This window comes from Pyrgilauda ruficollis, unplaced genomic scaffold, assembly GCF_017590135.1.
Source record: "Pyrgilauda ruficollis isolate IOZ18807 unplaced genomic scaffold, ASM1759013v1 scaffold1, whole genome shotgun sequence".
Taxonomy (NCBI): Eukaryota; Metazoa; Chordata; class Aves; order Passeriformes; family Passeridae; genus Pyrgilauda; species Pyrgilauda ruficollis.
Genome location: NW_024508100.1, coordinates 5899257 through 6143799, shown reverse-complemented (window position 1 = coordinate 6143799; position 244543 = coordinate 5899257). Strand labels below are relative to the sequence as shown.

The following is a 244543-nucleotide window of genomic DNA, read 5'->3' as shown; positions in this document are numbered from 1 at the left end:
TTACTCCCCCACTTTTTCATTTGTACATATGCATTCTATAAGCTACTTCAGTTGCAAAATACAGCTTAGTGATTTATTGAATTTCTTCCCCATGAATCTTTAATGACACTACTTAAACACAAATTCTATTTTACAGAATTAAAAAGAACAGCACATAATTCACCTAGAACACAATATCATCAAAATAAATCAAGTGATTCCTAAGGAATTGCTTGCAGGGAAACTGAAGTCACATCATTAATAGGAAATCTGAGGTCCACAGTAAGTGTACGTCATACTTTGCACCCAATAAACTTCTTAAACTAATCATCTTTTAACACAAAGCAGCAGAAAGCAAATCTGTGTAAATGTCCCTATTTGAAATACGTCCTCCAGCTTGAAAAAGCACCTTTTAGCTTTAAGACCAAATATTCATGCAGTGTTCCAAACTGTCTTTATTCTCAATAATTAATTTTAAAGTTCTACTCTATCAAGGGTAACTTCATTACTGTAGAAATAATCTTCACAAGCTTTAGGCAGGACTTGGTGAAGCTTAGTCATAGGGATGCCCAATCTTCCTGTAATCTTCTTAGCACTGGTTATCACAAAAGAAAAAAATAATCAGAGCAAAGAAAAATAAAACAATCAAGTAGTCCCAGAAGTAAGGTATCCAAATAGACTTGTTTACAAAACTGGGACTTTAAACCATCAGATAATCTGTAGTGTGTTGAAACAGAGAAGTCATGACAATGACAGACCATATTTATTATCTTCAGGATGTGCTTAAAAGAGTTATTTAAGGTTTTTTATTTCCCCTTGGAAAATCAACATTGGATGAAATCTGAGAAACACAGGCATGAGAAAAAAAAATCTCAAACCATTTGTTGTGATTCATGTCTTAGAAGATACTCCAAGCAATTTGGATTTGGCTCAGTTAAGTAATGTAAAAAGGCAGGAAAACAGTACTTTAGGCATTTAGAAGTATGGGTCAGTTTCTAAAGATGCACTCAATTCCACTTCAGATCTGCCTTGGACTGAGTCCATAACCTGACAACTCACTAGTTTAAGAGGCCCCAAAAACTCAGCAACATCCTATTGAGAAAACAACTGTAAGAAAACCTATTGGATGCTCTAAGTGATGACTGGTATTCCCTGAAAGTCTGCTCAATACTTTTCAGCAAGACCTTTCAGGGTGCCTGTACAAGATTATGTTCTTTATTTTCAGTACCTTAACGCGAAATCACAGCTGTGGGGAAAAGCCTGTATGTTCTTGATATTTGGCATGAGACAGACTGTAAAATAATTTGTCTCTTTGGATTGGTTTTTTTCTTTTCTTTGGAAGGGGAGGTTGGGCAGACAAAATAAAGCCTAGACTCGGCAAAATGTTGACTTCATGTGAGACCCCACACTGCCCTGTGACACTGGTGTGTCAGGCAGGGACGTCAGGCTCCCTGGAGCAAGCATCGGCTGCCTCCTGATGTGCCCCACCTCCTGCCCTCATATTGTATTGCCAGGATGGTCTCAGGGAAGAGTGAAAAGCAGGCAAAAATACTGTGCAATCTGGGCTGTCAAGAGATGGCAGTGACATTGCAGCAATTGCCACTCTCTTCAGTAGAACATATTGATGGCAGGGTTTCAAAAGCAGGAGGCAAGCTACAGCTTTTTAGAACAGAAATCTTCTCTGTTACTTTGAAACCATAACTTTTCAGTAAAGAAAACATCACTTTCTGAAGTTGTCTCAGACACTCAAGGCACTTACAAATTAGGAATAAATGTATTTTACAAATAGAAAAAAAGCTCTTGATAAAGATAGGGTCTTTTTCCCTTTCTTATGATATACTGTGTTCCTGTTACAGCAGAATCTATTGTTATTAAGAACCTAATAGCAGCTTTTGGATTTTTTTTAAAAGAGTATAATGAGCTATTTCTTCTTGGGTCCCACATAATTTCCAGATCCACAGGGGGGAAAAGTAATTATATTTTAGATACACTTGAAAAGTTTGTTTCAGGAATCTTACAATGCTAAGTACATATATGTCCCAAACTTAAACAGCAGAAATGCCATTCACCCTTGTGCAAAAAGCAGATTTGAGAAAGTGTGCATTATAGAAACTTCAAGAGCAGGGATTATGCTGCTTTTCTACAATGCAGAGGCCTCGCCTTACTCTCCACACAGGTAGGTCATGTGTGTAACAAAACTATCTGCAAGTAAATTCACAGAGATATAAATACCTCAAATTAGGTTCTTGATTTTGAATCAGGGCAAAAGAAGGACTATATAAAAAAGGAGGATATACATTTTACAGAACCTTAATGTGCAGGTAAAAATAGTTACTTTCCACTTATATTCTTCTGTTTGAACTAAACATAGGCAAACAATCCTTCCTTGTGATTTCATTTTTGGAAGAAATTCTGTATAACTTGACCTTTGCGCTCTGGTGCAGGTACGAACGCCAGTGATTTCAGTGGGATTAGCATTTAGTTACTGACATTTTCAAAATACTACACTAATACCCTTTTATTAAATGCATTTATTAAATGCATTTCAGAATTGCTGAAAAGTAGCTCTGCCTTTGGGTATTACTAACTTGAAAAAAATCCTATTCTTGTAATTTTACTTCTTATAAATTTAGATTTTATATTAAAATTGAATACAATAGGAGAAGATTTTCTCTAGGTCTTGCTTCCTTGCCCCTGCTTTCTTTAAATTTAAGCAACATTGGGGCAATAATGGAATCTTATTGAAAGATAAATTTTAGCTTCTATTCTGTATTGTCTCCTGTGCCATTTAAAATGGAGTAAATTATTTCAGTAGTCTTTGATTATTATATTATTTTTATTGCACTATAAAAATAATCAGTTTTTATACTGAAAAAAAATGATTAAGACAAAGAAATGTGATTTGAAGAATTTGATCCTTATACAGCAACTCATACAGTCCTCCTGGCACTTCCATCAGTCAAAAACTAATTGTCAGATGAAAAATTACTAGTATAAAATTGGGAAAAAATGAGGAGCTCAAAGTGTTTATGCTCCACATCTATAACTTGAGAGAATTTTTTTTTTAAGTCTGACTAGCAAAATTGTCAAGTGACATGAAGAGTTTTAACCCTGTTCCTCAAATGAATTATTCCAGGTCAGAGCATTGAAAGGAAGTTCAGACAGACCATTAACAACCTCAGTTGTTTAATCTGCTATCAATTATGGTGCATTCTTAATTATCAGTTAATAGAAAAAATTTATAGCAGTATAAATAACAATGACTCATGTCAGAGTTCAGAATCATGTCCACTTGAATGGAAAAAAACCCCAGCAATTTGCAAGAGTGAGGTTAGGTCAAGCAAGGCATCAGCATAATGTAGAGCTGTAATAAAAAGTCAAAAACATTTAAACATTTTTAGTTTTCTTCCTCCCCATCTCTCCCCCCCCCAAAAAAAAAAAAAAAAAACCAAAAACAAAAACCCCAAAAAAAAGTCACATTGCTTGACATAACATGGCAAATAGGAAGCCTTTATTCTGTCAGACCTGAACACAAGGTACAATGGGCTGAGAGGAATTTGCAGAAGAACTATCACTGGCAAAGAAAGGTTTTAGTCTCGAAAGAAATAAAACATATTGCAATTTTTAGTGGAGAGACAAGGTAGAGGATGTAATGAAAGAATAGCAAATGGAACAAACAGGTCAACAGCAAATCACCCATGACACAAATGTAACCAGACTGAAAACCAGAAATCAACGCTATCCAGACTTGTAACAAAAGACAAATACCGAATAGCTGGGACACTAATGCCCAAATTGGGATACACTTACCTGTGTGGGACACAAAGCTTTTGCCTGGTTTTGGTTTCCTCCTGATCCCTCTGGAGCTGCTGCTTGTCCAGACTGGCAGGGAAGGACTGGCTGGTCCCAACAGCCTGGGTGCTGCAGACATCTGTCCAAGCATTACAGACATGGAACGTACCTACTTACCTGTGCGCACAGATGTCAAAAACCAAGGGGAAGGAAGAAAATGTTCTAAGTCATGAAAACTAGCAGCATTTAGAACTAACTTCTCTGAGCTGGAACTCACAGAGATGGAGTAACAACCTGCTGCAGTAACACAACAAACTGCAATTTGCTGAGGGTGCTTCATCACCTGGGAGTTAAACTGCTGAGATCCTGCTTTTCACGGCCATGTACTTTTACTGAATACCACCTTTTCTAACATGGCTTTTCACAGACTAGAAAAATTAGAAAAAGTGAGAAAGACTCAAAAAGCCTGAGCCAGCACCTCCTATGAGCCTTTAAGGATTTACCCATACCTCAGAGGCAGCTTGGGTATAATGAAGGGATGCAAGCCTCAGTATAAATTTACATGTACAAGAGAGTCACATCTGTCATTCTGATATTAATAACAGGCATCTTTTTAAATTTTTGAGATACTAAAGATATATGAAAAATGGTAGCCACAACTGTGACCTATCAAGTAATCACATTGGTCAAAGGTCAGTTGAGGTCTTAGGAAGCTTATAAAATGATCCTGTCCTTTTTCTGACACACAAATCAAAGGGGCAGGAGAATATGAATATAAGGACACTCTGAAGCTCATGCAGCAGAGTTGAGTGCCAGACAAAAGTGCCTGGGATCTCATGCAGCTCATCTGCAAATAACAGAACAGCATTTTCCTGCAGATATGTGAAAAGGTTAGTAAAATAATTGGTCTGTCTTGGTCACACTTGGGAAATGTCAAATAGATGGCTCCTGAAAATGTGGAATGTAAGACCAGGCATCTCCTTGGTCTGAACCATATCTTTTTGCCCATGTAAAATTAGCCTTGTCTCAGAGGGTTATTAGATTCCAGGTACTGTCTCACAACTATGTATTTTCTTGTTTCTGCAATTACAGGTTTCAGAGTTCTCCCCTGAGCCATGAGGAAAAGAAATAGCAGGAGGTCAGACAAAAATGTCCAGCCTTCTCAGACAGCCATAATGGCAACCTGGCGTGCCTGGTTTCCTAGCTGGAATTGTTGGTAAGATATTCCTTCAGCAACCACAAAACCCTATATATTCCTTTGTCTCAAAGACTGTGATGATGAAATGCTGTCTCTTTTATTGCTGAGTTTGAAACATTTAAAATACATGAGGTGAGAATTAGGTCATACATAGGGCTGACATGAGCAGCTGAGACAAACAGCTCAGATCCAAGAATGAAAATGAAATCTCTGACAGAATTCCCCTGCTTCCTCTATACATATCAAAATAAGTTTCTCCAAGAGCTATATTGATCCTTTTGAGCTGCATATCCATATCCATACTTACAAAAATGCTGAAAGGCAGCATGTCCTTGAAAACAAGACTATAGAACAGTAACTTAATAACTCTAAAGAGCATTATCTGAAAAACAGCCTATGATTTGTTGAGACTCAGTTTTTTTACTGCCAACACCAGACCACACTATCAGATGGAAATTCTGGCAAAGTCTTATCTCATTACTCTGAATGCCTTTTCCATTTTATAATCCTATATAAGATTAGCATATGGAACCCTATTAAAATAAACCTGAATATTTACTACCCACATGTCAGTCTATCTACATTAAATTAGATACTCAGTTCCTGAAAGAAAACAACATGCCTGAAATTCCAATTTGCAATTTTTAAACGGGAAAAACATGATAGATTTTAGAAAAGGGAATGTTGTATTCTCTGGTATACCATGGTTTATGGAGTTTAGGTGATGTACAGACAACTTAGCAGTGAAGTAAATCACAATGCTACTCCCTTTATGGTCCTTTTACACTGGTACATTTAGCTGGTGCCAAATCCACCACACAATATCATACTGTAAATGTGAATTTAGTTAGGCTAGAGAGCATAACTGAATAGGTCACTGCACCATATGACAGGAGATGCTTTAAATATAGGGTGATACACTGGCATGTATAATATGAAAAAACGAACAGCTTACCGAGCTGTGCCACCTTTGCACGAACAGACATCTACAGACCATTTCAAAATTTCATGGAAATGAAATAAGGACACACAAGAGTACTTGTTCATCTAAAGTCAGCAAAGGTTTTGTGTATGGAAGCCAAAATTCCTTTTTGGTTTTGGCTGGTAGAAGGAACGTAAGTTGATAAACTGACTGTCTTCTAAAACATTTTTGCGTGTTTGGCATTGAATGCGTGCCTGTTTAGTGAATAGTATAATGAGCACAAAAAATTACTGTGTTAGGGAATTTTGTGAGATCTGTGCAACTCAAAGTACTTTCCTGACTGCTTGAGAGTGATTTGGTAACATGGTCTAGGAACTGCCAGTGGTTTTAAGACTGGTATTCTACCAATTGGTAAGAACTGGCTTATTTCCCCCAACAGACTGTAGGCATAGAATTAATTTCATCCAAAATTAAGTAGCCTGCAATGTGTACTTCTGCAGAGGCATTGCCTTTCTTTATATTCAGTCTATTTCTTTATATTTCTTTATATCCAGACAGGAATATGATAGGGGCAATTCATCTTGCATTTTGAACATTAGGATGTGAATGAAGCTTTTTTTCTCTTCACTGACCATAAAAGGAAGCACAGAATGATAAAGGAATTTGTCTGCAAATATAGAAAGAGGAAGGGGTACAACTCCTAATAGAGTTGGGCATTGTGGCAAGAACAGATGTTCATGAGCTAAAAAGTCTAAATGGGGATATGTAAACCAAGAGTAGGACAAGGACCTTCAAGAGACACTTTTAAGGCTTGACAGTGTAAGAGATGAACTGCCTCAAAGCAGTGTAAATGGGTCAAACAGCCCACATGAGCTCACCATCCTCACTTGCCATCAGCCACACATCTGTTGGTGCATAAAACAGTAGAGCAGCACAGAGCTGCTGATTGCCTGTGGTGCTCAGTAATGCACTTTTCCCTTACAACACTGGTAGAATCCAACACCAGTAAAAAAGCTGCTGTGGTTAAGAAATTTCCAAATTATTTGTGAAAATCCATACTGAACCTGATCTGCACTGATACATGGATTTCTTTAATCAACCTGAGATTTTCTTAATCACTGAGAAGATGCCTGTAATCAATATGATGCCCCAGAAATGTGTGGATGAGAAGAGTGGTCATCGCCAACATCAAACTTCCTCATAATATTCTCCAACCAACTGTTCTTCTGGATTTAATTTTTCATAGTTGCAATGGACCCTGCTGGTCACATTTTGGATTGGCCCATTTCAGTGGGCTGCCAGTTTTCTCAAAATAATGCAACAAGCTACTCTGAGGTTGAAGAGCACCATGGATGTGGTCTGCATGTGATTGGGAGCTCTCATTTGAAACTGGCTAATGGTTTCCTACACAGGCTGGTGGTTCTGTACAACACCAGTGAAGCAGCTTCTGCTTGGTGAGATATGACAGCTGCTTGACTGTTTAAATCAAGGCCAACTTGACAGTAACTTGACATTCAGAGGTACACTCCACGCTCTCCTCAGTGAGCAAATTTAATGCAAATTAGATATTATTTACATTAATATAACGGGAAGACCCTATCCAGAGAAGAAATATGATCTAAAAAAATATATACACATTAGCAAAGTCATTCAGTTATGTCTTTGTTTTAATGAGTTTTTTTAAACATTTGTATCATCAGACAAAACATTTAGGTAATGAGAAAATATTTATTTCCAACAGCATGGACTTTGAAAGTTAGTTGGAAGAAGGCATATTCAATGCTATGATTTTTCCAATGCTGGGTCAGTTGAAATAGTGTGTTTGTAGTGCATATATTAACCAGTTACCTTAAGGAAATGCGAAAAGACATAGTGAAGTAGGAGGTGAGTACAAACATCCAAGGCAGTAAAAATGCAGAATACTGACACATGGCTGAAAAATGTACTTTTTGTAATGCTCATTTAGTATCACAAAAAACTAGCGACTCACTTTAAAACATTCTTTGTCAGCAACCATACCTCTGACCAAATGAAACTGTTAAATTTAATACAGTCTTTCAGCTGGAAGAGAAATTAAGGTCTAACACTTGTATCAAATGCTTAGATTTTGTTAGCTTTGCTTGTTATTTAAGATAGTTTCAAGGTACTGCACCAGTATCAATCACATAGTTTGGTTTTTTTTCAAATTTACTTGTACAGAAACATGCAAATAGTAATGCATGAAGGTTTTATGGATTTGATTCTAATTGTCTGTATTACTGATAGAGCACACCAAGCTTTTTTTGTTACATTTTATGCTGAACTGTTCCATTTCCACATCTACCAAATGCCATCACAGTTCTCATGGCTTACTGTGTAAAGCTGGAAAGTTGAGAAAGTAAGAATGCCTTCACTTAGGACATATATTAATGAAAATAATTCTTTTATAGATAGATATATCTATCTACATAGTAATTAAGATTATATGGTATTTTATCAGCATGAAATGTAAAAAATCCATTCTTCAAACACCCCAAGCTAGTAGGAAAACACAGTCAACTGGCACAATACACTCTTCAACCAGTTTTATATAAGGCTTCAGTTTTCCTGATGAATGGAACTAAATCTTAGTAGGTCTGTATACATTTTAGTAATTATAACCGTTTTATGTCACAATATATTCTTAATAAAATAAAAACTCTGGTGTTGTAATTAAAGATAGCTAGTTACCTTCTAGACAAATATGATCTTTTAAAGAATACACTGTGTTTAAATATAAGAAGTAGAATTAAGGTGCTTCCATATTTCTGCTTTCATTCTTAAAAAGTACCACAGATAAACAATTGTAATAATTGCTTGCGATATGCTTTTCTTTGGCTTTTACCATATTTTTAATAGCATCTGATCCCCCGCTGGAAAATTTCTATAACAATTACTTACTTGGTTTTGTAAAAATTGCATTATAAAACTGAATGGAACAAAATGTTGGATGCATTTCCTGTGTAGAGCTACACTTTTCTCTCTTCCTTTCAGAATTTCCATTTGCATCAAGCAACAAATGCAAGCAACAATAAATTTAAAGCTAAATTTTTTTGCACATTGTAAACTGGGTAGGACCAGGAGTTACTGACAAAACCAGCTGGAAATGCAAGATTAGCAAATTCTCTGTATCCCAACACATTACCATCTAATCTGTCTTGTTTCCCCAACACATACTAACACAATGAAGCTGGACAATGGTTCAACAGCAAGTGCAAGTGATAGTTCTGGCAAGACTATTTTTGTTTTGATTAAGCACATATTTTATCCGGGAGGGTTTAGAAAAGCAGGGCCTTTTTCTTCAGGTCATTCCGCTTCCAAAGTGCCAGACGATCAAATTCCTCAATACTCATTTTGAAGACTTCCTGGAACTCTTCAGGGGACAAATGCCTCTTGAAAATGAAAATACAAAAGATATCATTAAGCTTGTCTGTGCACAGGAATATTTCTGTCCTAAGTTTTAAAACACACCACAAAATAATGCATTAGGGTTTGCATTTAAATTCCAAAACTGTTTCTGGAAAAGACTGCATCGAAACAGAATGAGCTCAGAGTAGCTGGGAAATGAAATTATTGATGGCAGTAGTGACTTTAAAAAAAAGTAATCTTTTCAATATAGTTCCAACTGAACAGAAGCTATGGTTTTTGGGGAAAAGGATGTTTATCCAGGGTGCCTGATGACAGAGCACACTAAGACAAATTCAAGGTATTCCAGGACTTTAAAGAGATTGATAACAATGTAATTTCAGAATTGGATTTTTTTTTGCCTTGATCTTTAATGAAAGTGCTGGACACCACACTGGTCCACTAATAGCAACCTTGTAACAAAAGAGAGAGCATACTGCTAAATTCTAAAATCCAAAATGTGCTTTTCCATGGGGAGAGACTCTAGTCAAAAGTTCAGCTGGATAAGGTAGGGGGTTTTTAAATGTCAAGAAATACGCTTCTTTGATGTTTTCATGCTTTAATATTAAAAAAAAAATTAAAAACAGATAGAGAAAAAGGGAAGACATCCAACATAAAGAATTGGAAGGAGGTAGGATAACAATTCCCTAGCAATTATTAGCATCCACACTGAAAAGGTAGAAAAGGTAAATATGTGAATGAATTTGGAAGTAAAATTTCACTTTCCATTCATTAACAAAGACTTCATCTTTCTTATGTAATTTACTCAAGAAATTATAATAATTTAGTCAATAATTTTTTTTTTTGTAAGAAGTCATTATATATAACTCAATAATTTTTTTTTAAGAAGTCATTATATATAATTACTTTGAATAGTTATCATGGGTTCTTGTTTCTAAGAAAGGACTGACTTGGTTTTTTTAAACAAGACTTGTTTTTTTCCCCTTGAGATTCCACATATTCAGAACAACAGTGACTAAGATCTTGGAACTGAGCCTTCACTTTTCATTTGACAAACGACAGCAACCCACCATAAGCACTGCTCATAGCATGGAACAAACACACCATGCATATTTAGCAAAGGAGATCATTTTTCACATGAAAATGGGCAACATCTGACAATGTATTCTAGAAACAATCCCTCACTGACAGAATTTAATTCTATTTGGCTTAGAAAGAAAAAGTAACTTCTCTCTGCATTGGTTTTTAAATAATATTTTCCTGGTAATCCAGTGGACAAATGCAAGTAAGTTTAACTTTAGCAATTTCCCACAGCAAGGAACATGTCTGTAGGCTGTAGGATTGAAAGTTGGATACCTTGCTCTGGATGAGCAAAGTGTATAATATTTTATTTTATTTTACTTTCTAGGTTGTGGATAAGACTTGAGACATCTCCTCACTCAGGAGAAAGCAGTGGCAAACTGTAGCTCTTACTCAGAAAATGAGGAAGCCTATATACCCTTGCAGGTAAAGCTACCTTGCCAATCTTCCAAAATCATAGAAAATTACATAAAACTTTAAAAGGACTATGTTTTCACCATTTTTCTTTTCCTGAGGTAATTTACACCATGTATTATGAGAAACTGCTGTGGTCTCATTAGATCTGTTCCAGTACTGAAGGTCAGTGGAGCAAAACTCAAGGAGCCCTAAATCACCCCCTTCCTCAAGAGTGCCAAACATTTGCTACATCTTCCCCTCCTAATGAAGCTGCCACCCATCTCAGCACAAGCTGTGCAATTCCCCCTTCCCTCTCCAGTGTTGTACTTTGCCATTTATCCTTTTGCTTTGCCCTCAGGCTTAGTGAGCTTTCCATCCACATGCAGCTATCCAAGCCAGAATTAATTAGCTGTGCTCTGTGCTCCTCTGCCTGTGCCCAGATGACACCACCTTCATTCTTTGCATGCACTCATTTTCTATCTCTTACACCTAAGTTTTGTTTTATAATGGCACCATTTTTTTCCTCCTCACAGGTGGTCTCATTTGGTGCTGCCTGCTCCAAAAGCAGGTGACAGCTTCCAGCCCAGGGACAAAGTAACTGAGATGGGGAAAGCATAAGCTCACGTATTTCCACATCCATTCAATTAGAGAGTTTTTTTCCTTCTAATTTTCTTCCACATATGCCCTTATCTCAAGGACTAACAAACTGACTTCCACACTAGCAGTTTCTTACTCCATCAATTCTTTATTCACATGCAAAAACAATTCTGGTCGAAGGGAACATTTTCCCTTTGTTCTGAACTCTCTCTGAGAATGCCAGTCTGTCCCCAGTGTAAAATATTTCCTGCTGCTGTCCCTGCATCTTAGAAGCTTTCACCATACCCTTCTTAAGCACCATGGGCTCTAGATTTGGGACTGACCCTAGAAGCAGCAATTACTTAAGTTATGTCTTCCAGTTCGGAATAAAACCTTGGTCCCAGAAAGAGGTCATCAAACTGGCAAAGCTTCAGATAAAGGCAACAAAAGTAATCATGGGTTGCAGTTTGATTTATGAGGAAACATTAAAAGGCCTAAGTATGTCTAAACTCAGCCAAATGATGACTAAGGTAAAATATGGTAATATCTACAAGTATTTGAAGGGTCTAAACACCAGGGGAATGCACCAGTGTCAGAATTTTATGGTCACACTTTTCTATGTGTATGTGATGATAAATTTTGCTTCCACTGTTGTTGGGACTTTCCTAACAGCTTTCCTCAAAGCTTCAAAACCTAGAGCTTTTCCCAAACTTAAAGGCAGAAAAAATGCACTAGTAAGAAATCCTGGACTGATTAATCTTTCTTCTCAGCTATTGGAATATTAATTTGCCTTAACTGAAGCGTTACGTTCTCTCATTAGTCAAACAAAAGAAGGGAAATTGAAAACTATGAGCAGGGAATATGAAAGATATTTATCTTGAGGTATGAGAGAATATGGGTGAAGCTATGCTTTACAAGGCCAAGGACATAATTTCCTTTTTCTTTTTTCACTAATGGATCAGCTTAAAATATCCAGCTATGTTAACAATGCATCACTGGGCTATTAAAGGAAGGAATGGCCAAGCTTACTAGTAAAAGCAACATTCATTCCTCTTTTTTTTTAACTAGAGTTGGCCTTGTTTACATAGGAAGTCTGGGTGTTTTACAGTGTGCTAGAAAGTGATTCCTAATTCCCTTTGTGACAGTTTGGCCATATTCAGGCAGCTTAACTCAATCTCCTCTGCTGTGCAGCAACAGCAAGGCTGGGCACATTGCAGACACTGAGGAGAGAAGAGAGGACTTACCAAGGTCCTCTTCTGCCCACACTCTGAACTCACTATATGTCAGTGAGGTCATTTTGGAAGCTACATAATGATGTTAACATGATCCTACCTGAAAACCTTGCTAAAAGATAAGGTAAGCAATTTGAAGATTATTATTCACTATGATGACTGCTATACTGGACCTCACAGCACCAGAATATCAGTATTTGTTATATAGTTAAGTGTGATATTGCTATAATAGAAAGGGCTATGGCATCATGTTGTTTTGATAAAATTGTATTAATCTGAGGCTTTTATTAGGATATACAGAACTAAGCAAGGGCTGAGCTAAACCACTCCACTGCACTGCAGCCACTAGAACAGAAAATCCTTATCCTCTGTGAAACACAAATATGAAAATGAGCAGTACAGACATGACCTCATTTTTTACTCTCTCAGAACAAAAGTCGTTAATTGCACATTCAATTGCTTGCTCCACAGTGTTATCTCAGAAAGAAGTGGTGCTTTTCACTATAAATTAATGAGGCTTGTCTCTATTTCTGTGGTCTGCTAAAAAGCCAGTAATAATTCTAAACAGAGTTATAATCTGTATTTAATTCAATGAGATTTCTTTTCCCCAAGAATAATTTAGTTCTCAATGAAATTCAGAGATGCTCAAAACCAATACACAGTGTCATGGTTTCACTGCAGCTGGCAACCCACACAGCCATTCACCCGTTCCCACTAGTGGGATCAAGGAAAGAATTGCAAGGGTGAAAGCTGGAAAACTCATGTGTTGAGATAAAGACAGTTTAATAGGGAAAGAAAAAGTCACACACACAAGCAAAGCAAAACAAGGAATTAATTCACTGCTTCCCATGGGCAGGCAGGTGCTCAGCCATCTCCAAGAGAGCAGGGCCCATCATGCATAGCAGTTACTTAGCAAGACAAAAACTCCAAATGTTCCCCCTTCCTGGCCATGATGTCATATTGTTTGCAATATCCCATTTGTCAATTTGGGTCACCTGTCCTGGCTGTGTCTCCTCCCAGCCTCCCATTCACCCCAACTTTCCTGCCAGAGTAGAGCGTGAAAAGCAGAGAAGACCTTGGCTCTGTGTAAGCTCTGCTCAGCAATAACAAAAACATCTCAATATTTTCAACCCTCTGTTCAGCACAAATCCACAACACAGCCCCACACCTGCCACTGTGAAGAAAATGACCCCAGCCAAAACCAACACTTAGGAACATGGCACTTGTATGAGTAAGTCACAGGAAGATAAAATTGCAGTTCACCTGCAGCCATCCTGCAGTACATGGTGACCAGGGGGTGCTTCACAAGCATCCCTGTTCTGTGTCAGTAATTGGATGGGAGTCCTCATGTGAAAACCTGCTGATGTAGGAAGCTCAGAGGATATCCTACTTCCTCATGAGTCAATATTGAACCAATGAAAGAACTCAATGGATGGCAGCAGGTGATGAGCTGAAGACTAGAAAAATCAAGGTCCTAATTCCTAGAGGAATTTGAAACCTCAGGTTTGTTTCTCTTTTGCTCTTTGTTTTGCTGTATTCATGGGAAATGACACTACACTGCCTTTGCTTGAATTTGTGGTGATTCTTTCAGCCAGTCTCTCTGAGGCACTACTGTGCACTCTGCTTTATAGAGTGAAATTTTAAGTAGCTGTCTACTTCAATTCGTTTTTATTCAAAATCCTTGCAACATTTCCAACTTCTGATTCATGTAATCCAGAAATAAAAGCCACAGGATCTTCTCCAGAGATTTCAGTATGAGAAATACTCAAAATAAAAAGGGATTTATTGAGAAAGGTTTATTCATAGGTAAGTGAGCATTCATGTAAATAACCAAGCCTTAGCTCTTCAAGTTGGTGCACAAGCTTTTCCTATAGTAAGAGTCAGGACTGCAGAAGTATTTCAACACTTTGAAAATAATAGCTTCTTCCCCTCTCCAGTTTTTCTCTTCTTCACTGTCCTTCCACTCCCTTCTCTCATGCCTCTCAAGGTTAGCCCAAATAAAACTCTCAGATGGCCAATCAAAATTTGCCAGAATTTTTTTTCTATTGACTTTTGAATCCTCATTTTGCTTTCACAAGGTTTGCACTCTTCACCCCTCTTTCTGCAGCTCTGCTGGGGCTCAGCAGGCTTTTCAGAGGTTTCTTCTAAGCCTGCTGCATGGCTAATTACAAAGCTGTAATTAGCCATGTGCCACATTCCCAAGGGAGTATTGAATGTTATGCTCATCTACAGCCTAATTAAGTTTCATGCTCAATAAATATTTGAAACTATTAAGTAATTATGTGATTGGGGAGGGAAAGTTAAGAAATGGCATGAATTGCTGCCTAATGAACTTTCAAAGGTATCAGAAGATCACTAGGGCAGCTCTGCTGATCAGAGGATAAGGCAGCAGGCAGCTACCCCAGATAAGTGCAATTAATGGCAGCACAAATAGTTAGAGCCCTTGTGCAGCCAAGCCTTGCAGGAGCTGTAGATCCCCCTCCACACAGCAATGTGGGTGCCCAGAGGGGCTCCCAGGGAAAGCAGTGTAATAGGAGCAATGAGGAAAGGAGTCTGAGACCCTTCCCCATGCCCGTGTCACCCCAAGCACCTCTAGAAGGCTCCTGGATCTGGGGCTTTATCTCATTCACTATTTCAGGGTACCATGAAGTCTCCCAGAGAAGCTGCATTCCACCCAGCACTACCAGTGCAGGGTACTGCCAATCTAACCTCCTGGGAAGCATCACAAGGCACACAGAAAATCTTCTGTAGGAGCACTGTACAGCCAGTATTTTGCCCAGCTGAGTCATCCATAAAGGTACAAAAAGCTGGGACGATGTATTTCTCTCAGGTATATGAACATATTATCTAAATAGCATACACAGAATATCTCTGATGATAATCTATGCCACCATCCTGTCATTCAAATGAGCTTTTCCATTACTGACATGGACATAAGTCATTGCCTGCAGCTGATGGATGATAAAAAATTCTGTATAATTAAGAAAATAATTAACAAATAAAAAATAAACTTGGAATCCATAATAAATTATGAAATATAATTTAAAAATATAAAGAAGACAGGTTTAAAAAATTTCATTTGTTTTAGGCACAAAATACCTTATTCTTAAAGCAGATTTTCCAGCTTCTCTTAGTTTGTACTTTAGTGCACCTGTAATATAAGTGCTCCACATCTAATCTCTGTTCACTCCTACAGTGTTTCCACTCACACAGAAATTACTTTTCACATCATATCCCATCAATTCTAATGCGCGTTTTCGTTTTATAATGGCTCCTTTTGCAAAAGGCTTTGAAATCTGATATAAACATGCATCACTGATCACAACACAAGCACACGCCTAGAATGAGAAACACCACACATGTATTTTTCAAGTTTAACAGTGTGAAATAGTTCTACTGAAGTCAGTGACCCACGCTTTTTCACCCCAGGTTATGAGCTTTACTGTGAAGTCAGCCTGTAACCTCAAACCCAGCCCCAAACCGTAAAACACACAGCAGTCCAGTCTTGCTCTCCTTTTCCCCATCTGAGCTCCAGAGGAGGTGGGACACACAATGCTACGTGTATGAATGACATCCAGGAGCTTGGGCTCTTAAAAATTCAGCCCCACTTACTGGAAACGAGTCCTAAAATGGTTGAAGCCCAAATGGCTGGAACCCAGGGTGATTGTTGAATGAAAACTAGCGGAAAAAATGTTATCCCTAAAGCAAATCCAGACAAGCAGTTCCAGGAGGAAAAGAATGTTTGACTTAAAGTGAGTGTCTGTCCAAATAAGACCACACCCATGTTTAAATATCTCATTTCTGTTTACAGGAGAACAAGGTGGCAAATGAAAATTTGCTACTTGACATTCCAGAGTACTTTTTCTTTAGCAGTTGTCTTAGTTAAACAAAGAATGAACAGGCTCAAACAAAAAGTGGAATAATTTACTTTCTACTGCATTTGATAGGTATGAATGGATAATGCTTTTAAGCCTTGACGTTCAAAAGAAACAGCGAAAAAAACCTAAGATACATTAAGACAAGGAAATCAAATGAAAACACTAAAACATGGTTTCCAAATGATCCTAATTATATTGGCTTTCAAAACTACCAGCCTGTGACCACAAAAGAAATCTTATAGTCTGTGATAAAAGCAACTGCAGAAGGAAAAAAAAATATAAATCCATGCAGTTGGACATGAACTACCAATATGAATGTGCAATGTGCGCACTGAACCGCACTGTTGTGACTGAAGAACAGGCAAACAATATCCAATCTGAGATAAAAGTATCAAATGCATGCTTTTAGGAGCACAAGGCTCAAATGACAAAGGTATTCAAGTACTTAAAATAGGTTGCAAAGTGTTTGAAAGTGTCTGTAAGCTCAACTTCCTTTGAGAAGCATCAGGTAAGGAATGTGCCAATGTGTACCAACCAAAGGTGATGTCTTAGTCCTGAAAACTCAGGACTTAAGTTGTCCAAAATGGGGAAGTTTGGTTCAGAGCACCTATATTTTAACTGTTGCATTAAAATAAAAAAAAAAGATAAGTTCAGAGATAGACCAAATTGTCTATATTTTTTCAAATGCTATTGCAGCAAACTCACCAAATAATTCTGTTTTGTAATTATACTATATCTTCACAGAATATACCAATAAAGGCAAATTAGAGACTTAAAGAGGTCTTCAAAGCAGGGCCAACTTTAAAGACCATGAAGACTATAAAGAACAAAACAGACCATGTTCCTCAAGGCCTTTTCCAGCTGTGTTCTGCATGCCTTCAGGGGTAAAGATTCCACAGCCTCGTGGGCAACCTGTTCACTGCACTACTCTTCAAGTGAGGAACATTCCCCTTATATCCAATTGCAGCTTGTGACTGCTGTCTCTTGGCTTTCCAGTGCCACCCTCTGGGAAGGGTATGATCTGCCCTACAACTCCTTTACTACTACATTTTCTGCTTGCTTCCCATCAGCATCATCAGGTACCTTTCCTCAGAGTGTTCCCCCCATCCTGTCCTGATGAATAGTGTTACTTGGTCACAAGTGCAAGAATGTGGATTTATCTTGATTGAATTCCATTAAGTGTCTGTCAATCATTGCTGCAGCCTGGCCAGGTCCCTCTGAACAGAAGCATCAGCTGCAGTTCCCTCAAGTCCATGTCATCTGCAGACATGGTGAGGGTGCAATTCCTCTTCTCCACCCAGGTTGTATAATCCACCCGTGTTACAGCTTGGTTTTTCACATAACTTGCAGTGTTATGTGAATGAACTTGCTCTTCACCATTTCCTGTTAGAATAGTTCATGGGAATGCTGCTCTGTTCATCTAACGTTACAATAAACAGCACTGTGGTAGAGAGAAACTCCTAAAAAAAAATTCCTTGGCCAAATCCTTATCTACTGTAAATTCCTTGCATTTCTAATCAGCATATACAAAAGTGAGATCCAGGCTATTTATTCAAAAACCAAAGTGCCAGTAAGGTATTTAAAAATCAGCAGGCTGCTCATTATAACCAGTTCTTGGTGCTGCATGTATTAGTTCACTGTTAGCACAAACATCTCCTTGGAAGAGCACAAGGAACTGGGTACTTCTGTCTCACTGCTGAGTTAAGACAAGCAAACAAAAACATGCTGAGTGTTTCTATGCTTAGTTACACGTACTTTTGAGGAAAGAATGACTATTATTTGAATGCATTTATTACCAGTTGAGCCATCCTAATCTCTAGATACCTCTTGGGCTTAGAAAAATACGCATTTTTACAGGAAAATATTTTTTATAATCCTTAAAATAAATTTCTTGCACAACAGTGTAATCTAAAAAATACTGACAATGGGAGTGAAGTTAGGAAAACACTGCCACCCATTAAACCCCCACCCTCCTGTGGTCCTTGAACATTAGCCAAGGTTTCGTTGTAGCCTCCCTTAATTTGACCCCAGGAGCTAATATCATTGACTTGAGTTCACTTCTCATGACAACAACACTCAGAGCAAGAGATTTTGCTTGTAAGTGTGAATCATAGACAAACAACAGTGCCCCTTCCATGACATCTATGATGGATCATTCAAAGTTCACAACAAACTGTTTCACTAAGAGGAGGCTGCTTCAAGTCAAATTGTGGGATGGCTCTTAAATAAATCCACCTCATGCAAACTTAGTTGGCCTTATTGCTCCTAAATGGACCAGGAAATCAGAAACATCATGTGTGAGAGAGATATTCTGTTGATACCAGACACAGTAGGATTCTTTTCAGGTATGACAGCTGATATCAAGCACAGAAGCTCTAGGTCTCCTCTCACAGACACCACCTGTACTCTTGGCCACAGCCATCACACCCAGGAACTTGCTCTGCTTAGCAGCAGCAACAACAACGTGAGGCTTCAGCCCATACAAATAATCTGAATAAAACTGGTGTATTAGAACATGGATATTTTTCTCAGGAGATTTTCCTAGATGTATCACTCTAGAGCTTGGATAATACATGGACTTAGCACTGCTACCATTTCTGTAGGTGAAATCCAGCCCTTTCACAAGTGACATTGGATGTGCAGGATGAAAACAGAACATCAGCTGGAAACCAATTCAGATTGGTAACAGCACTTGCCTCTTAGAGATCCCAAGCATTGAATCATACCATCTAGCAAGAGCAAAATGGACCTCAAGAAAGGGTGAAATAACCTTAGTACATGCTTTCAGTATTCCCAGTGCTGTCCTCAAAAGCTGGAAGATACCAAGGTGTGTGAAGTAGGCCCTCCACTAACAGACAGTAGTCTGTATCCACATTTCTATGCCTGTTCTGCTTCGGTGCAAACCTAAAAACCCACAAAGTTCTGGGCTCCTTGAGTCCTGGGTCCTGCCCAAGCCTGAAATCTGCTGAGTGCACAAGTCAGTAATTAAATTACTATCTTCTACTTCTGCCACAAAAGGGAAATAATGATAAGCTGCTTTTCTATGCAAAGCTCCTTATTTCCAGGAATTCTGTAATACAAAAAAAAGGTTAGGAAAGAGGGGAAGAGGCTGACAGGGAAGGCAATGGTTTGTGCCTGTCACTCAACTCTGCATATGGTTTGAATGTGTAGATGAGCAACTGCCTCTGCTCTTACAGTAGAGTGCTATTAAAACTCTACTAATTTAATTGTTTTAAAAACTACCAATCCCTGTTAAATGTAACACGGCCTACAAAGGAGTCCTTCCTGCAGACACATGTGTTTAGCATAGTGCAGCAATCAGCAGGATTGGCCTGGTCCCCTCACTGCTTTTCTGGTGCAAGTTTGAAGCAGATCTTGTTTATTGTTCTTTTTTGCAAACCTCTGTGAGATCTTTGAAGTGGTTGGGCTCCTTGAGCCAACAGGCCCTGTGCTGCACCTGGTGTGAGGCAGACTGAACAGCTCCAAAGTTAAACAAACAGCAATCCCAGCTGAGGATGGTGTATGAGTTACAGATAATGGCAGCCAGGGCAGGCAGAATCCATCCAAAGCAAACTGTATGTTGTCTTAACAAAGCAATTTAGAGCTGCATTTGCTATTCAGACCAGTCTGCTGTGTTTAGAGACTCTATTCTTTAACATACACATACACATGTGTGTACATACATATATGAAAGAATCCTTTACAGGATATATCCAGAGGAGCATCCCTCCAACTCCCTGATCCTTTTTCCAGACTCATCATGCTTTTTAGTATTGCTATCATGCCTTGCTATAAACCACACTCAAACCAGCACATAACTGAGGCTCTCTTTTCCTTACAATCAGATCAACACTACTTGTTGGGAAATCAAGTGACAAGCACATTCAAGTATTCAAGAGCGTAACACCAATTTCAAAACATAGCACATGTATGCAAATTTGGTAAATTGATTGTTTTGAAAAGCTGATCTTTAATGAGGAACTTTCTGCTCCTTCAAAGTTTTTATTTTTTTCTTGCTTTAAAAGTAACTTTTCTTTCTTCTTTTCTTGTCATATTATCAAATTCAAAATACAGTAAATTTATTAAAATATAAATCTCCCAAAAAGTCCAATATTGTTATCACATATTTTTTATTGAGCTATCTCTTCTTCTTAATAGTAGTTCACAGAAAGATGGTTAGTTAAGGTGAGTCTTTACTCAGTCCTGTCATTGATCAGTCAAAAAAAATCAACCTTGAGATTTTGCTTGAACATGAGAATTTTGCTTGAACATCAACTTCAGGATTTGATCTTTGGAAACTCAGCTTTCTGTTATCATACATTATATCTACATTTCTCTATCTTAAGCAAGATGTGGATGGTAGAGCAAAGCTGCAGTAGAGTGACCACAGATCACACAGCCAAAGGAGAGGCTGAATAAGACAATGGACCAAACAGAGGTCCATGTGTTTTCAGGATGAATGGAGCCTTTTTGTAATAGCCTTTTTGTAATATTTAGGTTATTCCATGAGGATGTTTTTTATATGAATTCAAACAAAAACAAACTTCATGTTTTCCCACTCCCCACCTGAACTTCCAATAACTTGTAAAATCATCCAAAACTGATGGGTTTCATCAATATCTTTGTAAAACACCATTTGGTCAGACATTTGCCAGGTTTTTTTGGCAATTTTTTAGTTAAATTGCCTACATACTGACTTTTTTGAGAAAAAAAACACACAATGTTATTCTTCTCTTCTCTCTTCTTTGTTCCTATTACTGAGGCACAGGGATATCTAGGATAGTAAGCAAACAGGAGAAGTGCTTGCAAAACTGTCGAGCAAACATCATTCCTACCTCCAGCCTGGTCCTGTCCACATCCTTAGGCAATTTCACACGAACTCGGTTTGTTACAATAAGTGTTTCATAGGGATAAATCTGTTAAAAAGACAAGAGCACATGAACTCCAGCTACATCCAATTCTGATGCATGGAAATCGTGGTATGAGGAACTTACTAAAAAATGGTACATACTTGCATCCCGATTTGACAAATATTTCACTGGGACAAAAATTAACAAATGAAATAAAAGAAAGGAACCCATGTAACCTTGCTAGGAAGTGCTGAATCTGATTGTTCTTCCAGTGCTGGAAAAGCCCTTCTTACCTTGTATTCTGCAAAAGAATGAGAACAGGTTCACAGTTTAGAATTTATAGCCATCATTTGGTGTCACCACAATGAACATTTAGGTACATCACAAATGTGCTATGCTACTACATTTCTCTCTTCTGAGTAGCTGTTGATAACTGCATGCATAGTAAGAATTTGACCCCCATGCCCTGAATGTCTATAACACTGTCTATTACCAAAGCAATTGTCCTGGAAATCAAAGGCTTATTACAGAAAATCCATCTCCCGGTGCCATTGGGTTACACGGTGAGTATGTCTGGCAAAATTGGGTATCTCTTTTTACAGGAGGCTTATGTGCAGAGTTAAGTCAGTCTGTCATCCAAAACTCCTGCCCTTATTGTTCTTTACTGAAAATAGTTAAAATATATGGATTATTAAAGGCATGTCAGTTTGGAAACATAGACGAAAACCACTGAGATAATACGATATTACAAGATGCTGACACCCTGCATTTGGGCTGACTGCAGTGGGAATAACAATAGGAAAGAAAAGATGATCTGGGGATGTGGTAACAATGACTCCTGGATCTACACTAGCACAAGGGAATTCTAGTTAGGTCAGTCTATGCCTATATATGATATGACTACCACAATATTATCTATTCACAAAGGTGATTAAACACAACCAGGAGAGCCAGAATGTTTTCACAGACCTCTTTATGGTCAGAAATTAAATCAGAGATTGGGTCTACTTTTCAATACCTGTATTTTAATGTATTTAAACATACAGACAAAATTTTTATCAACACAGTCATGAAGTGTGGCATTAGAGTAAGATTTTTAAAATGAGTTTAAGTGTCTTAGAAATAAATTTTTTCATCTCCTTTGAAAATTCCAACCCAAGTTCCATATTAAGTGCACAGTCCACTTAAAACTGCAATAAAAGAAAATACTGCAAATAAATTCTGCATTTTGAACTCTGCATTTTTTAACCACACTGTAGCAAAACCAAGAAGCACAATGGACTTTTTCCAACTAGACTTGAAGGAATGATTATCTTAAATTTCCTCCTGTCTTTGATATGAGACTAACACCACAAGGCTGTTGCCTCATATCAAAGATCCTGCTGTTGACTCAGCCTGGTTGCACCACCCTATGATGCAAGACTTCTGTCAAGCCTTCAAGTTGGGGTAAGTAAAAAAAGATTGTCTGTGATAAACATGACACTGAGCTGTGTCTCTGGCTAGTCATTATTATGTTAACTACAGGAAGAGCTCACAATAGTAACCTTTATGGCAATGTTAATTAAAATCCTTAAAGGGTGAAAACACAAGGGGAGTAGAAATGATATTGCAAAAAAAAAATGTACCTTTCATGCCCCAGCTTGCATCCTGGTCCGTTTCATATTGGCCCATAGTTTCAGGCTGACAGAGAAAGAAAGAAGCAATGTAACAGCAAAATACACAAAAACCCCACTCTAAATATTGTTGAGAGAAAAAAAAAAACACATAGAACTGCAATACAGATCCTTGGGTGAGAGAAAGAGAAATAAGTCTCTTCAAATTTGGCCTAATTGCTCAAGTAAGCAAGGTGACTGAAACTGTCACTTTTCTGCGATGCTGAGGTGTTACTGCCATCATCACAAATCACTTCTGCTGCACTGCAACTTTTCTCCTTCTGCTTCACACTGGTGATGCCACTGCCCAGGGAGAACTCTATGTGCCATATATGTGCTTTGTTTGAACCACTGTCTTCTTCCTCTGCTGACAAATGCTATGATGAAAAACAGCACAGGAAATCAGAAAAGCACTATTATATGGGGGTTTTTTTCCAAGTCTCATTTTTGCCTTCTAGGGTATCAATGGTGTGCACAGCTATGCCCACGCTAACCTGCAAAGCTCCTTGTTGTTTGCTTTTAGGGTTTTATTTATGCAGCACTAGGATGGCTGATTAAAAATAACAAACTACAAAAGCTGGTATGAACCTACAATCCAAACAGAGGACATCCATTCTGAGAGGAATTTTGGCCTCAAGGATTTGACCATGAGCAGCCTTTCCAACTCTCACACAGGTTTGGGATTCTTTATATGGGACAGTTGCTGCCATCTGCTGCTTTCCCATCACATTGCAAGGCACCCTGAGTGCTTTGGCCTCGGGAAGCCTTGGCATGGCTTTGGTGCCTCACCAGTGCAGTGGCTGGGCACAAGTCAGTGCCTTGCTCACTTCAGGTTACTGGCAACACCCGTTCTGAACAGTCAGAAAAACCTTTTGACTCATAGGTGGGATTAGTTTTATATGGAACCTTTTAGATTTCTAAATATTATTTGACAAGATTTCAGCGTCATTCCTTTCTTCAGGGAAGAATTCGGGAAACCAGGTATTGAAGCAACACAGACATAAATAGTCCTGTAAGATTAACTCAAAGGGATGGACATTTCAACAGTTACTGAAAAATTAATTTAGCTAGTCCTTGATAATTTCTTTCTTGTAGTTCCTCCTAAATGACTCTCAGTTTTGACTCTTGTCACTAGAGAAGTTTAATCCTCCTCATGTGCATATTTCACATCTTTCTTTGGAGAAAGAAAGGAATTTGAACGAGGTCCTCTCCATGCAATTTGGACACAAATCAATTCTTCAAAAGGTAGGTGCACATGCATCTATGTATTGCTCAATACTATAAACCATAGTGGTTTTCACCTAATAGTATAAGCCATGAACTGAGAATCCATAATGCTGGATGCCAGAGGGGACACATTGTCAAAGCTTCCATTTTATTAAAGACTAATAAAAGTAGCAAAAAAGGATTAAAAAAAGAATTCCGAGTCTGTTCTGATCATAATTTTGTTAGACAATTTTCTTTCTATATTGCTGCTTGTCATTCTATCTTCATTGATCCCTCCCTGCCTTGAAAGTACTATGGCTATGTGTGAATACACACACCACACACAGGCACACATTCATACTAGAATAAACAGAATAGATGGTTCAAGGAATGCAATGGATGTGGGCTGTTCCACCTTTGCTCTAAGATCATTACTTGCCTAATTATAGGCCTGTCTCTATCATTAATTCAAGCTATCCTATGACTAATATGTGCAGCCTGTACGCTTCAGATCTTCGTTTGTTTTGAAAGGGAGGAGAATCAAGATTCCCAATGCTCACAATGCACACAATTAAAAGGAGAAGCCTCAGTCAGTCTTACTCTTGCAGACAGACAAACTGTAACCCACTTAGGGAATGAATCTGTCAGACAGGGCTGGCAGCCAAAACACCTTTGAAGTGTTATTACTGTGTAGATTTTCAACTAGTTACTGAGCTTTTTATGAGGCCTTATTCCCTGGAGATTGTATTTAAATGTGTACCTACTTGATGTAAGCCATTCTTTCCATAGCCAGGCAGAGAAGCAGACTTAGAATATGGAAATCCTGTAAAAGACATAATATACAGGTAAATCTTTCACAGCCTACTAAAACAGGGAATCCAAGAAAACATCCAGAAACAGCAATGCAAGATATCAACAGGGAATCCAAGAAAACATCCAGAAACAGCAATGCAAGATATCAATGCAAATATTCTATCAATGAGATGAGATATAACTGACCCATGCTCATCTTTTCTCCATATTTCATGCACATGAACATGTGTAACAGTATCTAGAAACAGCAGCATGCCAGGGGCACAATGTGGAGGGAGTTGTGGGGCTCACATTATGGAAGCCTCATGTACCTACAAGATGCAAAGCTTGTGATTTGAGATTGTGAAATCTCTGCCTTCCAGATTGGTGTTAAATCATAACTTGAAATTGGAATTAAAGGGATTTAGATCATCACTTCTGAATGTGCTATATGAGTTCTGGGTTATGGTTTTGTTTCTTAAAAAAGATGGGTTGATACCCTACCACTTAAAAAAATAACAACTTTTTTTTTTTTTCTTTTTCTTTTTGTAAAACATCTCTTGGAAAAAAGCAAAAATAAAGATACAGCAGTGGATAAAGTAAATCAGCCAGAGTATATACACCCAAGTGAAAGAAAGTTTTAAGATGGAGAAAACTGGCAAAGTGGTGTTACCATGAATAAATGATGTAATACAGTGATGAAACTCAGTGTGGTCATTATGAGACAAGTGAAATGCCTTAATTTTAGTATTAAGACTTTAATAAGAAAGTTTAAAAGTTAAACAATAGAAGAACAAACACATGTGTAATAAACATTCCTGATTCCAGTACAGGACATTATGTAAAACTGAAGGAAAGAGTTACAGAAGCCAGATAGCTCAAAGAACTGAATGTACAATACTTCTTTCTGTCAAAATTGTTAGCAGTCTCTGTCCAAAGAGGAATGCAGGAAGGGAATCCAGACCCTACTGGATTAATAAATACCCTAAGGAGATTATTAGGAATAAGCATGCAGAAAGAAAAAGCAAAAGATGGATCAGCAGAGAGCTCAAAATGTGCTGAGATAAACTGAAAACTGCCAGAAGTCAAGCTGAGTTAAACATTGAAAATGATATTAAAACAAATAGCAAAAAGTTTCTCCAGCTATCCAAATAAAAGGAGAACAAGGAAAGAAGAAATGGGATCACTGGGAGTTGCACTGTGTCAGTACTCAGCACTCAGCAAAGGTGAAAGACAACCCAGGTAGGGCTTGAGCACTGCAGGAGTATTTCATCCAGGGCACAGAAAGTGCAGTACTGAGCAAGGATGAAAAGCTAAAGGAGTAGGGGTAGGCCAGTGAATCACTGGCATGATGGGAAAAAAAAATGGATGGAAAAAAAAAATTCAAAGCACTTAGTATACTTAAACAGGGAGCAACAGGCTCACACTGAATTGCAAGCCAAATACCTCCTACCACTGATGGATGGAAAAAAAAATTTCAAAGCACTTAATGTACTTAAACAGGAAGCAACAGGCTCACACTGAATTGCAAGCCAAATACCTCCTACCATTGGAGAAGGGCAACTACAGTTTTTATATTTAAGAGAAGATAAAATAACAAAACAGAAACCTTTTAATTGCCTGTTATGTGAATGGTAGTGCCAGCAGAGAGCAAAGAGTAAAGTAATACCTGTGCAATAGAATGCCTGTATCTGCAACAAAGCTGTCATATAAATATTGGAAAGCTGTATTGGACATCAGCGTGCAGATCGATCTTTTGGCTACAGTGAAGATGGGCGACTGAGGTTTGTTCTGTCACTAAATAACACTCGGTCACCGAGGAGCACTGCCCCAAGGTAAAGAGGCGCTAGCAGCAGAGCCAGGCAGGTGCGGAGCTGCCCGGAGCTCTCCCGGAGCTGCCCCCGAGCTGTCCCGCAGTTCTCCCGGGGCTGTTCCGGAGCTGCCCCCGAGCTCTCCCGGAGCGGTCCCGGAGCTGCCCCCGAGCTCTCCCGGAGCTGCCCCCGAGCTCTCCCGGAGCGGTCCCGGAGCTGCCCCCGAGCTCTCCCGGAGCGGTCCCGGAGCGGTCCCCGAGCTCTCCCGGAGCGGTCCCGGAGCCGCCCCCGAGCTCTCCCGGAGCTGCCGGGCGGAGCTGCAGCCGCAGCCGCGGCGACACCGCGTGGCCGCCCGGAGAAGCGGAGCGCAGAACCGAGCCCGAACGGCCCGGAACACAGCACTGAGAGCCGCTGATCCAGCTACCTTCCTCTGGATTAGACGCTGTCTGAACATCAGCTACCCTCTGCAGGGGTCTGGTCCTGCTTTGTCCACTACGACATTCACCTCTCAGCACACCATGGACACATCAACAGCAAGGGTTACCTGCCTTCCTAGATGCCTGCTTTCCTAAATACACAACACTTAAAATCATGAATTATGGCAAATGATTAGCTATTACACATCTACATATACAGAAAAAAGATCCATTTTCACAGGTGGATGGAAGGAGACACAATCTCCACTCCTGCCTGTTGATTGCACAGGCCTCACACTGATGTGATGTGTTGTTAGTTGTATGCTCCTGGGCATTTAAGTAATGTAATATGGCAAAATTTCTTCTAGAGCAAAACAACCCTTTTCCAGTTTGTTCAGAGGCTGGACAGAAAAATGCAGGGTTTTTTGCTCAGCGTATCTGGAAACATCACTACCAATTCACAGCCTGCTGACTCCCTCCACTCTGCATGTAACCACTTGGCACCAAACCTACACCTAACAAGTTTATTTTCTCTGATAGTTACTGACTATGCTACAGGGATGAGGCTGAAAACCAGAGTTCTCAAGCAGAAGTGCAAGAGGTAGAGATGCTACTTTTCTGTGGCCAATGGGGGACATAGGACAGACTATAAATAATCAGAACTAAATAGGGAAACACTGAATAGAGAAGGAATTAGGATGTCCACAGGTAAGTGAATAAAAGCATAAGGAAAGGAAAAGTGTAAATTTCAGGAAGATAAAACTTCCTCAATTTCATTTCTTGTAGCTGCTAACTGGGTAATGTAGTCAACTTTCATGAGGGACAGAGAAATGCTGATAAAAAGCAATGGAAAATGAACAACAGAACCTATATTGGCACAAATGGGATATTGACCCTGACACAGAGGTGTGAATTACCTATTGCATTTCTAGTTTTAATAGTTCCACATTCCCAAGATTATCAAAAATATGAAAGAAGTGCTAGTATAGCAGAGTGACAGGTAGAGCAACATTCTCAGGGGAAAAAATGAACACCATATGTTGTTCCTGTATAACAGTTCTTGATGTGCTATGTACTTCTCCCTGCTTAAAATCTTCATTTAAGGACTGGTCTCTCAAAACATGTGTAGAAGAGTATCAGATCTACTCCATAAAGCTTCCAGACATACCCCATGTGTGTATGACAATGAAAGGTTTCAAAGGTGCTCATTCATGGGCTACAATTTCCAAATGTTAAGTGTGTGAGGTGGTCAGACTTGGTTTCCCCTGCACAGGGAATCCTGCAGTACACCTTGTGCACATGTCTGTGATTTCTAGTGAGGATTAAGTTATCAAATTCCTTTAAGCTAGACCAGTGAGACTGATGATCTAAAATAAATTTTCTTCTTTATCTTGTTACAGACTTGTGACAGACTTCGTAGCATCTGTTTTCCCTCTTCCTTGCACAGCTAAGCCATAATTTCCTTAATATAAGTTGATGGAGCCAACTATCACATTACCAAAATGCCCACAACACTGACATCCTAGCCCTGCTGCCAGACATGCCTTGCATTGGGTGCATTCTTTTGGAAAACTTCTTCCCCAGCTTATTTACCTTGGATGACCTGCTACTGCTGCATGGGGTAAAGTGGAGGAGGCAAGGACAGGAACATCCCTGTTATTTCTTAAAATTCATTAAACTTCTTTTTTGTCATGAATGTAACTTAAAAGCAAAATTCAGGCCCAATAGTAATGCTTCTGACTTGTTGAAATGTGTAATAAGAAATGTATAGAACATGCTTTTTGGTACTGATGGCTAGCATGGGCATATGGTCTCCAGGCCAGTATCCAGTTACAAAATTATTCCCCTTCCCACCTGGAATATTTCTGTGACCTTATAACTGCGAGTGATAACAAAAAAAAAATTGCCTAAGTTAACCTCTGGAGCAAGGAAATCTTTATGTGTATCATGATAGAGAAGGAATGGCTCCATCAATATTCAAAATACATAGTTTGTGTGAAGGACTAATTAGCACAAATGAAAAATCTGCTTGCTACTGCCATCCTGTCTACTGAAAATAGGTATCATATAATAAATGGGCACTTTCATGAGGAGTGGGTTTTTGTGGTAAGGCATCTCTGCTCTCCAAAGAGACAGCAGTTCATTCACACAGGCAGTGCTGCTCCCTTCACTAATAAGAAACTACAAACAGTTTCACCATCAGAGTCTGGAGGCACTGAACGCTCACAAGCCACGGCACAACAAACAGACAAACGGTGTGGTTCTGGCAGGGCCGAAGCAAAAGGCAGCCAGGAGCAGTGAGTTTGGGGCTGCAGCAGGACCCCGTGCCCAGCAGCACTCACGGCAGCACGGCGCGGCCGTGCCCTCCTGCGCCCTGTCGCTGCCCGCGGTGAGCGACAGCGAGCGCGTCTCCGAGTCCGGGGAGTTGGTTCTGGTGTCCAGATCCCCCTTCAGGATCAGCCAGCTGCTCTTCAGCTGCAGAGAGGAAAAGCCTGTTATGAGATACAGGATTTAACACCGGCAGGCAGTTCTCCTACCTCGGCTGTCTCACATGCCTTGTGAGCTGCGTGTCTGTTAATGCTCACCGCAGCTTGTACCATCCTTTATCAAATTATAAAAGCTGACTGTATGATGACTTAGACATCACAGCTACCAGAAACTTTTAATTTTCAGCTGGGCTGGTGATAGTTTCTCTGTTCATGAAGCCTCCCACTGTGCCCCACTTCAGAAGATGCCCTATGTAATTTTCTCATAATTAATCTGCTCTTGACGTTTTTCTTCTAGGCTGATATGCACCCTATGTCTGCAGGATTAGCTGAATCACCAATGTTCATGTTGAGACCCAGTGAAAATCCATAGTTTATTGCTCTTAATCTCAATATCCCTCCTTCTCTTTACTGTAGAATTGTCACCATGATATTTTTATGAAAAATCCCTTTGCCAGGATTTTTCTCCTGAAAAGCCTCAGAAAAGAAATGTCAATAATAAATGTAATTATCTGGTGCTTTGGAATGTGGCAGGTGCATCTTTGATTGGTTTAATGTGAATTGTTTTTACTTGATGATCAGTCCCAGTCTGGCTATGTCAGGACTCTTGTCTGTCACGGGTTTTTATTATTCATTCCTTTCTTAGCCTTCTGATGTATTCCCTTCTCTCTATAGTTTAATACAGCTTTAGTATAACATAACATAACATAACACTATATTCTATTCTATTCTATTCACCTTCTAAGATATATAGAGTCAGATTCATCTCTTCCCTTGTCCCAAAACCCGCAAACACATCGACACAGAATGTACATTCTAAACTCTTTGGGTGAGAGATTAAGCTTTTCTATGTCTTTTCAGAAGACCTAAAAGTAGTAATGATTATTTCAATTGTTTAAAATAATACCTTTACATATGAATGTGTTTTATAAACCAGTTCCTTCAAGAATTATCAATATTTTTTTTCATTCTTTCTGATCATTACCTTCTTACTGTCCTGATCCAAGCTTCCATCCTCCCCTTCTGATCGTCTTGCTGCTGTAAGATTAAATTAATTTAAAAAATTTGAACAGAATGCATCTTATTTTTTGTCTTCTGTTTTGACTGTAGTTGTGTTCTGAATATTTTTAAGAGGGGGAGAAAAATCAATTAAAAAATAGAGTTTGACAGAAAATTTGATGTACACAGCTATGGTTTCACATAATTAACTGAAATAATTTTGAAAGTATTACAGTAATACTCATTCTTTATGTATACAGTGAATTTAGAGAATGTGTTCCTGCTGGATTTTAAACTTGCATTTTGAACTTTTGGGGAATGATTGGTAGGAAAAATAATTGTACATCATATCTTAGAGACAAATTTCTATGGCCATCACTTACAGGGAAGCCAATTCCCCCTTCTGTGTTACCATGACCATGAAAGTACAAGTAGTCACACAGATATTTTGTAGTCAGCACACCTGGGTCTCCTGGGACCCCAAAGAGGGCAGACAATCACGGAAAAGAAAATTATGAATAAACTTGGCATTGCCTCTTTATAAAATATGCAAGAGAGACTGTGTCAGACTCTAAAATTCAAAATTCTTGACCAACCAATTTTTATGACTGTATTTTCCTCTTCTGCCCATATTGTCCTCTTAAAGAATGTTCCCAAAAAAAGTTGATGTTTTACCATTGGGTTATTTCCCTGTAACTTTCTTTTGTATCTTCATTAGATAGTTCCCAACCCCTGAATGTGTTTTTCCTTGTCTTTTATTTCCCAGGGTATTGTTCCAGACACCGAGTTACACTCGAGAGTCTTACAGAAAGTTTTGTGCCAAATTTCACACAATTTCAGGTAAATCCTTAAAATTTGAGCCCTACTTGTCTTTGTATCCCTCTGGGTAGTTTGGGGAGAGTTTTAATGGTGCAAAACTGGAATAATGGAAGGACATAGCATAACTTTAAGCCCATGAGAAATGAATGGGACAAGGGGGTTGTCTGCAATGCCTGAGAAAAATGGCCCTGTGCAATGCAATGTAGACAGAAAATGTAATTATTAGTAAGAGAAAGAGTACAATAACACAGAAGTTAAGGCTCAGATGAGATTCTTAGAGACAGAGATGGAGAGGAGATTAAATTGCACCATTAGAAGTGCTGAAAAACTCCCAGCAAGTTGGGAAAAACTCTGCCCTCTCCAGTTCCCCAGCCATCATGTCTGCAGAGGATCTGCCCTGTGTCTAAACAACACAGGCAAAAGGCCACCACCAAAAGCATTTCAGTGTTATCACGATGCAATTTCTGGTGCCATTGTACAGCTCACACCAGACCTTGACTAGTTTTGCTGAGGAGGTGGTGATTAAAAAATGACAAACTGCCATAAGGAAAATATCTGTAGGTTAGAGGTGAAAATCTGGAACTGTAGAGGGTTTGGCTGCTTCCCCCCACTTCAATTTAGTGTGGGGAAAAAAAAAAAGCTGGGTTAGGAAATATGAACAGTGTTATGAAAAAGGTTTTCACAGTTATCTCATAGCATCCTGACAAGGGTATTTTTCCAAGATGTCTCTGAGGAATAAAATAGGAAGGAATATTCAAATATGAATAAAGTCCCTACACTGCAAGAAGGACCTAAACCTGGTCCACAGATATTTTGGGAACACACTCTAAACTGCGAGTCAAGAAGTTATTCCAGGTTATGTCTACAGATTTTGCTCTCATTAAATCAGAAATCCATAGAGAGGGTCTGATGCATTTTTGGAAATGTTTACTTTTGTTTCGAGATATTGATGTTTTCAAAGGAAAAACACCCCATGCTTGATTCAAGATTTCAATTCAGAAATTACAAGAAATTTCCACAAGATCTTGAGAGCATCTGACTTCAAAGAGATGCAGAGAATTTACAACCAAAATCAGTGAGGACATGAAGACCAGCCCTTCCCAAGCTCCTGAGAAGGTTTGATATATCACACTGCTGGCAGATAAATCCAAGTGCCCTGAATTTCATCAGTACTGAGCATTAGCTTCACCACTACAAGGGGTACTCGGTTCTGCCATGAATCTCAATGTGGTTTCAAAACTTTTTTAGTAACTTTGAATGATGTTCAAACACTGCTAAAACACAAACGCACACACACAACCATGCAGGCTCCTACACTCTTCAACCCCAGCTCTGAGCCTGATCTCTTGCACATTCCATTCTTCCACCACCTTTTTCTCATTCTGAATTTGGTTGTTTATAATAGAAACACAGAAGCTGTGGCTACAGCAAATCTGTTGGGTGCTGATGTAACTAAAACCTTTTAAAGCCAAATGTTTTGGAAGAGCTTCTTGCACTTCTTGTTTTAAAGAACATTTTTGTGCTTGTTTGTTCAAACTTGGTCTTCTCAACAAAGGAATGTTCTCTGGCTCCTTTTCAGGATGAATTAGTTCAGCGTCCCATTAGCTTGAGGAGCTGAAGCATCAGCTGCTCATGTGTTCATGCTTTAGCTGGGAGTCCTTCCAGAACAAAAGATAAATATTTTTAAATTTTATTTTCATTTGTATTATTTTTATTGGAAGGAAAATTTATTGATTTTTGTTGTTGTTGTTGCTGGATTTTATGGTTTTGGGGTTTTTTTTAGTTAGAGTAAATTATGTTTTGTCCTCTGGTAGGAAAAAAGAAAAGTATTTCCAACACAATCTTTCATAATGTCTATAATCTACAAAAGAAAGTAAAAATCATATATTCTTGTTAACCTATTGAGATTGCTGACTTGCTAGTTTAATTATCTGCTCCCTTCAGTGATGAGCACAACTTCATACAGCAGTGCAAAACTGACATAATCCAGACTTCAACAGACAGCAAACTGATATAAAAATGCCCACCCTGCAAATATAAAGCTGTTGCTTAGAATCCTCTTTGAAACCAAAAGTATCTATAAAATAAATTACACAGCCAGAATACAGGATATCAGTCCTACTATCAGCTTCTGTAAATGAGAGAAACTGTGCTGACTTACATTAGATGATCATTACTTTACATTTGTTCATGATTTTTCCAAACACTACTATAATATTAAACTTTTTTAGCTGTCTTTTTTTTTGCTCAGCCTAAGAAGTTGTGTCTAATGATTTATATTGAGGAGCAGGAACAGAGAGGCAGGAGAGGGAAAACAGGGCATGGAACAGCAGTCAGGGCATAGCACAGCACTTTATGTGGCACTCATTATCAGATCTGAATCATCACAACATATAAAATACCAGTATCCCAGTTTTCCCATATCTCCCAGTTTTCGAGAACTTACTGTATCCTTGGACATCATGTTATACCAAATGCTATTTAATTTTCATGTCACTTCTTCTCCTTTTCTATTTGAGGTTATAGGGACATAATGAAATGCAAAGACTGCAGCAAATGAATTTGGGAGTCAATACACATTTTTTGCCAAGACACATAGACAAAACTGCGACAGAGAAAAGCAGACTGTACCATGCTGTTTGTAGATAGGAGGTTTCCTATAGATGTTATCTTTTGCGCCAGTGTCTGAGGAAGAGGAAAGAGAAAGGAAAGAGTGAAAGAGTAAGCAAACAGTTCAGACCACACTGCTCTTGTCTCCTCTCAGCAACAGTAACAATGCAAGAACTTCAGCCAAGACTGCACTTATTCAGTGGTTTGCCATTCACTGGTTATTGAAAGAGAATCATATGCTGAAAACCTTTATACCTGCCTGTGCAACATAATCCCCCTAAGTCCCTCAAAATGCTCTAAGACAACTTCAGTGGCATCCATTGGGTGATAAGTAGGTGGTTTCATCTGCACTAGCAGTATATACTTGATAATCAGCAAAAAAGAAACTGGCACACTTGCCACTATTGAAAATTCACATAGGAGTACAACAGACTATTACAACTGTCACACTTGGAAAAAGATTTTCTCCATTATTCATAAATAAAGTGGACATGTTCAGGTATGAATGTTTATACTGTAAATACAAACTATTGTTTTAGGAAATCCTATAATTTGTCTTTACTTTGAATTATATAGCTAACTTGGCCTTCCAGGAATTTTCTGGAAGCACTCAGAGCCACAGTCTAGGGTTCCCAATTCATACTGTACAGACATCAGATTTATTCAGTACTATGGACTTCAGCAGACAGAGTTCCTAATTGTGGTCTGTTTACAGAAACATTAACCACAGCAGCTAAATGTGAATAAACAAAGGATTACAGTGAGGAGGTAGATGTGTTTAGCAGTCAAAAAGCTAAATGGTGTGGATGTAAGTTTAATGTGCTTGTTCATTGAACTTGAAAACAGTAGAGTACATATACAAAGATTGCCACAATGAACCTCCTGCAGTTCTGAAGTCTTCCAGCTTCTTTTGAAGTTTATGTTACTATTACTTAAATTCATATAATAGACTGATAAGGGAAAAAAAAAAACCAACAAAAACCCCTTCAGTCATTCCTCCTTGACACAAACTCAATACATCTATGCAGTTATGGCACTATAAATCATAAAATCCTAGAATCATTAAGACATCTAAGATCATCTAGTTCAGCCACTAACCCAGTGCTGCTGTAACTTCATACTGTTGGTAACATTTTTCAATCTGTTCCTTCTGTAAAGCAATTTTTTTAACATATAGGTACATGAGCACACATCTTTCTTTTATTTTTGAGATGAAGTATAACAACAGATATTCACTTGGTAGACATTTTCTCTTTCTGCACTTTGAAATTCACAAATCAATTCTAAAAAAAAAAATTACATTCAGAAGAGAACAAACAGGTGCTAGAAATTGAAGATCAAAAGCTAAGCAGTTAATGCCTACCTGGAATATGGAAATGCCTAGGAGCCTGCTGATAGACAGAAGGTGAAGATTTGCTGTCAGAGTACATGGATAAGCTTGGAGTGCTCCGACCACTTTCACTGCCTCCAAGGGGAAGAGCAAAGAAAGCAGATAAAAGAAAAATGGAAAGCAAAGTAGAGTATTTCAAGCATAAAAGCTTGTTCAGAATGACTTGTTAATCCAACAGTTTTAAATATATGTTTTTGTAAAACCCATTCTTTTTCAGCATAGTATATTGGCTCAGACTCCTTACACCTCATCAAAAATTACTATCTGATAGATATCAGATTACAATGTCCTACTTTGAAGTGAAAACTTCTCTTTTAATGATGCTTTAAAAAAGAAAATCGAAGGATAAGAACATCCAGAATCTTGAAATGTGTTTTGCATAGCCTTAACTGAATAATCTATCGATCAAGTTTTTTAAAAGTTAAATGCTATGGCTCGTAGCCTGCCCCTGAAACTGGTAATACATAATTCATTTAAATTATCTCAAAGCAGGGCTAGACCAAAATATAAACATTATGGTTAAGTCAAAAAATCCTGCATATATCAGTGACAAAAAGAGATGTTGAAATTCGGCTTTCAATTGCAAACTTTTCCCACAGGTAACATGCCACAGCATTTTTATGCAAACAAGGTTGGATTATCAAGTCATGGATCTATAATGCCATAGTCACTTCACCAAATTTCAAGTTACACATAGGATTTTTCCATATTAATTTTTCCACTTGTTTTTTTCAAATGCTTATTAGGTGCCATTTATCTCCTCTTCGCTTATTTCCCTAAAGCAAACTCTATGGCATTATAGTGCTGCTTGGCAAACAAAAAAGTAAAGCTCTACTTTTTTGGGACTTGTAAAATCCTTTTAGTTTACAGCACTGTTAAGCAACTGGAAGCAAACATGACATTTATTCTTACATCAAATGACTGTTAATCTGCTGTTATTGTTTTAGTGTGGATGAAGCACAAACTTAATGGCTGGTAATGACGATGGTGTAGCAAGTTTCTCTGGGGTAAAGAAAGGGCAGCAGCTCAGGGCATTAGATCTGCAACTGAGTTCTGCCTTCATGAAGGAGATGTTTCATAACCACAGAGCTCCTGGGTTACCAGAGCTGTTACCATGCCTGTGGAGTGGTCTCTGCTGACACACAGTGGGCGCATGGCCATCCCACTGCCACCAAAGCCAGACTTGCCATGCACCACTGAGGCCAAGGGGACAGAGCCACCGAGCTCAGTGGGAGCAGAGACAGGACAGACGAGGTCAGAAGAGCGTGCTGCGCTACCTCATGACAATACACTAACTGATCCATCCTAGATTTTGTGTCTTTCATGTTCACACTAGACCAAAAATTAGAACTCAAAAGCTATTCAGCGGCAACCACTCAGTAACAGTGATTTCTTGTTGGAAAAGTGTAATCTGGGACATTGAGAGATTGACATCCCAGCCACAGGTGCTGAGAGCCTATGGTCCTTCCAAAATGTTAAGAAAAAATTATGGAATTACTAAGAATCTGGTGTATCACCACAAGCTTGCAGGCAAGTAGTCCTCAAACAAGAAACCAGAGAGTTATTCAGTTTCTTGATTCCCCCTTTGCTCTTGGATGGAAAAAAATGGGCAGAGCTTTGCACTCCACATTTATGAATTCCCTCTTTCTTTGCTGCTTGCTGGCCAGATTCCTGCCTATCCCTATTAAATAAAAGAAGCCTCAATGTCACTGGTAGATACTAAAATAAGGTTCATTATACCTCCAAAATTCTTAAAAATTTTGTAATGTCCTTCACTCAAATTAGATATTGTTATTGGAGTTTTCTAATTTAAACAGAAAATGAAAGTTCTCAAGCAATTTCCACTGCAGTATATTAATTCCTCATGTATAAAATTAGCATATTATTAAAATGTCTATTCATATATGATCTCCATGAATAATCACTTCATTGAGCAGTGACCTAAGGTGCTGGTATTGTACACACATAGAAAGTCATTTTTCAGACAGGGCAGAGTGTCAGCAAGGAATCAGGAGGAAGCATTAATTAAGAGGAATAAACTTGTAGGAACACAAGATATAAGTGCAAGTACCAGGGGATAGGGAATCTAAAACTTGCTCAGTTCAAGGATCATCTGTGTGGAGCAGTTTGCAAAGCCATCACCTCTAACTTGCTCAAAATGGAAGAATTAAGGATGAAATGATGGAAAAAGTTTTTCTTGGACTCCATTCATACAAACTGATGCACATTTGAACTTTCATTCTGCTACTGATTCAGATAAACATGTGAGTAGTTGTATTTCACTTTCCGCATACAAGAGTAAGTGTTTAATAATAAAGCAAACTGAAGACCCATGTAGACAGTTAATGAGTAGGAACTACAGACAGCCACTTAAGCTAGGCTGTAATTTAAATCTCTAAAATGAAACTTTGCCAATAAACTTTCTCTTTCAAGGTTTGCTTAGTATAGACTGAAGAAGAACTTCAAATAAATTCTCAGAGAAAAGACAACTACCAGTGAGAGCAATTTTTCAAACTTTTGGGTTTGCCTTCTGCCATAAGCAGCCACAAGCTGTGATCTTCTCTAGTGATCAGTGAAGAGCAAAAAAACCAGAGTCTTGAACTCTTCCCTGGATGTTGTTTAACTTGGAAAGAATCTGGGAAGGCTTACTTTGAACTTGAGTGCAAACCACAAAAACTTCCTTGTGTCCCCTGGTTGCTGACAGGGCAGGCTGTGCTTTTAACCCTGTGTGTGTAGAGCCAACTGACCAGGGCTCATTTTCATGAGACCATGCTCCATTTTCAAGGGACTGTCAGGAAAAGTATAATATTGCTTATATCTCCTACTTAATCAGCTTTTATCTTATCTGGGAGGATGGGAAATGTTATAATAAGTAACAGTACGAGCTGTCTAAGTTCAAGACTGAAGAACAAACAGATGCCACTGGTTGAATGAGGGAGCTGTCCAAGCCTACTCACAAAACTGGGCCCTTTAATATCTCTGCCCATGGTGCACTAAATTAGAAATTTTTTGAAGTTTGATGACTAATTCCTTTCAAGTTTTCAAAGCCAAAAATAAAAGAACTTTGGAAGCTGTGCTCCTGCACTAGAAAGGCAAGATAATTTCCACCATGTTTTAAGGAAATATTTTTTTCAGCAGGACTCAGCACACTCAAAGACTCCCTCACCTCAAGAGTAACTACCACACCAAGCATAGGTGCTTGGAATATCACACCTATCACTTGCAGTGGCATGAACTGTGAAGCTTTCTTGAAGTGAGGTTGTCACAGACCTTATTTTGAAGAAAAAAATCCTTAAAAGAGCACAAACAAAAATCATCTGCCTTCATGATAAATAACAGCTCATCCCATCACACTTCATGGGAGCTAGACTGCAGAACACTGATGGAAGAACAGGAAACTTAGTAATCATATTTGTCACTGGAAAAAATTATGAACCCTGTCATTCTCAGGAAGAAGATGAGGCAACCTCAGTGAGATCAAAAGGAAGATTTTGCTTGCCTTAATTTCCCTAGGGTAGTAATGTTTCTGTCTACTGGAAGCGTAAAGAAATCTCTTTTATGACATATGTGGAGTGCTGGTTTTAAAAATATTACTTCTGATATAGTAAAGCAGTGTATTATTTTTGGATCTTATAATTTAAAAAAAAAATATAAGCAGGATTTCAGTTTCTTAAAACTGAAGTGGCAACATTAATGTTGGTCTGGATACAAACCAACTATTGCTACAATCCCACACTTCCCACACTAACCACTTTGAAGAGAATAAAAGAGCACATCCACACCATCAAAAGGCCCCTTAAGATAAGGAAAAAAACCACATTCTGGAACTCTGAATTTCGAGACCTTGAAGAGGATGAAGCAAATCTTCTGACTCATTTTGGACAGAGACATTAATTCAATGTAAGCCAGTGAATAATCTATTCACCCTTGGCAGGGCTCAGGATTACCTATTTAGGAAAATTATAAAAAGGTTCACCTGCCTCACAGGAACACTGTGAGGCACTGTAAGGTACTGCCTGCAAAATATTTTAGCTCCTTGATAAAAAAGTGCCTCAGAATTGCAAAATATTATAATTTTGATCACATTACTAATAACTATTTGGGCACAAGGAGCTCCCACTTGACGATTCCTTCATCCAAACAGCAGCACTTAATAACTGCTGCTGCTCTGAAAAACAGCAGGTAGCACTGAGCAGAAATTCATTTGCACAGGAGTGCTGCCAAGCAGCTGCCAACAGGACTTTGAGAAAGAGCTTTCCATACACTGAAACCGTGTGCTGCAGCACACCAAAAAAGTTTCTCTTACTTAGCACATCAGTTTGGATAATACCATCCAAAATGAGAGGACAGATAGAAAACCAGTTCAAGCAGTGCCTCAGAGAATACCAGGGATTGTGCCAGCCTTTCAAGAAATGTCTGGGAAGTTGACTGCTTCTGGTCATGGAAAGGAGCTTTGCAGGTAGCCTCTAAAGCAACAACAAACAGTTTAACCTCATCAGCTCTTTCGTCCAAAATTTTCTCTCAAGGATCATATTTCAATGTTTCAAGCTTGATTCTGTTCCTGTTTATCCCAGGGAAATTCAGCTGATTTTGGGCAGCATCAGGGCCCAAAAAAGATGCATTAGTTATTATTCCAAAGGCAATGAGTAGCTGCTATTCACTTGAATATGCAAGTCTGTCTCCTGCAGAGGGTCACTCCCTTTTCTTTACTGGTAACAACCTCAAGAACAACAGTTTCACTTTATTAAATCAGAGAGGATATGAGAGTCAAGGAACAGGCACTGAAAGTGTTTGCCATTCATGTGGCCTCACAGTTCATATTGTTACTAGAGAAGACAGACACAGGGGAAGACAAATGTGGTAGGTGAATGCCTTCTCTCTCAGACATTTAACCAACTGACTGAAAAAAAGCCTTTGCCTCAAACGTTCTTGGCATTCCTCAGCACTGTCTCATCCACAACATGGAGGTTGCCAGAAGTTAATATCCACTGCAAAAAACTAATGGCAAGGAGAACAGATTCAGTTACTGTTTTATAAGATATAGCACAGATTAATTGATAGTCAGTGCAGCTGCATTGATGTAACCAGCTGTCATAATTTTTGCAATGCTACAAATAATATGAAGAATAGCTAAAGGTAGGTTGGAAGCTTAGATAACTGATCATCCTATGTTGTATCAAATGTGTAAGCTTATTATACTATTTAGCACCACCAAAAAGGGTAAAGGTATTTTAGAACAGACTTTAAATATTTCCCTTACTCAGTTTCATTATAAAAGCTAATTCCTTCCCTCTATCCCTTTGAAAGCCACTGAACACTCACTGAAAAAGCAAAAATAAAACACCCCATACCCACTCAGTTTGTAAAACTTACACAGTACATCAAGGAAGCATTTGCACAAAATTAAGACAAATTTTATCCAAGTGGAAGCCATGCTTGCACAGACATAAAAGTGAAACACAGCTGAATAAATCTACATTATCACAGCACGGTTTTGCATTCCTGGACCTTACCTTTGAAGAAAGGGATGTAATGATGTCTGAATGTAGATGTAAGGCTTGGGTGTTGGGGCAGGGAGATGCAGCTACTGGTACCAAGACTGTGAGTACCAGCTGGGGGCAACAGAGAGTAAGTGAAAATAAACTATTTAGTTCACTTACTGAAAGCCACAAATTACAATGCCATCCTTTTTTTTCAGGAACATTTTCCTCCTGATGCTTAGAAAACATACAGTTTACATTTAAGTCTTCCTCTTTCTCTGGTTATTGCTAAAAACATGCCAGTGGCCGTGCCATGGGGTCGGCCAAGGGACAGGGGCTTTCCACAGACAGAAAGGGCATCACCCAAAATGCTGTAAGGCATCAGAAAATATTCCAGAAAAGGCACCACAAAAGGCATGGCTGCACTCAGGGGAAAAACTGTATATTAAAAAGCTGCAAGAGGGAATGAGAAATGCTCATCATGGATCCAGTGAAATGAAATGGGAAGAGCCTTGTCTCTGCAGAGAACTGTGCCACGAGTGGGCCCAGTTCTCACTGTTGGTGGGATTTAGTTCACAATGCACCAGGGCACTCGAGTTAATGGCTAATTTAAATACTTGGAGAAACATCCTGAAGTTATTTGAGCTCTGAAAGTTAGATATGTGATTAAATACCTTGAAAAATACTCTCAAGTCATCTCTGCTTTGCTGCAATAATGTCCTGATAACACAGTTTGGAGGACAGTGGCAATTATTAAAAATGGTGATTATGAAGATTATCTTCTAAATTTTAAAGCATTCAATTTTTTTGGAATTCCTTTTGTCTTTCCTCCTTGCTTTAACATTGTGCTACTAAGATGAGGTGTGACAGCTACCAGACCTTCAGCAGAGATTAATTCACTGTAATAGATTTCTTTATACTCCACCTCATTTCCATTTTGTCAAAGACTTTGTGTAGTACAAATATTCAATTCCTGTAAAAACTGTTTCTGTTACCTCTAAAATCTTCATTTCCCCTGGAAAGATTAAGAACTTGCATATTTCCAAACTAGTTTAGAATTATAATGTATCCCCAATGAAATTAAAAGACAACAACAAAAAAAATAAACAACAACAAAATAAATGCTTTGTGTTCTTCACCTAAATGATGGAGTAGAGAAAAAATACAATTAATTTTGAGCAACTTCACCTATTATTTCCAAGGATAAAACCCTGTACAGAGCCCAAATATGAATGGGGTTTTGTGAAGCATTTCCATGCAAAGGTCAAAAGGAGATGATCCCTCCTGTCTGTGCGACAAGAGCACCAAAACAGCTGCTACCACAGCACAAAACTGCAAAAAACCCTCTGTAAACTTCTCAACTAAAGCAACTTGGCCTTCAGAATTCAGCCATCAGAATTAGTCATTCTTCCAGCTCTTGCACAGTGCAGAGGGGACAAGAACCACGACCCTGTGGTACAAGAACGTAACACAAGGTCACTCGATCACCCTCCTGGCTTTGTGTGCATTCACTGCTACTGTGCCACACTTTGGAAGAACTGTGGCTCGAGTGTGTGTTTTCAGGCAGGGTGAGACCAAGTTTAAGTCCCTTAAACCCTCCTATCTTGTGTCTACACAGAATCAATTTTTCATAAATGCCTGGTTTTGTTTTCTTGGATGCACGTTCCTGAAGCACTTGTTTCCTTTCTCCCCATGGAACTCGCTTTTCACCGTAAATAAATCCCTGCAATGGACTACTATTCCACCTTAAACCCCTGACTGCTGGAGTCAATTCTACTTACAACATAACACAATGTAATGGAAAAATCCAGAGAATAAGAAAGGCTGCTTTTTGATTACCTGGTCTGCTGTAATGCTGAGGAGAATGGGAGGTGGGGGTGTATCGACCATAGCCCAGGGAGCCAGCAGAGCTAGGACTTGATGTCCTGTACTGCTTGAAAGATCTGTCATCTTGGTCACCCTTAGAGGAAGAGAGGAAACACATGTTATTAGGGAAGAGAAGCAACTTCTCGAACAGGCAGAATATGCCATCTCGTGTGTTTCTGTGCTGTGTAGATGGGAGTCAATGCTGTCCTAAGAGTCCATGCAATCCTAATGAAATGAGGTGGCTTTCAGCACCTCCACCTGCAGAGTGACTGAAAGAGCTCTGCCAAGTACCAGAGAATGGTCATGTTGCCAGGAAAGTCAGCACAGGCATAAATTTAAAATTACAATTTAATTTGAAAACAACTGTAAAAGTGTTGCTTCAGGACAGTGTAATTTCCTGAACAAATGAAAGTGGGTGGAAGATGAGCTCAGGTCAGCATGACAGTATTGTGGTCACTTGTACCCATATGAATAGATGCATAATGGTTGCAGACAACACAAAAATCAGCATTTGCTGGTTTCACTACACCATAAAACTGATTGTGTATAAATTGCCCAGTGTGCCACACTGTAACATGGTCATTATCCTAAGAAACCCAGTACTAACACACCAGCATTAATACTGCACTGTTGTGCAGAGCCATTCAGACAATCCAATCCCCACTAAACCCTTGGCTTCAACCAGTCAAAACCATGCACACACCCTCCAAGCCTCTGATTTTCAACAGCTAGTTAAACTGCAACTGCAATTTGCAAGTAGGGTCTCCTTAACAGTAAAAGCACTACTGAGTGAAATAGATGGGGAAATTACTTTGTGTAAACTTGCTATAAAAGAAAATTCAAATTTCCCCTTTTTTAAGACACGTGAGAATTGGCTTGAGTTAAGTTCATATTAGAACAAATCAATGTAACCTGCAGATGCTCTTTTATGGAAAGTTATACTCAAAAAATGCTTCTCCTCTCCTGTTCCAGTAGAAAAACATGAAGATATCCTACACTGTATCAAGTGTCAGTCACTTATCATGAATATGGGGATCCCTTTAGGAATATGTGTGCTTCCCACTGGATCATTCATCATTTAAACAAACTGTACATCCTATTAGCCCTACCGTCATCTTCCAAATTCCTATCGGAACAACTTAATTATATCCATACATTCATCTTTAGATGAATTTGGCTCCTCTGGGACTATCCTTGACTCTACAGATGTACAATGTTCTCACATCATCAGGTTTGTCCTGTGGACAAGATATGCTCCATCCCATCAACGTCACCCCAGATGTACCAGCTACATTTTCAAAAGTGGAAAATCAGCTTAGTACAGTGGCCAGCAGCATTATTGCTTTAACGTTAAGTTCAGAAGTAGTTTTACAAAAAGCAAAGAACAACTGATGCCTTCCCAAGCGTGCAGTGTTCTGTAGGCACTCTGCCACCAACTCCTCTCAACACCCAGCTTGAGATGTTTCCTTCCCTCTGCACCTACATTGTGTAATACCCACTCTAACCTTTGTGGAGAGAATTACAAGCAGCACTGCAATGGCTCTACAAAGTCCTGTAATGACATTTAAATATCATATGAGTGTCAGCTAATGGTCTGTGATGTGTCCAATTGCACGGCACAGTGGAACTCTCCTCTAACAAAAAATCCCTGCAACAAAACTGGTGACAAGTTTGCAGATGATGATGCCCAAGCACCTGATCACAGATTCCTCAAAAAGAGACATCAAGCACAGAGAAGCGGGATAACATGGGAGTATACACAAATCATGGCAGTCCCAACCTCCACACCAGTATCTCTTCTGGAACTTAATATTGGCAGTTTGGTAACTGAATTTAAAGGATATTGTTATAATCTTACAAAACATCAAGTTTTCATATTGTTTCAGACCTTACCTTTGTGTACCTTGTGTCTCTGCAAGGAACAGTCAACCTAGTCCATGTCACTAAATAGTACATGAAGCATGCTTTTATTTAAATTATCAAATAAATTACATCTCTCCTGATTAACTTATCTGTTAACCAGTTCTTAAAGTCCTTAATTCTCCATGATTACCAAAATTTTGCCGTACATAAAATTGGGATAATGGAGAAATTAGCCAGAGCCCTGATATATAATTCAGTTACTATCTGGGAAAACACATTAAATGCTTTCACTGCTTCCAAAGTGATGTTTCTTGAAACAATGACTAACTTAATTAATGCACATCAAAATACACAGACCTAGAAGTTCAGGTATGTGCAAATGATTTAAAAGTAGGTGCTCACAAATAGTATAAATAATTTAACTATTTGTGGAATAAAAAAAATGAGAAGAATAAAAGAAGAGAAATCTATGCTGAGCACTAATTTGAATCAGCTCACACTGGCAGCTTTAAATGCGAACATAAATCATATTTCCCAATATAATTTATTCAGTAGAGCTTGAAGAAGTGACCACCATACAACCTTTATTTTGGAAAGCAGAAACATGGATGACAGTGGAGACAGATGCATACAGATGACAATCCAGAAGCAGAGCATGTATTGAACACAAGTAACACTCTGAAAATCATAAATTATAAACCCCATGCACTGTAGAGCCAAGGGGTGAACCCCACACTTCAGACACTGCTGGTTATTAATATGACCAGGTTTATGCATCACAAAATGGGTCAGAATAGGAGAACAAAGGCACTGGGGATTACCTCAGTAGGTGTTGGAGAGAGCAACTGAGGTGACTGCAAACAGCAACACACAACAAATTAGTGATACAAATTCATGCATGATGTTACTAATGAGAAGAATTACTCTTAAAATATCACTATCCATGTATAACACATGATACAGTTAGGAAAAACACCTGTCAATTAAGTTAGGGCAATTTTTTAATTATCTGTTTTGAATTAAGTACATAAGGACTAATATATAAATAATTTCATATTTGTCTTTGAGTGATTTCTCTATACAAAATCCTGGGGTCTGGTGAGGCCAGTTCTGTGCCACAGAGAAGGGCAATAGGGAACCCCCAGTTACAGCAACTGCCTGAAACTATACACAAGCCCTAATTAAATCTGCATTGAAGGACCTCCAAAATCAGCACTAGAACTGACCATTTTAAGGGAAAGAAAAACACCTGCACTATTTATTTTCAATTAAACATCATGTAATTTGACAATCTGCTGCTCATTTTCCTTTCCAAATCAAACACAATGTTTGGTTAGTTGAGCAAATAGACTGAAAGCATTGCAGCTGCAGGTAAGAAGCCAGGGTGCTGAAATTTGGAAGACAGGATTTTTTTTTTTCCCCTGGTAATATCAAGGAAAATAAATAGTTGGAGCACCAGGAAATATGCTGGATTGCAAACACAATCCATGTTTGGTCTGTGCACCTCTGCCAAGCCTGGATGTCACCAGGCACTTGAGGAGGGCCACAACCATCATCAGCACCAACAAATTCTGACATAGAAAGGAAGTGATGATGCTCCACAGGTTCAGGGTGAGGCAGCAGCTTTCGATTTTGCGAAATCAGAAACCTGAATACCATCTAAACCCTTCACCAAATACAATTTAATTATTTTTGAATACTTTACAATGGAGCTATCACAGTTCAGCACTGTGCAGAGAGGGCTTGGAAGAAAGCCTGCAAAACCTAACATACACACTGCACTTCCCCTGACAGTGGTACTGAGACCTCAGTGGTGTTGATTAAGTGTAAAAGGTGCAAGTAATAGTCTGACTAGGGCTATCATAAATATCATGGCCATTAAATGTAGCATTTATTTCTGCCCATTCACTGACAACTGGAGAGAACAAAGCAGACTTCCATGCTAGACTGTATGTATATTGCTCACATCTAGCATATTGTAAAGGTTTAATTTGTAAAAATTTAGCTAAAATTATAAAAGCGATCAGAAAGTCAAATGAAATGCAGGTATGTTCAGAGAAGAAAAGCTAACTTGCATGACAGGAGTTATATACAAGTATGTTTCACAAAGCCCAGAATTAGTTATTAGTATGTTAGTATTGTGTTAAATTAGATTTAATTAGCACAAACTGTATCATATTAGCTCTGCATATGAAAAGGCTGAAGTGCATGCATGACATGAGGATGAAGTTAAGTAAGGGACACTTGAAAGAAATTTGTGCACAGGAAAGTGATACCATTGTTTTGTTACCAAAATAACATGGTATACTTTGATTTAAAAAAAAAAACAATGAAAGACATTTGGCTTTGCTTCTCATTTTTGCATTATAATTAGCAATGGCTCTTGTTTCCTACCACATGCAGAACTACTCCCATGGAAAAACATTTTAATTACATGTTATCTCTTTAAAAAATGATCACAGAAAGCAGTGTTTTAATTTCTACAAACTAAAAAATGAAATTAACAGAAATTAACATCTTGGGTTTGGTTGTTGTTCACTTTCTTTTTTTTTTTGGAAGTCATTGGGAATGAATGGATGACATGACTCAATCAAAATTAACTAGAGCTACAGAAGTTACATTTTTTGAAAAAACATTATGCACATGTTAATAGTCTTTGGCAACATGTTCAATGATGCACATAAAACCTGAAACTCAGAGTAAAAAAAATACCCATGTTTCAGTACCTCCCCGTAACTATGCCTGTCATCTGAAGAGTAACTGATATATGGAGAATAGGAGATCATATCTGGGCGGTCAATGTTATAGATGGCTTTATTTTTAGGAAGAGCAGCCAAGTCCCTGTAGTCAAGAATTTCATCTCCAAGCTTTGCCTAAGAAAAGGAGGAAAGAAAGCAGTGAGATAAAGAAAGAGTATGAGCAGGATGCAATAGACAAGGAAAGATAAATGTAGGCAGAAAAGTCATAATCATAATAAACCACTTTTTGGGCTTGTGAACATTTAAATATCTTGTATTTGCTACACAATGCTAAATATTACTGCTATTTTCTCTTATATAGTGTTGCCTTCTACCTTGTCACTGGCATTTGGCTAACAGGAGTAGCATGGCATCATTCCAATTCCCTGGTTATATGCCCCACTTACTCCTGGATGCACAAACAGATATAGGGAACAGATATTGTAGTCTTTTTCAGGCAAAACACACTGAATTTTGAAGTGGTTTTGCTGTGCAGAATTCCCCTGCTGTAAGCAGTAGTGAATAATCAAATATGCATTTTCAGCATATACTCTCCAGATGCTGAAAAGCATTAATCAGCTCTTTGATCTTTCCCATCCAGTTGTGTCCCACAGCTTCACCTCCACTCCTGACTGTGTCTAAACAGCCCTTAATTATGGGTCACAAACCAGCAGATGATGGATTTGCACCGTGGAGGAAGATCACAGATGTCACTAAAGCAAAGTTCAAACCCTCTCATGAGACTCACACAACCAACAGAGAGAAAGGACCCTGTGCTGGTCCCTGTTCCCCTCCTACTACACATATTCCAAAAGAGTAACTCATTACCAAGCTGCAGCATTTGCACAGATTATCCTTAGGATAATTGCACCAAAACTGTATCCAGCACATACCATGGTGCAGATAGGATGACAAGCTGGCCACGTTGAGAGTGGAGAAATGGGCAGCATAATGGCCTCATTCCCACTTCAAGTTTTGCAGAAGGACAAGCTCTTTGTTGGCAACAAAACTATGAGTGAATCTTGCTGTGCTCTGAAAATCTCAGTGTGATCAGCTATAAAACTGTAATAATGTTTTCCACATGCAAAAATACAAAAGTATCCAGGATTTATGTATGCAGTAATTCTGTTTTTTCTTAGTATGAGCTAAGAAAAGTTCAATAGATTTTCCAGGGGAGTTTTCTATCAGGTTAATAATCCAGGAAAAATTTAGTCTGACAACTTCCAGTTACCCCTTTTTCTAAAACAATGCATGAATTTCTGCAAAAATGAACTGCATGAAAAGAAGGAAGATTACTCTTAAATAAGAAAGTAGAACCAAGGTGCCATAACCATCACATATTCCCACTCTCAAAACTAATAAAAAAAATGTGTTTTAACCAAATATGTGATTCTTCAGCAATCTACAGATCTCACTTTGCATCTCCTGTAAGAAGCTGAAGAGCAATTAAATAGCCCCTTAATGAAAGGAAGTCCCTCCCTGCTGAGAAAGCAGCAGAGAGCTCTGATGCAGAGACAGGTAATGCAAAGGTAAAGAATCTGTCTGTCCAATCTGTCCCAGAAATACTTTGGGCAGCATTATACCTACAAGGAAGGCAAAAGAGGCTGAGATTTCAGTTAAGGTATCCAGGTTTTTGGCCATTACTCTAGTGAATCCAAAGTAGTTCAGAATTGGGGGTATTTAAATGTGAATTACAGTCATTTTGGCTCTCCATCTAGATGTGCAACTTCCCATAAGATTTCAGATCTGTCAGAGGAGTAAAACTTGTTATGTAATTCCTTTCAGTTTAGGTATAACAATATGGGCAAATTTGGATGAAGAAACACCTTAGGGATACCACTGCTTTCTAAACACTCAATTCTTCAAACATTGAGTCTACACTGTATTTTTATTTTATTTGTTTCACCTACATTCAATTATGTGAATGGAGTTCAAATCAGCTCAGGAAAGCTCAAATTACAGCTGAGAGGCTTCAAGCCATTTCTTCAGTAATTTGGTATTTAGGGTTCTGGTAAAACCATGCTCTAAGTACAGAGTATCTGTTTCAGTTGGAATATGCAATTTTACAAACATGTAATTGTGAATCTCATCTGTATAAAAATATAGCGTGCTTTCTATTCCTTGTATGAGAGCACATATAACACAGCTATGCAAACTAATGTAAGCCTTCCAGTTGGATATATTAGGTTGGAGCACCTAATTCAGCTTTAATAAAATTAAGCAAAGTATAAAGCAGGACTTTTATTTAAACCTTATTTAATGGCATAATTTAGAAATCAACAAATTTTTAATTAGGAACTCTGAGGGGCTGCCAGCACTAGGGCAAATTTCAGTCTGGATATAATGAAGTCATCCCTACAGGTCATTAAAAGATGCCCATTACCTTCAAAAGGCACTGGCCTGTGCCCTCTCTCAGTGCAAGAAGACACCAAAGTCTGTTATCAGTAGATGAAGAAGAAGTGGTATGGCTTTAGTGAACCATCTGTATGAGGCACGTTCACATTTCTGTCAAAAAACCCTTTTTTCACCTTTCCCTGTGTGACCAGGCCACCATGGCCCAGAAGCACAGCTGCCCTGTGATGGGCAGTGCCCACAACGATGTTCAGCACTGCTCTGACTCCATGGCTTTGGAAGTGCAGGCTCCACAAACTCACAGTTCCTAAGACAGAATTGTTTTCTCTAAACTCTTTTGTCCATGAAATACTCCACAGAGCTCACCAGCTGGTAAGGTATGATTTTACTACATGTTTAATGATTGGATCTATGCTACTGCTGAAAGCTGCTGCCTTGTGTGCAACATCCCACCCTGTTCTGCCTTCTACACTAGCATCAGATATCATGTAGACAGCTTTTTTTTTCTTTTTTTTCCCCCTCTTTGGTTGTCTGGAGGTTTTTCCTGAGTTATTCTTTAGCTCAGTCTGGCCTCAAATTTGACTGCATATCTCTGTGTACACACCAGTATTAGCAGCAAAGAGGGGATGGGAAGGCACAGCCAGAGAGGGACAGGGCCACGTGTGGGTGGGACCTTCCTTTCAGTGGCAGCAAGAATTTAGGTTTGGCAAAAACAGCCACAAAAGCACACAGGACAGATCTTGAGCATGTCTGTATGTCATAACTCTCCTGTAACAGAAAACACATGTAAAAACAGAAAACAGATATCCAAGGGACCATTGTGATAATATAGAAGTCAGTAACGTGTTTTTAATTCTTTTTACTTTCCTGTTTGTTAAAGCCAAAATAGGATTTAATGAATCAAGATCAAGTTTTGACAATTAAGCAGTGAGAGATGGGACAGATAGAACAAGAACTTGCACTCCTGGGGAATCTTTTTTTCTGACTGACTCATAGTGCTAGACAACTTTATTCTTTCCCAGTCTCAGCTGTATATTACAGTAAAAAACATCAGGGTTGTGTGCTGATTTAATGATAGCCTTTAAAAACAAACAAACAAACAAAACCAGAAGAGAATGGAGGTTCATCCTTGACTTTTAACAGCCAGTGAAGCATATTTAAAGTTGTAACACAAACATCAATAAAAACAGCACCATCCTGCAGTTAGACAAATGTCTCTAAAAACATATAAATCTTAGGAGAATTCTCATGCTTAAAAACACAATGAGATGGTGCCTGCCTGAAAAAAAAAAGAGTTCATCTGGCCAAAGCAAGTGCTTACATGATAACAGGCTCCCAGCACAATGAACTGTCTTCACAATGCCATTTCTTGTCTGGTAATATACCACTGGTATTCAGCAGCACTCAGAATCACTGATAAGGGGCACTTGTTCCACTGCAAGTTCCACACTACTCAGATAAAGTGCATATTGTATTCAAAATAACTTTTATTTGAGAAAAAAAGACAAGTATGGATCCAAAGCACTCTTTTGCTTTCTCGATGCAGGAGATAAAAGCCCTTAATATTTTTATGATAACCTCTCTGGAAGTCAACTGCATCTCCAGCAAGTTTCTCACTATATGGCTCTAACTGATGAGGATGACATGCATATCTGAAGGATACTTGGCCAGGAGAAAGAAAAGCCCTGGAAATGCTGAAGCCCTGCAAGACATATCTGTATGGATCACACCACATTTGCATTTTTTATCTGTTGCTGGTAACTTTGAGAATTTGGTCATGAACACTATACTACAGAAATTTTGATCTTGTATTGAAAAAAAATTATAAGATTTTTTTTTTTGTTTTTTTTTTTGTGTTTGTTTTTTTTTTTTTTTTTTTTTGTTGTTGTTTTTTGTTTTGTTTTTTTTTTTTTATTTTGTCATTTTAAATTCTCCCAATGAGCTTTCCAGAGTGCTTCATAAACCATAAACACATCAAAGGTCCTCTGAACGAGGGACTGGCATTTGGCAGGGGCAGAGTCCTGCAATCACACACATGAGTGTTTCCATAAGCAATTAGATGCAGGCTCAGGAGCTCAATTTAAACAATTGTGTTCAAATCTAAGCTTGTAATCTACCTGTGGGCTGTACTGTTTACTTAAACTTTTCAGAAAGAACTGTGGTATTCTGCATGCTTTGGTGTAAGCCAGCTCTAGCTGTAGTGTAAGTGCTACAAATACACCACAAAATGTAGGAGGAAAATGCCAGAATTCTGTGACAGCAAATGCAGGAGTCAAATATTTTAAACTTGAGAAAATAATTCAATTTTAGAGGAATCACCAACTGCAGTGATTTAGAGACACTAAATTTCGATATAACATGCTAAATTGTAGGAGGAAGCATGAGGTTTTCCCCATCCCACAGAACAAATTTCACTGGGAAATACTCACATAGATCACACGGCTTGGGGAACCTGATGTACTTGAAGCAGGTACAGAAATAATACTCTCAGAGGAAGTCCTAGTTTCCTATGGCAGGAGAAGTGAAATAGATAGGAAATACAGGAGAGTCAATGATAATATAACAGTTATTTCAAAAAAAGCATACAAGACATTTAATTCAATCTCTACCACTCAAAAATGACATATTATAGAGAGCTCAAACATGGAGCTAAAAATAAAAGAACACTTGCAGACAATCAATTTAACCTTTTAAAAATGCAGGAATTGTTTTACACATGGCTTTCTTATCCCTTCTTCAGAACAAAATGGCCCAGAGCATTTCTGGGGTGCCAGGACAGCCACTGGGCACTATCAGAGACAGTTACAAGACAATACAGTGGCAACACTTTTACTCCAAGGTTATGCCACCAAACCATTCTGCATTGTGACTGAAACATGTCACACTGCCATGCCATTCACTCACAGCGAGCACAACATGGAAAAGGACCTGGGGAATGATTTAAGACAGACAGTCTAATTAAACACCCCTTCTTCATGATTAAAGCACTTTTCAGTTTTCCAGAACTTGTGTAAATGACATGGAAGTGTCACTGATACACTGATGTCATGTACAACCATATTTCTCTTTCACAAGGTTCCTACAGGATACTCAATGGAGAAGAGAAAAATAACTTTAGAAAATTATGTTATTCCAATGTTTTGAACCCTGTTAAAGTCAAATAACAGTTTTGCATAAAGCTCAGGATTCCCAGATAAAGCTTCAGAGCTTTTTTCTGTGTCCTGAGCATGGTCATGGGCATCTGGCCCAAGGCAGCCACTCTTGAGCAGAGGGGTTGGACAAGATGACCTCCAGAGGCTCCCTTCAAGCTCTGGGTCTTTCCAAGGGCAGACAAGGGGTGAGTCTTTTTTTCCTTGGAAGAGCCCAATCATGGCATTCCCTTGGCACCAAGGTCACTGGAGCTCCCAGCATGAGCCTTGCACATTTCCAGGAACCTCTTAGAGCTGCCCAAGTGGAAACCAGTAACAGGTGATGTTTTCCAAGGGTCTGTACAGGGAGCAGTAATGCTTAATATCTCCCTCCATGACCCAGGCAGTGGGACTGAGCACATCCTTGGCAAAGCTACAGATGACAGCCAGCCCTGTGGTGGGGACAACACGCTGGAGGGAAGGGATGCCAACCACAGGGATCCTGATAAGCTTGAGGAGTGGGGCCATGCAAACCTCATGAAACTCAAGGCCAATGCAAGGTCCTGGGTCAGGGCAATCGCCACAAACTGGGTGGTGAAGGGAGAAGAAGGACTTGGAGGATACTGGTGGCTAAAGAACTGGATATGAGACATCCCACATCTCACACATGTTCTTTATTCTCTTCATGATCCATTGCCCCTTTCAGCATCCCCATCCATGCCTGCTCCACAGAATCTCCCAGCTTTTTCAATAAAACCTCACACCTTTGCTGACTCTACTGCCTCTGTTAGTTCATTTTCTGTACTATACATTTTTCTTCTTCCACCTACCTCTTTTCCCTATATGCCTTTTTAGAAACCTTACTTTCCCTTGCTGCTTTGATTTCTCCTGTCTTTTCCAGCGTCCTCCCTTCTGCTTAAAATCTCACTCTCCCATCATCTTTCTTTATGCTGTCACTCTCTTTCACAACTTCTTTTTCCCCTCCACTCCATCTCCAAAGTTTGGAGCATGCTGCCACTTTCTCCTTTTGCCTTTGTCACCTACTTTAATTACATGCTGTTCATATATCTATATATAGGAAGATAACTTAAAAACAACAATCTGCAAGGTCGAACAGTAAATTTCTCAAGCAGTAGATCTCATTCCAGACTTTACAAGTTGTGTTGAAAAGTTCATTTTTACTCTCTTAAAAATGGCATCCTTCCTTCTGGTTTCATTTTTTCAATAATGAACATAAAGATCAGAAAATAGGAAAAACTCCAGGAAAAAGAAAAACTTCTAGGCTTGGGAAAATTATTTGATATTCAGAGCTTGTCATAAACAACACCAAGCAATCACTTCCCAAACACATGGGTACAAAAACTACAGCCAAAATCCTTTAGGGTAAAGCCCAAACATTTTTTTTTTTTTTCAAGCTGTAATTTATTTAAAGTTGGACTTTCTGACACACCAGATTTAACAATCTTTTTATGGATTCTGCCTGCTGTTCTGACTTGTCCCATGCGCCTTCCTCCAAGCCTTGAACCAAAGCAGAGCTTTTTTGAACAAGGATACCAAGGGTACCACTTGGAGCATCAGAGAGCATCAGAAGTGAAAAACCCACACTTGGCCTCTACATTAAATGAGACAGTTGTAATTCATTCCCACCACTTCAGAAGGATCATTAATTCTTCATGTCCTAGGGACAGCTTATTTATCTGCTAATCTTCTGCCAGAATTCCCCCCTTTTCCCCTTGCACACAGAGAGGTGCACAATCATCCAACTTAAGGAAGTACTTAAAGCCAGAGATTAAATTAAATTGTGGATAGCTTGCCAACATTTTAGAAACAAATAATAAAACAGAAACTGCAAGGAAATTTTGTTTTTGGTATAAACAAATAAAGTGAAAGTCCTCTGCTCTTTTAAGTTCAGAGCCACATGAAAAGAGGTCATGAACTGATAACATCATAATCAGACAGAAGTTACAAATTAACTTTTTTTCTGTTCATATTTTCAAATTTTTTACTTATTCAGCTTATATATATATAACTCTTAGGTCAACATTCTCCTTTATCTATAGCTTTAATCACTGATTAAAAGCAGAGTATTTATATTACATGATTACATTTCATTAGCCAACTTGATTCCCATCATTTAAAATTTAAAATTACAGTAGTGAAAATTTTCCAAACCCTTCCATCCATGCTTACTGCTGAAAAAAAAAAAAAATAGAGACTAACAAAGAACATGGCAATAAAACAACACTGGGTAAAAACCACAGGTTTTTTTACCTTGTTTTTTTCTTCAGCCTTTGCAGCCTGTCTACAAACTGGATGCCAAATGGATGTTCCTGCAAAGCAAATTTAAAGTTCTGCTTAACTCAGTTCCACAATAAGAACCTTCAAAAAGTTGAAAATAAGAACCTTATTAAACCCTCTTATAAGGTTTTATAAGACATAGGTTACTGACTAATTCCCCTGCTAGTGCACGATACTTTCAGAGGTCAAGATGACAACCTCTCAATCCCAGTGAGCCTCATCACAGACATTTGAAGACTTCAGAAAGCTACATGTACTCAACATGGCAGATCAACATCAAAATCTGAGTCCTAAGAAGCGTGATGTGGGATCTCTGGAGCTCCACCACTCCAACCTCTTGCTCAGGGAGGTCCCATTACAGCAGGCAGGGCTGTGTCCAGCTGGGCTTTGCCTCTGTTTCATGGTAACTTTTTTCTTTATATATAGTTAGAATTTCCTACACTCCTGTAATACATATTCTTGTAGTAGCCAGGCTTGGCTCATACACAGCAGCACGCCGTGGTGGGATGGATTTGTACATAGCATTGTGCCACCTAATCCTGGCTGAAAATCCAATCTGTCTATCATTTATTCACTGCTTTCATCTTGCACTTCCCACACGTTTGTCTCTTGTAAATCAACTACTAAGGAACTGCATAAACTCAGGGGAATGTCCATTGTGGAGGAAGCAGGAGATACCAAATGAACCAATTCTCTATTGCATATAAGTATTGAAATGAGGATCTTGGCAAGATGTAACTAAACAATGAGTGTGAGACAGAAACTTGAATAGGTTTGCACTAGTCACAAAGGAAATAATTGTTTCAAAAAGTTGAATGTGATGTTTAAAATAGCATTCAGTAGAAGCGGAATGTGCAAAATGATATAAAATAAAATAGTTATTTGCAAGTATTAACAGTAAGAAGAAACCTTTATGTTTATGCCAGCCTGAGCTCAGACACGCCACAGATTAAAGCTCCAGAGGTAAACAACGTGAGTGCACTACAACTTCTGCCTGACTAAACTGGAATCTGAGAACCTTTGCACAATAAATACTTCATGTTTATACTGGGTGGAGAGTATCAAGAAGAGTTATTGGAAATGCTTTGTTTTCACAGCAGTTTGATAGTTTTCTAACTAGTGGATTTTGGAAACAAGATAGAAACAGAGTCTATTTCCCAGAAGACAGATGGAGATCATTAGAATTTATTTCACAAAAACAACCCAGATGAACCCAGACTCTTGCAGTAAGAGTACCTATAAGAACAAGCCAGATAAATTATGTTTACTAAGTTACTGGGTTTTTTTGTTGTTGAACTACTAACATTTTTATAGCACCTTTAAATTTAATGCTAAGTTATCTTCCACTTACAAGTGGATTTGAGCTTGCCTCATTTGTCCCATAAATTGCTTCAAATAATCCCAATGGATTTAAAAAGTATTTAGATTACCTTTTTTTTTTTTTTTTAACTGTCTATAGCCAAGCAAGACCTGTCTGGGAAACATTTTCACACTGAAGAAAAGAAGTCCCTTCACCCAAATCTGCCTGTTGGATGACCACTGAAGATTTCTCCTAAGGAACATGCAACACCTACAGTAACTTTACAGTCGTTTATTAAGAGGATGAAGAACACATCATAAAACCCTGGGCTCCAACATTTTTTATTTAACAGGTTAGGCAGTCCAAAAAACTGATTATAGATCTTTCATGGCATTAACACCAGTTTCTAATGGAAACTGCTCTCCAGTGAAGACAAAGATGGTATGACAGTAAGCTGGGGTAAACATTCCATGCATAAGAAAATACAATAAGATGGATCCAAATTAAGAGAACCTGAGCATACCTTGCTATTATTTGAAAAAATAATCAGAATAAAAACCTAAAAAATATCTACCATTACAACAAATGGAACTTAAAAAGATGATTGACTTGCAAACAAGTTTCAGAAGGTTTGAAATCTAGAAACAAATTTGTACTTTGATGTACTTTTTTAAAGCACTGATCTCATATGGGGTTTTAGCACTGCTAAGATCCTTTTCAAATGGAAAAACTGCAGCATTTTCTGGCTCCTGAGGGAAAATTCATGAGCACAGACAAGTATCACTATGTCCTTTAATGATCTAGTTCTTGTTGCAAACCAAAGTGACAATAAAATTGTCATTTAAAATAAAGTATTCAGCCATAATTAGATCTTACCGAGACCACTGCTGTGTTCTAAATAAAGTCTAACTTTTCCAGCTTAAGGAAAAATTTCAAAGTACACTTCTAGAAAACCATAGACAATTGAGAAGCTGTAAACACAGATCTGGGCAGGCATGTGATTTTAGCATAATACACCAGCCTTGCAGCTCCCACATCCTACTGAGTTTTCTCTTTTCTGTTTTCCTTTGAAAAGATACTGCCAGTCAAAGACATACAAAAGCCTTTATTTTCTGTGGTGTTTTCCCCTGTATTTAACTGTGTAAGCAGACTTCTTTGATCAGTTTAGTAGAGCTAGAAGTTGCTACATATGAAGGATTTCAGCTCATATTTATGTCAAATGACTTTTTTCCCCATTGCATAGTTTATTGCACAAGTCCTTCTGTAACACTGAATTTCTCCTGTGCAAGCCTATGGTGTGGGCAAGAGAGCCAAGTGTGACTGTTTCATTTTTTGTTTGTTTGATTTACCTTGAAGATACATTTCTTCTCCTTCTGCAAACATCTGATTGCACCTGACACATCGTGCGCAGGTTGGATGATAATGCTTTTCTCCTGCCTGTTCAGAAAGAAGGTACAGATGATTAATATTGATCAATTTTGCAGTTTTCTCTCACTCTCTTGAATATGAATAATTTAATTAACTAATGACAATCAGTTCAACAATCTCCTACAACCACAATGCTGATTTGTCATTCTAGACAATTCACGCTTTAAAACGTAATTATGGTCTTGCCTACAAATCAAAAAAAGTTTAAGTGCAAAACTTAAGTCTCTGAATTCACAGGACAGAAACAAATTTATTCAATGAACACATTTTCCCTGTAAAGCAAGTGCAGGGTAGCTTAGGACTTACCTGCACGAGGAATTTAGGAGGTCATAAACTTGAGCACAGATTTGAAACTCGTATGTTTACCATGCACCACAAATCAAAAAAAAGTTTAAGTGCAAAACTTAAGTCTCTGAATTCACAGGACAGAAACAAATTTATTCAATGAACACATTTTCCCTGTAAAGCAAGTGCAGGGTAGCTTAGGACTTACCTGCACGAGGAATTTAGGAGGTCATAAACTTGAGCACAGATTTGAAACTCGTATGTTTACCATGCACCAACTGAATGCATAATCTTAATGCTCATCAAAAACCATTATGTGCAGGGAATGTTTGTAGCTGCTTTGAAAGTGTCTTGCAGGTAACTTGTACTAAAGAGTTCCTTGAGGAATGAGTGTAGCCTGCCTATAGGACAGTAAATCCAGAGCAGGCACTTTTGGGTACTGTGCACCCACACCCTCACACGAACAGGCCAAGAGTTTTGCCATCTGTTCAGAGATTAACCGACATAATTTAATACCACTGTTTCCATTGACCAGAATGAGAACAGGACTGAGCCCTCAATTTGCTCAATACTGCTCAGTAACTTACCAATTTTCATATATTTAAATTCTCGATTACCTGCAACGTTGGCTTGAGCCAGTGACAAGAGCACTCATGGAGTTGTGCTCTGCTGAGTGAACAACATGGGCCAGTCCCTCAAACTGCACTCCCACCCCACCTTTCAGATGGCACTCACAAAACAGAGTTCAAAGCCCCAAAGACAGCTCTTGCACATGCTCCCACTCCTCACTCTTCAAAATCCCTACGGAACTGAAAGCCAGATCTTGGCATCTCCTTTCTCCTCTTTGACCCCACACTCTTCCATGCTAGACAGAATTGCCCATGGTTTAAATGGCTTAAGGTCAATGGCATTTCCACTAGGAACAAAAGCCAGGAGACAAAGTAACTCTACAGCTTAGAGCTAAAATAAACTGGGTTTAATTTAAGATTAAGCTAAGCCTGACTTTAGAGGACATTCTCCTGAAGTTAAAAAATGCAAATATTGGTCCATGTAGAATGTCTCATAACCTGCTCACCAGAAAAACATTGAAAGTGCTACTAGGATTGTGGATGCCTTTAAGAAACTACTGTCAACTGTGTCCCACTGCCTTCAGCATGTAAATAGGCTCTCACAGCACTGCACATCCCCTTCCATCAATCTAGAAATTTAGCCCTGTTACTATGAAGGTGACTTTTCTAACTCTTTCTTATTCACTGAATTTCAAAGCTTTCAGAGGCATTTACATTAAAGAATGTAATCTGTGTGTGGGGGCTATTTTGCCATTCACAGTACCAATAATAGGAATGCAGAAAATCTAGGTTAAAGAATCTCTGGTTTTACTGCATCAGTGTTAACTTGATTCACTCCTGAAAACCTGCTGCAGCATTTCAGATTGGCAATAAAGAGCAACACATCACATCAGAATTGCCATTTTGAAAACAGCTCTGCTCCAGCTCACTCTTTTTATGTTAACATTTGTGCAGATTTCAGAGTGATTTTTGCAATTTTAGACATGGAAGATGGTCACTACTATCTGTGATAACACCTTTAAAGTACCAGACCACAAAGTATCAGTATTGAGCTTAAACTTCTGGTTTAAAATTGCTTGCCCTAGGGCAGGTGTTTAAGCACAGGAGGGTGTTTAATTATCACCAGACAAACTTATGTTTGGCATATCAAATTGAAAAGAAACACAATTTCCCTTGGAAGTGCACAGGCATTGCTAATGGAATGCATAACCTCAATAGCTCAACTGATAGCACAGATGATAAATCCCAGTTCTCTAAGGGAATTAAATTACTTCTTTGCTAAAATAAACTGCCAGGACAGATTCTTAGATAATCTGGGTGCATCACAGAACAAAGTCTATTTAACAGTACAATAAAATATATAATTTTAATTCACTTAGTGAATTCACTTGCATAGTCAGTAACATTAACTAGGTATAGAATGGCACAGAAAAACCTCTTTTATAGCATAGACACAACTGTCACTTGAAAAATTAGGGGAGGAAATTATAGTGATCCTTTTGTTGATCACACCAGGAGAACTCCAATGGATTTTGTATAAGACTCTCTGAATTAAAATGGCACAAACTCAAAAATTTTCACGTAAGTCTAAGTGCTGACTGTGACTTTTGTCACCCCTTTAATTTTTTTTTTATTTTGTCCTTCTTCTAATCAAAGCACAGAAGACAAGACATAGCAGACACTTCAACACTTGAAAGTATTTAAGAAAGACCACATTATATTTCTAAATAAGAGGTGCTAGCTGAACCTGAGGCTAGGCAGTTGATGCAGGAATTAACTAACAGTATTTATTGATATGTATATGCAGTTACCCTGATTAGATATCATAAATTACATTCAAACCTAGGGCCTGAGTTTGAATCATAGAGTCCCTGGGGTAAATGCCAAGGAGGCTTTCACCAGTTCCCCTTTCTCCTGTCCCTTAAATTTCAGGGGCTTGGTCTCATAGACAAACAACTGGTTCCAGCAGAACCCAGCTATTTTATAAGCTTAGGGCAGCAAATATTGTATGGTTTTGGTTTAGTTGTAATAAAGGCCTCATCATTTTTTCTCTTCATGCTTATATTGATGTGAGGTAGTCCAATGCAGCAAACAAATTCCTAACCATATGGTTACTTCTTTGCACAGTTTGAAAGCTTAGTTTGACAGATTGTTGTCTCAGTGTTTAATAAAACACCAACACACTCACAGCACAGAAGAAGCAACATATTCATCTCTGAGAGATCTCTTACGGTTCAAGTGATAGTTTCAAAAAAAACTCCTCAAGATCCTACATTTGCTTCAAGACTGCACCAGGTCATTGTGCTCAGGAATCCAGATGTGAAGATAGTATTATTGTGAAGATCAATTTGAAGACTAATTTTCAGCTGAGATTACCTCAAACATGAATAGCAAAGTGTGTCCTTAATAATAACACAGTACATTACCAATAATTTAATTTTTCTTCAACTGACCATGAACCAGCTTCCCACAATCACCAAGTTGCACTCTTAGTGTGCAATTTAAATGGAGTCAAAACAGCCCGCAACACTGTGAGATAAAGTATTATGAGTTACTTCTTTCCTTTTAGGTATAAGAGACCCCTTTGAATGTGAAGTCTCCTCTGCAGAGAAGGAGACTGAGCAACATGAGGAATGATGTTGATCTGGACTGATCAACATGAGGAATGTTTTAACAGGGCAGCCACAGACCTCCTGCAGTCCTTGCCCTCAGCACAGGGAGCATCTCAGTGTTGAAACCTGTCCCACAGCACACTGTCAGACAAACTCATCTTCCCTTAAAGCAGGACCAGAGAGCTCTGCAATAAATTAGATACAACCACCTTTTCTCATTTCTCATAACTTGAGGACTTGAACTAAGTAAAAAGGAGAATAAAGCGGATGTGACAAATGTGAATCACATGGTTCAAAGCACAGTTTGGAGACAGTAAGGGGTGTTACTTGAAAGTCTTCAGAACAGTATGGTCACCAGGCCTGGAAAACATGCAGCACTAGCAAAAGTAGACTAGTTCATACCAAAAGGAATAACCTTAACTAGTTAAGTTTGAGTTTTAAATTAGCTGTCATCATCCAGGAAAAGTATATTACATTACTGCAGACAGCTCAGCAAAAAACTCTGCTCATTTTCTGGCTATGGCTGCCATAAGTGATGAAGTGGTAGAATATATAAAAGATGATATGCACAATAACTGTAACTCTACCACAATGACATTGCTTGTCTGGTTTCTCATGCTGTTTCTAGAAGTTTGATTGATGTAATTTTTTTACTGCAGTTGATGAACGACAATTGCTTATGGATTGACACACAAGAAATTGAGCAGCCTAAAGCTCAGAGTGTGAGCTGAGTCTTGGAAGGAAGACTCAAGATTTCTGATGTCTGATTGATCACTGAAGACTAAGCACACCCTCATTGTATTACTCAATGAAGAAATTAGTAAAGGGAAAATAGAAAGTACAGAAAATAGTTTAATATACTAGATAAACTTACAAATATCTGATTATTTCCCTGAGAATTAAAAGCTATCAGTAAACTTTTTCCTGTGAAAATGAAAACTAGTAACACAAAAAAAAAAAAAAAATCTATCTTGTTATCAAAATGCATAAGGGTAATTGACATCTTTTATTGCAGGGAGTAAAGAGTTTGTGGAAGTCACAAAAGGTGAGATAGCTGCAATGATTCAATCATATCAAAGCATATTTTCCATTTTGAGTGTATAATACAATATAGTTGCTATAATAGTTTCTCATTACCACTAAGTGTTGTCTATTGAAGTCGATCCAAATCCTGCCAACCTCATACTCTAAAATCCCCACATCAAGTCCTAACTGTACCCTGCTCTGAACAGAAATTATGAAAAACAGCCTACAAAACACTGAGCTGATGGGTATGCCAAGGCATGATGCAGCTGCCTGACCCACAAACAAAGCCCACAGAAGACTGGCATAAAGCATTCTTAGTTAAAAGCTTTTCGCACGGAACAAATTTGTTGGAGAGTTGTGTCATCACCAGACAACCACCTGTCCAAGCAAAGGGAAAGAGAATAAAGCACAAAAACACTGACAGTCAATAAGCCCGGCCATCAGGCAGCTTCTCAACCTGAAATGAAGTATTAAAGATCTTGTAGAAGACGTATGACTTGACTTCTGTTGCTTTTTAAGTGGAGAGAAGTTACTGTTTTTGTGGGATTGGAAGGGGAAAAATACTTAGGCAATGTAGGGATGGGTGAAAGTGTAAAATTTAGATTAGACAATAAATCCTTCTCTTTTGTATATTTTGTCTCCATTTCCTGACTAATGTCCATTCACATGGACATTCCCATTTGTTCATTAAAGAACACTGATATTCCTTCAGGTAAACTTCATAGTACAGGCAACAGAAATAGAATTCAGTTATTCAGTTTAAATCCAGGAAGTGTGCAAGTGATCACAGAATTACAGAATAATTCATCTAATCCAACCTCCTGCTCCAAGCAAGGTTGATACTCAATTCAGATCAGTCTGCCCGGGAATTTTTTCAGTTGAATATTGAAAACCTTCATGGATGGACACTGCACAACCTCTGAGAATATTGCTCTAATGGACAGTAGTTATTCTTAGTTATTCATAGTGATTTTTTTTTTCCTTTTTACCCAGTCAGAACCTCCCTGCTTTAAGTTTATGACAGTTGTCTCCTGCCCTCCCACCATGTGCCTCAGTAAGGTGCTTGTCCCCACATATTCAAGGGCCTCCTCATAGGTATGGGAACACCACAGTTAGGTCCCATGAAAGCCATCACTTTCCTAGGCTGAACAAGTTCAGCTCCCTGAGCATCTCCTCAGGATACATGCTCCAACCTCTCAACTATCATGGTTGTCCTCCACCAAAATCACATTGCTAGCTCTTGCACTCTGTGGAAGACTTCCTTAAAATCTGCTGGCTCTGTTCTGCTCTCATTATCTATCACTTCAAACTTGCTTAATTATCTATCATTTTAAACTCAACATTGAGGAGCATATACTTTCATTGGGAATATTTTTTTTCAGAGTATATAAATAAAAAAGGTGGAAAATCACTGAACACCTTTAATGGATATTTAATTCATCCTGTTTACACTTCTTCATTCATTCCACAAATGATTGTTTTTATTAAGATATTAGGCCATTATGTGAATGAATTGTGCTTTTTCTTAGGTGCCAGGAATGTACAGGAAGCTGATAATGAACCACAGGTATAAAAAGGAACTCCACATATTTATCTTCATGAAATTTAATAACGTTTTTGAATGAGATACAGCATTTTGTCATTAAATCAGTCACTGTATTGATTTACAAAGGCAAATTCCCAATTTCTCTAAGTAAATGCAGTTCCCTAACTTTGGCTGAGATAAGGTTTTAATTCCTGCTACCAGAACTACATTAGATATCTAATAACTCTCTGACCTAACAGCAGAGAGAACTGGCTTAGAAAACAGAGCAAACAGAACTGGCTTAGAAAATGTTCCTATCAAGTTATTCCACCAATTAGGCAAACCCAATCAGGAGTTGTTCTTGCTTATTCCCACATTTTAATACAACCCTCCTGCTTCTGGCTAGCACTTCAACCCACATTGCACAGGGTGCATTTAATCCAAAAGGTTGTGTAAAATCTATGGCTCAGATGGTTGTCCTTTCTCTCAGGAGTACCATGAAGAAGGTGCACAGCACTGCACCAGCAAGTGTTATCAATGGATGCACACACTGATAACTCTGCCACTGCATCCACATTGCGGCATATTACAAGGACTATCCTGGCTTCCATAAACTGAATTCTAAGGGGTATATTCAAATTAGAGTGATGCTATTCAGAGGAGACCCTTTGTGCTTGGAATATAACACCCTGCTCAGTTAACAGTTTTAAGTGGAATCACATAAAATCTCCACTCACATTTCCAGCAGAGCCAGAGTTTTGCATATGCAACAGAAGGACTCGAAGAATTACTCAGTAATAGTTGTACACAGTAATGGTGAAGTTAGTAAACAGCTGTCATATCATCTACTGGGTTTGAAGGGACAGGCAACATTGTCAAGGCAGAGGTATTTGGCAAAATATCTATTATTTATGTCATACAACAGTGTTGAGGAGAAAAAAAGTGTGAGAGCCAGAAGTTAAAGACAGAATTCTGTGGAGAAAAACTCTCACTAATTCTCTTAGTCACAGTGGACCTGACTCACCACTGACTCACTTCAACAGCGTGCCAGGACAAATGAACCGTTTTCATCAGGATTTACACCACTGTAAATGCAGTGAAATGTTTTGTATCAATCATTCCCCTCATCTTCTCCATACTGGATTCATTTGTTATCCTACTGGATGCCAAGAAACAGTCACATGAAATGTTCACTACACACACCTGCAGCATTACCTACAGCTTTAGCAATCTCACATGTACAGTTATTTCATGTTGTCTTGGTTCTGGCTCATCCTGCTGTGCTTTGCAGAGCCTTGAGAATTCCCACCCACATTTGAATCATTTTAATTGCTTCCCACACACTTTTTATTCTTCCAGGTATAAGGTGCAAATCAAATGTACCAACAGGAACATCTATCTCAGAATGGTAACAACTTACTATAAAACTGGACTCGCAGAAGAAGTTTCTAATGGTTGTGGGAGAAAATAAAATAAAAGTAATTAAAAAACCATAAAGGGGATAATTGAGAAAAAATAAATAATAGAAGAAAAACTAGCACTATTACAACTGCAATATCATTCTGTGACATCTCCAAACAAGTTCTGGCTCAGGACCAAATTCAGCCCTGCCAAAATCAGATAAAATCTGGAAAAGGACAACAGTGCATTTTTTTCTAGAGAATTTGGTAAATCTTCTTGTAAATCAAAATGGTCTGTCATACCTAAAACCACTGATTTTGCACTCAGTTGTTTCTTCTATGGAGTGAGTGATCTGCCTCTTTTGTCTTTTTCTTCTCAGCTTTGCAATTTTTATTGCCACCCACTGAGACTGGAAGAGGCTTCTGTTTTCCATCTGCTCAACAAATCTTTATTTCTTTTCCTTTCCCACTCCTTAAAACCCACCTAGGGGCCAAGACAAGCCGCAGCTGGCTCTCACTTATGCCAGCTCTTGATAGGAGAGAGGGAGTGAAGAAGGAGAAAGATGACTTGCAGTCATATTCCCCTTAATTTTCAACTTTGCAGCTGTGTATTCAGCACACCCATTTCAGATGGGAAGAATGAAGCTCAACCAACACTGAACAGCCCTGGAGAAACAACCCAAGTTATCAGAGGAAGCCAGCACAACTCTTTTCCAGCTGAATGTGGTGAACTGGGCTGTAAATATCTAAGAACAGAAGCTGTGTCTTAGTCTGTGCCTGAGTGAGGACTGCTATTGTGGATCACTAGATTTACCTGGGAGTGGAAATGCTGCTGTCACATGCAGAACTAACATTAATAATCCTTCCTGAAAGTAGGCAGTTTCTACTTTCAGACCTAATCGATATATTTCCAGTTCAATGTACCATTCAGAAGTTCTTACTTTGGGGAGGGGAAAAAGAAATTTGAAAAAGCACAAAAAATGGTGAAGTTTAATAGGATGAAAAAATCTTAAAGCTACAAGAAATGAGTCACAGGCTGCTCTCCTGCTATTAGCTGACACTGAACTGTTTTCACATGGGCCAGAGCATCCTGGAGATACTTTATCAACAAAGGCAGCTGTCACTGAGTACCCTCATTGCTGCACCACTGCCATGGCTACAGGACAGAGCTGCAGGCAGGGCTTGTGCTGCTGACTGGGGCAAGGGAGCTCCGGGGCTCTGCAGAGCTGTGCAACAGCAGCGTTCCCCTGATGTGGGTCTGAGGACCACAGGAATGAAAGAATACACAAAATAATTGGATGAGGGACTGAAGACACCCGTGAGGTGCAAGGTTTCACAGTGTAAGAACACCCAAATGGCAAAGTGGGATGTTAATGCATCACCACAGCAACACATGGCTCAGGGAGGCAGTGGGGCTGCAGACTGTGCTGCTGGGGTCTGAGGCTCAGCAGGTATCAGGGTCACTGCTGGAATCCCTCCTTTGATCCTTTCAGTCAATTCAGATAATTTAAGATAGTTAACTGGTACTACATTTTTGTGAGGAAAGGCAATGGGCACCACAAGTCTGCCAGGCTCAAAAATCAAACTGTGCACTGAAACCAACACGTACAAACCCACACAAGCACAAAGGCACTACTGAGGACTTTCCCCACACGTGTGGGAGGAATTCTCAACAGAAAAGCAAATAAGCAGCTGAGAAAAGAATTAAAAACCCTCACAAAACCAGGAACAGTCATTCTTTCTTCTGTATCAATCAGCTTCCCTCAAATCCTAAACTTTTTTATGTTTTCCAGAAATAGTTTGCAGAACCACTTCCTTTGGTAAAAATATGAGTCTTAAGCTATCATCAAATGGCACTCAGTGATCTTCAATAAACCTAACAAATTATGTACAGGGTAAAAGTTATGCAAGAGTTTGGTTTAATGTATAGTTTTCTCCTGACACATTAACAATTTGTGAGTTTTTAGCAGTTCAGACAGTAAAGACAGATAGGCGTAGCTGTGTATTTCTGGAGAGAAGAGGTGGCTAAAAAGGGAAAGGCTGAAAGTGGGAGAAAGATGAGGCAAATTCATCTAGACCAATATAACTGGGCTACAGAAAAAGCTAAAAGATAAGGAAAAAAACCATTTGCATTGCTATTTATCTGCTTGCTGATAGTATTTTTAACGATGCCTGTTTTAAAGCAGAAAGTCTAGATCAACTGTCAACGCTTACGCAGCCAAATTCAGATAAATGCACTGATGATTAACCTGCCTTTGCAAGCCAGCAGCCCCAGATAAATGCAAGTGGCATCAAACCAGAGACCATTCCCAAGCTGCAGAATGCCTTGCATCTCAGCAAACATTATGCACTGAAAGGGCTAGTTAACGTTTCCTACCTTAGATGGTCTCCTTTTGCAAAAGCTAATGCTGATTTATTTAGATTTGTCTTTCCAACTGTTTTCTTTCTTCTCCGTTGAAGGGAGAGAAGCGCAGAGAGCAGTTCCTAACGGAGGTAGCACTGACACTTGGATCCTTCTGCTGCTCTGACAGCCCTCCCGAGGCTGCCCATGCACAGGGAACCCTTCGCTCCTACGACAGAGCTGCCTTTATTGCATGTTTCACTATAATGCCTATATAATAAGCTGCTCAAGCACCTTTCACACATCACTAGGTCCTGTTGTTAATGAAACAGCAGGGCAACAGACATTGCAGAATGAACCATTCTTCCACACTGCAGGCAGAAATTTGTACTCCCTGCTGTAGAGAATTAGTATCGTCTCTGCTATACTGAGACTCTTGCAAAGGGAAAGGCAATTGATTTACAAAGTAGGTATGGCTGCAAACAAAATCAGCTCAACCCTAGGGCAAGGCAAAAAACTAACTATGAAAAATAAGATTCATGTCTTAATTACTAAGTCACTGTGACTTTGTCATAAGTGACATTTAATTGACATATAAATTATTGACATTTCTAGTCTCATTCCTGCCTAGTGCCCACTGCATTTGTTCCCTTATTTCAAAATAACATATGGTTATGATTAATAGATTTTAAGAACATATATTGATTATGTTTTTCTAGACATTTACACATACATGTAAACAAGTAAAGTGCTAACTCTTTCTTCCCCCACATAAACCGAGTGCCACGCTGCTGTGTTAGGATGTCAGATACTAAACATAAAGACGGTTCCAACTGCTGTGATTTTCAACAGCACTTCTAAGCCACATTTACACCAGAGTCTTGTAGCTGTGAATCATGGCACAGTTGTAGATAAAATTGAGTGCTGAAAATACCCCTGAGGGGTTTTTGGGCACTGATGGGATGCAGTTGCCTATCCATGCAAATGTGAGCCCCTCACAGCCTTTATTGTGTCTGCCATTAAAATGTCCCCAGAAGGTTATCTTTGGATATGGAGGCTTCCTCTAACAATGGAGGAAACCACCAGCTGAAAAAGCAGATGAAGAGAACCCCTCCCCTCAAAGTAATGTCTCGATATCTCGCTATGGGCTGTCAGTGTTAGAGAACTCACAGAAGAAATTGGCACCAGTGTGGGATATCAGGAAAGCACTTTCTTTAGAAATGGTAGAAGGGTTACTGTCACTGCACAAGACAGTGCTGAGGCATTGTGTGGAGTACAGTGCTCATCCACGCTCAGAGAAGGTGGCTCCAGTCAGGAACCCACAGTGAGAAGGTCCAGCATCACCAGAAAAGCCTGGAGCTGACTTTACCAGCAGAGCAGAATTGGGTTCACTCAGTTTTGTAAAATAAAAGTAGAGAGGAACTAATACTACTCTCTATAAATTCTCCTTATAGTTCATCAATTGGAGAGGAAAACAAAAAAAAAGCTAAAAATCAATTTTATCCAAAGCATTTTTAACTCTTTCAATGTGGACCACTTTAAAATAGGGAGATGCTAGAATTGAGATGATGTTTCTAAGTATCAGATGTTAAGGAAACCCAGACATGCCTGCCAGGAGAGGACAAGGAGGAGTCACTGGCTGTCACACAGCTCTGTCATGAACCTCAACAGCTTTCCAAACCTTTTACACAACCTGTTATGTGGGAAGGACCGAGAGACAGGCTACACATCTCTGCCTCCCCCAGCACAATGCAGTTAAAAGACTGATTAAAAATGAGGAAACAAATAGAAAGCATTTTCTTGAATGAAAGGGTTTTAAAGGAGGCTCTGTATTATCATAAGATATACAGTAATATTTTTTAAAAAGACAATTACATTTTTTAAGGATATGCTCATTAGCACAAGTTAAAATTTCAACTAATAAATTACTGCTTGTAACAGAAAAAAAGAGAAAAATATTTTTAGTGCTAAGTGCAGAGGAATAGATTGCAACATGACAGAAGGGAAATGACTGGTCATAAAAATCCATGGCTTGTTATTTTAAATGTGTGTTACTGCATGATGCTAACTATTGCAGGATTGGCAGCAGAGATACAGCATAAGCACTGAAGTCAGCCCTTTCTCTCCCTAGAGGTTTTCAGTCACAGTGCATTTTAAGTCAAACTACAAAAGTAAATTCCAGCAACTTCCTGCTCCTCACTAAAGTTGGCAGGTTTATCAATATATATGGTCAGGGATAAAAGAACACAGCTTCTAGGAGAGGATTGATTTGCATTTAAGTGTTCCGTATGCATCGCAAACAAAGCAAATCTTGCCCATAAATGCACTGGTGGGTAGGGTTAAAAAAAACAAAAACCAGCAAAATAATTGCTTTTAAAAGTAATAAAATTTATCATCTCCATAAATGAACTGTTCAATCCTTTTTATAGCTTTTCCAGCACAAGTTCCCTGGGAGAGTGGGTGCAAGCCAAGGTGGACTGGAGGGGAAGAAAGAAACTAGAAAGGAATTATAAACAAAGCTATCCTGTGTCTAAGCCCATTTACTACATCGAATGAATCTGGCCCTCAGAAAATGGGCTGAGAGAAGAATTTAGGTAACTAAATCATCTTTGTATTTGGCTGACAACCTACAAAAACAGCCATATTTTATAACTTATCAGTAACTCACTTGCTGACACTCCCTTCCTTTCTGCTGAATAAACACTTAAAATGAACAAGTGTTGGAAAGGGAGACAATATTATAAAATCTGGTCACAGAATAACGTTGGAAACAGCTGTCCTCCTGACATTATCACAGAAATCAGAGATGGAAAAAATCCTATTAGGTCATATAGTCCCTCCCTTTGTCATTGCAGGACTGTTCCCTAACATAGATTTTCCAGTGCCTTGTCCAATCTTGTTACAAGACTTTCAAAGTGATCGTTTCCAGCAGCTCCCTTGGGAGAGCATTCCCCTGCCTAATAAGTATTGCTGTCAAGACTTCCCCCCAATTTAAGAGCAATTTGCCCTATTATTTCTGTGTTTCTCCAGATAATATTCAAGATGGTAAAAAGAAATACTGATGTTTTGAAAAATGTGTCAATATTCCAGACAACTCCACTCACTAATAATACATCCTGCAACAAAGAACAGGCATTGCTATCTTGTATTTTCTCTGTCCTCCTGACCAGGAGATACACAAACATATCAATTAGCCTGCTAGTGACAAACAGACATGGAGTTTGATACCAAAAGCAGAGAGAGAGAGAAAAGATCAGCCCAGTTCCAAGCCTTTAGAACAAGTCCATCTGCTGCACACAAACAACAAATGCCTTAACCACGTTAGCCACGGACACGCTCTCTGCGTCCTTTCAAATCTCTTCGCTCAGACCATGACTTTTTGTTTGGCTTCCTACTGAAATAAGTGTGTGCACTGCCTCCTCATCCAGCTGCTCCACACTGAAACTCAATGGCTGTTTTAAGTGATCCCTTACAGAGCTCCAAAGACTCATGGAAATGCAGGCTGATCACCATGGGAGAAGGCTCACAGTGTGAGTCACCGCTCGTGAACAGGCAGCGGGCATGTACAGAAAGCTCTTGAGATGGGTCATGGAAAAACAGAGGGGATGGGAGCAGATATCTTGGGAGATGTCATGAGGAATAGGACCCACTGTGACAGCAGAATGCTTGGACATGTGACATGCACCCATGTTCAAGCTTCATTAGCTTTGTCGCACACAAACCAACAAATTTCTTTCTACAGAAGAAAATTTCTTTTTCTATAGAAAAAAAATTACAGATCATAAAATTTCCAGGTTGTTCCAACAAGTGTCCAGACATTAAATGTCATTGTATTGCCATTTCCTGCTCCATTCTAACCTCAACCTCTGTTTCCTGTTTCACAGTGATAATATCTGTGCTTTTACAGATGCTGAAAGTCCTTTTTCCTCGTCTATTTTTTTAAAGGTTTTGGTATCTTCCATCTGTATTTCTTTCACAGTTAAATGCCACAGATCAATGAATGTAGCTCCCAGCCTGAACCAGTACCAAAGCAAGATGAGGATCAATGGTACAGAGCTGTCCTTAGAGCAGCTCCGGGGAATGGAGAGGAGAGGGACACACACACTGACCAAAACCATCATATGTAATCTGTCATGATAAAATTCCTACAACAGCTTGCAAAAATTAGCTTTTCTCAAGTTTGTTACTGGCCCATCTACCATAAAAACAAGGAACCGTCTTCCTATTCAGTACACTCTCACCAAGCAGTCAGAAGAATCACCTACAGTCACATGTGCTCCCAGGTCCCACAAATCACACCTAGTACTGTTACTATGCACATCTTTAAGGCTTTCTTTTTTCTTTTTATTACCCATAGAGACAGTAAGGACCCAGTTCTTAATCACATCACACCACATGCTATTGTTTAACCATACTGCAGGTAAAATATTACCACATAAAACGAGCATTCTTGTACATATTTCAAGGCAAGAACCAGGACAGAAGAACACAATATTGTGAAGCCAAGAGTCAGTACAGAAACTGGAGCTTCTGTTCTTCTCCTGTCTCAGTATTAATCACTCCTTGTAAACTGCTCTGAGTAAGTGCACTCCAAATTTGCCACAGCTTTAACTCTTCTCTCTGCATCCACCTCTCTTAATTACCTTCACTTTCAAATCTCACCCCCTTTTGCCCCCTTTCATTCAGTGTCAATGCTTGACGCCTCTGAAAACAGTTATATATAACAGCTTCCACTGGTCATCTTCTACATTTTTGAAGGCTTTAAGACATTTTCTTTTGTTTTGCCTCTTCCAGTTGAGACAATTGTGTACAAAAAAAGTGAGAAAACTGTCTTTATACTCTTTCAAATTCCCTTTTAGAAATCTCCTTTCAGAGAGGTCTGTAAAAACATTTGTTAATGGAAAAGTCTCTCGTGCCTATGCTAACACCTTATCATCCCATCCAATACAGATTCCATCTTGTATGGATGCTTGACCATCAGTTCCTAACAAGTTGTAATTGTCCACCTCTTGGACAGGTAAGTCTTTCTGTGACTCCAAGCAGATCTTTCTCTGGTGGAAGCCCTTTGGGATTTCTCCAGGCTTTCTCAGCTGAAGAGAAAAGAGTGAACTGAGCAACTCTTCCTAACTCCAGTACTGCTTGGACTTCACAGGGAAAAGCAGAGAGAAAAAGCAGATAATCAATGACACTGACAGGGTGTCAATACACTTAGATCCAAGGATAAATTTTATTCTGATCAAAGGAATATATTCATTTTGTGACACTGGGTCAGTTATATGGAAATTTTTGCATAATGCATAAACATACCCCTACACTAAACAACTTCCTGCTTCTTAGAACAACAAGTGCAAAAAAATCTCCCACACAGTTAATTTCTGGTTGCAAAAACACAGTTCAAATAATTAATTTTACTTTTCAACAGCTTCATTCCAACTTTGGGGTACACAAAAGAGAATCAAAAAAAGCAGAAATTTCAAATGAGTTTAATGCAAGTTTTAAAACAAGCCTGGTAACACATTCATTTATTACTTCTGCTGCCTGAACATTCCCTAGTACCATAAATATCCATTTAGGGAGTTTGTGTATTACCAAATCATTAACAGAAGAAACAAAAAACCTGATTGCAGAAAAAGTTCCCGGTATTCAATAAAAGTAACATGAAGCTGTTGCATTAACACTCATTTGTGAGCACAGGACTAAGCCCAAAAGAGCCAGTCTTTTTGTACACTTTGAGATGTGCTTGAATGAGAGGTTCTCCTTACCTCGAGCACTCTTCCTGTGATGTACTTTTCACAGTTGTCACACCTGATCCCAAACTTGGCGTGGTAGTCTGTTTCGCAGTACGGAACCCCATCCCTAGGGAAGAGAACAGGCTGTACAGATGCTGCTTGATGTAAGCTTACAGTTCCCTGGGAGATGATGCATCTAAAATTTGTCAATGTTTCAACACTTCATAGGCTATTTCTGAGCTTTCCTGCCTCCCTCATAGTCATTACTATTGTAAAAAGCTGAACAGTAATGAACAACTATTTTTGACCACTTTTCTCCTTTGTTGCTAAACTCAGCCATCAGCCTTGTAATAACACTCAGTCTCTGAGACCCTCACACCACCTGTTTAATCATGTTACCCATAAACTTCTTTCACGTGTTTCCCCCCTCTGGAAAGATAGCAATTTCTACACATTACTCTTCCCCTCTTATCATCTAATTCATCCAATTGATGTATCATCTGATATATGTATAACCTAATCCTCTAGCTGAGACTGCAGAGAGCAATTCCTCAAATATCTTGTTTGTAAACCAAGTTTTGGTAAACATTTAAATCTACTGGGACTCTTGACTGGACTAGCTTAAAAACAGTCATGGATCAAGCAACCTGGGAACTGCCCCACAGAAGCCAGCAATGACTCCAAGAATTCAGCCTGAGCAGCAGTCTGCTCATGCATGATGTAAGCAGCTATTTCACCACCACCAGTGAGTTAAGATACAATTTAGAGATATGAAGAAATAAAACTGGAGTCTCAGCTTTTATTTTAAAGCGTTAAGACCAGAACAATTGGACTACTGCCCTGACAAGAACCTGTTAATTTTACATTTTACAATTTTACTAAATTGCACATGTAGATCATTAAACTCATGAATGGAAACAAATTGCTGTAAGAAGAAACTGGATACACTTCTCATGCTTCAAAGTTCAAGTTAAACATAGTTAAATATGTTTTGTTTGTTATACTAAAACAGCCCATGATCAGACAGATTTATCAGTAGAGGTATAATTTTATCAGACATTTCCTTGGAGAAACATAGAAATTAATTTTATAGCCTGGAAGTTGGATTTCTTAGAGGCTAACCTAGAAGTTAGCACAATAATTAATTGAATTAAATAAATACAGGATGTTTCCTCTCTTGAGTTATTTTGTTTGGCATTTAGCCTTTTAAAAAAGATGATTTTGCAGTAATTATATCTTTACAATTTATGGGGGGGTTATATTCAATAACAAGCAAAAAAAGCACTGTACTAAAATACAGCAGACTAGCCCAATATTGAGACAATGCAAAACCTTACTTAAGAACACCCTTTTAATAAATATTGTTCCCCAGTGCAAGCTGTGAAATTAAATGTTGTATTAATCGAAATCCAAAGAATTGTTGGAAGTCAGTGGGACACAGGCTCTGAAATTCCATCATCTCTGGGCACTGGTGACTGAGTTACTTTGCAGTATAAGAAAATTTCAACATAACACACTTCTCTGAAGCAGAAATTAATCTCAGGTGCCTTGGCCAGTGAAAGGCCTGCATGTCACCGGCCTGATCCAAATGTTGACATGGGACGTGGTGTGTGTGTGTGCTTTGTGCTGTTTCTCAGTGCTGTCATCACATTCAGCCCAAAGCTGACAGCACGAGGGTCTGGAGCTGCACAAAAGCATGGCATGTACATCCCTAATGAACTTCTGGCTAACATTCTTCTTATGTAATGCACAAAGAAAGAACAGTACCGGTTTGTTTACATTACAGCATCACAGAGAGCAAAAGCATAGGTAACTAAGGGCAAACATTTGGGTCTTGGAAACATATTCCACCTGCTGCCTCTCTGTAGCACAGCTGCTTTGTCAAGTCCCATTCCAGGTAAATGGAAAAATGTTACTTCTACTTTTCTCCATTTCATTTTTAAAAATACAATTTAGGTAGTAATTTAGCCAATAATCTCTAATATATCATATATATCTGAATATATATATAAAATAAAATAAAGGTAATGCAATATGCATTTCTATATTGCATTACTTCATTATATTATAACAATATATATATATTATATTTCTATATTATGCATTACCTTTATAACTTTACAATGCAAATAAATGCAATGATAAATTAATTATTTGGTATTAAAAGAATGCTTAAAAGAGGTGAAAATACTCCTCTACTTACTTGCTGATATACTCTGCATTCAGTAGCTTGCCACATGTATTGCACTTGAAACAGCCCAAATGCCAGTGTTTGTCCAAGGCGACCAAGGACTGACCATTTTTTATTTCTGAACCACAGCCCCCACAATCTGCAAGAGAAAATCCCAAATGAGTGAATCACATTCTTTAGGTGGTGATGCAGCAGTTGGCTACAGCAGCACAAGGATCCATCAGTGTCCCAGTACCAGCTCACGAGGGCTCCACTGCTCACTGATGGATGCCAAGTGTTGCTGCCCTTGGAAAGCCCTGAAATTGCTACAAGACATGCATCATTCAAAGAAAAAAGCTGATGACTTCTATTTCCTAGTGACTTCGGCTTTATTTTAATTCATTTATACTGCGTTTAAAAAAAATGAAGTTTTGCTGATCGATTTTTCAAGCATCGCAAATCAGCCTGGTAAAAGAAATAAAAAAGGCAAAGAGTAAAACAAATAACTGATTCTTCATATTAGCCTTTACCTTTGGATCTGCAAGCTCTACTTATTTCAAAATTCTTTTTGCAACTATGAAAAAATCCAAGCTAAAATTCTGGTATGAAATGTCCTGTAACCAGTAAAAACACCAATACTTAAGAGGCATTAGTTGACATTTCAATATGTGGAAGTGGTGGCTGTCTATATAAATATTCTCCATAAAAATTCACTTATATAAAGTTTCAAGAGGTGCTAACAAAAAATACATGTAAAACATGCAATAACTGGTAACAGAGGTTAGTCTAGTTGGTTAAGCAGGCTGTAGGTAAACTAGTTATGCTCCCCAGAGAAAGTAACTGAGAACAAGACTGTCTGGGGGTTTGGTTGCCTTTCTTTTTAACAATGGAACATTTTGACTAAGCTAGCAAAAGCCAAACCTACAATCAGTTTCTGCCCTCTTCAGAGATGTTACATAGACGTGGGATTTGGATCTGGTTCTCTATAACCCAAATGAACCCTCTAATACCTACAAGGTCCATCTCTCATTCACTCTTCACTCTACAGATTTTCTGTCTATGGATGATTTTCTTACTAAATGTTAAAATAGTAGAATATGTGGGGAAAAAGGGATAAATGACAGTGATAAATTGATTCTAGTAGCAGTATCTCAGTAATCTTCTAATGCTCCATAAAATATCTTCCATCTCAAGGGAAAAATACATTGTGTTTTTAGGAATTCTTCAGATATACCAATAATTTTCTAGAGAAAAGACAAAACCTGGAAGACACTTAATCATTCAGAAATGTCAGGAGAGAAAACAAACCCATAACAATGTCTTATGGAAGATAAAGCTATGCAAAAGCATTAGAAAGATTTATCTAGTTATTAAGAAAGAACTCTCAACCTAGGATCTCACTAAAGCATTTAAAGTCTTCTTAAAAACTTTCTGATTTAAGACTGTATTTCATTGGTTACATGACCCTAATGAGACAGTCTAAGTGAAATTGTAATGTTTCATTTCTGAGCACACAATGATAAAGCATAGTTTGTATTTTCCTTTAGTGGATTTGGAATGTATTGAGGGAGCAATAATGTGTCTCTTTAATGTTACCCTCTAGAGCACCAATACCTGGAAACAAGCCTAGCACAAAAGCATGTGCACTACAGATCAGAACATTTGAGTTTTGCTAATAACAAAGAACATTTGGGTGTGTGCCTGGTTTTAGTCCCTGCAGTATTCTACATATCTGTTGTTCAACTGCAATCAGAAATTTGTTTGTGATCTCCCCTGTACCGGGGATTCATCTGGAAATCTAATTTAATCCGACTGCTTGAGGGTTTATTTCACAAACTGAACACAACATCATGTGCTCAAATGGCATTCACCTTTCATCTGCTTTAAGCTTGGGTGGGCAGAAATGCAGCATTTCGTGAGCTACTTTTTTTTATTCCCAACTGCTGTTTTCTCTGTAAAGTGCCAGATAATTACAAACAAATATTGTGGTTGCTATGCCAACAGTGCCTACTGATGCATGTCTTTGTCTTCCCATCTTGGATGCAGCATCCTTTGGTGACTCAACTAATTTCAAGCAATAACTCTGCAGAACACATCAATTTGCTGCTACATGTTAATATTTTTCCTTGAGTACTCTCTGAAAATCAACACTGTCAAAAGAGGTTTTCAGAGCTATTATTTTATAAAACAAAACGAAACAAAACAGAGAGGTGGGTACTTATATAATAAAAAATTCAAGCACTCAGGCAGAAAGCAAGTATTTTACATTCTTCATTTCTTCCAAATGGAATGCATGAAGGAGGTTAGAAGGAAAAGGGGAGGATGAAAATAGAAGGACTTGTCAGAGGGGGCAGTGATGTTGGGAGCTCAGTGAGTCCCCCAGAGATGTTCTGAAAGCACTGCTGAGATAAATAGGCTGGGGAACAGCACACATGGTACACATCAGACAGTTCTGAGACAGGAACAAAACCAATGTTGCAGTGGGTCAATGTACTACTCCTTCCTCGAAAAAGTTTGCCTGAGGTCATGTTTTTGTGCACTACTAACAGGTGTTGCTAGTTTAAAGCATTAAGATCTTTTCCAAGAAAGCTCTTCTCAGGAGATACACCATTCACTGCTCTATGCAATGTGCGGAAAAGGCAAACTTTTATTTTCCAGGGTCAGATTTTGCCACAGAGACGTGCTTGCTCCCAGGGTTGTTTCCCTCTGAGGCAAGTGGTTTGCTGAGGTTTGCAGGTGTCTGTGCTCTGGGAAGGCTCAGTGCAGTGACCCAAGAGAGCTGAGGAAGTGCAATGGCAAGAAAAACTCTCCAGTGTGTGTGTGTGCACAGAGAAAGGGAATGTAAATACATTGAAGGATTCTGTTCCACAGATAATCAAATGAACTTGTCCCGTCAGTACTCAACCAGGGTAATAACGTCCATTGTAGCCAAAGGCACTTTTCACATATGAAAGATGGCCAAGAAGGATCCATCTCCACAGTAAGTGACAAGAGAAAGCACCTAACAGAGAGGGCCAACCTATTCCCAAAAGAGAACGGCATTGGCAAGAGGAATCTGTAGAGCACCTCACAGAGCATTCGCACAGCAGCTTCTGCTGATGAACTGTAGAAACCAGATGGTGAAAGCTTCTGTGAAGAAATGTGGAGGGAAAAGAAAACAGAAAAAAAGGAGAGTTTTCTTCCAGAAGTGGGCTAGATTTCTTACACAGGAAGATGAGCAGCCCATGGAGCCCCTCCTCAGCCATGCTGAATCCAGGTTGACATAACAGTCATTAAAAATTTTTCTGTCTTTGCTGTTTAATTGAATTGCTGCTGCTGTTTAATTACATAAAATTAGCAGTAGACTCTTAAAGCATGGCAGCACTTTATGAGCAAAACAGCAGAGGAATGGAGTCCAGAACAAGACCATCCTTCTATGATCTAATGCAAAGAAGTTGCTGTGAAAAGACCACATTTCTTTCCCATAGTGTTTGTATCTTCTGGTAGTGCATAATAGTCTGAGGTCAAGGTGAATGACCCCACTGACATTTCATACATTAAACCCCTTGCTGTGTAGTATTTAGCCATGCAGTCCAGCCATTGATATTTTCTGAAGCAATACTAGAACACTTAAAAATCATTGCATCTCACCTTGGCTTTTATTTCAGATGGACTTGGACTAAATCCTCAAAAATATTAGCATCTATATTATGTTTTTCCCAAATAATTTGATTTAGTTCATTTTAATCAAATCTTTGAGAGGTTCAATGTATTGTTAATCCTATAATAGCACCATCTGTGATTCTTTTTAATATCAGACTTCCTTGAGAAACCACCCTATCCTTTTTAATGTGGCTGCCTCAAATTTCATGATACCTGCTATACAGCAGAGTAGTAGAAGTTCCAGTTGTACATACCAGTGTAAAATTATGTTCTTGAAACCTGTGCAGACTAAGAAGTACTGACTGAAGAGAGCAGAAATCTGTACTTACTCCGCAGGTTCTGTACAGGGAAGGAGCCAGTGCTGCTGGAAGGGGGCAGGGAGCATTTCTGGCAGATGCATTCCTTCCCATTAAAAGTTACCCGGTCACCCGCAGGGAAAGGCAACCTACAACCGCAGAAAACAAAAGCAAACTGGTTATGCCTTTATTGAAACTGAAGTCTCATGTCTTTATTGAAACTAAATATCTTTCCACATAGGAACTGATTATACTCTTGCTTCTTTTTCTCTGCTTGCCCAGTTCTCATTCAGTTTTCCAGCCACTTAAAGGCTTAAGTATCAAAGGGGCATATCAAACAGGCAACTTCAAATGCAGATGGTTACAGCTTATTAGGAAAAATAATAATATCTAAAGACATAAAAACACAGTGAGCACTCAAGTCCAAATTGTTGTGTATCTAAGAAATGTAGTATCAGCCAGAGTTCATCACTAACAGGATCAGTTACAGAATGAAAATAAAATTGGCATTACAGGGAGTTAAGTAGAGGCAAATGCAGCTGCTTTTATGTTGTTAAATAGCTGCATGAGAGTGATGACTTTTATACATTAAAAATCAGCACTTGTCCTCACAACTTTTATCACATCAAAGTCTCTCTCTCAATCTATGTGCTCAGAAAGCAAATGTGATTGAACTCTCTAAGGGAAAAAAACCTATCCCAGTTATAAAACCCACAGTGTCTACAATATTTGTTTTCCCTATCCAACACCAGCTCTCCTTACACTTAATTAAATCATTCCTTTTTATCAATGTTCTTAAAACAAAAGCTCTCTGCTGTGCACTTCCTTGTCTGGGCACAGAAACCACTGAGGCTTTTCCTCCAAGGGAGCCAGATGGACAAATCACTTCACATGCAGTAAAGGATGGTGAAGATTTAGAAACACATTTCACTCCACCCAAAGTTCATGTCCAACTAAATCCCTACCCAAGCTATCAAAATATGGCTTAATGGGGCACAAACACAACACACACCTTCTGCTTCATGGTGAAGTCCATCTGACTACACTATTCCATTAACATTTCATTAAAACTCACAGCATTCTCCCACAAATGCTATCAAATTCATAGCAATTGTGAAGTTGTCTCCACTACAAAAGCTACACAGATACATTGTGCTAAACTTAAACATTATTTTGCTCCCAAAACTGCCTAAGAGATGCTCATTCTACACTTGAATTACACTTAAAAGAATTTTTTTATTACTTAGAAAAAGAACAAAAGCAATGCTGTTCTTTGTTTCTATATAATGTTACTAAAATATATTTGAAACCAGCTAAGTGCCGTACATTTTGGACCACTGGTGATAATTTAAAAAATCATGAGGACACATGAAGTGTAAATATTATTATCTTTTTTTATATCTGATAATGAATTCTGCATTTCACCTTTCTCTTTCTCAAGTTTTTATAGTTAAAAAACTTCCTACCTTGTCACTCAAAATTACAATAAGTAAAAATACTTTATCAAAATAGCCTTTAATATTTCTTTACTCTCTGACCCAACTAAATGATCTGTGCTTGACTCTGGTACAACAAGGTCCAACACCAAGCTAGTATAGATCCAGGAGGCCTAAATTTCCATCTGTTTCAAAGAGGATTGTGTACCATGAATTTTACTCAATAACCTAGCCAGAAGACAACACTGTCCCTATCATGACAGGCAGGAAGTGCTGGAGCTGCACTCCAGTGAGCAAACCTGTCCTGTCTTGCAGCAGCAGCAAGCTTCTGTGTTATATATTCAAAAAAAACTCCCAACACTATCTTTTTAGGTCATAACTGTTGTCTGCAACAGATTTTGATACTTTTTAAAGTCAGAGATAATTCTAATACACGGAATAATAAAAGAGCTTATGAACTCACAGAAGAGTTGAGGTTGGAAAGGACCTCTGAAGGTCACCTGGACCAACCCAAAGCTTATTCAAATGAACATACATACATTTGAATAAAATTAGTAAATGTGACACACTTCTATATAGATAGTAAAAATTCATTACTAATTACCAAAAACTGTCTCAAAAATGGAGTGATACAATTCAAATGCTGTCCTAGTTTTCTACTGCAAATGTGAAACAAACCATTTAATCATGTTTTAATTTTAAAGAAATATTACAAAATCAAGCCTAGAATTTAGCACTGCTAATTGACCTGGAAAGACACAAGCCAAGGGATTTCAACCATTCCAGAACTGAGACCAGAGCTTGTATCCAATCTCCTGCATGTTTTCAGGAAGACATCTCATCTTGACTTACAGATACACACAGACTTATTATAACCACTGGTAACTTGTCCCAGATTAAACCCCACAAAAGGGTTTAATTTGCACTGACACCAGCACAGAACCACCCTGGCATCTGCCACTGCTATGCATAGCTGCACGCCCTGGGCAGGACAGCTCCTTCAAATGTGTTTTGCCCCAGTCTCCATGGGAAGCAAGGCTGGGCTCAGCTCGTGACCCAGCTGGGCTCCCATGAGATGCCTCAGTGAAACAGCAGCAGCACCATTTAATGCTTTGCACCATTGACAGTCCTGGGGATGGTGACACACTGGAGCTGTGAGCAATCACTGCTCTGAACAATGACTGACACTACTGAACAACCTTGCATACAGTAGATAAGGAGCAGTAGGGAGAGCTACAGTATATCTTATAATTACATCTTCCTGACCCAGGGAGGTACCTAATGAAGATCCAGCTGAACTTCCAGCTGAGCACAGAAGCCCCTCTCAATGCACCAAGCAACAGCTAATGTAGAAGCAGGGACTGCCCACTTGGAATTGGCTCATCTCATCACTGTCTAAGCAATCAGACAATCTAAAAGGAATCAAGTTAAAACTAGAGGAGGAGAAGAGGATTATTGGCCTCCTATGGCACAAAGAACCAGGCAGATGACACCTCCAAACATGCCACAGCTCATAGGCACCACAGCAAGTCACAGAGCCTCCTTAGATGGCAGGGCACTTAGGGGGTTCCTAGCCCATAAAAACACTGTACTTGGTTTATTTTCTAAGAGTTCAGTAGCTAATGACTGTGCCTTTCCATTCCAATGTGAGACAACAATATTTTCCATTCTTTATTGTTCTCCAAATATGCAAGACACCTTGTTCTAAAAAAAACCCAGAGGAAAGTTATGCTGTCCACCCTGCAGACATGTACAGACAGACATTTCCTCCCCTCACAGGTCTTCTAAACCCACAAATAAGTCTCAAAGTTTGTTTCACTGTCTTGTTCACTGAGAATTCATACCCAAGACATTTGACAGTTTTCCTGTACAGCTGACCTCTCCCTTTCACAGGCAGCTCTGCTCAAGCATTTCAGTGCCAGTATGAGTGAAGGCACAACAGAAGGTGGTAACAGCCAATTAACAAGGTTTCAGTTTCTGAGCTCGGTAAGTTGTGAGCAGGACTATATATAGAATTTTAGGCTAAGAGCAGCATATCTGCCTTCAAATACAATGATATCTCACCACCAGTCACCCACTGAACACTGCTAGCTATTGCAAAAACCAGGACATGGTTTTAATTAGCTACTTATCCTTTAATAAATATTCAGTGTGATTTTCACAGTTGGATAATCTATTTTTAAAATGAGAATTAAGAGCATTTTTAAAGCAGCTCTCTCAAATGACTTGCAGAATTTTAATACACCCATGAATCATTTCCCAACAAATTTTGTTTTATCCACCTGCCTACAATATTTGCAAATCCAGAAAAAAATCTGGAGGTGACCAACAAAACTATACTGTAAAACATCGAATCACCATCAGTCTAATCCAGGGTAACTGTGCGCTGATACCAAAGGTCTTGTCTTTATCTGCACCACACCTCAATCTATGCAGCTGTGGGCAAGTCATTCAAGTTTTCTGGGAGGGACAAAAAAAAAAAAAAAAGGGTTTTTTGGCTTTGTGTGTTTTTTTTTGGGTTTTTTTTGTTTGTTTGTTTGTTTGTTTTGTTTTTTTGGCTTTTTTTTTTCAGAGAAGATGGATGCCCATCTATTCTTTAAATTGCTGATCTGACTCTGTGGCTGAACCGTCAACTAAATTTGATATATGAAAATTAAGAAAAGCCTGTTCAGGCTGTTGAGAGAGTGAAGCTATTCATTTCAGTAGGTGGCTGCAGTTACACCAGGTCAGGTGCAATGTCAGACAGCAACCTAAGGACCAGCAGGATCAAATTCTGCTCTAACTTGTACCTGGTACAATCACATCCCTCAAGGTGCTCCATAGGGATGTATCCCTGCGGATTAAAACGATGATACAAAGTGGACATTGAGTGCTATCCACCATCTACACAAATTTCAGTGGGGAAAAATGCTAAATCCTGCAAGCAGTGAGGAACAGCCCCATGCACCAGTGCACCACAGGGGTTAATCAGCTGGAAAGGACAAGGAGATGTGGGGTCCCAGGGGTCACCATGCTGGACATGAGTCAGCAGTGTGTCCCCACAGCAACTGGCCAGCCACCTCCTGGGAGACACTAGTGTGGCCAGCAGATACAGGGATGTGACCTTCCCTGCTGCTCATCATTCAGGAGACTGCAGCAGGCACCATCTTGGGCTCCTCAGGACAAGATTTACCAGAGGGAGATGAGGGAATGTGGCCAGGTGCAGAGCTGCAGGACACATGGGCAGGCAGGGGCAGCAGCAGATGTAGCTGCTCAGGGGAGATTGTGTTGCTGCCTAAAACTACCTGATGACACGTACACAAAACTGGAACCACGCTCTGCTCAGAGGTAAAGAGTGAAAGGACAAGAGACAGCAGACATAAGCTGGAACATGGGAAATGTCAACACAATATAAGGAAAAAAAAATACCATGAGCTTGTTGAATGCTGGAACACACTGTTCAGAGAGTCTGTTGGAAATATGCTAAAGGAATGCCATCAGCTGTCTACTCAAACTGGACTTGCTTTGAGCCAGAGGCTGGACCACAGAGCCACCACAAATCCCTTCCATCCTACATTATTCTAGGGCTGTAGGGATGCTCCATACAGAACCAGAGAATCCTAGAATCACTAAGGCTGCAACAGACCTCCAAGATCACCAAGTCCGATCTTTGACCAAACACCACCATGCTCATGTCATGACACAGTGCCATGTCTACTGATTTCGTGAACACTGCCAGAGATGGTGACCCCATCAACTCCCTGGGCACCCTGTCCCAATGCTTCACTCCCTTTTCAGCAAAGAACCTCCTCCTGATATCCAATCCGAACCTTCTTTGGCACAACGTAAATACATTTCTCCTTGTCCTATCGCTGGTTGCCTGGCAGAAGAAACTGACCCCCAGCTCACTACAACCTCCTTTCAGGCAGCTGTAGAGGGCAGTAAGTACCCCCTGAGCCTCCTTTTCTCCAGATAAACAACTCCAGTACCCCCAGCTGCTCCTCACAGGACTTCCTCTAAAGAGCAGGAGTCCTAAACCTGAAGAGCAGCACACCACCATCCCTTTGTTCAGGAAGAACCACATATTGATAAATGTATTTGGTTCAGAATCAAAATGCCAAGAACACTCAGGCTGACTTCAAAATCTTGGGCTCAAACACCCTGTAGGTTTCTACAATACCTAGCAGCATTCAGTGGGTGACTGGTTGTGAGATGAAGAAGACCACTTCATGAGATGTCTTAAGAAGCACCAGGTACTGCTTAAGTAGAAACCAAACCCTTTCCAAATTCAGCAGCGCTAAGAAAATTGAGCAAATAAAAAGGTTTAGCATGTTCAAAAACTCTGTCATGATTGCTATGTTTAAGGAGAAACTGAATTTGATCTTTTAATTTTAAGTATTATCCTAATATCTTAAGACATACATACATAAAAGATGTCAGTTCTTTCTAGAAGTAGCAGTGTTATATATGTAGGATTACACAATCTTCTGCTGAAAAAAGAAAAGAATTCCAGCTTTCTCATTTTTTATATTCAACTGCCTGGCCAAAGTGAATTGCCTTCTTGAAGACAGTAGAAGTACAAATGGGTCGAAAGAGGTTTTATAGCTGGTTTGACAGGCAACCCCTTGAAGAATATGTATCTGCCTCTTTCCTCCACATACTATTCACCTCTAAATGGCACCATATTCAGCTTCTGTCAAGATGCTGTTTTAAAAGAAAACTTCCTGAGCTCATAAAAACTTAAATATAAAAATTCTGTAAAGCAAACACAAACTTGTTTCCTTATTAATTCGGGATGTATGTGCTAATCTATCCTCCACCTAGGGGTCAAGTTGTCCTCTCTTTATCATTTACATGCCACAATTTTTTTCCAACTTTAAAGTACAAGAATACTGAAACTAAAGGGGTAACTATTACATACACTCTCCCAACTGGGTACATGAACACCAACCCCCCAGCTTTACTAATTACAATAATATCCATAAAATCAAATCCCAGTTTATTAGTATTCAGTGAACACACAACCTACAAGTGACAGAAATTGTACTCTAGGTACCACATTAGATGGACCATTCATCTTATATATGCTTACTAAATCTATAGGACTTGTTAACACACTAAGACATCTCCTGAAAATTCCATTTTCAGACTATTATCACAGGTATGATGACCTATTTCTTTCTGAAAGACTCAATGTCCTGCCCTTTCCTATCCTACATAAGAGCCAAACTGTCCTGACTGTGACAGCCATGTAAGAAGTATGTGCACTATTTTAATAAAACTAAGCTTCTATTGCTACAGCCAGCCTCAATTTTCTGCCTCTTTCTATTTCACTTTTACAAACACATGAAGCTTTTGAAAGAAATGTCTTTGGCAGCCCTCTGGAGGACACAGCTCCTTCCAATTAATGAAGCTATAAGAAGATTGCTCAGCCACTTCCTGGGAATTCAGAGTAAGCATTTAATTTGCAACAGTTTTCAATTTATGTTGTTATTTTTCCACTCATTCTTAGTTTTAGGCATTATCATCAAAAAACACCATAACAGAAAAAAGGTTTCATTAGACTATGAACAGCACTGGAAGAAGAAGGGATTAAGTCCTTAATCTTTTACTCCAGCAGAGCAAACACACAATTTGATTTTGAACCTGATTTTTTTAAGAGCCACTTGGTTAACACAAGATAGAGAGAAACAATCAAACAGGATGGCACAATATATTGTACTTCTACCAGTTTTTCTCTGAATACTATTTTTTTTTTCCCAGACCTTAGCTTGTGGCAGCCCTGGGCAGTAGGGTCTGACTCTCAAGAGATGCCCAGGGATGAGCTGGATTCCTGACACTCCAGCTTTTTCACAGGGGAGGGCAGCAGGTTAGAGATGCAGTGCAGAGGGTACAAGGAATACAGCTCCCTGTGACACTGGGCCATGTGGCATCCAACAGTGAGACAACTGGGCTTGGATTGCTGGCTTTTTCCCACTGCTCCTGCTAGCTACGTTTTCCCACTGATGCTACCATACACTTCCCACATGTTTCTATTCAAACCTTAACTTCTCTGAAAATAAGTGGATAAAAAGGACTTGCTACTGGCACTGGTTTACTATGCAATGTAGAAACAGTTTAGAAGTGTTACTTCAGCAGCTACAGAAATAGGGGTTGCAGAAGTGCTCATTTAAAAGGATTTAACGATCCTGCAGCATTCTGGAGAAATGTGTCATGAGTGCAAAATGCCTTCTGCTGCCAGTGTTTTCATGCTGAAGATGGAAAGAGCCTGGCTTGGTTTCCATGAGAGCAGATCAGCCCCACTGGCAGGCAGTCACCACCTCCCAAATTCACACCACTCTGGAGGTTAGATTTCTAACACAGCACCCACATTAAAGTCTGGCTGTAAAGGGTAATGCCAAATGCAGTTGGCATCATCTACCAACTACTACTGACAGTGTGCCTTGGCGCAGTATTTAAGGTTTCCTCCCATCTGTAAAAAATGAGGGCACAAATGGTTCTCCTGACTCTTCCTAACAAGGGAAATACCAAGGCAGAGAGCTTTACACCATTTTCCCCTCTCTTTTATCATTACTGTTTTTTAAACGAACAAACAAGTTCCTTCTTTTGGCTTAAACAACATGTCTTTACAGCCTACCAACCTTATTTTTACTGAGGATATCACTAAACAAAATAAATGCTGATGATGTTTAGATAGGACACCGTTCCCCATAAAAAACACAGGTTATGTCTGGCTTGCAATGACAGGGGTAATTGAAGCTGATTTAAAGCATATAAACACATGACAGGATTCTTCTGCTGCTCTGCACCACAAATCAGTGTTACAACCCCCCTGGGAGACACTAATTGAATTCTGCTAGTCAGCAGGGCATTTGCTGGCTCTGATGAAGACAATATGAATTTGTGTGTCCTTCCAAGAAAAGCAGCAGAAGCAGATCTGGGTCTCTCTACTGAACAACTAGAAGCAGCAAAATAGCATTTAATACAACTATTTAGTTATACAGAAGGTTAGGGAACATATCTTATTTTTTATATGATATATTATTGTATTAAGAACTTCATTTTTAAAAGCTTTACCACATCCTCATCACATTGTATTTGCAGGAAGAATAATTTCGCAGTGCTGCAATTTAACTCACCTAATTATTAGTACTTAAAAATAAATATTTTAGTCACAAGGAAAATTATCCCAAATTTCCAGGGAGACAAAATAAATTGTATCACCAAGCTCTAAATTTTCAGTGGAAGGACGAACTAAATAAAGCAGGAGTTGATATTTCCAATGGCCTGAAACCCAAGATAGGTAGTTTCTAAGTACAGTAATACACAGTTAAATACATATCTGCTAAGCTCTAGTGGTGTGACTGAGGATACAAACACGTTTAGCCAGAAAAATGGAATCAACCAGTTTTTTGATTTCTCTTAAATGAAGGAGTACCTCACTTTATAGAAGGTACAAGTGCTGAGAATAAAGGTACCAAAAATTAGCTCTGCTCATGTCTAGAAGAGCTATAATACTGCCAGGCTGCAGGCCAATAGCATGTGCAGCCAGCAGTTAATTAATGAGATACACCTGAAGTCATTTTCCTTTACTATTAAAAGAAAAATTAAAATATGAAAAGAATTTTAGGGTTTTTCTTATCTTTACTCTCCACATTGGTTTTAAGTATCCAAAAGGAAAAATTGCCTATTGAACAGATCAGAACTTAGACAGAATTTAATATAATAAAGGCTTGTCTATCTCAGAGACACCCCTCTATCACAGCTACTATTATTATTTATGCAATTGCTTCATTTAATTGAGATTCTGTCAGGAGCCACAGCTGCTCTGGAATTTGACATCCTGCTCCTGTATCAGCACCAGAGGATTCCTGAGCTCCATGGGCCGGGCAGGCTGGGCTGGCAGGCAGCCACAGCGACGTGGCCATGCTGGTTTGGGACTGCAGAGTCACCTGCATGAGGCACCAGCACACAGAGCACTTAAACCTGGGCTCTGAAACCCTTTCAAAGTGGGGCTGCTTTTCTTGTACTCCTGAAAGCTCAGGTTTAGCCAGAGAAACTATGACAGCACTTCCATTTGCTCCAAACTGATAAAACAGCAGTTTGAAGCTTTTCTGAAGGCTAAGTGCACTTCAAGCTTCTTCATGAAATCCTCAATGGATATGTTTGTGCTATTTCTACACAAGATTAAGATGCAGGTCAAAATGACATCAGTCCCTTGTATTGCTGAGTTTGGGACCCATGTGGGAAATTATCCCACTGGACTACACTTTAGTAGTAGCTTGCTGAGGATTCAGCCACTGGCACTGGAATTCTCTGTAACTTCAGGCCAACAAATGACCAAACAGCAGATCAGAGAAATCAGGTAACACTTGGGGCAAAAGATCTTACAATGAAAACAGTGGAAGTTTCTAAAGTATTTTGAAACATCAAACGTAAGATAATATAAAAAAGAAAAATACATGTTTTTGTTGGAAAAAAGGGAGGCACTCAAAAGTATAGATTTCTGTTTTCTTTTTAATTCTGCAATTTTTTAAGGAGTGAGTAAAAGAAAACCCTGTCTCAAGGCTATAGGTTAGAATGTCTGGCATTCAGGGCATTCTGGCATCAGAAACACAACTTCATGTAGAAAACCTACCTGCAGACAGCACACACAAAACAGTCTGGGTGATAGGTTTTGCCCAGTGCTGAGACCACTTCTCCCTCAATGAATTCATCACAACTGAAGCATCGTGTGCCATAGAGTCTCTGGTAGTCCAAAGTACAGATGTAGTCTCCCTGTCTCACAAAAAATCCTCCTTGAGCCAGGTCACATCCACAAGCTGCAGAAAGAGAAAAGGCAGACTCAGAGGGCAAGAAACAAATGCTCCAAGATTAGGCTGATTTTTCACCCGTGATCTGAATAGTTCATAGTGGAGTATTTAAGCACTTCAATGCATGGGCTTATGATCACAGAGCAGATGTGCATCTGAAAGACTCTGTTCTTACAGTAAATTACATCAGTCATGCATTTTGAACACTAATAGCCAGGATGGACTTATTTAATGTAAAAATGTCAACCTCAGTGCAGCAGCTGTGAGTACAAAGTTAAAAGTCTGAAGGAGTTGAGCTCAGGGTTACCATATACAACATCTAATATATGTAACAGGTTAAAAGAAATGCATAAAGGATATAAATCTAAAATCTAAAGCACCAGTTTTGCAAAGAAAATCTGACAGATTACAGGTGTTTGATGTTCCTCCTGGACACAAAAGGGTTAACTAGTGCAGTCTCTGAACATGGGGGCTGATGCTCATGGCAACTGTTGCAATTTCACAAGCTCAATCAGTTTAAAGCAGCTCTCATGTTCACCTGATGAACATCACTCATCACGTATGAACTGGAGGCACCTTCAGGTTCATCTGCTTCTGCCAAAAGTAAGGTTTTAGTCCTTCATAAATGCCAATTTCTATTTTTTAAACTAAACCTGTAGGAAAGGGTTAAAGTTGATTAACCAAAGGCTTGTGAGACTGTTCAGAAGTTTTCCTCCTTGCACCAGGGATGGAGCTAGGCTAGAATTTTGAGAACATATAAGATGGGAAAGGAGAGATACAATGGTCTGGTGAAGTCACACATGTAGAACATGACCATCATCCACATTGACCAGGACCTTTGAAAACAGGCTTGACTTGATGTAAAAGAGAACTTGACTTCAAAGTGGTGATTCTGCTGCTGTGTTGACTACTCCTTTTCTGCAAGTCACAGCACCACACTTGTTACTACATACTTCTGCTCCTGGGGATGTTCCTGTGGGAATGTGTTCCCATCAGCAAATGGTGTTTACAGTCAAACGATGCTGAACCACAGCAGTGTCACTACTCACACACAGCCCACAGAAAAGGAGTGGGAATGTTTCTTATTAAATTTGGGTTGCATGTACAAAACACTGCGGAGTTGTTCAGTGCCTTGGTCCCAAAATAGCAGAAGTATCCATGCTTCTGAAATTCCAGATTGAGATTTACACTGAGAGTGCACAGGCACTTTGGTTTCTAAACGTAAAGCCTGACAACTCACACCCAAGCCTGTTTACAATGTCAGTATCAGTCATCAGTCATCTTGCTCCTAAACTACAAGAAAATGGTCCAACAGAGGTGCCCAAGGCACACAGTAACACATACAGAACAGAAACCCCAAGAAAGCAGAGAATCCAGATCATTCATTCAAAATTACACCCAATCACCCTCCTTATTTTATAGTCTTTGTTAACTGTAGCACAGGAGGCCTGGGCTCAAGGCTCTCCTTGAACCCTCTGAGGGCTCATCCCTGTGTGGGATTTCAGTGCTCACCATTCTCCCTGGAGATGGCCCTGATTGCTAGGAGTCAGAAAACAACAATCATGTATTAGTGTATTAAAACTGTATTAGTGCCTGGTCATGGGCTCTAATCTTTCCTATAATTCAAAATAATTCCAATTATATTGCATGTGTCACGGACAACATGGATTAGATGATTTCTATTCGAACACATTGTTCATGTTCTCTGTCTCACAGGCTTAACACATTTGCTCTAACATTTCTCTTTCTCACCTGTGCTCTCATTTTTATGAAGGACAGGCATTTTGAACAGACTTTCCAAAAATCTGGCACAACTTGCTGGATATCATGAGTTTCTTTCAGCCTATATACTTCAGCTATCTATGGTGTCACAGAAGCAGAGCTCAACTGTGGATTCAGGATGATGCTGAGCAGCATGCTGAGCTGATACTGACACCCCAGAGCAGTTCTAAATTGCACCATACAGTGTTTGAACTTGTAAAGTGGATCATAAGAGAAAAAAGTTAAAAGGACATAACTGCATTTCTGAAAAGAGGAGGGAGGAATTATGTCCCTAAATATGTTGCTTATGCTGGTTGTGGCACACCTGACTGCAGAGCAGCTGGGCAAAGACACCAAGAGCCACTTGGGGCTACAGAACAGGCACTGGTTAACACATTTTGCTGTGCACCATCACAGAGGGACTTGCAGCTGGGCTTCCATAACCAGAGGAAGATTACTTGATAGCGTAGCCACAAATTATTTGCCACTGCTCTCTTGTGCACTTTTGTCCCTGTTCACCTGCTAAAATGAGAGATAAGCACAAGCAAATCTGTATTTATAGTCTAAATGGAAGCCAGGCAGGCTCTGTCTCACTGTGGCTAAGAGAGGCTGGTGCAAGGTTTGGGGCACGTGGGGTCAGCAACAGTTTGGCAATTGGTGGCACTCTGTCTCACCCTGAGGGTATTGGCCCCTCTCTGGTCTGTCACTAAAGCAGTCTGCACTAATGCACTTAATCCTGGCTTCTCAGGAAACCCTGCAGTGAAACTGCTCACCTAAAGAGAGCCAGAAAAACAAGTTATTGGGACTTCAAAATAAAAGTGAGCTCGGCATCCTCTCACCAGGCCCTTTCTGCATCACCATCACTTCAGCCTCCCCCAAAGCAAGGAGTGGCTGAATGACCATCACCACCAGCTCTGCTCCACAGGCCACACCTTCAGTCACAAACCTTTGCTTGATCCTTCACTCTCTGAACCATCTGATCCAGTTTACCTTGACACCCAGCTGACCAGAGAAAAACACAAGGATTCCAGTTAAATACTGGATTGGATATTAAAATAGTCATGCTTTAAAGCTGAGAAGAGCAGCTCTGAAAAGAGACCCATTGGCCTTCCCTCAGGTGAGATGCTGTGCCCCTTGCTGCCTGCTTATGTGGACAGAGACACTGCCCATCTGAGATGATGCTGCAGAGACAAGAAAAGAGGAAAAGAAAGCTGGAGGAAGTCTAGGGAGAATATCTGAAGGCAGCTATCAGATCTTACTCTCCTAGGACAGGAAATTAGCATTATTTCACATCCACTCCTACCTAGCATTTGTCTTCCAAAAGTAGTATCTGGAGGAAGGGTTATTTTTAACCTAGAAACAGTTTTCAGCAGTTTCTGGAGTTCATCTTAGTGATAAGAAAAAAGCACTGAAAACAGTAATTATATTAATGAAGAGACTAACACAGAGTAACTCATCTTCTCGTCTCGGTATTACCTTGCATACACAGCAATGCCTCTTCCTGAGCAGTTATAAGCTTTAGAAGGAATTTTTATGTAGTGAATAAGTGTGTGTCTCTTATTCTTATGATATTTAGAAGCAAGCCAGTACCTGGACGTGCTATTGGACTTGAGAGGGACAATAGCCACACCATTTTTAGGGAGGGTATCTCAGGGTGGCTTCTCTTACAGCTGGATAATTCCACTTTTCAAGACAGTTTGCAGTTACCTGACACCAAAATACTTCATATACAGATGTGAGGGGTTCCTCTACTGGTTTAGAAACTGACTACTTTCTTCCCTAGCATGGTGTCTGCAACAGCACCTGAAGCCCTGGAATTTATGCAGTGTGTAATGGTAATGTTTTAAACTAAAATAGGTGCAATTTAGACAGGATGCATGGAAGACCTTTTTTTAAGTGGGGCTGGTGAGACATTGGAACAGGTTGTCCAGAGAGGTGGTGGATGGTTCATCGCTGGAAACATTTAAAATCAGGTTGGACAGAGCCCTGAGCAAACTGATTTGGTTGAAGATATTGCTGTTCATTCCAGGGGAGTTTGGACTAGATGACCTTTAAATGTCCCTTCCATTATGTTATGATTTTATAAGAACAATAGCAGTTAATCAATTAATCAATGCACTTTAAGCACATTGCTATTCCCCTATTTTATGCCATCAGTACTCCATTTGCAGCGTACAAATATAAAAAGCATCTATTTTCTGTGCTGGCAAATGAGACTACTGAAAGTAGAATAATTTTTTGTCTGCATGCTGGGCCTAAAAACCAGCTGTGTCCTGAGCTGCTTGGGGGATGCTGTGCTCTCTGTGCTGCTGCACATTGCAGCAGACTGCAGCTCTTCCCATCCCAGCAGTGCTGCTCTGCTGTCAACGTGCCAGACAATCAAGTGGTTTGCTTACATGCAACTACACATATCAAGTCTGTATTTTTCCCTCCCATTTTCTGCCTGATGTAAGTTAAATAATTTTTTTTTTTCCTCAGCACCGTGGTTTGATGTCCACTTTGGTATTTTCCTCCATCCATGAGAGGGATGCTGCTGGCTGAGCACGATCCCAAGAATGACACATAGTACACTGCTGATATTAATGTAGCTCTTCTGGCAGCTAAACTGTATGTATTCATACACCACCAGTGAAGTCTGGGATCCCATTCTCCAAAAGCCCATGATCACGTGGAACATTTCTCCTGTCCACTATGCCTGTGAGAAGGAATCAGAACCACCTGGCAAACTTCCACTGCTTTGATTAAAGTTCAAACTGAACTGCAATTAATCTGAAGCAGTCTAAGCTCATTTCCAGCAGATGGCTGTGACTCTGATATTCCTTCTTGAATGGTCTGGTGTGTTAAGTCCAGAAAAGCTTTTCACAAAGCTTTTGGGGAAGTCTTTCCCAGGTCCAAGTTTGCTGGCCATACAAATACTGGCATGGGAATATCATCTCAGTTAATTCACACCTCAACCTTCAGTCTATAGGTGAGCAGCAGTAAGACAGAAGGAACCTTGCGCCTTGCAATATAAACCACACAATTCAATCACTCTTCTGTGCACGAGTGATCATATGAACTGTCTTTGCAAACACATCTGTGAAATCAAGAATGCTCAAGCCTGTCAGTCACTGGTAGTGTATTAGCAATAATATCTAAGATACCATCCATAATCTCAAGGACTTGAATGACACCTCATTTTGTTACTATCCAGGGCAAACAAAAGCAGCATGCAGCCCCAGAAAAGTCTTGGACAGACCTGCTGGTCTCTTCTCCAGCTTCCAATCAGGAAATGCAGGAAGGCAGACAGGTCTGATGGAAGAAAACCAGCAACTTTCAGGAGCAGAAAAGATACAAAGAACTGGGGGGATATGTCATATCCTGCAACACCTCACCATGCATATGTAGCACTGATAAAGCTATAAAGGATAGAGAGTACAGCACCTACACAAGCTCCCTGGCTACACTGGTCATGACGCCCACAAATTAATTTGTGGACTAAACACTTCAATGCAGGGAAATCCTTTGAGATTCTGAACACTCTTATTATAAGATTGACAAAACATTAGAGTGTACCAATCAAAATGAAGGAGAATTTAGGAAGTTTCCTGTGCACTATGTACCTTGACTCCTACAATAAATGGGAACTACACATTGAGTAATTTTTCATTAGAAAGTGTATTTCCATTTTCCTTCTGGACCACATAGTTTTCCAACAGCTTAGAGACAGGGTTACTGCCCTATAAAAGCTCCCCCATAGTCTTAGAGGTGAGCAAGGTCCTCACAGCACTAGGTATGTGGCTGTTTCAAACTACCAAAATAATCCCCAGGAAAACTGGAAAAAATGTCTCATTTATACTAATTTCTTATTTTAAGGACTCCATCTGGTTATTTAAAATTTACAAGTATGCTAAAGAAATTCAAGAAACAGGGTAATGTGCTTTAACCCATTTTAAACCTAATAACATCTTAAGTGTCTATCATAAAATACTGCAGACTAATTAAAACAGGTTTTTAAAAACAATAAAATACAATAAAACCCACAACCCTAAAGAAACCCCAACATGCAAAGCAACAGCACCAAATATTTTCAGATTTTTTTAACAGTGCTTTGGGTGCCAGTTCCAGGTTTGCAAATGAAGTCCCTGCTCTATTCACAGATACGGCAGATGGCCTTGTGTTAATGAGTTGCAGCAAGTGGGAGGTGGAATAACACCACTGTGGCAGTGATGAATTTTAGGCAACCACTCTCTCTGGGTCTCAGTAAGGCATCACATCACCTTAGTGCACAGAAATGCCCAGCAGCTTCTCCAGAGAGCTGCTGTATCCCTGCTGCGTCCTCAAGGGAAAGACATCACACAGTCTGGAAGTCCCCTGCATGAAGACATCCTTGCACTGACTTTTTTTTTTTCACGGGGAAAACCTTACCCAAAAAGAGAACTTGAGTAATTAAAAAGACTCGCAGGCTTTTTTAATAATAATAATTCTGTGACATTATCTAATGCGGGCTGAAACTGTGTATGTTCAAAACTTCTTTATATGAATAGTATGTTTACTGTCTGCAAAGGTTACATAGATTTGAAAATCCTATCCTCTAATGAGTACTTACCTTTCTATTATAATGGACTAGAAGGATGCAAACAAGGAGTAAATAAATTGGAAAACAGAAGCAACAGAGGTTTGGCTTCCTTTGGTGGGTAGTTAGCTACTTTCTTTTGAATGTTATTAAGACATTCCTTTACCAGTACACGTAACCATGATTCCTCCCATTTCACCATGTTTTACTAATATTATGTATTTATTAAATTTGTGAAAAATACTCTTAAAAAAAGATTCATCAGACTCTGGTTGAAATATATATGCCATGTTGCTAGAGTGCTGGTGTGATGGGTATATGACCAGGATGTGAGGGGCTGCAGGAAGTTCTTAATGAATGCAAAGAAAGGTTGTAACAAGAACATGATTATGAAAAAGGAAGATTATCCATTACTTTGTGATAGTGCAAGTTAACTAATTGCCCAAAATTTGTTCATGCTGTAATTATTGAGCTGTTTTTAGAAAATCAGTGATTAAAAATTTTAAAGTTCAGGTTTCAAAACTACAACACAGAACCATTTGCTGATACATTAAATTATTTTTGCACCAGCAAAAGTGATCATTATTATCATCATCATAATTTCAGTGAAATAAAAAAATTACAAGCTAACATGACATTGGTAAGGCAGCCCTAAACCTACCACACTCTGCAACCTTGTTGAGCATTACACTGGAAACAGTTTTTCCTGTTACACTGAGTTAATATGATCAGGGATTGCAAACTCCTGAAGGACTCAGGAAGTGCTGGACATGTTGCTGAGAGTGCCTGATGAATAAGTGTCCCTACACTAATCCCCAGTGCCCATGACAGCAGAAATACCAGAAATTGCTATTGCCAGGCAAAAATCTGGGACTTGGAAATCTTACAGATGAGCTTCCCGTAAGTGACTCCCGTTTTGAAACATGAAACCCCGCAGCTATGTTCAAATATGAGTCCCCCAGATTACCCAGCATGGCTTAGAACATATTTATATCCTAGCACATGAATTCGATCTAACAAAGAAATAACTCCTATTGCCAAGTTACTCCAAGTTTTTAGTATTTTCACTGAATATTTTGTCTTAGCCCTTCCCATTAATAGGACTTCCCAATAAATTATATAATTCTGGGTTCTGTGGCATGTTCTACTGAGAAAATCGTATAGAAGTGATATATCCAGACCTGGGCTTTTTCACAATTCCCAGGACACTGCAGGGTCACAGAAACACTAATCCCCAGAACCACATACCCCCTTCTGAGCTGAAGATGTGCTAAATTCTAGCAGATTAATTAAAGAAAACCTCATGAAAATTAATGGGAGGTAAAGTATACTTGCAACTGCTACCTGTGCCAGCAGGGAAGACTGCATGTGCTGCACCCATAACAGGACAATTTTGATTAGGGGTAAAACCAGATATGTACGAGATGCAATGAAGCAGGTGTAGCACACAGGTCATGTTTTTACCTCTGTGGCTCAGACTGGAAGTTTATTTCCTTTCATCAAGTCAAACCAGGAAAGGACACAGATGTGAGTTATAGTTCTTTTCACATGTGTACAAAGAACACTCTTAAGCAAGATGGTGTGGGGTTCTTCTGTTTAAATTGGTCACTGCAACTCTGGAAATATTAGGATACTATCAAAACACAGAAAATTAAATACTTGCCAAACACTAATAAAACAAGAAAAATTCCATCCTTATCAAAGATCTAAGAGGCTACCCAAGATAATATAATTACAGCAGCTACATCTTCCTGTCTACAACTCTATGTTAACCTGTCTCTCTACTGGCTCTACTAAATCACAGCTGTAAGCAAGCTCCAAGTTAATATTTGTCTGATACCATCCACTCCATTAAATGCAGTCCTGACCTGACAGACACCCCCAGAATAGTTTATATTCAACACATTTTTTTAAATTTGACAGTCTAAGTCATAAATATTTTATTACAGTGCTTTTTGTTACAGTCCTTGGTGCTTTTATTATAGTGGCAACAAAATAGAAAAAGAATTAGCAAACATGAGAACCAAAGCCCTTGAAGTCTGATGAAACTTTGCTTTACTATATCAAAGATATCAGCTTCATTACAACAGTACTTCTATAAAACCTGATTAAAATGGGATATATTTTAAACTAAAAATTAAGTAAAGATTTGAAGTAAGGTTAGATGGCATGTTCCCTACAGAATTTTATTAGCAGATTAGATGTGCAGCTGAACAGGAAATAACACATATGAATAGATATGAGTATAAACTTTATTTATAATGCCTATTTACCTCCCTAGCTCCCATTATACTTTGATACTGAGCAAAACTAGCAGATGCTCCCAGTACTGCTGTTAAATTTTTTAATCTGGATGTGTCTCTTAGTCTTGAATAATAAAGGAGCTGTTCGCCTTTTAAACACTTTGAATTGCTTAGAATCATTATCTGGGGAATGTAAAAAGAACTGGATAGGAATGAAAGAAGAACTGCATGGGGATTAGTGACCTTATACTAACCTTCCTTGGTTATGTAATTGAATTTGAATGCAAAAGGCATCTATATAGTTGATGTTACCATTCTGAAACTCACAAGGCTCCCCAGAAAAGTTGTGGCTGCCCCAAGCCTGGAAGTGTCCAAGGCTGGATGGGATTTTGAACATCCTGGTTGAAGGTGTCCTTCCTCATGGCAGGGGGGTTGGAATGAGGTGATCTTTAAGGTCCTTTCTTTCCAACCCAAACCATTCTATAAATAATCAGACAGCAGAATGGCAATACACAAAACTACCTTTCTACCCTAAAAAAAAAAAAAGGTAGAAATACAGAATTCAATGTATCTGACCCTCTAAAACATCATAATTTATCCAAAATATCAAAGAAATAGTTTCAAATTTCACACATGTTCAAAAAGGTGTAACTTCTTCCAGTGTAACATCATCTGTCACTGATGAGGTCATTGGAACAGACCTCAAATACCTCCAGACACCACACCATGGTCATTTGTCATTCTTATCAGTTTGCATTTTCCACCACTGTACAGCCATAAATTCTGTGAGAGGAACCAAAATTTCCTGCAGCTTTATAAATATGACATGTTTTCTGATGCAGGCTACAAGATGATTTAATACAGAGGCAGTCAAGCAGGCAGGCATCTCAGCAGGGCAATGCAGCCAGCCCACACATGGGATTATCTGTCCTGGACATCCTGCAGCTGCACTGGATGCTGGACACACAGCCTTTTTCCATGTGCTATCTTTGGTGGATGAGGTGAGACAGGACAAACTGCATTGCTGAGTAGCATCAAAAGAAATGCACCACAGGGAGGAATCAACAATAAGAGAAATACATTCCCAGAATCATCACCCTGCCCGTGCACAGCAGGGGTCATGGCACAAAACTCTCCTCCAAGGCTGAAAGCAGACTGATTGATCAGAACTGAATACCATTTTTTAAAAAAATCCTAACACATGAACTATATTCTTTCATCCATTAATTTAAAAATTGAAGTCACATTTGCCGAACCTGCTTTTTCTCTTTTTATGCAGCTAGTGAAATGTATATTCAGTGCTCTGTTTGTTCCAAAGCTCTTCTCACCTAACAATATGGCAATCCATATGACAAAGCAATTTATGTTTCTTAAATAACAAATAAAGCCCAGAAACAAAACAAAAACAGACACCAGAAGAATGCCAGAAAATTGATGGAAACCCTTGAAAGGTGATAAAAGAAATTAGGGCATTTAAATAATGAGAGAAACCAATCACGTGGGCAAACTTAGCAAAATGATTAGTAAGGAGGGGTCCAAGAGCCTTGACACCTAGCAGCAGTTTAACCACTCCTCTGACACTCTCCTGTGCCAGCTGAGAGACTGACAGGTGGGTGACAGATGCTACCCTGCTACCTTGTTAACATTGTCATTTTTTTCTCATTTTACCCAAGATCTGCCAGAAGCAGAACAAACTCCTTATCTCTTTCAGACAGACAGGGGCAATGCAGCTTCTGCAGTGCATTCATCATCTTCCTCAGCATGGGGGTGGGAAAAAGCCCTCTGCACTGCCTAAATTTGGGATCAGGGAATCAGTTCAGTGACCACATACTGCATTTGCTGGTGACCTGGCATCATCTAAATGGAGATGGCCTATACAGCCAAAAATTGGATGTACAATTCTGTATTACTCCCTCTGCAGAATTTGTCTTTTCTCATAGCAAATCCATTAAAAATAAAGGGGGCTTTGACTTCATAAAGATAATAATATGGAGCAAATACCAGAATGTTACCGAGGCTTCATGTAGGAGACAAGACTCCTGAACAACAGATCAGCTGCTCTTTTCCTGAGCTAGGTTTTAAAAACTGATTTAATTGTGAAATTTGCCATAAGAACAGCTGGTTTTAGAAGAGCTTAAAAGATGCATGTATAGGCTGTGTTCTGCTTTAAACACAAAACTCTTCTGAATAGATGACCAAAATATTTTTGCTGTTTAGGAAAGTGCAGTATGCTTATTTTGCTTGTGGTGCAATTTTGCAAAGAACACAGTTATTGAGCTGAACATTTAGTCCTGTCTGTCTAACTCATTGAAGATTGCCTCAATTATTAATAGTATGTACTCAATCCCATGGGCTTAAAAAAAATATCAGTATAGCTAACAGATAGTGACAGTTTCTTTCTAGTATTCCCTCTAAATAGGAGTAGAAATAGTTACAGTAACACATCTGGAACCAGAGACACGCTCATGTTTCTAGACTGAGCTACAAGGGTTAATAAATGTCATTTGAAGCACTGGTTAATAATGGAGTAAGCAGGTTGTTCTGTAAACATCAGTTAACATTTATGCACTTGTACATTTAAAACAAATTAGATCTTAGCAGCTTCCAGATAGGTTTTTAAATAAGCAAGGATCTACAGAAGGGGTGTTTTATCAGATAATTCCCTTTTCCTGTGACCATCCTGCTATTCACGTGACAATATTAGATCATCAGGCACTACCCTGGAGCAAACCAAGTCATTCCCCCCAAAAAATGGAAAAGCACAGAGGGTCACACTGGAATTTAAAGATCACAGTCCAACACAAGAGAACCTGGACAGATGTGGCCACAGTGCACCCTATGGCATGCATTAGAGAGCTGGGAGAGAGGAAACCTGAGTTTCTTTGCAAATGTTCATTCTTTCCTAGCCCTGCATTGTTCTCCCAAAGTGCTCTTCTTCCTGACATCCTAAATCCACAGTAAACTCCAATATGGATATAAACAGCTTTATATTCATTGAAAACATTCTCCCATTTTGGGACTTAAGATGTTTATAATCTTACAGTAAGGAGCCAGGGATTTCACAGTAAATTCTTTCAGGCATGGATTGGATTGGAAAATATGCTTGTGAAGTTTGCAGGATCATTAAGTCACACACCATTGCTAATGCCCTACTCACAGAAGCAGCAGTCACACTTACCTTTGCAAACAAAGCATTTAATATGGAAATATTTGCTCTGAACTCTCAAAACTTCTCCTTTGCATGGTTTTCCACAGGTATTGCAGAGAATTGCAGTACTGGATGGCTTCTCCAGCTGGCTATGTACAGCCTGTGGTTGTGAAACTGCAGGGGAAAACAAAAAGCAGAGCATTTTAAAGGCCATAGATGCATCTTCTGAATGAAATTACAAGAAATTACAATTAACACCTAGGACAAATCAGCTCAAGAAGACTAAAATTTTAACTTCTGGGACTGGCCAGCACAGGAGAAAAGATCTGCCAAAAGGAGCTGAGCCAAGCCAACCCTATTATTTCATAACTTTGAAAGCTTTTGACTGAACACACCTCAAACATAAATCAGAATTCCTTTTAGAAGAAAGAATCCACATGATCAAGTCTTGAGAGCCTCTGCCTGAATTTCAAAAAAAGCTTTGTCATATTTTCTCTTCAAGAAATCAATGAATATAGATAAAAGCTACAGTTTTTATTCAAAATATCTTTCATGGTACTTGGTAACTCTTACACTGTGAGTTACTGATCGTTAAAGTTCATAGTAAATGCATTTTTTACTGATTTTAAGGCAGAAATATAGCTCTGTAGATGTTTTAAATGCTTCTGAAACATTGACATCCCTGTAAATAGCACACATATCTGATCATTAAACAAAATTTTCTGTCATTTTGTAAGGAAACCATGACTTCAAGAGGTTAGGTTAAGCTAGGTTAGTGAAAATTAAGTGAATTAAAAATTTGCTGCCATCTTGTGATGTAAATTAGAAATTGCATTTATTGTGATGTTAGCATGAGATAAGTTGGCATCTCAATGTGTTATGTGGAACAGGTGAGATATGACCTTATTCTTGCAGTCCTGCTGCAGCACTTGCATCAATATTTTATCAGTGTACTTAGGAGTCCAGAGAGGAAACATCAAGGCAGTTAATTATAAAGAAGCTCTACTGTAACTCAACACATCTGGCTTTTTCCCTGTGTGAAGAACTAATAACAGGAAAGCAGATAAAGCATTTCAAGTAAATGACATATTTAATGACATTTTCTTCTGCAATGCGGCATGCTTACTCAAAGGCTGGATTGCTTATTTCAAAGTGATTTTTTCTAAATTTTAGCTACAAAATAAACTCACTAACCAACCAACCAGTCAAGATGGAGCAACCTCTCATATACCAATAGCAAAAAAGGCCTTTCCACATCCACTGAGTTGAAGGAGTTGGTATTTCAGTAAGATGCTAAGCTTCCCTCCCACACACTCTTCCAGGGGACTTGCTGCAAGTTTTACCCAAAACAGCACTTTCTACTCCTGCATCTGAAGTGGTTTGGTTTTTTTTTTTACCCAGAGGATACATGGGCTTGAGCTCCTCATGCCATTATTCGCCACCCACTAGCATTCTGTCTTGTCTGCTAAAATTACACGTTCTGTGATGGTCAAAAAGTCCTGCTCAAGGCATTGTGAACTTTGGAGCAATTACTGAAGGCCTGGTTATAATTAAGGACATCTCCAATAAAAACAACACAAGCATGACAGGCAACTGGAAGTTTACAGAAAGGCGGATGCTCAAACTTACACAGAGCAAGTAGTACAGATTGTTCAGGCTACTATGAGGGTCTGACTTATTCCTCAAATAAAAACTAGGAAACTCTGAACTTTCCAATACTTTACTTTTGACACAAGAATCTCTCTGTACTGTAACCTGCCCAAAACAAACAACCCACCCTGAAAAAGAATCAGCCCTGTAAGAAACCAAAACAAAGTATTTTCCTGAGTTAGTTACTAGAGTAGCAGCTAAAAGTGCAACTATAAATAAAAGTTTGCTCTCTCCAGATTTGCTAACAAGCATCAAATTCGTAGCATATAACTCAGGAAAGACTTAACTTAAAAGGAGCTGACCATAGCTAGAACATTTGGCCTAAACAGTTGCATTTGAAATAAAAAATCCTGATTGGAACAATTAAACAACTGACTTTTCTTCACACTCAACTATCCCCCCGTTCCAGCCTTTCAGAGCAGCATCTCTGCAGAGGCATCCGTGCCTGGCCAGTGCAGGAGCTGCCAGCTGATGCTGTGTGCGTCCCACAGGACAGAGAAAGCCAGCTCAGGAATTCCAGCCGCAGGAATCCAGAGCAGGGCCAGGAGGAGGCCAGAGCACTGCCCACCCTCCAAACATCCCCCTTCCCTAAAGTGACAACAGCCCCCCATTCCCAGAGAAAACACTGCTTTTCTACTTGCTTTCTTGCCCCTGGGAGTCCAATGCTGCACATTCTGCAAAGCAGCAGAAGACTGAAAATTGTTGCAAAGTTGGGTTTTTTTGGTTTCTGGCAATGGTTGCAAATTGAAAATGTGACAGAAAACACTAAAGTTTGTTTCTCATGATGTATTTGGTGCTCAGTGTCCAGACCTACAGGACAGGACTTCACACATTTCCTTCCCTTTGTGTCTCTAAAATAAGGTGTGTAATTAAAAACTCAGTAACGCTACAAAAGAAATTTAAAAAGGAAAATATTTAGGTTTAGGTTTTTTTTTTTTAAATTCTTCTTTGAAATTTGTTTTGGAATTTTTCTATTAATTTTGAAGTAACACAAAGCATATTTAAAATATACACTGCAGACAAAGAAGTAATTATTTTTCTTTTATCTCAGTTCAGAACTGAGCTACTAAGTATTTCACACAAAACACCCGTGGGAATACAGTGCCTCTGAGATCATTACAAAGAGGTCCTTCTGAAGACAGTTTTAAACACTTACTCTTCCATCTAGCACAACAAAATCATATAATTAATCACAGATTAGTTTATATTTTAAAACATTGACACTTAATATGGTTTAGGTTGAAATTTCAACTGCTGACAATTCTGAGAAACTAATTCTATTAGGGAACTTCGCATTTTAACTTACGTTTATAACCATATTTAAGGAGATAAGTTTACATGGCAATTTTCAGCATTCTACCTTTATGCCTTAAGGTATCTATATCAGTCTTCAAAGCAGCAGAAGAAAAAATCAACATATTTAATAAGTGAAATAATGAATTACTGATGGAATGTAATGATCTGAGACTACTCATCAGATAATAACTGACTAAAGAGTTCATTCAAAATTAAATTCTTCCATTATATCCTAATTTGTAGAAATTTCCTTCTTAACTTTAAGCTACTTTTTTGAAACCAAAATACAACTGAATACCTGATTCTCTAAATTTGCCTTTCTCCCAGACTACATTCTGCTCCAACAGAGGTATCCTCATTAATCCTTAAACCCTAAAAGGATCTGACTGCACTCACTTTTTGACAAGGACAAAAGCTGGCAAGGAATGAACAAGCAGCTTCCACAGGACTTCTTTGTGCAAGACTTGTCTGCTGGGCACACTACTGCCAATATTCTTGCCAACAGTCCAGTGCTCACACATCTCCGATGTCAAGACTCAGCCTGACTCCACCAGGCTACACAGTAGATAATTCTGCTTAGCTCTGGACCAAGTAGGGCAAATTAACCAGCAACAGTTTGCTGAAGAATTGTCAGATAAAATAAACTCCTCAGACTCACTTCTACACTGCTTAATGTAGATGTGCACTTGCTGCATGTACTACAGGGAAGGAGGGACAGTGGCATTGCTAATTATTAAAGCTGCATTACACATCTTATGGGTGCTGCAAAGTGATGTTTTCAGTGTGCTGATAGCTTCTGCAGACCCACAGAATATCCTGAGCTGGAAGAGACTGACAGGGATCACCAAGTCCAACTCTTGGCCCTACACAGGACCATTCCTAAAAATCACAATGTTTGCCTGAGAGCTTTGCCAAACTTTAACCATTCACATGAACATTACTTGCATTTGATGATCTCAAACTCATTTCTTCAGGGAAAATTTCAGAGAAAATGTTTAAGCTTCTTAAAAAGGTGAAAAAAGGTTAGTATACAATATATTGGTTTTCAACATCAAAAAGAAAGCAGAGCAGCCTGCTTTTGTAAGTATTTGGATCAAAGGCTGCAGCCTGACCTTGGTGAACACTGTGACAGGTACACTGGATCCAAAATCCACAACTTGTGGTAAAAAGCCCTTTGACTAAGCCCAGCTCCTTTGTCACTGCTAGACTAAGCAGGATTTAACATCTCTGGGGACCAGGATACGGTGACAGAGATAAGGAAAAGATTTGGGTGAGACAGGAACACTTTGGAAGCAGAACAAGACAAGCTGATGGCAGTGACAGAAGGGAGAGGATTCACAAGTCCCTGGTCATGCTCTGCTCAGGAGCCTGGGATAGAAAATGTCACCTCCTCTCTGCTGTGAGCAAACTTCCGAGGGAAACCAAACTCCTGGCAAAAGATCCAGTCTAGGATTGGTCGGTGCAGAAGATGACACACACCTTTGCTATCAGGCTTTCCAACAGCTAAATGAGAAACCTTCATGGCAGATTACAGACCTGATAAAGAAACATGCCAGAAACTGAAGAATTCAACACAACCCTAATGCTTTTCCAGTTTGTTGTGTTTTGTTCCAAGTTTGCACAGGAACCTACAGAAGCCATTTCTGAGCTTGGAAATCAAGTACTGAAAATTAAGAAGTGTCATGCTTAAGAATGCATATTTAATTTGGAATCAAACCTCAACTATAAAGTTTAATAACAAAGACTTCCACTTTCTTTGTTTACTATACAGACATAATTAAGGCCACATAACTCATTTGTGTCACATTATTTAACTCTGTTCTAAAAAACCAGTTTAATAGATTTTACTGATCTTGGTGATTAAAGAAGCCCAAAATCATAGAGGGCCAAATGACACAATTAGATATTATAATCTCAGAATCCTTGAATGACGTGGGTTGGAAGGGGCTTTAAAAGTCATCTAGTTCCAACATTCCTGCACTGGCAGGGACACCTTCCTCTACTCTCTGTTGCTCAAAGCCCCATCCGACCTGTCCTTCTGTGATGCTGACATTTTAAAGGGTACTGTTATCTAAAGAAAGATGGAATTTGGGTGGAGAGACACATGAAAATAAATTTTATTCCTAATATTTGCAATCCCCCCAGTTACCTCTCAATGGAGGGAAAGCAGTAATTCCTTGGTAATTCCTCACCAAGGTTCCTGGAAGGACAGTGTGGAACCAGAGCCTAAAGGCAACAATGAAAGGAAAAACAAAGGGCCTGGGGGGTGGCAGGCACTTTCCCTGTCCTTTCCGTGGGTTGTTCTGGTGCTTTGATTATTGTGTCCTGGAGGCTGGGATAAAAAAGTGCAAGCCTTTCATTTCAGGCTCATACAAATAAAGTATCATTGGCTGGCAACAGCAACCCTCCATCATTAGAAAAGATACAACAACTTTCTTTAGCAACTATCAGCACTACAGGCTCCTCTATAAACCCACCACCTTTTGCTTCATGAGATGAAAACATATTTTTGAGTGGAAAAAATATTAGACATCAATATTTTAAACTGTAATTATAAGCTGTTTAGTTCATAATAATGTTCAGTTTTTTCAACAAAGGCAAAGGCCACATTCCAACCCTGAACCAAAACCACACAGCCCTGGTAAGAGATGTTATTCTGCAAGCAGGAATTACCAGCAAATTCTCTTTGTGTTGACACTGAAACCTTTCATCTCCATAGCTACAGGTGGCTACTGAAAATCAAAATAAACAAATATGGGACCCAAATTCCATTTACTCACTAACTATTTGAGAAACAGGACAGAATTATTGATTGCTGACATGTTGTATCAAGTGATTTGGGGAGGGTGAGGTTCACAGCAGTCCAGAGGGGAATTAAATTTGCAATCTTCCTGGAGCAGGATTAAAGAAGATGCACACAAGTACTGCTGGAATTAGAGAGTGGAGTTTAAGTTGTTGTTTTAACAAACCCTTCTTGTATCAACTGAGTCAAAACACTCAGGGCTGAATTTAAAAACATACAGATGTTTTTAAAGATCTGATAGATCTTTCTTAAAGGAAAGATGCATTAAGTGCCTCTAAATGTCCCAGTGAAGCATTATTCCCTGCAGAGCTGGCCCCTGCTCTCTCCCTGTCTTGTGTCTGTGTTTAAAATCCAGTGATGAAGAGCTGTGAGGACAACACAGAAATGCATAATAGAGTAATACATACAGTGATCAGAGAACTACATGCGTGCCAGCAGTACATTTAATTTAGATAAGGGGGGTTGGGGTTTTTTCCCCCTAAGAACCAGTCATTCATATGGAGGCTTGAGGGGGCCTGAGACCCCATTGGTTCTTTCCACAGAAAAGATCAGATAAAGAGTACTTCTGTACTGGGAACTCCACAAGCTCTTCCCATCCATCCTGCCAGCCCCACTCAGCAGTGGGCAAGAGCAATTCCCTGGCCCCAGCCCTGCCTAAGGAGTGGACATGTTAGATGCTGTGGAACAGAACATTAAATAACTGCTAGTAACCTGGTTTACCCTATTTCTCAATTAGCCTCTTGTGTTAAATGACTTTACAAATGTATTTCCCTGCTTTATGTGCCTTCTCAGTAAAATGCCCTGTTCTCCTGTATGTCTCACAAGCAACCAGATCAGGAGGATAAAGGGAAAGAAGTTTTGCTGTCAATGTCCATATTACGTGGTCCCTCGAGCCCTCCAGCTGGCCACAGAGAGGGCTGAAGTGTCCCCAGGCCAGCACACACACTCACTGCCTTTCCCAAGAGTGCTTTTCTGCACCAAGAGGGTCTGGGCATCCCCCCAGAAGTGCTCACTGCTCTTTCCAAGACCTCTGTGGTGGCTCCTACAGCAAAGCACTGCTACTTCTCTCTTTAGTTCCGGTATTAGAAGAAAAAGTATTCACCAAATTCGATAAATCTCTACATCAATGTCTCAATTTAATTCTTTCACATTGTCCAAAAATACAAAGTAAAATGCTTCAAGAAGTGTGTTCCTTTTTGAAATGTATACCTGCTTCTACCACATACAAGCAACCACTCCTACAGTGCCTTTCCAAGGCATGCCTCTTCCAGAACTTCCCACTCATCATCATCAAAACAGAAACTCACAGCTGATACGGGGCACACAGCACAACTGAGCTGAGCTCTGCTTTTACCACCAGTTACAGAGGAACCAGAGGCAACAGACAGGTGTTATCCAACAGGATGTGAATAAACCATGCACAAGAGGTGTAGCACAGCTAGAGTATTCACACAAGAGTTTAAAATCTCACCATATGCTCTGTGCTAAATTCATATCACATAAACAAACCTAGCACAAACTAACCTCCTGCCCACATTATTATAATAAAATATTTACTGAATTCAAACACAGTTCGTAAAAATCTCTGCTGAGTTTGAATAACTGCTACTGCAGTATTGTAAAGGCTATTTTTGTACAGGTTTAGGCAGATTGCAATGAGATAGGATATAGAAAAAATACTCCAAAATATCTGCATAAAGAAATAAGCGGGTTTTTTTTCCCATTATAGTCTAATATAAACTCTGAAGTCAATTTCAATTTTAAAAAAACAAGGGAAGTTTTCAAATTGAGCTGTCAGCTAACTACCAGAATCATTATCATTTCCAAATCATCATTCATGTAATTAAAAGAATACAAAGCACAATTTACAATAAACGCTTAACCATCTTTCCCCACTCTGCTGCGTTTCCACATAAACACCGAGAGTTGCTATTCTCACGACAGCATCAATGATTTAGTTACCACATCCCCAGACGAACAACGAGTCATTTCAGGTCTAGGCTGACCCGAATGCGGAGTCAGCGCCCTGTACCTGTATCTTCGGGCATTCCTGCGCTGATTCCCTTGACTGATTGTTGATTCCCTTGCAGAGGGGCAGTTCCCGAGGATCGGTGCCGCGATCCGCAGCGAGCGCCGCCGCCCAGCGCGCCCGGGCTCCGCGGCGCCCCCGCACAGGCGGAGCGGGGCCGGCCTCGCCGTCACCGCCGAGCAAAAATAGCCACCTGCCGAAGCCGAAATATTGTCACGTCCATGGGGGGTGGCACCGCTGTCCCGGAGGGACCGGATGCAGGACGTGCCAGCAAGGGGTGTCTTTGCATCAGGTGATAGCGCAGCTGCTTCAGGGCGGTGCTGGGCGCCTCGGGAGAAAGGCTAAAAGAACTCAAACCTGCCAAGTCCTTGTCATCAATTAGAAATACCGGGCTGAGGTAGCAGGGAAACCCTTTAGACACCCCCAAACACAGCGGTCCCTTCCCCCGGTGCAGCACAGCACTGATGGCAGAAGGAGATGATGAAAGCAGTGAGATGCTCTCACTGTGCGATACCTGGCAGCCAAAAATCTCTCCCCTGCTTGCTCATATGGAGTTGGAATGTGTATCACTGGAATAACAGTGATGTGCTGAGCTATTTAAAGCACTACATGGGAACAGAACGAGCTCTTCTATAAGTACTCCAACTTCAGGAATCTATATGGTGAGGACACCGCTGCCCTGGGCCATGCCAGACAGACATGGTCTATAACTTTAAATAGCCCTCAGCTGACATGGCCTGACACCCAGAGCACAGATCTGAAGATCCCAGGTTCTATACATTCAACCAAAACTATGAACAACTCAATTAAAAAAAATCTATATGCACTGTCTTGCAGCAACTACCTTTTGACTCTTATGTCAGCTTTTTGACTCTTATGTCAGCTTTTTGTTTTGTTCAATATTGTTGTGGTGCCTGCATGAAGCCAGATCCATCCTCACACCCTTTTGGATCACCATCAGCCACCCTGGCTGAGCTCTCCAGATATTTGCAGGATTTGGCCTACTTAGTTTTTCCCAGCGGCTACTTCAGCTTGGCAGAAACACAAAAGGCACTTTGCTAAATGGCAACACTCTGAAGGCACGTAAATTAATAGGCAGGAAAAGTGAAAGGGCTTTCACTCCAACACAGCCTTTCCCTCTGCTTGCCAGGCTCCCAAGGCTAAACACTTGGTAACTTGCATTTTAACGTTGTATGATCACAATGCAGTCACACAGTGCGCTGATTTGTATTTACAATTTGAGGTGTGATCCCTGAGCCTCCCCTGCAGTCTCACCACTTGGCTACAGCAAAGCAGAAATCACACTCGAGGAGCTCAGAGGGTTTTCGTGGTGTTTCTGAGAAACTCCATCACCACTCATGGGCTTCACAGGCACAGAACACGAGGCCATTGCCCTTCATGAGCATGCTGGGCTGCCTCAAGATGGGCATGACAAGGGACAGCAGTGGCAGCAGCCCAGGCAGAGATCAGAGACCTCCTGCTGCAAATGATCCAGAAAACTGTGTCGCTTTAACCTGATTTCTCAAATCAACACAGACCAAACACCTGAAACTCCACTGTTTTAACAGTAATAACAGCACACTGCCCTTGCTACAGAAAAGGACAGGACACTTGGCTCCTTTTAAAATCTCAAGTGAAGTCCTGGTAGCCACAGCAGTGCTCTCACCCATTCTCTGTTCCAGGCTTGCTTTTTCCAAGGTTACATTACCCAGGTCAATGCTGTCACCACTATCTCTGCAAACAGCAACCACACAGCAACGGATTTAGGAATCCACTCTGAAATGGATTAGCTCGCTGCAAAATCTTTATAACCTGTGGTACCCATGAATTATAAAAAGACATTTTAGAAAGATTTCAGACCTGTTCCTAATTAACTCACACTTGTTTCCTGTACTCACTGCCCTCTTCCCAAGCATAAGCTAAAGCAAATATCAGTAGTAGCTGGACTGGTTATAGTTTAGATTTAGGTAGCTCCTGCAAGGAACAGGGAGTTAGACTTGATGATCCTTGCAGGTCCCTTTCACTTAGGTATTCCAATAGGATTCTAGGAATATGACTCTAGGAAGGTGACAGTACATAGTCTAACCCCTTTCCTGTTCTTCACTGCACTTCACTATGCCCATTTTGAGCTTTATTCACAGTCTGTCTCTGAAAATGTTTTGGAACAATTATTTTATTAAATGTAGGAGAATATAGAGTTTGTTCTTCACTATAAAATATGGAAGTATTTTCTAACTAATAATTTTTTTAAAAAATCAGAGCTATAACACCACCTGAGATTCAGGGACTTTGCAATATACAACAAGTATGCACCTGTTAGCTTGCAGCAACTCTTAGGTTGCTTGGGATATTGGTTAAGATTTTAGGTTGCCCTGTGTGGAGTCAGGAGCTGGACTCAACAATCCCCATGGGTCCCTTGCAACACAGGAGCCTTTATGATTTTATAAAACTAAGTTCCTGGACTTTAAGTTGCTCAACAAGTTTCTACCCACCTGTATATGTGTCTGTTTAATGGCAAATGGGGACTACAGAGTCCAGTCTCAATACAGATTAAGATATTAACTTCTCATAAATAATCTCTAATTAATGAATTTTACTTTGAAAATTCTGGAAAATACAATAAATCATCATATTTCACAGATTTTCTCAGTACATTTTAAGATTTCTTTTCTTCTAAGTTGCTAAAACTGGTTGCAGTGCTGTTTCATGTTATTTTTGCTTTTGGTAGTTTTGATCCAGGTTAGTGGTAATTTGGATTTTCTACTGGGGATAATATGATCACAGACAAAGAGAAGCACTGCCCTTTTCTCTGTGGTGACAGTGTCAGGATCCCAGGGAATGGCCTGAAATTGTGTCAGAGGAGGTTTAGGTTGGATGTTAGAAAAAGGTTCTTCACCCAGAGGCTGGTTGGGCACTGGAGCAGCTCCCCAGGGAGCACCAAGCCTGACAGAGTTCAAGAAGTGTTTGGACAACACTTCTGGGGCACATGGTGTGACCCCTGGCGATGATGATGTGCAGGGCCAAGACTTGGAACTTTGAGGATCCTTGTGTGTCCTTTCCAACTCAGGACACCATCATACGAAAAACACAATAAAATTAAATATACCTCTGTATATAATGATACAGATTTCAGTAATGTTTTATCACTAGGACAAAAATAAAATTAAGTAATAGATGTTTCCCATGTCCCCAAGCACTCATGATAGAAACAAAAAAGGACAAACCCATGGCAGAAGTGAAAATGAGCAGGGAAAGGTAAATAGTGGGTAAATGGTGCCTCTACAACTAAACTCATGTCTTCCAGCTTTGTGCCCAGCCTCTCTTACATTAATCCCATTTCTGCTGGGAATGGACTTGCAAAACCACCCAACTCTGCCCCCAGTGACCTGTTGCATGCAACCAAAATCTGTCCTGCTCAGAAACAGCCTGAGTTTAAACATCTGGCTCTCAAACACCTCCATCCTCAAGTCCATGCATGAGATAACACTTCTCATTAACTGCACAGCAATGAGCCACGTGCACACCCACCTTTAATTGAAACACGTGCAAGCAGGTCAGAGACAGCGGGCTCTTGTACAAGGCACTGAAGTAAAGAACCTGCTCTAGCACGGAGCTTGGACTAGATGAACTCCAGAAGCCCCTTCCAACCTCAACCACTCTGTGATTCTGTGAATCCTGCATATTTATGGAGCAGGAAAAATCAGACTGAGGATCCCCTCTGAGCTCTGACAGAGAGCAGGCAGCTGTGTTTGCTCCAGAGGTAACTGGGTCATGAGTCCTGCTCTGCTCCTTGCTATCTCTTGGGAATAAAGAGCTTCTTCAGCCCTGAAATCCATGATGACAGCGCTTGACTGCTGGCCAGCAAGTTGCATGAACAAAAGCAGAACTTCTCCCACTCCCAGCTCCTTTTTCCAAGGGGGACCTCTCTATGGCAGACCTAGATCCAGACTAAGTTGGCATTAGCCTCCTGTGCTCCCCCAGCTAGAATGAAAGCACCATCTAATATTCTTCAGAAAACTGCGCACCCAAAACAGCGAGCAGAAATCAAACATAAACCCTAGAAAGCCTTTAGCAGAGATTTTATAATGGGAAACAGTGGTGTATCAAACCTAAAAACAGGGTGCAAGAAAATGCCTAGAGAACTGAAAAAACCAAAAAACTGCCCCATAATGAAGTGAGAGGATGTCCAGAATGCAAAAGTGACCCAGGTCAGAGGATAAAGGGATAGAGTCAGGTTAGCAGCAGAGAGACAACGAAAGCCACAGCTATGGTCCTGCAGGTCACACACCTTCAGGAATGAACCTGCCACCCCAGGACTCTGCTCACCTTAGGAAACTCACAGGGACTGCCAGTAAAATGGAGCAGACCTCAGATAAGGAAAGATCTGCTGAAGTAGAGGTCATAGGCTACAATTTAGCTCAGAGAAAACCTGTCTTGTAATAAGGATAAGGCAAGCAATTAACAAAAGGTATTCATTTCTAAAAGGTCAGGCACTACAAGGGACTTTTCACAGAAAGGACTTCAGAAAGCAGGAGGGAAATTGTATACCCAGTGGTGAGCTAGGATAATGGGATGTATTGTATAAGGGAAGGCATCCTGGCTGCAACTGAAAAGGTACTGTAACAAGAACTACCCAGGAAAAAACTCGAATTTTATGGGAGGGAAATCAAAGAAGCAGAACAAGGCAATAAACGCCAGCTGATGTAGCCAAAAATTGCACATGGTAGGCATGAGAATTAGAAAAACTCATTTGTATCTTTGAATATAGGAGGATTTAAACTACAATGTAATTTTGGCATTTAGGGGATCATGAGTGGTTCAAGAAAGATGACAGGCACTGCGAAGACGCCAAGATCATTTTTGGGTATTTCTTTTGGGACTAAATGAGTGCATGGAGGAGGTTTTAAAGGGAAGATTCTTCTGTGTGGGATGATGCTATATGCACACAAAGAGAGAAAGAGATTACTAAATTTTAATTTATCATTGATTTATACATAAAATTATCATTTAAGTTGTCTGGATTTTTAATCAATGGAAATTTCAAGTGCTTAAATAGAGAGTAAACAGAAGTATTACCTAAAGAATTAGACAGACTTAAAGGACCCTCTCTCTTCTGAAAAGTTACACAGACATTGCCATAGTTCTTCAATCACCAGCTACCTATCTTACAAAAGTATCAAATGATTATGTAGGTTGCATGCGATCCAGAAAAAAAAAGATTCAACCTCTCATGTGTTTCGATTGGAAACAATAAATTTAACTCTGAAGGTTTCTTACAAAAAAAAAAAAAAAAAAAGGCACACACCCCACGATCCCCTCCCCTATGGGACATTCTGAGAAACCCCTCCTTGACACATCCAAAGGCAGGGCAAGCTGATTTTTCACTTCCCATTTCCCAGCTGTCCATGGCTGACTGTTAATGGATATTCTTTATTGCTGAGTTACACTGTAAGCAGCTCCAAAATCTTAAGGATCAACTTAAAAAAAATCACTGGATTCTATATCTATTACTATTCTGCACCTTCCTGGCTGCCTAATGATCACTTCTAGCACCTCCACCAGTTACCCAAACCATATTCCTGCCAGTCCCCTCATCTTTAGGCATTCTTTTTTTGAGAGCTGTGACCCAATACCAGAAACTCTCACTGTGATTCTATTTCCTGCCCCCAGGTCTGCAGCACCTGCTGGGTGCACCCTGCTCTGCATCACTCTTCACACTGGCATCTGCTCCATCTGCGTCCTCCAAGGGGGGAGAGGGACAAGCACATTCCCTGGCTTGGAAATGAGCAAATGTTTGCAACTGGGGAAAAACAGGGTACAAGGAATTTCCACGGCTCATTTGTCTTTCCATTCCCTGGTACAAACAGAGTAATACTAACAACAGTGATGCCTGTTTGTTACAGCAACACCAAAAAGCAAAAGCAAGATAATATAAAAGCAATAGTTCATTTTGCTAGCCAAGCCACAATATATCACCCTCAATCATTAATTAATAAAATCTACTAACTTTCCACTAGCACTATATGAAATACATATCTAAAAGAATTACAATTAATAACTTAGGGACCTTTGCAAAGGTTCTTTCCTTTTTATGTTGTAGTCCACAGCATAAAAAATGTCTAAAATAATTACTTTGAAATATAAAACTGAAGTCCTGCTTGTATTTGCTCTGCTTAATTTGGCATTAGAAAGGGTTTAGCTCTTGTTTTATTGCAATCATGGAGTTAATTCAAATATACATAGATATTGATGTTACTGACGTTCTGGTGCTGAAGTCACGCAACCTCACACAGTGCAAATTAGTTATCTTTGGTGAATTTCTACTTAGATTCAGTTACACCCATACAAATCTAATTCTGCTTCATCCTCATCAGACAAACCAGCACATTGCCTCCCTTTTCACATTCAGGCTACCCAGTTTCTGCAATCAATTATCCCCTGACACCACATTCATAGCAGAAATGTGTTACATTCACACCAACACGACCCCAGAGCCTTCAGCTACAGTGCTACTTCTTGCACAGTTCTGCAACTAACAGTTCTATTATCAACAGGAACATTTTTGAGGTATCTATACAACTTGCTTTTAGACCAAGTTGTTTAATTTGCAATCCACCACCTCATTCAGACAGCAAACGGGTTTCTGCTCAAAATAAATATTTTGTTCTGAAGCTTTATATTCACCTTTTACGGACAGAAGGGGAAGCAGCAACATCATCTGATAAAACCATGTCTCATATGTAAAAAGAAAGATACTGTACAGCATTTTTCCCAGGTAATGTACAGAAATGCAATTCAGTGAAGGACAGATGAAAATCCAATGCCAAATTCCACACTAACCTCTCTCCCCCTATCTCAACAGGGTTGAAACACAAAGCATCTTTATTGCATCAAGTGAACAGCAGTGTGGTCAGGAGATCCTGAAGCACAATATTCCCTATCCAGCCGCTGAAGCTGGTTAATTCCTCACACTCTACACAAAACATACAATTAATCTAAAATTGTAGCCAAGGCCTGGTGAACACAGAGAACCTTTACTTCCCTCTGTCTCAGGAGAAGCCTTTATCTCTGTCCCTAACAGAGAAAATCCTAGCAAGTCACTGCAGTGTGGAGCTTGACAGCCCCTGGGCTGATGTAGGTCACTCCCCCTCCTCCCCTCACAAGGGCAAGGAAACCAGGAGTTTCATCTGGCTGCAAGCTGCTCCAATTGCCAGTAATCCCACCAACTCAGGTCTTTAAAAACAACCTGCTAACAGGGCAGTGACGCAGGACGCTGTCCCTTGGCCGAAACGCCACCGGGGCGACACTTGGGCTGCACGGACACGGCTGCTCAAGGACCCAGCTCGTGCCACGACACGTTCCAGCACATCCTCTCCTTGCTGCCTGCCGGGCTCTGAGGCTGTCTGCGCCCACAGCCCTCCCACCTCAAGCACGTCGGGCTCCCTTCCACTACCCCGCAGCAGATGGTCGCTCACACATGGGTTTGGTCTTCGCACCGACGCCTGCTCTTCGGGCAGCTGGCTTTACGTAGAAGCAGGACAATTATGTACAGCCAAATCTGGGGGACCATGGGCTGCAGGGATGTGTCCACACACAGCCAGCAAGGAGCCCAACAAGCACGTGCAGCCCCACCAAAGCCACACACAGTTTAAGAACAGAGCCCATGAGGCACTGGGCTCATCCAGAGCAGGAAAACACCCAATGACCAATCTACCTGCAACCAGGTCCATTTACTTCTAATTTAGCTCTATTTTCCCACAAATACTCCTCCCTGACTGCCCTTAGCATCTCATTTTCCCAATTTCAATCCTTGTCTTGGACATCTCCCTTCTCCTGGGCACACAGTTTCTTCAAACATTCCTTCCACCGTGTTGCTGGAGGAAGTGAGTTTCCCAGGGCTGCGATACCTGGGGGAGCTCTGTCCACCCTTCCCCACTGCTGACCATGTACCAAAGGAGCATCAGAGCACAGTCTGGCACTGCTCTCCCTTACTGTTTCCCAGGGCTGCGATACCTGGGGGCTCTGTCCACCCTTCCCCACTGCTGACCATGTACCAAAGGAGCATCAGAGCACAGTCTGGCACTGCTCTGCTCCCAGTGCACCACAGAAAAATAATGGTTTTAATTAAAAACCATTAAAAATGGTTTTAATTAAAGAGAAGCCCAAATTTAGTTTAATGCAACACACAGAAAGAACAAGTGGTCCGTGCTACCAAAGCACATTTCCAGCGTTTATTTCCAAAACAGAAAATAAACAAAGAGTCAATCCAAATACTCCTGAAGGAAATGATGACTCAGATGGTAAATACCCTTTCTCCCACATCCCACTTCTCTCTATCATTTGGAGTGACAGCTCTGCTCTCACTGAATTAAAGAAGACAATTCTGCTTTGTAATGAATGAAATCAACATTCTCTCCTTTATGACTTGTTTTTCTGCACTGCTAAGCACTATCATTATCTGGACTTTAAAACTCCTTCATTTTAATAGTGTTTCTGTAGAAACAGGCCTGAATTTCAAAAAGTTATTTTGCTTTTTGAGGTGCTCTCTTAAAATACAGATGTGATTATAGCAGTGAGTGAGGTAGCTGAGAAAAACACAGCCTAATAAAGTTACACTGATCAAACTGGAAGCAATGAGTATTAATTTCATATTCAAAGCACAATATGCAACTCCATGAAAAGACTGATGGGTTCCTCAGGGTCTGAAAAATTACATGATGCAATTTAATTTTCTCAGGAATAGAGTTTCTTACATAAGAGCTAGGAAAAGGACATAGTAAGGGCTAACATGTTAAATAAGCGGAGAACTAGGAACAATTCCTTAATGCAATCCAATCCTTACCACTGCAATAATTTTAACTACAACTGCCACTGGGGCTGTGGAAAATGTGACGTCTTATGGAAATGCTTCTCTCTACTGACAACCAACCAGCTCACCCAACCAATGAGACCTTAAGTACCAAAAGCAGAAAACTCTGAATTAGCGACCATGACTTGCAGAAATCCTTAATTTGACCTAGCCTGCAGATTCAAGTCATCCTGACAACATTTTTCATGTTGTCAATCACAAATCAGTCCCAACTCTTTGTGACTCTGCTAGTAGCATTTGCTGTGTCACTAAGCATTAGAAATTCTGCTATCTCAATTTCAGTCCCTCCTCCAATGCTGAGCTGAAACGGAGTTGAAAACTCTGGTCTGAATTCCAGTTTGGCACACAACAATGACTTCCACTTACGCTCCAAGCCATACAAGCTTGATGATCTCCATCATGTCACAGGTTCCCTGTCTGACACCCTGCTGGAGCCCAGGGCAGACAGGTTTTAATGCCTTGCACTGCACCACTGAGTTGATAACAGCAATGCTTTCAGGCACCTTCATATTTCCAGAGCACTGTGAGTCTAACACGGCATCTTTTCCAATGACAGCTGCAATCTTCAAAGGAACAAGTTTTCAGTTCTTCCCTCTAGGTAAACATGAGCCTTATACAAATAGAACAGGTAACACTTCAACCTTCCATTGTTTGCTAGAGATTGCTGAAATGCTACTCCCAATAACAATGCAAATTGTATCAGAAGAGTTAGTAACTCCCAAACAAAATCACTCAGTGAGAATACTGTACATGAAACCATGTGCAAATATATTTTATTCAAAGCAAATATATAATATTTAATAGTTTAAGCATTTCTCTTGGGCAAAAATTAACAATGTGTGGTATTGCATAATAAAAATGAAACATCTTTAATCTCTAGCTTTAAAATTAGGCTCTGGAAGAAGAAATTCTCTTTCTGATTATTTTCAAAATGTTACCAAGTCTTACTTCCAGATGCTGATTATGCTATTAAGCTCAGGATACAACCAAATATTAAATAAATGTGCAAACTGCATCTTTAATGTAGACTCATATCAAAATTTTACAGACTAAGTGAAAAACAAAGGAAGAAGAAGAAAAAAAAAGAAAAAAGAACAACGCTGCCTGTTTTAGAGGAAGATTTGTAAAACAACAGAAAACCCCTGCATACAAATACCTGGGAACTGCTGACCAACACAGATGTGGTCCTGGGGAAAGAAAAGGACCAGGGGAAATGCAAACCCCACCAACTACTACTTTCAATAATAAGAGAACAGCAACAGGTTCTCTAGTTGTAGAACAACAACTAGTTCTCTCAGTGGAGAAAGAGCAGATCTCAGCAGGGTCTGATCTTAGGCCCTGTTATTCACACAAAATAGGCCTTTCTTCTATTATTTTCTTGAGAAAATTTAATTTTGCAAGGAATACCTGCTGTCAATTCATCGTCTTAACCAAAATAATAAAAAGTTCCCCAAACACTAGCTAACCATTTGGAAAAAAAAAAAAAAAAAAAAAGAGCAATACTGTGTAATTCTACAACTGTCATCTAAAAATACAGGATTTTTTGGGTAAATATTCTTTTTTCAAGATGGTGTCATGCAGGTTTTCTGTACACACAGCAATAAAATGATCTTGATTCAGAAATACACCACTAACACAAGGCCATTCAGTATGGCTCTTCAGAAAGCAGCAGAATCCCTGCACCTCTAGTTCAAGAATATTTTCTGCTGCCCTTGACAATTTGCTTCTTTTAAACTTCTACTGAACTTTCTTTCCAATTGCATGTCAAATCTGCCACCTAATTCCTGCCTTCAGCCCCATTACCGACAGTCTGCTAGGGTGGTTATATCCATACAGGTGTAATCAACACTTATTTACAAACTGATTAGGTTAATTTGTACTGTGAGTTCCATTTAGCATCAGGTAAGGGTAAAGGAAAATTGCTGCAAGTCATCTTTTTGTCCTCAGACAGCCTAAGCGCCCAACTCTCCAGCACTATAGCAGCAGTCCCCAAAGATGCTCCAGCAGACTGACAGATTTCCTACTTCCATATTTGGTCTGTTAATAATTACCAGAAACTGGAAAAAGACAGAAAATAAACTCATTATTATCCCTCTGAGATGGAGTTCTCCATTCATTTTGTATGTTCTCTTTTCATCCAGTGAGATTAAATTTGTACAAAGGCAGAATTATAACAATCACTTTAAAGTTTATTATTCTACTCACACAGCAAGATTTAATTTATTTTATTTAAAGCACTGATCCAAAACCTTTCAAACACACTCAGACCTACTCAAAAGCCTTAATACTTACAAGCTAAACCTCATCTTTAGCACACATCAATCCATTTATTGGTTGTATGATTAGTTATGGACATAATTAGAGAATGTAATAAAATTTGCTTCTTTTAACTTTAAATTGCTCTATCTTTAAATAAAAGCTCCTTTTTCTCAGTATGTTTTGCTATCATTTTACAGATAGTTTTAAACTACTGAGATTATACCTCTCCTATCTAGGAATTTCTTGTATTTTTCACATTCACTCAAAAAGAAAACAATGGTCCCAAGATTCAACTTTAAATCAAGACACTATCTCAAAATTGGGCTAGCTGTACTAACAACGTATTAAATTATAATGAGAAGCTGTATAGTCTGCTGTGCAGCAAATCCGCAGACTATTAGAAATTTATTCTCAGGTCAGCTGTACAAGAGATTAGATCTTTTAATTATCTGTCACAGAATTAGGAGTTAGGAGCCTTGAATCCATTCAGCTGTTCAGTTCAACCTGTAGAAGTAAATCTGACCTCTTACAAAGCACATGCAAGCACCACAAACACTCTGAGACACAGCTATGGTTTTAAAATCACCATGTAACTCTGGTATAACAATGTGCTTCAGAACAACTGAGCTTCCCCTGGAAATGTATGTGAGCCTGTGTTTTTTGGAAGTGCTGCACAAGAGTCCCAGAAGCATTGTCTTGCTGTCCTGCTTTAGCTTTAAATGTAATTTTAATCATGCCAAAGTCAAGTTTAGCACTCCCCCACGCTATATTTAGAACCAGAATAATTTAGGTTGGAAGGCACCTCTGGAGGTCATTCAGTCCAGCCTCCTCCTCAGCACAGATCCCACTAGATCAGGTTGCCCAGGGCCTCATCCTGTCCAAATCTCAAACCTCCAAGGATGTAAGGCTGCCACTTTCCCTGCTCCAGTGCTTTACAGTCTTCCTGGGAATTTTGTTTCCTCTTGTACCTAATCAGAACTTGCCATGTTGCAATCTGCCATGGGGTTGAGCCCTGTCCTTTTGCCACATACCTCTGAGCAGAGCCTGGGTCCATCCTCTCTCCAGGCCAGCAGTGGGACATGAAGACACTGATGCTGTCCCTCAGCCTCCCAAAGGAGCCTGGCTCTTGCAGATCCTCCTGGTCCATCCAGCCTCTGCCCATCCAGCCTGTCCACAGCCCTGCTCCACTTCCTCCAGAGCCAGGACCCCGGCACCACAGCAAAGCACAGCTCTGTAAAATCCCTCTCTAACATGGACACCATCACAGCAGAGCGAGGACAAAAATTTAAAGCAGGGTGATGAAAATTAGCCTTCCAAACCCATATTTTGTACAATGAAATTTTTGAAAGCTGACCCAGCATTCAGTGCTGTTGAACACCTTTAACTCACAGCATTTTGCGCATCCAGGTTTTTTTTTTTTTTACACAGCCATCTTCCATCACAATACCATGTATCCTAAGTAACAAACCAAGACTCTTCTATCTGGATCTGCCATAAAGGAGTTTGGAATGCCTTGAGGGGGTGTCAACATTTCAGATCTCAGCATTTCTCATCTGTAGCTTTAGACCACCAGATTCTAAAATAATAGAAACGAATATTATACTCATGCTTAAATGGCTCAATAAATGCCTTTCTTTAAGATATAAATGTCATCATTAATTTATTATCCCACAGTGTTACCAGTCACAACAATACGTAGATTTGCAGCAGCCTAACCCAAGGACTGACCCTAAAAAACCAAATACTAGATACACAGTGACATTGGTGATCCCACCACCAAAAATTCACAGCAGAAGTAGAGCAGCCAAACAGTTTTTAAATCTATGCACAGACCAAACATACAAAGAAACCAAGGCAGCTTACAAAGTTACACATTTTGCAATTCGCCTTAGAAGTAGTGATTTTGTTAAGGCAATCACCTAACAATATATCCTCAGGATCACAGGCATTACTGCACAGGTATCCAGTTTCCAGCCTCTACACCCTGCCCAGGCTCCTCACAATTTAAAGAACAGGCAATGTGATTAACACTGCTAATCTGGCTGTACTGTGAATTTTGGCTGACTCTTCCATATGGGAGCTCTGGGAGTTTTGACTGCAATATAAGAAGTATTGTTAAGCCCTCAAAGTTCTATCACACCCTTGAAATACTTGTTGTTTTAAATTAAGTACCATCCCTCAGAGATATGTGACTGTGCAGCAATCTGTTCTTTAGTTTTTCATTAGATTAATGTAGTTCTAGTTGTCATAGTTGCAGAGAAAGGTTAGTAGTTTTTAACATTCTAAAAAGTCTTCTCATCCCTTTCCGGTATGAACAACATAAACAAAATGCAAATGGTAAGAAAGAGGCTCCAATTTCTGTTCCATCTTATGATTGTGGATGTCACTGCTTGTGATTTTTTCCTTAATGCCCTTGCGCATGTAAATGGCCTAATTTATAGATCTCAGGAATATGCATAAGGTTTTGGCTTCTGCTTGTATACTCTCTGAATTTATGATACTACAGTATTTTAAAAATATATATGTATTTGTTTATTTATTTCTTAAAAGTCCTAGAGATACACTGTAACACCTTGCTTTGGAGAAAGAACACCAACCACATGAGTTTTGAAGTGACCTTCCCATGGTGTTGGGAAGAGCTGACAGGGCAGTTTCACTAACCAGTGTAGCCCCAAGAAAACAAAAAAAAAATTCAGGGGAAAAAAAAAAAAAAGAGAGAGAGAGAAAAAATACTCCCACAGCAAGTGATATTCCTCTTGGAAACAGCAGGAATGGCCTCTTTGTCCCACTCACCAATTTTATGATTTTATGGCTGTGGACAGGACAGTGATGACAACACCCACAGCTGAGCACCTTGTGCCAGACCAAGGCAGGGGCCAAAGGCAAATCACCAACATGGCTGGTGCCAAGGGACCCAGAACTGGCCCCAAGCCCCCCAGCACTCAGAGCAAATCCTGAGCTGCTGGATCCATCTGTGGACCTTTTGCTATAATACTTCATTTTCCAGCCCGCAGGCAACTGACAGAGCAGATGTCGCTGAAATGACTTAATGTATTAAGCTGCTATTTGTTTAATTCTGATGTGGAAAATGTGTCACACTCTAAATAGTTTACTATGTTAACATACCACTGCAGCAACCTATAGCAATCTTTAATCATTTTATTTTAGACTTATTTGCTTATTGTACTTTAAATCATAATTAAACCTGTCTTCTTGCTTCCTCTTAAGTGTACTTACTCTTAACTTCACCTCCAGTTTCCTCAAGCTGAATAAACAGAAATATTATCACAAATAAACATTTAATGTTCTAGGATATTTTATCTACAATTTATTTGCATTAAATTACATAAGATAGATGCAGATAAAACTTCCAGTACAATATATTATCTTAATAATCTGCAGCACAATAATTCATAAATGAAGGGACTCTGGGGGCTTAACTTTAAGGCATAACAGCTTAATTTCTGTATCTGCATAAGAAGGCTGACCAAAGCTATATTTGCAATGGGTCTCTGAATAATAGTACTAAAATCTGAAATCTAAGTATTCTTATATGAATCAAAATTTCTCAGAAAATATTCTTCAAAATTTTAATTCTAAGGTAAGAGCAGATTTTAATAACTACAGAATGAAGTTTTATTTCTTATATAAATACATAGTTCCTTGTGCTTCAGTGGGATTATACACGACAGTATAGCTAGTCTTGAACCTGAAAATAATTTATCTCAAAAACTTTTAAGGAATCAATTCTAGAATAATTTTTAAAACATTATGATGAGCAGTACAAATGAAGAATTGCAAGCTGTAAAGATGAATGCTGAACCTTTCAAACTGAAGGAGAAATATGAAGTCTACTGAACTTCTCTGTGCATTCACAAGAGATGCTGCAGAGCCTTATTAGCCTGACAAACCCTAAGCATGTATTAGTAAAAATAATCCTCTTGCATGTAGCTGCAGCCCTTTGATAAGTCAGCACCCCTTGCATTAGCACTTTTGGTTTCTTGAGGCTCTGGGCACGAGTAAGACACATTTAGCTTGCCAGTGCCTGACCCTGTTGATTTGGGTTAGCATTGCACTGTGGCAGTCTTTCCTGCAGGCACTGCAGGGCTGGCTGCTGCTTCAGCAGTGGGGTCATGTCAGCAGCTCTGCAAAGAACCCTCATGAACTTAAACTGTAATGGAAAATCAAAACTGAGGAGTGCACTTTTAAAAATACAGCTTCTGAAACATGCTTCTGTGCTTGTAAACCCAGTTAAAGGGTAACGTTGCATGACATTGAGGAATTCTTGCAGAGAAACACTCGTCTGCATTTTTCTGTACAGCAGGCTCATCTGACTTGGTGGGCAGGCAGCCACTCCTCACTGAGACTGCAATGGCCCATTGCACAACGGGTGCAGGCACAACCCACTGTGAGACACCTCTGGAACACAGGCCAGAGGTGTCAAAAGGCTTCCAACAACAAAAAAGCTGGAAGGAGTGTGTTCAGCGACAGTTCTTCATAACCACCCTGTGCTGGTTGCCAGCAGGCACCCCCAACGTGGCCTGTCTGCTCCACCTCTCCTTGGAATCATGCATATGATTTTCCCCCAACAATTAAATTATACCAGCAATGACACTCTTCTGCAATGATGAAATGGTCAAAACCTGCTGACAAAGAAATGAACACAGGAATCTGATGCTTCCTAACAGAGAGCAACAGGACACAACCAACATGGCGCACTTTGGTCAGATTTTTTTTAAGATGGACTTGGTTGTCTCAATGTCTTTTGAAGAGGAGTACCATGTGTGGCTTGGAGCAGGTTCCCTTTATCTAGACAATCATAGTAAAGAAGCTTCACTCAGTACCAGCCCTCAGAGTTGAAATAATCTTCACCCCAACAACTCAGCTTTCAGGTCACTGGGGGATACAAAAGCTGACACATGCTATCAGTGCGACCTGGAACGGATCACAAATCTTTTCTAAATTACCTATTGAATCCATGTGATTGTAGCTGATGAAAGCTGCAGAAACTGAAACATTGGAAAGTTGCCTCAAACCCCAGCTGAGAAAGGGAGATGGGTGAGCACAGAGAAACCTGGAGCTTTTCCACTTTGCTGCACTTATCCATAACAATGGCCTTTGGGGGAATATTAACTTAAGCCTGCCTCTAGAGGAAAAAGCTGTACGTTATCTCTTTGCCACGTTATGTCACCTTTAAAGAGCTTTAAAGAACTGGCAAGTGACAGTGACAGCTGCTGGCAGGAGTCTGCTGGGACAGGCGTCATGGGGGCTGCACAGATTCCTTGGTGGGGCTGCACGCTCACGGCTTGGGTGCCAGCACATGCTGCCTTTTCCTATCATGTAAAAATAAAAAAATAAAAAGAAAATTTAAAAAAAAAATAAATTCCAGGGTTAGGGTCTAAGGATTTTTTTAAAGTATTTTACATGTGAAGTTTTCTCTGATGACATCAGCTGCAATCTTTGTTTCTTTTTGAAATGAAATCTCCTCATGGATATGATCCAGAGAGGAACAAAATCAAGGGCAGGAATATTTGGGCTGCCAGGGGCATGGAGTTAGCAGCAGAAAACTGGCTTTGTTACAGTTGGTTTTCTCAAGCCCAACTCTTCCCTCCCTTCTTGAGCCACTGGACAAGATGAGGACCAGATATTATTTTCAAAACTTAGGGGAAGATGGAAAACAAATTAACCTTTCAATTTCCACTCTTACATCTATCAACAAATGTCAGCCACTCATGCCAATGCCAAAAATAACCCAAAATGTATTAAGTCTTACATATGTAAAGTCAGAGTGACCTAACAGAAGGAACATTTAATTCAGACCTTGGTATTTCACTCTTCTTCTCTTGACTAATCCTACCCAACACAAGTCACAAATCTCTTCTCAGTTCTGCGTGCACAAGCAAATCCTCTCCTCCTCCTGTGAGAGCTTTGCAATCAATTGACAAAAAAGACTATCAGAAATTTAAACATATTTACAAAAATATGAGCACCAACATACCATAATGAAATTCTACCAAAAGAAACTCTGACATCAGACAACATAAACGTGATACCTCCTACCAAAAAAGGAAGGGGTTCCTGCAAAATACGGCAACATTTTCCTAAAGATAAGATGTTATCTTTTAGTTTGGGATTAAAAATAGTACAACTGTTACCTATGACACAAAGCCAGAGACAACATCTCCTCCTAATAGTTTATAAACTATATAAACTGCAGTCAGAAAAAATACAGGGGATATTAATAGAACAGCAATTATCATAACAATTATATTATTTGTATTTAAAAGTTTTCCAGCCATTTTATTGCATTTTTGCTTTCTTTAAGCCATACCATTTCAGGATGCTTACAAAGAAGTATGCAATAAAAAGTTGAAATAAATTGATTAAAAGAGATTTTAACACTGACAGTGAGATTCAAGAGCTGTGTTGGAAGCAGCCTAGAGACAGGAAGGAGTGGAACACCTAGGGTCCTTTGTTTATTTGTCTGTGATTTATTTAAGCCATTTTGTCCAATGGATTTGTGGATGTGCAGCTCCTACTGCCCACTCAAAGTGCTCCCTCCCCACTGCTCCAGTGCGACCCAGAGCTGCCAAGGTAAAATGCCAGGTAGCCTGTGACCAGTCTGGTTCTTTAGCAAGTGTTAGTTCTTCATGCTACTATAATATCAGTGCAATGGAATAATGTCCATGTAATATTTTTTTTTCCACAGCACAGTTACAATGATTTCCCTAGAAAATTCACAGGGGTTATCTAAATTTCAGTCCTTTGCCTTCCAGCTCAAGAGACATGATCTGCCTTCCAGATCCACAGAGCCTGTAGGGTAGGAATCTTCCTTTAAAATATCAAGGTTTGTTGTTTACCCACTGCTAAGGTCTCTCTAAGCAACAATGGATGTGCAACTCCTTAAAATAGTCACAGGTTCACCTAGGGAAAAAAAGAATTTTTTTTTTTTTTTAATTACAAAAACGTAAACCAGTACAGCATTTTCTAAGCATGCAGGGTAACTGGCACAGAAATGGACTATCAGGAGAAGTGATATGCTCAATACCTCTTATTGTCTTGGAAGAACATACTTCTGCTTTTGCAAGCAACTCACTGTTGGAATATATGAGTGAAAATAATCGCTTATACAGAAAAGTAGAAGAGGATTAGATGGCATAGCAACTGAATTTGACCCATAACTTAGGCAGTGTCTCAAAAACAGTTTCTGCATGTAACTAGAATTAAAGATGGAATGCAGAACTGAAATATTTGTGCTTTTTGACGCCCACAGTACAAACAGCTATACTGAAAGCATCCATCACTGTAATAAATACATAATTACTGACCATACAAAACATGTATGACAGCAAAATTACTGAGATGGAAACTGGAACTGCCTCCAATATACAGGATTTCTATATATTTTCAAAAACACTATTTACCCTTGTATTTAGAAAGGGCCTGAGAAGCTTCATCTTTCTAATTCTTAGCAGGACAGGTAAATCGAGCATCCAACCAACACTGTGTGGCAGTTTCTGACAGCTTCAGCTTAACAGCCAGGCTTCTTCTGCCAACTTAAATTTGCAGCTTGTGCTGTTTGCTGCTTTCTAAAATAGGCATGACTACGGCACGCTTCTAGATCTATGTAGACCTTATGTGCTTCAGAGACAAGACACAGAAAGCTCAGCCGAGCATTTCCTCAGAGCTGGCAGCACTCCCCTAATATCAATCTCATAAACTTCACAGGACACAGCCTGAGCTGTTCCCATTAAAAGTCAGCTTTGACCTTGGGAAAAAACTCAGGCGTATCGCAAGTTAAAATTATAGATCTATGGAAAGAAATGCAAAACGTGCCTATTGCTTCAGCAGTTCTGAAAACGTATCACATGGCTTCAGAGCAGAAACATGATTTAACCCCAAAGTTTAGCAGTAATGGAAGTTAAGGGTTCCTAGCACAACCTAGGCTTTAGTCTTAGGTCAAATCCTATTAATAATATAGACAACCAAATCTGCAGCAGTGTCAGTGAGTAGCTCTACTAAGATATAAATAGAACTTTGTTAAGCTGGCTTCATGCATTTAATGAAATTTAGGCCACACTACCAAAAAGAAGCTAAAATTCCTCATCTGAGGTGATCATCCCTTAGTACCATCCTGAAAAACATACAAGACCAAGATGGACACAGCCACTGTCATGGTTAGCTCCCAGGTCAGGACAATGGGCTCAGCTGGAAACAAGCTACTCAAGCACTCAATCCAAGCTGGTACAGTCTAATGATCTGAAATAATGACAATAAATGTCAGCAAACTGAAATATAATCTAGTCTGTTTTATCATTACTAAATGTCTCATGGCTCATACAGACGTAAAGAAGATGCTAGAAAAGCTCTGGTTATGCTGTCACTGACAACACATTAAGGCAATCTGTGAGATGCTTCTTACCTTAGTTTGGGACCATGAAAACCTGTGGTTATTAGAACAAAGATGCTGAAATGATTGCACCTAATTCTGTACAAAGGCACATAAAAAAATGCCCTAGTTCCAAAGAGATAAAACACTGCAGTTCACAGTGATGGGTGATGATACTTAAAACTTCTCAAAGTCTCAGCAGTGGAGAAGCCAGACTTTCATACCGAACTCCATGTCCCAGCTGAGGGGCTCTGCAGCTGCACATACACAACCCCCAGGACAGGTCTGCATCTCTAGGCAATTGTTCAAGAGATTTGTGATACATAAACCCTGTTTCTCCATGGGGTCTGGCTCAGGAAAACTTACCAATGTTCATACATGCAGCTGACACTAATTTTTCTCCAATTTTCCAAGGCAGGAATGAGCCATCAAAACATGTCCAAGAAGATTGGTTGGTAAATGGCCACACAAAACATTTAAGATTAATCTGCCTGTGGATCTCTGTAGCAACACAACAGATGCTCTGCAGTCATGGTTAAGGACAGTTTCAAATACTCACTGAAAACTTTGGACCAGATGCCCAGAGATCCAGCTGACTACAGGCCAGTCTTCAGTTTGGCAAGTGCTGGAGCAACGTGGTCTATTAAATTTTGAAAATCTCAGAGGCTGGAGATTTCACAGCCCCTCTGCTACCCTCCTTGGTTCCCTCCTGGGTTCAAGCACTATCACTAGGATTTCACTTTCCCTTACAACCAGCATGGACTCCTCCTGCTACCCCTTCAGAGGGTTGCTTCTTGCCCTTTTTCTATGCCTTTGTGAGAGGAGCTTGGCTTCATCTCCCCTTCACCCACTCATCGGGGGGGGGGGGGGGGGGGGGGAGGGTTGAAAAACACAATTCAATTCCCCTCTGTCTTGTCTCTCTTTTCCAGGTGGATCAGGAGCAGAGCTCTCCATCCCCTCTCCCCAGCTGCCACCCTCTCAAGAGAAGAGCACAGCAGCTTCCACTGCACCAGTCCTGGCAGGTCCACTCTGTTGACCAAGTGGGTGGGAACATCATAGCTCAGTTGCGCCATTAGTCATGGAAAGGTCAGTGCAAAACAACTCTCCTCCCTTATCACCAGCATTTACCCATCACCTGCACCCAGGATGTTTCTGTCAGTGCCTGAAGCCAGCAGCAGAGCGCAGGGTTGAGTTTAGTCTGAGCAGGGCCGGAGCTGCCGAGCAAACCGAGGCTCAGAGCACAGGAAAAGGCCTGGGTTGGCAAGCCTGACTTGCAGCCAGGTTAACAGACAGCAGAACAGAGAGCATATGTGCAAGTCACAGGGGCGAGGCGCCGGGGCCAGTGCCAGACACCCACGGCACAGCCATACGCAGCCCCAGCTGTTCCCGACTGCCTCGGGTCCCAGCTAAGGCCTTGGGCTGCAAACCCTTTTCCATTCCCATCTTCCTCTCATCAGGGTAATAGCGTCAACACAGCCATTTCTATGGTTGCCTTTGTATCAGTACACAATTGTATTTGTGGCCTTAAAGGTTAGATCCTCTGTATCTGTGTTGCATCTAAAACTGTAACCAGGTGATTGCCTTCATGCTGCTGGTATTGCAAAGCCAAAGGAAAACCACAGAAAACCTACAAGACTCCATAAAGCCAAACTTCCCAGCTGAACTCAGCCAAATATCCCCAGCGGGGTCTTACAAGGTAAAGAACAGAAAAGCCTGTTTGACTTGCAGGTCCCAGCTAAGTTTGCAATACCGAGAACACCAACTGGAAAAGGGAAGTGAAGAACTTGAAAACAGAGCAAAGCAAATGAAGGTAACTGAGAAAAAAACAAATAGGAAACTGTAAAAGTATTTTTCATGACTCCTAGAGCATTCACATTATTTTAAGCTGCAAAATTTATAGCAGTCTAGGATTTAGAAATGTACCTCAGTAAACTCTCCTGACAGAGGTAAAAATAAGAAAATAAGTCCAGAAAAAAACAAAGTGGTCTCTGATCAAGACCTCTCCAAATGAATCCCTGCACACAAGGCTGCCCATTCATTAAGTCCCACTCAGAGATGCTCAGCAGAGAAGATCCCAGTATATATTTAGACATCAACTAGTAAACTGCCTTATGAATCACTTCTGAAATTCCTTTATCCTAAGTCATATACTCTATGTCATATAATCTCTAAGTCATATACTTAGGAGGAGAAGGAAGTATATGACCTATTTTTTAAAGTGACAAAAGCTTTTGCCTGACACTTAAGCAGAACAGGTTCTGTGGCTTGTTCTTCATATGATATGCATCAAACTTTAACTCTTACTTCACCATGAATTTTACCATACAAACAGCATGACAGCAATTCAATCCTTGCCACTGCCTGAACTAGACTTGAAGGAACACAACTAGTGAAGGCTTAGTGCTCCCCTTTTGTACACCATACCCAGCTATTTCACTCCATAAACCACTACAGGAGAGGGATTTTTTCCCACTGAAGCACAAATTAACTTGGCAAAAGGGAAGAGGAAGAACCACATTTCATCCTCCACTGAAGTATCATGCTAGAAATGAACTGACAGAAGAGGTGCTTGAAAACTTCCCAAGAAACTGGATGCTGTATTTGTGAGCAGCTACTATGCAGTAACAACCAAGATTACACATTTGTTCTTCATATCCACCATGAGGAGCAACTGCAATCTGTTACTGTTTTACAATGACAGCATTACTTAAACCTAAAAATAACAGTTTTTAAGTAGGAAAAAACCAACCTGCAATTAAGAACACTAAAGTATTTTCAAACATCACTAGTGGTCTGCAATTCAGGAATGTGTATTTTTCATGGCCAACTGCATTTAGACTTTTTCTTTCATCTACAGATCAAGAAAATTGTCCTATAAGATCAGGAGATTCTTCAAAATATAGTTAATGATCAATTTGACTAATACCAGTAGAAGGATTTGATTTTAAAGGAGAAAGAGAAAAAAATGGCTCCTAAAGCTACAGAAATATTCACTGAACAAAGTTTTTATTCATCTCACATTTCTTATCTGAAATGGAAAAATACATAACCATGCTTCATGAAAAACAATACTCCATCTACATTTCAGAGCACGAACATCAACTAATAAGCTGTGAAAAAAAAACATTCCAAAAAACATTCCAAAACATTTCAGATGGTAACAGTTATGGACCTTGACACGCTGCTAATGGACATTGACACAGGGAATAATACAAATTCAGAAATGTTTGCCTTAAGGTTATATTTAAGGATGCAGAGAGCAAGCCAGCAAATTGTCCACTAATCTCCAAGGCACATGTGCTGCCCTCCATCTGATGCTGGGCTTGTGCAGAGACCCAGCTCTGCTGCCTGGGCCCCCTTTCATCCTGGCACTTACAGAGCTCTGTTTCTAACAGCCCCATGCAGCACAAGCCCTTTTAACACAAATATATGTTTAATTCTTCACTGTGAGTGCTGAGTGCTTGGTTGGAGAACCCAAGGGTCCAAAGGTGAGTTAATGGCACCAGCAAACCCCTACAGGACTGGAAAATGCAGCAGTGAGCTTACAATTAACAGCAATCAGGAGAGAGGAGTTTTCACTGCTAAAGCTTTGATTTGTGCAGTGTAGAGGGGAATTGTTTGTCAAATCGACCAAAACTAAAATCAAGAATTCTTCACTTCTCCTTGAATGTTGGCCATCCAATTGCACAGAAGAGAGACAAAAAGTAGCTATGCTTGTATTTCTCAATTTTTTCTACATTTCTTAGACCTCTATGTTTTTATGTCAAAGATAATTCTTGGTGATTAAGTACATAAGCAATAATGTCCCGAGGAACAAAACTGAAAGCATACTGCTTGTACATCGTACTGCAGGGGCAGTCAGATGTGAGCAGACACCAGCCCACAACAGCCCAGAAAGGTGCTCAGTACTGGACAGGGGCTTCACTGAAAACAGGCAAGTGAGCAAGGAGACCTCACTCAGAAAGCCAAATGTCCGGATTCTGTTAAGAACTATCCACCTCTCCAGAGATGGGCTGCAGCACTTGGGCAGCATGTGAAGGCCACCAGGAGACAGGATGTCCTGCAGTCAGGAGTTACCAGCTGATGTGACATCACCTGAGAAGCTCTTCTGACCTACTTCTCCCTCCCCTAACTGTGCTGTGTGTTTCCATCATCCAAGAACATGATGCCATTTAAAAGATACATTGACTGAGCTGAAACCATTTTCTTAAGAGCTGTAAAGAATCCCCCAAAACCTTAACAAATCCCAAGATACAGCTTCCTGTTCTTTAGTCTAAGAAATTAAATATTCTTTGCAATTCAACCTCAGAGGAAGAAAATACCAGCAGGAAATACAAGTCGTTGGGTTTTTGTCCAGGGAAACCTGGATAAAATAACAATGAAATGAAGTAGTTCTACTTTTGTTTAATTATGAAGCATGTAGGATTGCATCTTATAAGGTGAACATGTTCATTAGCAGGCACACTCCAAAGCAAGCTGACCTCCTGGTGCTCCTGTCTAGTAATTCAATGCTCTTTTACTAGTGCTCAGAACAAAGGGCTGAATGAAAAATATTGTATCTAAGTATAAAAATATAGCACAGTCTGATATAATCATAACTTTTGTCTCCAGGGAGGATTCTTATCAGCAAAGTTGCATGTGAACTTTGAAAAGGAATTAATCATCTCCAAGCTGAGCTGGACCCTGTGTGCCCAACCTGAGTAACCTCTTTTGTAACCAGAGCCACTACATTCCTGCTCCATTTGGGCTGTGACACTCCATTAGCTGTTCTCTGATCCATGCAACCAAATTGCCCCTTTAATATAATAGTTTAAAGACTAAATAGCTGTGTGAATTTGTGTCATGACATTTAATTTAATCTAATCTAAGATAACTTACCTAGTATGTAATTAGCTCTGTGATTCCCTTTTTGCACTTAAATAATAGACATCATGTTACCCTATTTCTGAGAATTGAGGAGAACCTCATTTTCACAATCTCAAATATTTAACCTATTCTGTTCTTCTTGCTATGATTTCAAGATGGCAAAGAACTTAATTATTAGACTGAAAACCATATTATAAGCTCTTAAAAGTACTTTTAGTATCCTAAAAGCACAACCACTTCATGCAAATCTCCCAGGTATAAAAAGCAGCGAATAGGCTCTTTCTTAGAAATAGTTTCAGCCAAGACCAATGGTAAGTATATATAGAAGGCAGCTGAGGAAAATCATGTGTGGAAAAATCTAATTGCTAGATATGTAATTACAACATATGTAATAATGCATCTGAGCTGTGTCTTACTATACCAGATGATCATATGCTTTCTATATTTAAAATTATAGTCTGAGTCTGCAGTCCATTCATCAGAACAATGGCTCAATGTATGTACTATTGAACTGTTTTAAATTGTATTACCTGTATCAATATATTACAAACTACATCACATTTACCACATATAAGCATTTCTATATCCCGTGCCAAATGCTATGGTTAAAGTGGCAAAGCAGCGTCACAGCACTGCCTGAAACCCTCTTGATACAGACAGTGGGTGGTGTGCTGCCTTGGTGCAAGAGAGGACACAGACTGAACAAAAGTTTCTGGAGTAATAAGGCAGATCCACAACTGTTTGCTCCATCTCAAGAATAAAAGCAATATTGGGAATTTCTCCTAGATTACCAAACCATGCAGCAATTCATTGGATCTCATGCGGGGCTGATTTTAACACACCACTGCACCCTTGTTTTCTTTGCAGAACCAGAAATATATTTCTGTTAGAGTAAACAGCAAACTTTGAATTAAAGCCTTTCCATAGTAATTTTGGTGGAAATCTCTTGGGAACAGCAATTTTAAATAAACCGTGGCACTGAATTTGTTGTACAATACTTGACCCATCAATGTTAACGGAAAATTTCCATTGATTTCACTGAGTAGATATGGGTCCTCACATTTAATTTATCATGAGAATTGATTGCAGGTTGTTTACATAGCCTGCACAGACACACAAAATCAAAATCTGGAAAGATCAAAGCTAACCCTATACTTAAAACCAAAATTCCTAAAACTGCCAGTTATTCTTTCAAATGAGACCTAAGAACTCTCAGGGTTTTTTTCCACTCTCTTTTTTCCCCAGGATGTTATTTTTATCTTGGCACTGTTCTTTTTTGCTATTTAATTTACACCGTGTTTGGAGCAATTACTGAGATAGAATTGTGTCAAGTCTCCTCTGCACTAACTTTTCTGCTGGGTTTATAACTTCACAATCTATGTAATTGGCATTTAAAACATTATAGCGAGAAAAACTTAGACTCTAATATTTCCTCTACCAGGCTGAGTTCTACCACAATAGAATTTAAACATTTCTCAGTATTTCATGTTCTTCAGTTCAAAATTAGAGCCAGGCAACCAAGAAAAGGATTCCGTACCGGCATTCCCCCAGTGCCAAAGGAGACGTTACATCCCTGTTAACTATCCCGATGCTCTTTAAAGACAGGAAACAGACTGGGGATTTCTATCGTCGTTCAACCACCCTGCAACACATGCTTTGCTCTCACCTGCACACCCGCCTTGGCCTGGGCACCTCCACAGAGGAGCGGCAGGCTGGCAGTATGTGTTTCACCCACAGACCATGTAAGGACTTGGACAATCAGCACACATGAAAGCACTTACACCATCAACAAACATGAGGAAATGCCAGACTAGGCTTTCAGCTGCAACCTGCAGCAGGTGCCTGACCCCAGGTCACTCACTGTCCTAAGCTTGTTCTCCTCTCTGTTTGCACCAGGCTCCCCTTTGGCTCGGTGTGAGGATGTGGTATGATTAAGCATGTTGACATACAGAGTCACCACATAATTGTAGCTATTCAGCCTCTCCCTGTTGTTGTGGTAGAGCATATATTTAGCACTACAGTTACCCTCACAAACGAAATACACAACCACCTCCCAGAGTCCCCGCTCTCTGTGCACAGCCCTGCATTTGCCTTAAGGACTATAATATTTTGCAATCAGCTGTGCTCTGAAGTAACCACCCCCCGCCGACACACAACGCAGATGAATGCTGAATCGCAAAAAAATACAGTTCCAAGTCAGTTCTCAAATCCGGCAGATATCACAGGATAAATTAGTTTTGTATTGCCCTGGGCAACTGGACTCCTCCGGGCGGCAATCCTAGCTTGGGCTCCGCGGCACATCCCTAATATCCACCTTCTCTACTGCCACAATATCTCAGCCAGCAGAAAAGGCCTGCTTTCAACCCAAATATCCCCGTCTGAAAAGCTGTGTGCTCCCACCCGGGATGCCGGGCGGGCCGGGGCACCAGCTGATGCCGCCCGCACCGCACCTCGGCTGCAGGGCCGCCCGAGCCGCTGGGTACCAGGGGGGATGGACACGGGGCGGCCCGAGCCGCTGGGTACCAGCGGGGGATGGACACGGGGCGGCCGCTCCAGCCCGACCTGCGGGCTCCGGCCGGGCTGCGGGGGCCGCCCGGGGCGGGGGCGGCTCCGCCGGAGCCCCGCGCAGGATCCGCAGCCCCTCCCGCCCGGCAGCGCCCGAAGCTGCGGCAGCTCCCCCCGCGACAGGCGCACACACAGGCGCACTCGTATTTTCGGGAGGTTTTAGGTGAGCGATTTTCATCCGGCTGTCGCTGCCCGCACCCCGCGCTGCAACGAGACGGACCCGAGCTGGGCAGCGGCAAAGACGCCCCGAAACATCGAGGGTCCCGGCCGCCCCCCGCGCCCGCCTACCTGTGCCGGTGCTCATGGCGCGCAGGAGGGGCCGCTCCCGGCACGGCTCGGCTCGGCTCGGCACGGCACGGCTCGGCTCGGCACGGCACGGCGGCACCTTGGGAAGTGTAGGCAGCCCCGCGCCGCCACCCGCGGACTACATCCCCCTCCGTGCCTTGCTGCGGCCGGGGGCGGCTCCGGCCGCGCCGCTTCTGCGGGCAGAGCTGCTGCAGCCCCCCCGCCCCGCAGAAACTTCTCCCCAGGTCTCTGGCGGAGCCGCAGCCCGCTCGCACCTGCCGGCCGCCACCGCTCCGGCCGGCCTCCCTCGCCCTAAGGCTGAGATCTTCCTCTGCATTCTCCTGTCCCGCTGGCGCTGGGCTCGTTCGATGCCCGGCAGAGCCGTGAGGTGCACAGGTGCTGCGGCGTGTCCCCAAGCGCCCGGGCAGTGACGATGAGGATGCTTCGCTGTTCCCCAGCGCAGCCCAGGCTCCCAGGCAGCGCTGCACCGCACGGAAGGTGTTGGCAGCAAGTCTGGGCGTTCAGCAGGGAAAAGCAGTGCTTTCGGGATCAGGTGAACTTTCACTGATCCTTTGGATTGGAAAGTACAAGTGCACACAATTACTACTATTAAAGCCATTTGCTTATTAAATACCCGTTTATTCAGTATTTCATAAATCTGAAAATCTATTTCTGTGAGAATTAATGGGATCTTTAAAAAAAAAAAACAAACAAAAAACAAACATCTGTTTTAACAAATACAAAAGCAGCCAGCGTGGTTGCATAAGCGTGCTGAACTGCACAGCTGCTCTGATGCTGATTTCAGAGTGTGCTCAGGGCAGCTTGGGGTTACAGTAACAGCATGAGGAAATAGGGATTGAACACTCGCTTTGCATTAATATCAGTCTGCTCTGTTCCACTGACAATTGCCTAAAAGTTGTAACTTAATTAACAGTTGTAAGCATGAAACCTACACAGCTTTCCCAGCCTACACCTGAAACTTAAGAGATAAGCTCTGTAGCAGTGCTTACATATCACATTTTGATAGAGAACCATGGTCCTTGGCCCTGTGTAAGAATGGCAGTGCCTTATGGCTCTCATGTCATTGGTCTGCTGTGCATGGGGAACCCCTGCACATAATCACTGCCATCAGGAGGAATGTGGACCTGCAACCCGAGCAGCCACAGGATCAGACTGTCCAAACAAGTAACATCCCATTCCTGACAGCCACCAGCAGTGGGTATCTGCTGAGGGGATTTCTTGAGCCAGATGTGTGTTCTTTGTTTAGAAGAACCTTCTGTGGATTTTCTTCTGTTGTCTTGTGCAGTCGTAGCTTGAACACATGCACGCTTCAAATGACTACAGCCTCCTGTGCAGGGAATTTCACAGCCAACCTGTCTGCTCTGAAGAACTATCTGCAGTTTTGAACCTGCTGTTTGCTATTTTTACTTGAGACCTGCTCATTCTTGTAGTAGAAGAGATAGCAAACATACATTTCCCTTTCACTTTCTCTGTGCCACTTATGAGTTTACACTGCTCTATCAGATTCCACCCTTCACTCCTACTCTAGTTAGTCATTCCTTAAAATGGGTGACTTCACTACCATGCTGCTGTCACTTTCTGTCATTTGTTCTGGAGTTTTATTGTTTGATTATCCACTTTGCTTTTAATCATGAAGTGTCTTTGCATATAATAATCATCATGAGTTCAAGGCAATCTCTGGGTGATGTTAGTAACCCTGTGGCTATGCATAAGTGTTGCTTTAAAAGCTAAATTAGACAGAACTCTTGTCTTGGATGTGGTGGGTGTACAATCCATATTGGAGGTAATGGAGAGGAAACTGCCTTGGGCTTGAAGGCTGCTAAAGGACGGTTTGACCCTTCTGCTGGGTGGCAGTGCAAAAGGAGGATGCATGCTAAAGCCTTCCATAATTCTTTGCTGTGAGAACCCCAGGCCCACAAGAGGTTTTTGGAAGTTTTTCCTACAAGTCATAGAGACAACTTAAAGGTTGAGGTTACTACACAAATGCTCAAAGTGCCCTCACAGTGTCAGGTCTTAGGGAACACTGAGAAACAGGCCATGGACTTCAAATTTCCCCTTCTTTAGGGTAATGTCACCTGCCACAACCTTGATTAAAAGCTCCTGGAAAAATCACAGTCTGCTTCTGGTAAGATCCCATTACTCCAACCAATGAATAAGGGAGTAATCAGCACTTTAAAGGTCTACTGTCTAAAAAAGATTTTCTCTAAGCTTATCCAGAAAAATCCCTGCTTCAATGACTTCTGGAGGTAGTTCAGTATCATGGATGACACAGATGACACAAGCATTACTTGGGAAGAGGTCATAGTTCAGTGCATGAGGGGTCTATGGCAAAAATAGTTGCCAGAGTTTATTCTGAATTCTGTTGGATTTGATGTTATCCTTGCTCTCCAGAAGAGCATTGTCTCTTTCTCTGAGAAGTTTGCCTTGAAAGGGTTGATAGCAAAATTGTGGTGAAGTTGTTGGTTTCACAGTCAAAGTGAAACCATCCAGAAAGGGTTGCCAAGAAGGCTTATACTAAACAATTTAAACTGTGTACCCAGTCTCACAGAATAAATAGCTCAAATCTTTCAGGACAACGATCTGTCCTGAGAATGGGCAGATACACTCTTTGGGCCACTGTAATATTCAGCCTCTTGTTACCCATCTCAGGCTAGTGGGCAGTCATCTCTTGATTTAATTTTTGAAAGCAATCAGCTTGTCCAGCTATGGCAGAGAAGGCTGAAAAGTCAGCCTTTGACCTGTCAGCACTTTGCACCACTTCTGTCATTACTGGGAATTCAATTGGCACCTGGCAAACCTGATGATCCTGTCTCTTCCTTCACATCCTCAGTGTCATCCTTAATTCTTCTAAGAGCTTTTTTTTTCTTTTTTCTTTTTCTTTTTCTTTTTTTTTTTTTGGGCTTGACTAATGCTATGCAAGACAAATTTACTTTCTAGCATAGAAGTGTTTTTTTCTAAAATTTCTCCACTAGTATTATTTGGACGATGTTATGGAAGAACTTTACATTTTAATGTCCATGTGCATTTAAACTCTATGTCTTTCTTAAGTACATCTTTGTGTCTTGCTCTATTGTATTAGCTGTATCAGGAAAATAAAATCTTCACTATCTACTGAATTTGTAACCATCCCAGTTATCAGAAATGCATCCTCCTCACATAAGGGAATATATACTTATGTATCTTCCCTCAAGTAAGGGAATATGTTTTCATGTAAAGAAAAAAAAAAGAATGAGCACTGTAAATGTAAAGAAAAAGAAAAAAAAATCAATATAGTGTGTCTTCAGTTAAAAAAGGTCCAGCTGAAGCAAGATAAAAAGGATTGTTTCTAATATTTCTGAAGTTTCCAGCTTTATGGTGATCATGGTCTTCCAGGACAATAAAATTATTAATTTTATTTGATTATTTGTCTGAAATTTTTTTTGGTCATTTCTATATGAGAGGAGTCATATTTTAAATACACCTCAATGACGGAGGGTCCAGCAAGAGAGAGAGAGAGGAGCTAGAACTGCACTGGGAATGAAGCAGAACCTTTATCTCCTCCCAAAAAAACCCAACAAAACAAAGCAACCCAAACCAACTAACCAAAACAATAACTACAAACAAAGCAAAAACCCAAAAACAAACGAAAAAAAAAAAAAAAACACTTTGAAGAAAGCCATTATCCATCCCGTTGCCAGAAGTGATTTACATGCTAATCCAGACTATAGAAAACTACAAATCCAAGCAGCTGTTTAACCTGGTTAAATTTTCTCTCGGCTTTATATTCAAAGCAGATACAGTATCAAAAGATTTTTCAGGTCAAATACCAACTTGGAGTGAAACTTAAAAAGAACAATTATTTTGTGCCAGTCATGCTATTAGTTGTGTAAACCCTTCTAAAGTTGTCCTAAACAGATCTCTCATGAAAAAAAAAATCAGAAAAAATGGCATAAATTAGACCTGCTTTTGTGAATCTTACTGTGCAGCTCTGTATTTCATGCCATTAAGTTCTATTGTATAGTCCTGAAAACTGAATTTAAGCTCCTAAAAATCTACAGTAATTTTTAGTTTTTAACCTGAAATCTACTTTATAGGCTGATTTTCAATCTAAGGTGCTGTCTTTTGACAGCTGTTATATCTTCTGGAAGACAAAATAAATCTTGCAATTTACAGTAATGTATTTTGAAGTGCTTATGTTTTAAATTACAAATTATCCTTCAATCGTGTTTTGTAAATTTACAGAAATATGTCATTTTCCTATTAATTCAAAAATAGAAATTCTTTTGTGTCACAGAATATTAAGAACCTGACATGACATGCTGTCATGACCCCTCTTTTGTTTTTTACTGATTCTCTTTTGTGTGACAAAAGCTCCCTAAACATCTCTGTGTTAAAAACATTTCTACTATTATTTTTCTGGTGGCATATACCTCTTAGGAATTCAGGGCTGGGCTACTTTGCCTGGGTTACAGTAACTAGACTTGAACTTCTGTAATTTTATGACTACTTCCATATCGAGTTATGAGCTTTTTGACATTAAAATTACTATATCACAGAATTACTGGTTCTGGGGAAGTTGCCAAAATAAGCCACCCTTGTGTTTGCAAACAGTGACAGCAGTTACCTCTCCACCACCTTACTCTGCTTGTTGTATTAGAATGACATTGGTAGTAAATAAAATATAAGGCAAGTCTGAAGTTCCAGAAGAGTAACAAACTGGGATCTTAAAATGAGATTCTGGGTATGGGAATAAATTGCCAGCTACTCACTGAGCCAGAAGCACACGTGTTTATAAATAATGAATTAGTGTGAAGCAGCAGTAATGAAATAATAACATGGCACTACATTAAGATGTCTGAGTTGCACTATCAAGATGTCAGTAATAACTTTTATACAAAGCTCCTCTCACACCGTGGGAAGAATATAAACACTGCATCAGCAGCTATAACTTAGATATCCATTACCCATTACAGACCTAAATGCATTATGATCAGTAGGTCAAATAAAACTCCCAGGCAAACTTTGAAAACAGCAAGTGTGAAAGAACATCAAAGGGAGCAATGGCTGAGGATGAAAGAAATCTTTGTTACAGTGAGACAATCAAAGACTGTTCTCTCATGTCAGCAGTCAGCTTTGGGAAAGTTAGTCAGAATAAATAAATTTTAGTATTGCTGGCTGCTGCACGTGGCAGGAAGTCTAGCAGATAATGATGAGCACCCATATAGAATTCATACACAAGGATGACAAACTCCAAGGTCACAGCAATGAAATGGGCAGAAATACAAATGCAAAGAAGCATTTGGGGAAGAGCCAAAACAAAGCATGAATAATATAAAAATCACTACACTTGCAAAAAGCATTGGCAAAAATTTAATTTTAATTTGGGAATGGCAGATGAAGCTTGCAAGGATTTCAGTGCCATGCCACACAGTGTGTGTAACACTGGTATCAATACTTAAAACAGTAAACATGTAAATAATGTTTTGCTTTCTGTAGTAAATAAGAAGGATAATGAGGTCCCTTTTGTTGCAAAGAGGTTAACACTTATTAAGTATATTGTGATGCCTTGCCAATGTGACTCCTTGGAAAACCACTCTTTATGTGAATCTACAGCTTCTCCCTTGCAGTAGATGATATTACAGTTCAGTAATAGCAATTTAACGCTGAGTCAATTTAACTCTGTTTTGCAGCCCAGGCTGATGTGTGCTGATTTAACATTCCTTATCCTACACTGCACAGCTAACACTGTTCTTATGTAAAAAAAACGTACAACACAGCCTCATGCCAGCAGAATATAAACTCTTCTGAGGTGATAAAATTCTGTGTAGCACTGTCTGTAAGTGAGGCTTTGCCTGGGAAGATGGTGACAGTTTGAGGAACTTTCAGCCCACTCTGGCAGTGAACATTCCTGAGGCATCAGGCCCTAGAAAAATGCAGCTGTGACTGATACTTCTCTCTGTTTCCTCAGCTGCAACAAAGCCATCCTGGACTATCAGTGTTGCTTTCCAGGATTCACTAGGGGACGGTCTCAGTCTGTATGAAATGGCCTGGACCAATCCTACCTAAATGAGAACTTAAATTTTACATGGGGACTGTGGATGGCATATGCACAGATGTCAACTAGGAAAAAATAAAGAATGGAAACTTTTTTTTTTTTTTCAAACATGGGTAAAAAGTGGAAAAAATATCACTGAATGTAATTAATGGACATGAGACATGCTGTACATTTAATGGAGTGAGTCCAAAATATGTTCATGCTTAAAAAAATTTTTGTTTAGCTGCACAGTCTTAAACTTATAATGTTTTTATACAATCCCCTCACACATTCACATCTTAACACCATTATTGTCTGTGGTGGCCAGTGCAAGTACAGTTGATTTAATCAAAAGTCCATAAATGGAATTAAAAGATGATTCCAAGGCCAAATTCCAGACAGGAAGCATCTAGAGTTTTCATGATTTTCAGATCGGTATTGACAAATGTTCCACTGTCTCAGATTTTCCCTGATAAATAGAAATCTTTCCTCATATTTCTCAAGACTGAATGTTGCACTATACCTTTTAAAGATTTTATTCTTACAAGAAGTGCAACCTCAAGCATACAAGGCTGGATACTTAAGCAGAAAAATGTTGCACTTGTTATCTTTAGAAACAACTTTTAATATACCTAGTTCTGGTATGTGGGGCCAAATGGTCTAAAAAGATAAATGTGAGAGGAGAGTTGTTACTAGAAATTATAACTTAGATCTACAGATAAAGCTGCAAAAATGGACACATAAACCCTTCTTCAGGTCTCAACTAGAGGGCAGCAGTAATTTGGAAAAATTCCAATTATTTTGCTAGTTTGTTGTGAAGACAGCCTTTTATAGTTATTTATTGAAGTTAAAATTATCACTATAGGATTTTTTGTCCTGTAAATATTTTGGTGGGTGGAAATGCTAATCCCAAACTATAGGAAGACAGTATTTTTGGGCTGCCTTGGTCAAAGGGAAAAGTACTGACATTGAACCAAGTTGCACTTAGTGAATGGAACAGAGCTTACAGGATGATAAATTGAAATTCTGTGATTGTTTCTATCCTGATGGCTATCTGTTGGTTTTGGTCTTCCAGATATTCCTTCAGGCATGTTCTTCCACAGAGCGTTAGGAGAGCCAAAAGCAAGCTTTCATTTCTACTGAATCCATATTGAAACATCTTTTCTTCAATTTTTGAATGCCTAAGGAATTCAAAATTTACTTTCTCACTGCCAAAACTAGCTCAGGAGATATCTGTATTCCACATATATTCAAGCTCCTATAAATAAATTTCCATGGCCCTGCAGTTTTTAGCACTAAGCAGAATCACCAAACAGATGGGTAAAATTTCAGTTCTGCAAATTAAGTGTTTCAGTGTATGGCTAGGGAGTTTAAGTGCTTCTTTCTTGAAAGTATTTTTATCCATCCCAGAAGTGCTCTGGCATGCTAGTAAAGAAAAGAGTTGAATATGTACATAGAAATATAAAAATACATTTCAAATAGTACACATTTATGCAAATCCTAGGAAGGGAGAAGGAATTGAAGCAGAACTAAATATTCATTGCTGCTGCTCCTCCCCCTTTTTTAAGATCAAGGAGCTGTGGCTTTCTACTCCACTCCTCAGAATAAACAGCTTTAGATATACTGACATAGTTTTCTCTGCTTTAAAGGACAGCAGAAAAGCTGTGACCACCTCAGCAAGAAATCTTATTCTGGGAAAAAGCCTTGAGTGGTGCCTTTTTCTAAATGCTCAATGTGGAACTAGATGCACTTGAAGGTCTCGTCCAACCTTGATGGACATGTGACCCTGTGAAAAGAGTCCTCTGAAGGAAAAGAGATATCAAATCCATTTGAACAGCATAACAAGTAATCTCTACTCAATATATGACTGTAATATATAATTATTTCCTGGATACCTATAAGAAGGTTTCCTTAAGACTAAATTCTTATTTCTACCTGCAAGCTCCAAGCAGCTGAAAATAGTTAACCTTTAATTAAAAATCACTTCACCTAATTATAAAAGGAAGTACCTGGGTTTTTTTTTCTATTCCCCTGTAATGCTTCGAAAGGTAGGGATTTAGCCTGTCAAAGGGAAAAAAAAATGTTTTTGAAAATTTTTTAAAAATTCTGTGGGAGTTTAATTGTAAAGTGCCTGGAATACTGATTTTCTCCCTCCTTTTAATAATTGGAGGTTTTTAGATGAACAGAATTATTGTTTCCCTGTCAACATATATTTCCTAATTTCTTTATAGCTGGATGTTTTAGAGGCTCTATTTGCCAAGTGGTTTGTTAATTCCAGTAGATAAGAGGAATTTAATTTCACTTGCAAGATGAAAGAAAAGTAGGGAAAGCTCATTTCTTATGCTGAATCTTGTGAGTACAAACTCTCAGTATATTTGGTTTGGGATGACTGAGAAGTAATGTGCTTTCTGTGCTGCATGGGACTCCAAAGTTTGTGCTTGATTTGGGGAGGCTGTTATTCCTATGGGGCAGAAAATAAATCCTGCTTAGCCTTAAAGTAGATAAATTAAATGATTCATCTAAGTATTAGTGATTCTAAGGTAAGTGATAATTACAGTTTTTATTCTGAGCCGAGGAGAGTCTTCTAGAAGTTTTCTCCTTCTCTGCTGTGGAAGGCCTGCGATCCATGCTGTGGCTGAGATGGAATTGTGAACCAGTCATAACTGGATCCCTTTTTGCCTGCTGGGATTTGAATATGGGCTTCCTTGGTTAGGACTATGTTGGCTTTTTGGTCTGCAGATAAAAGTGTTTTCAAGAGCGTAGCAGAGGCACTCAGGAGATGCTGAACTTGGGAGGAAGCTCTGTCAGGTGTGTACCATGATCCTTCTTGTGCTTGGGAATAACAAGCTCAGGAACATCTATTATTAGCATTTGGTAACTGTAAGCAAACTTGGGCTGTGTAAATAGCCCAGGAACTGTGGAAGTGGTGTCACAGCTGGATGCTTTGACTCAGCATTTTCCTGCAGACTAGAAGGCGACAGCATTTCCGTACAGATGGGTGGCAGTGTATTTTTCTTTTCATGTTTTCTGTTTTTCCTTTATGAACCTGGCCATGGGGTTGGGATGGTAAAGACCTGGGGAGAAGTAAAGCTATCTGGTTTTCAAGCAGGCAGATGCAAAGATGACAGGAGATCAGAAGAAAGCACTTTAGCTAGTTCTATATGCAGTGGTTGTGGAGAGATAACACGCTAATCAAAAGGAAGCATATGGCCAAACCTATTTCTGTGGAAGCTGTGTGTAATCGTAGCATGCACATAACACAACTAATATCCATACATGTTGATGATATGGCTAGAATTAATATAATTGGGTAGGTTTGCTAAATGTTACCATTGTGAGTTAGTACTTCAAGCTGAATGTTTTTCACATCTAGGAGCTCAATTGATATTTCTTTTTGAACTTGGCAATACAGATTGTATAATATTACATTTCTTTTAAGTGGGTGGACCTCAATTACTAGTTGAAAGAGGAACCAACAGAGACTAATTTAGCCAAGACAGCAGTCAATATCCTGTGTGATTTCAAATTTGCCATGCTAGATGTAAATAGTGGAGAATGCCAGTGTCAGCAAAACATGGAACAAACAGGATTTTTTATGATGGGTTCCAGCAAGGGACAATATGCTTGTTAACTTATATTGGACTTGGGACCCAACAGGAATTTAGTAAAATGTGTACAAATATCCCTTCTCCCCTAAAACTGGTATTTCTGTCACTTACCAGTGAATAATCAAATGAGTTATGCCTCAATATTTTTACAAGTTAGAGTTAGTTCCTTTTACAGTGGACTGTTCCTTTATAGGTATTTCCCCAGTTGTGATGTAATGATAGTTATACTGGAAGTTATAATGGAAGGTATAAGTCAGCCTTAAAATTAAATGTGTTGTTTTCCCTAAAACAAGCTGCTGAAATGAAAAAATGGTCAGACAAATATGCAGCTGCAGAAGGGCAGACAAACAGGATGATGAAAAGCAATGCCTGAGAGAGACAATTAGAGGAAGTGTTTTGTATCAACACCCAATGACCTCCCTAGCCTCCTGTCAGCTTCTTTTAATAATTCTGAAGAGATCAGGGACAACCCAACATAAACAGGACCATCAAGTCTTCATGTAATTTTATTAGTTAAAGAATTGACTAGAAGAAATAACTTTGAACCCTATTTTTTAGCAAAAGGAAACCTGAAACAGGTAGCACAATTTATAGTAATTAGAATGTAGTATAAGGGATGTGATTACTAATGTGGAAACCAATCTGTGCTACCTCTGTTTTTTTCCTGTTTGCTGCAATATGTTGGTCTCTGGAGTTATTTCATGAGAGCAGCTGTCCACTGAGGTTATTCACCCAGAGTTTTGTAGTGCAGATTAGTACTGTTCCAACAAGACAACAAGAACTGCAGGGCCAAATTTTTATGTCATTACCTTAAAACTGAAAACTTTGTTTTTCTCGTTTCCACCTAAACTACATGTCCACGTACACCACCAAGAATTGAAGTACTGGCTGTGGTGTGATCAAACACCATGGAGCATGACTTCAGACTAAATTCACAGAGGAAGCTGAAGATTTCTGATCTTGAAGATTGCAGGGAGGAGTTGGATAAGACAACTTTTAAATGTCCCTTCTAACCCAAACTATTTTATGATAGTATGGAAAAGGGAGCTAAGGAGCCTGGAGTTCAGTTGGTGCTACTTTGTTGTGTATTTCTTGAAGTGAGTTGCATCTCTACTAATTTCAGTACTCTAAAATAAAAGTTAGTTGTATCATTTAAGACTTTAGGGACATACTAATCAGTGGTAGATTCTACAATGATTGGGACTCAGAAATAGAGACTGAAAGATTATTATCCATTGGGAAAAATATAGGCTTAGATGACTCTTTGAGGGTTTTTTAAAATGTACTTTGAATCACATAAAAACGGAGAAATACCAGTGAAGAACTGATGTAATAAAATGTAATCAAATATTATCTTTAAATATACATCTAAAATAAATGTAATGAAAAGACTTAGACATTTATGAAACTTATGGAAAATTAATCAGTAAAGTGGTGACAGAAAGGTGGTATTTCATGCTGTTGGCATAGTTACTACATAAATTAATTACTCCTGAAGTGGTATGCTTTGTGTACTGTGTTATTGTGCAATAGCAAATTAATTCCCTCTGGGATGATTGGTTGGTTGTGATTTGCACAATCACTTGAGTACCTTCCAAATGCATAATTTCTGGGAAGATGGAGAGTTCCCAACACACTGCAGGTACAGACTGCCCCATCAGTGTGAAGTAGCATTGCTAATTGATGTATTTGTGCGGTGATGGAATGAAGTAAGGTAAATGAGAGCATGATTTATAATTAATACCTGATTTCTAATGTTTAAAAACAACTCTCCAGTGCATGTTCCTTGAGATGGACTGGCAGGAGTCACAGCTAAGGTCTCAAAGGCATCTGAAGGGTCTGGTTTTGGTACTCCTGCTGGCAAGAGCTGTAGGAGGGCAACAGTGCAGTGGGGACAGCCCATCACCTTGAACCCTTTGCTTTTGTGGATCATTTAGGACATGGCATGTGGATCAGTCTTGTTACACAGAAGATAAACTCTGTGTGCATTCCACAACAGTCTTGCTCAACTCCCTAAACTGATATTTAATGCTGCATAGTGCCTGATAGGTCTGCTAAATAATAGACTTCTGCATTTAAACCTGAGCATATTGGTGTAAGTTTTTTGTCAAATAATTTTTCATCAGTGTTTTTTGCAGTTGTAATGATAGCAAGAAATCTAATTTTGCAATCAAAAGCAAAAGGGTGACAAAGTCCTGTACTTTATCCGAAGGACTGTTTGTAACTTTTTTCTGAACAATGCTTTTTTAACACAATGGCCTGGATGTGTCCCTTGGAGATTTAGCCACCAATGCAAAATGCCACAATGAATTATTGCTTTGAAAAGCTGGAGTATGTGGATGAGCCTTCCAGCACACTGGATACGTTTTTGTTTTGCATAATGAACTTTAGTAGCTCAACTCCATTCTCAGGAATGTTTCTTTCTTTAAAAAAAGTTTTGGAATTAACAGTATTGGTTAATAGACAACTTTTTGTACTGGCCACATCCAAGCCAGGCTGTGCAATCAACAGGAAAGATAAGAAGGTCAAACAGGAAGAGCTGTGCTGGAGTCAGTTTTGAGCAGAGCTGAGGAAGGCAGGGATCTGCCTGCTCTTTACCAGCATGTTACAGTGGATCAGGCCTGGAAAAGGTAGGGGAAGTCCTGTGGTCTCTGTCTCCATCTCCCCCTTTTGCTCTACTTCAGGTTCTTGTGGTCAGGTATTTGACTGTGGTATTTGACAATTTTATTGTCAATGCATTGGAATTGCAGCCAGTTAAACAGGTAATTTTGGTAGTGTTCTGTTCTTTGGTGCATCCATAATGAAATCACTGGAAAATGTGTAAATGTGATCTGTCACAGTTATGGGAACCTGCTGGGATTTTCTGTGCTGCTGTTTCCCTCTTCTAGGTGGTGTGGTGTCAGCTGAGCTGCAATTCAGTAGCAACAGCTCCTACTTTATTCCTCTGCATTATCTGCCACAGGCCAAGTTCTGTCACATCTAGCACTCAGAATGAAGTACTGAGATTCACAGATGCCTTTTATAGTTTTCTAACAGTGATCTGATTTTTATTTTAAAGCATTCCTAGAGTTTATGCTTATTTTTAAGCGGTTATGAGATTGTGGATTTTATTCTCCAATTTTCCATATCTAAACTTGGAAATTTTGAGTGTACGGTGCTTTTAGAGATGTGCTGAGAATGGAAAATATATTTCAGTGCTACTGAGATATAAAGAAAATTAATCATAGAGAGGACTAAAGCTTTTAAAGGCATCTACTGAATCTCTGAAGCTTGCTAGGGCTTTTTTGTTTGTAGACGAGCTAGGAACAATTCTATCTATTGCAACATTGTTTACTGAGAATTGCTAACTAAACTCAAGTTACTTCTGTGATAAAGGAGTCAATCTTCTCTTTTTGGAAAGCACTTGGATTGCTAAGTTTGTTTACCTTGATTATAGATTTGCTTACCTTTATGTGGAATACATAATTGTTGCCTATACAGAACCTAATATGGATTTTTTTTCTTACATTCATGCCTGTGACTCAATTTCATAGAGATCAAGTGTGTGATTTACTCTCTAAAGAAAAAGTTTGTTGTGATCTTGGCTTTAAGATGTTTTTAGCCTAATACAGAAGATGTGAAATGTTAATCGGAACTGGAAGGAAGGAATAAAATAATTACTCTAGTGTCAGTTTGGGAAAATGACCTAGATTAATTTAGGGCAGTATAGTTGCAAGACAGGTCCTTAGTAAGTCATTAGTACGTTTTCCTGAGGCTCCTAGAGAGAAGATGATGAATGAAAAAAATATTGTATTGCATACAGGTTTTAGGCAGCTAATTTGAATAAAGCCCATTTTTGTATATCAGCTCCTAGTCTCAGAAATATATCTTTAGAGGGAGAGAGAGAATCTGGTTCAGTGGCTGTTATTGGTTTTCTCCTTCAACACCCTTTAAAAGGGAATGAATTGGTGTTCCTGTCATCCACAATGTGCCTTAAAAAAGGCAAGGGAGAAAAACAACCCTCAGCCTACATGGAAAATCTCAAGCTATATGTTTTTCTTCTGATTAGCTGGGCTTTGAAAACACTCAGCAAAAAGGAAACAGCAACACACAGAAAGGCATGATAAAGGTGGAAAAATAGTGTCTCATTTCCCCTGATGTCCAACAGCTGTTGGATACTTTGATGTCCTTGCCTGCCTGCTGTGCCCTGAGAAGGGCCAGGGAAGGTGGAGTGACCTCCTGAGCCTCGCAAGCCTGGCTGGGGCGTGGGGCAGCACTCAGAGCCCTTGGACATGCTCCCCATGTCCAGGGAGCTCAGGCCATGGGCAGGGAGGACACCAGAGGATGCAAGGTGTTCAGCTGTCCAGCATCTGCTGCTCCTCTCTGCTGCCTTGGAAACTGAGCCCCCTGAGCAGTGGAGAGAGCCACAACTTGACCACATGGTTTTGAGTAGAGGTTGGCTCTGGGCTCAGAAGAAAAGGAAGATTAGTAAGCTTTATGGCCAACATCCTGGACCAAATATGAATTTTTTGGTGAAGATTCAAAAAGCATGAGAAAAATAGTTTTTTTCTAAATTATAAATAAATTTCTTAGTCAGTACACATAGTTTGCACATAAAAATAGATTGTAAGAACTAGTTAGAGATGACAAAGTTTATATGGTGAGTGCTAGATCTTTACTCTTGAAGACTTTAATCTTGCATTTGTTGCTATCAACAAATGGTAAGTTGCTAATTTGCCGTTATACTTATAGCATCATAGGTTTATGAAGAAAACTCTAATAATGAGAGTGACTCAAGCACTGCAGTTCAGTATTCTCTAAAGCTGTTTTATATTAGATTAATGTTTTTCTCTGGTTCTGTGCCATTAAATCTGCTTTAATTTGTGGTGAAACAACAATTGAGAAAGCATCAACATAATAAATAGGATAATTATACTGTAGCTTTGCTTATGTGTCTTGGGGTATTTACAAGATAAAGGCAAATAATAAAAGTACAGGAATTCAATATAAATTCCTATGAAATCTTTCTCACTTGGGACCAAATTTGTGTCAGTTAGGATACATTTAGGTGCCAGATAAACATTCAAAAGGTAGACAAGGGGCCCAGCTATGGGAAAGTTTACTATTTTGTTCTCAGTACTTACACAAAGCCACATGGGTTGACATTTGGTGGTTAAGGCAAACATTAAAAATGGAAAAGAAATTTGTAGAGGAGAACGTGACTGCTAAAAATGTTTGAGGTTTGAGTTTTTGTTCTGCTCATCTTGAAAGAACCCAGAGAAAACATACTTATGGACATACCTGTTTTGCTTTTCTTTCACTCATTCCGATTCTGTTCCCTTGGCTTAGGCTCTGTGACTGAATCTTCTTAAACAGATTATATCCATTTTGTTTTGTTCAGGTGTCCCACTTGCTCTTAGAGTTCCAAGATTTCTAAATTCATTCACAGACCTGCATATATGTTACTCTTACCAACAGAAGCTGATGCAGAAGAGATGAAAAATTTTATCAGTATCTCTTCTACAATTCAACTGAATTCTAATAATTCCAGTCAGAGTATGTTTTCTTCCTCAGTTTTGTGCAGGATGATATTTTTGCTTGTGGATAGGAGTTTATGGGAAAAAAATGAATAATCTGAACACTGAATTTCATTTCTGGGATTAAGGGTAATCCTGATCTAAAAATAACAACTGGCTTTGGATTCACAGAACAATGCAATTTAAACAACCTCCTTTGGAACCAAATCATCATTAATACCAAAATATTTACATCTTCACACACAGGACACACTATTATTTACAAAATATATGCAGAAAAGTATTTAATTTCAAAGTGTGAAAATTGGAATGCATTACATATAATCCTGGTACAGTAATGAAAATAATGGTGTTAGCTACTGCCATTACTTCAAGGAAAAGATCAGCTGTATAAATGGAAAAACAGATATCTGGCAAAGTGAGTTTGGCCTTTGGCAGGCCTGTATTTTTAATAATTTATAACTAGGTCATCAAGTCTGATAGGCAGTTTTTCTAGTGTCAACCAAATATGTTAATTAAAATGTTCTTTTGTGAGAGAAGGGATAAAAATTACTTGTGTTTGAGTTACCACCTGTGTTTTATAGGTGCATATATGAATTTTTACATAACTTTATATAGAGAACTGTCATGCAGCACCAAAAGCATCTTTTGAAAGTCAGCTACAGCACTCTGATAGGCACTTTTGAATAAATGGCAAAATGGGACAATGAAAACATTAAAGCAAAATCCAGCCTAGATGTCTTCACACTTCATTAACTTGTGGTAGATCTGGTTATGATTTAATTCTCTGAGCTGGTCATACAACCTGTAACCATACCTCATTAATTTTTCTATAATTGCATAACTTGCCTAGGTCTATATATAGTTCACTATTTTTTCAAGAAGTGTTCATTTGGGGCAAAGGTTTCAGTGACTGTGAAAGAGCAGGAAAGTTGTGCAGACAGATCCTGCCTTGTTCTGTGTACCTGCTTACCCCAGCAGGCTGCCAGCAGCTGTTGGGCTGTTCATGTTGGTTTGCTCAGGGTTAGGGATCTATGATGTGAAGCTTGGAGGGCAAGAAGTGTAGGAAGGCAGGGTTGTGAAGAAAAAAGCCAGAAGCATGTGCTTTGGGACACCCTATTGCATGGTAAAAGGAGAAGTGAGACATTTCTTGGCCAGAATGAAGGCAGATCATAAGTGGATCCTAAGTGACCAGGCACTAGTCTGGCGCTTTAGCAGAGCAGAAGTGCATTTTCCATCTACAGCTTCAGATTTAACCAATTTCTGCTGGAGAACAAATGAGATGAAATTTCCCGAAGATCACAACCTTGGACACTCATCATGAATGTAGCTCGTTCATGAGTATGGCTGGAGTAAACACAGAGGAAGTCAGATTTAATCCAAATGACAGGACTAAAGCAAAATCTATCCTGTGGCTTTATGAAATCATTTAGACACATGTGAAAGCCCACTGAGGAAAAGGGAGCAGGTGTCAGTGGGCATGTTCTGGCTACATCAGTCACATCCTTTGTGGATGCTTTGGCTGGTGGTCTGGCTGCATCTTCCTAACCCTGAAGCAACTTGTGCCCATGAAATGGGATTGCAGGATGCTTCACCTCAGTGAGTGCAGGGGGCAGTGGAGCTTGCAGCCACTTGTGCTCTATTTCCATTTCTATTCCTTCTCCCTGATCATGCCAAATGGAGTCTTGCTGCCAGACTCAGCCTCTAGCTTCTGTAGGGCTGCATTTTTCTGCTTTGCTGCAAAGTAGTGCTTGGCTCTTTGGATGCCTGTCCTGCACCGTGGGTTCCTGTGGAGGATTCATTCTTTAGCTGAATTTATATAAACCTTCTTTGTTGTTTGAGTTCAGCATGCAGTACTTGTTCCATTCTTGTCACCTTTAGAAAATGTTTTTCCCCTGCAATTTCTCTGTTGATGTGAATGATGTTATCCCTGGGAGGCTCTGCTTTATAGCTGGCCAAGAACAAATAATTAGCAGTGGGCACAAGCACATTTCACTTCAGGTCTTGGATTGTTGCTGTTAGCCAAGTCTGTTGCTTTGTTCCTAAAGCAGTGATGTCTCCTCACTGCAGGAGCTTTTTCTGGGATAAATTTGGGTGTTACACAACAGTTCCTCTGAAAAAAGCCTATAGCAAAATTCTTTAATCCATATTACAATTAAAAATAACTCCTGCAGGAGAGGGACAGCTCTTGAATATGTTCAACTTTTCTGACACTTTAAAAAATAATATTGATGTGTTTTTTTCTCTTTCAGGTTTTTCATAATGTTAATTGTGCCACTGTGAGGAAATTGAAATTATGGAGAGTTTGGCCGTGGCAGGTGGCACGTCTATGCTCAGCACTAACACCATTGTCCCTGCTCTGGAGGGAGAGCAAGACAGGAACTTGGAGAGGGAAGAAACAGAGCAGGAAATGTGCAGGTGTGACTGCAAACATGTGGAGAGCAATGCTGCCATCAGCACCCTCAGGGATGGAGTTGGGATGGACACGTTGCAAGAACAAATGGGTAAGACCTCAAAAAATACATCCTGGTGCCTCTGCTCCTGACTTCTCCTTGTGCTTGAATTACTGTATTTTTTTAATGTTGCACAAGCTGAGAACTCTCAGGTGTTTTTCACAGAATCCCAGAACCCAGATGGGCTTCTTTTGAAATACAACCAGCAGCTATGTTTCTTCCATAGAAATGCTGCATAGATTGGACTATTGAACAATCTACACTGAAATTCACTTGAGGCAGGCAAATGGATTATCTTTTGGTAAGATAAAATGAAAATTATCAGAACCCAAGAGCCAGGGTACTGAAATAGAAGTTATTTTCTAGCACCTTTTTGCTATGTCTGTAAGATTCAGAAGCCAAGTTTCTATTTTAATTATTTTTTAAAGTTCCTTTTTCATCAGAGGTGTAGTACTGCTTTTGTGCAAAAGAAAATATACTTTGTGGGATAAAATCATGCAAGTCAGAAGGACTATTTGGGTAGAGGAGTGGAGGGACATAGGTAGGTGGCAATGGCCAGGCTCTTAGTTTACAGTAGGCTCAAGAGTGTCTTAATGTGAAAATAATTCCAAAAATCATGGAAAAAACCTATTTAATTTAAAAGTATATGTTGTGTGATTTTCACAATATCTTTCTGTTCACAACTTCAATGCTTCTGACATCAAAGACCAGGTAAAAGCATCCCAGGGCAGTATAAAGTTGCTCTTTAGCTTTCCAAGAAATATGCAAGACATTCTACCAAGTAGGAGTTAATATTAAGTTTTTGAACCTAATTCTAGTACTTAAAAAAGTTTAAACATATTCAAACTGTATTTATAGTAACTCTTACCCTTTCACTCAAATTTAACAGCAAACTATTATTTTAAATTAAACTGATGAGTAATTCAAATGCTTACTGATAGCCTTTGCCTTTTCCTAAAAGTCACAGAAATGGATGTTAATGTCTTGATAACTACCTTTCAAGAAAAGTTACAGTTTTTAATATTGAAATAATAGTGATAATAGTTCACATATTTTAACATGTGAACCTATGCCAATTTATTGTTCTTGTCAAGTATTAAATGATTATCAAAGTGATAACATGTTGTCAAAGTTTTGACACCTTCTGTTTGTAATTGTGACTAAAACCAGAAAAAAGCAGAGCTACAGGTAAGCCTGATCCCAGAAGCTCTAGGAGACTTAAATTTAGAATGTTTCCTAAACATAGTCAGCCTGCACTGTGGTGAGATTACTATCAAATTTCTACTTAAAAACAAAAACCTATTGTCCATGTTAAGAAAATAAATAAAACCCCAACCCCTAAGTTTCTGTCAAACACCTAACCAAAACTGTATAAAACTGAAGTGTTTGGGGATTTCAATTTCTAGTTTGAGTATGTGCTAGTAATGGGCCTTAAAGACAATGTTTTTAGTGCTTCCTTTCTTTTTGAGGTGGGAAAACTCTTTTTTTATGTATCCTTATTTATTTGCATGACTTTATTCATGTAACATTCATAGATGCACTTGAGGGAAGATGCAAAAGACTTGGAAATTACCATGCCCTGCTATATTACAGGGTTTATTTTAAAAGCAGAGCTTCATAGATAATGTCTTGGGATACATGAAAATTGCCTCAGAAATTTTCTAGAAAAAAATGAAAGATCTATTTCTCTTTTATTCTTAGAAATATGAAGCCTTGTCTTTGCTCCCTTGCCCAGGGAACCTTGAGAGAATAGAAATAGTTGTTTTATCAGCATGAAAATATATCATTCCCCAAAGGAGAGGAAGAAATATGGGCTAAAGGAAAAAAGCAGATTAGTATTAATACAAAACATACCTTACTTGTGATATTTTCCTGAAACTTCAAATCACTTGATTTTACAGTACCCCCTGACAAGTATTACATACACATATAACAGATGAAGAGAAGACTTACTTTTTTCCATGTATTAATTGGTACAAGACACAGCAATTTATACCACTGAAGCATCAGTGGGAGCCATTTTTAATATAGGTGCAAGGGAAGAGAAAATTAGGTCTGACCCTTGCTCTTTCCCAAGTGAGAATTCTGTTTCTTGAGAACCTTTCTTTCCATCAATTCCCCATCTTGAAATTTCATATCAAAATAATGCAATAAAGATTTAACTTCCCCATCCAGCCCAGGAGGAAAGAAATATTCTGCAGACTTTTTGTGGTGTTTGGGACTTGTATAGCAGGAAGGGGAGAAAATAGTTATTTTGTCTTAGAAATTATCTGATGCATCAAATGCTTTGAAAACACGGGGTATGAGTGTTTTGTTGGGTTTTTTTCCCCAACAATTTGTGATTTATATGACTTAGAAAAGGCACATAACCATTCCTTTCATTTATCTAATAGAGTGTTCTCCAAGTGAAAAATGCATGAATGTCAGTTCAAGGACCCTTCCCAGTCAGGCAGAGAATTTTCCAACTGGTAAGGCATTTTTTCTCCCATACTATCTTCATGTTATAATGATTTTCTCATGGCTTACTTTTTTGTTTTTGAGACAACTCAACTAAGTCAACATTTGCAGCCACCACTCCTGTAAGTTTTATAATGTATTTCATGGCAGCTCTGAAGTTACCAACTTTATTACATAAGATTTGTTGAGAATTTCTCACAAAAGACAGAGCAATTGTTGTAAAAACCAGAAATAATGTATCTGCTATATTATACTGGTTACAAAAAAATATAAAGAGAAGCAAATAAAAAGTTCCTAGCTTATTTTACATGTGTCTTTCAATCCTTTAAATGTCTTATCTTTTGAAGTTTGTGGGCTTTCCAAGTACCTGTTTTTATTGTTTTTAATGCTGTATTTTCAGTGAAGTGTCAATTGAATGCAATTCTTCAGTATGTGGGTTCAGTAGGCTTCACCTCTGGGGGGATCATGGCAGGCACTGTGAATTGAGGGTCTTGGCACCTTTCCCTTCTTGTGCCATCAAAACCAGCACTGAGCTGTTCCCTGCCCTCTGGCTTGACCTGACAAATCACATCAGTGGCAGGCAGTCTTCCCCAGGCATATGGTTATTTCTAGTCAAATTATTTGTGCTTTATTTACCTGCTTGTCTTGCTTTGTACAGAATTTGGGTTCTTTGTAAATGGAGGTATGGGTCAAGGGAGACAGGAGCAGACAGGAGATTATAATGGGGTTTTAGACCATATTTCATCTCTAAGGCATTATCATAGGGGTTTTTTTGACAGAACTAGCTGTATTTCTGTTGTTTTTATTCAATGTAATAATTATTTCATTAACATTTAACTTTCTGTAGAAGTTAGATTATGTGTATACTGTTATGTATATATATTCTACTTCAGAACCAATTTGATTAAGTAAAATGAATGTGTATATTTTTAAGTCAGTCTTCTCTTGTGGTAGTACGTTTTATGTTTTCAGGTAAAATGAAAAGGTCAGTAATTCTACTGTAGCAGTAGAGCACCTGAGCAACACTTAGAGACTTTATTTTGTGTTCTTGCTACTAACAACTGACTATATGGCCACAGCTTAAAGGGAGAGGCCTTGTAATTCAGTAACACAGGTTTATATTTCTGAGCCACCCTTCTTGACCTTAAAGTAATGAGTAATTTATGCAAGTTGTGGTAAAACTCCTGGAGATTTGCCTAGGAAGCCCTCTGAAAACAGAACCAGATACAGCATATTAGACTAGAATGTGAAAACCATTTATTTTACTGGATTAAAATGTGAAACTCAGAGGTGGAATATTTTAGTATGCACAACAGTCCCATATTGCTGGAATTGTGACCTATTTATATACTTTGCAATTGGAATTCTTCCTGACTGGGTATTATTGGCTTATATATGCCCATCTGGGTGTCTGAAAATTTGATTTACTGTTATTGAGCTAAATTAACAAATTAATGTGGAATAAAAGCAGCTTTATCAAAGGTCCTCTTTATGTGAGAGAAGCTGGCTGGAGCTGTACCCTGAGCTGTAGTAAAAGCTTCCCACAAACAGATGCCAAGAGCTTGGGAATAGCTATCTAGCTGCTTTCAGATGTGCTGGGAAAATCATGTAAGTGAGCTTTTAGTTGGACCATTTAACTTGGCTGGTACTGTTCAACCAGCTTAGCTGAGAAACAGCTTTTGCAATATTTGATGTATAAAGCCTTCTGAAGCAGTGGGGGTGACATATCAGATACAGCTATGAATTTAAGATTAGCTTGATGGGTTGTAACATGCTGAACTATTTGTTGTTGTTCAGGGTTTTTTTTGTTTTTTTTTGTGATGGCAGTATCTGTTTGCTTTGATTTTTGATATGCTCAGATTTCCAAATATTCCATGCAGGTTTGCAATGCCCAGAGCTGTCTAAATTGACAAATTACCAATCTACTTGCTTGTTTATTCTTTTCTTTCCTTCTCCATCCATAAATATCTGTTGCCTCTCAAAATTGTTTCATGCTAGGCTCCTATGTCTACAGGATAACAAAAATGTAAAAGAAACATGCAGTAGATCAGGGTACTGTGTGCCTGTCTCTGAAGCTGGAAGAATATATCTTAATGTGTATTCTAAGATTTTGAGGTGTTTTCTGGTTCTCCAAAGCTGTTTCACAAAGCCTGTAGTACTGAAAATGGCTATCCTCCTCCAGATATCTCCCTGAAGTTAACAATGGTGAAAAGAAAGAGTGGATGTCCTGATCCCAGGCTCCAAAGACAGCTCAGAGGGCAGCTCCGTCTCCTGGAAAATGACAGCAAGGAGGTGATGACTGTCTTCAGTGTAAGTCAATTGCTTGGAAATTGTTTTATTTATTCAGATAATAGTCCCTGTGCTACTGAAATAGTCTGAAGGTATTTGGGTCCTATTTCCATCTACATACTGGGTGTTTGAATTTGAGTGACCAGTTTCCTGTGGCCCAGAAACATTTAGGGGCTTTAGAAATATTGAATTATTGAAGGAGACAGGAACACCAAGTTAATATAAAATAAATAAACAAACCCACCTTAATAGGTAATTGAATGAGTTTATTTAAAAAAATTTCTGCTTTCATTTACATCTAGGTAAATAACGGGGCTTTGATTTATTTTAATTTGCCCTTGCATTGACTCATCACTTCAGCTTCTAGACACCTGGAGTTATTTTGCATGCTAATTTCCTGGGAAGCTCACTGCTAAGCCAAAGAGGAAGTTTGAAAGAGAACAGCCTAAGCATTGGACTTCCTAGGGCTAAATGGCTATAACTTTAAATGGCATACAATTGTTGGCCAAATTGTATTACTCTTAATTTTTTTTTTTTTTTTTAATATGGGAAACCTGTTCTCTACAACCATGAGGTTTACTTTGAATAAAGGTTAGTCTCCTCCTTCCTCTTGAGGAAAAAAAAAAAAAAAGGAAATTATACCATTTAACCTCTGGTGTGTCTTTTTTTTGGCTGTGCCATGGGTTCCAGCCTCAATCACTAGCAAACCAATCTACTGAAATCTTAATTAGTTATGTTTTTCACTAATACAGACGCATGTTTCTACACCATTTTCCTTTCATATGTTGTGACCACCCCACCACCAGGTTGCTGATTTGTGGGTGTGCAAACAGTCTGTACTTCTGCTTCTCTGCTCTGGATTGTGTTTAGAGGGAGAGGGAGGAAGGGAGATGGGATTGGGAGGCAAAGGAAAAGAGCAAACAAATGGACTAGATTTGTGGCCTTATTAGGAACAGACTGGAAAAGGCTTTGAAGGAAACAAGATTGATAATAAGTTGCATTAGAATGTTGTTTTGATATTCAGCAGTGCATGAAGCCCCTGAGGCTGACATACTTTAGCATGTGTTGGCAATTTATTAATAGATTTCAGGCTGTCATTAATATGTAATCTGGTGTAGAAAGGTGCATGCAGAAGATCAAAGCAGTGATGCTTGCTGAAGAAGTCTAGGTTGGACTTTTAATGTGTTCAGATTGTGTGAATTGAAAATATGGATGTTAAACAGAATTAATTCAGAGATATTTTAAAATTGTGTTGTAATAGTCATAAAATCAGTTAATCAGCTCCATCTTACTAAAATTATAGGAAAGGTTTGAGGGACAATTTCCTCCCTTCTGCCTTGAGTTAGAATCAATTTATTGCCCAGTCTTTCAATTTTTTCGAGCTGCATTTCAATTGTAATGTGATGGGAGTAAGGGTACAGTAGCATCATACATGTTAGTTTCAAGTTTGATTTATTCTCTGAGACAGTGATTCAGATACTTCTCTCATAAGCTATGTAGTTCTTTGTATTTCCCTGAAAGGCAATAGCCAGCATTACTGGGGAGCCCTGTTTTTAAGCTACAAACAGGAGTGCAACCAGGGTCTATATTATCCCTCCCTGTCTAAAATCCATCAAAATGTGTTTTTCTTTCACTTATTTGAAGGTTTATGTAGTTGTTCCTTTTAGCATTTCTGGAATACCTTAAAGTCTATCATCACCACTTAAAATGATCATTGCTTATCTTTGTTAAAAGATTAATTTAAAAATTTAGTGCTATGCTAGCAATGTGAACCAATACAAATGAAGATAATATCTTACGGCATCTTCAAAAAAATAAATATAATACTTTGGTATATTTGTTTTAACCAAAAAAGAGTATACTTGGAAATAATTATTCAATATCTCTTCTGGATAAAGACTGACTATACCAGGAAGCAGGTTCAAAGTTGCATCAAGGAACTGCATTTTTGTGTGTGTACAGAGCTCTGAGGGTAATCTACATCAAGAAGTGGTAGAACCTAAAAATTTACACTGATCAAGTGAGAAATTTCAAGTTAAAAAATCCCCAAACTCCTTTCCACTATTTAATATTAATGCCCACATGTCTGGCAAAGGCAGTTCCCAAGCTGTAAACCACTCTGTGTGGAGGATATTCTTGGAAGAACTACTATATACTTGCCTATATAGATACATTTGAGTATATGGTTATGCATATGGTTATACATAGACATTTCTGAACTAGACAAACCTTCAGTCCCACTCAATGTGGTCTTTATTTCCTATGTAAATTAACCTCACTGAAACTGTTGGTACAATTGCTAAGCAAGAGTCAGATTAACATTTGGCTCCCTGTATGTTGTAGGTGTATGTTAAAGAAGAGATATCTAATGCAGATAAAATTCTGGATTCTTAATTTTTTAATCTTTCTTAATGAATAGTATTTTTGCCTAAGTGTTATCTAGTGAGAAATTGTGCTTAAATCTGGTGTAATTGTAATTAAAGTGTTGGTTTTGATTTTTAGGAGCTTTCTGCCAGACTCCTGTCTATTCACAGTGATCAAGATTTAATAGTGGTGACATTTAAAACTTTTGAAGAAATATGGAAGTTTCTAACCTACCACTCACTGGGTAAAGTTTCACCATACAATAGTTCAGTATATTAATTTGTGTTCAATTGCACACAGTTTTTGGCAATTTGTTGAACACAGTTTTGTGATTTATACATTGTGCATTACATAATAATGGAGTAGTCTCTAACTCTCAGAAAGTTTTTATTTTTGTGTAATACTGTAAAATGGCAAAGAAAACAAATTGGATTTTCTTTTTCCTAGGTTTTATAAATCATTGCATGGAGAATTTATTCCTAGACCAGTCTTTCTGGCTATATTCCCAAGAGGAGGAAGATACAGGCATTGAAGTCTGTATAAATGAAAAATCATTAAATTTGATGTACAGAAGTCTGCTAGTACAGGAAGGTAAGACTGTACATGTTAGGGCTAGGTTCAGGGAAGCATGCTTATTTAAAATCCCCAAATCAGACATTAAGACCTAGTCAAATACTTAATGGCGTTGAAGTTTAAATTTACTCACTCCAAATGCACATTGTAAGAGAAAAGAAAGGAGCAAACACGGATTAGGTTCAGTGAGATTATGAAGGGATTGAAGAAATTCATGTGCAGCTGGTGCATAAATGGATACCAAAAGGATTAGGGAGCAATGTATGTTCCAACTGGCTTAATATTATTGCAGATTCTGGAGATGTGCAGAGGTGGTTTATAAACCGTTACCAGGCTCATGTGCTTCTCCTAAACAGCATCACCTGCTGGTACTGCCAGGGCCAGGTGGTGGATAGGTGGTGATTTGTTTCTGCAATAGGAATATGTAGAATTGCAGCAGAGGGCTCTGTGCTTAAGACATCATAGCTGCTTTTTTTTTTTCCCCTACTGAAAGACACACTATACAGATATTCATACATGAATATCTGACAATCAGCAAGGAAATTCTTGACAAAGATCAGATTTTCAATTTCTAAATTAATATTACGGATGCTCTTGAAACCAGAAGGGTTTATATGACACTAAAATGTTACATAAAATTACATCTGCTCAACTGTTTTTATTTTAGGAACTTTTTTTGGTTTATATCCTGATAATACGATAAGAAAGATGATGGTTACAGACAATGAAATGACTTATTTTGAGACTGGGGCTTTTACTGGAGATGTTAAAGGTGGATCTGTGGATAGTGACATGCCCATGTGGTCTAATGCTTCCCTGGAGCCATTGGAGCCTTTCCATCAGTAGGTACCTGACTCTACCTACCTATTCCATATACATCTGATTCACATATGCGTGTCTGCTTAGAGATGCCTCTACCTGGGGCAGGGAAAATAGCAAGACTTTGAGTTTGGTTTTTTTTCCTGATGTAGCAGTACTTTTACCACTAATATTAATGAAGCCATAAACATGTCTGAAGTGTATGGGCAGTGCTGAAATTGAAAGCTAATTGTGGGAGGGACACATCGTTTTCATATGTATTTTAAATATGACTATTACTGTCACAACATTTAGTGAAGTGTTCTATACACTAAATTCAATTTCTTTTTCTGTTTCAGGTGGTTTCTTAAAGGGTATTCTAATCCCATTGATTTTTCGTATAAAAATGAATCTAAGTCTATCAGAAAAGTTGGTAAGAATTCAAGCGTCAGGGTTAGAATAACCCCAAACTTACTCTATACTTTTGCTATAACAGACTCTAAAATGTTCAGTAACTTTTTGTCCACTGTATTAGAGTGGGGAAACAGATTTCAAAACTAGTTTGCAGTAAAATTAGTGAAACTATAAATTTGTCTAGGATTGGACTTTAAAGAGTCAGACTCTAAAGTCTTGTCTTTCACATTTTTCCTCCTAAATACTACAGAAGGAGTACAGAGTGACTGAGTTCTGAGGGTGCCTCAGAAAATGCACCAATGTAATTGTGGATCTTTGATATGTGTGCTGCTTTTTCTCATACTGCCAGAGAAATAAAACTTATACAAATGGTTCGAGGTTGGAGAGCAAATATGGCTTATTTTCTTCCATGATTTCAGTTTTAATACTGTGCTGACTGGTATATACCCATATTTATCCCACAGGGATTGTTTCAATTGGTTCAAGTGCTTTACTCTGGCTGAAGTTCAGAGCCCTTTATAAGAGGGAAAGTAAGGACTTAAAACAGTTATTTTTGCTGCTCCATTATGAAATCTGGTAGAATTGTGAGAACATTTTAGGTTTTGCTTTCTAACAGGAAATGAGGATTTTTATGCTATTTACAGATCTAATTATCAAACCAATGAAGTGTGGGTGCTTTAAATCTTGTCACAGCAGATATTCAACTCACAGGTTCCAGGAATGTCTTTTGTTAAATACTTTCTGCTGAGTTGCTGTTCTATTAGGTGTATTTCTATTGTTAAGTGACTTTATCTGCAAATGTTATTTACCTCCTTATTACACAGCAAGGGGATCCTGTCTAGCTGTGATGAATCATGAAAGTATTGTGTCAGAAGAACTGAGTTTCCAGGAAGGGGACAAAATTGAGATCCTTGGCTACTTCATTGAATGCATGGAATGGTTTCTTGGAAGACATGAGTTTACTGGCCAAATAGGTTTTGTAAAGACAGGTCATGTTAAACTGGACTTATCTAGAAACAAGTGAGTGATACATATTTATCTTCCATAAACAAAAAGAAACTAGTCTTCTAGTTTCAGCTTTGAAATGCTAAACATTAAATTCAGGGTGGTGTTTAGGGCTTTTTTTTTTTTGTTGTTGTGGGGTTTTTTATGTATGTGTCTTTTGGATTTTTTTGTGGTTTTGTTTTTTTTTTTATGTTTGGTTTTGGGATTTTTTGTTGTTTTAATGTGAATTGTCATAGCATGTATCAGTCAAAACTGCAAAGGAATTGGAATATGAAGTCTGCTTAAATACTGCAAAATATTATTACTCTGTAGCTGAGTTTCTTCCTGGGAAAAGAGGTTGCTGGACTTACATTGGTTCAGTTTCTATTCTTTGTCTCACAAGATCCAAGCAACTTTACCCTTGCAGAAGGTTCTCTTGCTGGTCTCTCAAGATCTATGCTAAAGCACCCAAGTTCTGTTTTTTTTTTTCCAGTACCCTTTCAAAGGTATAGAAAAGTAGCAAAATCTAGTCATAGTATCATAATTTCTGATACAGCTGTTATTTCACTGTGCTGTGCATAAGCAATTGGGGTAACTGGGGTTTCACTTTCATAGACTTAATGTAAGGCAGGGTGATGTAATGATGCCTTGTGAAGGCCAACCTAGAACAGAGACTAGAGGGAGATAAAGAATAAAGTACATCTCTATTAGGAGGCCTCAGCAGATCCACCTTGGGCAGCAAAAGAGCCCAGCCAGGCTTACACCCCATGTGAACACAAAATGGTCCCCAAAATGGATGACCAGTCATGGGGTCTCACAATTTTATAAGTTTTGCTCTGTTAGCATACTTGAGTTAATTGTCCAATTACAGCTTTAGCCCATGAAGTCCCATGCTTCTTGTTTTTTCTCTTCAGTCCACCACTGTTTATGCTTTTGAGCCTGAGATCTGGATTGGTTGTCCTGGGTCTCCAGCTAGAGAAGGATTTGTTTTGTCTCTCTACTCTGTGAAGAGAGCTTACAATCCCCCAAAATGAAGCCCAGACCCACATGCCAAAGCAGTACAGAATCTGAAAAATATAAAAGCTAAAACCTGAGGCATCAGTAATAGTCTTGCTGAACTGAGGAGAGGCAGTGGTTTCTTATTTCACCACAGGCTGTTGGTGATGCATTTGCTTGTCCAATACCTAAGGAAGTTTTATCTCCATTAGTGCCATCCTGAGAGACAGGCTTGCAGGCTCCAGGTTGACAGGAGCTGCTGTGTAGGTTGGAGTCAGGCACATTGGTTTAATTCTGCAAATCAGAGTGTGTGTGTGAGTGTGAACAATAAATAGGGTGTGTCAGACCTGCCCTGGCAACGTGCAAAATGCCTGCACATCTCACCTCCTAAGGAAAAGCCTGGGAACAAAAGCTCCAAGCTCTAAGGTAGTAAAGCACGTCAGGAGTTTAATGGACATACTGCTAAATGTTGCTGTTGCACGTTTTTCACTACATCTCCTCCCTAATCTTTCTAAGTCCCACCTTCTTCTGCATCTTCCCAAGTTCATTGTACCATCTTTACCACTTTTCTCTTAAACAGCTCAATTGATTCTCATAACTCAACTTATCCAGAGCAAGCATTTTCAATATTAACTTGATATTTTGTTGTGTGATCTGACTAAATGTATTTTCAATTCTTCCATCTACATCAATCTACTGAGAAGTATTTACTTATGAGCACTTCCCTGATGAAATATTTAAAGTATTAAGTTGCAACTGCTATAAACATCTGTGGCTTTCATCCACCAAAGTCAGAAAAGCATTTATAAAAAGGACTTTGAGAAGTAAACAGTCAGTGAGAGGTCATTTTTAAAGACTAGTAAAGTAGCTTTCCACCAGCTTAAATAGAGCTTAAATAGGTCTGTGAGCCTCTGCTTTTGTATATATCCTTCATACTCTCAGTACCACTTCTACTGCATCAAGTGTATGAAAGAGTGAAAATATTCCTGAACTGCAGCATGACAACTGAAATGCCTTGAGAAATATCTGCTACTCAAAATAGTAATTCTTAAATGATCTGCAGATATGCTGTGTTTAAATATAAAGCCAGATCTATAGTTATAAAGTTTACAGAATTAAGCTAAATTTTTTTAAATGAGTGATTTTTTTCACCTACCTGCTATTGGAATGGCTACAAAAGTCTGACACTTATCTACACCAACAACCCTAAATAACTTGCCTTCCTACCTCTCTCCCCATTACCCTGGGAGTGACACTAAAAATATTAAGGGCTCTTTGCAACCTCATTTTATGAGCAGGTTGTGGAGAATGGTCACATCTTTGCTGCCCACTGGTATTTTAATGCAGCAGAAATGCCTTCCTCCTGCAGGACAGGCTGGCTTTTATTCTGACTGTGATTTGCTCCCCACCTTACTGAGCAGAGGTAGCTACTTGATGGTAGCCATGCAGAAGCAGTGAATTGTGTCAGCTAACCCCTATCAAATTCTTATGACTTAAAGAATTATCTACTAAATATAGCCTTATTTTGGGAGATTTGAAACTGAAAAATGACCAAGATACTACACCTAATATGATTTTTTTGTCTTTCTTACAGATGAGTTAGAAGAACCTGAATTTCAGAAAGCGCATGAATGTGGTAATACTTCATACACAGACAATTTTTACATAAAATTAATGAGACTTCTGATATTTTTGGTGTCTTTGCCAGCAATTATCCTTCTAATGTCTCTTCACATGCTAATTTTCTTCTCTCATTGTTTGCTTTCTGAGATTTTGCTTTAACCCCTTCTTAGTATGTTTTCTGTAAGAGATTGTGGATTTTCATTGATAGCAAATGTCTTTCTTGGGACTTGCTATCCAGCTGTAAATTCTATGACTTTCACTGACGTGACACACATTCACCACCTCCCAGCCCCTCCACATTGTTTATCAAGGCAAAATACTGCTTATTGGGCACCTGGCAACTGCTGAGTTTGAATTCCAGCAGACTTTTTATTTTTTTGTCTACTAGGAAACTTTGTCCCAGAAATAGATTTCCCAAAGGAGATATTTTGTTGAGAATGCAGAATTATTTCCCTTTGGTGTTTTGTTTCTAAGCTGTCACTATCATTACTCATATTGTACAACATTTTCCTAAACAACAATTTTTATATTTATGATTCTGCTGCAGTTTCAGAAATGAGATTCTAAGAGAATTGAGCTGTAAATCTGTGACTTCAACAAGCTCCTGTTGATCTGCAGCTGTAAACTTAAGAACTGACTATGACTGTACACTCCATCCCTAATCCCTGCCCTGTTGACTGGCCTGGAAAACAGTGCGAGGATTGAGAATTGATGGCATATCTGCCTTTATTATATTTGTAGGTATTCAACCATGTTGTCGCTAGGAGAATTTAGTTCAATGCCCATATCAGTTGCCACAAATGGATAATTTTGTGAAAGATAATCTGTGCCAGCAGAGAATCAGGGCTCATAGATTGATAGAAGAAATCCTATTACACAAGACAGAGGTCTGGCTGGCCAGGACAGGAGAACAGAAGCTTTGCAGGCATCCCCAAGCACAGTGGAACAACCAGCTCAAATAGCTCAGTCCTACTCCCTGCCCTGGCTGACCTGCCTGAGAATGCTGTCAGGACACAGCCATTCTACGTCTATGGTTGGTTTCCCATTTCCCTCACACCTTAAGTCCAACTATGCCCTGATCCTGGACCCTTTATCCAGCCTCCACTTCAGACCTTGGATCTTCCTAGATTTTCTTCTGCTTATCAGCTAGTCTGAATTGTATTTCTTTGGCAGGTCTCTTGCTCACGTACGCACGGAGAGAACAGAGACTACACACTGACTGTACTTTCTGAGTATACACAGTCAAAAGGCAGTTTGAATTAATGCTGGACTTTAGATGGATTAGTGTTGGATCAGGCCCAGGGCCTGGCTAGACAAGTTTACTAATCACTAACCTGCTTCCTGTGGCATGTTGTGTTTATTCCCACTCCTCCAGTCTCCCACACTTCTTCATCCTCCTTGCTATCTTTTTACACCTTTGGCTTTTCTCGTAGACATTCTGTTAAGAAATCATTGTATGTTTACATAATGTTTTCCTAACACCATCTTCACTGACAAATGTTTTAGCTGGTCTATCAAAGGCCTTTGTGTGTATGCATGCATGCAGGAAGTTGTGATCTGTAATATATTTTGAAATTTCAGAAATTGCACGCTCACCTTCTAGCCCAGGATCCACTAGCAAGAATGGCAAGATAGAAGAATTGCTGAAGAACTTCAAGAATTTGGAGGCCACTCAAGCTGAAGAGCCAACTGCTGAAGGGAAGGAATCTGCTGGCTCTTCAAAGACTGAAATATTTCCTCTACCTGAAGGGCCTTGCTTCCACATATGTCAGGAAGATATTCAAGCCTCTGACTTCTTTGAGCCCTTGCTACTTTTCTTAAATAGGAAAGAGTATGAGAGCAACTTCAAAAGCCTGTATAATTTCTCTTATTCATTTATAAATAGCATGTTTTATGGATTTTCAGAAGAAGAAGAACTGGTTAATTTTTTAAGATTAGCAAGGGAAGCAGCAAAGAAAGCAGGTCTGTCCTGGGCACTAGCAAGGCTGTGCTTTCTCTTAGGCAGGCTCAGTGTCAAAAAGCTGAAGTTTTCCCAAGCTCGTGTGTATTTTGAGGAAGCATTGAGAGCAGTAGCTGGAGGGTTTAGTGATTTGTACTTTGTGATTGCTCTTTATACAAATCTAACAGTCATCTACTTGACCCAGAAGAACAAAGAAAAGTGTACTCATATTTTTGACAAGGCTGCATCTCTTCTCATGGGAATTCCCAACTACATTTGCAGTGCTGACCTGGAGTCAGATATACTGAAATATGCTCTGAAGAGGACAATTTTGAGCCAGAACAAACATGCAGAGGCAAGGGCATGCTTTCTGCTGGCAAAACATTACAGTGCACGCAAACAACACCAAGAGGCACTGCCATTCTTGGAAAGGTTTCAGCTGTTGCTCAATGACCTGGGTTTACAAAACAGTTTATCCAACAACTGTTACTTCAAACTGGCAGAGTCCTACCACGAAAAGTGTTTGCCACACATTGTGTTAAGTTGCATGAAGGTTACCTCTCCCCAGAGCTCCAGTACCTTAATGGATTCCCTGAAAAGGATTGATTTAGTCATCAAAAATGCTCCCAAACTATATGGCCTGAGAAAACTCAGACAAATATTCCCATCCCAAATTGCACCTTACCTCATACAAGCACTTTCTTCTGTCTCTACTAATGAGGAGGAAGGACTGTGCAGCACTATCTATCTCAGCTTAGCAAAGCTGTACAGCCATCACAAACAGTATGGGAAAGCCATTGCTTACATGATGAAAGCACTGGACTCTGCTTCTGCTAAGCCAGAGGAAACAATCAACTATTTGGTTTCACTTGCTTGGCTTTACATTCTTTACAAGCAATATGAAGTGGCTTTAGCCATTTTAAATGCTGTTGTAGGCTCTGCATGGAGCAGTCCTCAGCAGCTTGGCATTGCTTACAACATGCTTGCCATTGCTTTGAAAAGGACAAACAACACAAAAGAAGCTGCTGAGAGCTACTACAAAGCTCTGTGTCTTTCAGAAGAGACTGACATGGCCCATAACCAAGCCATAGCCCTGGCTAATTTTGGGGCACTCTGCCTGCATGCAGCAGCCAGCAAGCTGGCAGAACATTATTTTATCAGGGCAGTTAAGCTATTCTCCAAGCTTCCGATTATGGATTGTGGTCAAGATTTTATCCAAGTCCTCCTTCAGCTGGGATGTTATTATGTTGGTGGAACCGAAAGAGAGAAAGGAAGGTTTTATTATGAATGGGCTTTTTTAGTTGCAATGGAGACAAGTCATCTGGAGAGTAAGTATATCTTTCATAAGTCACAAAATGTACCCTGTTTGGAAATGTGAGTTATACATGTATGTTACACCTGTAATTAGAAGATTCATATATTACTTTGTTATTTTTCCTGTCATAATTGAGGCAGCTAATGCAGGTAAGGTGACTCTATTACTATTTTATTTTGGAAATGAAGTTTGAAGTAACTTCTAGCCTTTGTTAACTTTGGGAGTGAATGAAATGGCAGTGGGATATTCTTGTAATGATTTCTATATTTTTCATATGCTGTGCTGTAATCTGTGAAACAATGAAAATGAATCTTTAAAATAATTAACTTTCATTTTAAAACAGAGATTCATGTTTGTATTTCCAATCTATTCTCCTAGGTCAGCTGCAAGTGATTAAACTGCTGTGTCATTTCTACAGTGCAGTTGCTCCCAATGAGACTCAGTGTGTCATCTACAATGAATATCAACTATCTTTAGCCAGAAAAATGTCCAACAAAGTTCTGGAGGGACAAATTTTGGAAACTATTAGTCAGCTTTATTTGTCTTTAGGAACAGAAAGGTAAGACATGCTGAATGACTTTTCTTTCATTCTGATTTTAACTTTTCCATCCTGCAAAGGATCTAATTTTTCTGCAAAAGCTGCATATGCCTGGTTTTTGGTGGGGTTTTTTTTTTTTTTCCCTCTCTCTGCTTTGGTAATACACTTTATCAGAATTGAAAAGTCCAGTGCTAATGGAGAATTTTCTTGTTTCTTTTTAAGTAACTGTAATCTCTCAAGGGAGACAAGATGTTCTGCAGGGATTAGCACTACTTCAAAAACCAATTTATTTTAAAAATCTATGTAAATACATTTTAAACCTATTATATGTTATGCAGCTCTTGATGATTGCTATATCAGGTGATTTATTTTCAAGGATTTTTGCAGGACTTTTTTTAAGGCACCAAAGGACATATTCCAAACAGGTCAGGCATTAAATTGCCTCTATGTAAGTGTTTCTCTTTGAGGAATGGTTTTTTCAAAACTTACATAAGTACAAAGCCGAAGTGGAAACCTGCATAGTTTTGCTCTTCTGTAATTTCTATACTGCTCTTATTTTTCAAATACCATTTTTTTTTTTGCTGTGATCTATTGAAATAACAAACTGCACAAGTTAAATTATAGTAGCAAGTGCTGAGGAAACTTAGTTTTCTCTAAGAATATTTAAAGTGTTTTTTAAGGCTGCTTTGTCTGATTTTTTTTCTTCTTGCTGTACTTCAGGGAGTTACTTTAGATTCAGATATTTTCAAGCTTGCCTCAGTAAGGATGCAAAAAAATTTCAGTCATGGAAAGAGAACAGATGCCTATTTTAGCTTTAAGTGCCTTAGTCTGAGCATCTAACTTGCTTAGGTCACCCAATTTATTTTGGTTTGTTGGGGCTTGTTAATGATATAGTTGGTGACCATCCTTTGGAGAGACTGAAGACAAAGGAGTTGGTTAAGATTTCAAGCTGCCTGGAATTTGCAGAAGGACTTCACTAGCTGGAGAAGCTGCTGCTTTGTGTGCTTGTAGTAGATGGAATTTGTATGTCCCAGAAGCCTGGCTCCCCAGTCTTGACTATATATCCTTAGCATGCCACCAGATAACAGCACAAACTCAATATGGTGTTAGACCAGAATTATAATACCTAGTATCCCAGTATTCTTTGTGTTAGCTGCCCTGAGTAACAAGGAAACTCAGCTCTTCCAACACCACAACTGTGCAGGTCATGTTCTATTTTAATATGTTTGTGTCTTGTGCTCAGAAGAAAATGCATTGGGTCAAGTTGATGGGAGTCTAGCACTAGATGGAGAAAGATTTAAGATTTCTGGGGTTTCTGTCTGGTATAAAGCACCACAACATCAATAAACCTGGTAGTTTAAGTGCTTCTAGAACTGACCATGACATGTCCCATTCTCCTCTGCCCTACCATTCTCCTCCCAGTTTCTTCATTTTTTTTCAACAATTGCTGATTAGTCTCAATGGCACTTAAGTCAGATGTATAGATTATTTAAAAAAATAGATGTGCTTTCTTTGACATTTTTAGTAATACTCCATAAATGATAGAAGAGTTAAAGATGTTGACAGACTTTTCTACTTCTCACAAGTTTGAGGTAGAGCAAGGACACATATAAACCATCTTAAAATAATATAAGATAGAACAGGAAAAATGAATGGCTAACATAATATAATAATATATATAATATACCATTATATATATAACATTTATATAATATATAACAATATAATAAATAAAAATCTAACAGGAAAAGAGGGGGAAAAAAGAGTTCTTTAGTTACTAGTGTAATATAGCTGAGAAATTATAACAATATAATAAATAACAATCTAACAGGAAATGTAGATGGAACAAAAGAGGGGGGAAAAAATTCTTTAGTTACTAGTGTAATATAGCTGAGAAATTATAATTGTGCCCTAAATAGGGGAAACGGAACGTCTTACAGCAACATTTCTTGCTATGAAGAAAACTATTTGCAATTCTGAAGAACCCTTCTGTGATTGGCACTTTTCCCTATTTCAGGGCTTACAGGTCAGCTCTGGAATATACCAAAAGAAGCCTTGGAATATTTATAGATCTCCAGAAAAAAGAGAAGGAGGCATATGCTTGGCTCCGGGCAGGAAAGATATATTATGTTCTGAGGCAGAACGAGCTTGTGGATCTTTATATTCAGGTACATTGTCAACACTTACAGGCATGCACATCAGTGTTGTGCAGGTGGCATGGTAAGAGTAATTAGATGTAAAAATTCCATACATTTTACCAATTGTTGTTCTGATCATTTAATCCCACCATTCGTGTAATGCTCAGCAGGTGAAGGGGAAGTCTCAGCATTTCCACTGCTAATCCATTTTAATCTGTTGCTTGATTCTGGAAGGATTTTGGGCAGTGACATTTCTTAGTTCCTGTTAATTCTGTGTGTTCCTTCAACACCATTTGCCCGCTCTACAGCACCACAGCAATTATATGACACAGGCATGCAACATGCTGCTGGGTAACAGAGAATAATCACCTTAGCATGCTGGCTTGTGGGCCAGATTCCCAGGAAAACAGAGTAGCTTCTTTAGGAAGCATTTCCACAGCATCTGAATTTTCCCTGCTGTGACCATGCCTACTATGACACTGGGCCAGCTGGAGCTGCTGTTGTCTTTTCACGTGTGAGAGCAGAGGCATGTGTCTCGCACACCTCCGTGCTCAAGTAGAAAGGAGGACTTGTACTGACTGAATGCAATTTGAAAACTAAAGACAAAGCCAGAGCAGGATTCTTAACCTTGCCTTGTGTAGAAGGCACATTTTTCATTGTTGTTTTCTCTATCAGTAACTGAGGATGCTGGTATTCTTGCTTTGCATGGTCTGTTATTAAATCATTTTTGCTAACAAGACATGTATTTATCCATGAGAACAGAATAGTGGATCTGAATTTATTTACAGAAATCAGTCCACAGGCTTCTAAAGCTGCAGTTAGCAATATCTAACTTGCAATTTGAATTTAGTTTTATTATATGTTTGATCGAATTCAAATTTACTATGTGGCAGCTATCAAATACACTGTTATTCTTAGAATGTCATGTGCTGACAAAGTTAGCAGGATACTATTGCCAGAAAAAGGTAACCAGGTTTTTGTTTCCTTTTTAGCACCTGCCACTGGCTTGTTCAAAGACAGGGTACCAAAAAGGAGCATGTTCACATCAAATATATCCTTTCTCATCATTATCATAGCAGAGAAAATAAAAAGAAAGATCTTTTTTAAAATTGCTAATACTGCTGATTTTTTTAACCATGGAGTAAACAAGATTTAATTTCTTTCTTTCCTTCCCCATTCCTTTTTTACTTTTCAGGTTGCTCAGGATGCTGCTCTTTGCACAGGAGATCCAAATTTAGGAATGGAATTGTTTGAAGCTGCTGGAGACATATTTTTCAATGGTACTTGGGAAAAGGAGAAAGCAGTGACTTTCTACAGGGTTTGTGCAGTTTTTCTGCTGCATTGATAGTTATGTACCTCCCACCATAGCAGGTATTCTATAAATGCTGAACCAAAAGCTGGAACCTCTCAGCAAACTGTTCCAGTTGAGTACTTGCCATGGTATTAGCAGATATCACCTGTTTCAAATCCACTTCTGGTTGCGAGAACTTTCTATGCAAAAAGCAACATGAAACCAGAAATGACTTGATTTGACATAAATGAGAGCTGTCAGTGCACATCTTGGGGTTCAGCCATACCTAAGCTGATGTTGTGTGTTTCAGGACAGGGCTCTCCCACTTGCTGTTCAGATGGGCAACAAAACCACTGAACTCAGATTATGTAATAAATTGGTGGAATTGCTGATGAATCTGAAGGCTTACGAAGAAAGTCTGGAATATGCAAGAGTAGCTCTTGTCCTCAGTGTAAAATTAGGTAAGAACAATTTCCATTATAGCTGAGTATGAGTGATATCTCTAAAAATACAACAGAACTCTAAATTTAGAGTTTACTTCCCTTGCATTCAGTCGTTTCTTGCCAGGATTTCAGAACACCACTATAATGGCTATTTTTTGCTTCTAATTAAACAACTAGCAATTTATTGCTTACTCTTCAACTTAAGATCAAATGGAAAACCTGTGGTAGAGCACAGAATCAAACCTGGAATTTTATGTCCAAACTGAGTGTGCTTCTAAGAGCTAAGATACAATACTCATGAATAAAATGGTCCTAAGAGGCTTTTGAGAGTACTTTCAGATTTGCCAAAGCTCTTATTGTGGACCAACATAAGATGGAAAAACTGAAAATTATATGTCTTGTTTCAAAATGACTATTCTTAAAGTTTGGTTGCTATTCAACTGATTAAGAACCTTCTTAACCCTCTGTACAAGCACAGACCAGTCATTTTGATCAGTCTAAAAATAATCTTTTTGTTGCAAATTTTCATGTAAAATATATATTGGAATGGGCAAGGGAGTTTTTATTCCCATTAACTTTCATAATAATTCATTTGTATTCTTTGTAAGTATGCACAGTGTGTATGTGTGTATAAATATATATTATAACACATACATGAGAGATGAATGTAGTTATTTCTTAAAATCCCAGACACTGCCAAATCCTATGGGAGGAAATTCAGAAATTCCATAGGATTTTTTCTTGAAGGGCAGTTTTTGACCATGCATCTCTTAAGCAAATGTGGGGGTTTTTTTTCAATAAAAGCTCAGCAAATTCAAAATAGACTACTCAAATCTATGCTACTTTTAAAAAAATTCTGTCTCTTTGTTTATATCCTGACTCCTATGTTATCTCTTTAGGAAATCAGCTAAATGAAAGAATAGCTTACCATCGCCTGGCAGCCATCCATCACCATTTGGGTCACTGTGAACTAGCTGAACACTTCTATTTAAAGGCCTTGTCCCTCTGTTCCTCTCCTCTGGAGTTTGAGGAGGAAACACTCTATTATGTCAAGGTGTACTCAATCTTAGGAGATATTATATTCTATGACCTTAAGGTAAGACATTTTAATAACCTGTGTAGCAAATTTTTATACTAAGTAATATTTCATAGAATCAGATTTTGCCATTTTCTGGTCTTGTGTGTTTGGATTGTAAACAGTAAAGTGGGAAAACCTCAAAAGCTCAGAATCTATATTATTTTTATTAGATACTTACAAACCTGAGCTCTGCAGTCCTCTTGCACTGGTTGTACTATCTTTGAGCCTCTTATTTCAGGACCCTTTTGATGCAGCTGGCTATTACCACCTGGCACTCGCTGCTGCCATGGACCTGGGCAATAAAAAAGCTCAACTGAAGATTTACACCAGACTTGCTGTGATCTACCATAACTTCCTCGTGGATCGGGAAATGTCTCTCTTCTTTTACCAAAAGGCAAGAACCTTTGCAACAGAGCTGAATGTAAGGAGAATAAATTTAGCTCCTGATCAGTGTTACAAGAGTTCATAAGCATTTTTGGAAAATGCAGCCTAACTACTGCAGAAATACCTAAGGAAATACAGCACTGGCTTTGTAGGAGGATGAAGGCTGCATTCAATGACTCATTCATTATCTGTGTGCTGTAAGGTGGAGCTCCTCATCCCAGACTAAATTACCAGTTTATATGACAGTGAATTACATTTCATTAAGATACACAATCTTGTACTTGTTAAAGATCAGTCTGTGAACTAAAGACAAAACCCAAGTCTTTTTTTTTTAACTACAGTTTTCTTTGCTATATATTTCTGCCTTGATGGATATTGGAAAATGATTAATGCACAGATGCAATGAAAAATATTTAATAAAGTGTTACAGCAGAAAAAAACCTCAATATGAATTGTGGCTTCCTTTTCCTGACTTAGCTTTATTATGTTTTTTGACATCAAGTAAATGCATCTGCACAAGCATGTTAGATGGGTTTGAGAATTGGTTTGACCCAATTCCCCAGACACCACTCCTCATTTTCTGTCAAATTCATCTACTGCAGTACTTATAGGAACTAGCTTTATCTTCTAATTCAAGAAAACTTATGTACATGTTGTACTAAGAACGAACCAGTTTGTAGAACTGAAGGCTCTCATAATGTGAGTAGTCGTTTTGTGGATTTCAGTGGTCATGTGAAGGCCTTCCTTCCCGATTTTCAAAGACAATTCAAGTGCCCTTTTCAGAACTGTGACTATTGCCTGCAATGACTTATTACAGTTTTTCCTACTGAGTTACATAGAACTAAATATTTTTCAGAAAAATTATTTCCCTTTAAGTTACAACAAAAGTCCATTTTGAGATGGTGCCTTTTTATTCTCTCAAGAACTCTCTACAGAAACTGTGGATTTATTTTATATTTAAGGGATATTACAAAGAAAGGAAGTATGGATGTTTTTGGAAGCTGCATGTGCACTCAGAAACCAGATGGGGCTATTGGCTACATATGATGTTTGTTTATATTGTCAAGTCTGGGGAAAGGTAAAAAACACACCTTCATTTTGTTTTTTTCAGTACTCTCTAGCTATGTAATATCATTGCCTTGGTTTTTTGACTAAGATTCATTTTTTTCCTAAAATCTGTCATTCAGAGCATGCTCTGAATTCTTTCTGTATATACATTCAGGCATCTGATTTTTGTTGTCTTTTTGACCTTTAGAATTCTTTATCAGTTTTACTTATTTCCTACAGGGAGAGAATGTATGTGTGTGTATATATATGTATTATATGTATATTACATATCTATGTCTGTATATATAGATCTAGATAAAACTGAGATACTCTCCAGGGAAAGGGGAAGTGCATATTTTTCCTTGGTCTTCCCATGGTCTGTATAACAGATAATTGCCACTATCATGATAACCATGACCTTTTAATTATCTTGAAGCAGTGTGTTGACTTAGATAATGAAGGTAACCTGCTCTTAGCTCCAAGTCCAGAAAGTAAAGAGGCATTTGAGATTAAACACTTTGTATTTGCTATTTCTAGAAGGCTCTTAACACAATAAGCATTTTGTTTGCTTGTTTTCTCTTCTGACACTAAATTTGAAAGTTTTACTACAATGTCTTAGGAATGACTTGATGACAGATTCATGCTGGTGTCGTACTGTCCCATTAATCATGGGAAATTAATTATCCCACATGCTCTTGACCTGAAAACTCAACAGAAAAGTTCTCTATGATCTCTTCAGAGCTGTGAAAATTGTAGATACTGCTCTCTGTTCATTAGCTTGCTTTTCAGTGCTTGACATTCTATTTTCCATTTCATTTGGTTTTCAGACTAGCTAAATTTATAACCTCTTGCTGATTCTGATTGCTGCAATCATAGGCTGTCTCTGTGCTCTGGGAAGGGAAGCTGCACTTTATCTGGAATTCAATTCTGCTGATAAGGCCTATCTTCTTTCTTGCATGCCTACTTCATCTTGTTGCCTTGATTCCACAGAATTTTTGCTTTCATAGCAATCTTGTTCTACATTACTAATTTACCCTTTAGTGTTAAATTGTGATTAAGCAGTGTACAGTACATAGAATTTCTTCACCATTCCCTTGAAACCAGTAGAGCAGTATATAAGAATGATATAAAAATGCATCTGGTTTTTTGGAAAGGCCAGATTTGAATTCTCTCCTTGCTCTGGTGACATGGGAATTCTGTTTTGCTACTGCATGTGGTTAAAGTACATCACAGGCAGAGGATTTCAAAGAACTGCATTTCTATTATATATATAAATGGCATGTTTAATTTTTAAAAGCTGCTTCAAAACCCGTTTGATCTTTAAATACATATTTTCTTCCAGGGAGCCCAATATAATTTTATGATTGAGATAACAAATACAATTAATGCACTTGAACAGCAAATCTGGAATTTAAGAGTTCTGGAAGAACTGAATTTGGATAGAAGGATTACATTGAAAAGTCCTGTTCATCCAGTCAGGAGTGGTAGGATTCATCTTCCCTGCAGGAGACACCTGTTAGGTGGCCCTAGTCTCTTTAGCATCAGAGAATGGTCTGCAATGTGGAATTCCAGAGGTGTGGGAGATCAGTCTCACCTTATGAGCTTCCTGGTGAGAGTCTTTATTGAATGGAAATCTGATTATTATCAATCTGTTTCCCCATAGCTGTTATGTAAATGATCAGTTTGGTCCAGATAACTGGTAGAACATATTTCCAGCATAATGAAGCAAAAAGGCTGAACAGCATGGAGTCTAGATACCTCCTAGATAGGGTACAGAATCATATCTCTGCAGAGTCTGTTTGTTAGAAAAGACAGTGAGGAATGGGATGTTTGCATGATAAATGAAAAACAGACATAGGAAGTGCATGAAGATTCAGAGGGCTTCCACCCAGAATGAGTTATGTAGCTGATCATTAGCAAATTTTGATACTCTTAATGAGCCAAAAAGTGCTGCTGAGCTGTTAAAAGCTCTGCAGGAACTGACACACTGTAGGTATTTCTGCTTAATTTGAAATAGCAATGTTCTGCTTCCTGAACTGGCACAAACTGGTGCCTCTGAGCAGCTCCATTTGTAGAACCTTGTCAGATGTGGAGCCAGATGCTTGTGGTGCTTTCTCATCAAGAAATGACACATTCCCAAGTGTCACCCTTTCATTTTTAAAATGGGATTGCAGAGAAGGAAATTGTAGTGATGGTACCATGGTACAGAATACTTAATTACTGTATACTGAAAGTATATACTGTATACTGAAAGTATATCCTCCTGTAGAAGCTCATTTTTCCAAAGAGGAAAATACAGAGTACTGTAGTCAGGCAGTGAGGGGCCTGTCCTCTCCCTCTCTCCTGGTTCAATAAAAAGACACTCCAAACTCTTCATGTTCTGTGGGTGTCTGTGCAAGGGAGGGCAGTCCTGTCCCCTCTCATGGGTAAGCAGGTTACTTTGGACTAAGAGATTTCCGGGCTATATGTCTCCATTTTTGCAACTTTGTCCTGCTTGGAGAAGTTGAGCCCCCTTCGCTTTTTTCCAGGACTTTGAAGCTCTAATTTGGTGAGAGCACTCCTTGTTTCGCGGCCCCAGCGTTGGCCAGGCGAGCGCCTCTGGCCACGGGGTGGCAATGTCTAGCTTCGCATCAGTGCCTTCCTGCCCTCCAGCTAACAAAGGAATCCACGAACTTGGAAAAGCATCCCACTTTCTCCAATACCCTTCACATCCAGCTAAAGTTTCTTAAAACAAACCAAAAACCAGCCCTAACAACCCCATGACTCCCTCAAATAAACACTCTAGAAACGGATGAGCTAAAACTCCTCAAGACCCTTTAGCAGAGCAAGCCAAACAGAGCTTTAACCAGTCAGCGTCTGTTCCAAGGGAAATACACTCTGAGAAAGCAAAAGAGCATTTGGAGGGAGTAAAAAGAATGGAAGATTATAATTCTAAGCTACTTTGAAACTCCTTTAACTGACTTGTCCACAATCTAGAGAAAGCTGCTGCTCTGAGGTACTATGCAGATTTATTTTGTAACAGGCACACTGCTGTGCAAGTGTGGGTACTGTGGTAGAGAAGAAACCTCCTGAATGAGGTTGGGTGCAGGTATATGCTCAAAACTCCTGATCTTATTTTTAAGTAAGGTCAACTTCTGACATCTACTTTTTTTGCCGAGAGAAATGCTCCATGAATTCTTTGTATGAGCCTGGTGATACAGTACATGCAGTGACACTCAAAATACCTAACCTAAGGGACCCAGAGCTTTTTCTGAAGCTGTACCAAAAATTTTGGTACATATTATTATTATTGGTATAAGTAGCTGCTTTCCCAGTTAATACAAATTACCTGGCTGCTGTTATTCTCTGCTGAGTGTTCAGGAAGTGTTCCTTTAAACATTTTGCTCCTAATGCTTTGCTGCCTTCATTTGGCCATTTCAGATAATGAAAGTAAGAAAAATGTTTAATTTCACAAATATCTGTCTCACTCTGGTGTTTTAATCACTGAGTGGCCGATAAAGTTGCCTTTGCACTGACATAATAAATGGATTGTATCTTTCCATGAAAAGGCAAATTAAACACCATTACTCTGACTTTCAATATTATGAAACTTGTGTGCCATTTAGATGCTGAATTACTCTAGAGAGTTATGTACTGGGAAACTCTCAAAAATTGTCACCAGGTGTTTTTCCTGATGTAGCAGATGTACAAAATCTGTTCAAAGTAGCCTTTCTTTGCCAAGAACACAGAAGGGAATTTCACCATTGCATGGACGATATCTAATTTCTTGGAAGTTGGAATGAGCATAATAAATGGAGCATTTTTGCTTTTCTAAAAATAACACTGGTTCTTTCTGAATCTTTTCTGAAGTATGTTTAATTCTGTGGGCTGGTATTAGATATTTGTGCTCCACTCAGTCTGGCTATACACTGAGGGAGAAAGAAACCTCTTGGGATCCAATCTGTTCCCAAGATGGGGAAAGACTTCACAAAAAAAACATGGACCATTATCCTCCTGTTTGCATTTACACATTTTTGTGTACCTGCCTTTGCTAATATATGCCATGGGTGCATGTTTGAGATGCAACACAGCTGTTTCTTTCTCTCCCCCAAGAAGAAGATTTAACCCATTGCCAGTATAACAGTTTGGTTTTTGTAATATCAAAAAGCAAGAGAGCAAAAGCAGATGGGTATTAGGAGGTGGAGGTGAACACCTAAGAAATGACTGAAAGTGAATGTGAACCCTAATGTTGGCTCCTTTTCTGGAGTTCTTGTGCACTTTGACCTTTGGTCATGAATGGGTGGGGGTGCGCGTTTTTAGGTGAATTGGAGACTTAGGCCTAGTGATACAGCAACCCCCTAAGTTATTTTCTATATTTTTCTATAATTTCTCTTTAGCAATTCTAATCCATATAATAACATACAAAACCTTTCAAATCCAGACACACCATTCTTCAGTGGCAATGCAGTAGAGCATTTGTATTTCCTTGAAATTCAAGTGTAAATGAATCACTTTTAGTCTACATTCCTTTAAAAAATATCTTCAGCCTTGAACAAGCTGTCATTTATTGAGGCAATTTCACTCACAATTCACAGAATCATGGAATTGATAGGACTGGAAGGGACCTCTGGAGATCATCCAGTCCAACCCCCTGCCAAGAGAGGGTCACCCAGAGCAGGTTACACAGGAACATGTCTAGCTTTGGAATGCCTCCAGAGAGGGAGACTCCACGACCCTGGGCAGCTGTTCCACTGCTCTGCCATCCTCAGTGTAAAAATGTTCTTCCTCATGTCGAGGAGGAACTTGTATTTCATGTCTGCTGTTCTTCCTCCTGTCACTGGGCACCACTGAAAAGAGTCTGGCACCATCCTCTTGGCACTTGCCTTTGAGATCTTTGTGTGCATTGATCAGATCCCTTTTCAGTTTTTTCTTCTTAACTTAGACTTAAATTTTAGCATAAATGTAAAATGTGGATTTGTCTTATGTTTTCAGAGCAAATATTCACATCATCACAGAATGGGTGAGGTTGGACATGGGGCATCTGACTCAACCTCCCTGCACAAGCAGAGTCAGACAAGAGCACATTGCACAGGATTGTGTCCAGACAGTTCTTGAATATCTCCAGTGGGGGAGACTCCACATCCTCCCTGAGCAACCTATTCCAGTGCTCTGTCACCTGCACAGTAAAGGAGTTTTTCCTCATATTAAGTGGAACTTCCTGTAAAATTAGTACTAACCATACAGAAACAGCCAAATTGTACAGACAGAGGATAGAGAAACAAATACATCCACACTGTCCATGAAGCTATTCCCTGGAAATTATTTCTTCTTGACTTTTTAATTCTTGGCATAAATCTGTAGCTATTTCCTTGGTAGATTAAAATGATATGCACTGCAAATTCCTTTAAATCTTGAATCTGTCTCATATTGGTCAAGACTTATGTTGTATAAAGACATGGTTAAAATCATGCATCCTGGTACTGATGAATTGAACTCAAGAGAAAACACTTGTAAATTGCTTACTAAATAATCTGAAAACTGTTTTTCTTTTATGCTCTGCTGTAGGTCTGTCAATTATATACTGTATAAAAGTTCTTTTTTCTGTTCTTCCTGCATACCAGAGATAACAGCAGTCTTACATGCAAACATACAGCTGAGTAAATAAGTTGTTCAGCATGAAATAATGATAATTAGATGATTATTATTCTTTCTTTATTGTCCAAGATATCCCATTTATTTTAACTTATTGATAACTACAGGTTTCTTAAAAGCTTAAGATATTTGCAACTACAGGAAATTACAAGAAAATTGAGGTACACATCAAGAAGTGTCTTAGGCTAAAAATCTTTCCTTTACTAATGAATTCTAATTGATGTCATTTCTGACATATTTTTTTCTTCATTCACAGTGGAATTTTTTGTGTAGAACCACTTTGCTGTTACATATTTCCTTTTTCTGCCTACCAGTTGATTAATGTGTATAAAGTTGTATCTGTGACTTTCTGGGTCATTAAAAAGATGACACACTTTCTTACTAAATCAGAGAAAAGTTGTTCTTATTGCATCTTTTGCCAATTATGTTTGCTCTATTGCTTTCCTTTTTTAGACATCGTTTTTACTTTTATGCCTGCCAGGCTTTTCATTGCTCTTGCTGGTTCCTGGGTGTTTGCCACATACCAGTTAAGGTTGGAAAAAAATCAATTTTATTTCTAAGAATGAGTCTAGAGAAAAGTGTACTAATTGGTCAATGTTTATTTTAGACTGAGTGAAGTCTGGTTACCTTTTCACTATTAAGCTTTAGTGACCAGGAACACTGATTTGCCAGGAAAGCCAAGGGATTTTTTTTAACAGTGTGCTTTCTCCTATTGAAAATTATTCCTGTCATAAGCTTCAAAAAATTTTAACTTGCATAGGAAAGATGTTTTGAAGCATGGTACCAAAATTCTGTGCCTGCTGAGCAAGCTTCATCTACTTGAATCTTGCAGGGGTGAGCAGGCTCTGCCATGTGCACACTGTGCCCTGAAAAGTAGGTGAAGCAAAGAAACCAACAAGACTTCCAAGAGAAAGTAAGAGAAAAGCTGTGATAAGTATGAACAAGGCTTATCCTCTGCTCAAAATGAGGAAAAATGCCATGGGAATTACTTTTGAAAATACTGCTACATAATGTCCAGTCTCCCATAGTCACAGCAATTATGTGGATACACAATTCTTTGCTGCTTTTTGTTATACACATCCTTTCTAATTGGCAAGGGGTAAAATTTAAAAGCAGTGCACTGAGCAGCTTCCTCTATGGTTTTATTCTTGTTCATTTGCAAATATCTGCAGTTTTGCAAGCCGCTTTTTTAGTGGTCATCAACTTTACTTTAAAATTTATACCACGATTACCCAAATGTATTTGTTGATCTTTTCTGAACTGTGTTCTATTTTTAATTTTTTTCATATACTAATCCTGTATTAAATATGCTGGATATTGTTTATAGCAAGTTAAATCTAATACAAACTTTGAGCATTTAAAAATATTTATATTGCTGCCTTTGGACCTCTGTGTTCACAAGTTAAGGTTTTATTTTACTCAGTTGTTGAGACATGGAATTCTGATTTGGACAATAAGCCACATTCTCAGTTCACATAAATCAGCCAAGTTCCATTAAAATAGATCTGGGTCAAATTAAGAATTTGAGATTGGCTCAAGGTCTATATCTAGCACAACACTCCCTTGCCATGGGAGATAAAAGCTGAATGCTGAGGTCCTGCAGAAGGGCTCACGTTGAATGGAATCATGGAAACAGTGAATGTGGGCTGAGAGACTGGATCTTCCTCCCATCTGGGAGCAGCTCTGGTGTGCGTTTTCCCGTGTGAGAGTCTGGAGAAGTGGGTTACGTGGGCAGGGATGAACGGGAGAGATTTCCTCGTCGTGTTTGCAATAAACTGTGAGGAGCACTTCTCCACAGGATGCAAAAGTTTTGGTATATTCCTACACATCCTTCTTGCTTGCCCTTTCACTGACCTTCCCCTCTCCTTTATTGCTCTACAAAATATTACAGGTTCTACTGGAAAGTGGGCTGCAGAGTGGGACACATTTTACAGGATTTGGTTTATAAGACCCATTAGAGAGGTCTGATTTTGGAAGAAGATCATAAGTGCATGCTTTAAAACCAGTCTCTCACTTCCTTTAAGTTCAAGACCTTACAGGATTTTTTTCTCTTCGGAAAAAATCCATTATCCTTTATTGGCTAATTCATATTTCTGTAATTAGAGTCTTCTCCCATTCCACAATTCCTAAGCCAAGTTACTGACGGCTTTGTTTACACTTCCATGAAGCTAATATTTGATGATTTTACTGGAATATGAGTTTGGCAATTTCTGCTTGGATTCTTCCTTAATTTGTCATCTTGTGCAGAAACCTTCCACAGTTAGTCTATCAGTTATACTGCATGAGAGACTATCAATGACAGGATAATTTTATTCTTTATTTAATTTTCAATACTGGGGAGTCAGGAAATTTTAAAACTAAGCCTTGAGTTTTCCTGAATTACAGGAAAATATAAGGGAAACTGTGAATGATTTTTATTTCTCAAAAGTTGCATCAAGCCATATTTTCCATCATTCTTTTGTAGTTTCAGAAATTTTAACTTAAAACTAAAACACCTTAATAGAAAGATTTTGATTAGGCAAGCACATGTATTTTCAATATCACTCAGGTAATTTAAAATACTTTGGAAAGATCTAACTTAATATGCATCTAAGATTTAATTACAGTATTGATGTGTGTGGGATATTCTCCACTATGGTCAAAGTAGTTTGGAGAATTCCAACATAGCAGAACCAGTCTCATGGCACTTGTAGATCCACTTTTTTAGCACTATTTTTTATCTAACACTGCATTACTACACTGCTTTTAATGACTTTATTTCTACTCTGCAAAAACAACCAATCCTAATCTCTAGAATACATTATGCATCCAGTTCTTTCAGAGAAAAAAAAATGAAATCCGTTCATTGGACAAGCACAGGACAGCAATGAATTTTTAATATCTTCACTGCATCTTCAAAATTTGTATTGTTTGTCAAGGTATTGATGATTTATACCATAGCAACTAAAGATAAAGCCATTAAACTCACTCCTGAGCTACTGGTAACACAGTTTAAGCAAAGAGACTCAAATTGGTAACTGAAGATGTGCATGCCAATAAGATACAAGAATTCATTCCCACAGGAAGTCCTTGGTAAAAATTACATGTATCAAAAATGTAATAAATGTTCACGAAAAGTACCAAAATAATTACAAAAATATGGAAGATTGCAGAATTAAAATTGTGTATAATATGCCTATTTTCAATTTCTTAGGTACCTTTATTAAGTTATTGCAGATCAAAAATTCTTTAATTTTTTTTTTTTTTTCTGCAAATATACAATTCTTGATAAGATTTTAGCCCTATTTTTAGTTTCCTTAAGTTGACTGAAGAATTTATTTTCATACAATGCAAGGAAGATTGAGACTCTATGGAAGATACATGAAACAAACATAATCACTTTTTAGACCTCATGGAACACAACCTTTGAGTTCCCCAGATCCATAGGTTTAGTGAGCTGAGTATAAATATCTCAGATACATTCACAATCTTGGCAAATGTCTGAATTCAGGCATAAGAAAGAAGAATTTATTGATTTTTACTATAATGTTTAGTTTCTGTGTCCAGTATTACAGGGTGTGTTGGAATATCAATGTTTGAAATAATCCATATCTTGAGGCAATACTTCTAAGTAAACAGTGGAAAACAAAATGGGTTATATTCAACCAGTTTTAAAAAACATCAGAAACCAACCTGAAGCTATTTTCTTCCTTTCAAATTCTCTATCTACTAAGGGGAGGTGTAGCTCTTTTCTGGGTGGAGTAAAGTATAATTTTTCATTTGGTCCATACTCTTCTGCACATTAAAATCATGTTCATTCTTTAAATTCATCTTTCATGAATGAAAACAAACTAATAAAATCCCTGGAATAAAGCACCAGGCAAATAAATTTTCATTATTGTTGAAGCTTAAATCATTACTTAGAAGTAGGTTTATGTATTTATAATTGAACTTATTAAAATAAAAGATCTTGCAACAAATTTATTTCACACATCCTTTTCCAAAGAACATATAAATTTGGTTCAATCCCAAGAGCCTACTTTTAGATGGAATTCTTTATTATTATAGAGAGTGCAGCAGGAAAGAACAAAGTCTCTGTAGTTTAGATTTGACAACAATTTCACAATTCCTGGATTGCCGTTGTCCTTATACTTTGAGAAACCTGTAGCAACACAGGATCTCAGAAGTGGGATTTAATAAAACAAAGGCATAATATCTGCCACTGGCATAAAATTGGCAGTAGGAAGCACCAAGATGATGGTAAAATGTCCTTGAGCTCACACGTCAGAGTTTCCCAGGATAAGTGCTTTAATGGGACAGTGGATGAAGCTGAAGTCATAAATGACATATTTTGTAAAACAATGTCACTTCATACATATTCTTTTACAGGAATACATGATTTAAATATGTGATTTATAAAGAATTTGAAAACAAGCAGCTGGGACTTCACACTATCAAAATAGAAAGAATTTCAAACATCAACCTTCTTTTGAAGAAATCTGGATGTATATAATTTGCCTTTAATGGCAAATTGGAAGGGGCTAAATGCACTATTGAGGGCAGGACCAGAATTCAAATCTCTTTGAGAAAGGAAACTTGTGTTAAAGGCCTGTGTTATGGAAAATAGATGTGGAAGGGGAATAGCTGACTGGGTGACAGGGGGGTGGGGATTGTGATGGGTGGCAAGTCAGACATTAATAAACATTTTGGCTGCAGTACAAAAATGGAAAGCTTCAAATCAGTAGAAGTGTCATGGACAACAGAGATAAATTTATTCTCTGTCCACTGAGATCTTGGGACTGTATCCAGTTTAGGCACAACTCAACAGAAGAAACATGTTGACAAATTAGAGCACAAAGAGGAACAATAAAACTGATAAGAAGTTTAGAAAATATGAACTTTGTGGAACAAGTAATGTTTGTTTAGTCTACAACAGGCTGAGGTCAGATATAACAGGCTTGACAATGTAAAAGCCTTTTACAAAGAGGATAGCTCCTCTCATCTGCAGGGGAAAGCAAAACAATTTATACTGTATATTTTCATAATAGAAGGAGTACTTCATTAAAATACCAAGATCTGTCACATACAGAGGGTCACATTCATGGCACTTTTAAAAACCAAATTAGATAAATATTTTTTTTTAATATTTGGTGTCCTGGCAGTAGGTATTTCTGCCTCAGGGCACCAGGGTTGCACTTGATCCCTAGGGATCCATCTGATCCTTTGCATTTGCATGCTTTCAGGATTTAATTTGACAAAATAGACCAGCTTTAGCTGGAGGGATCAAAAGCCTTCCATCTGTAAATGTCCCAGACTATAGTGGATAGAAGCCAAAGGAGATGGTGATTCAGACTCTTTCATGTCTAGTTGTCCAACCACTAACTAAAAAGGCATTATTTCCCTTGGTTGTGCTCTGTAGGAATAAACCATGCTTACATCACTAGAGCAAGAGATAGGGGAAATCTGTTTTCTTTCAGACTTTTTAGGCTATAGCCATATCTTTGGTACTGTCAGTGCTAATGTGCTTGTGACCAGTGACAAAGCTGTAAGTGTCATGGGATTTAATCAGGTTGAAGAGCTCAGGAGAGATTTTGAATGGTGGTTATACCAAAACACTGGATAGATGCTTAGTAAGGAATGACGTATCCTACAGTGACTGCATGGGCTTTGGTAAACCCAAGCTAAACAATAAAAAATCTTTTTGGAATATTTAACTTTTCCATTGTATTATTCTCGTGCTCAGACAAGCTTAGTGCTTGTGAATGAAAGTAGATATGACAGCAAAAGAGACAGACATAATTTCTTTATCTGTATGGGCACAGCACAGGCACAGCATGAAATACATGATGCTAAAAGGTTTTCTCAGTTTATGGGAGGATAGTTTAGTCTCCAGGCTGATGCAGAAACAATTACCAAGACTGATGATTCTCTATGGGTGCCTGTCCACTGGGAAATGAGATTGAGAGAGAAGTGTAGGTTAATGAACAGCTGTCACTAACATTTTGGACTATAAACCCACAATTTAGAACAGAAATGTTACATCAATTGCATGTTACTGGTCTGCTCAGAAATTCATTTCCACTACTAAAACATTTTTATAGGCAGAATTGTTTCATATGCTGATTTTTTATTTCAGCTGAATGTACAACTCCCTAATGGTAACTGAAAAATGAAGCTAAATTCATTTCCACTACTAAAACATTTTTATAGGCAGAATTGTTTCATACGCTGATTTTTATTTCAGCTGAATGTACAACTTCCTAATGGTAACTGGAAAATGAAGCGACTTGCAAAATTTTACAATATTTATCAGGAAGAATCAGATGTAATAGCGGGTGAAGCATGACACAATATTTTCCAGTAATTCTTCTTGTTATTTGCTTCTTCTGGCTTACTTTGTTTTTCTGTCCACTACTGTCAATGCAAATACTTTGAAGTACTATTGTGCGAGCTAGACAGATGGATGGTCAGATATTAGCACCTGACGCCAAAGCTCCAGAACTCCAAACTCATGCTTATCAGCTGTTTAAAGCAATGTGAAACCCATAGACACTTATAATTTTGGCCACTGGATTCTCTTGACTGATGTTCTTCCTGTGGTATAACCTTAGTTTCTATATCATGAATAGCTCAAACTTCAAATCTAAGTCCTATAAGAATCTGCTAACAAGATATTCCTTGGCTTATTTTGATTGACATCTCAATCCAGAAAGCAGTTTCAAACTTCCTTAATAAATCAGTCTTTTAAAAAGAGCAATAGCAACCGGTTGCCCTCCCTAATCAACAGGCACTGTTAATTTTGGGGGAAAGGTAATAGAAAATGGAGGAAGTTGTAATAGAATATTCCAAACAGGTCAACAAGACTGAAATCACACAGGGCCTCTCTGGCTTTGTGGTTACCCACAAACTGATGGATACCATTACTGAATATTTTAATATTTATCCAAAGGTCCCAGATAATCACATGTGGGCTTTGCAGTTCCAAAAGCAGATCCCTATTGCAATAAAAGTTTTCTTTTGGAAGAGGAAGTCCCACCTGTAGAACAGTGGGGCAATTTCCATATACCTGCTTTTGCTGGGTCTCAGTTGCGTGTGAAGCACTGTGATCTCAGTGTTGGAAACTTCCATTACACATCCAATTGACTTTGTTGATTGTCCTATATTGGCCTTTCTGCTTTGGGCACTGTGGTTTGAAGTTGATGAAAACTCAGGCAAGCACCCTGAAGACTAAAACACAACTGCTTTTCTAGTGACTACAGTATTTCTCCAGTAACACTGCAAAAGTTATAAAGGTGCACGCAAACATTCCATAGTACCAAATCAGTAATATGTGCAATAAATTATTTGTATCACTACGTAACTCCAAAAATTTAGATTAATGAGCGCCTTCTCGTGGTTAATTGGCAGAGCTCATGCTACTGTGCTAATTTTGTCACCTGAGAGATTTGTTGTAATTGAGTTTGGTGTCCTATTTCAGGTACAAACCAAGAAATATACCCTAGAAAGTACACCATTTTTAGCCACTCAGTTTATCACTTTCATTGCCAAGGATAATATTTTCAAAATTGAAAAACATGCAGGCTTTCTTCTCATACTTGCTGAAAAAAAAATTTCCACTGCTACACAAACACAAACACACCAGTGAGCACAAATCCTCAGTGAGGTAATGGCAAAGCTCAGAACCAAGTCTGCAAGAACTGAGACTTGCTTATGTGAACAAAAAAAGGTTAAATTTATAGGCTGGGTGCTGACTGCTGTCTTCCACAGGTGCTAGACATAATTTAGCATTACAATTTTTTTTTTTTAATGACAGCATGCATTTTTTATCTCTGTTTGCTGTTATTTATAGAATATGCCTGTCACAAGACCTTGATCCTAATTACTATCTTCTAATTAGTCTTGCTGAACTACTTTAATTTCAATGGATAGTCATATTTTTGCTTGAGACTAGTGGACTAAAAAGACAACACTAAAGCTGTGGTTTCCAACCCTCAGATTTGCTCTAATGTGCCATAAGGCAGAATGTGGTCCTGGTTCTGTTATTAAGAATAGCCCATTAGTATAAGCAGTACGAATTGGAAATTATTCTTAAATTATTATGTTTTTAATTTAAAAATTACTTTACTGTTGGTGAAAAAGTAAAGTATATAAAATACTGGGGAAATGAAATATTTAGTATAATTTTTAAGTTTAGAAATGTGCAGAATTCTTCTTCTTTTATAGGACCAGCAACTTAGTGAGGAAACAAGCATGAGATCAATAAGTTATGTTTTTATTAAATTTTAAATTGAAAATTCAATAATTCCAAATGCACCTTAAAGCAAAATGGCTATTACCATGCATATAAAAGGAGATGGCTTTAAGAATATTTTGTCTGTGGCTTTCATAAAAATGGATTTTCAAGGTAAATTTATCTCTCACTAATGGGAAATTTCTATGGATTTATGAGCAATTTTGAGTTATGAAATGATACCAGTGCTGATTGTATTTGTCCATGGAAAATCTTGACCTATGTCATGAGGCCTTAAGGGAAAGCAAAACAGATCCCATTTTTCTGTAGGAGAGAATTATGAAGCTGGTTGGGAGAATAACAGCTTGTGTAAATGAGTTTCTAACCTCTCACATAAACAGCTTCTGGGATCTCTACCAGTATTACCCAAAGTGTAACAGAGCAGACACCACAGAGAACATATCCTCAAAGCCTTAAAGAGAACCAAAAATGGTTCCCAGGAGGTCTGAAAAGAAATTCCTTCACACATGTGTCTATATACTCTCATGTGTGTACACAGATTTATCTCTGTAGAATGAAGACCATAATCCTCTTCCCTAAAATGTTACAGTCTAATAGAAAAGGTGACAGAACTACTAAGAATTAGAAATAATATCTAATGATGTAGGCCACAGAAAAAAATCACACCATACTGAAATGAGTAAAAACCCACATAATTAAAAAAAACCCCAAACAAACCAAAATAAAAACCCATAAAATGATCATCATAAGTACCATGGAAGTAGCATGGAACATAGCATTATTTCACAGAAATTTTCTGGCCACAGAAATTCAGATTTGTTCTGTCTTTCCATTCAACAGTCTGGACATCTTTGACCCGAGTTATGCACAAACATTTTTTTTTGAGGAGCTCTTTGGTAAGGAAGCCAAAGACTCTTTCCCTGTGACCTTACACAGTGATGTCCTAGAAATGCTTCCTGTGAACAAAGCTGTTACCCTGTGGTTCTTTGGGAAATGAGATATCCTACATTGTAAGAGTCTGGGGTGTATTGCCATGCAACCCTGTCAGACTGGTTTTCTATCTACAGGAAAACAAGATATATATAGACTTTGATATGTGTTGAATTAAAGGTAACACACTCCCAAGCCCAGCTGAGCCCTGCTTTTCAGTGTCTGAGAAGTGAAGAACACGTTGACTGTGAGTTAGGGATAATGTAGTTCAAATTTTTTTAAGATAATCTCTGCCTTCCTATGAAATTTTTAGTGATTGCAGTGGAGTAAGGGATAATGAGACTAACATTAAAAAAAAAAAAAAAAGAAAACATACTGAAAACAGCTGCTTGAGCTTATTTCAAACAACATATACAATCAAAAAATGGTAACAATTTATCTGTCTATAGAATGTCAGATAATTTCTAGGTCAAAACCAAAATGAAAGACTAGAATTCCTACAATAGCAAAATTTTCCGCTATGCTCCACTGCAGCATGGTAATTTCTTTGAATTATTATTGCATAGAATATTCTCCTATCTATGAGGGTTTCAAACTCATCATTGAAGGGGCCTGACCCAATGCCAAAAGGAAGCAGTATAAAAACTACAACAAACTTGAGTGAGTTCTTTAAAAAGGAAGCCTGATGTGAACAAAGTTACTTCCATTTGGTATGGCTGCCATTGGACAGAAGCATATTTCCACAATTAGAGGGCTTCCATTGAACAGAAGCATATTTCCACAATTAGAAGTTTTCGTTAACTGCTACAAGCCTTAATGAAGCAGACAAGCTGAAGGCCCTAGATTACCTTCTTTGCTATGTGGCAAAAGCATGGTTGCTAAGTCTCAGGTAATCTGCTGATAATTTACTGAAAGATTTTTAGTAACATTCTTGAAAGAAACAGTGGGAAAAGAAATAACAAATATTTAAAATTAAAATGTGTATCAATGGACATCATACTTAGGGTATTAAAGAGAAAGTTAGCAAAAATAATGCAAATCTTGCTTGTGTTTTCTACAGGAGAGAACAGTTCAAGGTCCTTAATTTCATACACATACACTGAAATAATTTTAGGTTCTTCCTTTCTGAAATTATACTTTCTTCCATCCCACAATCCGACTGGTATCATCAGTTTGATGCTGGTGCAGTGGAATGGAATTGATGACACAGAAGATCTTTGCCCAACCCGAATGAGTCTATGTAATCAATTTTTAGCTAACACATATTTTTCTGCCTCTCTGCTAATCCTTGCTATGCAGGATATGTTCCTTTCTTAAAGGAAGGGATATTCCTTACATTTTAAAAAACACAACCCTTTGAATGCAAATAAAATGACTAATGCTTCTTAAGCTCACAGTGGTTCCATGCAGTAACTTAAATGAGAGGCTGTTAGTTCATCTGTGACTGAAAACCAAAACCAGACGGATTAGCTTGTTAGAGTTCTCACAACACATAGCTATGAGTTATGATCATGGTGGGGAATATATTTCTTTTTCAGTTGCCTTCTTTTAAGCTTCTCTTTCAGCTGTTTCATTATGTTGGGATTTTAGAAAATGGTTGCATCTAATCTCTTTCTAAAAAGTCTTACTGAGAAAGAGGGAAGGAGCAGATGTTATTTTCAAATGTGAAAATCTAGCTAAAAAGATGAAACACAAGTTTGGTAGTGGCAATTCATAAACCCCATACGTTCTTCTACTCTTTCTGCTGTCTAAGGGAAGCCAAATTTGAAAAACAGTTACAACAAGAAAAAGAGATATTGGTCTCCTTCTGAAAGCATATCCTTCAAGTCTTTGCATGAATTTAGAATAAATGAATTTATATTAATGTAAGATGCCTGCTGGTCACTGTTCTCCATGTGTACTTGAAATGCCTAGTGAAACAAACACCTTAAAATAATTTGGCATAAAGATACCAACAGTGTGGATGGTCATGGGCTTTATTAGAGAACAGGCAGCTTGATATCCAACTTGGTCAGGACAGGACAACTGTATGCAAGCCAAGAAGCAAAGCTTTATATGTGTAAGGAACAGGAAAACTACATGTATTTTATTTCAACTCATAAATGCACTGTTTTTTGTCATAAAGAATTTCTGCTCTGAGAATTCTGGCAGCAGAAGTGGGCTTTGAGTCCCTCTCCTGATGCTGGAGTCAGCAGGAACACCTCCACTGCTATGAGAGACTGGATATGCTGGATTGTCCAGCATGCTTTAGGAATGCTCTAGACTCCTCTCCAGTTTCTTTGAATCTGATAAGCAGTGTGGATGCTCAGTGCCTGATAGAAATTCCTGAAAATGTTAATCAGAACCCATCATAGCCACATTTTTGCACTGTACAACATTTCTCCACTGTAACTTCTGTGGTGACTGCCCTGTCCCAACCCTCAGCTGTCTGGCAATTGCCAGACCTGCTTTGCCTTTCCTGGGACCACTGAGACTACAAAGTAACTTCCCACTACAGGGCTCTGGAGCTTGTTAACTGAATCACACTTCATTGGCAGTTTGATCTCTCTAGTTGTGTCTTGAAAGCTGTATTTGTATTCTGGAAGTTGTGTGTACTGTGGAAATTTTAGCCTGCCTGCATAGTAAAGAACCTACTTATCAGCCATTGATTTAAAGGTTTCTGAAGTTGTGAGGTGCTTTCAACTCAGACACTACACAAACGTAGGTTATCATCTCTCCAGATTTTGTAGAGCAATGCAGGCTCAGAGTGGCTAAAATCTGGATGGCAGCTGTGATCTCAAAGGACTGCTGGGTGCTGCAATGAAAGAGTAGTAGTGATTCAGAAGACAGCAGTCTTCCCACCAAGTGCCCAATGTGCTTCAAAGAGACCCAGTACTGCTGAGAAACATAAACCTGACCCTTGGTGGCCTGGGGTCACTTATTGAACATTTCACAAGGGAAAAGACACTGACCTCAGTGTCCTAGGCAGGTTATATAACACTAGCAAAACCAAGTCCAGAACACTGTGGATCTAGTTTTGCATTCTTCACTCACTGTCAGGTGCCAGAATTTCTCCTGGTGTGCTCTGGATTCAAATGAGCTCTACAAACCAAAAGCTGCATTGGACTTGGCCCCAAGTTCAGCTCCCTTCCAGATCTGCTGTCAGCTGTGCATTGGGAAATTCACCCACAGCAGATGGGCTTTTGTTCTGGTTTGGTTTTGAGGCTGTCAGGTGAGTGGGCGTTATTTGAACTCCAAAGACTGAAGTGGAAATCAAAAAGCAACAAAAATCCCAAGCAATCCTGTCCATGCACAGATGTTTTTAGACCATGGCCATCAAAAAACATGTATAAGAAAACATTAACTACAATAGAAAAACAGATTGTTGGCACTTCATGCACATCAACAAAAGAGAGTTACAAAAATGGGGAAAAAACATCTTGGTGTTGCTAAATCATACTTATTTACTAAATATTGATACCAGATGACTTCCCATTTGTTGATTAAAACATTTCAACATGATAAATGCTTTCATCTAAAAGATTTTTTTGAAAAAATATTATAAGATGAGGAACACTTAACAGGAGAAAAACAATAGGAAGAGCAGGTTGGTTTGTATAAGAACAAGCAAAATGCTGACCAAGATACGTAGGGACAGCCACCATTACAATTCACTGGGTTAGTTATACCCTGTGGATGCAACAGACAGACTTGACTGATTTCCCAATCTAAATACAGGTTAGAAGGAGAATGGATAAAGAGCAGCTCTGGGGGAAAAGATTTGGGGGTGTTGGTGGATGAAAAGGGATCTCTATAGCTTGATTATATAATTTATGTGAGTTAAGTTCATCACATCTAAATCAGATATCTGGTGTAAGAGTCACCTCTTTAAATGTGGGAGGTGGATGAGGCAGGGGACGAATGGAAGAAATGAGAGAGATTCTTCAAGAAGCCGGACGAGGGACAAAGGTAACATTAAACAAAGTAGTTCTGATGAGACAGCCTCTCCAGAACTTGGGGAAGTTGCTACTGACAGGTTAGATGGAGAGCCAGGAGGAGCTCCTCTCATCCTCTGAATGAGAATGGTTCACAGTTCTTTTCCTCGCTTTCAGGATGAATTCTCAAATCCTTACACTGCTATATAAAATATGACTAAATCTTCATCTCCTTCAGGTCTTCTGAAGAGAAGATTTAGGCCAATGTACAGTCAGGGATTATACCCAGACACCTCAGTGCAGAAGGTGCACTGAGCATTTCAGTTCTGGGTTAGTTTCCCTGCAGTGACTGCGACCTGGCAATGTCACACTTGGCCTGTTTTGGGGATTTTCAGCCACCTGGGTGTGAGGAATTCCATCTCCTCTCAGTTGCCCATATCTTTGTAGCACTGTACAACACCTAACACCTCATCTACTGCCTTGGGAAACTAAAGCTCATCATAATCCTACTAAGGGTGCAGTGCCTTCTTCCGACTCTAAGGACAGCAGGAAGGGCTGGGGAGAGTGGGACTGGAACTTTGAGGCTCTCTGACCTGACTGAATGGCAGTCCAGTGGAGAAACGTTCCATTTGGGACCTGACTGCTTCATTTCTGCTGTTCCTGAACACTAAGAAACCAGCAGAACCGTAAAAGAACTGTCCTTGCAACTCAACCTGCCAAAAATGTTCAATGTTAAAAGATTTGTCTGTGGAAAAGCTTTATGAGTCTGTGCACCAATAGAGAGGGAATTTTTGAGTCCCTGTTCTTCCCTGCAACAATGAACATCACATTACTTGTTTATTTTCAGATTTAATCTCAACTGCAAATACTGATATATTCATTTTGTCTCTTCCATATGTAGTCACTGCTCTTTCCTAACAACTCTGAAATGCAGCTGCTCCACGACAAGTAAAGGATGAGGAAACAGGCATGCATGACTCCTTGACTAGTAAAATTTTCCAAAAACTGGGCCAGGAGCACACAGAAGTCCTGGAGATAGCAGTAATTATACATTCCCTTGGGTTCTTTGGAGAGGAGAGAAGACAAGCATCTCCTCTTTTTCCTCCCTTACATAAAAAAATACCCTTAAAACATGCATGTTTCCAAACATATTTTATGCTCCAATTCACTGTAGCAATATGATTCAGTAATTTCATTATGCAAATTCCTCTAATTTAGAGTGCCTATTATTTATTCTTCTTTTACCCAGTGATCACCAAAAAAAGCCATGATAGTTTTAACTTATTTAGATAAAGCACGCTGATAAAAGAATTCGTCAGAATACTTATTAAACCCATTATTTTTTTCAGCATGAAACATTGTGGGAGATTTCCTGTACGAGGCAGCTCTTGGCCCCAAATGGAAGAGGAGTGTGAAGCAGACATGAAAAAGGTACAGTTCCCATCTGTCTTTCAGTGGGGCTTTGATAACAATACAGAGAATCTCAACAGGCCTCTATGTGGAGGGGGTGGCAAGCAGAAAGCCTTGCTGCGAGCACTGGTGAGTTTTCACAGATAGTCATCCATGGAGACAAACCAGAGAGAAGTGATTAATGAGCTGGAATAACATGATCTTGAGGAGTACTATAGTTTGTGCTACAATGTTTCTTCACATTGCACACATCTGTCACAAACAGGCTCATGAAATCATTTGCTGTTTGCTTTATCTGCAGAAACATTCCTTGCGTGCTGACATCACACCAAACGTGCCAGGGTAAGCAAATGCAGCCCTGTGGCAAACAGCGTGGACCAACAGTAACACCTGTCTTCTTAACTTGCTCTGGCCAATTATTTCACGGGGCTGAGCTAATAAAAATGCCCATGGCTTGGGTGAGAAGGTGTAACAACCACCTCTGCAATCAGCCCTTTCGCTCACAGCTATTCTGACTCACGTGGTTGGGCTGAGAGCTCCAGTTTAAAAGAGAATTGGCAGGATGTGAGAAAACTGCTGCTTCCAAATCAGCAGCACCATCCACCATGGAAGTGTCACTTTCCTTACTTTTTTCCAAGGACCTGTTTTAAGTCACCACAAATCAGAGGACACTGGCCCTTTGGATGGACCTTATCTTCTCCACACTTGTCCCCATGTTCTCCTCTACATGGTTTCCCTCATCCTATCAATCTCCCTACCCAGGCTTTTAAGTTCTGCTAGCTCCTCTCTTCTGCCATCATTCTATCTTCACAGGGAAAACTGAGGCTGCTTTATAATTTTCCTCATTATGCTTATGTTGCTTTTTCTTTAATTCCTCAGAAGTAGTTCTACTTACCTTTAAGTTTCAGGCCTCTGACTTAACCCAAAATTTCCAACTCTTATAATTTTATGGCAAATCTTGAAATTTGTGGTATTTTTCTTCAAACATTAAATACAGCAGTAATTTGAGACTTTCCATTCCATAATAAAACAATTTTCCAGTTCTCATTTCACAGAGGGAAGCTCGAAAACACAACTCCCAGGCTTATAAAAAGAAGACCATAAACACACCCCCCACAAATGTAGGCTATTAATTTTTAAATTCATAACTAGGAAAAGGCCCAGGAGTTTGAAAACCTGAGGTCGGAAAGTCTCCTAAACCCACCTTTTTTCAGCAATCTTCCTTTGGATTGATTGTTTAATTAGAAAAATTTGATGAGAAAAGCATCATATATTCTAGGCAAGCACCATTTTTATGGTAAATCCCCTAACCCTTTCCAAGTTAAATTGAACAATCTATCCTTTCATGAATTAAAGAGAAGAAAGATTTCTTCATAAATTTAATTCTAAAATTCCGTTTCAGTCTTCTAATCCCCATCCCTCTTGGCACCCACCCACCCACCCTGCAGACCCTCTCACAGAAAGATTGGCTTACATCCAGTGACATCCACACCATCCTTCCACAAAGCCAAGCCACCATAAAAAGATTCATAAAATCTGCAGGCCCCTGAACCTGTTACTCTGCCAAAAAGGAAAAACCAGTCACATAAAATGGGATGGTATCAAGGAAAAAAAAACATAAGGGAAGAAATGGAAAACAGAAGAAGGTTGATTTTGGGATGTTTTAGAAAATATGCATAGTTATGTACTGAATACAGAGTGATACTAATAATTATAGTACAAAGGGAGCAAGTTGGGTTAATACATGGAATCTGCATTTCTAAAAGAGTAACTAACTCTTTTAAAAAGAAGTATTTTCTTACTTGCTGAACAGAATTTAATGAAATGCAGTTAGTATAGCTCTATTCACAGTATATCCTCCTCTTGGCAAGATTCTCTAATCTTGCCAATCCTTCCAGGAGATAATATATGCCATCTGGAGAAAATGTTTCTCTTTCCCCCACCCTCCCATCTGTTATATATTTCTCTTAGATCCCCCCACCCTCAGCACTTTATCCTCTGATCATCCCTAGACCTCAGACTCTAGCTATACAACCATTTTCACTTTCAGTCTCACTGTATTTCTCTTTGGGTTTTGCCTTTTGTGGTTTTATCACACTACCGAAACTCCTAGTCTGCAGTAGTCTTAGTGGAATCCTCCTTCATCCCTAATTCCAATCTGTCTCTTTCTTTCTTTAATCTTGAAAATGTGAGTGGGCTCCCTGAACTCATTTAAGGACTTCTGCTATCCAATCATATACCCTTTAATCAGGCTGATTGCCTGCATTATGGTGACACAATCAGAAATAAAGTAGGATGGGAGTTCAAGATTCAATCTTTCCAAAACAGGATCTGTTCTTTCTAGAGTAATTCTTGAACAAAAACTACAAAAGCTTTCTTATAAACAAGGTCTTTAAAAATAGAGATTCCACATATTGTCCACAAACTCAATTCTAGTCCTTTGCTATCTTTATATTTAAAAATACACTTTACACTGAAGACAATTTTTGTAGCACCAGTCTTAAAATTCTCTAGCAGAATATTGAGTTTTTTTTCTTCTTGAGCTACCCTAGTGAATACAAATAACATATTGTTACTCTCTTTCAGCAACATTTTACATATTTGAATACTCTTATCGTGTCCCTTTTCTGTCTTCTTTTGTCCTAGACTAAACAATTTCAGCTCTAAAGCTTAGCTTTAAGTCATATTTCTAAAGGTCTAATGATTTTAGTCATATTTCTAAAGGTCTAATGATTTTACACTCTTGTGGATGTTCTCCAACTGATTCATGTACTACTTTTTAAGCAGAAAATGCAAATCTAGGCACTGAATTCCAACTGAGACCTTACAGCAGTGAGGAAAGAGGAAACAGGAGAGGTGAGATGGTGGGGTCTCTCATAAGCTTGCAGACTTACATGGGGAACTGTACTGAGCCAGTCAGCTTCACTACTGGATTGCTCATTACTTGTGCCAAAGTGTAGCACTCTGCTCTTATTGAATTGCATTTTATTTACCAAAAACACTTCTCCATTTAAAGAAATAATTGTAAATTTCAATTTTTCTATTCTTTTGTCTGGCACTCAGCTGAAGGAACCATAACAGCAGTGTTCAAGATGTGTTCCTATGGAAACATCCAACATAATTTGTGATTGACTTTGAAGGACTGATGACTATTTGGACAGCAGAATTCCAAGAAGTTGTGCATTGTGAAGTTTCCCAGGTTTTAATTTCACCGTTTGCTTATTAAAATATGACCAAAGATATTAGTAATATTAGTATGTAACTATGTGACACCCACAGCTTTTACACAGTCTACAATACCTATTTTTCTGTTATAGCTGAAATTAGGCAAGGTATGTGAGGCAAGGTATGATCTTAATCATAATATCTGTTTGCTACTTTATGATCTGAAGGCTTATAAGATGATTTTATTTTCACTGTACTGTGAACCGCTCTTCTAGGTTGATTTTAGCAGTTCATTAAGAGCATTCTAAGGTGAAACATATTGGCCCAGCCAAGTAGAAAATGTCTAAAAGTGACTCCTTTAACTCTTTCCTTAGAAATTAAGTCACATTTAACGCACTGTATCCTTTTTGATGAGCAGGATGTTGCAGAATGTTGTATATTCACAGGGATACATCAGCTTGGATTAAGTTATTTGAAGTTCTAGGCAGTTGTTCAGCAGCAAAGCAGCGCATGGAGCGGAAAGAAGGAAAATCCCATTTACGCTTGTGTTTTCCTTCAATTCACAGTAACCATTTATGACAAGAATAAGGAGTTTCTATGACTCACATCCATTTCCATGTGGCTGCTGGTTCCACAAATTCGAATCACACACACACAAATGAATGAGTTAGAGCAGATGCAGCATGGGCCTGGCAACATGTCTTGTCTGAGGAGCCCACAAAAGTTTGACTTGAAGGAGATTCCCCTTTCTTTCAGATAGCTCTTTCCATACTGAACTGACAGTAGCTGGTGTCACCACTCTCCCTCTGGAGGCCAGCAGGAGGTAATGATCAACACATCAGTATTTTTAAAGAACTACAAACTGCAGTATTTTGCTGAGCAATGACTGCCTTAGGTCTGCTGAGCCCCCTCAAGCCCCCACAGCAGCCACCTGAGCTTGCACAGTGCAGCAAGGAGAGGGGCTGCAAAGCAGGAAACCTGCACTCCTAGGTGGCTTTGATCTTTCCTGTCTTTTTGCTTCTGCAAAAAACCAAAAGTTTCTAAAACTATATAAGAAACAGAATTTCCCAGTGTAAATAGAATATTTACCTGCAACACCAAAATATCAAATCCATGTCCCTGTTATTGAACAGAAAGATCAGAGAATTGAAATTATCTCCTATGGCTCAGGAAAAAAAGCCTGAAATTTTGTTACTTGGATTTCATGGAGGGAAAAAACAAAGGGGTCTTTTCTTTCCTTCTCCATTCTTCCCTGTTCAAACACATATTTTGACCTACCCTTGTTCTTTATAAACACCCTCACACATCAAACAGCTCTTCAAAACACAAATCCTATTGCTTTCTTCCTCTAGACACCTTTCATTTTTATGAATCAGTACTTTCCAATAAAAACCAGATTCTTATTTTGTTCCTAAACACCTGCTTAAAAATACACTTATCTTTTGACTGCAGAATAACTTAACAATAAAGTTTGAGATACAATTCTCCCTTTCACAGCTACAACAAAGCCTCTTAAGACTGTGGCAAAATTTATAGCTCATGATTTCCAGGCCAGTTCTGTTATTAACAGTCTCAATTTCCTCTCCTTAAACATACTAACACAAACTGTTCTTTTGGCTGGAAAGTGAGTGAAGAAGAGAGCAGGCTGTGGCATTTCCTTCAGATCATCCTGTCTCTGTGCCAAAAGCCTACCTTTTTTCTCCTGCACCAAATGCAATGAGTTCAGAATAGCTGAATACATGTTAGAGGAGGAAAAGCTCTGGATTTTTTACTTTGCTTTCAGTATACATTCAGAGCATTTCTTGAATAGCCTTTTGGATTCATTAGCATTTCCAAAGATTATTTATTGGCAGAACACAAAAAAGAAAAATGACCTCTGCTTTTCAATTACTGTTAGGGGATGGAGGAAAGAAAAAGAAATTTTCCTTAAAAGTGTGTTTCTAGGGCACAGCTTGCCTGGCTTATGAAGACTGCTGAGAAAGTTCTCACTTTGTTTGAACTGATGTGTTTGTGAAAGTCTTATTTCTCCTCCCACCTCTTCTTTTCTTCTGCAGTGTCCAGTCTTGAAAACAAACTGACAGATGTTCTCTTGGATCAGCTTGTAAGACTTGCAATGTCAGGAGTGCAAACAGACTTTTGCTGTTTAGTCCAGGAAATGAGATGCAGACAATCTGATAAATAAACAGTGTTTATTACTCCAGCTTAAAGTGTGCTTTGGATTTCTTTTCAAAATACTCCTACGAGGAAGTGAGGATGAATATTAAACATGTGCTCCTAATTTAGAGACCTCAATGGCAAGGTCAAAGGATCTTTAATTTACACAATTTGTATAGTTAGGTTATAACAGCAGTGAGTGTTTCTGATCATTAACCATACTAAAGAAACAACAAGAAACTTGAATAACATAGAAATTCACTCCAAAGAAACTTATAAGACTTATGAATACACCAAGATGAATTAGAATAATAGGACTTAGGACTGTGTGTGAATTGGAATGCATTGTGACTTTTACAACTAAGAGACACACAGAGATGTAAAGAGATGGCACATAATTACCCAGTATGGATTGGGACAAGACAGAGTGGAAAATATTCTTCTACTCAACCAGTTAAGTATGCATTTTAATGGTTATGGGCTCATAAATTTAGATTTAGATATCATTCAAATGGCACTTTCATTATCAGCAGCATCTAGATCCCCAGAACAGCACTAGATCATCGTTTAACTTTTAATTCTGTGTAATGTCATGTGCCACCCTATTTCTCTGTCATGGCTATGTGGCCTACACAGTGCAGAAGAGCCCAGCACCCATGGCTCTGATGACACATATGCTGCCAGGCACAAGCAGGAACAGCCAGGGACCTGCCCTGCATGCATGCCAGGAGATGCAAACAAACAAGCACAAAAGGACAATTAACTTCATAAAAGGGCAACGAGATTTTCTTTCCTATTTTGAGAAAGAAAAGAGGAGAGTTCAGAATGCAGGAGGTGAGTTTTGGAGCTAAGTCTTGATATTAGGATAAGGACATGGTGACTGCATGCTCTGCTGTCCTTTGGGCTTGCAAAACACAATTTGGCCCTCAAGAGAGAAAACAGAGACCCACTGAGTCACCAGTAACGTTTGCTGCATCGCTTTGGATTTGTCTTGAGGCACCTCCCTTCCCTTCCAGCTCTGCAGTAAAGCATCATTTCCACCAGACAGGGGTGATTCAGAACCCATGAAATGTTCACTTTTCCAAGTCATGGAGAACTGTTACTGAATGAGTTATCCTTTAAACAGCTTTTAGTGCCGCATTTGAATTCTGAATGAATTCAAATTCTAGTGAAAGGTGTTCAGCAAGTGTTGTCGAGCCAAGAAACTTTACTCACTGTTCCCAAGAGGAACACACCCAATACTTGTTGTGAGCTTCATTTTTATTCCTAACCTTACTCTCTGCATCATTCTCTTTCTTTGGAATTATGAGTTTTGGGGGAAAAGTATCCCATACTATACCTATGCTTATCTGAGATAATTTCATCTGTTATATTGTGGCTACAAGATATCAGTTAGCAGAAAACACCATTCAGATTTTTTTAATTTTAATTTTTTTAATCCTAAATTAATGAGATGCAAACTGATAAGCTAATTGTGAAAGATTCTGTGAACTCATATGCCAAACTCTCTCCAATAAAGATGGCTGTATTTACCTGTTGATATTCACCCTTTTTTCTTATATTGTGTTTGCAGTCTCCAAGTGTAACTACAAAGTTAACAGGAATCCAACATAAGAAATTTCATATACGAAATTTCATTTCATATATGAAATGGTCTGTAGTCCAACACTAGGAACAGCAGTTCTCACAGACTATTTTGCATTTACTATTTACTATGTTATTTCAAACATTGTTCCCAACCTCTTCCTTGCAACTGTCATTGCAAATAACAAAAATATTCACCTTACCTACACACATTGCTTTTGCTTCCTTCAGATCCATATTTCAGGCCAAACACTTTTCACTTTTATTAGTCTGTTTCTTAAAGGGCAAGTTTATCAAAACACCGAAAAACACCAAAACACATTTCTTATATTTTAGATATTGCACTATAAAGTCATTTAGGTAAACCTTACCTTTTCAAACTGTGGAAAAATGTATGCTACACCAAAATCTTACAATTTTCTTATCACAAGACCTGCCACATCTTCAGCTATGATGTATACCCCTTTTTTTTTTTTTTTGTCAGAATTGAGACTGAAAATCCAGGTTTGGACCAACTCCACCCCTATAAGAGAGGGAACAACAAAACACTAACTCACTAACTGTAGTGGGGAGTTCTGGCTGCTGCCTAGTGCAATTCAAGAGGTCCTTAATTAGAACACAGTAGGGTGATTCCAACCCTACAGCCTGAGGCAGCTCAGTGAATTGTGCCTACTTAAACCTAGGTCACAGGATCGCATCAGAAGGCCTGAGGTAGTACCTTGCAGGACTTCAGTTTTATCCCTTGCGTGAAAAAGAGGGAAAGGGGAGCTGCAGGCAGAAGTCAAGGTTGGATGTGTCATATCCAGCAAGTAAGACTTCCAAAGTTTGGTACAGGCTCTTGGTGAGCTATGTCAGACATCCTTTTTCTGAAGTCAGCTTAACTTTTTTGAAAGCCAGGTCAACCCATACTTGGATTAGTTAATTTGAGAGTTATGTCTAGTAAAAGTTGTGATTACTTTAGAGCAAAAGTGAGTACTTTCTTGATAAAGATGGCATGCATGGGCAAGATTTACTCTGCATGTTATGAAGACTTGGAGGTGACTAGTTGACAGAGCTCAACAACAGATGCGCTCTTCCACCTGATAGTCTTACTGAATACGTTTAAAAACGGAATAAAACTCCCCAAACATCAAATATTAAGGCTTTGGCAGTACTTCCAACTACTATTATAGAGAATCTGCCAAATCCTTTGTTGAAGCAAATGACAGTGGGGAGCCCAGCAGATCTGCTTTGGCAGCGGGAAAGTGTCTCGTACAACGTGCCATGATGCCACGCAGAACAAGTGGCTACAAGGACTATGTTCAGCTACTTGTGTCTCTGCTCCGACAGCTACAAAGAGGGATTCGTGCCCAAGAGCGTGCTTAACATTAAACAGCAGAGACCAAACTAAGAGAGGGCAAACTTGATTACCCTTCGGTGGCAGTGGCGACAAACGCCCTTATTGCTGCTGACATTAATCAAAGACAAGCATGAGGGAAGGCAAAGCGGCTGCCGGCTTTCTGCCGCTGAACCCACAGAGGTCACAGCCGCCCAGATGTAACAGATTCCGCTTTGTTTATGCCACGTCGGGCACCCACAGCCCCTGGTGCCCAGCGGACGGCACACCCGCCTCACGCCGGGCTCTCCCCGTTCGGGGCGGTGATTTACCAGCAGACGGGCGGCCCGCAGTGCCCAGATGAGGGGAGCGGACCATCCCCGCTCTGTCCGTCCGTCCCGCCCGGGGTGGAGCCTGCCCGCCCGGGGCTGCGGGGCTGCTGGAGGCGGCGGGCCCGTCCCACATAAAACCCGGCCGCGCTGCCGCCGCCTTCCCAGCGCCTCCCGCTCCGCCTGCCCTCGGCGCTCCGTGCCATGGCTCGGCGCCTCAGCCCGGCCAGCTGAGTCCTGGGAGCCGCCGCGTCCTGCGGGGACCGAGCCGGCCGTGACTCCGCGGCCCTGTCTCCGGCCTGCTGCCCTCCGCCCGCTGCGCCGTCCCGCTCCGCCCGCAGAAGCGCTGTCCTGCCCGAGTGTGCATAAAGCCCGCCTTCCCCTTCCCTCGCCGCGATCGCACCTTCCCGCCTCCTGCCCCGGGGCCGGCCGCGCTCGCACGCCGCGCTCCGCCGCCGCTGTCCCCGCCGAGGATGCGGGTGTCGCTGCTGAGCCCGCTGCTCCTGCTGTCCCTCAGCGCCGGCCCGCACGCCGCGGAGCTCCAGCTCGGCCGCGCCAAGTGCCCGGCCCGCTGCGATGTCTCCACGTGCCCCAGCCCCAGCTGCCCCAGCGGGTACGTCCCCGACCGCTGTGGCTGCTGCCTCATCTGCGCCGCGGGCGAGGGGGACTCCTGCGGCCGCAAGGAGGACCCGCCCTGCGGGGACAGCCTCGACTGCCGCTACCCCATGGGCAAGCGCTTCGCCAAGGGTGTCTGCCAGTGCAAGCTCAGCGCCCAGGTGTGCGGCAGCGACGGCCGGACCTACGACAACATCTGCCAGCTGAAGGCGGTGAGCCGCAAGGCGCTGCAGCACGGGCTGCCCGCCGTCGCCCAGGTCCAGAAGGGAGCCTGTGAATCGGGTAGGGAGCATGGTGGGACCTGCGGGGGGTGGGAGAGCTGGTTTCCAGGGTAAAGAAAGTAATGATTTTCAGTGGCCTGGGAAGACTGGGTGGCTCTAGGGACTCTAAAAACCTCCAGGGATATGGCACCTCACTCAGCTGCTAATGACACCTGTGGTATGCGGAATGGATGCTCAGTGTGGGCTCGGGCTGAGGTTTGGGAAAGGCTCCCCCCAAACCGGCAGCACGGCTGTGGATGATGCCTTGCTGAGGTGCAGGTTGCCGCCGCAGTGCTCCTGGGACAAGAGGCGGGCGCGCTCGCCAAAAGGGAGCGAGGTGGGTGGAGGTGGCTCGGCTGCCAGGTCGGGACAGCGGCCACGTCCTCAGCCGTGGCCTTTTCTGGAGGCAGGACAGCGGCACCAGCCTGCTCCCTCGGGCCAGGGCCACCTTCGCTCCCCGCGGTGCTGGTGGCATCCCCCGTGCAGGGCGCGCAGCTGACCCGCGGCGGCGCAGCCCGCACACACCGAGCGGGACGCGGAACGCCGGAGCTCCGGGAGCCTCCCTGGGACACTTTGGGCTGTTAATCAGATTGACCCGACAGGCGGATCAGAAAACGCCTCTAAAAGCCCATCAGGGCAGAAAAAGCGCTGGGTATTAGATAAACCACCTAAAGCATAGTCTTTTGCCTGGTTTGCTTTCTTCACCAAAGGGTTTTGTAGTCTTGTAGAGCCCTAAGTAGGGAAAAAAAAAAGCCTGAGAACCTCCTTTATAGTGTAAAATATTGATACTCAGGCTATCAAATTGTCTTGTGGTTGTAGTAAAGTGTCGAGGCCTTTACTCAGATCCTGTGACATGCTGTGAGACACAACTTCAGGCTTGGTGATTTAACTTTGGAAAGTTTAGTAATCTCTTAAGCCAGTAATTTCCTTTCAGTATTAAATGTGTCTCTTTATGGAAGTGTTAATGCTGGCAGTATCTTTCCACGTACTTACTGATATATTTTAAGGGTTTGCTTCTGCTACATTTCCCATAGAGTTCCTGAAAAGAGAAAAGTGCTGTGCTTAATGGAGTTTTCAAACTTGCATTAGTGTTTCCATGATGTCAGGTAAACCACTAACCATCCTGTTTATTCATAGCAGACTGGTCAAAATGATTGGAAGGGTTCAGAAGGAAAAGGTGTACTGTTGTAACCTTTCTGTGAATAGGGGGACTTTCATATATATTCAGATCTTTGGAAAGAGTAAACCAGTTCAGAGTGGGAGGATATTCAAATGATATTCCTGGAGTTCCTTTCAGCGTATCCCATCAGAGCCAAGAATTGTTTCAGATGCCAGCCTGAAGCTGCAGTGTTCCAACTCTCCAGTGTTTTGTAGTTAAAAATTGGTTTTTGCCTGTACCTTTTCACATCAGCATCTGTTAACTTTAGTACTCCTAAAACTTGGTTGAAACTGATCCACATGAAATAATCAAAATGTTTATGCAAAATGAGTGAACTAACCTGCAACTGAGAGCTTGGTGAGTGCTTGGCATTTGGTATATATGACATTTTTGTTAAGGAATCCTCCTGAATCTAATGGTAATAGGCTTAGGAATTTGGAGCTGTGAGGCAGAAGAGCTTTCTTTTTTTTTTTAAAGCAACTATTTTAGCGTTCACTTTATTTTGGCTTTTTTTTTCTTTTTTTTTTTAAAGCAACTATTTTAGTGTTCACTTTATTTTGGCTTTTTTTTTCTTTTTTTTTTTTTTTTTTTGTTTTGTCTCAGAAAACCTCAGCTTAGATGAAGCATCTGGTTCTCTGTTAAGATTTAATTTTTTTTATTCAGTTCTGCAGCTGCACAAACTGAAGCTCAAAGAAACCGAGTGTCTTGCCCAAGGTCAGGCTGAGTTGGTGGTTGAGCCAGGAATAGAACTCAATTATGGTTTTTTTTGTCTGTTTTGGTGTTTGTTTTTTTGGGTTTTTTTTTTTAACAATAACATGCAATGGCTGTAATGAGAGGCTTGGAAGAAAGTTGACAGTTTAAAATTGCTGTCAGATTTCTTTCTCCTGTTCTTGCCTGGCCTCAGATGACTCAGAGTTTGAAGGGATAAGCTAGTTATCAAGTAAATGCAGTTTTACTTAACCATCCATATATTAAAACAATCTCAGATAACAGAAGCTTCACATAGTATGACTAGGGCCCTATTTAGGTCACACACAGACCCAGAGTGGCTCCTGAAATGTCTGCTGCTCTCCTTTTATAGTTGCTTGTGTTGATGCTGAGTTGGATTCTGGCTGTTTCCTGGTGACAGCAGGGATGCATGAAACATGGGTAGTAAAGGGTGAAGGAAGGAATGAGGTGTCCAGGGCTACTGAGTGATAGATAATCAAAACGATAACATTAAAGTGGTTTTTTTTTCCTTGTTGAAGTCCTGGATTGGGTTGAAAAGCAAAACAGAATTTAAAGTGTTTTTTTTTTTTTTTTCCTTCTTGAAGTCCTGGATTGGGTTGAAAAACACCATGCCAAATTGCAAGTTCTACACACAGTGGACTAAACAGTATGTGCACTGCATGGAGGTCCAGGAGCTCCATAACTGATGCTCTGCAATATGCCAGTGCCCAGGGGCTTCTCAGAGATACTAATAGGAGCAGTCTGCAGAAATCCTGAGCAAAGCTAAACTCCCTGCTACAAATACTGGGTTTTTAAAAACTTTTTTCAACACTAGATACCTTTATATATGGGAATATGTTGTGAAGCAGCTAGGGTTTTTTTCTTGCCTTCTGTCGCCTACTGTGATAACAACAAGCTATTACAAGCTACCATGTAAGTAATGGAAGAAATACTTATGGAGGACAACCTTTGTAATCAAAGCTATTCTTATAGACTCCTGCTTCTCAGGGCAGCAAGTGTAAATTTTAACAATGCCATATCAATCAACTAAGATGTCAGACATCTCACTCAAAGGATTCACTTGGCCACCTGCCATCAACAATCAATCTACTTGTTTCTTGAACAAAGGATTGGTTTTGATCTCTCAGTACAACTTAGTACAGTTAAATTCCCTGCAAGCTTATTTTGCAAATAGCTTCTGTGAAGAGAGTTTAAATGGCAAAAGATTTGTATTTTCTTACCTAAGACATGGAAGCAATTTATTTTTTTTAATACAGGTACTATTGTCAATGCAACAAGGAAAATTAAAAGCTTAATTAGAAAACTTTTGAGGCTGGACTTGACATCACCATTTACTGTCCCCTGCACTGTTAACCTAAATTCACTCTCAGAAGGGGGTCGTGATGTTAAGACTCACCCAAGTCAGTCAGGTCTTTGCAAGATAGGAGCCTAAAACACATTTTTGTAACATGGTTAATTCATGAGTCATTGCACACAGGTGTTTGGAGAGTGCCTGTATTTAACCTTGAAGATACAGAGGAACAACTGAGTGTATGATTACGTGCATTTCTGAGAAGTTGGCCCAGTAAGGGATAGAAGCCTCCTGCTGGTGTTATTGCCATCAAAGCCTTAAAGCTGCCTGCAGCTGTATTTAGGGAAATGTACTGCAAGGTATTAGCCAGAAACACAAACTTTGGTCACATTCCTATACTGCTTGTTTGCCTTATGCCTGAGTTGCTTTGAGTTCGTGCAGGTGAAGATGGATAGTGTACAGTATTTGGTATACAATTCAGAGGAGAGCACTTCATTGTTTTGTAAAGGACAGGTAACAGGAAAAGGATATTCTTGTATCTCCTCATGAGGGTCACTTGGAAGGGAGGGATGCCAAGCATACCAAGTCAGAGTGGTGTCTGTGCTAGAAGGCTTGTGCCAGTCTGTCTCTGTCTGGCCCTTGTGATTGCTTGCACAAGAAAGCCACTTTGGTGTTGGTTCACCAAATTGTTTTCATCTGTGCACGGTAGACATCCATTGTATAAACAAATTGCCTGAACCATAATGTGGCATTAAACTCACCAAGGCTTTATGGTCAGTGCACAGCTATGCAACTTGATCTTAATGCTGAATTCATCAGAAAAGCTGCCCATGAACCTATGTTTCCAGCAGATGTTTCTGTTTTTTAAGCAGAGACATTATAATCTTTTATTTGTCTTTCATTTCTTTCCATGAAAGCACAGTAGGGACAGTGTTTATCCCTGGTGATCAGATCTGCCAGGTTGCAGTCCTCCTTTAGACATAATAATTTTGCTGAATGCACAGATCTTTTCTGAAGCTGGTTTTAAAAGGGGGATGGGGAAACAACCTTAAAAGAATGAGTTTCCCAGGCTCACAAATTCTTAATGAATATAAAATTGTGGATTTTAATACAATGTATTGTCTTTAAGAAAGCAGTGAATGTGATTTGACTTAATTCTACAGGGACTAAGTTGGCAGATATTCAGAAATGCTCAGTCTTTTGCAAATGTAAATTGGTCTGGTTTTATTGTCTTCAGTGGGATTATAATGGTTATTTCTGCTGAATTTTTTTCCAATTCTCTTCATACTAGGTTAACTCTACAGATTTGTTGGCATTGTTCCTGGTTTACAGCAGTGTTAATGAGATTGGAGTGGGTCTATTGTCTCTGCAAGAAAGTAAATAAACCACTAAATGGACCCATAGCCTGTAGATTATGCGGTTTACAGCAGTGTTAATGAGATTGGAGTGGGTCTATTGTCTCTGAAAGAAAGTAAATAAACCGCTATTAAATGGACCCATAGCCTGTAGATTACGTCACTATCCAGGAAAAATCTTAAACTGATAATAAGCCTACTCCTACCTGAAAGGCACTTAGCTTTAGCCATTTAAATTCAGTGTAGTTGGAATCCATAAAATTGGAAGCATAAGATCACATTTTAGAAAATAGGCTGAAAATCTTTAGTTCCAGTTTATGCACTGACATTGAAATCTGAATTTTGAGTGTTCTGTGAGGGGAGCTGGAGACCTGAAGATCTACTCACTTAGTTGAAATGATAGGCTCAAAGTTCAAGGCTGATGAAAATCTGGTTGATTTGTAGCTATGGATCAGATTGGGGAAATCTAGTTGTTTTACTATGAAATGCGTAGAGAGCAAAGGATTCATACAGCATAAATTTGGTTTTGTTTCAAATACAACCTGGTTGCAGCACCTTTGAAATCTTGGTTATGCAACATGTGGCTAATCAGATTTAATTGTGTTTTTTTGCCAAGATAAATTAGATTTTGGTAGTGTGAGATGATTTTGAACGCTCAGTAATAACATGGGAAATAATGCACATTATTGAGAGACCTTTGAAAAACTATGTGGCAAATCTCAGAGGGTCAATGGGTCAAAATGCACAAAGGTGCTGTGGGCTCAGAGCTGTTACATGCTCAGGGCAGCAGAGATCTCAGTGCTGTGTGGGGCTCCACAAGGCAGCAGAGCTATGGAGGGGGGAGATACCTATTTAGCTTTCTCTTTTAGTAAGGATAGTAGCAGCAGCTACTGTCTACCAACTAGTGCAAATTAAAGGATAGAGTCTACCTCTACAGTTATAACAATTGTATTCAGGGTGACATTATACAGTATACTCAGTGCTGGATGTTGCTTCCTTCTTTAGTTTCCCAGGCTTCAGTTCCTCCCTTTTGAAGTATATTGAGGATTTCTGGTGAAATTATCCACTAAAATGCTGTGAATAATAACCAACACTTCAGTTCCCTTAAATAGTGCTGAGTGAATGTGTATGTGCAGTTACACCCTCCACGTCTGTAGTTTGAGTTCCTGGTGCATCATATAATGTGTTAAAGGTTCTCATCACTGCCAGCTTGCAGAAAATTATTCAGGAAAGATCAGCTTTTTAAGTTTTCACCAGCGTTTGGTCCCCACCAGACAAGAGAAAAAACAGCTCATCTCTGATCAGCCCAGCACTTCAGACATGCCTTTCATAGAAAGCCTGAGTGTCTGTTATGCTTGATCCTCCTTTGTTTCAGATTTCCCTTTAATATTGGTGCAGATTTTGATTTTCTTTCAGGTTTGAGCATTCCTGTCTTCTAACCCCAGCAGGGAGGTTCTGGGCTTCTGCTCAGACAGAGAAACGTTTTCACTGTTGTATGAAAAGAAGATAAACATTGTTTCAATTTTAGTCTCCTCTATGTATTGCTGCTTTTTATTTTCCTCACCTTTTTTCATGTTGCATTCACTACCTCTTTCAGATACTTTCTCTCTGCCTCCCCCAAATCCTACCTGGAAAGCCACTGCCACCCATGGTGTTTGCCTGGTGGCTACTCAGGATTGGTCCAGACCTGAGGTTTTTGGCAGGCATCTTCCTGTGCTTGTGGCAGTGTACAGTGCTGTATCCATTTGGTCTGGGCAGAACAGTTGAGCACTTAGAAGATGCAAATGGATTTAGTTGCCCTGACTCACACAGAGCTATGCTGATTTACACCAGCTGAAAGGCTGCATTCATCCCCAGCTCTGTGCTAGTTCATCAGCTGCCTTTCACTGATGCGTGGTCATGTCTATTAAGATAAATGTGATGGCAATGTTATATCCTGTCAGTGAACACTTGCTGTGTAGGCAAGTGATCAAAGTCAAGTCAGTAGACTTCAAAAGATATACTGCATAATCAGGCAAGCTGCTTGGGAACTGAAGGTAAAATAACTCTTCAGTGGCCCTGTAAGCAAAATAAATAACAGTATATTGTGCTTACATTTGACTGTCCTCTGTGATTCCTGTTTGCCATGTCTCTTTCAAACTAAGCACTAAAACAAGCACATTCAATTGGCTGCAGGGACTCTTCAGAGTGTGTGAGAATGTACATAGAAATAATAGACTGAACATAGTCCTGCCAAGCTGCTTCTCTTGTTTATTCAGTATCACATAAATCTAACTTGCTAAATTTCAGCAGGGTTTCTTTTCATTCAGAACTAAATCTTGTGTCCAGTAACAGGATAAAGAACTTGCAGACTTCTGTGAAGAAATTCCTAATCTTCTTGGTCTGGTTTCTTCAACTCATTTGCTCCCTTTGGTAGATCCCATAGCTAATTTTAAAGCTTCAGGCTGTGAACACAAAGGATTGCTATTTGAGTGTGGTGATACACCCCCTATCATATGCTTTACATGTGTGGTGATATGGCTCTATGTATCAGGGACTGCAGAGAATATGACAATTAGCACAGGCAGTGCTATTCCTTTGGGATGTTGTGGTGCTAGGATCCAGGATGCTGTGGCATTAGAAGCTGGGTGCTGTGGGCTTCCCCCCCCGTTTAAGATCATAATTTCACACTATTATATTCACTCTTAATGAATGCCGTGTATCGTGCTGTTTAAGGTAGTGCCATACTGGCTTTTGTCAGACATTTTAGTAATCTATTGCTAGGCCCAACTGCATGTGACAGATTAAATGTGAATTTGCAGGAAGTTTTAGGTGCAAAGGTTGTAATTTAAAGCAGGTTTCTAATGTGTCTACTTAAAAAAATTCAACTTAAGTTTGAATTGTGACTCCCAAATTCTGCAGCTGTGGTACTCAGTACGTGTTAGACCACATCTGGAATACTGCATCCAGTTTTGTATCTCTCAGTACAAGAAAGGCACTGACAAACTAGAGTGAGTTCAGAAGGTCATGAGGATTGGGGGGAACTGGACATGTCTCCTGTGAAGAGAAACTGAGGGTACTGGGCTTGTTGAGCCTCGGGAAGAGAAAGCTTCAGGGGGGCCTGAGAGCAGCCTCTGTGTGTGCCAGATCCATACAGAGGTGCATAACGGGAAGATGAGAGACAAGGGGCATGAGTTGGAACATGAGCTCAACAAGTTCAGACTTGATAAAGAAAAACCTAAACATCATGGGGAACAGTGAAGCAGTGGGACAGGTTTCCCAGGCAGTTTCTGGAACGTCCATCCTTGGAGTTCTGCAAGTCCCAGCTCTGTTTTCCTTTGTAGCTGATGCAGCTTTGAGCAGGAGGTAGAACTAGATGCCTCCAAAGGTCCTTTCCAGCCTGACCAGTCTTATGGCCCTTTGTGTCTTAGATAATAACAAGTAGTTGTCCTCAGAAAATTGCTCAAGACAGAACTTATAGACTTGCAAAGAAAAGAATGTAGAGCTAAATGATGCTGATGTTTAATTTTCTCAGGATCATACAGATTGCTAGGTACGTTTTGAACAATCTTGATGACTTTGACTCCTTTTCCAGTAATGTTTGGAAACTGTTCTAGTAGGAGAAACAGACCAAATCAAGGCAATTTCATCTTGCCTACTTGATAAAAAAATGTATTGTCTTATTAACATATCCAATTCTTTCTGCTAGTATAGGTCACCTACAGTCCAGCAGCCCAAGATACAAATTCAACTTCATAGCTGATGTGGTGGAAAAGATTGCACCTGCAGTTGTGCACATTGAACTTTTCCTCAGGTAACACTTTCCATTCTTTGTTTTAGTTACATTGTTTAACGAAGATCTACAGTGTAGTAACTTTCCTTTTAAATTTGATGTTCACAAAATATTCTAAAACATTACAGCAGACCCTTTTCTCCGGAGAACCACACATTTGTGTGTTTTGTTCCTGTTCAGTAGATCTATTCTAATGGGTTTACAGTACTATACAATATATACTGTCTACCCTAAAATAAGTCTGTCTCCTCTTTGGAGGTGTCTTAAGCATTTACTAAAATGTTCTGCTTGTTGGACTGTATTTGTTATCTCAGTTTAAATACATATACATATATATATAAGTACACACATATATATACATATTAGTATATATGTGTGTATATATATATTCAAACACTAAGCTGGAAAAAAAGGGCTTATTACTTTTTCAACTTTGAATGAGAGGTGATTTTACTTTGACAGGAAGAGCATTAAGAGGTAGAATGTCGAGGAGATGTAGCCTATCTAAACACAGAAATTACTCCTGATAGGAATGCAAGGTACTACATTTCTGACCATTGGTACTGACCATTGTTCTGACCATTGGTACTAATTTCTTGACCAGCACATCACCAATATTCAGGATACTGAAGCTGGACCTGATGTGGCAAAATCAACACTGAGTGTCAGAGCAACCTGGGAGGTTTAAATATGAGTCCTCAGAACAACCTCCTGTCAGAACAAATTACTGCAAATATTGCATATACTCCATTATGTGAATGCCTTTCTTTGTGGAGTCCTCTCAATTTCCACAGATATAAGAACTTACTGGAGAATTTTTGTAGGTTTTTTTGTGGGCTTTTTCTTGATTTTACAAAATCAAGACAGAAGTGCACATGGTGATTGGTTCTTTGAGAGGATGTTACAGCTGAAGATGCTTAAGATTTTTGCATATGTAGCTAAGATTGTTCTTTCCCTACAAATAAGTGTTTGCCCAGCAGCTTGATGGGTGCTAATTTTGATACTACTTTTTCCTGGGATTGGCTCCAATTGTTTACTGCTAAATAGTTCAGAACTTTCAAATAATATCCTAACCAGGACCATGTCTTGGAAAAAAGACTTTGTGGGCCTTTTCTTGTCTTCTGCTATGCAGACACTTTATGTTCCCCTAACATAAGGTCATTACAGAAGTTGTTCACAGAGAAAATTTGTAATGCCTTGAACAGTTTGTAAAATCTTTTACCTGTCTGTTTTGCAGCACATGTTGTTTCCCACTAAGTTTTATCCATTGTTACTGTTTTCTATTTTTTCTTTCACATTCCTAGTCATTTTGGTTTCCAGACATGCTTTTTCCAGTCTGCACTTGTGCTTCCCCTTAGACCTCATCTCTTCCTTTATGCCTCTGTCCAGCTGCAAGGTTCCTTCTTCCCCTTTTCCCATTAGATGATGAGTTCATTTTTTAGCTTTATTATTTCCCTCTTTCAGTGTATAATCAATAACCAGTGGGATCAGATGGGCTCCTTCTCCTTCCTTTTTTATCACCTACCTTCTGTGCAAGGAAGTTTATAAAGACAGAATTGGAAACCAAAGGAAAAGGATCCTGCTGATTGTAAACCTCAGTTCCTATCTCCCTGACTGACTAAAACCAGTCACAATTTTCAGGAAAGGATTCTTTCTTTGTAATTTTTTAAAAAATTTGATTCTCAGGGTGAAAGGTGGTAAGTGATGTCTAATATAATCTTCTCTTAATTTGGTTTCTCTTATGCAACAAAATTGCTTGCTTTTTGTACAGGCACCCTCTCTTTGGTCGAAACGTCCCCCTTTCCAGTGGATCTGGGTTTATTATGTCTGATTCTGGTTTAATTGTGACCAATGCCCACGTGGTGTCAAGCACAAATGCAATATCAGGGAGACAACAGCTGAAGGTACAGCTCCAGAATGGAGATACCTATGAAGCAACCATCAAAGACATTGACAAGAAATCTGACATTGCAACAATAAAGATTCACCCTAAGGTGAGTGACATAAACAGGAGAATGCCTTCATTTGGGCAGTTTCAGTTTCACTTAGTACAAAGTGATTGGCTAGAATATATGTTTAAGGATTCCTTAGAAAGATTTGTGGAAAACAATGTACTGAAATACAGGCCTGGGAATTTCTCATATCTTGAAATTAAATTACTTTGTCTTCTGTGCTAGGAACTGTAAAAAACAAAGAAGAAAAAAAATGCCACTCATTTAATATGTGGCAAAATTGTGCTATTTTTACCTAAATACCCAGGCTAATCTTTCTAAGCTTTGTGCCAGCATGCATGGACTGCAAGATGGGCATAATGCAGAGAGAGTGGCAGTCAAAGGCTGGTCAGTGGTTGGTTTTTATGCTGTTTCTAGGAGGAAGCAACAATCTGCTGGAAAACAGGGAAATTTAATGCCCTCTTTTCTCAGTTGCAATTGCAAGGAACTACAGATAGCTGTTTGTTTTTGAAGGTGGTTAAAAGAGTAACCCTCCTAGCATAAGTTTTGGGTATAGGATAGTGAGTGGCTCTTTCATTAATGTAATGGAAAGTGTTTGTTCCTAACTTATTGCTAGTTTTTGATCTTTACAATCAGGTTATTTTCAAGCATGAACTAATGCTTATTTCTTTTCCTGTCTGTTTACTTAAGAAAAAACTACCAGTATTGTTACTGGGACACTCTGCTGATCTGAGGCCAGGAGAATTTGTGGTGGCAATTGGAAGTCCATTTGCCTTGCAGAACACTGTGACCACAGGTATTGTCAGCACTGCTCAGCGAGATGGCAAAGAGCTGGGCCTGCGGGACTCGGACATGGATTACATCCAGACAGATGCCATCATTAATGTAAGCACGAGGTGTGGGATGAGTTCCACTTCACAGCCTGTCCCCGCTGTGCAGCATGGCAGTGCCTGCTCTGAGAGATGAATCCAGCTTGGTTTAACATCAGTGAAACTCTTCTAAACTCTATGCAGTGTCTGTAAGGTGTGTTCAGGCAGTGTTGTGAAGGGAATGATAAATAAAAGTTCTCCCACTGGGGTTGTCTTTGAGGATGCTGCATAGGTCAGATGCTTTGAATTCTGTAAATCTATGCAGCAACATGGTTGTATCAGCCAGTAGTAAATCAAAACATTTCTCTCTGCTTGCTGAGTTGCTCTGGTGAAGGAAGCTGTAGAATAGAGCCAAAATTTCTTTCATCTCCATCCATTAGGAGCAGATGGAGTAGTCAAATTGAGAGTTTGTGCTTCAGTTTAATGACAGGACACCCAGATAAGAACATAAGGAGAGGACTGGGGTTTTTTGTTGCTGTTCTTGTTTTCCCTTTGCACATCCCATAATCAAAACAAGAATCAAGGTGGAAAATAACAAAGTTTGAGGTATGGTTTGGAGCTAAGGGTCCTAGCGTTGCATGCTATATAGAAATACATTAATGTTCCTTCAGGGCATCTTGGAGTGATCCAGAGAGCTTAAGCGAAGTACTTGGGTGTATAGCTTGTACTACTGCTAAAATGAGCACTGCACACATATCTGAGGTGGAAAATGGCCTGAAATCTTATACCTTAAATCTGTTACACATTGGAAGGAAAATATTTGCAGGATTTATTTGTTGGACTTTAGTGTCAAATTTGACATAAGAAGAAATAAGTGTTTTGCACACACAGCGCTTCACAAATGGTTATTGTCATAGACTTGTTGAAAGAAATTGTGTGGGGAGGAAAAAACAAGGTAATTATTTTTTGTGCTAAGATATGACATAAAAGTGAGCTTTTTCAAAAAGCTTTTGTATGACCCAGGAGCTCAACCTTTCAAGACGTTTAATTGTGCTTACTCTCTTCAGCTGTGCAAGGAGAATAAGGAAAACTTAGGCAAGATGGGTTACTTGGGAGCACACACTGAATTGGTGGTGGAGACAGAATTGGAACATGGGATTCTTGACTTCTTGCCTATAACATTTTTCAAGCTCAGACTCCTTCCTTGTGTATGTACTTAGCTTTGGAAGGCAGCAAACGTCTAATGAGCAGGTTTAGACAAGGATAGCAGAGTGTGTCAGATAATGCTGGACCAAAGGAAGAGTGATAGCAGATGAAGTGAAGAAAATGACACTAAGTTTGAATTGCTTTGCCATCTGGGACCACAAACCATGAAGATGGTCCCTGGCATAAGGATGCTTTGTGCTTAGCTAATGCGCTCGTTTTCTCCTGAGAATGGGAGGAGTTTGAGAGTTGGTCTGTTCAGAGCATTCCTGTGGCTCAGCCAAGACTTTCCTGCAGGAATGTGCATGCAGCTGCCTTTTGAGAAATGCTGGGACAGCAGTAACACAAGGCAGGAGAAAACAGGGCCATGAAGTTCTAAATGGAGCTGTATTGCATGTGCTGAAGGTCTTTCACATCCTTCAAGCAAAAGACAAGTGAATGAAAGGCTATGTGCTAAGAAAGGCTGAAAAATCAGTATTTTGGTTTCTTTGTGCCAGTCAGACATAAAAATCATGTGTGCAGCCTCTGGTCACTGGATAGATACAACATCAGGAACTTACCTATTTGTTTAATTTGAACTTTGAAGCTGTTTTATAAATTTTAATGTCTCTTTTATTCTCCTAAGAATCTATAAGGCTTCCCCAGTGCTATCTAAGTGTAAACAGTTTGTGTCTCACTTCTCTGTCATACATCACTTGGCTTTTGTTTCTTTTGAGTGGTAAGTTGCTGCTCTTGGCTGTTTTGCAAACCTACTTGAAAACTCTGGCCTCACTCAAAAACAAATTGTTGAGCCAGCTTGAAGATGGACAAGCAACTTCCCCAACTCTCATTTCCTGTGGTCCTGTTGCATGTTTCCTTTAAAGGCCATTAGGTATTAGGTAATTTTGGGCTGTTCAGAGCTGCTCTATGTCTTCCCTAGAGAGGCATATGTGTCTGTGGTTACTAAATCAATCCTTATGTAGTAGCTACCTCATAGCAATATGCTGTGATTAAATATGTAAACCACTGTATTCTACTCCAGTGGAGAATGAGAGACCGACAGTGTTACAAACCAAAGTGATGAGTGAAACAAAAATTGTACAAGCACCTCGCTGAAGTGTAACTTTAAATAACTATTAATTATTTTAAAACCTTGTTCTGACAGGCTTTAGAAGAATCAAAATACTAGATTTAGCAATTCAATATCTTAAACTCAGGGTCTGCCTGTTTGGAGTGACTCCTAACTTAATTCCTGTTTCTGAAAAATACCCAACTATAATCATGAGAGGGTTGGAGGGGTGGGATAAGACCTACTTGTAATCTTCTGTGATTGATATTGTGTCTGTCAGTGCTGCCTAAGAAATGACCTCCTCTCTACATACAAAACCAGTACTGTTTGTAATGACAGTTCATTTCCAACAGTGAAGTATTAATTTATTGTTCCCTTATGTCATTTTTACAGTATGGCAACTCTGGAGGACCTCTAGTTAATTTGGTAAGTCCATGTGACTTGGTTTGGTTGGTTGGTTTTGTTTCAAGAGCTAGTTTCAAGTTAGTGGGAGAATGTTCTTTTGGAAAGATTTGTGGGTCATTCCAGCTTCCATTCATTTAGCTAATGGTAGGCAGATAGCCTGTAGGTAATGCAGAATATGCAAATGAGGTCTCAGTTCACACACCATAGGAGAACATTTCCCCATGGAGCACAGAAAATGTTGCATATAGGTGAGGAATATTGGGTCTGGAGGGAGCAGTTATGCTGGTTGACGCTGTGAAACCTGGGATGCACAACAGAGATGGAACCTGGCTGACCCACACGACTCTTTCAAAGTAGACTGCTTTAAATCAGCACTGGTTTTGCAGGGCAGTGACTTGTGGCTGTAGTGGTAGTAGTGACTCCAGTGCCCACTTGGCAGAGGGAATGTCTTGCTGAATGGTGGGATGGACCTTGGATGAACACACTGTACTGTAATCTCTCTGGCCATCACAGTTAAATATGAAATGATCATGAATCAAAGCCCAGATCCTCCCTTATAAGTAGTGTTTATTTTTTGAGTGATTACAACACTCTAAAATTTCTTACACCAGCTTTTAACATGAAATGCTAGGCAGGGAGTTGGATCCTGTACTTAGGAACAAATTTAATTGGGTGTTGTCTCTCAACAGGATGGTGAAGTGATTGGGATTAACACCTTGAAGGTCACAGCTGGAATTTCTTTTGCAATTCCTTCAGACCGTATCACTCAGTTTCTCACAGAGTCACATGACAAACAAAGTAAAGGTAAGGTCCTCAAGAAACAGTGACATCCTCCAACTAGTATCCTGATCCAGGTGAAGTGCCAAAAGATGTGGATGTGGGATCCTATTGCTGGAAGGAGCAGCATCCTTCTGCATTATAGAGCGTAACAGACTGGAAAAATAGAAAACAATCTCATAGAAGTGGGAGAGACTTTTTATTACTCACACCCCCAAAGAGCAGACAGTGTGTGTATAAATATGGGAAATAGGGCCTCTGAGAATAGTGAGGACACAGATGAATCATCACTGTCTCAAATGATCTTGAGAAGAGATGATCACTTGTTTAAGGAGTTTTATTCTCCTCTTTTCATTTATTGTCCAAGCAAAAAGATTAAGGTATACTGTAGAAAATGAGGTAAAAACCTTTTTAAGCACCTGTCCACAGGTGGGATGTAGTCCATAGAACCTGACCTATATTTTATCATGATCATGTATGTCAGTGCTATATAATCAGATACTGTGACAGACTCTCAGGCCCTGAGGAAGAAGGGCTGTTACCAATTCATGAAGAAATACGTGGGAAGATGGGAGAGAGGCAGAAAGAAAGGCCTCTGCACCAGAGAGCATATAAATCTAAGTATATTGGCAATGACAACTGCAGTACTTTAGACTTTTTTTACATGCCTGCACCATATCTGTCACCCTGTTCTAGATGTCATACTATAGGCTGCACAGCCAAATCTGATCTAGTAATGCTGCATCCAGGCCAAACCTTCCTTACTCTTTCTCTTGCCAATTTATCTGTCCACACCCTACTACTAATCTTTTACCATGAGTGTTGGCTGCTGCTGCTTCTTCTCTTGAATCTTTTTGTTATTAATCTTGTCTTCTCCTGAGTTCATCCAGTTCTGATGCCACGGTTTTTTCCCTACAACACTGTCCTCTCAGATACTGTTATTTTGGAAACTTGCCTTAGTCAGTGGTCTTAAAATGTTGTATCTGCTTGTATATATTGAGAGCATCACAGACCTGATGGGTCCCCTCATCTCTTTTGCTGAATTCCACAAATCATATTGTTTTCACTGTTGATTTGGGGGAAGGGGGAGCAGTAGTTGAAAAAAAAGTTGTTAATTATATGCTGAGAAGTGCATTTTAAAGTAGCTGACATAATTTTGTTTCAGTCCACATGTCAAAAAAAACTTATGTATTCACCCTGGTTACTGACTTATTGTTGGTTTCTGAAACAAACAGGTGTCCCATTAGTGATGTTACTCTTTAGAACCAAACTGCTCATCCCAATCCAGGGAGGAGCAATGACTCAGCCTGCAGGCCTGGCCCAGAGCATGAACTCAGGCCTTGTGCAGAGCCCACCATCTCCTGGTAACTGGGGCTGCAAAGTCAGTCAAGTTTGGGGATGTCACCACTGAAATCACTCACCTTGCTCATTCAGGCACCTGTACCTCCACAGAATGATAAGCCCAGTTAAGGACCCAGAGACAGCTTTGACCATGGAAGAACCCTAGGAAAAAACTGTGAAATTCAAATTTATACTGTGATTGTAACATACAGATGTTTATTTTTAATCATGTCACATAATTTCCTAATTGAAAGAATTCACACTTTCTCTTAGTGTCACTGTGACTGTCACTGCTTCAAATATCCTGGGGCACAGGAAATTTTATTATTTATTTTTCGATTTTTTTTTGCTTTTGCTTCTCTGAAGTACATCTTATAATTTTGCTATAGCAGAACAGTCATTTAAAGCCCTTAATGCATAGAGAAAGTTTCTAGGAGATATTTTCACCACATATTTGGGACTTAGTTTTCATTTTTTAGGTCTTTAGTAATAATTCTCAGGTTTATTGTATAGTTGCTATTTTTTGGCATAGTGAATTTATGTAACCAGAATTTTAGGGATGTTTTTACCATGTTTTTTTTTCTTCCAGTTATGTTTCAGTAGTTTTAGTGGGATCCTCCCTTATGGTACGATTAGGTCATAGAAAGACATTTATGGGTAGTACCATTTTACTCTTAATATCATATTGCCTGAAGATAACATTCCCTTAGGATACTACTCTTTCCAGATTTATTCTGGCATAGTAGATACTCAATAAGCTGGACCTTAGTCTTTTGAATTTCAGTTGATCAGATAACTTTCATATAGAAGGCATATATTTTTTTAAATCTCATCTATTATATATGACTTGAAATATCAGATCTATTGAAGAACAGGAGTGGAGAGCGGGGAAAAAGAAGAGGATGTCATTTGAATGAAGAATTTGCACTGATTGTTATCTGTACATTCTGTATTACCTAATGCAGTATTGATACATAATAGCACCTAATGTATTTTTGACCAAAGATTTGCCACAGCCTTCATAGAGATGTTTGTCTGTTGAATGGTCTGAAAGCCTTTGCTCATTTTGGGGTTACCAGTAATAAGGTTAATGTCCTTTTATAGTTAGGAAATATTAAATTGCTGCATGAAGTTAAGTGTCTCCATCTGTATCTCAGTTTTAACCAGCTGTGTATTCTGTGTTTGTCTGGAAGTTAACTACATATTTAAACATTGATTTTATTTTTTTTGTAATTTCTTTTTTAGGAATTTCTCCATTTCGGTCTTGGCTCTATCTATTCCTAGTTTAGACTTGAGCAGAACAGTAAAACTAGAAAGTATTTTAGACACTTTAAAGTAGAAGTCAGTAAGTCAACAATTAAAAAAAAAATTAAAGGGAAAATCTGTCCTGAAAGGTCAGCTTGGCCTCTAACAGTGTCAGCAGAAAAGTGAATAAACCCTGTTTCAGGTGGGCAAGGGGAAATGGGGGAGTTTTGCATTGGCCACACTCAACTCATTTACATGAATCCTCATTTTATATTGCCAGGGCCTTGTATTGGTTGTGTTGAAACAATATTCTTACCTTTTAATTTGAACGATGATTACTCATAATAATTCCCACAAATCATGAGGGTTGCTTAGGAGCCTTGCTGAGTGTAGATTCAGACCAAGGATTAAATTCAGCTATGCAATTTATATGAAAGGGACTCTGCACACAGTCCAGCATTATAGGCTTGAGCTGTTTGCATGTTTTCTATCTGCAGTAGAATCTTTCTTAAATGCTTTCAGGGCTGTTCATGTAGTCTGCAAGATGAGCTAGGTGCAAAAAAGGATTTAGCAGAAAAGTGGAAGTTTTGCCTGGCACTTGAATAAGAAGTACAGGATCAGTTTCTTCACTTGGAAGTCCTGGTGATATCCTGGCCCCACTGAAATCAGCTGCATTGGGTATAATATTGTACCACAATTGCTCAAGCCCATAGAAGTTCAAGTACATGCCCCCTTAATTTGGATTTATCGGTTCTTTTTGTTATAGTTTATAAGTCATAAACATTTCTGCTTCAATTGGTGTTTATCTGTCTGGTTTTTCTCTCTATTGTTGCAAGCATCAATAAATAAAGTTTAACAGTAAGGCAGGTGCTTTCCTTACTGTGGAACAGAAATTTCTGGGAATAGTGAACTGCTTCTAGATACATGGGGTCGCTGCTTGTGACTTTCTATTAACACAAAGCAGATTTAAGTTTAAACTTGTCGTTGAGATGGTGGTTTGCTTGACTTTGTACCTCTGGAATCAGTGTTTAATCTGGCCTGGTGTTTACAAAAATGAGATTTGAGTCTTTCTCTTCTGTGCTGTGCTCCAGATTTAGGCCACAATGGTTTCACATTTGCTAAACCTGATTCTTCTAACATATGTTAACTACTGCTTGGACAGCACCCTTGTGATGTGCTCCTTAGATTTATGACATCACTTTATTCCAGTTCTCCTAATTATTTTTTCTTTTGTCTCGTGATTGCACAAATTGCCAGAATAACAGGTTTTGAGGCTTTCTATTCACAGAGTAGATGTAATATGACAGTGGTAGTTCCAGGTGCCACATACTGTTCTGCCAATTGACTTAGCCCCAACATCACTGTGCCTATGCTTTGGGAATGATAAAACACTACTGCTGGTTGTCTGTGCCTGTTCAGTCTCTGCTGATACTTCAAATAAGATGGACAGTTATATTCCCCCTAATCATTGTTAAAAACTTTGGTTTTTGTTGAAAGTGTTTGACTTGGGTTAAATTCAGTGGAATGGACTTTTGTGAAACAAAAGGACTGAATTTTTTTACTTGTATTCTGACACACAAAATGTCTAGAAAGGGGAAAGAGGAGTGCTGAAGTAACCTGTGGCTCATAGGTTTTACTTTATACAGTAGCCTGCTACTCCTATAGTATGAATTGCTATTTGCAGTATGGCAAACTTACGGCAGAGAGAGGGCAGAGAAGGCCTTTTTGAATTTCAGTGCATGAACAGGAGTGAATTAATACTTTGACCTGCCCAAAGCTGAAGGTAGAATGAGAACTTTGGTTAAGAATAAGTCTGTAGTTGCAAGATTTAATCTTTTTCCCTAAAGCTTTATGTTTAGATATATCTTTAGCCACTGGAGAAATAATTCCTTTTATCACTAGTGTCATTTCTCCTGTGTTTTTTCATCCTTGCTGTTCTGTTTCTTCCAAGTAAATTTCTTTTGTCTCTTCTTTCATTTTCATTTTTCATCATGTAAACATTTCTAACTCAGGCTCCAGATTATCTTTGTGTTTCTGCAAATTTCTGCCTCACAGGCAATGACCAGCATGTTGTTTAATGCAAAGGGAAAACTGTCACCACAGATGCTGTCACTGATCTTATGAAAGGAATTTCATTATTTAACTGTCCACATTGCATGGACAAGGGGATTATTTTCAGGTGGGAGAATTATCATGTCTGAATATTTTTAAAAAGTGAAAAATTACATTTCTGCCATGGGGACTGGAGGAGCACCATGAGCTAGTTCATGATCATGCCCAAAGCTCTTCAGACTTCAAATTTGAGCAATTGAACTTCTTGACACTCTTACTATAGCTGATTTTGATCTTGCTAGTTTTGCTTTAAAATAGAGGAGAGCCAAGCATTTCAGGACAAAGTAAGGATGACAGTTATGGATGCCAGATTTTTCAGAGTGTAGTAAATCCAATGTTTAGTAGTCAATGTTTTCAGTGACCCCAATGGGAATATTTGGCATGTATAATATTCAGAACTAAGTCCTTTACTTGGGAGTGTTTTTCTTGGAAAGAATAAGAGCTAGAGAAGACTGTGTACATCTCCTTTTTCCTCATATGAGAACCTGGAGAAACTCAAAGATCTTGTGAAGTCGTTGTGCTGGAGCAAGTAAGGGGAAATATTGTTTCATGCCGGATGTAACTGAGTACTGCAGCACTCACTGCAGGAAGTCATCAAACTGCATTTTTTTCATAAGCCAGCTGTGCAATATCATGGCTCAGTAAAAGCCAACTTCAGAAATGTGGTGTTCTTCCTAAAGGAGTGATTTCTCATCATTTAAAATTCCACAGAGTCCTGGTGAATCACAGAAGTATAGAATGTTTCTGTTGGAAGGGACCTTTAAAGATCATCTAGTCCAACCCCTCTGCACTGATCAGAGACACCTTTCATTGCATCCAACCTGACCTTGAGTGTTGACAGCTGGGGCATCTACCACTTCTCTGGGCAGCATGTTCCAATGTGTTACTACTCTCATCACAAAAAATTCTTCCTGATACCTACTGCCAATCTACCCTCTTTTAGTTTGAAGCTATTACCTTTTGTCCTGTCTTATAAGCCCCCTTTAGATACTAAAAACCTCATTAAGGTGTCCCTGGAACTGTCTCTTTTCTAGGTTGAACAACCCCAACTCCTTCAGCCCATCTTCATAGCAGAGGTGCTCCAGCCCTCTGAGTATTTTTGTCATCATTTTGGCAAAGGTCTACATGTTTGGGGTGATTTTTTTAAACTTGGTTTTTATTCTTTGGGGTGGAAATAACAAGCCATTTGCATTATAATCAGTATGAATCTTTTGAATGCCCTTTCTCTGAAAAGTGGAAACTTAGATTTCTTTAGATTCCATTTCTACATTTTAATAAGAATATTATATGATTAAATTGTCTTGACTGGTTTCAGATTAAATAGTAGTTGGTTATAAAATTTTTCATTTACTGAGTTCATCATAGCATAAATCACAGTAATTTCCTGAATTTCCTGGAGGAAAAACTCTTCTAGAGTGTAAATGAGCTTTCTCTCTTACCCTTAGTTGCAGGGAGAGGGATTGTCATTCTGTACACCAAAGCTAATAAGAACCCCCTCTTTAGTACAGATATGTGTGATTTTGTTTAGTTTTGTTAAAATATGATACATTCTATTTTAATTTTCAGGTATTTTGGGTCATCAGAGCAGTTATTTTTGTCAGTGTTTGCCTAAATTTCTTAAATATCCTCTTAAATATTCCTTTCAGATGGGAAGAAACGTTTCATTGGCATCAGAATGCTGACAATAACACCTGCGTAAGTATCTTAGAGAGGTAATGGTATGTTCTTGCACACAAGATGTGGTCAGCAGTGGTTCAGAAATTCATTCATCTTTCTCTACAAATCTCCAGAGATCCAGAAGTGGGCATTGGCTTCTAGGAAATCTGCAGGCATTTAAATGATATAGGAGAAATCTATGTTCTGATACCTGGATATTCTCTAAATACTGATAGTAGTGGATGTCCTGCTTATGGCTGAGGGAAAATAGGAAGAGCCTGAACACAGATTTTGGTTCTTGACAAGAACACCTGGAGTGACACCAGGTTTTAGGTGGCATTTTAAAAAAAATGGTACTTTCAGGTGTATCTGAGTGCCAATGACAGATCAGCTGATGGAGGGTTTAGTGGTGTTTTATCAGTGCCAGTGGAGGCCATATGGTGTGAGGTTTGTTGCCTAACCATTTAACTAGAAAGAGCTGCTAAGTGCCAAACTAAAGCTTTGTGCCTCTGTGTTAACAAAGCCAGAAATGGACACCCTCCTCTGGCTCTTTAGTGCCTTTTCCCTCTTACATTTCTTTGTGTCTTGCTGTTACCCAGATATATTCTGGATAATAAATGAGGGCTCTTGTGCTGATGTTCTTTCCCAGCAGTAGGCATGTTTCCAATGTGGCAGTAGACTGCAAAATTAAACAAGACAATTTCCAGCTGGGGTTGTAGTAAAGCCATCTTTTTTTCTTGAGTTACTCTCCTGCAGTCCTCCCTGAAGGGTCAGATCCTCAGCTGGAATGAATCAGTGTAATGGCATTAACATCACTGATGGAGAGGCACTGAGAATGTTTCTCTGCATAATTGTGAACATGATATGAGATTTTACTGCTTTTGGAACATCTAAGGAAGCCATGTAAGATGTCTACAGGCCTGTTTTCAGAAAAAGACCACTTCCCTTGTTGTGTTTGCTTTAATTATTCAACTGTTAGCTTCCTCAGTAAAGGAAAGGAAAACTAAATCAAATAAAGAGACGCTGTGTAGCCATTTTGGCTTGTTTTCCTTCAGTGGGACCCCAATTTTTCATGGCAGACAGCCCAATGATTCATCCTGGGTTTAAAATCTTTCTTACCAGAAATGGGTTTTAACCCACATTATACACAGATCTGAAATGATGTCATCATGTCTGAAATGAGGGGATGTTTGTAGGGGCTCTGTTTTGCAGGGGGTTCCTGTCTTCTTTCTTTAGAAAGTGGTGCACAAAAATAGCTGATAACAATTTGAGGAAACTGAAGTTTCCAGCTCTGATCTGTCTTCTGTCTGGAATTATCAAAAACTCTATTGCTCTAGACAAAGGCAAATTGAGAATGACTTGTAAAATAAAAGGAATAAATTAAGTTAGCAAATTTCTGCCCTGTCACCGGCATTAATTCTTTGGGCAGAAAAACCTTTTGTCCCTGAGGGTGCTCCGTTTCTTGTGCTCATGAACAAGGTCCTCTGTGCTGCTGCTATAAAGAGCCAGTCAGATTCTTGCAGGTACAAGGCCATTAAGTTTAGCATGCTTTGCACAGGTAAGGAGTTTTGCCTCTCTTATACTATGTAATTTGTTTTAATCCAAGTTCAAATCCCCTACATTTTCGTCACAAAACAACAGGCAAATGATTAATTCTTTTACTTTTTATCACAAAAAGTTTAAATAAATAAGAATATTTATATGCTTTTGTAGTGCAATCAAATTCTGTATAACTTTGTTCTCCTTTTAGCTTGGTGGAGGAACTGAAGCACAGTAATGCTGATTTTCCTGATGTCAGAAGTGGAATTTATGTACATGAAGTTGTTCCAAACTCACCTTCTCATAGGTAGGTAGAGCATATTATTTTCTTCACCACAAATAAACCTCCAAAGAGATACTAGAAGGTAATATTTCTTTTTATATTCAAATATTTCCTCATACCAGGCTTGATCTGTATTTAAACAATTAGAAATTGTGCCTTTAGGTTTAAAATATTTGTGCTAAGATTCTGCTCACCTCTAGAAAAATGAAGCATTTCAGAACTATTTAAGTCATGGAATTGTTTAGGTTGGAAATGACCCTTTTAAGATCATCAAGTCCAACCATGAACCCAGAACTGCCAAGGCCACCAGTAAACTCTGTCCCTAAGTGCCACTTCTACCCATCTTTTAAATAACTCCAGGGATGGTGACACCACCACTTTTCTGGGCAACCTCTTGCAGTGTTTGAAAACCCTTTCTGTGAAGGTTTTTTTCCTATTATCCAATCTAAACTTCCCCTTGGACAATTTAAGGTCATTTCTTCTTGTCCTGTCACTTGTTACTTAGTAAAAGAGACTGCCACCCACCTCACTACAACCTTTGATGATATTATGAACAGTGTGCAAAGGAAAAGAACATCCCAAATACAATGAACTAATTTGAGGAGTTTTGTGAAGTATGTTGAATATTAATAAACAGAAACTGGATTAAGTTTAAGCAGGAAACAGAACAGCATTCACATAAGGCACTGTGAGAACTGTTATCTGAGACAGTGCTTAATCTTAAAGGAAGAGGCTGTTCTACAGAACAGTTGCAAAATAAATAAAATATTTCTAAAAATGATTTTAGGAAGTTCTAAAGCAAAAGTAATAAAAGCAGCTATTCAGGATTACGTTTGAGCAGCAAGAGAGAAATAATTTCCCAGTACTTTAGCTGGTATACTTTACTTGTCTTGAAATCTTGCAATTTTAATTTTCAATTCTTGAAATACATATTGGTGGCATAAAAGCATGGTCTTGGAAATGGACTGAGTAAAGTGAATCAGTAATAGATAAAAACCTTTTTTTTTCTCTTTCTCATTTGCTGTAGTTTTGTAGAAAACATGAGAAAATTGTTTTTGTTGTTTAAGAAAAAATCCTCGGTCAAATAACCTGAGCCTTATTTTGCATTTAGCAAGTGCCACCTGTTATTATTTCGGAAAAAATCCTCGGTCAAATAACCTGAGCCTTATTTTGCATTTTGCAAGTGCCACCTGTTATTATTTCACAGTCAGGAGGCTGGAATTTCCCTTCAGTGGAGACTAAAACAAATCAAAATGTATTGCATTTGCAAAAGGGGTTGGTGAACAGCCTTTGTACTTTTCCTCTGCATCGAATGCATCCTTAGTGTCTTTTTCTTGCCTTTGCAGAGGAGGGATCCAAGATGGAGACATTATTGTGAAAGTCAATGGGCGTCCTCTGGTGACTTCCAGTGACCTGCAGGAGGCTGTCATGAATGAATCACCTCTACTACTTGAAGTTCGAAGAGGAAATGATGACTTGCTATTTAACATTGAGCCTGAAGTTGTAATGTAAATAGAATTGAGGGAGCTCTCACCATAATTAAACTCACTTATTCTGGAACACTAGATACCTCCTTTACAGCTACAGTAATTATACTTCCTGTTGACTAATGACAAGGTGGACTAACTTAATTGCCTGAGCCATTTCTGTACATAGTAGCTAGAATGACTTCAAATGTGCCATTTATAGAAGATTTACATTTCAAAGAAACTTAAGAACTGTGTTCTGGGAGGAGGAGAAAAACTGATTTTGGGTAGCTTCTAGAAATGGGTCCCGCTTCCAGTACCTGCAGATGCAGAGCAGATTCAATTCTGCATATGGAAAGATCCACATACTACTGGAAGTGAGGAAGTATATAAAAGAGGGAATTATTCTTAAACTACAATCAGGGCTGCAGCAGACCCAAGTTATTGCAATGCAAAATTGAGCTTTTTTTTTTTCCTTTTATGTAACTTTTTCAATGTGAACCTATTATTGGCAAAGCGTGTTCTTAGTGCTTCTGTGCTCCATATCAATGCAGGTAGATGAAATCTGTAAATATTGAAAGGAGCAAAAATGGTGTCAGGCTATAGAGTGTTACACCTAGGTCATGCGATTTTTGGAATATAGTAAATGATTCTTATAGAATTAATGCCTTATATATAAATCAAAACGATGTGCTGAACAAAGTTAAGTTTGAGAAAGTGCACAATTTTTTAAGAATTTGATACAAACTTGTTTTGCATTTTTACTGGTAAGCTTTGCTGTAAAATTGTTACACTACTTTTGGCTTTGACTGTATGTTTCTACTGTAAGAAGATTAAAGTTTACACAAATCATCTGTTGTTGTAAACCTCTTTTTAAACAAGTATATCTTCCCTGCTTCTTCTGACTGCAATAAGCTCTCCCAAGAGAAAATTTTCTTACAGAAAATTGGGCCCTGATGTTATTAAAACCCTTTGCATCCCTATCATATAATTATTCTGCCCTTATTTAAACTATGTTTAGAAATGCTTTTCACACAAGTCATTTATTTATGCTGTGTTCTTCCATATTTATGAATTGTGCTTTGATGTCACTTAGAGAGTATCAAGTTGGGATCCTGTTGTCCTCAGTTCCCTCTGTATGTGATGAGAAGCAGAAGGGAAGCACACCAGAAACCCTAACTCTAGTTTTACAGTTAGAGCGTGTGAGACTTCTGTGTAATGAGAGAAATTGCTAGGAGCTAAATCCAGATCTCCTAGGTACCCCAAACCAAACAAGTATCTTCTCCCTTAGTGAATATTGCTTCATTTCCCAAAGAGGCAGAGGAATGTTTCTGTCTGGAGCATTTTCCACATCAAGCTGTGCTTTCCAGACCTGTTTCTCATGTCTTTGTTGCCCTGATGCAAAAAGGAATTAATCTTTGGAGCAGTTCCCTTGAGGTTGCCATCATGCCTAGACTTTCTGGTTATACCAACTCACTTATGTGTGACAAGCCTTACATCTTCAGGTTTGTACAGTGCCAGACATGTGGAAAAGCACAATCTGTTCCCTCCCTGCTGGCTGACTGCAACTGCAGCTCTAAAGTTCAGAGGTGGATGGGGTACCTTCCTCTTAAAGATGAACAGAAATGTGATGTGCCTGTAATGATGGCTTCACCCCCCGCTATTTTCACACCACAAGCAAAAGATGCTTAGTTGTACCTGTTGAATATTCCAGTTCCTTTATGTTAAGATGCAGTCTTAGCATCCAGACTTGCAAAAAGCCTACTTGTGTTCCGAACTTAGGGTAGCTGTGGTATGCAGAAGGATGCTCTCATGGCTAAAGTTCAGCCTATCCATCCATGTTAGTACCAACATTTTACGGTTTGTGAGGGGTGTCTGTTTGTAACCATTGATTAATATGAAGGAAATTAGAGTATTTTCTGGATTTGTTGCTAATTTTTCAGGTTTTGGCCAAGAAATTGTTTGCTAAGAAGATCTAGAGAGTGATTACCTTCTTTTACTGTAAAAGAAACTTTTTGTCTTCCAGTTAACAAATTGCTGATTTTGAAATAAGTTGCATAAAAACTCCTAGTGCAGCAAGATTGGATAGAGACTGGAAGTGATACAACAGTATTAAAAATTAAAAACACTGTTGTTGGTGCTTGCCAAATGCCTTGGCCTTTTAATCAAGACACTGTGTGGGGAGAGAAAGGCTATTTCCTTATTCATCAAAAAATGTTGCATTCTACCAGCAGTTCCTAGTTTTTGCAAACTGTCTGAAAAAAACCTTGGTGAACTCGCACATCACATTCACTGGTCTGCAAGTGCTGCTGCACTGTAGCAGATCTCCCTCTGAGATAACAAAGGCCAGCTGAGGTGATTTAGAAAGAAAGCATTGTCATTCCTCTTGGCTACGGGAGCATCTGTGTCATTTCAGCTGTGGTGTGACCCTTGTCTGCTGAGATATGAGTCGACTTTATTAATTTCCACTTGTCCCTGACAGCAGCCAGAGCTGCAAAGGGTAATTACTCAAAGATAGGGTCAGTGTCTTCAGATGTCAGCAGTTAGCATCAAGTTTATGACCCAAACTTGATATCTCTGTTTCTTGGATAAAAGGAAGTAAAATGGCAGGTGGTGTCTCTTTAAAACAAAATATTCTGGCAGTCTTTCTGTTGTAAGCTGTTACTGGCTGTGTTTCTTAGGGGAAAAAAAAAAAAAAGGGATCTTTATTTCTTAAAAGAATTGGACTGGCAGCTACAGCTTTTTCAAATCAAAGTGGTCATTGACCTCATTGTTTCTGCAAGGCCTAATCAGCAAAATGAGGAAAGATAGAGACCACCAGTTACTATAAAACATGAGTATTTCAGGACACTTCTATGCTGCAGCCCAGCAAGGTCGTCTGTGGTTGCTGCTGAGCCCTGTGGGGAAGCTCCCTCTCACCTGTCCTGCTCGTGTGTACCCACTGGGAAGCTGAGCAAGGCAATGACAGCTTTTCAGGCTCAATGTTTGGTACAAAACAGGAATGAGGACACACCATGCACAATAAAATTCCATCCCTAAATAGAGGTTGTAGCTGCGAGGAAGACATGCTATGGGTGGACCAGGAAACAAGAAAACAACACGCAACAGAAAGGAAACAACCATATCCTGAGGAAAGAAAAGAATGTATGTCTGTTACTTTCTTTCCTATAACTAGATGGGCACGACACTGGGCCAGACAACTGTACAGCTGCCAAGTACCTGAAGGCCCCTTTCTGCAGGGATGGCACCTTATAACTCTCTAGCCTCAGTATAGGATTGTAATATCCCAGAACATCAGTGACTCTCCCCAAGAAGAAGCAGTAATGGGGAGAGAGCCTTTAGGCTGTAGTCAGTGTGCCACACACTTTGTCATCTTCCCTGAGCCCCACAGAGCTGCTCTGATGGCTGATTATTTACAGCTCTCTGTTCTCCCACTAAATGAGTGCTCTAACACATTTGTACCTCTGATATCAGCTAAAAACATCACTGGGAGGAGAGGGAGAGGCACTTTGTGTATGCAAACAAGGGAAAACAAGGGAATCCAGCACCTGTCAAGGAAGTATACAAGACTCAAGATGTGCAAGAGCCTCGGGGTTTGCCAAGCTTTTACATGTGCTCATGTGAAACAGCAGGCTCGTGGTTTGTAGGCTGTGGCTGCTGTGTTGTCCAGAGCACTCCCATGGTCCAGCAGTTGCATCTGCTGCCACTGCAGGAATTTTGTCCTCTGGGGATCTGAAAAGGCTTGAGAAGGCAGCAGAAATATGAATTGCTGGGGAACCCCAGTGTTCACACAGAAAATCAGTGCAAGTCAACTCTCCTGCACAACCTGCTCTCTGTGTGCTGTTGTGCACATCCTGCACAACCACACCCCAGCCAACAGCCCCTCCTTTCTCTGCAGTCCTGGGGTGCCTCTGCATCAGTTATTCTGTGCAAAGCTCTTCCCCACAGCATCTGCCACAGGGCTTTCACACCTCTGCATTTTGCCCTCTGCAGCAGCTGCTCTGTTTGCCCTTCTCCCTTTGCACCAGTTATTCCATACCTCCATATATCCCAGGCAGCAGCCTCACACTCTAAAAAAGCTTTTTTGGACTGCTTGTTTTTTGCTTGAGGCTTTGTTGTTTTAGCAGAAATAAGGAAGAAGGAGGAATTTTTATTTCTTTCTTCCCAAGCTCTCGAGTCTGGAATGCTGTGCTGAGCATTTCAAGTCCATAGCAAAATACTCAGGCCCTGGCTTGATGGGAAGTTTATTTAACCACAAGACACTGCAGGATATGGGAGATGCTGCCTCTCTTTAGGCACCACCAGGCAGGAACTGGTGTTTGTAGACATACAAGGCTGAGGGTGTACCCCAGGGAGGGTGTGTAAGGCCAGTATGGGTGTGCTTTCTGTGCCCACATGAAGGACTAAGGTCTGAGGATTGCTTTGAAGTAGGAAGAAAACTTAAAAAGGGAAGGAAAAGGGTGTTTAGCATATTTTTAAAAATTTTATTCCCTTTATTTACTTGGCTAGCTATAATCTTGATTTAATTGGACATGCCCAGGGAAAGCTTCCAGGTGTGTGTTTATTCTGATCCTTATTCCAACAGTAGCAGGTTATTTTTGCAACCTTGGTGTTCTGTAAACAGTAGATTTGGTCTTTTATCCAGGCTTTCCCTATGCTAGTGTCAGCAGAAGAGCTTCCTGGACCTTTGCTGTAGAAGAATTTGCAGGTGATGCCATGGGCTGTAAAACAAGGCAGAAAGAAGAACCTCTGTCACTTAAGGTGCAGCTGCTTAGGAGACCTTGTTGGTTGGTCCAATTCATTATTTTCTGTCAAACATTAGAGGAAATACTAGATTGCATTTTTATACTCAAAAATGCAGATTATATTTACTAGCAGTGAACTAATGTTCAGAGAGAAGAGAACACAGATACAGAAGAGGAACTTCAGTCTGCAACAATCACAAACAACAAAAAAAGAAAAAATATATTTGGGTTTTTCCTCTTTTGATTTTCATCCTCAGGGGAGAAAGGTCAGACAGTGCTCCCCATCCCCCCTTCCTCTTCCCCTCCCTTTCTCTTTCCCCCAGAGACTGTGAGACTATGTCAATATTAAACAGCATTTTCCCTATAAAGACCTCTGGAGAATAACAGAAGCAACTTCTTGCTCTTTCTTTGTTCAACAAACACCAGCCAGGCCTTCACAAACAGCCAACTGAAGCATAGTCAGGAAAAAACAAGTTCTTAAAGGCAGCAGTCGCCAAGGAAAATAATTGGGCAGTGTGGGGGTTTTGGTGACGCAGCTGCGCAGCTGCTGGGTTCAATGACTCCCAATTGCCTCCATCTGAAGTTGTGCTCCACTATTAAAATGATTTTTACCTCCATTACTATAAATAGCAGGGCAGGATGCTTTGCTGCTTACAGCCCCTAAAGCAGCTTGGGAAAAAACAAAACCACAACTACACCCTAAAAGCGGAACCAACATTCAAAAGGAAAATAAAAAGTCTTCGAGTGTCTTCTCAGTAAGATCCTAAATGTCAAAGAGAGATCATGAAGTTATAGAGTACAGTGCTAATGCTTTTGATGATGACTTTATGACATCTTTGTTGGTCAAGAAGGTGTGCAGTACTACAAGAGCAGTGCCAACTGCTGTGTTCTCCTGTAGGAAGAAGTTCCCCTTAGGGTTGGTGTCTCACAGACTGCTGGTCATTTCATCTGAGCTACCTGTCTAGATGCCCCTTAGCATCAAGGGAAAGAAACAGTGGCTTTCTTCTTCTCAGAAAGTAGAGGTCCAAAACAAGCCCAAAAGGTTGTATCCTAAAAATATTTGCTATAAATCCTCCTTCCTCTGAAGAGGCCCCAGGTAACCCAAACTGATGTACATGACTGCACTGTGCAAATCCCTAGTTAGATGAGATGACTTTCAATGAATATAAATAACCTTGTAATTAATGTATATAAATAACCTTGTAAGATGGATTCAGAATAATGAAGATTTTACCTGTAATTACTAGCTTAAGTTCAATCCTAATTTTGAATGAGTGAAAAAAATCTCAATTTTTTTTTCCTTGTCCGGCAGAAGTAAGCCATAAAGTTCTGTGACAAGGGGAGAAATGTACTTTCTGAGTATATTAATATGTGATAATTTATGGTATTGTGTAGATTTATCTGCAAGAGCAATGGTTTTTCTACTGAAGGTAATAAAATGTGGGCTCCTGACTTGTTGGGATTTTAAACTCACTCCCTCATGACATGCGCACCTACCTAAAGTTATCTGATCTGTGCTTGAAATGCATTAATCACACTTGCCTTTCTAGTTGTTTTACCACCAAAGCTGTTTCTTTCCTGTCTATAAATCCAGATGCAAAGAACATAGGAAAATACACCTCAACCAGCAGAAATGCTCCCAAACCCTTCTCTAGGTACATAAAAGCATCTGAGCTTGGAAGTCCATCATGTTGGCCGTCCTTGTGGCTGGATACCAGTGCTCTGTTTGGCCCTGCTTGTCACCCACTGCCAGGTGTAACTGCTGCTGGAAAACAACCTATTGCTCACATGAAGGGCATAAAGCTGCCAGTTGTGCCTCTGCAGAAAGACTTCAACATCTGAAATACGTTACTTCTCTGGGGTTAAATATTGCCATTCTGGCCCATAAATCTAACAGTGAAATTCCCCTTTCACAGAAAAGCAGAGAAACTTTTGCAGCAGGTTAAGGGAGTTCTGATGTTTTGAAAAACTCTTTGCAGTTTCCCAGTGGTTTGGGATGTCAGATGTTGTATGAAGGGGAAAGTCAGTGGGTGAAATCTGAGAAAGTGATGAGAGGTGCAGTGATGTATATATACACCATTGTTTTGCATGTTCCCCACCCCCCTCCCCAAAAAGTCTGTACACATGGTCTCTGGTTTTTTTTTGTTTTATTTTTGAAGTAAATTTTCTGAGTGCTTCTGAGATTTTTTAGGGAGAAGTTATGAACTCCTGCTGACCAAAGTCTTCAGTTTTATTGGTATAAGGCTAAGCAACCAAAACCAGGAGCAGAACACGATATGGAGGAGCTGCAGTGTTTTTCTGAAGGGGTGGGTTTGTTGTTTTGTTTTGTGTTGGGGGTTTTTTGTGCATTCTGTTTGTGCATCAGCTGCAGAAAAAGACACATGAGTAAATTCTGGCAAATTGAAAAAGAGCAGCCTCTGAAGGCAGCCTGGCAAACTTCTATCACCGCTACCTCCTAGAATAAAACAAGCTTTAATACAGCTTATTTATGCAATTTAAACAATTTAATATTTGTGTTGAAAATAAAAATACTGATCTTTACACATTTTGCTCTGGTTGATATTACAAATTTTCCTTTAATTGGAACAATATTTGAAAAACTTTTGAAACTATTTTGCTTTGAAACACGGTCAATAATTAAATAAAATCAGTATTTCCTTAAGAGAGAGGTGAACCTTGTCTAAGATAACTTTTTAAATGGGCAGTGTGTTCATAACACAACATGTATTTTACACATTACTGAGGAAATTTCAGCCAGCAGAGTAAATTGCTAATGCTGACAACTAATGGCATGGAGTCAGATTCTGGGATGAAAGACTAAGACAGAAAGACCCTGTAAAAGATACCTGGAATTTACTTTGTCAGCTAACAAAGGCCTGCCATGGAATTTGGGTGGGTTTCTGTAATTCTTCTGACTGCTGCAGGCCAGGCATACCCTTTGCCTCTTAATGTAACTGTGAAAGTTTGCAGCAATTGCTATTAATTACAGCAGCTGGGCAGAAGTTCTATCCCCCAGCTTGCTGATACCCACCTCCATCTGTTTGAGAACATAACTCTGCAGGTGATAAATCAGCATAAAATATAGTTTTCTTTTCTCCTGAAAACTGATTCCTGTTTATGTTTACTTCTAATATGCAAAAAATTGCTGCAGTTATCATCTTGTTTAGGTCCATGAGATCTGGGGGGTAAATGCAAAGAGATGCTTAAGCTTAAGGTGATCAGTGAGTAGAAAGATATGCAGTTAAAAAAATCACAGATTTTGAACAGCTCTTGGCACATTTTCATTTTGCATGTGCAGTGTGGGCTTACAGTGATAGATGTACCCTCTGTGAAATCAAGCCTCTGGGGTGTTTTCTATTTTTAGAGAAAAACAAGAAAAGGGATGTCAAAGAGTGAAAAATGAGCTCCCCACCATCCTGCTTTCATTATTGGCATGGAGGAAAATGAAGGAGAAGAGAAAAGCGATTCTGGCCTGAAGCTCAGCTTGCTCTTGCTGTGGTTCAGAGTGGTTGGATGATACAGAGGTTTATTTAACTGTGTCTTTACACAGTCCCATTCCCGTGGGGTTTGAGGTCCAGATTCTCCAGAAGATGTAGGTGGTATTTCATGAATACCTTACAGATTACATGATTCGCCGTGGGTGGTATTTTATTTCCTAGAGACTGGCCATAAGACAAAATTTATATGTGTGTGGCAGTATCTAACACCACAGCACTGGTTTGTGTCCTGATTTAGGGGAGAAAGCATCAGAATGCAAACATCTTTATTGGAGGAAAGACTCCCCTCAGGTTCATCTTGATGCTTCTAATTACAGAGGTACATTTTGAGGTTCATTTATCTCCCTACAAACACATAAACAGCTCAGACAGAAAGAAAATAAAATAAATTGCATCACAAGGCTCATAAAATATCAAAACGAAGGCAAGAAGAAGGAAATTTTTCAAATTTTTAATGGCAGTTGTATAAAACTAATTTATAAAAATGTGGGTTTTGCTCCGTATTAAGCATCTTTAGCTAAAATCACACCATTTTAAGAAACTACTTCATGTCCCGCATTTAAATTTATACAAAATAGGAAAGATCTGCATGACATTAAGGCTAAATGCTTAGTGATGTTTAGCAGCAGCTCATTTTCACTGATAATTCCCCACCTCTAATTGCGCCAAATTTAACAAAGAGAAAGTCATACTGTGATAATAATAATGTACTACACAGGATAGATTTTGTTTAGATTGAAATTTTTTTCCTAAAAGCAGAAAAGAAAAACCAAGCCACTCCAGGTCATTTAACTTTTGTGTGTGTGCAGAGATTAGGAGAATTAGAGAAGGGGGTGTTAGGGTCATAGGAGGTGTTCTGGGTGAAACCTAAGACCTAATCCCACGGCTGTAGCAATAGTATTTTGAAAAATAATTTTTCAGCTGCTATGGTAAATGTTTCTGAAAACAGAGGAGTTCCTAATCTGTTACAACAACGAATCAAAATAACTCTGCTCATTTTCCATGCTAAGTCTCAATAGCCTTGGTAAACACTGACACAGGAGAGTGATTGACAATGTAAGGTAACTAAAATCTTAAAAGATAAAGCAGGTAGATTAGTTATCTCTGAATCATCTGCTCCTCAGTTCCAGGCATGGGAGCTGTGTCTGCTTAACAAATGTTCCATCTGTGGGTCCAGCACAAATACACCATAGAATCCCAGGGCCTGATCCTAAAATCTGGGAAAGAAAACATGGTCTTGAAGTTGAGCACATGATCAGTATATTGGTGAAATCTGAAATCTGGTCCATGCTGGAATTTTTGTGTTTCCAGTATTAAAAAATCCCTCCAAATCTCTTTGAGTAATCATGGTTTGCCAGTCCAACATGTGTTTCATCTGCCATGGGTAGCAAGTTCACAGCAGCCCTGATCTTATGAGAGATGAAGACACTGTACACACTTCTAATGAGTTCCAGGCTATACACACCACAAAATATACATGATGCATTCATGTTGTGTGTGCACATGCAATCTATGCAAACATAAGATGCAAAAAGTAGAAAATAATATAAAAGAGAATATAAAAACTGTAGAAGTATTCACCAGGGAGATCACGGATGAATTTTGTGGCTAGCAGACATTAAAAAAATCTGACCAGGAATGAGAATCTGACAGGAATGAGAACCACATGGCAGGAAGAGGGCAAGGGAGGAGGTGGTTTTGGTAAATAAGCCCTGAATTTATACAGATAACAAATTTTCTGCAACTTACTTGAAAAGTAGTGGGGATTGCAGTTTAAATCTATTCCAGACTGTGATCAGTGGTGGACTGGTTGTTTAATTCCTCCTCTGCTTCAGTTTCTGCATCTATTTGATTAAACTGGTAGCACTGCTAACACAAAGCATTCTGAAAACTCAGGAAAATAAGATTATGCTATCAAATTGCAAATTCTGTCTCTATGTGATTTAAAATAACATGACTCAATGGGCCTGTGTGGTCTGCAAGAAGACAGATGTCTAAATGGACACTGGCTCCTCTCTGACATTCAGTCTCTTCACTGAAACCTTAGCTCATGGCTGTGAACATATACTTTTATATGTCTGAATTCAGTGTCTAAAGACAGCATGCCCAATCAGTCAGGGTGTTGTCTCTATGCATCAGAAAGTTTCATTTGGACTAATTTTTCAGCTGACAGTTTATATTTTCATCATTTTTTAATCCTGATAAGTCACCACCTATTCTCTAACACATTTTGTTTTTCTGGGTAAAGTCATTCTCTGTTTCCCCTTTATCAGAAAGAGTCAGTGCTGGTGGTTTTTTGTTTTTGTTTCCTTTTTAATTTTTATATATGTTTTCTTTGTGTGTCAATTCTCAACTAGAACATTGTCTTAGGATATTAAGTTTCTTGTAATAAAAAGACAGAATAGTAAATATAAAATTAAACTCTTCCTTAGATAATTTCTTCTTTGTCCTTCGTGAGTTAGGGCCATCCTTCATACAATAGGAAAAACTCAAAGCTAATATGTCAAAACAAGATAAATCCTGCCTTGCCAAGAGATCTTCCACTTGCTTTTACCTTCTGAGAGGAAGTGACTGATGCTTGTGTCGAATCTCGAAAAGTTAGAGCATAAGGAAGTTCTCCAATTTTTATAGTGATTAGAGGAAAAAACCCCAAATGCAAAAATTGTGCCTGTGCTGACAGATCTTACCTGCACAACCATAGCAGACGTTTGTCTGAAAGGGTCAGGCTGTTTTGAAGGCAGCCTCCATTATCACCCACCTAGAAATTAACATTACAACAAGTAGGAACAGGAAAAATCCCCATAAACATCTTTGTGCATTAGCAATGTGTTTGGTTCTGGATGGTCTGAAATATCTGGGAGCTGTTGGGGTGTTTGAACATGAAAACCAGCTGAGGGTTTTGAGCTGTGCTAGAAGTGGCAAACTACAAGTTACCTGTCAGCCTCCTTATAAATCTGTTAGAATGAAGAATATGCACAGGCTGTCTGATTTTCCTTATTTTTAGGCATGCAATAGCATAGTAGTAGGTAATTTTGAAGTAAGTCAAGTAATCTGTGCACTTTGTACAGTATAAACTTGTCAGGCAGCTATTTCGATACTGGCAAGGCTTCTGAGAAAGCCAGTTTTGAGGGGGAAAATAGAAGACAAGATTTATTCCGTTTTCTTTGATACCTCAAAATGCAAAAAGCATCCAGCCTTGCTGCTGCTAAAGCCTTCAGAAGACTCTTTAGAGATCATACTAGAGCTGCATGTTCTGTGCTTCACCACTAAGGTCAGGTTGTCAAATTAAATAACCTGTCTTTTTTATCCCTGTCTTTCTACTCCCAGCCTTTGCTTTTTTGCCAAGTTGACTTTTCCAAATAAAGGCAGCAGACAAGCTTTGCATATCCAGCAAAGAAAAAAAGGATTTATGAACAGAAAAATAAAAAAAAATCTAGCTTTTTAACAAGAATAGCTACATTTTTATTATCCATATGAAATATTGTAAATCCCAGGAGGGAGATATAGTGAGGCAAGATTTATTTATTAGCTCATCATGAAATGTAGGTAAATAAGCGAGATTCTTTACATGGTGGAAACCAGTATTTTCCTAAAAATAAACTTTTATTTTTGGGGGAAGCAACCCCATTATCTGATAAATATGGGTGGACTTCCCTTTCAGTTGTGACACTGAGAAGCAATATGAAAAAGGCAAGGAGTAAATCCAGACACTAGTCAATTCCCTCCATATTTATTGCAAGTACAAACAAGGTACTTGTCTTTGTGGTAAGTTACAAGCTGTTGAGTTCTGGTCTAAGATCAACAAAGTCCTTTTGCATCTGTCATGAAATAGCTATAATTTTATGTTAAGGGGTGACCTGGATTTGAGCCAAGTGGCCAAGTTGAAAATATACTACCAGTTTTAGGATCTGTATAAATTGCTAACTGACTTCTTCTGAAGAAACAGGGATAAAAGTGTTCAGATCCCTTTGAAACACTGCAAGAATCAAATTAGAAATATCAGATATAAATATATCAAATCAAATGGAGGACAACCTAGTTCTGGCCTTGCCTGGCCTGGCTTGGCCTCTCCTATTCAGTGCTATCCTATTCTATTTTATGTTTTTCCATTCTGTCCTCACCTGACTTGACCTTACTGTGGTAATAAATAAAAATGTGGCTATGCAGTCACTGGGTGTTATTCTCTAATGCTCTTCTCAAGGAATGCATGCAGTTGGTAAAAATAATAGGATTATGTAATGGTCTGCATTTTTTAGCTAAATAAAACAGAGTAAGTTTAACATCTAAGAAAATGTTGTCCTCAAATCAGAGTTTTAGACCAGCTTAGGCATACCCTGAATTTTAATCACAGATTCAAAGAATCACTAAGGCTGGAAAAGTCCTCCAAGATCATTGAGTCCAACCCTTAACCCAGCACTGCCAAGGCCATGAGTGTCACGTCTGCACTTTTTTAAAGGGTAGCCACTTCCAGTGCTTGATAACCCTTTCCATTAAGAAATTTTTGCTAATATACAATCTGAATATCCTGTGACATCACTTAAGGCTGTTTGCTCTTGTCTTATTATGTGGGAGAAGGGGCTGAACCTCACTGGCTTCAACCTCCTTCCAGTGGTTTTAGTGAGCAATAGGGTCCCTCCTGAGCCTCCTTTTCTCCAGGCTGAAAGCCCCCAGCTCCCTCAGCTGCTCCTCACCAGACCTGTGCTCCAGACCCTTCCCCAGCCCATCGTCCTTCTCTGGCCACTCTCCAGCACCTCAGAGTCTTTCTTGCTGTGAGGGACCCAAAACAGAGCACAGAACTTGAGATGTGACCTCACCTGTGCTGAGTGCAGGGGACTAGCATTTACTAAATGGTGAAGGCTTTTAGACTAGAGGGCCAATGCTGCTGTTGAAGTGAGAAATATAAAGCCACAAGTAACTGCAATTACTTGAAAGAGGAAACAGAGCACACAATCCCACAGAAACAGCCTAGATGCCATATTACTTATTTCTTAGGTTAATGGAGGGGTATCTCAAGAATCAAAATAATAACCTTCAATTCAAAATGCCAGATCCAATGCATAGTTAGAACAAGATGCAATAGAAAAATCTTGTTGCAGTCTCTAACATTGTGAGAGTTTGTCAGTCTACCTCTGATGTATAAATACAGAGCTAACAAAATCATATTTTCAATACTGATGCAGCAGTAAGATAAAATTTAATCACACCAAAGCCAGTTTCATAACATTTATTTTGGAGCTGGATGTACTGATAGAAACACTCAACTTCAGTGTTGCCCCTTGCCTCTTACAGCCTGGAGACACATTTTTTCATACACAAATAATTCTTTTGACATCTCTTGCAACACTATCTCATTGTTCAAACAAGAATTGAATATTAAACAGATATCTCTTTTTAACTCTACAAATTGTGGCAACCGTTTTGTTACAGCAGATATTTTGTTCCTCTGGGAGAATCTGCCAATTAGTGGTGGCCTTTTGTAAGAATGCTTTATAAAATATTTGGCTGAAAACTGAAAAAGTAACCCATAACATCACAGCCTTGAATCTTAAGCCTGTACTTATTTCTGCAATTAGATCAGATCTTTTTCCAGTTACTTTTCTAAATCCATTTATGGTGATACAGAAGGTAGTATGACCAATAATGGAAGTTTAAGAAGACTCCAATAGAATAGCTTTAATCCAATTCTCAATAGCAAGTAATAAAATTCTATCCTTTAGTAAGGAGTTATCAGATCTCGCAAAATAACCTTTACAACCCTGCTTTCCAGTTCCAAATAAAGTAGTTATAGTTCAGATAAGACTATTATTAGGATTTTCCTTTCTGGGGCATAAATGAATTCAAATTCCCTTTAGAAAATGAAACATTTACTGCTCCATGT

The 244543-nt window shown here is 39.3% G+C and overlaps 3 protein-coding genes across 5 annotated transcripts; 2 read left to right on the top strand and 1 right to left on the bottom strand.

Moving 5' to 3' along the window:
* Positions 1 to 7540: 7540 nt before the first annotated feature.
* On the bottom strand, positions 7541 to 136509 carry ABLIM2 (actin binding LIM protein family member 2). Of its 3 annotated transcripts, none has more exons than XM_041470712.1 (21): positions 136466 to 136509; positions 101482 to 101625; positions 89570 to 89753; positions 79550 to 79665; positions 75612 to 75738; positions 73442 to 73535; positions 57843 to 57930; positions 55167 to 55225; positions 52197 to 52274; positions 47404 to 47550; positions 42788 to 42908; positions 40982 to 41080; positions 35442 to 35543; positions 34100 to 34153; positions 30636 to 30688; positions 29507 to 29639; positions 24910 to 24968; positions 22913 to 22967; positions 21524 to 21588; positions 21273 to 21353; positions 7541 to 9301 (listed from the first exon to the last, which is right to left on the bottom strand). In XM_041470712.1, the coding sequence occupies exons 1-21, from the start codon at positions 136479 to 136481 to the stop codon at positions 9188 to 9190; spliced, it is 1989 nt and encodes a 662-aa protein (XP_041326646.1). In that variant the 5' UTR covers positions 136482 to 136509; the 3' UTR covers positions 7541 to 9187. The 3 variants fall into 3 exon arrangements, with proteins under 3 accessions (XP_041326646.1, XP_041326554.1, XP_041326729.1); XM_041470620.1 differs by lacking the exon at positions 136466 to 136509 and adding an exon at positions 109233 to 109646; XM_041470795.1 differs by lacking the exon at positions 136466 to 136509 and adding an exon at positions 109233 to 109644 and having other exon boundaries at positions 21581 to 21588.
* A 17407-nt stretch (positions 136510 to 153916) lies between these two features.
* SH3TC1 (SH3 domain and tetratricopeptide repeats 1) lies at positions 153917 to 176033 on the top strand. Its single transcript, XM_041487405.1, has 17 exons — positions 153917 to 154124; positions 156467 to 156541; positions 158713 to 158840; positions 161322 to 161427; positions 161631 to 161774; positions 162424 to 162598; positions 162914 to 162987; positions 163793 to 163988; positions 166247 to 166281; positions 166543 to 166584; positions 168153 to 169838; positions 170204 to 170384; positions 172381 to 172531; positions 173697 to 173819; positions 174103 to 174253; positions 175135 to 175331; positions 175552 to 176033. Exons 1-17 carry the CDS (start codon positions 153917 to 153919, stop codon positions 175780 to 175782), a joined length of 3903 nt encoding a protein of 1300 aa, XP_041343339.1. The 3' UTR covers positions 175783 to 176033.
* Positions 176034 to 205594: 29561 nt separating this feature from the next.
* HTRA3 (HtrA serine peptidase 3) lies at positions 205595 to 231300 on the top strand. The gene is made up of 9 exons (XM_041459214.1): positions 205595 to 206303; positions 214509 to 214608; positions 216359 to 216581; positions 217230 to 217424; positions 219993 to 220025; positions 220694 to 220808; positions 227126 to 227174; positions 228886 to 228981; positions 230304 to 231300. Exons 1-9 carry the CDS (start codon positions 205880 to 205882, stop codon positions 230467 to 230469), a joined length of 1401 nt encoding a protein of 466 aa, XP_041315148.1. The 5' UTR covers positions 205595 to 205879; the 3' UTR covers positions 230470 to 231300.
* Positions 231301 to 244543: the final 13243 nt, after the last annotated feature.

Excerpts from the sequence above, each read along its gene's own strand:
- ABLIM2 (XM_041470712.1), bottom strand. Across the intron at positions 52,275-55,166 it reads AGGCTGAAGAAAAAAACAAG|GAAACTAGGACTTCCTCTGA; the intron begins GTAAAAAAACCT and ends CTCCTGCCATAG. Across the intron at positions 22,968-24,909 it reads GAAAGAATGGCTTACATCAA|CCTGAAACTATGGGCCAATA; the intron begins GTAGGTACACAT and ends TTTCTCTGTCAG.
- HTRA3 (XM_041459214.1), top strand. The coding sequence starts at position 205,880 with ATGCGGGTGTCGCTGCTGAGCCCGCTGCTCCTGCTGTCCCTCAGCGCC. Across the intron at positions 206,304-214,508 it reads GAAGGGAGCCTGTGAATCGG|GTCACCTACAGTCCAGCAGC; the intron begins GTAGGGAGCATG and ends CTGCTAGTATAG. Across the intron at positions 228,982-230,303 it reads CCAAACTCACCTTCTCATAG|AGGAGGGATCCAAGATGGAG; the intron begins GTAGGTAGAGCA and ends TTGCCTTTGCAG.
- SH3TC1 (XM_041487405.1), top strand. The coding sequence starts at position 153,917 with ATGGAGAGTTTGGCCGTGGCAGGTGGCACGTCTATGCTCAGCACTAAC. Across the intron at positions 162,599-162,913 it reads CCATTGGAGCCTTTCCATCA|GTGGTTTCTTAAAGGGTATT; the intron begins GTAGGTACCTGA and ends TTTCTGTTTCAG. Across the intron at positions 170,385-172,380 it reads TTGTCTTTAGGAACAGAAAG|GGCTTACAGGTCAGCTCTGG; the intron begins GTAAGACATGCT and ends TCCCTATTTCAG.